The sequence below is a fragment of the Rhododendron vialii genome, chromosome 12a (assembly GCF_030253575.1).
Source record: "Rhododendron vialii isolate Sample 1 chromosome 12a, ASM3025357v1".
Classification (NCBI taxonomy): domain Eukaryota; kingdom Viridiplantae; phylum Streptophyta; class Magnoliopsida; order Ericales; family Ericaceae; genus Rhododendron; species Rhododendron vialii.
Genome location: NC_080568.1, coordinates 27350949 through 27604523, shown reverse-complemented (window position 1 = coordinate 27604523; position 253575 = coordinate 27350949). Strand labels below are relative to the sequence as shown.

At 38.5% G+C, this 253575-nt stretch overlaps 19 protein-coding genes, 2 long non-coding RNA genes and 1 pseudogene across 33 annotated transcripts; 10 read left to right on the top strand and 12 right to left on the bottom strand.

The window, feature by feature from the left end:
• Positions 1-18831: 18831 nt before the first annotated feature.
• Positions 18832-23306, bottom strand: LOC131311360 (SNAP25 homologous protein SNAP33-like). Its single transcript, XM_058338779.1, has 6 exons — positions 23088-23306; positions 21469-22069; positions 20925-21018; positions 20351-20481; positions 19391-19488; positions 18832-19193 (listed from the first exon to the last, which is right to left on the bottom strand). Exons 2-6 carry the CDS (start codon positions 21961-21963, stop codon positions 19094-19096), a joined length of 918 nt encoding a protein of 305 aa, XP_058194762.1. The 5' UTR covers positions 21964-22069; positions 23088-23306; the 3' UTR covers positions 18832-19093.
• Positions 23307-28260: 4954 nt separating this feature from the next.
• LOC131311473 (plant intracellular Ras-group-related LRR protein 7) lies at positions 28261-37423 on the bottom strand. 2 transcript variants are annotated; one of them, XM_058338962.1, is made up of 10 exons: positions 37375-37423; positions 37041-37155; positions 33871-33940; positions 33594-33640; positions 32423-32531; positions 32214-32299; positions 31860-31950; positions 29759-29844; positions 28862-28948; positions 28261-28755 (listed from the first exon to the last, which is right to left on the bottom strand). In XM_058338962.1, the coding sequence occupies exons 2-10, from the start codon at positions 37137-37139 to the stop codon at positions 28645-28647; spliced, it is 786 nt and encodes a 261-aa protein (XP_058194945.1). In that variant the 5' UTR covers positions 37140-37155; positions 37375-37423; the 3' UTR covers positions 28261-28644. The 2 variants fall into 2 exon arrangements, with proteins under 2 accessions (XP_058194945.1, XP_058194944.1); XM_058338961.1 differs by having other exon boundaries at positions 37041-37419.
• Positions 37424-39907: 2484 nt separating this feature from the next.
• LOC131311936 (pre-mRNA-splicing factor ATP-dependent RNA helicase DEAH1) lies at positions 39908-59502 on the top strand. Its single transcript, XM_058339587.1, has 28 exons — positions 39908-40011; positions 41716-41815; positions 41928-42058; positions 42244-42459; positions 42548-42619; positions 42951-43037; positions 44266-44299; positions 44432-44486; positions 46899-46958; positions 47113-47184; positions 48550-48613; positions 49485-49564; positions 49693-49760; positions 49853-49910; positions 50120-50177; positions 50264-50332; positions 51135-51203; positions 51377-51466; positions 52394-52480; positions 52829-52944; positions 53022-53088; positions 53875-54921; positions 55242-55304; positions 56020-56143; positions 56265-56365; positions 57464-57526; positions 57635-57707; positions 59015-59502. The coding sequence occupies exons 2-28, from the start codon at positions 41722-41724 to the stop codon at positions 59062-59064; spliced, it is 3168 nt and encodes a 1055-aa protein (XP_058195570.1). The 5' UTR covers positions 39908-40011; positions 41716-41721; the 3' UTR covers positions 59065-59502.
• Positions 59503-60501: 999 nt separating this feature from the next.
• LOC131311935 (diacylglycerol kinase 1) lies at positions 60502-73362 on the bottom strand. 3 transcript variants are annotated; one of them, XM_058339584.1, is made up of 9 exons: positions 73297-73315; positions 73104-73146; positions 68839-70419; positions 68091-68457; positions 66789-66865; positions 64322-64441; positions 63752-63916; positions 63350-63487; positions 60502-61025 (listed from the first exon to the last, which is right to left on the bottom strand). In XM_058339584.1, exons 3-9 carry the CDS (start codon positions 70021-70023, stop codon positions 60876-60878), a joined length of 2202 nt encoding a protein of 733 aa, XP_058195567.1. In that variant the 5' UTR covers positions 70024-70419; positions 73104-73146; positions 73297-73315; the 3' UTR covers positions 60502-60875. The 3 variants fall into 3 exon arrangements, with proteins under 3 accessions (XP_058195567.1, XP_058195566.1, XP_058195568.1); XM_058339585.1 differs by adding an exon at positions 61125-61227 and having other exon boundaries at positions 60855-61025; positions 73104-73321; XM_058339583.1 differs by having other exon boundaries at positions 73104-73362.
• Positions 73363-76595: 3233 nt separating this feature from the next.
• Positions 76596-80093, bottom strand: LOC131310718 (small ribosomal subunit protein eS19x). The gene is made up of 4 exons (XM_058337894.1): positions 79857-80093; positions 78016-78106; positions 77721-77904; positions 76596-76896 (listed from the first exon to the last, which is right to left on the bottom strand). The coding sequence occupies exons 1-4, from the start codon at positions 79950-79952 to the stop codon at positions 76818-76820; spliced, it is 450 nt and encodes a 149-aa protein (XP_058193877.1). The 5' UTR covers positions 79953-80093; the 3' UTR covers positions 76596-76817.
• Positions 80094-84889: 4796 nt separating this feature from the next.
• On the top strand, positions 84890-89686 carry LOC131310949 (biotin carboxyl carrier protein of acetyl-CoA carboxylase 2, chloroplastic). Its single transcript, XM_058338226.1, has 7 exons — positions 84890-85341; positions 86968-87021; positions 87141-87271; positions 87609-87954; positions 88701-88772; positions 89250-89315; positions 89451-89686. The coding sequence occupies exons 1-7, from the start codon at positions 85204-85206 to the stop codon at positions 89472-89474; spliced, it is 831 nt and encodes a 276-aa protein (XP_058194209.1). The 5' UTR covers positions 84890-85203; the 3' UTR covers positions 89475-89686.
• Positions 89687-95535: 5849 nt separating this feature from the next.
• On the bottom strand, positions 95536-167999 carry LOC131311377 (uncharacterized). Its single transcript, XR_009195484.1, has 2 exons — positions 167806-167999; positions 95536-95573 (listed from the first exon to the last, which is right to left on the bottom strand). It is a non-coding gene; the product is annotated as an uncharacterized LOC131311377 (long non-coding RNA).
• Positions 95542-100311, bottom strand: LOC131311376 (protein Asterix). Its single transcript, XM_058338816.1, has 3 exons — positions 100057-100311; positions 98275-98375; positions 95542-95775 (listed from the first exon to the last, which is right to left on the bottom strand). The coding sequence occupies exons 1-3, from the start codon at positions 100216-100218 to the stop codon at positions 95712-95714; spliced, it is 327 nt and encodes a 108-aa protein (XP_058194799.1). The 5' UTR covers positions 100219-100311; the 3' UTR covers positions 95542-95711.
• LOC131311374 (uncharacterized) lies at positions 100412-106242 on the top strand. Of its 3 annotated transcripts, none has more exons than XM_058338814.1 (8): positions 100412-100685; positions 100905-100989; positions 101881-101922; positions 103087-103252; positions 103805-103857; positions 103976-104197; positions 105325-105371; positions 105728-106242. In XM_058338814.1, exons 1-8 carry the CDS (start codon positions 100444-100446, stop codon positions 105780-105782), a joined length of 912 nt encoding a protein of 303 aa, XP_058194797.1. In that variant the 5' UTR covers positions 100412-100443; the 3' UTR covers positions 105783-106242. The 3 variants fall into 3 exon arrangements, with proteins under 3 accessions (XP_058194797.1, XP_058194798.1, XP_058194796.1); XM_058338813.1 differs by having other exon boundaries at positions 100413-100727; XM_058338815.1 differs by lacking the exon at positions 105325-105371 and having other exon boundaries at positions 100412-100727.
• Positions 109841-125708, bottom strand: LOC131311369 (uncharacterized). 5 transcript variants are annotated; one of them, XM_058338805.1, is made up of 9 exons: positions 125367-125708; positions 122481-122885; positions 119767-122273; positions 119535-119680; positions 114232-116079; positions 114000-114048; positions 113659-113906; positions 113408-113515; positions 109841-110500 (listed from the first exon to the last, which is right to left on the bottom strand). In XM_058338805.1, the coding sequence occupies exons 2-9, from the start codon at positions 122665-122667 to the stop codon at positions 110263-110265; spliced, it is 5331 nt and encodes a 1776-aa protein (XP_058194788.1). In that variant the 5' UTR covers positions 122668-122885; positions 125367-125708; the 3' UTR covers positions 109841-110262. The 5 variants fall into 5 exon arrangements, with proteins under 5 accessions (XP_058194788.1, XP_058194789.1, XP_058194784.1 ...); XM_058338806.1 differs by having other exon boundaries at positions 125204-125683; XM_058338801.1 differs by having other exon boundaries at positions 119767-122276; positions 125367-125683.
• On the top strand, positions 127570-143384 carry LOC131311371 (protein LEO1 homolog). Of its 2 annotated transcripts, none has more exons than XM_058338809.1 (12): positions 127570-127828; positions 130950-131296; positions 132163-132295; positions 132402-132587; positions 133646-133822; positions 136233-136364; positions 138427-138606; positions 138682-138813; positions 138966-139031; positions 139136-139369; positions 140124-140278; positions 142964-143384. In XM_058338809.1, exons 1-11 carry the CDS (start codon positions 127703-127705, stop codon positions 140253-140255), a joined length of 1845 nt encoding a protein of 614 aa, XP_058194792.1. In that variant the 5' UTR covers positions 127570-127702; the 3' UTR covers positions 140256-140278; positions 142964-143384. The 2 variants fall into 2 exon arrangements, with proteins under 2 accessions (XP_058194792.1, XP_058194791.1); XM_058338808.1 differs by having other exon boundaries at positions 132160-132295.
• LOC131311370 (chaperone protein ClpB1-like) lies at positions 145648-153074 on the top strand. The gene is made up of 9 exons (XM_058338807.1): positions 145648-145777; positions 147670-148837; positions 149706-149875; positions 150169-150554; positions 150676-150936; positions 151391-151670; positions 151819-152016; positions 152577-152774; positions 152831-153074. Exons 2-9 carry the CDS (start codon positions 147685-147687, stop codon positions 152915-152917), a joined length of 2733 nt encoding a protein of 910 aa, XP_058194790.1. The 5' UTR covers positions 145648-145777; positions 147670-147684; the 3' UTR covers positions 152918-153074.
• LOC131311378 (uncharacterized) lies at positions 162369-167785 on the bottom strand. The gene is made up of 3 exons (XR_009195485.1): positions 167718-167785; positions 166005-166069; positions 162369-162671 (listed from the first exon to the last, which is right to left on the bottom strand). It is a non-coding gene; the product is annotated as an uncharacterized LOC131311378 (long non-coding RNA).
• Positions 168000-175184: 7185 nt separating the features above from the next.
• Positions 175185-179107, top strand: LOC131311375 (rac-like GTP-binding protein RAC2; annotated as a pseudogene).
• Positions 179108-181023: 1916 nt separating this feature from the next.
• On the bottom strand, positions 181024-184057 carry LOC131311372 (uncharacterized). The gene is made up of 2 exons (XM_058338810.1): positions 182408-184057; positions 181024-182088 (listed from the first exon to the last, which is right to left on the bottom strand). Exons 1-2 carry the CDS (start codon positions 182634-182636, stop codon positions 181295-181297), a joined length of 1023 nt encoding a protein of 340 aa, XP_058194793.1. The 5' UTR covers positions 182637-184057; the 3' UTR covers positions 181024-181294.
• A 4158-nt stretch (positions 184058-188215) lies between these two features.
• Positions 188216-197615, bottom strand: LOC131311373 (uncharacterized). 2 transcript variants are annotated; one of them, XM_058338812.1, is made up of 10 exons: positions 197545-197615; positions 193839-193911; positions 193614-193712; positions 193486-193518; positions 193224-193385; positions 192986-193089; positions 192330-192562; positions 191746-191833; positions 190126-190259; positions 188216-188515 (listed from the first exon to the last, which is right to left on the bottom strand). In XM_058338812.1, exons 1-10 carry the CDS (start codon positions 197554-197556, stop codon positions 188485-188487), a joined length of 969 nt encoding a protein of 322 aa, XP_058194795.1. In that variant the 5' UTR covers positions 197557-197615; the 3' UTR covers positions 188216-188484. The 2 variants fall into 2 exon arrangements, with proteins under 2 accessions (XP_058194795.1, XP_058194794.1); XM_058338811.1 differs by lacking the exon at positions 188216-188515 and having other exon boundaries at positions 189828-190259.
• Positions 197616-203667: 6052 nt separating this feature from the next.
• Positions 203668-209564, top strand: LOC131311970 (PLASMODESMATA CALLOSE-BINDING PROTEIN 3-like). Its single transcript, XM_058339642.1, has 4 exons — positions 203668-203852; positions 206255-206494; positions 206718-206751; positions 209220-209564. The coding sequence occupies exons 1-4, from the start codon at positions 203801-203803 to the stop codon at positions 209392-209394; spliced, it is 501 nt and encodes a 166-aa protein (XP_058195625.1). The 5' UTR covers positions 203668-203800; the 3' UTR covers positions 209395-209564.
• Positions 209565-214545: 4981 nt separating this feature from the next.
• On the top strand, positions 214546-223340 carry LOC131309617 (uncharacterized). The gene is made up of 11 exons (XM_058336226.1): positions 214546-214556; positions 215642-215681; positions 218429-218514; positions 218751-218988; positions 219747-219832; positions 220000-220475; positions 221164-221391; positions 221466-221610; positions 221758-221988; positions 222071-222192; positions 222539-223340. The coding sequence occupies exons 1-11, from the start codon at positions 214546-214548 to the stop codon at positions 223060-223062; spliced, it is 2187 nt and encodes a 728-aa protein (XP_058192209.1). The 3' UTR covers positions 223063-223340.
• An 873-nt stretch (positions 223341-224213) lies between these two features.
• On the bottom strand, positions 224214-231263 carry LOC131311969 (S-adenosylmethionine carrier 1, chloroplastic/mitochondrial). 2 transcript variants are annotated; one of them, XM_058339640.1, is made up of 9 exons: positions 231072-231263; positions 229862-229977; positions 229680-229737; positions 229260-229409; positions 227955-228165; positions 227546-227591; positions 226342-226462; positions 226106-226178; positions 224214-224757 (listed from the first exon to the last, which is right to left on the bottom strand). In XM_058339640.1, exons 1-9 carry the CDS (start codon positions 231151-231153, stop codon positions 224520-224522), a joined length of 1095 nt encoding a protein of 364 aa, XP_058195623.1. In that variant the 5' UTR covers positions 231154-231263; the 3' UTR covers positions 224214-224519. The 2 variants fall into 2 exon arrangements, with proteins under 2 accessions (XP_058195623.1, XP_058195624.1); XM_058339641.1 differs by lacking the exon at positions 231072-231263 and having other exon boundaries at positions 229680-229768; positions 229862-229963.
• A 1542-nt stretch (positions 231264-232805) lies between these two features.
• Positions 232806-234597, top strand: LOC131311968 (U4/U6 small nuclear ribonucleoprotein Prp31 homolog). Its single transcript, XM_058339639.1, has 2 exons — positions 232806-234164; positions 234341-234597. The coding sequence occupies exon 1, from the start codon at positions 232935-232937 to the stop codon at positions 234051-234053; it is 1119 nt and encodes a 372-aa protein (XP_058195622.1). The 5' UTR covers positions 232806-232934; the 3' UTR covers positions 234054-234164; positions 234341-234597.
• A 619-nt stretch (positions 234598-235216) lies between these two features.
• Positions 235217-239413, bottom strand: LOC131311967 (rhamnogalacturonan I rhamnosyltransferase 1-like). The gene is made up of 8 exons (XM_058339638.1): positions 238555-239413; positions 237834-237901; positions 237625-237713; positions 237312-237477; positions 236921-237210; positions 236630-236834; positions 236377-236534; positions 235217-235884 (listed from the first exon to the last, which is right to left on the bottom strand). The coding sequence occupies exons 1-8, from the start codon at positions 238793-238795 to the stop codon at positions 235638-235640; spliced, it is 1464 nt and encodes a 487-aa protein (XP_058195621.1). The 5' UTR covers positions 238796-239413; the 3' UTR covers positions 235217-235637.
• Positions 239414-245397: 5984 nt separating this feature from the next.
• On the top strand, positions 245398-251746 carry LOC131311203 (uncharacterized). The gene is made up of 5 exons (XM_058338547.1): positions 245398-245632; positions 245836-245933; positions 246844-246943; positions 247928-248110; positions 251404-251746. The coding sequence occupies exons 1-5, from the start codon at positions 245576-245578 to the stop codon at positions 251524-251526; spliced, it is 561 nt and encodes a 186-aa protein (XP_058194530.1). The 5' UTR covers positions 245398-245575; the 3' UTR covers positions 251527-251746.
• The last annotated feature ends 1829 nt before the right edge of the window (positions 251747-253575 follow it).

Genomic DNA, 253575 nt, shown 5'->3' with positions numbered 1-253575 from the left:
GTGATCCTTATTTTAGTTAAAATAAGAACCTCTCCATTTCTCCCATTTTCCGTTTGAATTTTGATGATCCAAGCCGCTCAATGTGTTCAGAACGTAATTTTAAGGGTATGTGTGAGGAATCAGCAAAAAAAAAGACCAGGAAGGTCTTCATCCGAGTAGTTTTAATTTGAACCGTTTGATAAAAAATAAACAAAAACTGCTTGGATGAAGCCCTTCCCGATCTTTTTTTTTTGCTGATTTCTCGCTTGTACCCTTAAAATCACGCTCTGAACACATTGAGCGGCTCGGATCATCGAAATTCGATCGGGAAAGGGAGGTCCTTATTTTATTAAGTTAAGGTGGTCCTTAGGAGAATGGGACTCTCTCTCTCTCTCTCTCTCTCTCTCTATATATATATATATATATATCAAGTTCGCAATGCTAATAATTTCGAACTCCCCTTGTTCAAATTCTCTCGGCTCCTCTCTCACTCTTTATCACCTCTTAAACTTTTCAATTCTTCCCTTGTTCATTTCAATCTCAATGGAGAAACAATGATTATATATTGTATCAATGGAGGGTTCTTCTCCTTCCATTGAAAAAGAACAAGATGACTCACTTCTAAGTTTTGATATGAATATGGAAATTGAATTAAATTCATCATCATCTTCTCTCTTCTCCTCCCTTTCACATCATTTTTTCAACATCTCAATCTCAGTCGACTTCCTCCTTTCTCCATCTAGATTTTTTCGACCAAGATTTTCAGATTTTCAAGTCTGAAAAAGTGTACTTTTTTTGACATTTAACTACCGAATATTACTAATATTTTCGAAAATCATGTTCCAAAATTTAAGTCACAAAAACTTATTTTTTTGTGAAATATAAATTCGGGAATTAGTTATCGTAATACCTACGTAATTTCGGTAATTACCTACCGTATAACATTAACTTTTTTGACATTCAAGTTCTGAATTCAAACGTAAGTCAAAATAATTTGTGAAATAAAATTTTGGTAAGAAAATACCAAAATATATACTAAAATTCAGTTTTTAAATGTCGTTTAATGCTAATAATTTCGACATTTACAAACTGGATGTCTTCATTGTCAACACAAATTTTTGATTTTTCAATTTTGAACTGATTACGTGGGCTTTGTTTTCAATCTCACATGCTCACAGACAAAAATGGTTTCACAGCCATCTTATAAACCTATTATTGGATAAAATTTTGAAAATGTTATTGTGGTGGCGGTTCAGTGGTGGCAGTTATGGAGGTGGTGGTTCGGCAATGGTAAGATACAAAGGAGGGAGGGAGAGAACGACGAGAGAGAAGAGGTCAATGGTGGTGGTTATGAAGGTCAATGGTAGTTGCAACGGAGGTCTGTGGTGGCGGCGATGGAGGTTTGTAGTGGTGGTGGTGGCGGCAATGGAAACCAGGAGAGAGGGGATGGAGGGAGGGGTATACTAGGAAGTTTAGGTGAATTTTGTGGGTTATTTGGAGAAAATTTATATTAAATATATGAGTGGCGGGTTAAGGGAGGAAATAAAGGACTGCGAATAGCCGCCCCCTTCTCTTTTGTATCATTTTTTAAATTGTATGGAACCCCTTCCTTTGCTGATAAAAAAAGAAAAAGAAAAGAACACCGTCAGTCCAATTTTCAATCCTCCAGTTCAGATTGGCTTCGGCATTATGGTCCGTTCCGGGTCTGTAGAGATGATAATGATAATCTAAACCGTTAATTTTGTAGAAGAACGTCCACGTCAAAAACCAACTTGATTGCTCCACAAATGTTGAAAACTGGACGAGAGTGGCAGATTGAAACTGGAAGGGAGTCGTACCCAAGAACATGAGGACACAAAATTCTGTGAGAAATCTGCCAAAGTAGACAGAATTGGTTATCAGAAGCAAATTGAGAACCCTTAACCTTTATATCAAAAAAAACAGATGTGACTGAATAAATAAACAGTCCTCCAAATTAATCAATCGAATAGGTAAGGGACTTAAATAAGTAGTTTTGAGGGACGAATCAAAAAAAATTGTAATACCATCGACCGTCCGCTCATAAATACTTACTCCTTCGAAAAATTACTATACAAATACCAAATATTTGTTTAATTTGTCTAAAGTGTCGTCATATATAAATTTTTTCAAGATTGGCCACATTTTTGTACTTTTTTATTTTTTTTATCGAGACGAATGATTAATTTCAAAAATTACAACGAAAAAGTAAACAAAAAGTTAAGAAAAATAATAAACACAGGAAAAAAATTCATACAAAAAAAATAATGGAGCGTACGGGACAAATACAAATTCAATTAATAGTTGAGGAACGATTTGTAGTTCCCAAAGTAGTTAGTTACCCCAGCTCTCTCTCTCTCTAAATATGGCACCCGCCTTACCACCTCCCGGCCGCTCAGAAATACTCTCACTCCTGCGCTCCTTCCTCCGAACAACCCGCGACTTCGCCGACTACAACATCAGGGAGTACACCAAGCGTCGAACAATCGACGCTTTTCGACAGAACAAGGACCTTTCGCCGCTGTCAGCCATTTCCGACGCCTTCTCCGACGGGGAGTCTCAGCTGGAGGTCGCCAGGAGACAGGCCACCGTTTACTCGCTCTACGCGCCCAAGGTGAAGAGCATCATGGAAATTTAAGGTTCTTATTGATAATATGTATTTTTGTTTACTGCTTTTGTTTTTGCTTTTGGTTGAGCAATAGATGAACTTTGTATCCAATCTTATTGAGATTTAGATTTTTTTGAGTTATTAATAATCAATTCGAGTAATTGGGTTTATGAACTTACGCTTGATTTATGTGGCAAAGGTTTAGGGTTTGGTAGTACGTATTTTTCGGTTGATCAATTGCTGAACTGGGTTTGAACCCGCTCATATTGAGATTGATAGGTTTTTCCGAAGTCCAATATTAATAATGAATCCAAGTAATTTGGGTTTATGAGTTTTCGCTTGGTTTGTGTGCAAGGGTTTTAGGGTTTGGGACTGTGGGTGCGTATGAACTCGTACTTGTGAATGGGTTGTTGTTTTAACTTATTTTTAGGCGTTCAAGTTTTGGGCGACGACTCGATTGGAAGTATTTGTAGATTAAGCACTGATATGGACAATGCGATGATATCACCCCAATATCATATGGTATTTTTAGCTTTTATTGACTTTAATTTTCACTTTTTGGTTCATTTCTTTTCGAAATGGGTTTTATGCGCCAATGTTATTGAACCCGAGACTTTATCAGGAATGTACTGAAATATGTGAATTTGTGTACAAGGTATAAAAGGCTTTTGAATTCCTGAATTGTCTATCCAAAGGTCCGCCAGGCGAATCAGTGTCTTTAGGCGAACCAAGTGGGTCGAATGATCCCCCTATATCAATTTTCAGTAAGGTGAAAGGTTGATCGATTTGGGATAGTTTTTGGGGTTTTTGCAATTGCAGCTGTGGATGAAAAATACTATGTTGGAAGTGTTGCCAATTTCTCTGATCTACCCAAGTTTGGTGTATGTAATTGAGAGGCTACTCTACCTATTACCTATAGTTTTTAGGTTGACTGCTCCAAAAAATGACATTTTGATTGATTTCTTAAGTTACTTGGTAGCCAATAGACTTTTTGCGGAAAGAATCGAAGTGAATAAAAGTTTGGCTTTTTATGTTTCAGATTCAGTGGTCTGGTTAGGCGGTAGAACACTGTGGGTTTTTGTTGGCAGGGGAGGTTTGTGTAATCAATTTCATGTACTTGAAGGTTTATTTATTCATGATAAAAAAAATGATTCGTGTGGAGATGGTGGAAGGATATTAGCTCATAAGACAGTTTTGGTGAACTGAAACATAAATCTAGTGCGGTGGGTGGGGAAGAATAGGATGATACTTTGGCAGTGGCTGTTTAGGGTGGTAGATTTTGAAGTGAGATAATCTGGTATATTCCTAGCAAAAAAGATATAATCTGTTATATGCTGCTTACCCAATACTCTAGTAAATGATCTCAATCAATAATAGGCTCTAAAAGAATTTTTCACCCTTATTTCTTCTAAAGCTTCTTTGATTTGTGCCTTTAATGTTATAGTTGGAAAGAATTCAAAGATAAAGAAGCATCTACATGGAAATCCATTGGTGGCAGTTTTATTTTCTGTACAAAATTGTACTGTGAGGGAGTGTTACTCTAATACTTCCACTAAAGTGATTTGTGCAGAGGGCATATGTTGGACTACATTCATCATCTGTTTTTGGAACTTTTTCTTCTCTGCAGTGGTATTTGAATTTGTGTGATCGTGTAGAAGTGTTTCTGTGGAACGAGTGAGTTAAATATAAGCCCATTACCCGTTTGTGAGCTTCTTGTTTCCATATCAGCGGAATCAAAGTCTTCGAATCAATTCAGAGATTTCCTTATCAATACCTATGCTTCTGGTCACAGCACAAGCCAACCTTTGCTGCTAGGGATGTGGATACTTTGCATTTTCGGAAATTGATTAAGAGCCCAGACTTCTACATAGGATTAATCTGGTAACTGTTGGAGGGGGAAGAGGACCATCTACTGGTTCTTCCTCTGCTCCTCTTGTCTATCTGTTTGTACCTTGCTACTTTCCAGAGCAGACTGAAGTAGATCTTGAACCTTGCATGATGGTTGCGCTTGGGTCAAGCTGAGAATTATCGAATATAAGTGCATCCTGTTAGATTTCCTTAACACATCCTGTGTGGACCAGGACAGCTGGCTATCTCAGCAATGGTATTGTTCATTTGTTCTCCAAATCCATACCCACTTGGTTGAGGAGAACAGTTTCAAACCACTACCTGAACATTTAAGTTAAATGAGTATCAGTCTCATGAGATAATCCACCAGCAAACCACAATCCATGGGCTAAGCAAAATGCTTTGTGAGTGAATCTGAAGCTTTAGTCATAGGAAAAGAAGTTTTGGTTTGTTAGTTTGTACTGAGCGAGTAATGCAGTTCAAGACCACTGTGCAACTGCTTGAGTCCATCTCGGTGTGGTAATTCATATGCATGTGAAACTAGTTCCTAATTGTTTAAGGGAGTTGAGACTATCGCAACAGTATTTTGTTCTTTCTCGTTAATGACTGATTCACGTCATGGCCTTGTTCTAGTTCTAGTATAATCAATAATGTTCATGAGAAAATACATTTTTTGGTATCAGGTGTGGCTGTTTTCAACTTGAGGTAAAAATGGCAAATGTTCGGGTTTCATACAAGGGAAGGAACCCTTAGAGCCGTTAATAGGACGAATTGGTCAGAGGTAGAAAACATGGTTTCAGTTTATGTACTTGTTTCCCTTGGTAGACATTGAGTTAATTTATAAGCTGCAATCTGGAATTCTAGCTTACTTTGATTTACAGAAAGTTTAGCCTAGATATCCTGTTTATGGAGCTTCTAGATGTACATTGTTACAAGAGGTAGGTGAGGCCAGCATTTTTAGCCAAATTTCCAATAAAAGGATGCTTGCCTTCGGTATTAAAACAGACTCTGATTCAAGAAAAGCTGTGTCATTGTATCATAAAGTTACTCATATTTTCGTATACTCTGGTATCTATTTCACTTCAGCAGGTGAAATTTTTTGGTTATATTCAGTTGCTTGTGTTACCAACTATGGTGGAAACTACAATAGTGGTGCCAGTGGTTGATTTCCACACTTCCTGTTTTACCCTTTCCATTCCTTTTCTTTGGGTTCATTCTTGTGGAAATTCAACACAGCCCTTCTATCTGGAAAAAACTGAACCAGTAAAAAGGACAATTCTATAATTTTACATCAGTAAGGACCTTAGTCACATAATCCTTCAAAAAGCCATGTGCTTGCACTCTCAATCCTCGCACTGCGCTCGCGCTCTCAATCTTCGCTCTTGCAAAATTTTTATAGTTTCGGATGTGTTTCAAAGACGCTTTCGCGCTTGCACTCTCGCACACGCAAGCGAATTATGTGACCTTTATTTGTCATGCGTATTTGTCATGCAGTACGCATTAGTAGAGTTAGTTGTTACCACAAGCCACAAGGGGTCACCTCCTTTCTAAAGGAGTCGAACCCACAAACTCTACTCCCAAAGGGGAGCTACTCGACCGTTTGAGCCGCGCCCAAGATTCGCAAATTATGTGACTTGGGTAAGGACCAATACTAGAAAATACTGCATGTGTGAGTCATTTAATTAGATGGAGTATGCCTTCTCTTTGGCTTTTGTTTCTTCGCATCCAGTTTAAAAAGCTATAGTTGGCAGTAGTATTTTTGGGTGGAGATAGCTAAAAGCCTCTGTATATTACGGGTTTTTTTTCTTTTTTTCTTTGCAGTTGCTCAGATCCTACCTTTGGCTGTTTGAGACTTTTCTCTTTTGTTTTCGAAATCTTATTTGAAATGAATGGGAGATGTATTTTCGGAGGCTGCAAGACAAGGTAAACAATGTACATATCCAAACAGTACAATTTACATATGCCTACATTGCACGTTCATGTCTATCTGTTGATGTTAAATGATAGGCTCCTAGGGGATCCGGATCCGATGTTAAAATGTCATTGTTATAGTGATTTCAATTTGCTATAGCATCAAAAAGCCTACCCTCTCTGATGCTATTTGGCTTTGATTTTAGGGCATGATTTCTCAACAAAACAGGTATAGGGGGGCCACTATTTCAGTGGTATTCTGAGAGCAGCCACTTTGTGCATATTGTCAAAGGTTAGGTCTGTCTCCAATCCTCCCCCGCCCATACCCGCCAAAATTTGGCATTGCATTTGGCACAATGGTGGAGAGGAATTTGTATGCCAATTTTTTGCTTTGACAGGAAATTTGGTATACAAGAATGGACCTGCTCTAACTGGATTTCGTTGTGATCTCCCTTGTGGAGTGTTTCCTCCCCTTTCTGGGGAGTTTTCTTCCCCTTTGTGGCCGTGCCTCACCCTATTGTGCGATGTTTTCCAATGGTAGATTGGCGTGTAGTTTCTGTGTATGTGAGTTTAGTTTTGTCTGACGTGTTGGTTATTGGTTATGATGTGTTTCACTGCTTGGCTTGTAAGGGTTTTGGAGGATCAGGTGTTTCCACTTGGAAAACCTATCCACCGTCGTGGCTATCCATGCCTTTGATAAAGGATGGATGTGCTATCTGTGTTTCTTTATTTGATGATTATCGATTAATGGTACTGATTAGAGTATCTTTTTGGGAAAAAAAAACTAGAGAGGCCATTGTAAACCGACCCTTAAACTAGTGACAGTAGGTAAATTTTATCCTTGGCATGTGACGTTTTTTGTTTTAATGGACATCTAAACAGATGAGTAAAGTTTGAAACAGAAGATTACAGTTTGATATTATTAGAGCATCTCCAATTACTCAATTCTTCATTGTGAAGAATCAAAATATCATTCTTTATTCAAAAAGTGAATTTGATAGAATGTTACTATTCAGATCAATTCCAATCCAATTCTTTATTTCTATCTTTACTTTTGAAAATCTCATTCGTAAGCACGGTTGGAGTGCCTTGATTCTTCAAAATGAAGACATGCATGGTTGGAGATGCTCTTATCAAACTTCCGTGTGAAAATCTTGATTTTCATAATGCCAAACGCTTGGGCAGCAAAGACGGGAATGAAACAAAACACTCTATCCGTTTCCCTTCTCTTCTCTTGGCCCCAGACGAAGTTAAACCCATGCTCACCGTCGATACGGTGGGTGTCGCCCGTGTCGTTTTTAAAGGGAGCAATCCCAATTAATTAGAGTCGATACATAAATTTATCTTTAGTAAACTTAAATCTTGTTCTGTGATATTTATTAAACTTAGATCATTTCGAACTATCTCCAATAAAGAAAAAAATAAAGGAAATTGATATTCGCGTTCCTTTTTTTGATACAGGCGCTCCACGAGTAACTTCATTAACAAAGTGGAGCGCCTGCATAAAAAAAGGGAACGCGAATATCAATTCCAAAAAAAATGATAATAGTTTGACTGAGTAAAGGTAGACTTGAACTGAAGAGGTGAATCTGGTACGTAGTAGTAGTTTGACTGAGTAATTCGTGATTCTCTAAACTACTCTTTTTTTCAAAACAAAAATTTCCCTAAAACTGAGAGCCTTATTGCATGGTGTTTCCCTTCTGGAATTGCCATTGTTTGTGGCGTGTGAAAGGGAAGTTGAAAAGTGACCTGATGGTAACTACTTTGCTTACAGTAGTGGGGGAATTCAATTTTTGCAGCAGTTCTGCAGGGGCCTTTTTGCCATCAGCAGAAATCAAACATCATGCGCAGAGAGAGAGAGAGAGAGAGAGAGAGAGAGAGAGAGAGTTATGAGGAGAGAGGGGGGGGGAATGAGTAGTTAATGATAGTATTGCATAAAGGGTGGGATACGCATATGAATTTATGGAATTGCAGGCTTTTCAGCTTACACGCACAGCATCAGCAAAGAAAAAAGACGGATCATGTCCCCCCCCGGCCTGCTGCTGCTGTGCCACCAGACAATGGGTCTCCTTTCGGTGTGGAGTAAATGCATGGCAAAGTCACAGTGGACTTCGATAGATTCTACCCAGAACTTATCGTTTACAACGTGAATTGTTCAATTTTGTAGAGCTCCCGGAGTAAATACTTCTTCTTCTTCTTTTTTGAATTAATCAGATATTATTAACTTCTTGGTCGAACAACATTTGTTATGCAAAAATGGATCAACGATGTAATTCTAAAAATGAATGATGGAGTAACCTTTAGTTGCCCAAGTCGCATATAACAATACTCAATCGCCTAGCTACAGTGAGATAGAGTGGGATAGAATTAAATACTGTGGACATGTTTTGAAATAACACGGCGCCTCAAGGGTTTTAGTTCAGAGATGACAAACATAAAGAACCCTGAACATGATAAGTTTGGTGCCATAGTTGGAATTCGACTTGATTAGCTTGGATGAGGAGAGATCATCCGGGGTGGTAGCCAAGATGGCAATGGGTCACTCTTATTGGGCTTTGTTCTCATTTGGTTACCAGTCCTGCTACACACACAGCAATTTGTGCATAGATTTCATTGTGGGGCCCACCAAGGGTCCCACACAAATCATCCGAGCCGTTCATTAAATGTAAAACAATTTTTCAAATGTTCTTATAAAAAAAAAAGCTCAATCCAATACCTATAAGTGTTTCATCCAACCATCAAACTTTTCATTCAGATTTTCGGATAATGAAAAGTTATATAATTGGATCGAGCACCTATACGTATCGGATTGAGATTATTTTTTTAAGGGAACCCTTGAAAAAATGTTTTACATTTAATAAACGACTCAGATGATTTGTGTGGGACCCGTGATGGGCCCCACAATAAAATATGTGCATAGATTGTATGTGTGTGTAGACTTTCTGTTTGGTTACGCGTAAATATATATGGGTTCGAGGTGTGTTGATGCCCCCTCACTCCCATTTGAATCCCATGATCTGCCTATTGTCTTCTTCGGCATCTGGTGGGACGGGGTGCACCTATGGGTTTCCGCTCTCCTTCGGGAGAGCCCACCATAGGTCTGAAGTTCCTATGGTCACGCACAGGAGAGGATTGCTACGCTTGATCGCCTCCTCCTCCACCCTTTCAAGGGTAAAATAAAATAAAAATAAAAAATTTGGATGAGGAGATGGATTGAATTTCGTTAACTTGGATAGAGATTGTAACAAGTTAATCAAGAGTTGGAAAATAGCATAATGCCAAATAAGTATATTCAAATTACGTCGGGACATACGTCCTGACAAATCCTGGTATAATGCTGGCTAATTAATCCAGAAATCTTGTGTAGAACAGAAGGGTAAAAGCTTGTTTGATTCCGATTTCTTGAATACGAACTGTAAAAGCATGGCTTAAGGATGACTTCCGTAATTTGAAGCGTCTACCAGACATGGAATAGAAGTATTCATTATTATGTAATATGTTTTTTATCGGAGGAGATACACAGTCCCCTGCTTAAGACAAGGTAAAATGAAAGAGAGAAGGCAAAGAGTTATGTACACTCCTAACGATCACACCTCTCTCACATGCGCGTCGGTCTCACACATTTAATTGTGGCGTCGGCCTGACAGCCCCACATAATTGGTCGATAGGAGTGTACGTAGACGTAGACTTATTGATTCTCATAATAGTTAAAGAGCTAATCTTACACAAGAATATAAATTTGGAAAGGAAAAAATCAAAGTGCATATAGTTACTATATACAAACAGCATCAAAGGTGTTTGAAAACATAAATAACAGGAGGGTAAATATATGTTAGCCGGATCAAAATAAATAAAAATCACCATGTGGGTGCCAAGAATTGTGTTCTTGATCAATTGTGAAGGGGGTTGGGTCCACCGGGAACCAGTCGCGTCTCGACGCCGAATCTCGGATTGATATCCCCGGGCAATGAAGGTGCCGGCGGAGGAGGATTTCGCTCCTTCATTTTCCGGTGAGTGTAAAACGAAGGAGAGTATGAGTGTTGATGGTATTGGTGGGTTGGAGAAGATGTTACCACTAGTTTTGAAGCCGAAACAGGGGAGTGAGTCTTTGGTGTTGCAATGAGGAAGAGGAATATAGCTGTTGAGAGAGAGAGCCTCTCCATGTTGTTGTCAATTTGGTATCCAAAAGACACTAGGGAAGACTCTATAGCTAGAGAGAGAGAGAGAGAGAGAGAGAGAGAGAGAGAGAGAGAGAGAGAGAGAGAGAGAGAGAGAGACTCTATAGCTGGAGAGAGAGAGAGAGAGAGAGCTAAATGCATGGAAAGAAAACACACACATATATATGTGAACACCACTATTCAAGAAAACATGTGACCACCCCTAGTTCAGTCTAGTTTTGAAGTTTTTGAGCTCGGCTCATTCCCAATTTGGTGAGCTCGAGTGGAGCTTGAGCTCAAGTTAAGTAAGTATAAATCAACCAAGCTTGAGCTCAAACTCGAAAACTCTTGTAAAATAGAGTAAATTACTATAGGTATAACTAATACAGAGACAAGAGTTTTATAAATATGTTTTCGTGTTGGCAAGCCTATTTGGGCCAATCTTTGGCAAACTCTAGTCCAGCTCGTTTACATAAAGTGCCTAAAGTTTTGACTTGAGATCCCTTGTCAACCCAACTTGGCGAGCTCGAACGAGCACTTACATAGCCAAATCACAAGCTACTTACAAACAGCTCGGTTCTTTTGCAATCTGTATTAGACTTTTATCATAAAACCCAAATTAACAAATGTGAGACCACCAAGAATTGTAGAGACATGTCGTAGAAGCACTCAGAGTACGTAATTACTCTGCAAGACCACTTAAATGCCCTTTCCCTGTAAAGCTTTTGCCTGGGTACAGGACTGATGAACGAGACAACAAAGTGACTTTTGTTGTTAAGGTGTTTCGTCAAATCTTTTGGACCAGGGGCAGAGCTTGAAAGGTAAGGGTGATTCTACTCAAACCCGAAACAGGTCAGAGAATGATAAATGAAACAGCAACGCTACGTCTACCGCTCAACATTTACCCCTCAACATCTCACCGTCTATCTCGACAATTAATGGCCTAAAGTCAAGTTTAGACTTGGCACAAGGAGCAGTCCGCGGCAACTCCAGCAGGTATTGCAGCCTAATCCGCATCTCCCATTTATGGGGTTTTTTAAAATTTGGACCGTCCAAAATACTTTTAGACGGTAAAGAGAGCGGTGAATATTGAGCAGTGGGCGTAGACTTTATGTAAATGAAAGTACCAGGAGGGGGCAAATCACAAAAACAAAAAGGAAACAGATTTTCTCTGACCTGTTTGCATGATATCAATGTCAACAAATTTTTTTTTTTATAGAAGTTTTACTCGCACCATAGTCAAACCCGTTGAGTTAGGTGTGACTACCATCAAAATGAAAATTAGTTAGAGTGATCGGAATAAATTGCTCGTTGTAAAAGTTGACTAGTACCCGCAAATCTAGGAGTGCAATTATTGAAGATAGTGCAACAAATTTCAAGTAGGACTTTAGGAGAATGGAGCCATGATAAGTGTTTGTGGTTGACTTCTCTCCTCCCTTCCCATTTCCGTTATTTTTTGCACATCAAAATTGAATGAGGAATCAATTTGTGTCGAGTTAGCTCCATCTTATTGAGCCAACTCAATTTATTGCAATAACACATTAATTAATATATCAGACTTGTACTCAGTTCTTTAAATCTCCATTGTACATGAGAACGGGGAAAAGCACAATTCACCCTACTTGAATAGCTTTTTAGACCAACAAGATAAACAAACTATTTCACATGACGAAAGATAATTAAGAATCTTAGCAAAACGGGACCTAACTCATTCGCGAAGCTAATGTTGGATCGAATTGGATAGAATCATAGAATAGCAAAACATGAAGAAAAAAAAAGAAATGACTGCCGTTTTGGTAATAAGTCCATTGCCATTTAGCTAATAAGCCCGTGGATATTGACAGGAATTCTCTCTCCTCTCTTCTAACAAAGAAGAGGTCAAAGACACAAAAACCCAAAAAAAAAAAAAAATTGTAGAAAGGAATTATCATCATAGTAAAAGTTAACAGCACCAAAGTCTTTTGCTGGAACTGCTGAAATTGCAGGGATGTCTCACGTGGCTTTTGTTTAGGCTATACCCAATGTTCTTGTTGTATCATGTAATTCCTTTCTTTTTGAACATTGTGTATTGATGTGGCTAATGTCATCATTCTTGTTTCAGCAAGTAATGAGCTATTCTCTTCTACCCTTTCCAACCTTTCAATGAATCATGAAGACGGCCATCATTGTGCGCGCGGCTTGTGGCAGGATTCAGATTTAGGGTTGCCATCGAAAGCAGCGGGAATCGAACAAAGTAGATAAGGCAGACCTTGCTCCATATGGTCAAGAGGATGGAAACAAAATTAATCTTCCCATTGCTGAGAAAGTAGTATATTGCCTGTTTATTTCATTTGGTAACATGTACAAAATGCTACAATCATGCTCTGAAGGCTTTGGTTTTTTTGTTAGAGCTCGAAATATCAAAATGAAAATCGAAGTTGGACCGAAAGAATTCAAAATCACGGCGCGATAGAGGTGCGAAAGCTTATTAGAGGCTGTGATGAACATGAATGGAGCTTGTGTAGAAAAATAGATGTAACGACAGATATGATTAGCACCCTTAATCATGTAAAGAAATTATTTATATCAATATAAGCTCAAACATACAATGTGTAAGTTTCTAATTCCATCTGCCCAAGAATTTATCATTTACAACTTGCCACCGCCATAGCATGATTACAGTTTTATAACAAAGCTGTTAAAAGGATTAATGATAAGTAATCTCCCCTTCTTCTCTATCACCATTTTCACTCAATATCTCCCTTCTTCTCTATCTTCACTCAAGATCTCCCCTTCCTCCAACTCATTTTCAATATAATCCTCCATTGGGTTACCCCAGTGACAACACTCAATGAGTTCCAAAATGGTTTCAAGCCCCCCTTGGAAACCGCAATATTGTTCGGACAACGGACACTGAGTTAGCCTTTGAAAGTCTTTCAAGACCTGAAAATTGTCATCAAACGCAATAGTCTTCTCAACTTGTTGCAATGCAAGTCGGGCAGCTTTTCTTTTTCGCTCCTGTTGCTTCTTCAGTTCGGTTTCTATTTCTTGCTCCCGCTTCTTTTTAAGTGCAGCTTTCGCGCTGGCTACTGTAGCAGCTCTTATTTGGCCATCTTTCCTAGACTTCTCTGTAAGGAAATCACCATCACGTTGTTGCTTTTCAAGTCTTCCCTTTTCTTGTTGTAACTCCAGGGGATCCACCTTATCACCCACAAATCTTACAATTCTTTTCAACTTCAATAGAATTTCTTCAACAAAAGCATCCATGTCCAACTCAATCCTTCCTTCTTTTTCCCAGCAGTTGACACCAATTTCTTTAAGGAAACTTTGCAAGCATGGTGGCACATTCCTTCTTGATACTTCTAAAAGCTGTTTTCTCAACTTCTGTTTTCGTCGACTGACATCAAGCTTTCGGGCAAAAAACCAAGCTCCAAGGGTGATGCTTCTTGGCCATTCTCCCCCATTACATGTATTCTTCGCACTCTAACTTGAAATACGCCCCTCATCCATTTTTTTGCACTCGAGATTCCGTGCGATTCCGTTTTGCCTCCAAACACTTCCGCCCAGAAGGACCAGTACTCATCAATTTTTTTAAAACGCACGAACACTGTTCCATTGCATCACGAACCGATTTTCGTCTCTTCTCTTCTGGACCATAGCCAAACCCCTGGTAGTCCCTCGACAGAGGACTTCGCCTTTGGGTTATCAGCAGCAAATAACTTCTCATGTTCACCTCAAGCTTCTTAATTCCGTTCGCCAAAGTGTTGCAACCTTGTTTCAAAATTCTCGAACGTCGTTCTTGTACAATAAGATCCAGTTTCCGTCTCTTCTCCTTTCCATTAACATTGCCCTGCCCGAGTAGGCCACGCTTGCGACATCCCATCGTAGACGGCTTCACCTTTGGGTTATCGACAGCATATAATGTTCTGTCATCAGTAGAAACATTGACTGCCTTTTTTCGATTTGTTCGCCTCAGACTTCTTACTTCCATTCGGGAGAGTGTTGCGAGCACATTGCTTATTCAAGAACACCGGCTGCTGACCACATTCACACGCCTCCTTTTTTCCGAGAAGTGCTTCAACTGGTATTATTATGGATCTTCTGTTCCATTGCGACAATACTTTCCAATGCAGTCAACTGCCGCCAAGTACACAACTTAGTAAAATACCCTAAGTTCAGATCTACTACGGAGTTTAACACGTAAAATTAGTCCCCAAAGATATTATGCTTAATTAAGAATCCTTAAACCTATTAAAACCCCACGACAAGATCAGAGAGAATAGGCACGAACTAATTAACACAAAGAGAGGGAGAGGGAGGGAGATACCTGTTAATTGTTATGAGAGATTTAGAAAGAGATTATTCTTTGAGATTCGTGGGCTTTAGAATGAGACTTGGGGTGTGACTTCTTACTCTTATATGGGTTTCTAAATCTATATCTACAAGAAAGAGAGAAAAAGGGGTGTCTTGGTTAATAATTAACCTGAGGCGGTTTTGGCTTAATAATTAAGCTGAATTACTTTCTTTTTTTATTCAATTTTTTTTTTTTTAACATTTGATACTTTGCATGATTGCGTGTTAGTTTATGTGTGTCTTTTTAACGCTTTTGCCGAAACAATATTACTGAATGAAAAAGTCTTCAAAAATGCACAATTTGCATATTAGGCCATCCACAGTGGTATAATAAAAAATAGATAACCAGAAGTTGATACATGAGCTTTTGATTATTCATTTAAGAGGTTGCTAAGCTTACCAATATTGAGGTTCACAATGGTTGCTTCTAGTCCATAACCAAAATAAAAGGCCCACAACAATTTCACTTTCTCTCTCCCCCTCTGTTCCCCGTCATTCACTTCTCTTAATTTACGGTATTTTGGGCAAAAATATATCAATTCTCTCCCTTAATTTTGGGGAAAAATCGGTGATTTTATTCCCTCCTATTATGATTTTTTTTTTTGAGGGAAAAAAAATAGAAACGGAAATACCTTAATCCGGCCACAATGGGTTGAATGGTAGATGATTGAGAGATAGAAACTTCACTTTTTGAGAGAAAGAAAGAGAAATAGTTTGTGGGTAAAATGGAGAAGATATAGAGTTGGCAAAGAAGAGAATAAGAAAATACCAATTGAAACATGCGTATAAATAAATTTTAGAATTAGTTAACTTATGTGATGTGGGGTTGACAAATTTTGATTATTGAAAAATGTTGCAAGTTTTGGTTATCCAAAACCTAAAATTTGATTATTTCTAAGGATTTTGCTAAGTTTGATTATACCATTGTGAGCCATCTTTTGCACAAAAATTGTTAACTTTAAAAACAATTGGCTTTTGATTATACCACTGTGGATGACCTTACATGCACAACACTTGTGTGCGAGCTACATAGTTAGGGCTTTGTTTTGGGCTAAACTGGTTTGGGCTTGTCCCATATTTTCTAGGCTTCAAGGCCATTTAGGTGTTGGGCTTCGTTTTAATTGTTGGGTTCGTTCCATTTATCTGGGCTTTTAGGTGCTCGGGCTAGTCCCATCGGGTGTTGCCTTGGTTGGTGTCTTGCCAATCAAGGGATTGGGTCTCGGATTGGGCACTTGTTGCCGTTCTCCTTGCTCCTTTTAGTCTTTGTAACAACTTCAAAGATTAATGAAATTTTTTTCGCCGTTCAAAAAAAAAGAGCTACATACACATTACACTGCACCACTAGTTCATAAAAATATCCGTGCGTTTATTTATGTGCACCCGCCGCTAAGTGTGCTTCGTTGTAACATATATTAATTATAGTGTAATTACTATCATGTTTTGCTTCCGACCGGGATTACTAGTCACCTTTGTACACTACTTTTCAATTGCACATATATCTATGAAAGGAATCTCTCCATCCATCCAGAGTTGCCCCATACATGAGAAGAGAATCGACTTGGAAATTGTTATCCCTGCTCGACTACGACTAGCAAAGCTAGCTCGCAGAGAATACAACAGAGGTTAATCTTTTGAATCGCGTGATTAGGATAAGGGTAAGCAGATCAGTTGGCGCTGGTCGTTACAATGATACTCCATAACTTGTTTCACTGTTTTTTTTTTAACCAAAAAAAAAAACTTGCAGAGAATACCGGAAAAAGTTTGCATGCGGTGGAATGCTATACAAATGGACAAATTCGCCTTCCTCAGTTTGCAGTAGGCCTATGCAAAATTCCCGACTACCCGACCCGATTCGAAGGGTCTCGAGTGGCTTCGAACAGGTCCTTCGGTCGGGTACGGGTTGGGTTCTTAAAAAAAAACGAGTTTCGGTTCGGTCTTCAGGTTGGTGCGTTCCTTACCCGAGGGGGTCGGACCCAACCCGACCCGACATAAAGAATCGGACTCACGGACGGTTCTTACCACTTGTTCAGTTCAGTTTCGGGCCTAAAATTTTGTTACCCGACATGGTCGGGTTCGGAGTAAAACCCAACCCGCCCGACCCGTGCACACCCCTAGACTTTGCATCATGCTCTCGTGAAAGGTTTTCCCAAAGCAAAAGAACTCCTCTACCTAAGTTAAATAATTGTAGAAAGGAATTATCATCATAGTAGAAGTTAATAAAGAGCAAGCGCCCTTAGGTTCAATAAATATTCAAACAGCACCAAAGTTTTTTGCAAACATAAATTGAGGGGTGACTAATAAAGTAAAATCACCCATACGGCTGCCAAATTAAATTGTATGCTTCATCCATGGTGAAGGGGATGGTGAAGCGGATTGGGTCCGCTGGGAACCAGTCGGGCCTCGACACCAAACCTCGGATCGATATCATCGGACGACGAAGGTGCCGGCGGATTAGGATTTCGGTTCCGGTGAACGTAAAACGATGGAGAATAAGAGTCCTGAAATTGATGGGTAGAAGAAGATGTTACTAATTTTGAAGCCAAAACAGGGGAATGAGGCTTTGGTGTTGCAATGAGGAAGAGGAATATAACTGTTGAGAAAAAGATCTTCATTTTTTGGGCATCCAAAAGACACCAAAGGAAGGCTCTATTATACACAGAGAGAGAACTAAATGCATGGAAAGATAGATGCATATGAACACCTCTATTTAAAAAAATTGTTGTGTATTGATGTTTCAGGAGGTTTTTAACCGCTCGATATGATAAGAATGCACATCGTGTGGTCGAGAGAGAATCGAGACAGAAATCTAAAAAGTGAATTTTCTTTTTAATATTGTACGAATTAGATTGTGATTGGTGTAATATTCTACTATTATAAAGCACAACTTTTTTCTTCAATACCAGTTGATTAAAAAAGGAGAGAGGAAGTCAAACAGGAAAAACTACATTCTAAAGCGGGTCCGGACGGTAAGAGAATTACATTCACATATATCATGATTGTTATAAATCGGGTTTACATTAGTATATCATGTGAGAGACCGTAACATCTAAATCAAAAACTCATTGGACAAAAATAGGATGATGCTATAGTGTCCCCGATCATTTTGGAGACACCGTAATTTTTGGCATAACTTCACCATTATAAGCATAACTAAAACCCATTACAAGCATAACAAAACCTAAACGAGGTATAACCAAAGAATATCCAAAAAACCAACCATGGCATAACCAAACTCAATATGCCTTGTTATGATTTTGTTATGCTTGTAATGAGTTTTGATTATGCTCGTAATGGTTTTGTTATGCCAAAAATTACGATGTCCCCAAAATGACCGGAGACCCCGAGTCATTTCTACAAAAATAGGATATGTATTGAAGGATGATGCTATGGTGTCTCCAGTCATTTTGGGGACATCGTAATTTTTAGTATAACTTCACCATTATGAGCATAACTAAAATCCATTACAAGCATAACAGAACCCAAATAAGGCATAACCAAGGAATATCCAAAAAACCAACCAAGACATAACCAAACCCAATCAAGGCATAACAAACAAGTTATGCCTTGTTATAGTTCTATTATGCTTGTAATGGGTTTTGGTTATACTCATAATGATTTTGTTAGTTATGCCAAAAGTTATGGTGTCCCCAAAATAATCGGGGACACCGAAGTCATTCCCCATATTGAAACATAGCTTGGAGAGTTAGTGTAACAAACTTAGTGTACTCGTAGGACACGTTTGATGTTAGACACGAAAGACGAGAATTATGCAAATTATGAGTGATCCATAATTCTAGTCATCCGACGTGCGTAAATCGATATACCCAAATAGAATGTTAAACCGCCTATAACATCCCCCGTTTATGGAGTGCGTTCCATAATTCTACCCAAACGGGTAGCATAACTTGCTACGATAACATGGATGCGTGAACAGCATTTAATAACATATCGAAGATAAATGTGAATAAGTAATCAATCTGCAGCAACCAGGGAACAGCCAGAGACGGTATATTTAAGGAGGACAATTGAAAATCTATGGTTTATAATTTCATAACAAGATCTTTATCTTGTATTTTTAGCTCTATACAATATCACATGGGGGGAATACAGGAATGCAAAACTAAAATGAGAACCGAATTGGACTACGCGAATCCAGGAAAGTTTGAAGAATAATGACAAAAGGGCAAGGGAAAGGAGGCAACAAGCCAATGTCAAATACCAGTTCTGGTCCCTGCAGCTTCTATTTCCCGAGTAAACGCCTTGCCCTTCTATTGGCGCCTAAAACCCGGGTATTTAGCACGTCTACGTCCTGCTGAACGTGTCCCATAGCTTCATTTTGCCTGCAATGATAACCTCTACAATCAAGTTTTGACAACAAAAGATTCGGCATGAAGCTTCCAAACTAAATGATCAAAATTCGGAGTTAACTAAATAGATTTCCAGTGAAGCACATCCACGATATGGGAGAGAGAGAGAGAGAGAGAGATGAAACCAACTAAAGATGTTGTGAGTCCGTGTTATAATTCAATCTGCTGACCTATCAATTTCTGATCCCATGTCAAGAGCCATATCCTTCAGGTCCCCCAGTATATTACTTATATCAGAAAGTCCATCATCTTGCTTTGCCTTCTCTACCTGTAGTGATCGCATTTGACAACTCATAATCAGCTTAACTTGTCGTAGATTTTCCCCTATCTTATATCTTAGCTTGTCATGTAAAATCCATTCATCGCCAATTTAATCCTTACATATCGAAAAGAAATAAAATCCGTGATTTTTGCATTACAAATGAATTTATTTTTAATCATATGGAGGAAGCCACAAGACCAGGCCTCTTTCTAATCATATCAAAATTGTATGGAATCATTATCACGTTCAACATACTAGAAAAGAAGCATTAACAACAAAACCTAACAACGATATTAAGATCTTGTTTCATGATATAACCCAAAGTTTTGAGATCTAGAATTCTTAAAGAGTAAACAAAACTACTGGAGAAGTAATTAGCAGATATAAGCATGCATTGTCCATTTTTCTTACTATTGTATCATGATTCTGTGCTTTAAGTTGTAGGCAAACATGTTCTCCAAGTGTCCAAAGCGTGTTCCACTTCTAACAAATATTATACATGATATGACAAGTTTAGACAAATGTCTGAAATGTGTTGGGTGTGTCAAATAAGTGGGGTGTCTGACACGGACGTGTCCCCTTCTTGCAAGTCTCCTTTCTTCCTAGGTGCTAAGAGCATGGATTTGAAACCATAAGGGCAATATATGTGCATAAATACATCCCTAGTATATACGTACACACATACTTATTCCTCAAGACAAGGAGTTGATCATCCCGGGCTTCATTATTCAAAAACATGTCTCATGGAGTAAATACACAATGGCCACTACAAGCCTATATTTTAGCGGCAAGCAAATTTGTCAATTGACATCCTCCGTGAGTACAAAAAGTACGCAAAACAAAGTGATGCAGTTCCATAAACACAAACCTCAACTTTCTGCAGTGCATTAGTAGGTTCAGGCAGTGGTGTCCGTGTATTCGACTGTCCCTTAGATGTAGGGCCCAATCCCAATTTCTCCCGCTGCTCCAAGTGGTTACCCCTTCTATGAGTTGGGTCATCTGCAAAAACCAACACACAAATCGAATGCATGAAACCTAGAATGTTGGTCGCACAGGTACAAGGAACAGAAATTAAAAGAGAACAGGAACATGGTACGCCACATGCCTAGATTGTCGTATACCAATTTTTTTCTATCTTCTTTTGCCAAAATTCAACCCTTGATAGATTTTTACCTTAATACAGTTGATTTTTTTGTTTAAAAAATGGAGATCACTTTGGATTGCTAAATTAATTGTTTCGGAATGAAGAATGTTTTGAAATGTGCATACCAAAACGTAATTTGATAGGGTTTTAGTGTTCCCTACTAGTGTAGAATCAAGTACGAGAAGCCACCATTTACCAACCACCGGCCACATGTGGGCGCACAAAAGGAAAAGGAATCGAACATTATTGTTTGAGCATAGAATATAAGAAAAGGCGGCTTTTGTTTCAGAAAACTAACCTCGTATTATCACAGGCCCGATTATTGGAGAAGTCTTCTTTGGCTTCCAAGTCTTGGAGAAGAGGCCCCCAAGACTTCCTAAAAGCTTTTCACCCTGAAATCAAACATCCAAAAATTGTATAGTGTCATTCTAAGCAACGACCAGGAAATTAAGACATCACAAATAATTGAAAAGAACACTTAACGATCATTAAGCATAACGCGCGTTCATTGCAAAGTCCAATCAAGAAACCACACTTCACGCAGTATTTACATTAGAAGTATGCATTCTCTATTGATTTTAAATTTCTGGTCACTTCAGTCTTCAAAACAAAGTAGTTATTCAGGTAATTGGAAGTCTATATAGCAGAAAATTGCAAAACATGCATATTGCAAAGGAGTGCAAGCAATAGTGTACCAAAGAAAATAATACACCGGTCTGTATAAGGAAGCTCATCTGATGCTATTTGGTGATTTCATAGTTTTCTGCTCCTGAGCCTTTCATATTTGCCCCTATAATTCTCAATTAGACAACATAATAATAGGTGGGAAAAAAAGGTCATACCTTGCTAAGATCATGATCGAGGTCAGCAGCGACCATATGAGTCCTGGTGAGTTGCTCCCCCTGCTGATGCAAGTTGACCAAAGTCCTGGTAGCATTTCCTCTCATGTCCTCCGCAATCTTCAAGCAACTCTCAACTGTTTTCGTAGTCTCCTCAGATTTGTACACTGCATAATTTTCCAATTCTTGGACGCTCTGGTTCTCTACTCCTCCCGAGTCATGGAAATCAGACTTGTATCTGTTTCTTGCTGTTGAATAAAGTGAATAGGAAGACGAAGTGGTCTGTTTTCCTGCACTATCATCCAAGGGGCTGGCACTGAAATTTGGGGTATCTAGAGTAGGTTCAGAAGTTGTTTTCCTTGCGGGTTTACAAATGGTTTTGTGGTTTAACTCGTCATCAGAATCAAAAGGGTTGGAGGTTGAATAGCCAGGGTTTTTGGGGTTAACAGAGGTTTGTTTAGCATTTTTGTTTAAGGGAGATTTCTTAAGACTGGACATTTTCAAGTGGGAAAAAATGCAAAAGATGAGCCGGCAGTTGCTTGAAATAATGAAATAAGAATCAGAGAAGGTTCAGCAAATTCTGTATACTGACTTCGCTATGTGCCTGAGCAAACAGAAAGATCAACAGTAAGAACAATCAATTACCAGAAAGACCAAAGAACACATTTCACAACAAGGGATCAATATCAAAGTAGGAAGACATGATTTCAAGAAGACTAGAAAACTCAAATGAATAGACGCGAAACAATACAAAAGGGAATCGAAGACAAAACCCCAAGCAGAAAAGGGAAAAAAAAAAACACAAGAAAGTAGACAAGGTTATCTAACATTCATTAGATGAAGCGAACATATGACCTATAATACAACATACAGATGTAAAGTTAAGGATCAGTGCATTAGTAATTAAGAATATTAGTCAAAATAGTGCATTTTTTTTAGGGAAATTATCTACGATCTATATATTATCGTAATAGATATAGAAGATCAAAAGGTCAACATCAGTCAGAAAAGGCATACCATCCAGAGCAATGCTAAGCACAACTGCATCTCGGACCGTTTGATGCACATGGGTCTACATGCATCGAACGGTTTCGGAGACAGTTGTGTCCGGAGTTTGTGTCTTAAAGTTGTGTGCGTAAATTTTTTGTACCATCAATCATGTCCAACTAAAACAAATATAAATTCAGTCAGAGGTTCAAAATCTGAATCTCATATGCTATGTATGTTGACCTTCAAAGATACCCATGTGCAAATAAAAGAGAAAATTTAATTTTCTTAAGAACCAAGCATACCCATGTGCAAATAAAGGAGAAATTTCACAAACCCAACTGAATCTCTGCAGTCCCAAACAAAAAAAATCATGGGAATTTCAAAATCACATGAATCTAGAAACGAAAAAGAAAAAGAAGAACATGAGACATGCCAACGGGTAATCTGATGAAGTCAAAATTAGAAGACAAACAGATTGATTACTTAAATTTAGGGTACAACGCTTTCAAGAAGACTAAAAGTAGAGCAAATTTACATAGAAACACAAGAGAAGACGACTTAAGTTTTCAAAATCCAAAACCCACAAACAGAATCAAGAGAGAGAGTAGAAGATTGGAATCTTTGGGGGTTACCTGCGACGCCAAGAAAACTGGAAGTAAAATCTTGTGGAGATCCAGGGAAGAAAGGAGGGTGTTCAAAATCAGGGCGGCAACGCCGGCGAGTATAAAAAGGGTGGAAACTAACTTCAATGGGTTTTGCTTTGGTTTTGTTGTTGTTTTGCTATTTCTTTGTTTTGTTGGTTTCTTTCCCCTCAACTTTGACAAAATCAGACCGTTTCTTCTCTCCCTCTGTCCACGCGCAATTGCTTCTGTGGGGCCCAGGGTACAATTTTGGAAATTTATATGGTGCTCCTGGGGCACTAACACGTGATGCTCCAACACCCTTATCCACCATATATTTTTTTGCACCACACATTTTTTGTGGGCCCCAGTACTAATTGTATTAACCCCATAAAAATACGGAAACTGATTTTCGCGCTTCACTTTTTACTGATGGTGCTCCAATTTAACGTTATGTTACTAGTAACTTCATGAACAAAGTGGAGCGTCATAGTAAAAAGTGGAGCGCGAATATCAATTTCCAAAAATATTTGGTAAATAAGGGTACTGGGACACTACGTGGCGGCGCTCCAAGACTACTAAATAATTCGAGTCATTCATTTTGTAAAACAGTAATGCTACACGCACAGCAAATGTGCACAGATTTTGTGCACATATTTTTTGTGGGGCCCACTACGGGTCCCACACAAATAATCCGAGCCGTTCATTAAATGTAAAACATTTTTTCAAGGGCTTCCGCAAAAAATCAGCTCAATCCGATACTCATAGATGCTTGATTCAATCATTTAACTTTTCATTCGAATCTCAGGATAATGAAAAGTTAAATGATTGAATCAAACACTTATAGATATCGAATTGAGCTGATTTTTTGCGGGGACCCTTGAAAAAATGTTTTACATTTAATGAACGGCTCAGATTATTTGTGTGGGACCCGTAGTGGGCCCCACAAAAAATCTGTGCACATTTACTGTGCGTGTAGCATTATTGTTTGTAAAATGCATCATACATAAACAATAATGTTAGGTACACTACATAGTTACACTGATTCTTATGTGAAGTCCATTCCGGATCTCTCAAAAATCCAAAAAATGCCCATAAATTTTAAAATATTATTTTATGTGGCCATGTAAAAAATTAGATCTAACAAATATAGGTAAGTATTATTTTTTGATTCGTAGGGATAAAACTGCTCAATTACACAGTTTTGCCCCTACGGATCAAGAAATAATACTTACCGATATCCATTGGAGCTGATTCTTTACAAGGCTCCATAAATAATATTTTAAAATTTATTAATATTTTTATGAATTTTTTTAGGACCCGAAATGGGCCTTACATGAAATGTAGTGTAATGTATAGTACAACTATGTAGTGCATGTAGCATTTAAACGGACGCGGGGGGCTGATGTCCCCGAGGGGACAGCGGCGTGCTGCTGTCCCAATTTTGGAGCCCACCCCGGTCTCGCTCCGATGATCTGAATCGTTCACTTTGTAGAGCTCGTCGAGTAGAACAACTATGCAAAAAATCAGCTTAATTGGATATCATTAAGTACCTGATCAAAGCCCATATAACTCTCAGTTCATGGGTTACAGTGGATTTGATCCAGTGTTTCGGATCCATTCTTTTTAAGACAAAAAGGTTCCGATCAGGTACTTAATGATATCCAATTAAGCTGATTTTTTGCATAGTTGTTCTACTCGACGAGCTCTACAAAGTGAACGATTCAGATCATCGGAGCGAGACCGGAGTGGGCCCCAAAATGGGGTGCAGCAGCATGTTGCTGTCCCCTCCCTCCCATTTAAACATGCCCTCATCTTGTAAAACTTGCCAAAAAAAAAGTATGGAAAATATAGTATCTTCAGCCCTAAGGCAGAGGATGGAGTAGTATGTAAAAGATGTATCGATATTCAAAAAAATGTGTATTGATATCCATGAAAAAGTATTAACATTTGTATTGATATTCAATTTTGTTTGACATTATTTGAATAAAATTCTACGCCGGCTAGGCTGAGATTAGCAAGATGCATAAAATATAAAAGTTGATCGACATTTGCAATCATTTGACGGAACACCTAACTACTACAAAAAAAAGAAAAAATGGGACACCCTTTTTTCCTTAAACCAAATTTGTTCAACGGTGTATTTATTGGTGTCCGATCAATTTGAATTTTTTTTAGATGTGCGGTTCGAAGAGTCCTCCAATATGAACGACTCGAATCATCAAGAGGAATTAGGTAAATCGTGACGGACAAACTATAATATGTAGTCCCAATTTGAAACTGTGAAGAAGCTGCGTCCATTAATTTATAATGGGCTAATTAACTTGAAAATTCAGGGTAAAGATATAAAGTCAACTTTAAAACATATAAAATGGTTCAAGGGCTAAATTAATCACCATGATGTTACGGAGAAAGGAAAGGGAAAGCTAATTGGATATCATTAAGTACCTGATCGAAGTCCATATAACTCTCAGTTCATGGGTTACAGTGGATTTGATCCAGTGTTTCGGATCCATTCTTTTTAAGACAAAAAGGTTCCGATTAGGTACTTAATGATATCCAATTCGTCTCCACAAGTTTGGTAGTTTAGGAAGAAAAAATGGGTTATTTTTGACGGAATGGGTCTCTGTAGAGCGGTGCGACCCACGGCTCGGATTTTAATCGAGCAATGGACTGTTCAGATTTGTATGCGTTCAGATTCAATCCGAGCCGTCCGTGCCGAGATGAATAGTCAGATAGACCGCTCGGCATGGAAGCTGCCGAGCAACACTCCCGAGTCCATTTTTTACACCCTATCACATGAGGCGGGTCCTTTGTATGTGTGTGTCCCAATCCATACGAGATGGACGTTACTGAAAATTTTCTCAATGGGACAAAATTTTGGAGGTTGGTTTGGTTAGTTGACCTGAGCGGATGGGAGGTGTTTGTCCATTACAAAAAAAGTAGAACCACTTGGTCTGGTCAATTGTCAGTGGCGGGTCAAGTAGATTATTGAACATTAACTTCTAATAAGTCGCTATCTTGAGAATTTTCCTTCTCAAAATAATTAGACAGTTAATTGGAGCAACTTCAATCGAATTGTTACGCGTGCAACGAAACGTAGCGCTTGACGCGTATTCAAATACCAAGTGACACATCCCCGGTGATTGAGAAAATTAAAGAATCTAATCCCAAACTAGTGTTTCCATGGTTGCCACCTGTTTAACTTTCGTGTGGGATGAATCAATGACTAATTACCTTCTCGAGTTATATTTAAGAATGCTAGGGACAAAGAAAATTGGCGAAGAAAATACCCTTGAAGTGTACATGAACGGCTCAGATTCACTGTGCAGTGCATCTAAGCCATTCGTGTACACTTTAAAGGTATTTTCTTTGCCCATTTTCTTTGCACCTTGCATTTCTCTATTTTTCTTGTTTACGCTCACTCTTGAGTCCTTGTGCTTAAATGATTTCCTGCTTGGGACGCTTCATTACTTATAAATCTTTGTGGTTTTTTTTTTTTTTTTTGGGGGTAAGTCTTTTCACAAACCAATGACCATGAGTAATGTCTACTATTGGTAAGGTCTGCACAGAATTCTCCCCCTCTCCCGATACACAGAAGAGACGTGTATATGGTCATTCACGGATAACCTCGTCGGATCTACGTCGTGACCAAAACTTAGGACCCACTACGTGATTTGAACGGAGGTTATTTATTAGTCCCATCGAGCGACTCAAGTATTCAACGAGGAAATCAACTACTTTTCCCTCTTTCGTGCACCATAATATGATTAATATCTAACACACACCTAATTCCATAGTGGATTTGGCCGAACTTATTTGTTACTTATGACTTATATATAATCTAAAAGATTTGACCCAAACGTACAAAAGTTCAAAAAAAAAAAATCAAAAAAAAATAAAATAAAAAAGTTAAGCCATAGACATAGGAAGCTGTTCAAGAATCGAGTATTAATTCAGGATTTGTTTGATTGAAGGACAAGGAAGTTGGGATTAGGATTAGAGGGAACACAAGGACCCACATGTTACTCATTATTTCTGAGTCCCGTGTTTTATGCATCTGGATTAATAAGTGAACTTGTCAAGGTGGGATTATCTTTTCATTTAGTACCGCATGTTTAGTACCGCATGTGGGAGATTAACTAATACAAGGGCAGCAAGTCCCTTTTTTTCAAATTATCTCCCTCCTCATCCGATGGTTCAAATAATTTCAACAATCGTTATCTCATTTTTATATCACTCTAACTAAACACAGTAAACTAATTTTACTATTCATATCATCTCATCTATTATTTTGTGAACCTCGCGTATCCCCAATATTACCATTCTTAATTCCGTCTTATCTAATCATTCTTAAAAATAATTCGATAATCAGATGAGCCCTTATAGTTTAACCAATTGCACATGCCATGAGTTCTGAGTGGGCCACCGAAGGGCAGGTTTTCCACCAGTTTTTCATACTTGGACATGCAGGGGATACCCTTTGGGCCAACAAATTTAGGGTTCGATCAGTTGTTCACATACCACCGCCCCACAAATTTACAAGTAGAGCAATTAGCTTAGCAATATGGCCACCATTTACAACTTTGATAGACAAGCTTGGAGAGTCATTGGATGCCGAAGTAACCCCAACCCCAAAAGGTAAAGAAGGTTGAACAAGATTGATAACGACATTGTCGCGTAGAACACCAACTTTCCAACTTTCCGAAAAAATTTGGGTAAAAGTAAATTTTTTTTTTTGGACTTTTCTGAACTCTTCGAGACGAATCAATAATCCACAAGAGTCAAACACAAAATTAACAAATGCGATTTTCTTGTGAATAAAAACAAAACAAGAATGATTTGACCTGAATTCGTGGGTCCTCATGAGAATGAATCCATTCCGCCCAATGTTTCGGTTTAGGCCTTATTTTTGGGCTAGAGCAGTGCTCGTCCTAAAATTTAGTTAGACCAATCACACCAGTTGCATGTCCTAAGATCAAAAATCAGTTAACCGATATCGAAAGCAACATGAAGATGAGTATACTTGTATTCTTCAAGTGATGGCATTTTCTCCTTTAACTGCTGCATCATTCGTTGCGCACAAAGAATACATGGCCTTCATTCAATACACATTATGGAAGCACAATTTTTAATGACCTATCACTTACATACATCTTCATCCGCAAGTCAAAACTCAAGAGTCTATTTCACAAGATCATTGTCATTAAAGAGAAATGCATGCCCATATACACGAGTCACGAGACATGTACGAGGAGTCGATGTGATTGTTCTCATACAAACATAGAACCAAAGGTTGCTAAACAATTTCGGACCGAGTAGAACAGCTACAATGCTGTTTCAGAAGTTTAGAAGTGCAAGTAACATCAAGAATTCTAGGCACCCATTATTTCCAAAGCCACGCGAATACAACTTCAGGGTATCAGCAGCCAAAAATGATGATCCTATCGGTGGAGAAGTAATAGCATGACAAACATGTAGAACTTAAACAAAAACAACCATTCTTACACAAAAAATCAGCTGGATATTAACATTTTATACAGAAACTTCACCAATAAGGCAGTATGCATCATAGATCAACACCCTCATCAAGGCCTTTGGAACTGATCATCACATTGGCATCGATTTGCTTGTCAAACTTCTTTCTCCTCCGGGTTTCAAACTCTTGGAATCCTTCCATCTGAAGTCATGTTTTGTTAGAGGACTACTAAAATATCAAGAATCCACCAATCATGGTGACACTTTCGAAAGATACACCTAAGCAATGTACAAAACAATTGTCTTGCCTGTTGAAATTGATCCATGGAAATGGGATTGTCATGGAGGGAAATATTCTGAAGAGCTTTGCAGTCTGTTAGCAAATTTGGAGGTATCTGTACAGCAAGAGGTGTCAGAACTATTAAGATAGCTCATAAAATGCCAGATGCATTAGTTAATCAGCCTAAAAATACAACATCAATAACAGTACCCATGGAATTCCCAATCGATGCGGGTATGGGAGGGGGAGGACCAGAGGTAGACCTAACCTTTGGAAATATATGGACAAAGTGGCTGCTCATAGAAAATTTTACCACTGAAATAACGGCCACCCTATACCTCAAAAAATCAAGTACCTCAATTGGCCAAACAATACAAAGTTTTTTTTTTTCTGCGTGTGTCGGGTGCGTGGGTGGGGGGTTGGTTAACATGTTAATAACTTAATACTTCTGTTAAAAAAAGTGAAGGACCAAGGTCATGGCTGCCAACATAAAATCTTAGTCCCAGATAACAGGTGTAGGCATTCAGGTTCAAAAGCAAAAGCTCTAGAAATTGGCATGTGTTTTATGTATGTATCTTATGCGCAAAAGCAAAAAACAACTGCTGGTCTCTATCCATATGATTCCTTAACCCGGTCATTTCCTTTGTCCCAATCTTCCTACAACTAGAAAATAGGCACGCACAGTTGAGAAAGAGAGAATCCAAAGTATTGAAGAACCATTACTCTGAGCAGATAATCCCCGCAAATTATTTAGGATTCAAGGCATTCAGATAAACAACCTTGAGCAAAAGGCAAACTTCATGATTTCACGAAACTAGGCGTTGAAAGTATTTACAAGAACCAAAAAATAGAATAAAGAAAGCAGGGAAAAAGATAGGAGGCATTTCATGGAAGTTCAAAAGAATATATACTGTCAGGTGGATACCTGCTTCACGTTGTTATTATCTAAGCACAGTGATTTCAGGTGAAAGAGATTGCAAACTGATGAGGGAAGATCCGCAATAGAATTTTCTGCAAAAACAAGAGAAAACCACCAGAATAATGATGCTGTGTAGTAAAAACAGGTAAAGACATGTAAGCATGGTAACTCAGTGAAGACTGAGGACAAACAAAGCATGTCTAATCCCCCAGAATTCAGAACAAACAGAGTAAAAGCATGTCTGAAGCATCTTGAAGGACAGAGTTCAAAACAAACAGACTAATTCTCAAAACTAGTGGCCACTTTGCCGTCTAAAGCTTTACACCTCAGTAGTTTATAAATGGAAAATGGAGTTTTTCTATCAAGCAATTTGCTGAAATTCTAGAGTGCAACCAAAGGATGACAGATTTTACGAGGCATATAAATCAGTTGCAGTGTCACATACCAAACAACTCCAGCTTCCATCTCCTTGAATAGTTGGAGCATTACCTTTTTTTCCCGGTACTTAAGAATTACCACTTCAATTTCTAACCATCAAAAGCTCCTAAACTAAGACCAAACAACTCCAGCTTACATCAGTTGCAGTGTCACAGACCAAACAACTCCAGCTTCCATCTCCCTGAATAGTTGGAGCATTACCTTTTTTTCTGGTACTTAAAAATTACCACTTCAATTTCTAACCATCAAAAGCTCCTAAACTAAGACCAAATTTCTTAATTCTATAAATATTACTTGGTCCAGTTTCATGGTATAATATGCAACTAAAGAAAATTTCCCAGCACACTGGCATATGCCCGTGGTAGGCTGCATTCTTACATAATGATGGAAAAACAAATGTACATCCAATGTAAGATGCAAAATTTATTTAAAACCAGATACTGCATTCTAGGGTCTCGATCATCACAACCAAAATCAACAACACGAACTGGAAAGCTCCAGCTCAGTAAAGCTGTATCCTAGTAAGCTACTAGATATTTCAAGTCAGCTGCATGAATGATCCTTAGCAATTCTGCTGTTCTAGAAAAGAAAGCTAGCGTTTGGGGCCCAGGATCTCAAGAGATAGGTCAATAACTTCATTGATTGCCACAGATAAAGAGCACTATTCTTTGTAGTTACTAGTTACAATAAACATAGGCATGTATGCATCAAGGAATCTACACGCCTTTAAACAACTTATTAACAGCACCGATTCTTTTAGTCGATTAAATAATTTCTCTTCTGACACATAAACAGAGACCGCTGTCCAAGGCTCTCTCTTCTCTTCTTTTCTTTTTTTTAAATCATTGGGAAGGAGGTCATTTACATATGTTACAACAATGGACAGCGGATGAACTATGTAAGAGTCCACATCACATACTAAAACCACAACAATTAATTCGAGCCCAACAACCAAAACCAACATAAGAAACGACCCATAATGGCGAATAAGTCAACCAACAAAGAAAGAGCCCCTGTAAATGGGGAGAACTCATAAATCCTTGCTTTAGCAAGTTTTGACCCCCTGACCTCCCCATTAGAAGCATACAAGGTGGGTCGGCTAACGCAGTTGGTTCCGAGGCTTATCCTCTTAAACCTAAACACTTGTGATGGCCAATAAAGCAGCTTTTAGGAATTGAAAAGCAAACAAATCTCTACTATACCACTGAAAATTTGCAGTAAATATCCCATTAGTGCGCTATGGAAAACATGAGGTGATGCAAACAGGAGAAATAACAATAAAGTAATTAAATTTAGAAACCAAGGGCAATTATTTAAGAAGTCTCAAAGCAGCTATAAAGGATTAAAATGAAGATTTTTCAAGTTTTTGTAAATTAGTTATTTGAACATGCAAAAAGCAACATATTACTGTAAGCATTAGCAGGCCCACATTATAATTTGGGGACTGTAATAATTTTGACATGGCAACTTTGTTTTACATGACCTCTGTAATTATTGAAGATTTTACGCTCGTTTATTTCCACTATTTTGCTTCTGATGTTCACTGCAGCATATTGCTCATGTACTTTACAATGTTCCTTAAACCACTGCATTGAAAACAACAATTCTTGTGGGGGGGGTGGTGGGGGGTGTGGGGACAGATGGAAATGAAAAAGGGATTTAAGAGTACCATTTGCTTGTAGTTCCTCCAGTGAAAAGCAACTCCCAATTGATTCTGGAAGAAACTCTAACTTGTTGTTTGAAACATTTAAGAGCACCAACTGCATTGTCCAACCATACATGTCAGAGCCAGCAACTTAACATTATATTATTAAAAAAAACCATGCCAAAAAGAAAAACATTGAAAGTAAAATCACAAAAACAGTTTTCAAATGTCCATGTGCCAATTATTACTCCTTAGAGATAACAAAACCAACCATCAAGATAATTATAGTTCCTAAAGAAAGAAGTTCCACATCTTCAATGCTGTGAGACGTGATACGATGCAATAAAAAAAAATGTTACACTGGATGTAGTTACTTACATTGCGCAAGCTCCCTATAGTCTCAGGCAAGCGTGTCAATAAATTTCCTGAGATGGATAACCGTTCAAGTCTCACTAGCTGACCCACTGAAAACAGGAAGGAGGGATCCAGTAAGAAGCAAGTAGGGCAAGCATTCTGCAACAGACATTACCCATGGCAATAAACTAGAATAATTATGACATACTCTCAGTCAGAGAAGAAAAAATTACATTCATCAGGGAGAAGTGTAATTTGATTTGCATCAAGCGTCATAATTTTAAGATATTGAAGTTTCCCCACGTTTACGGGGAGGTGCTCAATAAGGTTATCTGCCAAAACCTGAAAAAGACAGGAGTAAACAAATCAGTCACAGCTAATATCCATTGAATACACATGCATATATTCACAAAATTTTTTGAAATCACGAACACTCAATTGGTTTTATGTCTGCAACAAACCAAAGAATTTACCTTTAATAAAATAATAACAATAATACAGAGCAAATGAGGAACGCCAAACTATGAGTTGTTCTTCAGAAAAAGAGGTTGTCAAGACAATTAGGTTGAACGTTTGAAGATAACTTCACAAAGCAACAGTTCCGTTAGATGGACAAGCATTATCAGATTAGCTAAACAAACTCTTCCAGTGTTCAGCAGAAGCTCCTAACCAAATCTATTGCTAGGTTTTTAACTCGACAGAAGCCAAGAAAATTTGCGGTAAAGAAAACTGCAACTAGTGTAAGATGATTTATCTGTCATCAAATCTCTATGACCAGGACCAGGTCTCATTATCATCAATTGTCATAGTCTTGAATTCCCTGTCTCTGGCTACAATCTTTTATACATCCTGTCCAAAAGGACTTCATCCCTTATCCGGCCTCATTCAAGGGTTATGACAGGGGTTAGACTAGAAAAAACCTAACATTTGGAATTATTTGTGCAAAGTGGTTGCTCTCAAATTTAAACCATGGCAGCCCAAAGTTGTTCTCAAGCCTCCAAGGTAACGAGCAATGCTTCTTTTCAGTACATACTCTTTGTTCTAACATATAAGACCACCATCAGACCAAGATGCTGGGGAAAATCTGCAAATTGTGATCGACTTCTAGCTGGTATTGCTTGGTTTTGGGATGTTGAAGGCCATCTGCTTTCCTTAAGCAACATAGAGGCACACTAGTTTTCTCTGCTTTTCATGCTAAGAATTCACATAGTTCTATTCCCAACTACCAATGCATCCCTTCAAGATAACAATCAATGGAAGTTAAGCTCGACAAAAGAGAAAGACAGCAGCCATCATAATTAAGGACTTAATTACTTAGATAAAATTAACTAATAAATTCTCAAAACATATCAATATATGAGGCACAAGTGCGTGGGTACACTAATGCAAACCTGTGTTTCTTACCAGCCGCTGCAAATTAATCAATTTGCTGATCTCCATAGGAATGTCAACTGCATAAGCCACAGCAATTGAACAACCAAAATTAATGAGAATAACAAAATCATCAACAATGAAAACAATAATCAGGTTGCCAAACAGCTTAGAATCAGCAAGCACATGTGCATTTGAATGTGCAAATGCATGCTTGTGACTCCAGTACAACCAGTTGATTGTATCACCATCTGAGTATAATCAAAGGATGAAAATAGACAAGATCTGTCCAGAGATTGAAGAGTACTACCTAATCGATTGTGAGTCAAATCAAGAGTTCGGACAGATTTGTCTAGGTCAAGAACCTCATCAGGAAATGTCTGTTCAAGAGAAAATCATTTCGTTAATTTATATTTGAGTAAGAGATACACAATAAAGCAGACGAACAAACAAGCAGATGGGAAATAAGTGTTCAGCATCAAAGTGTCCATCTGTATATTCTGGTATTACTCTTCAATTTAGATTATGATAGATATTTCAAGGGGAAGGCAATAAGCATTACCTGCCCACCCAAAACTCAAATCACAAAATCTGTTGGCAGTTCGTTACTCTAGAAAAGTAATCACCACTTCTATACTAAATTACTCTGATAACACAGAAAGGAAGGTGACAAAATTCAATAATCTATCAAATAAAACTCTCTCAGTTCAGTGGAAAATACAGTTGCAAAGCAGGATCCAACATTAAGAACGCAGTCTGGAAATCCGGATATCAGATTGGAGGCTATATGCAACACGTTAAATTGAACTCTCCGGTGTTTGTAGGCTTTTTAAAGCATAAATCTACCAATGGAAGCACCACGGAATTGGGTTAATTCGACCAATATTTCAATAATCTCACTCTGATGCTGAAGAGGACCATTCACTTCCTCAAGGTTGGTTTTGAGCAAATAATTACCCCTCTACATATATAGGCAGAGGCATGCACATGCACAAATAAACACACATGCATGTGATGTGGGTCTCTGTGTAAGTATAGTGCACAAATTCACATACAAGAGTCAGGGAGATGGGGACGGAGGGAGCTAGGGAGGGAGAAAGAAGATTTGGAACTAAAGTTAAATGGCTACAAAAGGATTGATAGAGTCAGGAGCTTATTAGAGTGTAGTTTATTCCAAAGAAAATTATCGAGGAGAAGATCCCATTAAAGTCATTTTGAAAGGCTTCACCCATTACCACGTCTATCACATGAATTACTTGTCAGGGGCCATGAAGAACCAACATGCCTAATACATATCTGTATGGGCCATGCGAAGGAGAAACCGAGACATGTATGGAGCTGTCCAATTACTTTCAATTTTTAAGCCTGGGATACACCCAGGACACCTCGAGGACACACGTGTCTCAAGTTACACTCAGTCTACAAGGAAGGAAAGAGAAGCAGGTGGGGTCAATTATAATTTTAAAACTTATTTAAAGAGTAAATTAGAATATTTAAGAAGTAAAAGGTAAAAGTTTTGACTTTATAGGACCCTAGTTTAGACTATGATTTAAAGTACAAGGTAAAATTAGAAATTTAATTAGTTTTCACTCTTTCCGGACACAAAATTCAAACAAACAACATCTGAGATTCTGATTATGTATTTTTCCATGTTCCCCATGGTGTTCGTGTTCCTTTTTTTTTTGCAATTCTCGCGTCCCGTGCCATATCTATCTCCATCTGTATCGCTATCCGTGCTTCTTAGGTCAGAGGATCCCATTCAAGCATAGGACATCTTCCACTCAACTAAACAAGCCATTTTGGGATTCACTAATCTCAACAGTTGCCTACAAACCCTGTGAGTTCTAATCCTCACTGTGCTCACCATTCGCCAATCACTGATCATAAACAAAGAAAGCAATTCGCAGGCTCGGATGTAATAGAAATTTTTCATAGCTGTCATTCTAAGAGACCCAAAATTCTAGTCCAGAAAACAGTAGCAAACAAAGGCAATAAAAGCAATTTACCATGACTGCAATTAGAAAACACCTACAAATTCTACTCCGGCAAAAAGTAGCACAATACTGTGGCCATCTTTGAAGGTCATCCAAGCCCAATTAAGTGACAAATCCCTTCTCAAAATTCATCATCGAACAAGAACGACAAGCACATACGCTTAGTGAAATACCGATTCAAGACAATCACTGAGATTAAGATTGGTCAAATTGTAATTGAAGCTTCTACGTTCTGTTTTTATTAGATGATGATGACAATTAGTACAATCATCAGAACCAGCATACCCAATGAAGTATGACTATAATTGAACCCAGACAGCTAATTAAAACCATGCCAATTGCCATAAAAAAGCCTCACTTCCACATTTCACACATCAAATTAACCAAAACAACCTAACAGGTCACATTAGTCAATTCATTCTTTCCAACTCTGACAAAACCACTCATATTCTGATCAAACCAAGCTTAATTTGAGATATTTTGCGCAGGCAATCACAGAACGCAACATATAAACCAAACCAAACCAAACCGAGCCTTATGTCCCAATCACTTGGGGTTGGCTACATGAATCTTTTTCCTCCATTGAGCTCTGTCAAGAGCCACTTCTTCACACAAACTCATTATACTCGTATCTTTGCGCACAACAGGATCTAATGTCAATTTAGGTCTACCCCTCCCCGTAGCATTGCTACCCAAAGTTATCATATCCGCTCTCTTAACTACTGCATCAATTGGTCGACGGTAGACATGCCCAAACCACCTTAGCCTATTTTCCCTCAACTTCTCTTCTATAGGTGCTACACCTACCATCTCACCAACCGTTACATTTCTAGTCCTATCTCATCTAGTCTTACCACATATTCATCTCAACATTTTCATTTCTGCTACACTCATCTTGCTCACATGTTGTTTCTTAATAGGCCAACATTCTGTCCCGTAAGGCATCGCCGGTCTTATGGCAGTTCTATAAAATTTTTCCTTCCCTTGTCACATAGTACACCAGCAACGTTCCTCCACTTGAGCCACCCCACTTGTATCATATGGGTCACACATTGGCAATCTCTCCATCCCTACTAATAATTGAGCCTAAATACCTAAAATGATCTAGAGCAAAAATACATGTTCAAATAAAAATTGATCCCGCGTAAATACATGTAAGCGCCGTTACATGTATATGATGACGAGACAGAAAATAAATCTCTCCCTCTCTCCCTCTCTCTCTCTCAATATTCTCTTTCTATAACGTAGGTGTCCCGGCCAGCTTATGCACAAATCATGGGATAAATCCCACTGCCCAATAGCAGGGCCCAATTATAGCCGGGGGAAGGTCCCGTATGGACTTGCCCCAATGGAGTTGATAGCAACTGAGGTTTCAAACCTTATGGGAGAGAAAATCCATAAATTCCAGGCCTTAGCTCAATTTCGTTAGATATAACTGTATATATTGGCAGGGATGGAAGAATAAGAAAAGGGGTAAGGGAGTAACCTTCAATTTGGAGTCACGTAAGGCGACAATGCCTGTGGAGCGCCACCTGGCCATCCGAGTGGCCTTCGAATCCACATTCTTGCTGCTACAACACCCCATCCTCCCCCCTGAGTTTCTGGTCAAGATATATAATATATATATATATATATATATATAGAGAGAGAGAGAGAGAGAGAGAGAGAGAGAGAGAGAGAGGGGGGGGGGGGGGGATGAGTTTATGGGATTCTCTCTTGGGAATTGGGCTCGGCGTCAATCGAAGATGAGGGCTTGCGAGCGCGGAGGTTTCCGGGCAGGAGAGGGGAGGGAGAGAGAGAGAGAGAGAGAGGGGACGGACTTTTTGAAGGAGGACTTTGGTTGGTTTGTTAGATTGTTTTGCCTTGTGGTCTGTTTGGTTTTGAGTCTTTCGACGACAATGCAGACGACGTACTATAATAATCTTTGTTTGCGCTATCAATTCTCTATAATTTTTGTTTACGCTCTCAATTTTTGCTTTTTGCTCGCGCTCTCAATTTTAATACTCACAAATTTCTTCATAAGATTTTTCAAAAAGTTTTCGCATTCATGCACTCACACCCGCCTACGCTTCATGTGAATTATGCACACGCACAAAAAACAATTTACTTTCTTATTATTTCTTTTAGGAATACTTAAGTAGTATTTATTAATCATATTTTCTGCTAGCACTTATATAATTTAATAATATATTTAATAATATATTTAGTTCATTTGCTTAAAAAAATAAAATACTAATATACTATATTTGTTACTCCTAATTATGAATAATCAATTTGACTTTTCTAACTTATTTAACCCAAAAAAGTTAGATTTTTTTAAAATAATTTAATATATTTTTTGCTAATTTAAGTTGTTAGAACATTAATTGAACAAAAGAATCTTAAAGTAAAAATATATTTTTACTTAAATTCTAAGGACAATCTAGATATTTCGTTTACAAAACAATATTTGACAACTAATTAAAGTAAACAGATTATACTTTTTTTACAACATATAAAAAGGTACAGTATATATTCTATAAAAGTACATATAAAAAGGTATAACGAACAATTTTAGTACACTTTATTTGGATAAATGTCACTGACGTCCTTTAAGATTTCGGACAAATGCAACAACCTCCCCTCAAGTTTCTAAAATGTCCCTTGCATTTTAAACTATTCTCAACACTCGCCTTCTGCTAAATTAGCCTTGAATTAGGGGCCGTTCGGCTAAATAAAGGGTGTTTGGATCCCCCCTTTTCCCATTTTCCACTTCTTCTTTTTGAGTTTTGGCTATTTGGCAGGAAGAGGGAAAATGGATTTTCCATTTTCAGGTTTTTAGAGCAAAACGTAGAAAGAGCTCCGGAGGAGCTTTTCCAATTTTCATTTTCCCATTCTCTTCTCCTGCCATGCCAAAAAGACTTCTTTGCCCTCTTCCTTTTGGGATTATTTCCACAAAGTCGTAGTTTTTGAACGTTATCTGCTCAACTGTGATTTTCCTTCACATTCACACCATAAAAAGGAGGGACACTTTTAATTCATGTACATAAGCAATTTCGGAAGTAAATTTTAAAAAAATTGATTAAAATATTATTTATATACATCAGACACAATTATTAATAACTGGGCGCAACATAGTAAAAAACCAATTTATAATTCATTTTCATTCCATATCTCCCAAACATTACTCCTGCTGCAAAATGCATTCTGCACATATCATCCAAACACTCTACCAAATACAAAATACATTCTGATCATAATCCCAAAAGCCAAATAGGCAAAAAGTTGGAAATGAAAAATCAAAAAGTAGGCTCCCAAACACCCCTAATTAAGCCAAGTAGCTTATTTTTTTGTCTTTATTCAAAAAAATTTGCATTTGTTAATTTTCCATTAATTTTTTGGTTCGTCATGACAAAAGGAATCTAAAAAGTAAAAAATTAGGATCGAAACCTAATTTTTTTGAATAAAGACAAAAATAAGCCAAGAAGCCAATTTTTTCGTCTTTATTAAAAAAAATTGATTTCGATCGTAATTTTTTACTTTTTAGAATCCTCTTGTCATGAAGAATCAATAATCCCAAAAAAATTGACAAAAAACTAACAAATGCAAAAAAAAATTGAATAAGTATAAAAAAATAAGCAAAGTGGCTTATTTAGCCGAACGCCCCTTACTGATAGAAAAATGTGACATCACCATTGTAAATTTGGTTTATGATACCTTTGCAAACATACCAACTACATCCAAGAAGTAAACAACCTTTTTTTTATTTCTCTTTTCTCACTTCCCATGTAATATCACGTACTTTTAATAAAATTTCACTCCCATCTATGCTCGTAAAATAAAAAGTAAGACCATTTGAAAATATGGTAAAGTTGCATAGTTTCAGAAAACATAAGTTTTTTTTTTGTAACTTTACAAATAAAAGAATAGTTCTTTTATTTGTATTTTAGATACTGAGGAAAAAATATATTGTTGTTCATATAAATACTAATTGGATGTCTCTTGTTCACATAAAATCATTTCACTAAGCAATTTCGATAACTTTGTATTAGAGAAAAATGATTTTTACGCTCATTTCTTATTCTCTTGCACTTATTTACTAATGCAAAATTATCAAACTACCCTTAATTATTAACCACTTCCCACAAATAAAGGCTATTTTTTCTAATTTCAAGTAAATAAAAAAACAAAACAAGAGTGCAAGAGGATATAAGAGAGTGCAAAACTCATTTTGTAAAATTTCATGAATTCATTGCGGGGAATTGAGAAGTAGAGGGTTGATTTTGTTAAATTAGAAGTCACGTGACTTCGAAATTGAAACACATACAACTATTGGGAGTAATTAGCGACAAGGATCAAATTCTAGGGTTTTCTTTGTAATCGTTGCCGCATATATATACACATCCAATTCCTACGCCCTCCGAAAAAAGAATTTTCAAAAATTTCTATGCAATCAGAACCAACCCAAAATCTAGCAGGTACCCCTCTCTCTCTCTCTCTCTCTCTCTCTCTCTCTCTCTGTGCGTGTGTGCCGTCGTCGTCTATATCTCTGTTGGCTGTTTTGTATGCTTAATTTACATGATAAACACGTGATACGTTTGGGGCCTACTAAATAATCACTCGTTGAAAGAGCATTGGTGCGTCCAATCCACACCCCGAGTGAATCAATTTATTTCAGATGCAATAGTACACCATTCTTTTAGGGCCTGAAGCAGTGTCTTTCTAGGCTTCTACCCAGGGCCGGCCCTGCATATACGAATACGCTTTTGTTTGAAAAGAGGGTTTGGAGTTGCCCTAGCTTACTGGAACTAGGGCATCAGGCTTAATTGTGTTTAAAAAATTACGAAAACATGCTCTCCACTCTTGGTTAAGAAAGTATGGCTATTGCTTCCATTGTATTGTTTGGTACTTTATGTTGCTCCTGGATGTGAGAACATGCTTAAGTCTTCATTGAAATCATTGAAAAGCTATGGAGAAGAGAAAAAATAAATGAAGAAAAGATAGGCTAGGTGGGAATCATGCTCAATACAAAAGTGTTTTTGTTTCAAAAAAAAGGTCTGGAGTTGCCCTAACTAATTGGAACTTTGGGCACTAGGCTTAATTGTGGCAAAAAATCATGCGATGAAGAAAAAAAAACTAGAAAGAGGGACGCACAAGGATTTACATAGTTCGGAATAAAAAAACTACATCACGAGAGAGATCCGTCGTTCACTATATGAGAATAATCAATACAAGTAAAATGTTCGGGCTACATTAAATAACCCAACTCCTTGTACTCCCACTCTCACCACCCAATAACAACTTACAATAGGATAAAAAAAGTACCTATTATCTCTTCCTCATAAGAGAACTAGTTTTGTATTTGGTGCATGGCTTGCCATATATAGATGCCACAAGTTGGGTTGGCCTTTGTAATGCAAGAAAACACAGCACACCTTCCAAACTGTGCTTTCCCCCATCACCCATCAAAACACTAAATTCATACTAATACCAAACCGAGCCTTATGTCCCAATCAATTGGGGTCGGCTACATGAATCCTTTTTCTCCATTGAGTTCTGTCAAGGGTATCATATTTAGATTCATGTCATAAAGATCTGGCCGGTTTTTTAATGTGTTGGCTGTCAACTACCTAACGTGCAACCCTCCTCCTTTATCCGGGCTTGGGACCGGCTAGGAAAGAAAGATAAGACTCTAAATTCATACTAATCTAGCTTTGAAAATTTGGTCCAAAGACTATCAATGATTTTTTAATGCAACCACATGCTTTGTCAAAACCATTGAACGTGAGCCAAAAATTCAACAAGAACATGTGTAAGTTGTCAACGAAAAAAGGTATGAATAGGGGAAAAAATGGAAGAAAAGATAGGCTACGTGGAAATCATGCTCAATCAGCAGATTATAGTTTACAAGTTCATACCACTAGTCCACTGCGAATTTGAATTCTGGTAATTATGGTCAAGGATTACTTTATCAACCTCCATCTGCTTCTTCATGCATGAACCTTGGATGTAGATGGGTTATATTTTGTGGACTCTTGATTTCTTTTTTTGGTGGTGACCGAGCAGAGCATGTATCTAATTTCTGTGCGTGATCATAAATATGATGATATTGTGAACAGTTGAATTATCGTGGGCATGGAATTACTGGTTTGATTGGGATTTTGGTTAACTGCCTGATGCAGTGTAAAATGGGGAGTGATTTGAAGGCATGGGTCTCAGACAAGTTGATATCACTCTTGGGATACTCGCAGCCTACAGTTGTGCAATATGTGATTGGCTTATGTTAGTTCTTTTAACTTTCTAATTGAACCTAATTCCTATACCCCTTTTGGCTGGAATTATATGTAGATGTGTTTTATGAACTGTAGATTTATATATAGTGATTGTATGGCAGCAAAGACAACTTCGTCACCATCCGACTTTGTCGGTAAGCTTGTGGATATTGGGCTTTCAGCAAGTAATGAAACACGTGCCTTTGCAGAAGAGATCTATGGGAAGGTTCCACGTAAAGCTTCAGGGATTAATGTGAGTAAATGTTGGAGTATTGCTATTTGATTCATTTGAATAAAGATTTGAGTTTGGATCCTTTTAGTAGAGTTTGGCACCCTCGAAATTTCATTGTTATTTTTTTGTTAGTTGTACTCCACATTGTTAACAGTGTTCAGGCTCTTATTGAAAATGATTGTTTGTATTTTTGGTGTGCATATTAGGCCTATCAGAAACAAGAACGAGAGGCGGCATTACTGGTTAGGAAGCAGAAGACTTACTCTCTTTTGGAGGCCGATGACGATGATGACCATGATGTTGCAGGTGGCAGTGGTAATGGTTCTCATATTTCTGCTGCTTCTGAGGTCAGAAAAGCAGATGATAATCATAAGAAACGATTCAGGAAGAAGACTGAAAATCAGGAAGATGAAGATGATGAGGCATAATTTTTCTACTCTTATTCGCTGAATTTGATTTTGGTTTACAGTTACTTGTTTCCTTTTGTTTTGACTGAATGCAATGCCGCAGGTTGTTGTAAACATGGAAGAAAAAAGACGAGTTAAGCAACGGACTATTCCAGATGAAGATGATGATTCTGAGGTATCTTGTCAATATGTTGTTTTGAAGTGGTAGCAAAAGTTTATTGTTTTCAATTTCTTTTACTACTTAATTAAAAGAAGTACGGCATGGTGGCCAATCAAGGTACTAGATCCGTACTCAATGGAGTTTCTCTTGCAATATATGTTTTGGTTCCTCTTTGTTGGCCGGTTTGTTATGATCCAATAAATGCTGAGAATTTCTAATGGAGTTTCTTTGTTTTTTCCGCCCTGTTTGGAGCCAAATTATCGATCATGGTTTCATTAGGGGAGAGCTTTTTATATCTTTTCCACTTCCCTCCATTCTTAGGGGCTAACATGTCTCTTGCCTGCAGTCGGAGGAAGAAAGATTGCGTGACCAAAGAGATAGGGAGGAGTTAGAGCGCCACCTCAAAGATCGGGATGCAGCAGCGACGAGAAAGGTAAACTAGTTGCCCTGATCTGGCTTTTTGATTGCTGCAGTTAATTTGTTTTTTGTTACGTTTACTTCTAACTACAGGAAGAACTCATGTTGAAGGAACTGAATATTCACTTCAGAATATGGTCAATCATTTCTGTATGCAAGTATCCTGCTTCATACAAGTTATACATGTGCTACATCCTTCTTTGCTGTGATTACAAGTGGTAGGACCACAGTTGCGAGAAATGACTACCAAAAAGTAAACCAATTCAATGCATCTTGGATTTCTAGTGGAAGTTTCAAGTCTGGTTGCTAAAACTACCCCTTGTTAACCCAAATTATAGGATACTTCATTTTATCATATATATGAGATTGTATGATTAAGGTGGTAAGGTAGCACCGATAGAACATAATATGAGAGAAAATAGATTAAGGTGGTTCAGCCATATTTATTGTTCGGTAGATGCAGTAGTTAAGAGTGATATGGTTATAGTAGATGGTATCATGGTAGCACTAAGGAGAGGGATAGACCAAAATGGACTTTAGAAGTGGTAGTTCAAAAGAATCTAGGTTTGTTTGATATCTCGGAACATGATGCCCTCGATAGAGCTCTATGGTGAAAACGGCTTCATGTAGCCGACTCCAATTGATAGGGGCTTAAGACTTAGTCTGGTTTGAGTTGGTTTGGCTTATATGAGGTTGTATGATTACTATACTAGTTTAGTAACTTTAATTACTGAACTTGAGTCGGCAATGTGTTTGCCCACTTTTAACCTTGCTTGTGTTAGTAAGGATGTCAATGTGCATGGGTTGGGCGTCCTTACCCACCTGCCTAAGTGAACTTGCCCTGCCCCCGGCTTGACTGCTCTCCCCGCGTAATTTGAAGCTCTGCCTGTGGTCTACTTGCCCACCATAAGCACTCCAATACCCAACTAAAAGGCTCCCAAACCTGTGCCATTTGGGTCAGGGGAGATCTTGAAGACTGGAATCCACTGTCCTTATATTCTTACTGGTTACTGGCCACAAGTTTGACAAATCTTTCCAAGAACTTGCTTAATCTAGCCTTGGGTTTTTCCCACCTCATTTGTGAGCTTTATGCTGTACAATTTGTTTTGGTGCTGGCGGTTTGAAATTAGTGTCATTGTCGTAATTTTGTTGTGGGTTCTTATTTTAGTAATTACTTTGATAGCCTTTGTACCGATCCCTTTGTATCAATTTTCATGTTCTTACTTTTGTTTTGTTTTTTAAAGCTAGGTGAGGCAAAATCAACAAGGAGGGAGGAAGGTACTACATTTTGAGATCATAGCTATGGTCATAAATGATGTATATGTGTCCTACATTTGTATTTGTATTCTTTTACTTATGATTCAATATTTTTTAACTCACTTGTTTTGATGCATTAAAATTGTTGTACAGAAGAATCAGTTCGGAGATCTAATGCTTTGGAGCAAGATGGCACGACTACTTTAAGGTTTGTTACTTGTGCTTTAACCTTGTTTGGTCTATAGGCCTGCCCTCTCTGATGCCATTTGGCTTTGATTTTGGGGCATGGTTCCGCAGCAAAACAGGTATAGGGGGGCCACTGTTTCAATGGTATTCTTAGAGCAGCCACTTAGTTCATATTGCCAAAGGTTAGGTCTATCTCCAATATTCCCCCGCCAGCCCGCCCATACCCCCAATGATTAGGGACTACATGGGTTCTGTTGTTGTTGTTGTATTAGTTATCGTACTGCCCTAAGCCCTCAAGAGTTCCTATTTTCATTCCTGAAATTTGTAACCCACGTTAGAGTAACTGTTAGATCACTTAGCCTTTTAAAAATGACTTGAAAATGGTGATAACTATGAGGCTGTTCTTAGAGGAGGAAGTGTTTGATGCTTTGAAAATTTCTGTGCAGATATATGGTCCTTTGCTGAATAGATCAGAAAAAGAATTTCTCAATCACCGTTGTGTTTCATCTATGACACCAACGCACCTAGGAGGTTGCCATATCTGGTCGGACACACCAGGGACACGCTGAAATACTTATGGCGTGTCCATTGAATTTTGATGTTTACACATGGGGACGTGACAAGGTGACTTTTGTAAATTTTAAAAGCTTTTCCGAGGGCAAACATGAATAACATAAAAAATATTTTTCCGAAAGTGTAATATAAAATGTGGTTCGTGTTGGTTAAAAAATCCAGCCATACACCATGAGTTGATACCGTATTCAATCGAAGCCCTAACCTAAATATTAGTGGTTCCACTGTAGGTATGAATAACTTGAAAAATGGAAAAAATATAATTTTGTCGATTCCCCCACCACGTCTGTGTCCCCATTTTTTGAGAATTACTTAGGGTCACATCTTTTTATTTTTCCATATTGGACAACTTGGGAGTAGTTTGAGTCTATGTCCATGTTACATGGTGTCTCATGTTTGCATTTCTCCGTATTGGACAACTTGGGAGAAGTTTGAGTCTGTATGTCGTTACTTTGATTATGGAAAGTAAGTTTGTATGATACGTTGATGGATTTGGTGGGCGTATACAGTTTGGAAGTCTTTTCGGGGAGAGGTGAAAATTGTTTGAAGTGCTCGTGGAATACCTGGCCTCTTAGAATTAAGAGTGGTGAGCCAAGCTAACTTCCAGTTGGCTGCTAACAATTGAAGAGGTGCATGAACATGCATGTTCAGAACTTTTAATGTGTATGATTTATTGGTAGGGCAACTAAGGGATCTAAACTTGCAAACATTTACTCTCTGTGTCGTAAATAATTGGTTGTATGGTGGCTTTCTAGAGTTTTATGTGGTCTTCCCATATATTTTAGTATGTGGGTTTGCAAGCGCTGTGGCGTTTTTGGGTGTGCAGAAGGTGTTTTTCTTGGTTGAAGTTGGATCTTTTGATGTATGTGATAAAGCTGTAGGAGGAGGAAGTGGAGCGAGACTGCCTTCTATAGTCCTGTAAATGCACAGCTAGGGAATTCCACCCACCCCTTCATATTTATCTTAGTGGTTGAGGTCTTTACTGAGATGTTTGGTGGGGCTTTCCGTGAGGGATAGCTGACAGGTGTTCATTTTGGTGGATCTAGAGATTTGAAATTCACACTCTCCTGTGTTGTATTGGGCAACACTCTTTGATTCCCTTTGTCTTCGTTTTGGACAATTCCTAAGATACTATTCCAATTTGCCCTGGCTTGAGGTTAATTAGGTTCGAAAGATGAGGAAAATGAGTCTGTCCTAGTTGGAGAGGTATTGGATACCAGATTATGGTAGTTATTTTGGAGAAAGGGTCGGAGTTCTTCCGGTTTCTTATTCGTTTTTTTGCTTGGGTATGAAATCCTCAGCCTGAAATATGCTTGATATGACACTGGTTGTGGATTCTATCAGGTTTACAGGCTTCTCACTGTTGAGGTTGATCATTTACCAGTTAATAATGAATTCATATCACTGTAAAGCATATTATCTCTTGAATCATTTGCAGTAGAATTTACCGAACTGGTGATGGGTAATCCAAGTTTGTGACCATTTCTAGCATTTTTAAATATCAAAGAGACATTGTGGGACGGTGTGGTATACAGAGAAGGGTAAGGAAAAGATACAAAGTCACATCTCTTAGACCCTTGCGGGTGATGGTCATTCTTACTGTGATTTTGTTTAATTATCAGTTGTGATAACAAATTGCTTCTTCAAGCGTAGAAAGAACAATTTGCCACCCGCCAATTATAACTGCAAATTCTGTCTATTCCATTGGCCCACCTCCTCAATAATATCCACAAATATGCCTGGCTTCAATTTTTTGTTGTGATGTGGTACCCCCATGTTTGTCTCTGTTGTTTCTTGCTGTATCTGCTGGAGCTTGTTTGTGTGACACTGTTGATGCTTATTTCTGTATTGCCTATTTCAGAAAAGTTTCAAGGCAAGAGTATTTGAAGAAAAGGGAGGAAAAGATAGTAAATCAGCTCAGGTATGTTATGAAATCTCATCTTAGTATCTTCTTTCTATTTTGGTTTCTGCTCTGTTTGTCTCAAGAGTAGTGATTTTATCTTGGTAAAACATTCATAAAGATAGTGTAATTTGATTTTATCTTGTGATTCCATATCCATGTCTTGTGATTTCAGGGATGATATAGAGGATGAACAGTATCTTTTTGACGGAGTAAAATTGACTGAAGCAGAATATCGTGAGCTGAGGTAAGTAGATACTCCTTTAGAAAAGGATTTGGACATATTGTTATATAAACAGTTTCTTATGGAACCAATCTCCAGGCTAAGCTCCCTTTTGAACTAAAACAAAGACGCACATGTTGCTTTTTTCGGTGGATGGAAGATGTTAAAGCATCCACCTCAAAACCAATTGGCAATGAGGGGAGAGAACGCCCAGGCTCATGTACTAGTTGGAGGAGACAATTAACCATGTGGGACAACTCCAACCCTCCCCCACACGTGCGACCCCCGACTCGCATGTGGAGAGGTAAACAAACGATCCATAACACATGGAGCACAACAAACAACTGTGCACTTATGGCACAAATAAGGGGGAACAAATTCTCCGAAATCTTAGCTCTTAAACCCCTGTTATAGCATCCAACTCAATACCAATTAGCAATAAGTGGAGAGGCCGCCAGGCTCATATACTAGTTTTTGGAGGAGATAATTAACCAATGTGGGACAAACTCCAACGCTCCTCCGCACGTGTGACCCCCGTCTCGCACGTGGAGAGTTAAACAAACGATCCATAATGAATGAGTGGAGAGGCCACCCAATTGGCAATGAGCGGAGAGGCTGCCCAGGCTCATATACTAGTTTTTGGAGGAGATAATTAACCAATGTGGGATAAACTCCAACACTCCCCCGCATGTGCGACCCTCGACTCGCACTTCGAGAGTTAAACAAACGATCCATAACACTTGGATCACAACAAACAACGGTGCATTTATAGCAAGGGGAACAAATTCTCTGAAGCCTTAGCTCTGATACCATGTTAAAGCATATCCCTCAAACTAATTGGCAATGAGGGGAGAGGCCGCCCAAGCTCACGTACTTGTTTTGGAGGAGACAATTAACCAATGTGGGACAACTAGAATGGAAGAGTTTTTCATTCTTGTTCTGTTGCAATAGGCAGATCTCTGTTTACGTCAGGGATTGAGTATAACTTCTCCTACGGTCTGTTTGCGTTGAATTTTTGAAGTTCTTGTAGGTAGTTGCTATGTTGCTGAATCCCCGCACAAGATAATTGCACCATGGGAAAATGAAATGATCGTATGACTAGTTGTATGACACTTTTAAGTTTTTCGTTTTTTTTGTTTCTGGTTGCGCTCTCACTTTTGGCTTTGTGTAAGCTGTCTGATACATTCGCTACCTTAACCACTCGTCACCTCATTCAACCTTTCCTACTGGAGTCTTGTGTTGGCTAACTACAAGTACTACTAGCCTGATAAGTTGTATTTTGTCCTATCTGAAATTGCTATCTTTTTTATCAGTGGTAACTGTTTTATGTGGGACTTCGCTTCACAGTAACCTCATATTGGTTTCTTATTGGTTTTTGTATTGTGGCAGATACAAGAAAGAAATTTATGAGCTTGTTAAGAAGCGGTCTGAAGATGCTGATAACATAGATGAGGTAAAGTCATTCATGTATCTATTTACATTTTCAACTTCCATAGTATTGTCGCAGGTGCATCTATGTCCATTCATTCTTAGTTGTTTTCTTGAATTTGTTTCCTCAATTTGGTATCTGTAGAGTCACTTAAGTTAAATGCAATGAAGTTTATGTACGTTTTAATAGGAGAGAAGCTCTAGGGATGATGATCTCATCCGTAAAAATCCTTTACAAGGGGCATATTCAGTTTCTAAGGTCTAGAATGTAAGTTAGCTTCATTTACTTTTGGTAAATAAAGTTGCCTGGATCTTCTCCTTTCCTCCATTTAGACATCGAGAGTGTATTGTTTTTAAGCTTTCAAGATTCTTCAAGTGTCCTTATATTTTCTGGATACAATCTTCCTTCATATGACAATTTTTACTGTTGTTGAATACGCTTAAATGAGCTTGTATACTTGGAAATGATTTTAGAGTATCACTTGTTCTTATCAACATAGAAAAGAGTACCACTTGCGTTGGTAGGTCTATTGGGATTCGAATAATTTACTAAGCTGTAGGGCTATCTTTCTTGGTCTTAATAATTTATTTGGGAAACCTTGATGGCATGGGGGAATTTGCTTTGATATCTGAGCAAAAGCAAGGACAAGAAGATATCTAGAATGATTGAGACACAGGACAAAATAAGATTCTAGAAAACTCAATCACATAAAAACAAGATCTGGAAGCATAAACGGACTCTTAACTATGCAGTGCCAGGCTGGCATATCTAATCTTGCATTAACTATTATCGAAAAGGGGAAGTTGTTTGAAATTTTGTCCTATGATTATGTCATTACATGCCTATTTCTCAATTAATAGATGGTGTTTTCCTTTTTTCTGTTTTTGGGCCGCAGTATAGAATGCCTGAAGCTTATGATCAGGATGGTGGTGTCAATCAAGAGAAGAGATTTTCTGTTGCTATGCAGCGTTACAGGTTGTTTACTTTCACAGAGGATGAATCCAATATGCAATCACTGATAGTTGCAATGGTCACGCAAGTGTAATGTACCACGGATACCATTTTCTTTGGGACTTATATTAAGCTTGTTTGGAGCTTTGCAGGGACTCGGGTGCTGGAGACAAAATGAACCCATTTGCAGAACAAGAAGCATGGGAGGAGCATCAGATTGGTAAATCTTGGTTAATGCATTTATGTCTTAATCAGAGATTGTACATTGGTAGCTGTTAATTTTGTGATTCTAATTGTGGAGTCATCTTGCAGGAAAAGCTACCCTTAAATATGGTTCAAAAGATAGGAAGCAAAAATCCGATGATTTTCAGTGAGTTTTTCTTGTGGTTTCGTTTGAGATTGATTTGTTGGTTGCATGGTCTCTTCTTTGTTTTGATTGAGATGATAAATTTGCTTGATTTACCCGGGTTTTTGTGTTGGATATCAAGTTTGCTTTTCCTAAATGAAATAGATAATATTCAGAAGGTTTATCTATACGTGGCGACACGATAGTCTAATGGATAAATGTTTATTGTGTAGGTTTGTGTTCGAGGATCAGATTGATTTCATTAAGGCATCTGTGATGGATGGTGTCAATGTATGTATGATGACTTCATCCCATGTGACAGGTCTTCTCTGTTTCTCGCTGTAGTGTTTCTGCCTAAGCTACTTTCTCCCTTGCAGTTTGAAGATGAGGTTCCTGCTGAGTCCCTTGACAAATCAATGGAGAAATCAGCATTTGAGAAACTTCAGGTATGCATTTCTTCAGCTAGAGTTTCTGGAAGAGTTCTTAATTTCTCCTTGCACAGTTGACCCACATTCAGCTCGGGAAAGTTATGTGGCATGCATGGGGTGACATGAGGGTTCCATGATAAATGATATGCTAGAGTTGAGAGGATAAGCTTCCTTAAATAAGCCATTTTGACACCTTTTGGTTTTGGACTAAAGTAGACAACAGAATGGTGAAAAAAAATGCTCGAATGCCAAGCACAAGGGATAAAGTGGATTTTGTCCCTGAAGATATAAAGAGAACTCTTGGACTGTGACAACTAAAAATACTTAAGATTATGAAATGGTTGGAAACCAAAAGAAGAATAACTGTACCGTCAGAAGTCAACGACAACAATTACATCTGTGTCATAGCACCACTGATTGTTGTAGATGGCTTTCCCGAAATTTTGTACTGGCAGAACTTGTATGTTAGATGATCATCTTTGTTGTGACTCAGCTAGCTACTGCATACCTCATATTTTTGTGTAATAAGTTGCCTGCATGTATTGAGAGTGTTACCGGAAATGCTGATACAAAAATTACAGGAATTTTTGTTAGGAGGTAAAATTCAAAGTCAGATGTAGGTAACCTGAAGTTTTGGCATGAGAAAATGCAAAGACTGGGATTTCTGTTTACATGACTACTTTGAGAGAATTGTAAACTATGTTTTATTGGATGGCAGTGGATCTTTTGTCTCAACTAATTTCCCACTGATTGCCATCTTTGACTGTTGAAATGTTTATATGTCTAATTCAAGCTTATGTTGTCCTTTTTGCTTCTTCAGGAGGACAGAAAAACTTTGCCTATTTATGCATATCGAGATGAGTTGCTTCAAGCTGTTGATAATCATCAGGTCTTTAACATTACCTGCTTTGAATCTTACATTTTTTTTCTCTCCAGTTCCTAAGTTTTATATTTGTGGATACTTTTGCTGAATTACTCTGGCCTTTGCCCAAAACTTCTCAAGTGTACTTATAAAGAATTTGACATTTAGAGATAATTATTTGTTGGTATTCAATTTTTTAGGTTCTTGTTATAGTTGGAGAGACGGGCTCTGGGAAAACCACGCAGATACCCCAGTATCTACATGAGTCTGGATACACGAAACGGGGAAAGGTCTGAGTCCTCTCTCTCTCTCTCTCTCTCTCCACACACACACACACAATGGCTGCTTTACTGATAATTTGCAGCAATTGAAATATTATTGTTGTTGCTAACCAGCAAACTAATGTTTTAAAGAGTTGAATCATGATTGTGATGATTGGCAGTGCAACTATGAGCTGAGGGTTTTGCTTCTGGTGAAATTTAGGCAATATGCTATTGAGTCTACGCCAAACTGACTTCTTCTTTTTTCATTTCTATGGAAAATGGTACTGTATCATTTCATTATTGGACAAGGATAATGAAAAAAATTACAAAATGTGGTAGGCCATTATTAGAAGGTTCAAACTACAGATGAATTGTGTGGGAACTTTCGGAGAGTAGAATTACATTTATCGTGAAAGTAGCCATTTAATGTTTCCAACAATCTTTAAGAATAGAAAAATGTAGATGATTGGAAGTTGACAAACCTTCGCTGGTTTTCCCGCATGGTGAAGATCTTTTAATGCTCTTCCCCAATCCCCAATCATCATATTGTGGATGTTGGGCCTTGTTTTTCTGTTTTTTTTCTCTTTTTCATGTAACCACAGAAAGATTTCGCACCTCAAAAATTTAAGGATGATCACCATCTTTTCTTCTTCAATATCTCATGTTATAGGCTACATTGATGACAAAATCGATTTAAGATGCTGGCTGTTTTTTTATAGGTATTTGTAAATGTTTTTGCAAGTCTTCAATAGTTGTGTGATACTCCGTAATGGTTTGTTGCAAAAAGCTATTTCGCAGAAACCAATTCTCACGACTTTCAGAGTTATTTTCTTTTTGAGTGCTAATGTGCTAGAAAGGTTTCCAAAAGGTGCAGAAAGTTTGTTTTCTTAACTGGCGAATTTGAGTGTAATTTGGTTGGCCTGGGTTTTGAAATTTGTTTTTCTTTCTTTGCAGATTGGATGTACGCAGCCACGACGAGTTGCTGCTATGAGCGTTGCTGCTCGTGTTTCTCAAGAAATGGGTGTCAAACTCGGCCACGAGGTTTGCATTCTGCTTTTATTTCATACCTGTGTGGCTTTTTTGTTGATCTTTATACTTCCAAGCTATTTGAGTGGTAATAAATGAGTATTCAGACTGTCAACTCAGAAAGCATTGAATTCTTAAACCAATGGCAATTCCATATCTTTATCTTATAATAAGATCTACTACATGAAGAATCTGACTTATTGGATTGAAAATTCCAAGAATGTTTGATTCGGGTATTCAATGAATGCTTGGTCAGTTGCTAAGTTGTAGAATAAGTTTGGTTTACTGTGTTAATAGGATTCCTGTTAGTTTTAGTTTTCTAGTTGCTGATACAATTGTAGTTATCATGACCTCCACTTTCAGGTTGGTTACTCAATTCGTTTTGAAGATTGCACTTCAGAAAAGACACTTCTGAAGTATATGACTGATGGTATGCTACTGCGGGAGTTCCTTGGGGAACCTGATCTCGCAGGTTACAGGTAAGTTACGTTTTGAAGCTTCTACAATGCAGTCTGTTTCTTGTGGCTGATTTTTTTTGTTTTGCACGACTTTTCAGTGTGGTGATGGTGGACGAGGCCCACGAAAGAACTCTCTCAACTGACATTTTGTTTGGTTTAGTCAAGGCAAGTATAGAGTCTTAACCTGCATGATACTAGTTTTGAAAGTTTTATCTGTTGGTGAATGAGGGGAGGTGTCTGGTGCTTATATTGGGTTGTTTCACAATTTACAAGTTGCATTCCTTAGCTAGGAGTGTACAATCTGCGTGGGGCTTAAAAGTTTGGGCAGCCTTGCTTTTTGTGGATATGGATCCATACTGGTTGTTTTTAACTTCTCAGGTGCTTCCTTTGCTATGGAAATGGGCAGAACTACGATTTGGGCTCGGGAGGGCCAAATTAGGAGGGGGAAAACTTGTAGGGCCATTTTAGCATTATTATGATCTTCTAATTTAATTTCAAACTATCTGGTTTAGTTAAGATTAGAATAGTAATAAATATACCTACCGGGGCTTGTACCTGAAAGTAATCGGATGGTATAAATTCCAAGAATAGTGTAGCGTGGTCAATTTCGCTGGGAATACTTCCACCTACTCATATCCATTCCATGCAATTGAAGAAATAAGTCTTTGTAATTTTTGTATGTAAGAAGTGTTCATCATTATGAACCTTTTTGAAGAAGTAAGTCTGCCTCTGGTTATGAAGAACCAGAAGCATGGAACTTTTCATTTGCAAAAATGACGCCAGTGGTTTTGGAACACGGCACTTAGTTCTGAGACCAATTAAACATGTAACCAGACATCCTCCCCCATCATTACATTTCATGCACTTGAAGCTCTTGTTCCCAAGGGCGTTCCCTGGGAATTGAGGAGTTCTTTGTCCTAATCAATTTTTTTCTCTTTTGGCATTTGATAGGATATTGCCCGGTTTAGACCGGACCTCAAGTTGCTTATCTCAAGCGCAACTCTTGATGCAGAGAAGTTCAGTGATTATTTCGATTCTGCTCCAATTTTTAAGATCCCTGGTAGGCGGTTTCCAGTTGAGGTGCATTACACAAAAGCACCGGAAGCTGATTACTTGGATGCAGCTATCGTCACAGCTCTGCAAATCCATGTGACTCAGCAACCCGGCGATGGTGACATCCTGATCTTCTTCACTGGGCAGGAGGAGATTGAAACAGCAGAGGAGATATTAAAACACAGGACAAGAGGGCTTGGAACTAAAATTCCGGAGCTCATCATATGCCCTATCTACGCAAACCTTCCAACAGAGTTACAGGCAAAAATATTTGAACCCACTCCCGAAGGTGCACGTAAGGTTGTCCTTGCCACAAATATAGCAGAAACCTCACTAACAATCGATGGGATTAAGTACGTCATTGATCCAGGATTTTGCAAGATGAAATCATATAATCCACGAACAGGGATGGAGTCATTATTGGTCACTCCCATCTCCAAAGCATCTGCAAATCAGAGGGCTGGTCGATCTGGACGGACGGGTCCCGGGAAGTGCTTTCGATTATATACTGCTTACAACTATTACAGTGATTTGGATGACAATACTGTCCCTGAGATACAACGGACTAACCTCGCAAATGTTGTTCTCACTCTTAAGAGCCTTGGCATTCACGACCTGTTGAATTTTGATTTTATGGACCCACCACCAGCTGAAGCTTTGCTAAAGGCCTTGGAATTGCTCTTTGCTTTGGGTGCATTGAATAAGTTGGGAGAACTGACGAAAGTAGGTAGAAGAATGGCGGAGTTCCCTCTTGATCCCATGTTATCTAAAATGATTGTTGCATCAGAGAAATACCAGTGCTCAGATGAAATCATATCCATTGCTGCTATGCTTTCTGTTGGAAGCTCAATCTTTTACCGCCCAAAGGACAAGCAAGTCCATGCGGACACTGCACGAATGAATTTTCACACAGGGAATGTTGGAGATCATATTGCGTTGCTTAAGGTTTGTTCACAAACATTACATATCTCCAAATTGTTATATTGTACTGCCACAATCTTTCTCTGCTATTGCCATCTTTACCGACATCGATGCATGATGGCCCCAGTTGTTAATTTCAACAAACCAAATGTGAATTCTTGTAACATGTCTATGTTGTAGACGACTTTTCAGAATGTCCAAATTGTTGTAACAATGAAATCTGGGGTGGTTCACTCTGATAGTTAATATTCTCCTTGCTTAGTGATCGCAAATGGCATGATTTGGTAGCACATCTTAGCATTTGTGAAGTAGTTATTTACCTTGGGTTTTTTTTGTTCTCTCAGATCTACAGTTCCTGGAAAGAAACCAATTACTCAACTCAGTGGTGCTATGAGAATTACATCCAGGTGTGTTTGGTATCTCCGTATCCAGTTCTGCTTTTACTCTTTATAGATGCAATGATGATTGTTCAGAGCAATCTAGAGGGTGCTCTTGTAAAGTGCGTTTTAAAATAAAGGCTTCATCATTTATGTTGGAGGCTTTAGTTTTGTCTAAATCCATTGATGCTTCATATTTACTTGACTTCTTGTTTGGATACAATTTAATGGTGGTGTAACTGTAAAAGCTTGCGCTGTCATTTATGAGATATGGGTTAGCTGTGAAGGCATTAGCTATACTTTCTTTTTGCAAGCACCACCAATGGTTTAGTTCGTACCAAATTACCAGTCATGCCTTCCCAGTGCCACCTGCTTTTGAAGGCTGGATGCTTTGCTGATGGCCTTACAGGATTTAATTACTTATGTTATCTGTTTGATAAATGCAGCTACTGGAAATAATTAAATGTGCAGTCATGGTTCCTATTGGCATGGTTAAACTGGATCCTGTGGTTGACTATTCGATGTTGCCCAAGGCTCTATGAATACTTTATGTGTGAATCTGTTAATTTTGATTTGAGTGAAGATAGTTTGTACTTGTTTTTAAACTGTGAAGAATACAGACTTTCGTATTCTTATCCCTGCTATTGTACTTCAATTTAGATTATTGAAAAATGCATTCCTTCATTTGGCGCTCGTAAATAAGTTTGCATGATGCTTTATATATGTTGTGGTTTGCACCTCTTAGGTTAGGAGTATGAAGCGCTCAAGAGACATAAGAGATCAATTGGAGGGCCTATTGGAGAGGGTTGAGATTGAACTGATGTCAAACTCTAATGATCTTGAACCAATAAAGAAGGCTATAACAGCAGGTTATAACATAAACTCTATCTTGTGTTAACTTGAAGTTTGAGTACTTCTTGTAGTGTTATTGTTTTATTTTCATCATGTTAAGTTTAATTTATCCTTGTCATTTAAATTACTTCTATTCAGGCTTTTTTCCTCATTCAGCAAGGATGCAGAAAAATGGTTCTTATCGGACAGTCAAACATCCCCAGACGGTGTATATTCACCCTACTTCTGGTTTAGCGCAGGTCAGTCATGGATTTGTCAATTAGGATATGGTTAATGAAGAGAGGTTGCGACCCCACATTACCTATGAAATAACTACTCAACCTTGAAGAAATTGAGATGTTAAGTTGATGATACAGCTAAAACTTCCTGGTTAATGTTAATCCTTATTTTCTTTCATCTTCCATTCGTACCAAGATTACATTAAGGTTCTAAGGTTCTTCTATTGAATGAGGTACACTCTGCAGGCCGGACAAAAGTCACCCTAGTATTGTTCATGCAAATTTCTTATTGGAATGATAGTGTACCAAAGTTCATTGGTGAGGTCATCAGAATAGGATCAATAAATCTTTGAACTTCTCGTCTGCATTCGCCATTCAGATTTGTTTCACTAAGTTGTGTTTGTTGGAATGTGTGAGGTTACCATTGGTACATTCGATATTCTAGTTCTCGCCATGTATTAGACATAAGTCATAACCGAGTTTGTTTAGGGATTCTTCTCTCCTCGGAGGAAACAGTCACTGTTGCAGCATTTTGTTTGTTTTCTTTTGGCCTACTTTATTTGTTCGTATCACAAGAGGGGCTTTTCTTGTTTGTAATCCTAGCTGGAGACCGTTAAATGGCTAATTGAAGTGTTAAAATTTCTGAATATGTGCTAAAATTTTAGGAACTTCTTTATAGATTGTTTTGGCTTTTGCTGTTTTGATTGGTTGTGTTGGTATTTAAATATTGCTTATGTGGTTGATTTCTAGCCACATTAGCCTTTTGGAAGTCTCCTGTTGTGGAAGTCTTACTGAATCTCTTTTTTCTTTAAAATTTTGTAGTTATTGTAATTGGCATTATTTTGTATTTGGTTTGATCATATCTCAACCCGAAAAGCCCCTGGTCCTGTTATATGTCATTGGTGAAAGAATATAGTTTTAGTTTACAGATAAGTAAGGAAAACATTATCATGTCTCATTATGCAAAACTTGTAAAAGATGTCATACAATCTTGCATAGGTGGTAGCCAGTAGGTACAGCCATACATGCATATGCTATGAATATTAGCAAATATTACTTCCATGTAATAGAAGGGTCATGATTTTCCATGGAACTGAATTTCTTTTTTTGTCTTGATAGGTACTTCCAAGATGGGTTATTTACCATGAATTGGTTCTGACAACAAAGGAGTACATGCGGCAGGTAATCATCTTTGTCGAATTTAGTGGAGAACTACCAACATCATTGCAATCGATATACAGGATTTCTGTGTCGACCATGATAGACTAATTTGGGGAAGTTTAATTACAGGTTACCGAACTGAAACCGGAGTGGTTGGTTGAGATTGCTCCGCACTATTACCAAATGAAGGATGTGGAAGATCGTATACTCTCTCTCTCTCTCTCTCCCCTTCTGCTTGAAAATAAGTCAGTTTTAATTTGCCTTGCTTTGTAATTCGTGGTTTTATTAAGAGCTGGGATATCTTTCGTCTTAGACTCTTAATATGACGTCGTAAGCTCTATATGTTCAGCCTTTGAAAGTCAAATTCTGTTGTGAAGTTTCAAAGTAACGTATGTGAGATGTGGTGAATACTTTAAGAAATATTGCCGTTCAAAAAAAAAAGATTACTTTTAGAAATAAAGCTATATGTTTCAAGGAACGTCGATCAAGCTCATAATTTTCTATAATGATGCTTTTGTTAAAAGCTGTTAAAGTTTCAGCTAGTGAGAGATCAGCCACAAGCATTCAGACACAGATAAATCTCAACATTCACCATTATCCTTCGTTATATTTGCCCATTATAGTTAAATAGATGAAATATAACTTGTGAAAAACTTACCTTGATTTTGAAATCCCCATCTAGGCATCTCCCATCTCTGTAATTTGGTTGTGTCCATGCTTCTTAGGTTAGTACATTTGAACTATGTAGCACGGACACAAATACGGATACGGACACGGGACACGGCAATTCTAAAAAAATGGGAATACGGACACGGCGGGGAACACACCACGTGTATAAATAAATAAATAAATAAATATATATATATATAAATACATATATACATATATTTTTTCTTTTCTTCCACTATTGATGAAGACATGTCCTATATGAATGTATAAGATTACCATGGTCCAAATAAAGACATAATTACAATTTAACCCAAATTTTTTTGAATAATTTCATATTAACCCCTCAAAATTAAAAATATATATTACATTTTGACCCTCAGCCGTGTCCCCTGCGTGTCCCCAGCCGTGTCCCCCATCAAAAAATAATAAAAATTGTTGGACACGCCACGTGGCGTGTTCAATACGTATTTGGGCGTGTCCCCGACGTGTCCCCGTGTCCAATACGTGGACACGGCACCCTTTTGGAGTGTCGGTGCTACATAGCATTTGAATTATGATATGTGTATATAGAAATTTGTTGAGCTTATAATGCGAGCATTTAAAAGTTGAACTCTTGGTGGAACTGAAACTCTGTTGGAAAGATTTTAACCTCAATTATGGAGTTTAAAACTCTAAATCGTTCAAAAGGTAGGTCTACTTGTTTGGTAGCTAGACCTTCAGTTTGCGAGAAAGTTCTTCCAGGCGTGAATTCCAATGTTACTTAGTATGAAACGGTATGATGCTTGTGTTTTTTCCTCCTGATATGCTGGTAAAATCGCTTATAACTCTTTGACATTGCAGCTGGATCAAAGAAAATGCCTCGCGGTGCAGGACGCGCGTCTCAGGATTGAATTAAGTGGTGCTGAGGGAAAGATTCAGAGATGGTCATTGCAGCTGGATCTAAGAAAATGTCTCACGGTGCAGGACGTGCGTCTCAATCCTGAATTAAGTGGTGCTGAGGGAAGATTCAGAGATGCTGAGAGCAGAAGTTGTTGTTAGTGAATTTTGTGACTTATTTTTAGCCCAAATAGTTTTAGCTTTTGTTGGTCCCCATGTTGTATATAAGTTATAACCCTGGAAAGCACATTGGTAGAGTCTTTAGTTGTCGATTTTTTCTCCCGTGTATAGAAATATCCTCATTCATATTTTCAGAGAGACCCACAATTAGGTTCTAAAACAATGTATATAGATGGAGAGTGTATTTTACTTTTGATCATTTCATCAGTTTTGGGATTCTTGAATTCCATTTTATGCAAGCATTTTGAAATTGGAATATATCTTGAGCTTTACTCCTGCGTTTTAATACCATTCTGAATTGAATTTGTCGATCTTGGGTGTTAAGAAACTAGAATCTGAGTCAGTATACAGCTTTTTTGGATTGGGCTTTGGCATTACCAATATCACAAATAAGAAAAAGAGTCCTGGAGCCCGCTGGTTAATGCTGTTATTGGGGAGAATTTACAGACGCTGGAATTTGTTTGGAAATTGAAGGGGGAAAAAAGAAAAACATTCTTTCAGGTTTTAGTAGAGTTTCTGGAGATTATGGGGAAGTGGAGGAAGGTGGAAATAGAGAGGAGGATATGGTGAGGAGAGTTAAAAACTAGAAAGGATGGGGAGTCACTTGGTGGGAAATGAAGAACCAAAATAGAATGAAAAAGCGAGAGCAGTTCACACAGCATCATTAAAATTAGTTTTCCAAATTGATTTTCACACTCTTTTTTGATATCCACACTCCCTTTTGTCTTTTAGCAAAAAAATACACACTTTCAACACTAAAATCCAAAAAAGAAAGTATGGTTATCAAAAAAGGAAGTGTAGGAATCAATTTCCGTTTTCCTTTTTTGTTTTTTTTCCAGTCATAGGAGGTAATTTGGTGTCACTAAATTCTGTTGTACTAGTTTCTATATGATGCCATACAATTGAAAAAGCTGCCAAAGATGTACCAAAATTCCATGCTTGATGTAAGTTTCTATATGATGTCATACAATAGGAAACACACTACATGGGCAACAAAAAGTAAACAAATACTAAAAGTCCATAGGCTTACTGCAATCTTATCAATCTACCAAAAAAGAAGCATCGCAAAAAGCAGTAACGAATTGTAAAAGCACCAAATTTGAGTAATGGGACGAAGGAAGTACAACATTTTGTACTTCCAATGAATGGAAAAAGGAAAAGGGCATTTCGGCGAGGAGGACCAATTTTCTGCGAAAACTACTCCCCAGACTTGCAATCGAGTTGGTTTACTAAACAAAGAAACAAGTTGATTTGAATAACAAGCCAAACCATTCAACAAGCCATCTATATTCTTTTGATCTGTGATAGTTCAAATCGGTCTCCTGTGCATCTTAACAACAAATAACCTAGCCCAAAAACAAGAAGAAAAAAAACCCTCTCCAATCCTCAGGAAAAAAAAAAGGCACACCTACTCTGCCTTGAACAAACCTGCCCCGGAAGTCTCTCTCTAATTTGGTACTAATTAAACTTCATTTACAAGAAACTTGAGCTACCAGCCATAAGTGTGATTTCAAAAGATACTACAATACAGATGACAATGACAAGCCGATAGAGATGTATAAACACAAAAGAAGCAATACTCCAAAAACCGGCTGCAGCTCATAACTATGTATTTTATCTCGTGTTGGCGTGGGCAGGAACGACTCTAGGATAGCTTCAGAGCCATTTCTTGAAGAAGAGCTCGTTTCTGTGAAGCGTTGATTACATGATTTGTTTCGGCATTCTCTAGCACATCGGTAATAATGGCTGCCGCATGACCGAGAGGTTCCTCGGCTGCTCTCTTCAACATGAAGGCCTGTAGAACAAGTCAAAATCGCACAGAGATTGTTAAACTACTCAAACCAGTGAAGCTGTGTTTGAGTCATGGAAGAAGGAAAGGTAAAGCAAAAGATACCAGCTAAAACAGATCCCCATCATTTTCCTTTGCATTGTAAATGTCCCCACTAATAGATGATACAAACACAGCCTAAGATTTTGCCTCCAAAATACGAGGGATCCTGTGTATGAAGCCCAAAAGTAGGCCCGAACCCAATAGAGAATAATAAACTGCACTCAGCATATCTGGATCATTTACATCAATTCGGAATGTAGATAGATGCATCATATTTTGAAACTAAATTCCATTTCCCGTGCATGGCTTCAGAACCATACATAGTTAACTAATTGAATAACCAGGGACGGACCATCCCTCCAAGGGTTAGGTCCTAATAGAGGTAGTGCAAAGACGTGAACTTCTTTGCTCAATTGTGGTTATCTATCTTCAGATCGAAATGGGACATGGCGACATGCAATTACCAGAGCATCCTGTACACTGCTGGTGGGCTTAAAGCAGCAGCACAAGTACCACAGGTCAATGTTTACAATTTCCCAGAAGACGACCGATTCAGGCTGTCGGACTGCTTTCCCACCATCTCTTCTAAAACCAATTGGTGTTAGGGAGGGCTTCAATTAAGTCTTTTATGGCATTCAACATTGCACCCTCAAGTCTGTTTTTAGAGCGGTCGCAGGGAGTGACACTGTGTAACTAAATCCATGGGGGCACTTCAGGCCCAACAATCCCTCCCTCACGATGACGCTCCTGCGACTCGAACCCATGACTTCCTGCTCTGATACCGCTTGTCGGACCGCTTTTCTACCATCTCTCCTAAAACCAATTGATGTTAGGTAGGGCTTCAATTAAATCTTTTATGGCATTCAACATCGCACCCGCAAGTATATTTTTAGAGCGGTCGCAGGGAGTGACATTGTGTAACCAATTCCAAGGGGCACTCTAGGCCCAACAGAGGCAAGAGCACATAAGTGAGGATTGCATTTACTCACATATTTCAAATCCTCGAAAGAGCTTGCTACTTTCAACACCCACATATCAATCAGCATTCTGAACAAAGGGAATACCTCTTGGTGCATGAGGAGCCCCCACCTTCGGTCAGATTCTTCATCCTTGAAGATGCCTTGGGTGTGGGTCACCTTAGGTCCTTAGGGACTAGTTTTAGACTTTTAGTGTTGTTTTGTAACCTTTAAACCATGGTTCTGTTTTTTCTGTTTTATTATCCTTTGAATTTCCGATGTACCAAAAATATATATATATAAATCAGCATTCCAAAGGAGGTCAAACATATTTTCCACTACATTCTATGACTCAAAGAAAAGAAAATGGAAACGGAGGAGTAACTGGTTATCTTAGAAAAGGGCAGAGTTGGCCTAGAAGGCTAGAATGTTTGCCCAATGCACTGGTCAGGGACATAAGGACCACTACACACGTGTCAGAAATGGGGCGTGTAAAAAGCAACCAAGAGAAGTAGGGGTTAGAAACCAACGGCAGCCCCCAGGTTCCCTTGATGGCCCATGTCATTAGACCAACAAATGCATAAAATGCAAGCCTAAAATCGTAGAGGACACCAATGCTATGTAAACTTTCCATGGATATATGGCTGCACGTTGGTTGTACTGCAAACATTGAATAAAAAGTCAAGATACAAGTGAAAAAATTGTCTTTGATTTCAACATTGAAATCAAAACATTAATCATTTGAAAATGTGCATTGTTTCATTCCTAGGGTTTGATAGGGGATCCAAAAATTTGCAATTCCACAACCAATTGCCATTACTTGTAACCAGATAATCCTGAAGTGTGCGGTGCAACTGTAATAGTAGCGAGAGGCCAGTGAGGGTAACAATAAGACCAATTCCTCGACCAACCAACTAGATTTACTGGGGACTATTGCTACATTATCAAACCGACACATGTAGGTCCTGCTAACAACTACAAGATATCCACAGAGAACGTCAAGTTCTGCATGTCTCAAGAGTTCTGTCACTGTCAATCTGAGGGGCCAACAATACAATACCAGGAGCAGGTTTAAACCGTGTTATTTAGTAAATTACTAGCACCAGGAGCATTAGAAAACCAGAATATAAAAACGAAATGGTTTCATAGACCAGCAAGATACGAGAAACAAATGCTATGTAAGCTTTCACACAAATAACTGTGCCATGTCATATAGCTTCAACTTTTATTTAGGCGAATTCGATTTGAAAAGGCTTCAACGCAGCCCACAGGAAGAGGATTTCAAATAAAATCTGATAATCGTTCATTGAGAGAGAGAGAGAGAGAGAGAACCTGGCCATGGTGAGAGATGGCCAATGTACATGGTTGCTGCAACCAAGGCTCCCCATCTATTTGAACAGGCAATGCAGCGTAAAGATGAATCTTAATTAACTGCCCTTGGGCAAGTCTTCGAGCCCTAGAAAGCCCCACCTGTATCACACAAAACAACGGCTTAGAAGAGCAAAAGCTTTAGTTGAAAAGTTTCTTGAAAATCCAAACAGATATCCAGGTTTTTCTCTGAGTAGAGATAGGTAACTACAATCCTTAGAAAATTTAGAATTCTATCAAGTAAGAATCTCTAAAGGATAGCGTGGTTCGGTTACAGGCCCTAACCAACATTGGAAAGTGATGAAGATGTAGACAAAAACCAACAAACCGTACAGGCTGAAAGCAGAAGCAGGTGAAGAAACTTACCTGAAGCTTTCCGAGATGCCATGTTCCTGATATGCTCACAACCTCTAGTATCTTATCATGCATAGATTGCGGATCAAAATTATCATACGTTTCATCCTCATTGTGCCACAAGTCTACACCACCCATATAGCTTCCGATATTAGCAACAAGAACACCTTCTGCATCCTGAAAAGATCAAGAACGTCGTTATCATAATCTTCAGACAATAATGGTTGTGCTGTGAAATTTCCAAAACTTGAACCATTCAGAGCCAAAGTATGTCTGGAATATAGGGGGGAATATTTAATATTGGAAGTAAGAAACAAACTAAATAGATTTGTGAAACCCAAACTGTAAACGTAATGCAACAAAAGAAATGATTCGCAAAAATATTGTTAAAAAATGAATAGGTGGGACAGAGTCACATTGGAACAAGTTAAAAAATATCAACATTTGGTAGCTCGTGATGTACTACAATTCCATTATGTTCAGAATAGGAGTATTACATATCTCCACCAGCATAGTTACAATTTCTGAAACACTTGGAGACCTTGAGTTCTACATAAACAACAAAGTCGCCTGTGAACCCACCTCAGGGACTTCTATCTCAACTCCATCCACCTCCACTCTAATTTGCCAAGGAAAATCCTCAAATGTCCTGTCCATTATAGTCTTGGCACCTTCTCTTGCGTAAAGAACTTTATTCATAAACTGCAGTTACATCAGCGGCAAAATCAGCTCTATAAACTGAATAAGCACATTACAATCACATTACCAAGTAGCCAATCTAACTGAGAAGCCTAGACCCACCCCAATCACGCACAAAAGCAAAAGAAAAAGAATGAGAGAGAGAGAGAGAGAGAGAGAGAGCACAATTTTCACTGAATATTACTATCGAAACTCTAATAACTGTGCTCCAGATTAAATGGATTGTAGCGTACTAGAACTAAGTCAACTGAAAAATTCAGAGTCGAGCAATTTCACAAATACGACTTAAAATTCACACAGGCGAGCAATTCACAACTACGACATTTAAGTTATTGTGGGCCTAAAATAACTAATAAGCCCGAAAAATATATACATGCATATCTTACCTAACGCGGAAACTTACTTAACGCAGAAATCAGCAAATCATTGTTTATTTGGCTGATTGGCTCTCTAGTTAAGAATCTAATCCAAAGACCACAAGTACTCGAAGATGACTTATTTATTGGAAGAATAATGGTTACCAGAGACATAAGAGGATTGCTGGTGCAGAGAACCACAGAGTGGGGAAAATGGTGACAGAGTAAGAAAGTCAGGATTAAATTCCTTTTCACATTTCACTGGAAGCCTGGAATTCATTCGACTACTTCGTAATCTAGAAAATGGACAACAACGGCATACACATTGGGATGTCATCTGTTATGCCAACCAGAAATCCACAATGACATAAGCTCCTAAAAATAGAAAAGTAAGATGGCACCCACTCTAAACAACAGGCTATGCTGACACAGAGAAAAAACTGATTTTAATGTCATTTAAACAAAAAGTTAACCATGTTAACACACGGTCATGGTGACTCAGGACACCATACAAGTCCACAACAAACACTACTAATAGGAGGTTGGTTCTCACCCTGTGGTTAAACATTTTATTTCCTTCTTCGTTGGCAGTCCTTCACGTTGAAGGCGTGCACATTTCAGCAATGTTCTAAAAATTGCCAGGAAGTTGGTTTTTCTATTTTTTTTATAAACACCAAACAAGTCCACAACACTACCTAATAGGAGGTTGGTACTCACCCTGCAGTTTTAACATTTTATTTCCTTCTTCATTGGCAGTCCTTCACGTTGAAGGCATGCACATTTCAGCAATGTTCTAAAAATTACCAGGAAGTTGGTTTTTCTATTTTTTTTTTTTTACAAATTATCTTCCTCCTTGCTAGGGGAAAACAAGTAAGACTAAAGTAACTAGAAAGTAAGTAGTAAGGGGTAACAAATAACTAGCCAAATAGCAGATCAAAAAAAAAAACAAAAACAAATAACTAGTCAAATACAAAGTTCGATGTTCTAAAAATAACTAGCAATGTTCTAAAAATTGCCAGGAAGTTGGTTTGTCTTTTCTTTTTCTTTTTTTTTACAAATTATCTTCCTCCCTGCTAGGGAAAAACAAGTAAGACTAAAGTAACAACTAGAAAGTAAGTAGTAAGAGGTAACAAATAACTAGTCAAATAGCCGATCAAAAAAAACAAAAACATACAACTAGTCAAATACAAAGTTCGATGTTCAAAAGTCAAAACAAAATTTAAGTACTAACACAAAATCGGTAGATGTCATATACTTTGTTTTTGTTAAAATATCACTTAACCCTAAAATCTAGACTTTGGGTGACCGCCTAGGCCAATTTTTAGGAAACAGCATTTTAGAGCTTAATATCCTGTAAACGAGTACTAAATTTTTCTGTCAACAAAGATAGATTTAATGGAGGCAGTAATGGTAATACTTCCAGAAAATACTAAATTTTTCTGTCAACAAAGATAGATTTAATGGAGGCAGTACTGGTAATACTTCCAGAAATGTGTCAATCTCTTCTAATTCAAAATTCTCTTTCTTTCTAGATGGTTGGTATCTTTAAGACAAACTCTTCCATAAAAGAAAATTGCTTAAAAACATTGTCGCAATCAAATGCAATGGATCAAGTGACTAAAAACCTCATTGAAACACTTCATTTTCTCCCTTAAAAGGTTAAACATGAATAATTTAGATCCAATAACACAAGTGAATGTGCGCGCGGGTGTGGGTGTGTGTGGGTGAGTGTGTGTGTGTGTGAGAGAGAGAGAGAGAGAGAGAGAGAGAGATGCCAAATTCAGCCCATTGTTTGACTTTGACACTAAGGAAAACTGTTAATTTGCAGATCTAAAATCTTAAGACTATAGAGCAACCACAGTTTGGACTACTTCAGTCTTCCTAAGACCACACAAGTCACTTTTTTTTTTTTTGCTTCGGAAAGTCCCACATGAGTCACTTGTATAGCCTTGAAAGGGAATTCAAAACTCATTTGGAAGTAAAATCATAGTTACCTGGTTATAGAACTTGTCCGGGTTCTCCTCCCTTAGATTATGGATTTCAAGAGCAACCTTTGCATCACAACCAACCCCTGCAACAACAATGACCTGTTTGTCACCATAATGCACTGGAGTACCATGACAAACTAATGTAAAATGCTAAAACTTATGAACTTTGAAACATAAGATAACAACTGAATAAGAACATGAAACTACAGATTCCAAACGAAGCCCCATGCAAAGGGCAACATATTATTGGGCACTGCCCCACACTCTAGAACACAAATCTCACTGGATGACCAAGAACGGGTCCTACCAGATAACCTGACAGACCAAACCCACCAAACAGGCTATAAAGTGAATAACTAAATGAATAAAAGAAGTGCACTTTCGAAATTGGTGGCCTCAACGCAGGACCAACTCAAACTGAGCATTCTTAGTTGATTATGAATCATCTGCGTCAACGTTTTCTTACTTCCGTAGCCAAGGAATGATTTTGCAGTATAAAGACGAGGCCAAAGAAGCTAGAGCCACCAACAACCAACTAATGGAAGTTTTTGTAGATCATTTAGGTTTCAGATGGTTTTGAGAAGTCACTAATAAGTTGATAATACAGATCCAACTTCTAGAGAATGCAGGAATTCTAATGTAATGTGTCTTTTCGATAACTTCACAGAGAGCAGGTTCGATAGATTTATGAAGCTCGTAATCTTTGAAGGTACAACTTTCTAAGAGCAGCTACTATGTAAATATATTGCCTAAGGTCAGGTCTACTTGCATTCGTCCCCCACCATACTGCAGTAGGATGAGCCCTAGCCCCCTGTAGACAGCTCCGAAGGCAATTAAATGTTGCAACTAACTGAAAGGATAGAGTCAGTCCCCCATCAATTGGGGATTTTATGGGTACTGTTATTGTCTTTTTTCTGTTGTAGTCTTTGGTGCGTCTGGTATGATTCTAGCTTTTGGTGTTATGCCCAGACTAAAATCATTTTTAATTGCTGTAATTTTTTTTAACCAACATTTTTAATTGCCGTCTCATTTCAGCACTTCCTACGCCTCGAGCCCAGAACCAGATCTGAATCACCTTCTTTCTCCCCATCCAATTATTCAACAAAAGCAAATCACAAATCTGAAAATCTACAAACTTAACTGTTCTCGTATGCGGTTCACAGCCCTCAGGAGCAAGGTATGAACCATAAATACGCCTGCCAAGTGAATGCTCATTTATGACACTAAGTTTGCAATCTACATCAAGAGCTTGCACTTCAACCTCTGGACACAACCTGAGTGGTTGAGAAATTAAATGCATTGGCTTACCTAGATAGTTGTTCATAAATTTTGGTGGTTGAAGTTGCTTTCCCTCCTGGTTAAGAATTGCGATCTTCCATCGATCAAGGATGGTTACCGCAGCATGTTCTATGTGGCGCAAGACAGTGCAAAGGCCCCCTTGTCTCTCCACTGAACCCAAACCACCTCCCCAAGACAAAACCCGGGCCAAGTCATTCCCTGTTCCTGCAGGAAGGATCGCAACAGGGGGAGGTGAAACAAAATTTTGTTTGTCTATAGCAGTCAACACCCAGCCAACGGTACCATCTCCTCCACATACAAGAACTCTGAAGTGGGGCACCCGCCTAAATAAGTAGAGACCCGTCTCCGGTCCTTGTGCTGAACTCAACTCGAAAACCTAGAGGGAGCACCAACTAATGTCAAATATTTAAAAACTTAAACAAGACGATGGCCTTTTAAACAATACATTCTGCAGTGACTAGGCCAACATCATTCACAAACATTACAGAGGGAATATACGTTTCTTGGAAAATGCTAATGCACCCCCTTGGTATGGTGGATAATGACAACATGTGCATTAAAATTCATGAAAAGTATATGGTAAGATATGAATGAGTATTTGAGTATTTTGGTGTGAATTGTGTATTGGAATCCTGACTTTTATGCGTTATGTGAGTATTATCCACCGCCCATTAACAAGACCGATGCTTATTGCTTCACACACACACGCACAGAAAGAGAGAGAGCAGGGGGGGGGGGGGGGGTTGAAGAATCTGACCTGAACAGGATTCAAGAGCATGTTCAACCGCTGCCTGAGTGAATCTCCTCGCTGAGCCCCACTCTTCTTGTTAATGAAAACTAACAAGGGTCTTGCATCCGGCGCCAAATCAATTATCTCATATCTCTGTTTCAACCCTGAATTATGAGACTCGTCATTTTGATTTGATGAACTTCTCTTAAAACTAGGCTGAGAATCCATTTTTTTAACGGCATCACCATCTTGGTGCTGATCTGCCGCACCAACATTCAGGTTTCCATTAATACTTTCATCCATCCTATGAGATCCGTTCATTTTTTGAGGAGTTTCAGCAGTACTATCTGTGGATGGGTCCCCAATAGCACTGCCATCACTGGTGTCTGCAGAGGTGTCATTTCCCTGCTTGTGCTTCTTGCTTTGACTCCTAATAGTAGCACGCATAGAAGACGCAATCTCATTAGCTCCATGGGTGATGGAACTCAAAAATCCACCCGAAGAAGAGTGGTTCAGCTCCTTAACTAATAGGGGAGATAAAATCAGCCTTCTAAACGGGCCCAAATCACAAACATCACCCGTTTCAGTGGACATGCTATTGTGACAGTCAACGTGAACCAGCCGTTGACACCACAAGCAACACCAAATAGGGGATCCCCCAAGGAAAGACCCACTGCATGGTTCTTCACAATAGCTACAGAAGGAAGTTTCATCTGGTTGATCTGTGACCTCAGTCCACCGGACTGCCCATTGGTGTACCATAGTTTCATATCCAACCATAGACACACACTTGCAATCCTTGTGAGCAGTTGGGGAACAGTCTAAGTGAGCAGCCGCACCACATATGCTACAGCAGTATATAAAAGTATCAGAGGCCACCATTGGACCAAGAGCTTGAGAAGGAGAGACTGATTTTAAGCACACACAGCAGTTCAAACTTTTTCCTCGAGATATAGATTCCAACACCCATGTATGAGGAGAAACGGGAACCTTATTCCTTGCCTTTGGGTTTTTCTTTGACCTAGCTATAGCTTTCATCCAACTCAAGTTTATGTTTCTTCTCCATTGGAAGGCAGTGTAGGCTATAGTCAGGATCCCGATTAGGCCAGCAATAAAGCAAGAAATGATGAAGAGACGAGATTCCGCCATCTCAGATTGATTCTGTCCGATCCAACTTGGAAACACGAAAGCAGGTGCTCGGTCCTCATCCATTCTTCTTTAAACACTTAAGAATTTTGGATCCTAAATGCAGACTAGGAACAAACCAACATCGTATTGACAAACTCTTCTGAGCAAAATCATTCCTAATATCTACATAAAAAAATTCCACCATGCTCCCATCCTAACATTACCAAAAATCCAAAAACAAATTACTACTGTCTTGCATTCAGTATAAAGTGAGTTGAAGCCCAACCACTCCTTCAGAAAAGCGGTATAGTTGTGATTCTTCTAAACTTCCTTCCAAGAAGAAACCAAAAAAAAAAAAAAAACAATTCATTCATACATTAACCCTCTAATCTGACCGAAAACGACAACTTAATATTGAAGCTGGTGGAAATGCACAAAACTTGAGAGCAACTCAAGAGGGAAAGATAAACTACCAATTGCCTGCAAAAAAAAAAAAACAGTGTTAGGTCCAGAATGGCAATGCTAATATCTGGTTCAACACCAATAGCACAATATGATTCACCATAGCTAAATACGTGGCCGAAATTACAAGGTAAATTTGCAAAAATATTTCGAAGCTTAACTTGTTTTAAAATCAAATTTATACAAGAGCCCATCCACCTAGAAAGGTTTGCACTTTGCAATGTTTTTCTGCCCAAAGTTGCATTCAAGAAAAGTGACCTGAACACCTATTTCAAACAAGTTGTTTGATGCACACACCAGAAATAGAATTGAAATAGATTTTTAAGATTTATGGAGCCACAGGCACACAAAAAAGAAAACATCCTGACTAAAAGGTAGTCATCAGCAGCAGTGTTACTAGGAAAAATTAAATAGCCAACTACACTTGCCATTTATGATTTATGTTGTGGAATGCATGTAACGATATATGTTACACATTTTCCTTCCAAACAGGCAAATTCAACAAAACCAAAGGAATCCCACAATAATTCCCAACACGGTGCACTTCCTTCCAAAAGGGCAAAATTCACTAAAACCAAAGCGATCTTGCAACTAGCGGCCGCTATAGGTATCACTTTGTATCTGAATTTTGTTAACTTCATGATTGATATTTGACCGGTGTGACTGCTTTAATTGCTTTGACACCAAAAATTATTTCAAAAAGTTCACGATTGCTGCACCTGATTCCCGGTACGTATCGCTCAGTACTCCTGCTACTGGTACACAACTGCCATTACCGTTTAAAACCTTGAGTGTGATATACAAGACCCTATCCTTACTGCTTAGTCCTTAGCGAACCCATTTTACAGCAAGTGCCGTGCCACGTTCGTTTCCTTCCAAAAGTCTGTGATTCCTAAGCATCTTGGGTGCCACCGAATGCCTTTGGTTTCACTTGATTCAAACCATCTATATATTAGTATGGTGACCTCGCCCCTACTCTGTAAAGCTTGCCAAGTTCTGTCAGGTCAGCCAAATCAGATTTAGGGAAAACGAGGAGAATCAATTTCCCGATCAGAGAAACCTCTAAGTTTTCAGACTCAGCTGAGAGCTGTGAAGGTTGTTGTGAAAGAAAGAAAGTATTCCGTCGAACGGAAGAGGAACGGCTAGCTAGCTTAATGACTAGCAGCTTTGGGTAGTCCAAGGATTGAGGGCAGACCTTGAAATGGGAGAAATCCTGGGATCTGAGGGCAGAATTTTATTGTGGAAGGGGTAGTTTGCAGACTGGGGGCGCTGTTATTGCGCTATTTACCAGTGAGTGGTATTATTGGACTATACGGCTCGCAAAAAGACTACTCCAGTTCAAAATTATGACATGTGCATCACATATAAATGCATGACTGATAATGTAATTGTGGCACCCATATCTTGTGGGATGACAAGCTCAAACACCACTTATTCAGGCTGTAGAATCATTTAAGTGGAATAAAATTTTGCAAGGAAAATAGTTTACAATTAGGTCCAATGCAGACCACCACCATCTCATGCCACTCAACAAGGGTAAAAAGAAAAGCTAAGAGTCTAAGACCAAACATTACAAGTACAGTGGTAACAACTATTGCACTCGGAAGCCTGATTTTACTCTCCATGAACCTAAAACAATGTGAATACAAAGTAACAAATAGCTTATCCAAATACGAAGTTATTAGATGAATAAAAACTTCACATTTTCCTGGTGAAATTGTCTAAATATAGCAATAATCCTAACAGAATCATTTTCTTCATAGCTGTATGGAGATGAATAGATTCACCTATTTTTTCGCCAAAATATTACATGTCAATGTAAGTGTTCCCCTCCCCAAGCATTTCCACCTACAATCACCTATTACTTTCCAATGCCATTGTTTGTCATAAAGTCATCTTAATTTGTATTTTTTCTCAACTTATCTTCAACTGATACCACCCCTACCATTTCAAAAATGCTATGACATCTATTCTCTCTCTCCTATAATAAACACATCCATCTTTACATTCTCATCTCAGCTGCACTCACTTTTCAATCATGTGTTATTTATTGGTTGCCCAACCATTTCTCGCACAAGACAATGCTATCTTTCAATAATTTCTTCATTCCACTTTGGTATGGGCTAAAAGCACCCCGCTAGTCGAGCCAATCCATTTGATATATGTTCCAACATTCTCAATCTCTCCATCTTTGTAAGTACTCGAACCTAGTAGAGAAACTGCTCACTTTTGGTACCTTATCTTTGCTATTTATATTGCTACCATTACAAAAAAATATACATCCCATATACTAAGTTTCTCCTCTACTTTTCTTCCTCCCAGTTTCTAATAATTTAGTCACATTCAGTGTCATTTTTTACCAGTCACTGAACCCTATCGATTCCGGTGCTTCTCTCCTTTTTTTTTAGATAACTCAGTTGTTCGAGACAACTTAGGCACACCTCAACTAATCCTATGACCAATCCCACCCTCCACTAGACGGGCCCCAATTAAAGCAGAGGCAAAGCCCTGTATCAACGCGGTTCAAAAAAAAAAGGCCCTGTATCAACTGGTCCCAAAGGAATTGATAGCAACCGGGAGGTTTCGAATCAAATTGATTTTCCATACATAGCATATCACCTCCTCCTCCTCCGTTACACAATTCATTTTGACACATTAGGATCAAACAAATAACAGTGACAGAAGATTAGAGAAACACTTACAGAGTAAAGAGTTTGGCAGCGACGATGAGATCAAGGGCAAACCCTAGAGAGAGAAACAGGAGAGATACTCTAAATAGAAGGCGGAAGGATGTTCGAAAAGGAATAACTCTCAAAATCTCCCCAGACGGAATCGTAAAGCAACAGCCCTATTAATAGTTTTTGATTTGTAGAATTTTTTGCGCTTATTTTTTACCTTTTCTTTTTCAGCTTTATAGATTCTCTCTCTCTCTCTCTCTCTCTCTCACGACGGTGTAAAGATTCCGTGAAGGGGACGTAGCCGGGGGAGTCTAGAGATGCGTAGATTCTCCCCACAAGGAATTAACACGTGGCGAAATCCCTAATGCCGGTACCGACAGGGAAAGGTACAAATGGATACCAAACAATTGTGGGCTTGGGCACAGTTGATTGATATTTCATCGGTTCTTTTTCGTCGATTTTTGTAGTATTTTTCGGGTGATATTTCATCCGAAATGCTACTGGTACATACAATCTGTGCACAGATTGTGCACAGATTTTATGGTGGGGCCTGCCATGGGTCCCACACAAATGATCCGAGCCGTTCATTAAATGTAAAACATTTTTTCAAGGGTTTCTACAAAAAAATCAGCTCAATCCAATACCTATAGGTGCTTGATCTAATCATCTAACTTTTTATTATTCAAAAATCTGAATGAAAATTTAGATAATTGGATCGAGTACTTATAGTTATTAGATTGAGCTGATTTTTTACGGAGACTCTTAAAAAATATTTTACATTTAATGAATGGCTCGAATCATTTGTATGGAATCCGTGGTGGGCCTCACCACAAAATCTGTGCACAATCTGTGCACAGATTGTCTGTACCAATAGCATGGTTCATATTTCATCGGTTCGTTTTTTATTTCAAAAGTTTCACAATTTATCGGTTCTCTCCCCGTCAATAGTGTTTTCGGGTAAGATAGGAGAGTTGGGCCCCACTTGTTCTTGTTTTTTTTCGACCCTCACAATTGTTATGTACTCTATCAATTCTTTCCCGGTCGTCGGTCCTCATAGTGTTTTCGGGTGAGATAGGAGAGTTGCGTCCCACTTGTTCGTTTTATTTCAAACACTCTTTTTGGGACATGGACGTGCAAGAGGCGCGGTCAACTTCTACACCGAAGCGTGTTGGAGGGGAGTGGGTCCTGACGTCCTGTGGGTTTGCAATTGACGTTCACACATTTGTTTTGCCTTTTGTATTTTGTTTTTATTTTAATTTAAAAAATGGTAACTATGAATGTGTAGAAAATTCAAGTGAATGTTATTTTGTACTGTAGTATTTTGTTTTCGTTCAAGATACTACTAGGATAAGAAGCTGATGACTGAGTTGTTTAAACTTGACTTGTTACTTGTGTTGGTTCGTAATAGAGGTGTTAAATAGGCGGGTTTGGGCCAAAATGAGCAAGTCGTAAGTGGGTTGGGTCTTTAATGAATTATTGATCCATTTAGACCCATTAATTATGAGTTCAATTAAGCATACCTGACCCGACCCATTTATTTAAAATCAAACCCGACCCGCCTATTAATCCAATTACATACTAGGAGTATATACTAAAATTTAAAAAGTTACCGATTACCGAAATGTCTGCCGCGAAATGGATTATGCTGATTTGAAAAAGATTATGCTGATTGTGATTTTATTCTCTAGACCGTATTTATCTTGCTTCAATATTTTTCCCGTTTTACTATGAGACAAATTATTTTTTCATAATACATCACATCTTATTCAAAAAATAAGTATTTAATTCCCTTAGCGCAGTATGTTCCTTGAAATTGCCCACAGTGTCGAGCAGATCTCATGTCTTTTCCGTCCACAAAATTTATTATTGTAATCAAATAGACGTTAAGGAGCAAGCCACGTGGTGTCCGCTCTGATTTGGAAAGAAAAAATATTGGAGTGAGAGGAGAGAGAATTTTAATCGGAACCGTTCTAAAGTATATTAGACAGTCCGGATATGCCTAGCGGGTATTACGTGGGATATACCCATGGGGCACGAAAGATTTCTCGCGGCCTGTGGTTTCAAAAATCATAATCCAGTCCAGTGGGAGCGAAACAGTGGGGCAGCAATTACAGGGAGAGAGAGAGAGAGAGAGAGAGAGAGAGGAGCTCTGTCAATGAAGAAGCAGCGGGGAACCCGTTTCATCGTTTGCCGAAAGGGACCAATCGATGAGAAAGTTGTTAGTGGGTTATATGCATGCCTTGTTAGGTTATTTAAGTTGACTCAATTGATGTTTAATTGAGACCCATTAATAGATGGGTTTAGACCCATTCTAACCAAACTTTTAAATGGATTGGGTTGGTTTGGGTCTATTTTTTAGTTTATTTATATCTACATCTATAAAAGCGGAGAGGCGATTTTTAATCGTTGTTTGCAGAATTCAAAAAATCATTTTCAATACCTGTAAATCCTTTCCTTGTGGGACCCGTTTTATAAAATAAAAATCAAATGTGTACAATAACAGGGGGTCCAACCCAGTTAGTTAGCATATAAATATAGAATATTTGTCAGACCCCATAATGTTTTTATGTTATTTTCCTCATTAAATGAGACGGTCTACGTAAGACCCATATCAACAAACTTTTGCAATATAATTTAATATTTTACCCATACCAAATTGTGCATGTTTTCTTTTTGGAACCTTTTAAAAATATTGTCTATAATTCACCATCTATAATACTACTACTTTTTATGATTTCAAATCTTTATTTAACAAAAATTAATTGAGATCTACCAAACCCTATTGAATATATAAAATATTACTATAAATTAAAAAATATATATGAACAATTTTTTGAGATGCTACAAAAAGTTAAGAGACAACAATTTGAGACGGAGGTGGTACTCATAAAATAGTGGGACCCACCGCCTATAGGTATAGCATATAAATACTTTAGATTAGTGAAACCCACGATATTATTATATAAAATATTAAATCCTGCATAGCAAATATAGCACCCAGAAAACATAACTTGATGGTCACTATAGAGCAACCAATGAAAACACTCAAGACAAGCAATGACGGAGATTGAATGCACTACAACAGTCGTCGTCCTCGTCGTCATCAACTCCAACAAGGGTCGGCGGCGACGGCAATTCCGGCTAGGGTAGCAGAATACAGATCTAGGGCCTAGAGGCTTTGAAGGTCACCGGTTGTAGCTTCTAGTGGTGGGAGAGAGAGACCTAAGTGTTACAGTTTCGGCAGTGGCGAGTGGCACATAGTGATTGGAGAGAGAGATACCTGATTGTTACAGTTACAGCAGTGGCAGTGAGCGGCGGTGACGGTGGTTAGGGTTAAAAACTGAATTGTTCATACCAAAGAGAGCCTTAATTTGAGCAAAAAAAAAATGGGCTGCGGCTGGAGATGCCCTAAACAAGCAGCAGTGGTGCAAAATTATTTTTGTTTGTTCTATAGTAGTCGTACTCATTTTAATTCCCCTATCTTAATGCAGTATAAATTTGCGCTCTAAAAAAATCTTCCTGGAAATGAGCTCACAAATTAAAGATCATAAAACGCAAGTTGACAACAAAAGCATCAAATCCAAAAATAGACATCTTCATCATGAAGTACCAGGCAAACGATCAGGGAAAAATTGTTGTGTGCAAACAGTACACTAAATCTACTCTCATCCAAACAACCAAACTTATAATTCAGGGTATCCAATGCGGCGCATAAAGACGCTTGATTCCATCTCTCTCTCACTGGGGAATGGCAACCACGATCCTTCCAGCAACTTGATCAAGATCACGCTGGCCGCTCGATGTGATTTTCCTCCCACTGATACACAAGAATAATTTTCAGAATGTAATAAATCCAATCACCGAAGAACAGGGCAAAAGAGTACTCCGAACATAGAGTTATATACTGTCTCAAACTGAAAAATACCCGCTTCCCAAAAGCCAATAATAGTAAAACCGATAGAACTGACTGTGCAAATGCTCCATACCCTAACCGTCAATACAGTTTTTTTTAAAGTGAATAAAATGGAAAAAATCAATTGTCATCTCATCTGCAATATACATGAACATATGGTGCCTGAAATCCTTCTATGAGGTTCAACACTTTGTTATAGGCCAAACACAGAATGGCAATGTTAATGTATTCAATGGGCAACATCAGAAATTCTTATTTCTGAACTTTCAGAATAAAAAATGAAACGAAAAATCACATATTCTCTCCACTTATTTCATTTGCCGAGTCTTACTTATCATTCCTATCAATTTGTATGAAACTTCTTAACTATCACCTATTTTCTTATTTGTGAGGTAAACCCAATCAATACTTTTAGTATTTCAAAAATAATATTCGTATGTAATTTTGTGTTCAAATTACTAATGAATCTAATTTTACAAGTATTCATAAATCAGAAGGCCCATGCATAACACAGGATAATGCTAGTGCAATTTAGTCCAGTGGGAAACAACACACCATAAAATTATAACTTCCAGAACAATGGATGAACCGAGAAAAAGGTCAGGCCCTGGTGGGTTGTCTCACATTTTTTATGTGGTCATCAGAAAAATGAAAGAGCAGTGGCAATGTTGCACAGTAGTGGATAGAGCATGAATCATTAAACCCAAAAGGTGTATAGAGAAGCTTACCCCTTTGCGTCAAAGTCAATGATGTTCATGTTCTGCAATTGTTGAAGGATGTGTCTTGCAACAGAGCCACTGCTCTTGCAGAAATGGGGTGGGCGACTGCCATTTCTCTTGCTCCCACCATAGATCCTCCGGAAAGCTCCAACACCAAGGCCGCCCCTGAGATAGATTTTCCTTGCCATAGAAGCTGCCATGCAAATCGGGTTTGAGTTATAAGCGAATTACGTGCATGGACAAATTACATGCGTGCGCTCATGGGCGCAATGGATGGAGGAAGGCAAAATGAAGAATCACGCACCAGCTCTAATGTAGTACCAATCAGGGTCATATGGGGCAAGCTCCTTGAACGTACCAGTCTTCACAATGTCTGTCCACTGCGGTAACTCCATCTATCATAGAGCAAAGAAATATCAAACAGACCATTAGAAAGGACCACAAGTAACATTAGGGCAATCATACAGCTGTCTGTCTTGTAAGTTCTCGGATGAGTCGATGACATTGTATACAAATATTGCACATCACCATATGGCCATGAAGTTGCTACACTGTAATGACCCCACAATAACAATGAGAATAAAGGTGAAGGTTACAATCTTGAGTACAGCACAGCAAAAGTTGGCATTTCCAATAACAAAACAGTGATCACATTGATCATCCCCCCAATACACGCACTTGCAAACATTGCACTCTTTAAAAGTTACCAAAACAACATAAGAGCAATGGCTCAAAACCCCCCACAAGACATTTACTAATCACATTGCTAACACAATCTTCGAGAGAAAGTGCAGTAGCTATCAGGGGCGAAGATTCAAACAATACAACTTCGCATACTGGCCTTATTTCTTATGTATCCAAAGTTGGGAGTTGGGAGCATTTTCTCCTTACAAATTTAGTAGTAAAGCTTAAAATTGGATTCCAATATGCAACACACTCACATTCGTGTAATTATGGACAAAAGCTCACTGACCTCGCACTGCCACGCTGGCAACTGTAAATAGAAAGTACACAAGAACTGAAGTATAAGTCCAATCTTGTCATCATACCCAGCATCCAACTATCGTTATTATTTCCAAATTTGACCAAAAAGATAAGCGAATACAAATATGAAACCTAGACACTAAACAAAGTTAGAGAAATGAAAAACAGGTCAATGATGAATGCACAAACGGATAACAAATTTTTCCTCTAGCACATAAGATGACCTACGATGCACTCCTACATATGGAATTTAGTGTGAAAACACTACAATAGACAGCATAAGATACACAGTGATTCATGCAAATTAACAATAAGTAAGTTTATTAAACAAAAGGCACCAGAAAAGCATCTCCGGGCCCAGCTCAAAAGTCAAATCTCCACTGAAACTCAAATTTGAGCAAACCCCCTTAAAACAACCTTCACTCAAATCACTCCTCGACTCCAACCCATATTAAATAGAGTTACACTCAAATATTTACTCAAATCAAGGAAGACTCGTAAATTTATAAATTGAGGCCATTTTGCGCCTTCCCAATTTCAAATTATGCTATTAATAAAATCTTTCATTCCAATTTAGGATCAGTTGGGGTTTTCCTGCTAGAGTGCCTCTGTTCTAAAAATTGGTCTAGGCGGCCCACTAGTCAGCACTAGGCAAGGGTCCAACGCCCAGATGAACATCCTATGCGCCGACTAGTCGGCCACCTAGAAAGTTAGTCGGGTCAGCCTCTAGACACCAGGTGCCCCTCTTCCACCAGCCTAGCGCCTCGTGACTCTTAGAACACTGAATAGAAGAGAATGCTGATAGAGAAACCAACAAATACTTGTCCAACCTTTTCTACGCTCTTATCATCATTAAACTCCATAGCGCATCCATAATTATCATCGCAATTACATATCTATACATGCTTGAGATGGTTCTATAACAAAAAAAAAACAATTGATCTGTCATTGGATCAGAACGTATTCTCACACATAGATCAATCAATAAATAGAAGACACCCTCGAACAAGAACCCAACTATATATCTCCAATATTATACTACTACTCCATTACGCATATGTAATCATCGCCGTCTAAAATCGAGCTTCAACCCAAAAACAAACGCATACAACCTAGCTCAAATATGCGTATAAACACACTGAGACGCAGAGAGAGAGAGACCTTGCCGGAGCGCTTGAGGTGGGAGGAATAGGCCTTGACGAACTCGTGAGGAGAGACATCCTTGACAGTTTTCGCTGCCTCCATTTCTACTCCCATTTCTGCTACTGATGCTGCGACTGTGCGGCGGCGGCGGCGGCGGCGGATCTGTCCTGAGCTCTAGCGAGAGGCTTTTGTGTTCTTGTGCGCTCGTAAGAAACTTTGGGGTAGGGAAGTGAAGCTAGCTAGGGTTTATAGTTGGAGGCGTCTGTAATGGGACCGTGGGCCGTTAAGGCGGGCGGAGTTGGGTTCTGAGCCCAACTGAAAAGGGTTGATTAGTCAGTGGGCTCTAATGCCCCTATAGACCAACAAAAAAACCGGTCGATATGGGTTTTTTTTTTTAAACATCATGGATATTTCTCCCAGTAAAAGATACTCCAGTAAAAAAGATAGTAATGAGTTTACTCTTTTACTCTTTTCTATTAAATCTATATAATAAAACAGAGCTGTGTTTGAATCCAAAAGACAACCAACGCTCCAGATTTATCTCTTCCTCCTGCATAAATCTCTACCACCCATTCTACATAATGGCATGTCCGTAAATTGATAACTTTTTTTTGACCATTTTTTAATCACACATTCCCCTCCTATTTTGGAAATCCGATTTCCATTTCCAAACCTCTCTCCCTCTCACGCTATCTCGCTCTCTCTCTCTCTCTCTGTCTCTCTGGGACGATTTGATTTCCAGACCCTCTCTCTCTCCGAATACGGCCTTCCTCCGCCTCCTCTCATCACGCAGGTTAGCCAAGACCCCTCTCCCTCTCACGCTATCTCTCTCTCTCTCTCTCTCTCTCTCTGGGACGATTTGATTTCTAGATTTCCAGACCCTCTCTTTGAACGACCCAACATCAATTATGCTTTAATCTGACTGCTATTTGGAAACGAAGTGTTACGGGTTATTATACCTTCTTCTTTTTTTGTGCAATGTTGATTATACCTTCTTCTTTTTTGGGGCAATGTTGATTCATGCCATGTACGTTGTATAATCTGATTGTATTGTTTTCGTGCCCTGTACGTTGTATAATATAGATTTTTCCAGTTCTTTGATTCATGCCCTGTTCACATGTTTAGTTGCAATATAGAATAGGACCAACTTGCACATGCATTGCGTGTATCCAATTTGTAATCGGTATGTTCAAGCGGTAGTACGTCTTCGGTCAAACCGGAAGTTCCTTATTTTAATGCATCCAAGGTGTTTGTAAAAATGCCTCGTACAATAATGAACTTCCTTTATTAAATAATTGGACAATAAAAACAAAATGAACAGCGAGGCTTTTAGAAGAATCTTAAGTGAAGTCGAGGTGTGGTATCACTCAATTTCCAGTCCTCGCCTATTGACAGTAGGCAAATGTTAATGGAACACACTTCCCATCTTTGCATTATAAATGAGCAACTGCAAGTCTGCATCAAAAGATGGAATAAACATGCAAAAGAGGAATGATACCTCATAAAAGACCAGGGAAACAATTCTCATGCCAACGAAAACTACAACATCCGCCGGGCACCCAAAATACAAAAGCGAAAATAAAGAAAGGGAAAAGGGACAAAAAGACAAATAACCAGAGAAAAGACAAGTGAAAAAATTAAATGCCATTGCCATGCGATCGAGGAATCCGCGATGGGTAGGACTATGGGGTAGTTCCACGAAGCTTCCTACATTTGTTCCCAAAACCTCAAATTGCAACTGTAGAATTGTTCTGTCATAATTCATTAGCTTCAACTATTATGCTTTCTGCAACGTGGGTCAGTTGAATGGCATAGTGTTTCTTGAGCTCCTCAATATTCAAAGAAATAATGCTTCAGTACATTACGAGACCAATTAAGTTGTTGCCATTCGTCTAGGCCAAGCCAATTGAAGCTTTTCTATTCCATCGGTTCACACAAGCATAGTATAAAGAGCCATAAGTGACTCTATTTTTTCCGTTTCAAGGCGGTGGTCTGCCTCATATCAATAGTATAAAGAGCCACTATTTCAATATTTTCTTTCCAATCTTGGTTTGTGATTTTTTTTTTCTTTTTGCATTAGGCAATGAACAGCAAAGGAAAGCCAACACGTGTTAGCAATGGAGAAAAAGATTCACGGGTATCACCCTTTGATGTATCTTCTATCTTCTATCTTTGTAGTCAATTAGCTAAACGACATTCTAATTTCTCAAATTTGTTTATACACGTATTTCAGGAACAATCCGGTAAAGATATATCAAAAGGAATACTAGCACAACGTGCCCGACGAGAACGAGAACGTATTTTTAAGCAAACCACTGAAAGGCGATCGGAACAACACTCGCTGATAAATACAAGTGTAAGACTCTTATTAATCAAAATCGTGTTTGATTATCTACATTTTCTACCCATGTTTTTTTTAATGTAATTCTTTCTCAATTGTTGACTTTGTACGTAAAGATTCAACCTCTCCGAGACCGGAATATTAGAGCCGATGGGCGAGACCACCATGCCGTACATGTTCCCGAGGTAAGTCTCCATATAATTGTGGAGTTTCTTGCAAACCTAATTAGTACCCGTAATGCAATTTATGTATTTCTTGCATTTGTTTTTAGTTTGTCTTAAATTCTGATGAGTTTCTTAACGACAACCCTTTTCCTTGGGAAAAGAAGATGTTACCATGACAAAGTAGAAGTGTTTGAGGCAGCAAGTAATTGTACTGCTACTATGACCTGGAAAAGGCCTCTATAGGTTACGTTTTAGGGTTTAAGAAGTTATTGGTAGGCCAAACTTTGGACGCCTGAGTTTCAGATGTTGAATTAGGCGAGTAGAGGAAAGTTAGGTCACGAGACGTTAAAGAATTGTGACCTCGGCATCTAGATAAACATTGTTTTGCTATGAATCCTATAGGTAGTTCAGAGTACATCTTGCTGTAAGCAAATATGTATTCCATAATTTTTATGTTAAATACATGGAGAAAAAATGATCTATGCAGTACAAAATGTAAGCATGTATGATCAATTGTCTGTCTATGTTCTTCTTGGACAAAAACAATCGATAAAAAAAACCCCAGAAGAAAGAACTGTGAAGTTTCTCCCCCTGTGATAAACTTAACCAGATGCTGGAAATTATGCAACAAATCCAAATATGCTGCATGTAGTAGCTTGGAATAACCAATTCCTTAAAAAAGACTTTTGCACAACATATTGTGCCAGGGTGCTTGGGGATTCACCTGATCATAGTTAAGGTTTTCATCAGAGCTGTCCAATGCTGCAATTGTCCCAACTGGTCGACCGCGAAAGAACACTAACGAACGCCTCAATGCATCCAAAGCCTCTGTGACCATCGGATGAGTCTCAAACCCATTTGGTGTTATTGGGGTGTGAACTCCAGTGTCAAAATTGTCCATGAATCTACAGGAGTTGTCCACATTTCTAAATAAGGGGTGAGGAGACAACCCAATGGTCAAAATTGTCCATGATTGGTCAGAAGAGTGTTGGCATATTTTCAAAGGTAATACAACGATTTAAATTATTGTAGGTGTGATAAGTTATCATTTTCATTTAATTTCCAGTTCATATTTATTTGCGATGAATTTAATAATTCTTAATCTTATTTATGTAGGGAAATCGAGAACTGGCAAAGAGACATTGGATTCATCGTGATAAGAGCTTTTTTAAGACATTGAAAATTTGATAATGACATTTTATTTGTCAGGTTAAGTTTTACAAAAATATATTTGGTTTGACGTAGTTAATTTTTATTACGTGTGTTGGGTGATTTATTGATTTTGAAAATTTGTGTAAAACTTGAATATTATTTGCATCTCGAATTGTCCTGTACATATTCCAAAGTTTAATTTGTTCCTACCCATTTTTTTTTAACATGCCCTCCTTTTGCTCATTGTTCCACATATATCTTTAGTTGTATTCCAAATATGTTGCGCCGTGCCTTCAGGCACGGGCATTCGCTAGTTTAATTATAAGTGATAAATAAATGATGATTTTATTAAACAACGTTTAGGGTAAAAAAATAAAATTAAAATACGACAAGTGCCATGATAATGTAATTTTAATAAGTTACTAGAATTTTTAAGGCTTCATTCTACTAACTAAAATAAGTATTTATTTTTTAAATTAAAAATAAAATATTTTGAGAGAATAATTTGTCTCATAAAACGAAGAAAAAAAATACTTAAATAGGTCAACAAGTGGGGATGAAAGCAATATTATTATATATGGAGATTTTTTTCCCCCTGAGTCCACAATGAAGAACCTTTAATTTTTAAATACCACGATAGTATGGGATCTGAGGGCCCTGTAGCGCCCCATGCCCCTGATGCGCTACACAGAACAGTGCTTTGTCCGGAGTCTCCACCGTTCATCTCTGCAATCAATAGTCCGAATTTTTAAAAAACTCTTCCACGAAATAATTTTTTAAAAATCCAAACCAACCATAACACTTTTGAACAGTGAGATTTAGCATAGGCGCTGCACCATCCCACCTTATGATAGTACTCAGTATGATACTACTACTACTACTATCAAGGGACTCGGCTCGGGTCCAGTTCTTCCCCTCCAATCTGTTGTCCAGTTTTGACAATTTGTAGGTCTTTCCTAAGCCCACGACAATGATCAAAACCGTTCACTATTTAGAACTCGTCGATAACATTGACCTCGTCAAAAATCACTTCGATTCAATACCATTTGGTAGGAACTTTTAATGCATTAAGTTTCCGATAAACGTGTTAAACGGGTTGCAATCCAGTGTTGCACACATTTTTTATCAATAGATTAATGCAATTTGAAAGTCGCATCAAACGGTATCCGTTCTATGCGATTTCTTACACGGCCTATATTTTTGACGATTTCTAAAAAATGAACGATTCCGATCATTGTTGTGAATCCGGAAAGAGCCCACAAATTGTCGAAACTGGACCAGATTGGAGGGCAAGAAACCGGACCCGAGCCGAGTCCACTATCAAGTGTGTGAAAATAAATTTTTTTTTAAATAAAAAATCAAATCATAAACAATAGTAACACCCCTCTACCAGTAGTTAACAAACATGCCAGACTTGCCAGTTGTCTAGGTCTCGTCCCCCTCTCAACTGTCTTCAACCACCATCTGGATCACTTCTCTCTCTCTCTCTCTCTCCTCCCCTCTTTCTCTAAAACCTAAAAAAACCCCACCTCTCATCGTATCTATCGCCCCACCTATATAATCACACACTCTATAATCACCTCTCCCTATCATTTCTTTGACTTCCTCACTCGATCTCTCCGCCCTCTAGCAAATTCCTCTCCTACAAACCAGGATTCTCCCCCCCAAGATCAGACCCGTCGCAGCGCAATCCCGTCGATCGTCGCCCATGGCCTCTTTCACCGTTCCCTGCCCTAAAACCTCCGCCCTCCTCGCCGCCCCGCGCCCCGCCCAGAAGCAACAGCCCCAGCAATGCGCGGTCGCGTTCAAGCCGACCTCGATCGCTGGATCTTCCCTCAGGTTTCAGGTTAATTCCTTCATTATCTTCGGTATTGCGAAGAGTTAAAACCTCAATTGGCATAATTGGAAATGTGAGCTTGTGGTTTCTGGAAAAGAATTTATCTTTGTCGAGATATAGAGCTGATAGGTAATATTGCTCGAGCTTTTAGATGAGTTGGGATGTTAATGATGTGCTATGGCGTCGGAGCACGCCTTAGACGCGTTACGTTCGTGTTGAAAATGCAAATAGTACGAGCTGGTGGTACATAATTTGTTACCGAAGGTTTCAGATTCAGGGGGACAAAAATTCCTCTCTAGAATGTTTTCCACATTGCTTAAAACATTTCTAATCCTTAGGACTATAATAGTGCTTTAGAGAGAACTAGGAGGGATCGATTATGGGTTGGAAAGAGAGTGCAATGTAGGGGAGAGTTGGAATATCAACCTGACGTGGTAGACATATTGTAGAGTAGATGAGATAACACTGGAGTATTTATTTCTATCACCTAGGGAATTCAAACCACTTAGGGAGTTCTTATCCACTCAGAAGATGATTACCTACCAAACTAAGTCAGTCTTTTGGTCCCAATCAATATGGATCCATTTTCTCCACTATTAAGGGCTTGGTGTCCCGTGATATCCAACAAACGCAGATGGTAGATCTTTTCCGTACACTGATCTACGATAGACATGTCCAAACCACTTTATTCAATTTTGTCTCACTGTATCTTCTAGCAATGCTAGCCATATGGCCCATACCATCTCGTGAAGGTTTTTTTTCTAATTTTATCTCACAAAGTCTTACCACTCATCCATCTCAACATTTTTATTTCAACTACACAAATCTTACTCGCTTGTTGTTTCTTAGTAGCCCAGCACTCCGTGCATCTACTCAAAGATAAATGAGTTACATATTTGTGCATCTTCTTATTCTGTTTGTGAGTACTGAATTGTTCCTGGCACTATGTGGGTTGATTCAATATATGTTAATTGGGGCTTAGTAGCTAACATAGATACGATGGCTTATATTTTTGCTCAAAGTCAATGGCATAAAGAACCTATTTGCACAAACTCTTTAATTTAGTGCGCATCTTGGCAAAAGTTGGAATAGAATTCATCTATAAAAGGAAAAGATGGGTGAAGGGAAGTGGAAGTGAAACAGCATCAGACACTAACTTTTACCTCATCATACTGTAGGTTTCTATTTATGAACAACTAGGGTGGGTGCAAGGGTAACTGAGAGAATTTGTTATCCTTGTTTGAGTTTTTGTGGTTGCTAATCGAGTGCAATTTTGTTCACCCTCCTTAAAAGAGGGTGAACATTACCCTCCCTCTTATTGGTTGAAATAGTGTGGATCCCACCAAAAAGTGATGTTATGCTTACCATGTAATACACTTTTTGGTAAGCATGACATCACTTTGTGGTGGGATCCACACCATTTCAACCAATAGGAAGGAGGGTAATGTTCACCCTCTTAAGTGGAGGGTGAACAAAACTCAACTCTTTGTAATCTTAAGTTATCCATGGAGTCAACATTTGTCGCCAATTCTTCTGCCTCTTTCTTCGGGACTAGTCATTTGCTATCTGGTCTGTTATCTGATTGCTATGGCTTTGGTTTTGATATTCTTACATTTTGTTGTAACTCTTTGGCAGGGGTCTAGGCACAAGCAATCTGGTGCTTTCAAGGTGTCTGCCCAACTTAACGAGGTAAGCTACATGCAGATAAAGAATCATTGCACTTCAATATGCCTCCTCACTCGTTTATATTGGATTCGTATATTTATATTGGCTTTATGCTTTATCTAAACCTACTCTTCGCATGTAAGGTTGCTATCAAGGAATCCTCAAATTGTGCACCTGTTCCTGAGACAAAGACAGAGGAATCTACTGCTGAAAATATTGTTCCAGATGCATCATCCATTACAGCATTTATGACCCAAGTGCAAGACATTGTTGAGTATGTTGAAACCCCATGCTTCTGTCCACAAAATGTTTATATACGAGGCCGAATATCTTTTTCATGGGTTATTCATCTTATATACATCTCATTCATTTATTTTCAAGGGGAAATGGCTTCTAGTGCCTTGAGGCGTTTCATTGCATACCATAAGGTTTCTGTTCATAGTTCATCGCAAGTTGAATGTCCAACTTAATATGTCGGACACAGATTATGCCCCCTTATCCCATACGTGTATCCGAGTATTTATTGTTTGACACGGGTACTTTATGTATGTAGAAGATTCCATGTACCATATGTTTTCATCCTCGGAGAGTTATATTATTTTCTTCATCAGGCTTGTAGATTCGAGAGACATTGTGGAGCTGCATCTAAAGCAGCAGGGTTGTGAACTCATCATAAGAAAAAAAGAAGCTTTGCAACAGCAAGCTGCTCCAGCTCCTACGGTTATGATGCAATCATCTGCTCCCCAAGCTATGTGGCCATTTCAAATGCCTCCAGCACCGGTCAGTGCTCCAGCTTCTGCCGCTCCAGTTTCTGCAGCTCCTGCTCCCTCACCTCCAGTTTCAGCACAGGCACTGCCTAGCCCTGCAAAGCCAAAATCGTCCCATCCTCCTATGAAATGCCCAATGGCTGGAACATTATATCGTTGTCCTGCTCCGGGAGCTCCTCCTTTTGTGAAGGTTTATATTTATTGATTTCCGTACTTGTGCGTGCAAGTGCATGTATTCTTGTGGCTTTTGATTCGGTGGGTTTACAAGCATCATTGGTGTATTTTCAAGCAGTGCCCGCCTTGAGGTTTTGGGGGGCCCAGAGTCCCACAATGAGTTCATGAGATTGGGACAATATAGTATATACCTCATAATTCAAGTGACTATGGTTCGGGTAGACAATGCATTAGGCACCCGAAAATGGTAACAACAGTAAATTGGAGCTTTCAGTGAGATTTGAACCAATGACCCCACGAAAATGAAAGCTAAATGCGCACCACTGCACTAGATTCTCTTTTAGTATACAACGTGGATATATTTTTTATTGATATGCATGCAACTTGTCAAAGTGGGGCCAATTTCCCAAAGCAGGTGTGTTGCTTGCTTGCCCTCAGGGAGGGCCTGTTTGCAGGGAGATTATGATTTGAATTCGTTACACTTATTGCCGCAACAGTTCAAGAGCAAATACATAATTGTTCTCCTTTTCGATCTGATGCAGTTTTGATCTAGTACAATTGTTTTAGCATTTCAATGTCTTACTGTTTATCATACCCAGTGATCAAAATTTCTCTTCAAATTCCCCTGTAACAAGAAACTTTATTCCCCTAATTTTTCCTACGTTATAATTCATTGTCACTGAATCACAGATACTGCAAAAGTGCCATAAAATAGATAAGCCGCCTTTTTCCTTATTACTAATTATGATTCGGGTTCTCCAGGAAGGAGATGTGGTCCAGAAAGGCCAGGTTCTTTGCATCGTTGAGGCCATGAAATTGATGAATGAGATTGAAGTAAGTATCTTGCTTTATTTATAATTTTGTTTCGGTTCTGATTACCAATCTTATGTACGAGTTTGTTATTTTCCTTGTGCTTGTTGAACCAAAGAAAGGGAAAAAAATTTAGCTGGAAGATTTCTGAAAGGGATAACTGGGAAGTTTGAATTGGGCCCTTTTTGGTCTTTAGACAGGGCATCTTGTCAATATTATATTGATAGAACATAAGTGTTGGTTTTTGAAATGCTGTGGAAATGAGACATATATTAGTGTTAGATTACCTCCAAGGCTCCAACTTCGAGGAGTAGTAGTAGTGTTTAGTTCCAAAATCTCGATTGGTGATTCTCCAATTGTTTGGATCCTTTTCTACATACCACACTAAAATGCCCCCAAATACTTTAACACATAAAATTCGTGCAAAAGCAAATTTTAATTTGTTGTATTTGTGTGCCTCGATATTAACTAGAGCTTTGCCTTTTTGGTACTTTGTGGCAGTCTGATCGATCTGGAACTATAGTCGAAGTACTTGCAAGTGATGGGAAACCAGTTAGTGTTGACACGGTCTCTCTCTCTCTCTCTCTCTCTCTCTCTCTCTCTATCTCTCTCTCTCTCTCTCTCTCTCCATTTAGTTCCCTTTCTTTATTTATCAAATTCAGAGTCTATTGTTGTCTAACACTTCCAATTCCTCTTTTGCAGCCCCTTTTTGTCATTGCGCCATGATGAATAAAGTAATTATCTTCTGTTATCATTACTCCGTGAAAGCATATTAAGAGTATAAGCTTAGAGTTAAGTTTATTTCTGTACTTCTCGGTTGGAGCCCTAGTCCATTTGTCTTTTCAAACTCGGCATGTATTGTTACTTGATCTCATAAATTTTGAACCAAGGGAGTTATTTATATGAATGCGAATGTCATTTCTGTGTGGATTTTGCAAGTTTTCTAGTTTCTGTGCGGATTTCCAAGGTTTTCGATGTCAATTTTATTTTATCAATCTTAGAGCTGACTATTTTGTGTCAACCAGAATTCGAGTTTTGTCCTACGAAATTCTATGGCTGGAGGGGTTGTTGGGCTGTGCTTGTGTTGACAGATTTCATACATCAGCTAGCGCCGCCATAATTTATTTAGCGTCCTGTTCACTTTTTTCCGTAATTTTTTCAGTCTGATTTACATGCAAAGCAAACGGCTCAAATGTTTGGACTTCGAACTTCTAAATCGCGGTTTGGTTTTGTTTTGCTTTTTCCTCTCCAAGTGTGGTCTAAATGTTGCATAGACATCATATGCATGAGGGGGGAAAAATCAATAGTTGCGTTCCACAAGTTTTTGACTTCTTGGCCTCTTAGTTGAGACTACGAGTTATTTCAAGTGATAGGTGCATTTATCACTTTAGAAGGAAATCAAAGCAATACTATTATGGGTGAGTTATTTCAAGTGATAGGTGCATTTATCACTTTAGAAGGAAATCAAAGCAATGCTATTATGGGTGTTGCTAATGCCACGAACCACGTTCCTGTTAAAAAAGACATTTTTGGTCGTCGCAGGAACTGTTTGGTTCATGGCATTAGCAACACCCATTGTTCCACCGTTTTTAGCCAAAAGGGCGTGGGTCACAATACCGTCATAGATAGATGGTACGATACCTCGTGTGGTGCCGTGCAACTCGAACCATATAAACCTTATGTCTGCACTAGCCTGTTTGTCGTCCCCTACGACATTGAATGCCGGCCAAACAAATCATAATTTGGCTAAACATGCCTAGGCAAATCATGGCATTCTTGCAAATGACATTTTAATCAACACATCAAATACTAAAATGCATTTAACCAAAGGAGTATTGCGGATCTTACCTTTGGTTCCTTGAAATCGAAATAAAGATTTGGTCGTGTCCTTTGCTTAAACCTTAATCTGACCTATTTATCAATGGATACATCTCATTATTGGGTCAATGTAATCACAATACTTTTAGGCCTTCTCAATCGTGAGTTGGCCTATTCACGAAACATCAAAGACAGTTATCTTTAAGACTATGTTTGCCCCACTAATTTGTGAGAATTTGGTGTGCACCTGATAACCAGATACAATGAAGTCCAATCTTAAGGACTTCTGTTTAACTGCGCCATGCACTTATGAAGAAAAACCAAAATAACTTCAAATTTTGCGAGTTTGCCAAGAATAAATTTAGGAAATAATTCTAGAAAGAAAGAATAATCATGATTCTTCTAAGGATCTGAATTGGTAGACTTGCCTTAATTTATATAGTCATGGATCATGATCGTTGGCCAAGATCTCATTGATTAAAAAACTACTCATGTTTATTCATAATATCCATATCTATTACATTTGACCCAAATAGTCACACTTTTTTGTTTGGTCATATCTGCATTTAAACATAATAGACATACATTCTGATTTACTCATTCAATAATAGCAACATTTGATATTCCTTAAATATTTTTAAAATGGTCAAACAATCCTCCACCAATTTTAAGATATTGAAAAACAAAACTTGGTTGAACTCGAACTTGTGCATAAATAAAGGGAACAATAACATACGAGTAACTCTTAGAAATTATTGGGGGTAAGTATGTCATATTCAAAAACTGCAGGTCGAAACTTGTAAAATTGTGTTTAAATGTCTCATATGATTTTTCGTACACTTTCAAACTCCAAAAATATATATTTCTACATATTATTTATTTATTTTCCTACACCAAATTAAAGTGCTCATTGAGTATTTTAATTTGGTGTAACAAAATTAAAAATAACACGTAGAAATATATATTTTTAGGGTTTGAAAAATCACGAAAAATCACGGGGGATATTTATATTGGGACGGATGTAATTGATGGGATTGGATCGTCTATAGTCCAAACTTGAGAAATTTTTGGGTGCCTAGTGGGCACCAAGTTGTGCCTGCTTAGTGCATCTGAGTCGTCTATTTTGATTTTGAACGGCTCGAATTTGAAGAGAAAAAAAGAGTTTTAATTTGGACCGTTCAACACAATTTTGGACTAAAGGAAACAATCTTAATGTCTACTGCACATAAAGAAAATCAATAGTTGAAATCTGCTCACAAATTCTTCACGAGAAAAATTAATCCCGAAGAATCTCTTAATAAATTCGCACCATTGATTACATAATTAAACGGTCCTGACTTCGACTTTGACTGTCCACTCTAATCCAAAACTTGGACGGGAAGGATCCACTTCTGTCCTGCCGGTGATTCTCCCTTCCATAAATAGATCCACTTCCATAATAATCGACTCAAAAATCAGACAAAGCTCAGCGGCTTCGCAACTGTAACAGTTGCCTCTCTCTCTCTCTCTCTCTCTCTCTCTCTCTCTCCGACCTTCTGCTCTTCTTCTAATGTCACTCTGGACGTTGTCTCTCTCTCTCTCTGGTCTTTTTGTTTGTTGTCTATTCTGGCCATCTCTTTCTGCTTGTTTTTTTTTTTTTTTTTTTGTATTTGTTTTATTCGTAAAAGACACTGCAACTCGCATGGAGCCAACGACGACGGCCACGACGGGTTCCAAAAGTCCGTCATCACATGCATCTTCACCGCCACCGCGTCGATCGATCACGCTCCCGAATCCAATTCTCATCAACGCAGCAACGACGCTCATGGTCTCCGCGGTCAGCATCACCACCATCAAGCGGTCACCGATCCCGCTCTAGGTCATGGTCCCCCCCTACCCTCTTTATTCAAACTCCCAACAACACCATTACCATCATTGTCGAAGGCAACAACTATAACAGCGGAAGCAAAAACTCTGTTCATGTTCTTTTCATTCTGTAGTCCAATTGCTTATGGTTTGTACGCGATAAATATGCCCAACTCTAATCTTTCGCCTCCTCCATTAGCATCATCGAACAAGATTATATACCCGGTACTTGAACTTCGTGAGGGAGACTACCCGGAGTCTATGTGTTGTGCTGAGTTGGAATCGAAGTTGTACCTTTTCGGTGGTGTGTCCCGTGGTGGTCCTCCTCCCAGACCCTTCAATCGGTACGGCCACTTGTTCACTTTCCCGACAGACGTCTTTGTTCTCGACCTCGCGACCATCTCAACCAACGACACTCACGATGCAACCACCAGACAGCCGTCCGAGCTATTGAGGAAGGGTACTGCCATGAATGTGGGGAAGGCGTCTCCTTATGCATTCGTGGCTTATGGGAAGATATATGCCTTAGGAACTGGCATATGGACCGACCTACTACTGCGATTCGAGGTCTTTGATCTAGACTCTAACAACTGGTCGCCTCACCCGGACCACCCTGTTAGGCATATCGTAACTAGCCATGTTTTGGTTGATAAAAAGGTCTTCTTGGTAACCATGATGGGTGATATCTTCTCCTATGATTTGGAGACTTCTGAATGGGCTAACTTCTCAAGTTATTGTACGCGACATGCTCCATTTTATGGTAGGGGGTAGATTGTTGAGGATACCATCTATGCCGTTTATGACAGTGTCGTCACTGCAATTAGGCCGACCCATGGGTCCGAGTCTTAAAAGTGTTTGAGTGTGGGATTAATTCACCACTCCTTGGGTGCGGGTGAGGTTATTCATGCACGTTTACAAGGTCGTACACGCTGTCCCAACCTAATTCATTTGGGAAATAGGATCTTTTACTATGTCTTGCCTGTCAGTCGTTCAGATCCTAGGTTCCCTCTGGATATGGCCTCGACAGATGATGAAAATCTAGATATTAGCGTGATTACATTTGAGGCTCTGAAGGAAATGTATACGGGAACTCCTTGTCATGTTTCTGACGAAGACATGGCTTACTTCCAATCAAAATTGATTCGTAGTGCTCAGTATGTTGCCAAAAGCAAAGGTGGTGCTTGTCTTGGCCATAACTTGCTGCTATGCTGCTGCTTAATTTGCACCGTAAGCTTGTTTTGATTCCTCTCTCATCAGCTCTTGTATGCACGCTATGTATCATTTGATGCCTAAGACAATCTGAAATTGACGCTGCAGAATGGCAGAAAATTGCAATGATTACGTGGTGAGCCATACTGCCATAGGATGGTGCTGTTGAAGTTGCTGGTGCCATGGGATTGTTGCCTGTCACTTTTTTTCTCGAGGTTTCATGTTAAGTAAAGCAAGGATGTACTCTTCTCCTGTGTGAACAACTAGCGTAGTAACATATCTTTTGTTTTATCCTTCTTTTTTTTTAAGTTTAGATTACGTGCCCGCAAGAAATTTCGAATTTTTTGAACGGCAAAAGAAGTTTTCATTAATCATAAAGAAGAAATTTCAATGCACTAGCCCGGTTGCTGGGTTTTTGGAGCTAATGAAGTCCCACTACAACTGGTAATGAATGACTATTTGAGATGACCATGAAGGATGGTTTCTGCTTAAGAGTTTTGCATTGGTGTTTGATTTCTGGTAAAGTAGTCTTGCGCCCTAGAAACTTATATCAAACGCATCATTTTAAATTTGGGAGTAGAATTTCGGGAGGGGCATTGGTTGGGATCTTCTCAAGGTAAGTGAGTATGCGATTTCTCAAATTAGTTCCTCGAGAGAAGTTTAATTGCCTTGCCGAATCATAGATGAAGCTCCATTAAAGATGTATGCAAAAGCATGTTACATTATTTGTTAAAACGTATGGCATTTTGATCCGGGTTCTCCAGGAAGGAGATGTGGTCCAGAAAGGCCAGGTTCTTTGCATCGTCGAGGCCTTGAAATTGATGAATGAGATTGAAGTAAGAATCTTGCTTTACTGTCACAGAGCTGGGGTAGTTTTTTATTTTGTTCCCTCTCCAAATTCCTGTTATAACTCCTAAAAGTCCAATATAAGGGGTTTTCCTGTTTTCTTTTTTTCATTACTTGGTGCAAAAGACCATGTGATTGATAATTCACATCGAGTTGGTACTCCCTTTGATTATTTTTTGAATGGTGAAGAAAATTTCATTGATCATAAAGATAAAAAAAAATTAAAATCAAAGAGCAACTCCAAACCAAGATCACCCATATCTGCACTCTGATACCTTCTAAAGAAACTCCAAATCAAGATCACCCGCATTTGCACTCTCTTTGATACCTGATCGACACTCATTGAGTCATTGGTACTAAAATGTGTCCGGGGTATTTACACATTTTGACGAATCCAGCTAGGAAGACCCTATTTCTCATATCCACAGCACCATGCACTCTTCTCCATCTGTTCGTGCCTTCTCCCTTCAAAATGAAAATCTTCCAAGGCTTTTCTTGATTCAAGAATGCAGGACCATCTAACTTCTCCAGTTTAGATGATATCTTAAATTCGCTCAACAAGAACAATAAGCACGAGAACTAGATAATGGGTAACTCTAACAGTTAGCAATTCAGAAAACAGCATCCCAATTTTTGGGACAGCCAAACAGACCTTACTAGCTTCGTCATGCATTCAAAAGCCACAAAATCTTGCCAAGAGGTCTATGGCCCAACCGCATCAAGGATGCACTTAGGTGCCAGGAGAAAGGAGGTTAGAAGTTCAACCCCTCTTCCAAAATGATAATGCAACTATTCCAATAATAATAACTATTGCCAATAAATAAATAAATAAGCCGCAATATCTCAATAAGCAATGCAACAGATGATTACTTGTTTTAATTGGACCACTTTGTTGCCCCATGTTCAACTAGTTGAAGGCTCTGACCCCAACCATCTTAGCAGAGTTTTCTAAACAATCATTAAGGAATGCATCAAGCAAAGATCACCCGTAAAAACGATGCCACAGCACTATGCCCAGGCAAAACAAGCATAAACACAGCACCATGCCCAAGCAAAACAAGCATAAACAAAAACATGAACCCGTGGAAGCCAATTTATAAGGTAAAACTGAAAAGATAAAGACCGTTACGTACGTTCATTTAAGTTTGCCTTCAAAATTTTCCCATCGGAACTTCGCTAATTAAAAGAAAGGGAATAAAGAAACAACATTCGGATTGGAAATCCTCCTCCATTATCAAAGGGATCCTAAGTTTGTTTTCCTGGTCGAGCGGGCCCGAAGTAGTTCGTCATCAATCCCATTATAGCAAACCTGGTTTAGATGGAAAGTTACAAGAAATCAGCAACTAAATAATCACGAACTTCAATTGTTTTCTATGATAACAACTCATCAACGCAAGAATAAAATAATGCTTAAAATCTAATAGCAAATTTGTGGACACTGTAAATTTGATGTCAAGCAGCCATTCTTGTGTATCAGGTTTCCCTCTTCCATTGGAAACCTGTGTAAAACATGGATATGAAACAGGCAAACCAACGTTGCTACCATAAATTTGTAAAGTAAAACCCCTTAGATGCTATAGATAATTATCAATCACGGCACTGGTGATCGCAGGAATTTTGTTTTTAGCATGGATAATGGTAAAAATCATTTAGACTTTGGAAGGGTTTAAGTACAATAATTAAGAACTTGGAGGGGCAAAATTTTAATTTTGTGGTAAGTCCACCACTAGCCCCGGCCCTTACCCATCCATAGATACCAAATCATAACATGCGGACAACAAATCATAGAAATCACTGAGTTTCATTCCACCACAGGTCCATATCCCCCTAGCTGGTTTTTGGTTTTGTATGATGCAAGAAGCACTTGGGACAACACAATTCAACAGAAAAGACCAAAGGTGGAATAACAAAATAGACAACCAAAGACAAGGGAGAAGTGCCGGAAAAGAGCAAACTGAAAACTTGATGATCACCATCAGGCAACCAGATAATAGAAAGAAAAAAAGAATTGTTGAGAACAGTATTTTGGTGAGGGTAGACTACAACAGGGGAGAGAGAGAGAGAGAGAGAGAGAGAGAGAGAGAGTAGAATTTTCTAAAGGCCTTGCCCACTTTGCAAGTTCTGTGGTGGGTTGGTCCAAGGGACAATGAAGAAGAAGATGATCGGCACTCTGCCCTGCCTTCTTACACGTACAACACCAATCAATAATCACTTCTTTGTCCTCCTAAGGTTGAAATAGTTAAATAGCCTTGCAATCATCTGTCCAAGCAACCAAAAAAAAAAAAACATACGGGGTACCTTTCATCTCCAAACACCTCCCCAAGTAAGAAAGGGGTCCCCACGACCACACACATCCTGACAATAACACCGCATGGACAACACCTCTATGCATAATGTGAACCATTTCATGACATAACATCTTGGTCACTCCTCGGTACCTAAGATGTATAAAAGAACAGTGGGAAAAATCAATGGACTGACTTCCACAATCCCTCAGAGCTCTCCAAACTGAGGATTGAACTAAACCAAACTCCAATCTCTTCCACAAGGATTCCACCCAATCCACCCTCCACTAAATATTTTTCCAAAGCCAGTTGAAACTACTCCACAAACATCTCGCTTAGTGGTATATGGCTGCAAGGCCCACAACACAAAACAAGCCAAAACCTTCCATGTCCTCTTTATCATCTATTAGTCCCCAAGTCTACCTGTGTACACAACTACTCTTCCCAAGACCACCTTGTTACAAGATTTAATACCTTGCCTCAACAACCTCAATTTCTATGTTAAACCACAAAGGCCCAAACGTGATCAGACACGAGTAGACAAACATGATTATAGCACTAGGAAGTAACCTCCAATAAAAGACAGGTCCAGCCTCAATATAAATGGAAAGGCTCTAGAAATCACCTTCTTCTAAAGGTAAGCCCATCGAATTCTCAGATGCAATGAAGTCAGAGAACTCCATCAAAACTTGAGTCACATGATCATGACCTCACCTTTTGTTGGATATAATTTGAAATTTTGAACGCACAATTTTACACCAAGTCCAGTTCCAACTGGCTTCACTGTTGATTAGACTGACAAAGGTAATTCACCTCCAAAATTTCCCATTTAGACCTATTTCATGGTAAGATCATGGAGAGAGAGAAATCACATTGAAAAACCATGCCCAAAAGAGCCCAAGTCGCCTAAAAATGTAAGGGAGGTGCAAATCCATGCCGGAAAGGGAAATGTTTGCCGGAGCTAACCATGACTGGGTTCTAAGTTTTCGATTTCATTTAGGTGGGGGCTGATGATGATAATTCGGACACCTCGGACCCTTGGACGAATGGTCAGCAGCTATTTTAAGTAAAAGTGAGTAAAACTACTAATCTCCTAATTTTAGTGGTTTTAAAAGGTGTTTATCTCCCTGGAACACGGGTGTAGAACTATCATAATTCTAATTGGAGGAGGATAGCCACCATTGTTTGTCTCTTGCTCACTTAATAATACCGCAAAGCAAATTAAGACTACTAAATAAATTCCGTAGTTTTGGATCTCCCTCTTCTATATTGTCATGATCCCATCATCAAAACTTAACTTGCATAATGACATTCCATGGGAAGTGGAATTTTCACCATTTATAGTTTCAAAGCTTAACTTGCGCGAAAGAAGACAACATATAATCATGTCTAAAACTATGTCTTCATTAGTCAAGCAATCTAAACAAGACAGCACCACCAATTTAACACGTCATACCACCACAAGATACAAACAAAACAAGGCTGATATACATATAACTTATATACAAATAAGATCTACTTACATCATGGCCATTGAGATCTGCTTCATATCATTTTCCATATTCTTCATATTGGCAAGTGATTGGGCACAGAAAATTAGAGCGAGCCACGACCCAAGCTTGTACTGCACATAGATAGTGAAGGCAATCATAAGATGAAAGACAACAAGACCTAGAAAACCCGTTGTGCGGGAGTGGAACCATAGATACGAAGCAAAGCATATACAATAGCAATAGAGTGATTATGTTGGTGCGATTTTAGTGACACGAACAAGGTCTCCATGATAAGGAATAAGAACAAGTTTCACTAGCACATGGACAAGTAAATTATGGGCTGATGCCAAATAAGATTGCAGGGTTGGGGGTCACGCAAAACAAAAGATCAGGAGTCGGGAAGAGGTCGAACTCAAAACCAATTAGCAATGAGTGGAGAGCCCATGCTCATATATAAGTTGTGGAGGTTAGAATTAACCAATGTGGGACAAGGTCTAACACTACCCCGCACGTGCGACTCTTGACCCGCACATGGAGAGGTAAACAAAGGATCTATAATAAAGGGATCACAATGAGACAAAGTGCGCTTAAGGCACTAACAACTAGGCAATCAATCAAGAGAGTCTTGTCCAAAAGCCTCCGAAATCCTAGCACTGGTACCATTTTAAAGCATCTAACTCAAAATCAATTGGCAATAATTGAGAGGCCCTCCGGACTCATCAACTAGTTTCAGAAGTTATGATTAACCAATGTGGGACAAGCTATAACAAGTAGATTGAGTACAAAGGAAGAGTCTAATAACCCATGACAAGTCCTCATACCTAATACTCTTAGGACGAGACTGAACTCATGGCAAATCATTTTCCAAAGAGGGTTCAAGAATGTTTGTGGCAAGAGAGAGTAATATAACTACTCTCCGTATGAGAAAAGTCAGATCCATGACTAGTAGGACCTCTTTTTCATAGACAACCCTCTCATTGGCTTGAAGTATTAGTGAGACTGAGATCATTAGGTATAACATGACTAAGTGATTAAGAGCAAGCAATCATCTAGTGTCAAGGTCATAGTACCTGTGTCCCTAGTGAGTTTCAAGAGAGCTTCATCTCGTCTAGGCGGTTAGAAAGTTAGAATAGAATATTCTCACATGAAGCACGCGCCACATAACCACATTATGTTGGTTATTTGGATCAAGGGTGGAAACGAGGTGGAGTGTCTGTGCTCATTCCCCAAAACTTTTGAATTCCGATTACACCCTATATTTTTAGATATTTACAAAATATTTCAGCATTTCGGCCCCTCCGATACGTTGAACTTCACTTTAGCCCTTTCAAAATCTATCTATGATTCTTGTACATTCCCTTGTAAATTTAAAGGAGCTTTCCTTGCTCTTTTTTCACACCCATCGTTCCTAGTTTATATTTTTATTTTATTTTGACATTGAAAAGTACATGAGTCTGGGCAGCGAGCAAAGAGGAGAAGGCGGGATCCTAACTCCCAATGTTCCTAGTTATAACTTTGTCTGCTATTCTCACCTCTCCCGTAATTCAATCACATTTCTTCCAAACTTAAACCTTCCCGTGGAGTAACATAATCGAAGACTTCACCTGATATGCTTGTAAATGTATTAAGCGTAAGTAGCCTAACATGGATCAACAAAACTGAGGTCTAGATATCAATCAAAATTCCCTAAGAAAACAACATACATAGGGCCCACACATATATTGTGCATAATATCTAAAAACAGATCGAATTTGCATATGCCAATATATACATAAGATTGGTTGAGGGGAGAGAGAGGGAGAGAGAGCGGACCCTGAACATGACGCCAGCAACGGCGCAGACTACGGCGATGAAACCAGAGTAGTCAATGGGAAGATCTTGCGGAGATACCATAGGTGCCACGAATGGCTTCGCGGCCGACGGCTGGCGAGGGTCGTTCGCCGCCGACGATGACGAATTGTTGTGCGACGACATCTCCGATCAATCACTCTCTCTCTCTCTCTCACACACACAGTGAGAATGAATGAATCTATCGGGGGATTATGGCCTCCTATCTTGGACCTACGGACTGCAGTCATATTGGTCTACACGGCGTCGTAAAAGTACAAATTAACCTCGCGTCTTGGAAACGCGAGCTCTACTTTAACCCGTTCAAATCCCCGTCACAAAAATAGGTCCTCCGGGGTCACCTCACCTTGGATGGAAGAGAACATGGCGGCCTCAACCACCCAGCCTTCATCATCGCCTCCTCTTCCTTCCCCAGAAGAATCAACGAAGTCCAAGCATCAACAAAACGGCACAGAGTCTCCTTCTGCATCGACGCCTCCACCGCCTTCCGTGACACGGCTTTGGAGGCCGGTCGCGCAGCGAAACCTCAGGAACCAGTGGTCCAAAATGGCTTCTTACAACCAAGAATGGTCCTCCTCTTCTTCATCCGCCAGGTCCCACGCGACGTCTCTCGTCAACTCGTATCTTTCTCAAAGGCAATTAATTTCTCCATAATCCGACTCTTTATTGATCTATTTCTTCATAAGAGACTGTCACACACCCACCTATAGTAGATTTTTGGAGTTTATACTACCATGTGATTTTACGAATTTTTTTAGTTGGGTTAACCTATAGAACTCGACAAGGTTTTAGCTGGGTTCGCTTGTACACAGGTACATGAATGCCATGGAGTTGGGTGTCCTGAGCGATATGCCGGACATTAGGAAGAAAGCTTGCTGGAAATTGTTTAAGCAGCAGGTCATTGTCTTTCAGATCCTATGTCATTCTTGGGTTTGAATTAGTTTCCCATGCCTGAGAACTGGCTCTTGTTTCTATCTTTCTGTTACTTTTTTTTTTTATTTGAATTCCGATGGGGTATTTTGTTACATTGTGAAAGTTTGGCACTATTCTTGGAACGCAGCTTAGTGCAGTATTTTCGCATGAAAGTTTGGAGGGTTTAGTGTATATCTAAGTCGAAGCTTTGGGGAAATAAGATGGGGTAGTTGGTGATATTAGGAATGTTTAACCCACTCTATTGAATTCAACAATAAATGTAGCAAATTAGAAAAGTGAGTATTCCGAGATCATCTGATTGTGTGTAAACTGAAATTGTTGATTAGATGTGGAAAGAAAACAAAAAAGGTGTTGTGAACATGCCTGAGTTGGAGGATGTGTTATCTCTATCTTGGTTACTAAACAAATCCTGGAATATAGGACAGCCACTATGACCCCAGATGATTAGCAATAAGCAAGCATGCAACTTAATCCACTCATCCCAATAACTCGATTGGGATGAGTGCATAGAACAAAATTTCAGTCATACTTAAGAATGATTGACATGATTTTGGCCCATAATTTGCATTGCTTCCTCCCTATGTTGTGTGATAGGTAATTATTACTACTTTTCAGGGAATCTTGTTCATTGTTAGTCACAAAGTTGGTTTAGTTTAAGCTACTGAATCAAGTTCCTGTTTATTGAAGATTGACTTGGTTGTAATAAATAGCAATGAATGTTTCAAGTACATAGGGGCTGTTGGTTATTGTGCGCATAAAAGCCCCTTTAACTTGTCATAGAAAGAACATCGGTTATGGGTTCCTCCAATGAAATATTGCTCTCTGGCAATGCTCACTGAAAACTCTTTCTTGCAGGATCTGCATCGGAGAAAGCTTTTATCATCCTACAAGGATATGGTATGTAAATCTTAGCTTACTAAAGTTGAGCAAATTTAGGGAATGAACTTTGTTAGTTCATTTGATTTATATTTATAATTGTAGTTCCACCATTAGAAGGCCATATTTCAACTCTTTGTTCTATGGTATCCACAAATGACATGTTAACCAACAAGAAAATTAAGTAGATGTGTCTACGTACCCCATATTGCTACCCCCACATCAAGTTTCACTTTGTATCATGATGACAATCACAAAAGTTGTTTCTTATTACAATGGGAAATGGCTTTAATATGCTAACCTGCATTGGGATATCTTCGACTTGTTATCGACACTCCTGGCATCCATAAAATTAATCTATCCAGTTTGATCGGTTTTATATCATTAGCCCCAGTTTCCTCCTAAAGTAGTTAATTATAAGTGATTCTCATTCCATCACTGGCTAGCATGCAGTTAGCTAGTAAGGTTGACCTCTAGCCTGAAGGTAACCTAAATTTCCATTAACCAATTTGAAATCCTTAAATTCCTTCTATGCGGAGATTGGGCTTTACTGTCATGTTATTATTGTTTTTCTTGTAATCGAAGTTGGAAACTATAAATTTCCGATTTAACGATGTTTTCTTGTTTGTTGTTTAGCTTTTTCTTTCTGTTATTTTCCACCCACACCTTTGCATCTGATGTGAAGGACAAGGTTTGTTGATCATGCTAATTAGTTTAAATTAAAAGTCCTCCTCCGAATTGTCAACTGCCCATGTAATAGCTTACACAAGCTGACCCTTGTTGAATTATCTGCAGTAGGCAATGGATCATACTTAATTATAAGTTAGTCCATATCCTAAGGCAGCATCAATGCAAATCTTTTTCTTTATATGGATGTTCACATCCTTCAATGGATATAATGATAATCAGCAGGGTATTTACGAAATGTACCAGGGATGTACATTGTGTGTAAAGTTATCCTGAAAGTGTACAAGTTTTTTTCTTTTTCATGATGAAGCATATGTATCTTGAAATTTTTTTAGGGAATCAAGATTCATGCAGTTCTTGAACCATGCTGTCACATTTTTCTGCTAAGATTCCAATTTGTTTAATTTCTTTGTGTTACAATACTGATTAGTTGCATTCTACTCCTGGTGATTACCACAGAGAGATCATAGGGTGTTGGTCTTAAATTATTATTTGTAGGTGGCTGTTCTTGTGCTCATGGTCAACACCAGCAGATCTATGAGGAGCTTTATTAAGGGCACTAGTAGTCCGCTTGTCCAATTTTCTAGCTTTTCAGAAGATAAGAATGACAATGGCGATGGAGGGGGGATCCCAGTATATACCTTTTGGTCAATCTCTTCTTTTGGTACGTCCATAGCTGCATACGCATCAATTCACCTCACAGATGTCTTAGTATTATGAAATCTAGGTTGTTGCTGCAAACCTCCATTTTTGCATATCAAATTGGTTTTTTGTTGGTTCATATTTTGACAGACTTCTCCCGTTGAGTTTTAGTTTCTTGTAAATATGTAACAGAAGTAGCTTAAGTGACAGATACCCTGAAACAGATTATAGTCATTTGAAATCAATCTATGTAGCATATGTTGCTCATTTCTCAATGCAATGTGTAGCATTGTTGACTAATTTCCAAAGATACAGTAGCGAGAAAATTAGAAACCTTGACTGGACTTTGGAGTTATTCGAGAGAACATCTGGACTCTTGAATATTGTGAAACTTGTCTATACATATATAGCTAGTGAAAGATAGGGAACAATAGATGAAGCAAGGTTTTCAAAAGTTTTATCACATGAGACATTATAAAGAACCATGTATGTCCTTATTCTCTGGGAACTTTTTCCAAATTTTCATCATTTTATACTGGAAATTTCATGTGGTAACCATTTTTAACTATTTTAGAGGGCTTGGCATATGAGCTTGTTCAGATGTTCAGATTGGAATTAAATTTGAAGGTAAGTGGGAATGTCCGTTACTATGAGATGCCTATTTCGGGACGTCAAAAATCTATGATCACTTGTCTCACTTTGGATATCCACTACTCATCTTGGATATTGATTTTTGAATGAGCAGCGGCTTCTTGTTGTAGAGTTACTCTCCATTAGTTCTGACGAAGTTTCGATTAATCGGGTGTGCTGGTTAGATGAGCTCTATACTGGAGAATTTGACGATTTATGTATATGCGACTTGTATTCCAAAGAAGTTGGTGAACCAGTTCGTCCAAAGATAGAGGGTTGGAAATCTGATACATCTGCTGAACAATCTAATTGTCAACCAGACCAGGATGTTTTGCAGGTATTCTGTCCGTTGCATTCAACTTTAGATATGAAAAGTTAGCTATATGAGTTTGTGTAAGATGTGTTTTCTGTGTTGAAGTTTGACATGCCATATGGCTAAATGAGACTTTCATGTGGTATTAGCACCGTGCACAATGCATGTTTTAGAACATACTTGACATCTGTGGTATTAGTACTTGGTATTCGATATTGAAACAGGCAATTGGCCCTCTGACTTTTAGTGTGGATGTTTTACCATTTAGATTAATGTTGAAGTTACGAATCACTTGGGCTCCTTTCATTTCCATGTAAAAAAAATTCTTTTTGCATATTCAGGTGTTTCGATGTCACAATGTGAAAGGATTTTTTTTTTTTATTTTAGCGAGAAAAATATTTTGCATCAAATAGGCGTTAAACATTTTATGGGGTAAACTTCCGGTAGTCATTTTCCAAACTGACACTGTGGTGCAATTGATGTTCTCTTTCTACTTTCAACCAAGAGGACAGCTAGAGGGATTCTTTGAAACCACGTCTTGGTGCCATTGATTTTCTTATGTCGGTTGTTTTATCAAATGCATCTTTGCGGATTAACCTAAAATGCTCTTTGATAAGTTCTCTTTGAAAGTCTCTTCACTTAATTTTTCAATTATTTGAAAGCTTTTTTCATCTTTTTTGAAAACTTTTGTCGAGTTCTCAACCAAACACTGACAAAGTTCTACCATGAGACGTTCTACTTGGATCTGTTATTCCTCATAGAACATTTCTATAGAACAAACAAGCCTTACTATCATTCAGCCATGCCCAACTCAAGGAAAAATGGCGATTTCGTGTTATGGAGGTTATTTTCTTTCGGCCACACGAAGTTATCCTAGAGAGGTGGAAACTGAATCTTGTGAATATGTGTGCCCCACTCGCGTAAATGGATTCTTTTCTGTTTCACAAGTTAAATCAGGTAGATAGAGATGGAATGTCTGGCTAATGTTACCGGTTTGAGCGTTCATACCGGGACCTCCTAGTTCTTTGACTGAACAGTTTGTGCTTTCTATTTCAGTTAGAGTCAAGGTAGCGGAAAACATGTTGAAAGACCAGTTATTACAGTGCTCCTTGTCTTCAAAATATTTGAACTACTACTTGTTTGAGTGGCAGGTTTACTTAACAACTTGGCTAGCAGAGGTGAACATAGATACATACAGGTAATGTAGAACAAAATCGCCAACACGCCTAATTGCCTATGTATTACTCTGAAATAGAGATTTGTGTTGTACATTCTCAATTTTCTCTTTCTTCAAATCTGTTCCAAATGAAGGAGAATGGAAAACGGAAAGTGAACTTCGACGCACAAATTTAAAGTTATGACTAGTGAGCGGTCCCTTATACCTGCAATACCTTTTTCTAAGGACTACAAATCTGAAAATAGATAGAACTTGAGTTGCGTGGTTAAAGATCTTTTGGGAGCATTGATGTAGGGATAATAGCAACTGGTTTATTACTCTAGTTCGGAATTCAGCCTCAATAACATTGATTTTTGGTAATTTCTTGTTCCTTACAGGGTGGATGAAATTTTTGCCACAGTAGGAGAGGAAATGCATGTTAGCCTTACTTGAAGCTACGTCTGCAGCACTTGTACAAGAAAAAAGACACTCAGAAAGATTGTCGCCGGTCTCGTGCCGGTGAGGGTTTCATTCAATATCTGATGGAAAATGAATCTCTTTGTTCTAACTTGGTAATTTCCTTCCCTGACCGTGGGAGTGTTCATAGCATTCAATCCTTGGTATTCATTCCTTTTCGGATGGAGTCCATTCGAAATGAAATGGGAGTCTTGTGAAGTTCAGGATTGGATGTAGATGTTGGTGGCCCTCTGAAGCTATAAGGCTTCTGATGGTCCGAAATGGGTTCGTTAATGGGATCTAACGAACCCATTTCCACCGCGGAGTGGTCACGAAGGAGATTCTGTGTCTGATTGTTGTATAAACAAGATAGATCATGTCACTCAAATATGTTTGATATATTTATCATGTATGTGTGGACAATGTGCCTGAAATGTTATTCCAGCCAGGTTAGCAATTTTGGGATTCTAGTAGACTTACACCTCCTTTGGATGGAGCGACTTCGTGAGAAAAGAAAGGAGTTTGAGGGAGAGAGGAACACCTCTGGCATTTGGATGGTGTAGCAGGCGAGAGAGGGTGAGAAAGGGAGGGAGACGAGAACCCCTTACACCCCCGTTTTCATTTCTCACCGATTTGGTGCGATTCCGTGACAGAAGAGTGCGTGCGGGCCACGGAGTGATGTGCAGTCGCCGAGGTTGAGAGACAGACACCCCCTATGGTTGCCGGAGATGGGAGACAGTGTGTTTGGTCACGGGAGTTGAGAGATCTTGGTCGCCGGAGCTTCGCCGGAGACCGTTCCCATCGCCGGAAATTGCCTTGAGAATTTGATTTCTCACGATTGTATGGTTGGGGTGGTGAGAAAACACAACCCTTTCTTTTCTTCTCTCACTAATAAGGGAGACCACTCCTCTTTCTTTTCTTCTCTCACCCCTCCATCCAAAGGAGCTGTTAGGAATGTAGATCGAGTTGAGTTTTGTTCACCTTCCACTCTCCACTTAAGAGGGTGAACATTATGCTCCTTCCTATTGGTTGATATAGTGTGAATCCCACCACAAAGTGACTTTAAATTGTCATTTTGAATATATATATACACACACACTTAGGATCCAATGAGGGATCCCGCACGGCCTTACCGTGCGGAACTCCCCTTTCCCGATCGAATTGTGATGATCTGAGCCGCTCAATGTGTTCAGAATGTGATTTTAAAGGTACCCTCTAGAAATCAGCAAAAAAATTGATCGGGAAGGGCTTGATCCGAGCAGTTTTTTACTGAACCGTTCAATAAAAAACTGTTCAAATCAAACCATTCCCGATCATTTTTTTTGTTGATTTCTCGCGGGTACCCTTAAAATACGTTTTGATCACTTTGAGCGGCTCGGATCGTCATAATTCAATCGGGAAAGGGGAGTCCCGCACGGTAAGGCCGTGCGGGATCCCTTAAGAGATCCGAACTGTATGTATGTATGTATGTATGTGTGTGTGTGTGTGTGTCTGTGTCTGTGTGTGTGTCTATATATATATATATATATATATATATATATATATATATCCCAGGGCTTTAAATTGTCGTTTTGTACATTTCATTTTTTCCCTTTTGGGTGTTTGGGAGCCATTTTTGGAATGGATTTTGTCAAAATGAACTAGTGATTATGTGTTCCACCCAAGATGGTGTGGTGTTCTGGAGGCCTGTTCCATCATGTTACGATGCTCTATGAGCAATTAATTATCCCCGTCTGGATGTAAGGAGGCATTTTTCCGGTTGCAACTCTTTGGATAGTAAACACCAGATAGATTGGGCTCTTTGTAAGGAGGCACTTTTCTTTTGGTGGTTTATTAATAATTGTGCACCATTAAAGGAGAAATATGGTTGGCGTTGTTCAACCTGGATAGATCCCTTGAAAATTCAAAGACGACTTGAAGGAGCCAAGATGGGAAAAATGCGTTTGAGAAATGATAAAAAATGGGAACCATAATTTTGGCTACCTTTAAATTTTTTGTTATTTATCTTATATAGAATAATTGACAAATTTCTTACAACCATTCAATCACGCTGCAATCTAATGGGCTCTAGTCCAGTTGGCATCTTCTGGTCCTCTCAAAGTGGAAGGACAATTCAATGGACTCTAGCTTAGTTGGCATCTCCTGGTCCTCGCAAAGTGAGAGACCAAGGTTCGAGTCTGATCGTGGGCGTTTGGGGTTTAGGGCTATGGATAACCTTTAAAATCCTTTGCGGACTTACTAACACATCGTTAACTCCCACTGATGTATAAAAATAAAAAATAAAACATCACGTTGCAAGATTCATCTTCTACAAAAACTTTCGTTGATAGCAGCGCTCAAGATTCCTCTAATCAAATCCTTGTTGGTTTGAAAATATTTGATCCGGGAATCAGGATTACAACGAAAAAGAAACCAGTCACATCATCCTAATAATATGCTTATATGGACGAAATATAAGAGAACATATATCCAAAAAGATCCGTTCCAACCTATTTATCAAATTGATATTAGTAGATTAATGGGTCATTTCATCATTCTTGACTCAAAGTAAGAAAGCTATCGAAGACAATTGTAAACAGAAAGTCTGCACACACATACAATCTGTGCACAAATTGTGCACAGATTTTATTTGTGCACAGATTGTATTGTGGGGCCTACCACGGGTTTCACACAAATCATCCGAGCCATTCATTAAATGTAAAATATTTTTTTAAAGGTTCCCGTAAAAAATAATCTCAATCCGATACCTATAGGTGCTCAATCCAACATATAACTTTTCATTATCCGGAAATCTGAATGAAAAGTTAGATGGTTGGATGAAGCACCTATAGGTATTGGATTGAGCTTATTTTTTACGGAAACCCTTGAAAGAATGTTTTACATTTAATGAACGGCTCGGATGATTTGTGTGGGACCCGTGGTGGACCCTATAACGAAATCTGTGCACAGATTGCTTATGTGTAGCACAGTTCAATTGTAAAAAGATTATTTACTTTTACAGAAAGGTTAATGGCACAGATTTTAAATCTGTACCAGCATGTACAAAGCCCATTAAGGCCCGTTTTGGGTATCAAAAAATGATCGGAACCGCTTATTTTATTTAACAACAATGATACTCACACAACTATCTAAACACAACTTACACAACGTCTCACATACATGTGGAGCCCACACATAGTAGTGTGTGTGGAACCCACATGTATGTGAGAGGTTGTGTTTGGATTGTTGTGTGAGTTTCATTTTTGTTTATTTAAAATATTTTATTTATAGTCCTTACAAAAAATAAGCTCAATCGCGTATTGTTTAGGGCTTCTACGAAATGCCCCATTATGTCTGAGAATTCAAGCCCTCTAAACGATATAGGATTGAGCTTATTTTTTGCATGGATCGTAAACAATGTATTTTAAACAAAATGAGCGGCTCCCATCATTATTTTGAAATCCAAAACAAGCTCAAATGGGCTTTGTACACTCTAGTACAGATGTAGAATCTCTACCATTAGTAGCTCTGTCACTTTTATGTCTTGATCGCATTATTCATCCCGATATATAATACTTGGTATACAATTAGTTGACAAACCTGATAATAATAGTAATAATTTATACTCCTACGAATGCCCGGGCTGCCATTGATGTTTTTGAGGAAATTGAAACGCATATGAAAAATGCTAACCTTCGCCCATTAGATCCGGAATAATAGATAAAAAGTATTTCAATATATGAAAAAAGTGTTGATATTTTTGAAATGAATATTGATATATGAACTTGTTTGTCATTATATACTTATTATCTTCCGCCCATTAGGCAGAACTTAGCAAGACCTTTATTCGATAGGTGAACTCCAACACGAACTCCAACACCAAAACCGTGCATGAGTACAAGAATGCTTGGTTTCACTACAATTTTTGAAACATGTCAACATGGAGGAAGTTTTGCACCAACTTAATGTCAAACGAAATAGACGATGATTCACACGAATCGCAAGTTAGAACATCGAGAAAGAAAATTACCGTCGATTTCTAAATTGAATAAAAATTGCAGGGAAAAAAAAAAAAATCAGTAAATACAGAGCTAATATACCACAAGAGAGAGTTTCCAACTACAGGTAAAAAGTCTTCGGCATATCAGCCTATCCAGGCTGCAGCCGCTGCACTCATATTCTCCCCATTTTCCTCAATATTGAAGGGGCACCCAAAACTATCTTTCACATTTCAGAGATGTACAAAGGGGGCTTTTTATCTTATATTTCTGAAAAATGACATCAAATGGACTAGATGGAAAAATATCAAACAGCCTCCATTCCTTTACAGGAGACAATCTAGAGCCCAATCTTCATCTGCACTTCCATTTGTGTTGGTTCTACGGTATTGGTGCCAGTAAAAGCACATACAGTAACTAAGCAAGAAAATGGATCATAGAAGCGGCGGAGAGAAGCGAGAAAGTCGACAGAAAAATGAGGCAAATAAATTAATTAATGATCAAAGTGAATGACATTGTACCCTATCAGGGAGATTCCTAGGCAATGGAACAGCAGTAACATATCTCTGGGGGACGGGTCTTTGACCATTTGCAGCACCAGCATCAGAGGACGACGAGGTCTCGGCCCCATCAACTTGCCCACGACCATGGAATTTAGCAAACCGATTGATGACAGACATCTTCTCCAGATCTTGGCATTCAATTCTTAAGTCTACAAGTGATGCTCCCTTTTCCAACCTGGACCATAAGAAAGCGTTACCACAAGGAAATGAAGACCCTGAAAAGTGAAAACCCCCAAAAAAGGAACTACAATAAATGAAGGACCAGAAAATATGTAATGACAGCAGCTGCAACTGGAAAAATCCAACCCGAAAACCACAATTTCCTCTTTAAAACTCTTTGTGACTACAAGACAACAATTTTTTGATCAGCATGATTAGTCCGAAACCTTTCTGAATAGAACTTTCTCCCCCCTTGATCCAGCAGGCCCACTCCAATAGAGGCATAATGGACAAAGTCCGCAAACCATACTTACCAATAAAGCCAGTGTTTTGATGGCTTATTGAGATATATATATATATATTCCGGAGACCCTTAAAAAAAACCCTCCCCCAAGTTTCCGATCGAATTTTGATGATCCGAGCCGCTCAATGTAATCAGAACGTGATTTTAAGGGTGCCCATAAGAAATCAGCAAAAAAAATGACCAGAAAGGGCTTCATCCGAACAGTTTTTTATTGAACGGTTCAATAAAAAACTGCTCAAATCAAGCCTTTCCCGGTTAGTTTTTTTGCCAGTTTCTCGCGAACACCCTTAAAATCACGTTCTGAACACATTGAGTGGCTCGGATCAATAAAATTTGATCGGAAACTATGAGATTAAGATTTGAAGGGTTTTTTTATGGGTCTCCGGAACCGCCCCGTATATATATATCAGTCCAGCTCTAATGAGGACCATCTCATTTTAATAAAATGCGGACCTCACTTTCCCGATCGAATTTCGATGATCCAAGCCGCTCAATGTGTTCAGAACGTGATTTTAAGGGTACTCGCGAGAAATCAGCAAAAAAAATGATCGAGAAGGTCTACATACGAGCAGTTTTTGTTTATTTTTTATCGAACGGTTCAAACAAAAACTGCTCAGATGAAGCCCTTCTCGATCATTTTTTTTTGCCAATTTCATGCGGAGACCCTTAAAATCACGTTCTGAACACATTGAGCCGCTTGGATCATTGAAATTCGATCGGGAAAAGAAAGAAATGAGGAGGTCCGCATTTTGACTAAAATGCGGACTCCCTCATTTGAGACTGACTCTGTGTGTGTATATATATATATATATATAAACCATGAGACGTCCAGGAACTACCCTAAAATGGAGATCCCATACTAAAACCCCTAAATCGAGACACATACATTTCCTGAAGAGACGTTAGAATGAAATCTCTATTACCTTCTATAATCGTACTTGGGTAATTCAAGAGGGGGAAAAAAGGACGTTGAACATAGATGGTCATAGATGCTACTGTTGCATGATTGTGTTACCAATTCCAAACACAAATTTAAGCTCCAATAGTTGGCAAGCTTTAGAAGTCATTAAATTCAAGAGTTGCTAATTGAAGAAGATCTGAGGAGTTGTTGAGGAAGGAGGATCCAAGGCTATGCTATATATGCTCCGCGTGTTTAAGGTATAGTTCCATTACGTAAGTCTACGACAAGTTCCTTTGTATAACTCTGCCTGCCAAAGGTGAGATGGGTTCGCCACATAAAGCGCCATATTATAATCCTGTATATACTTGGCACTTAATGGTTTGTACAACAGGATTAAAATGTACAATCTGATAGATGTACTTGAAGGGAGATTGAAAAGCCAGTTACAAGGGCGAGCAATGGTCTGTAAACGAAATCCATCAAGGCATTTCTAGACCTAGCAATGTTCTAATCGCTAGGCGCCAATAGTGGAGTGGTGAATGAAAGGGGTTTGATGACATAGTTAAGATTAAAGCCATCGACCCAGTGGCCCACCAAGCCCGCCCAGCATATTTTAGGGCCAGGGGGAAGGATTTAAAAACCCCTCAAATTCACAGTTCAGGATTTGGAAGAGCAGTTGATTGCCAGCCCACCCAATGATTTTATCGTCCCAATCTATATTAGACGAACACCAGTATGTGAACCGGACACGGGTGTGTACCTAGGGGTCAGGCACCTCATGGCTGAAAATGGAGGATTCGTGGATAATTACTGTTGGGTACAGTTACGAGGATACGTCCCCAAACTTCTTAGTTATTTTTTTCTTTAATGCATTCCTATGTTTAAAAGAAACACGCAGAAGGAAAACATAAAGTTTCATAGACTCCCAATAATTCTATTCATGCATGTAATTGTCTTGTCGCCTTTTATTGTATATGGGCGGCATACCCTTAATGCCTTTTTGGTAATATAATCTTTTACTTATCAAGAAAATCCTATTCATGCATGTACATATTAACTGAAAATTTAGTAATAGAAACACCATGATTAAATTACTTCGAAGAGCCTGGTAAAAAAAGGTTTGAACCTATGAGGTCCCAAATCAGAGAAGCATTAGTGCTGCCAAAACTACCAATTAATGTACCATTGATTTGTAACATTCCTCTGTTTACCAAATGATTTCCAGGCTTTATTGGAAAATTTGGGCTTACAATAATTATTAGGGCTGCGATAGGATGAGTCATTTAGGCTCACACGGGCTGGCCCAGGCCAGCTTGCCTTTAGTTTTATTCTAGGGCAAGCCAGCCTGGACCCATCCTGGGTCTCCTGGCCTAGCCCGTGGTCACACAAAGTGTGGGTAGGTGGAGTTAAAATCAATACACTCACAAGCCTAATCGCAACTGACTAACAACATTGGCTAGAGAAATCCTTACACCACTTTCCTCATCAAGTGCCATATGCTATTGTGTAGTATGACGGCAAAACCAACATACCCTAAAAAGAATATGTTTGAAACAACCAAAACTAATAATCTAACATTGCAACTTAGAGAACGGGAAGAAATTTAAACAACAGGAAGTTGAAAAGGCCAAGTAAGTTGTCAAAAATCCAGCTCAAATCCTACAACAAATGTAGTAAACAAATGGACAATATACTCAATTAGAGATGTGGAGGATCACCTGATAAAATCTTTCTCTAGATTTTTTGCTCTACCGATAAAGTCTTCCATAACTTTCGAAAGATGCTGATCATCAGATCTCTCGGATGTTTTACGCTCATCAGACAAGCTACACGACATTTTTTACAAACAAATATTATGGGCAGGACAAAAGCCTCGGAGAAATTAGAATATGAAGCATAAGAATATGAAGCGCAAAATAGAATGGGCATGGATTAAGAAAATCCAGGTAAATTCAAGAGTAGTACTTACAGATTTCCACTGTCAACCGGCACAAAGGAATCACTTCCTGAGCAAGGGATTACGCTGCATGCATCCCTTAGAGCCAGTCTAGCAACCAGGTAAGCCACTGTCTCATAAGATGAACTAGCATCTGCAGAGAGAACAGCTAAAGGGGGAGGGCAGAACAATTGCTGCATTAGCTGTGTTGACAAGATAAGCCGTCTCTTAGGTCTAAGCTTGTGCAGTCGATCGTCAATCGTTTCTGCTTCATCTCCCACCTGTAATCAGAAATAACACCAAGAGAACATTACAAAACAATCAAACGCTAGAAAAATACACATGGCAAAAACCAGAGTCTGAGACCAGCATACCTTGTCAATTAGCCGGTTTGCTGACTGGGACCATTCAACTTCTGCCATGCTAAAAGAAAAAACCAAAACCAATCAGGATTAGTACAGGGAAGCGAAGATTAAAGAAAGAGGAATCGTGCAGTTCATGCAAATAAAGGTTACCGTTTTCAACAATTTCACTGAGAAAATAATAGTGGGGACACAATGACACAGGGAAAAAAAATTCATTAGTCTGTTAGTTAAAGAGAAAAACCTTATAGACAGAAGACTTTGTGAACCTTGTACCACCTCTTTATGCCAAGGAAGATGCTCTGATGTGGCATCCTTCCGCTTCTTTGGTCTCACAACAACCAAACATTGATCAGCAACATCCAGGGCCACTGACTGGGGGGAAGAAAAATGTTCCATTGGTACAGAAGTGGAGTTTGACCTCTGCCATATATTATCTATCTGATTCGAATCAGCAGTAGCATTTAATTGCTCTGACGGCTTATGTTCACACAAAGTATCTGTAGCCTTCGAGGGTATGTACAGGTGTTCCACTGTATTTACAGTGGCATTTTTTTGTGCATCGAACATTGACAACATCTGTCCGTTTTTAAAGGTTCCAAACCGATTAAACCAGGAGGGTGCCATCTGGGGACTAATCTGAGAATGCTCAACTCTAACAGAAGTAGGATTGTTAGTAGCAGAGTAACTATCAGAATCCTTTTGCGCAGAGGCAAGCACACCCTGAGAAGTTGTATTTCTAAGTTGAGAAGAAGCATTTCTTTCCTGACTGTCTACTGGCCCCGAAAAACTTAGCATTCTAGAGTCCCCAGATGGAACTGCACTACGATGGACAAACGGATCTCCAACCATAACATTGAGCTCACTTGACTGCCCGACCTCAGGAGCTATCTGACTGCCCGAACCATCATCTCCTCCTTTCAATTTCTTCAACCCCCTATTACTAGGATCAATCTCTGTACTCTTCATGACCCTATTACTTGGATCAATATCTGTACTTTTCATGGCCTGCATTTGATGCAGTAAGGAGTAACTTTGATGCTGAAGATTATTTGGTTTTAAAGAACGGCCAAAAGCTTCGATATCTCTGATAGTGGAAGTAGAATTCGAAGGAAATGCCTCAGATGGGTTCTTGACAACAGATTCTATTCCTTGGGATACATTCATCTTTTCAGCCAAGTCAGTGTCGCCATATGGGTAATTCCCTCCCACTTCAGCATTTTGATCCTCTTGATCCTGCTGAGTTAATTGAGTTGGTACAACATTATAGTTTGATTGACTGGATTGCAAAGTACTCTGAGGAACCTTTTGAGTTTGGACACCAAACGAATGATGCTGGCCAGAAACATTAGTCCATTCATTGGGCACCAATTTTTGAAAGCCCTTCTGTTGAGAAATGCCAGATGCAATAAAAGGCTGGGAGGATGGCGGAGCCCGCCCTATGGAAATTTGTGGAGCAGAGACTCTTTCATGAGAATGTGTGCTATCATTTGGAGTGATACCAGCGGCGTGAGGCAATGATGCTTGCATAGACTGACTGGTAAGAGTTCTAGTGGTACCGTCGTCAGTTTGTTGAAAATGGAAAGAATCTCGATCAAAACTTACACCATGGGTTTGATTTGTTGCCAACTTTCCACTTGAACCCATCATTTGTTGATTTTGAAGCCGACTTCTTGATTGAGGAAGACCAGAGGTCAATGCTGAAGAGCCGTTCCCCCCCGTACTATAATGTGAGGCTTCATTGCCATTCTGGCCTTGAAAACCAATAAAATTAGTCTTGGATTCTTGTTGAGAAGTTCCATGGGAAGAGGGCAAAGGCTGTACTTCAGATGAGGAAGGCTGCCGTGCATGACCCTTGGCTCTTCTCTCAGGAGAGGTGCGATTCGAACTGAAAGAACAGTCTGCCTGATTGGAGCCCTGAGGAGCCAATGCATGGTTTTGGACAGGCAACCGTTGTGATGGAGGTGCGAGTTCTAAATTAAAACCCTGAGAAGTGGACGACTGGTTTCGCCAAAGATGACCCACGGATCCATCAGAATTGGCATGTTCCTGGGGATGATCCACCTTGTGGAGAAGCTCAAGCATATTTTGACTGCAATGAACATAGGCAGTATATTTGAAGCATCCAAGTGACAACACATAACACTTGTAGAGGCACCCAAAGACATAATGAAAACCACAACGGTAAAAAAATGAAAACCTAAGCATTGGAAAAGTGGAACTGTCCGTAAAACTGTATTTTACTAACTAGGCATTAACAAGAGTTGTGAAACTGTAAGGCAAATCATGCATCTTGCGAATACTTTTCAGATGCACTCCTCCAATGCCACACATCATAGGAAACAAAGACATTATGGTTTGAACATATCAAGCACCATACAAATTACAAAAGTGGGCTATAAGCCTATAAGTTTAAATATACCCAGTGAAACATTTAGAAGTACAACTGAAAGCTTACCCGTAATTGTACTGGTACCCAACATACAAGAGTGACTGCTAAATCAACAATCTCCAACCACATAGCTCAAACCAAAAAAGGCATTGAGTTACAAATTCCTACCACACCAAGTTAACAAACTCAACCAAAAAAGAAACATAAGCACTAACAATTCCGATTTCCACCATATCACCTACACTGCTACACTTGCATACACTATGGGCACTAGGGATGAAAGTTTTAACCGAAAAACCGAATAGACCGACCGGACCGACACATTTTTTAAAAATTCGGTCGGTTTTAAGAGTAGTTCAGTTTGATTCGGTTTCAAATTTTGAAAAAATATGAGATTCGGTTCGGTTTCGGTTTTAAAGTAAAACGAACCGAAAACAACCGAACCGAACCGACACTTGACTCTTCCATTTGATTTTAATCCTAACCGTCCATTTGTTTAGTACTAGCTGCCAGCCGGTGATTCTCTCCAGGTGCCCAACCAATGAACCAAGGAGGCAAGGAGTAAACTTGGACTGGAGTCTGGACTTCCCCTCTGTTCTCTTCCCGCTCTCTCTTTGTCTATCTAGCCGCCGTCAATGGCTGCGATCTGCGAGCTCCATCCGAAACGGTGATGGTGTAACACAAATCGGAGTATCTCACCTCCTCAGTCCTTCATCTCATTCTTACGCCTGAAATCAACTAGATTTCTCATTATTTTCCATCGATTGTTTCAAGAAGACAACCAAATGGGTGTGGGTGTGCCGCTTGTTCAGTGCTCGTTATCTATGCGGCATCCAAGTTCGATCTTCCTGCTGTCTGAAATCTCAAACCGAAAAAACCGATCGAACCGAACCGATTTCACAATCCCCGAACCGAACGGTTTCTCTCATCAACAAGTTGGTGTTGGTTCTAAATTTTGGAAAACCGATTGGTTCGGTTCGGTGGAAATATTGGCAAAAAACCGACCAAACCGAACCGATATCATCCCTAATGGGCACATCTCACGTGCTTACCTACGGAATAGTACATACAATGAGAGCCACGCTTGAACTTCAAACTAGTATAGTGAAGCCAAAAAAATACTATGGTGAGAAAGAAGCCAAAATACATAGAGGAAGTCTTCAAAGTTATGTCTTCATGTTTCACCCAAAATTTGGGAGCCAGGAGGCAACATTTTGTTCATAAAAAGATATATCACCAGGTTCCATTGCGTTCTGATAATGCCAGCCATAGATATCTTTCAACAATCAACTTCTCCCATAGTGATATCACAACAATTACACCTTAGTTTAGGGTTTTCTTCATTTTCGTTATCAGCAACAAATAAAATTGGATTAGAAAACATGCCTAGGGGCTCAAACTAAATGGTCCATGTAAGGGGGGGTCGGGGGGGTGGGGGTGGGTTTGTGAAGATTGATCCATGTAAGGTTTATAGCTTACTCTAAGGAAGACAGATAAAGTCCCTACCTCTTCTTATCCTAGGAGTAGCCATACCTAATCTTGATGGTATACACCGTTAAAGTACAAAGCAAACAAATACCAACACCTCTAGCGACCAAAACTCAATGAGCAGCGCCTACTCCCTCGCAACCACCAGGGTCATTATGCATTATGCTGTATAAATAGTCCACCCGTTATCCATATCTTATTCCAAGGAAGATCGGCACATACCCAACCTTATTTCTTTCCCCAAGGAATACCCACCTCTTATCTAAGGAGTTTATGGGAAAAAGTACAAAGCAAAGAAAACAAAATGGGATGAATAAGAACAAATGGAATCGTATCAACAAATGTTGTTGAATTTCAGCTATGGCAATCTATGAAGTACCACCACGTCTACCTGGCACCTGTACACTTGTCGGGCACAAGCTGGGGGACAGATATGCTAGGGACATGGTGCCGCGGGATACATATGGCCATATGGGACATGCCAATATCCAATTACTTTTCTTAATTCTTAAGCAGGGAACACCCCAAGGACACAACGGGGGACGCGTGAATCAAGTGAGAAATGGATGGGAACATGGCAAGGTCAATTCATAATTTTAATTAATTATTTAAAAAATTGTAAACATTGGAAATAAAAATATATCAATCTAATAAAGCCCAAACTTTTTTTGAACCAAGCAAACCCTCTCAGATTTTACCCACCCACCTCTCTTCTCTCCAAAAAGTGCTCACTTGCCCTGATCCCTTTGGAATGGATGCTTGTTAGTACACGTCTTGCTTGGATATTGATGCTTATTGCTTATGGATAATTTAAATGCTCACTAGTTGCTGTGATATTGCATTGAACTATTGCTACTTCGTCTCATCACCTGTGCCTTGTGGTTTGTCTATTTGATTGATCACCAATTAATTACATAAAATTTGTTTTTCTGGTCATAGAAATAGTTGTGCCCCATGCATGAATCGGTGTCTGCGTCTGTGTCTGCATCCATGCTTCTTAGATGGCCATAGAATAATAAGCCTTCAATTTTGATAATTCAATCACCTCCCTTGAATTTAGAAAACATAAAGACAGTAGAATTGACTTTAGGGACAACTGTAGTGAAAGATTCTTCAGAGTAACAAAAACCCTAAAGAGTTCATTCTTAATGTTCAAATTTGCATGCGTCGTCTTTTTATCCTTTAACCAAAAAGGAAAACTAAAAATAGAAGCAAGCATAAAAATGGCTATGGGTTTAATTAACATGGCTGGGGTCATTTCTCAGTACACCAAGTTCCTAAGTCATCAAATGAATATGGCTTAAGTTAATACGCCACAGAACACACAAGAAAACACTATCAGAGAGTAGTATATCATAAATACCACCTCTATGAGGAAACTTTCATTTAATGCCAAACCCCCAGGTGACAAAATCAAAATCAATAAAGTTACCTTCTGCATCCCACAATTGCAAAGTGTACCAGAACCTATATTCCGACAACAAACGTTGACAAAAACCCAAAACAAAGACACAGTACAAGTATCAGATAATAGAATACCTAGCCTGGATAAACAGTAACAAATCATATTATCATGCACCCAAGACGACAATCAGACTCCATTACAGCTTCTTAAGTGGAATAACATTACTGCTAAAACAAAAAGATAACACAAGTTCAGAACCTACCTTGATTGAGTAGCCTTATTTGGTGCAGATAAGCCACCAGATCTGTCTAAAGGAGCAGAAGTACTAGGTGAGAAGGCTGGAAAAGTGCCTCTGGGAGGTACCTCATCACTTCCCCTTCTCTTCCCTTCAAGATCAGGTGAATGCCCCTGTAAATAAAATAATTTCATGCGTTCAAGATGAAATGAGTGCTAATACACTTCAAAAGGAAAAATGGTGTAAACCCATAATTTACCTGTTCCACTTTGGTAGAAGCCTTAGGGAATTGACCAAAAAAATTGGACTGCCCAAAATACCCTTGGTTATGATTGAATGATGCTCGAGGAATCTGCTGGGACATGACCTGTGAATGGGTAGCTTCTTTTACTCCATAAGAAGGTGCTAAATCTTCATCCAAGTTTCCCATTGGATGGTATTGAAATTTGCGAGGACCAGGAGCTTTTCGGCCAGATGACTTTTGCTTGCCTCCAGGTAAACCACCAGTAGTGGTGTGCTGGGGTAAGCTTGTGGGATGGCTGTCGCTAGAATCCCCTTTCCTATCATAGTTCTCCGATTCATGCATTTTAACAGCATTGTTATCAGAGCTGTCTATGGACGACAAAACCAGAGGTCCCTTGTTCAAATCACGCTGGGGTTTCCCTGAACTTTCACTTCTTTGAATTGAAGAATTAGCATGATAATTGAGGTGATGACTTTGGGGAAGCAGTTGGTCAGTGTCCTGGCTGGCCCTTGCATTGGTAGAATGTGGTATCTCGGCCATGTTATTCAAATTATAGTCCCCGCGAGTCACCTGTGGACTTCCCATGGAAGACTTAAAATGTTCAAATCCAAAAACTGAATTTGGACCAGAATCAGCTTTCCTAATAAGACCCCCATGACTAATTTCCTCTAACTGACGGGGTACTTTGTTTTCATTCTCATGACTTTTCAAAGTCGGATCAGACTCACCAACACCACGAAAATTGGGTTCATCATGTGTTTGGCCAGAGTTATGAAAGGAAACACTCTGTTGAGGAGCCCAATGTCCTGAAGTGCTCTCTGTTGTTTGTCCATCTAAAGAATGAGTGGCATATCCATAAATCTGATTCCTTTCGGAAGATGGCTGTCGTAGAGGACCATGGCTTAACCACTTACTCCTTTCTTCCGCGGACTGATGAATGGATCTGGGAGTAGAATCCATCTGCAACCTCTCATCATGATCGTATGAAAGTTTCTGTCCAGGTTGATGAAATCCTGGGGCACCCCGATGCCTATCATTTGCCTTGACATCATTGGAGAGGGGAACAGATCCTGAACTCAATGCTGAAGCAACGTCGAAGTTGTTGTCAGCCAAAATTCTTTCCTGTTTTGGGTTGTTTTCAAATGCCAAAGACTGACGATTCCCCACCCGTACTTCAGTATTCTGAAAACTCAGACCAGTCCACTCTTCCTGAAGCCCTATGTCATTGCTCGAAGTTTCAGCGACAGCAGACTGCATAAGAGCACTCCAAGTCCCACTTTGTAAAGAAGGAAATCCATTCAAAGATCCTGCAGGATTCAACATATTAAAATCTCCTGCCTCAACGTTGCCATTACTTCCAAAGGCATCCCATATATTATCATCCCCAAACAAAATCTTTTCTTCAGTTGGATCTAGGGCAACTACATTTTGTGAAGAAGATTCCTGCATTACTCTTCTTTCCTGCAATGTTTCTGATGGACCAGCTAGCTCCTGCTTCCCATGGAACTCCTGCGAAGGTGCATTTATTTGCAGGGAATTTACTTTCTGGAGGTTCTCAAAATTCATCCCAATACTGGGACCTTGACCAGAGCCATGACCAAACATATTTTCACCGTGAAAACCCTGTCTATAAACCAAAGATCCATCCTGCATGCTTACCTGATCTGGGAATCCTGTATATTGATTATCCGGAAGTATATTCTTATACATGGCCGATTGCTGGATAGTAGACTTGTCTGGTGGCATATGAGAATATTCGTGTGAAGTACCTCTTGTATTAGAAATAGGAACCCCATATAGAGATTGATCAACTTGTTGAGTAACCAAACCCTTTAGGTTCAGTGCCTGGCCTTGCTCAAGGGAAAATTTAAATCCGTTGGAAGGTCCTTGAATAGTCGGAGTACCACGCTGCAGCCAGTTTGTGTTACCTGCAGAAGGCTCAGTAGCCCGAGAATAATTTGATCCATCCATAATAGAAGAAATGGGAGTGCCATTGATTACAGCAGGTGAATGGCTGTCAGAAGCCTGCTTAGTAATGAAAGGGATCTGATTTATTGAATTCTGTTGTCTTGCTTCTATTTGCTGAATCTGTTGCTGCCTTTGAAACTCGTGCATTTTCCTCATCATAACCTGCTGTTGCATCAGTTGCATTTCGTCATACCCAAACTGTTGCTGTGGCAAGGATTGCAGCATGCCTGTTGGCTTGCCGCTCATCTGTTGCTCGCTACCAAAAAAGTCAAAACTAACAGGAGATTCAGATGATTCCGACCTAATCGCAGTTGTATAACCTTCAGGACCATTCCTCTGTAGTGAACTATAGGTGGATAAGCCTCTTGATGTTATGTTATTGCAATCAGATTCTGTATCCACTCCCAAAAAGTTTGCTTCATTCTGCCTCGTCTGCAAAATCTGACGTCCATACATATAGCCATTCGAATTTGGCTGTTGGCTTTGAGTAGATGGTGTAAGGTTCAAGCCATGTGACACTGGGAAAGAATAACCGCTATGTCCTCTCTCAGTATCTGCTTATGACAAACGAAGAAGTGATTTAAGCTTGAAAAGAGCAGAGTTAATTTGTAAAGCAGAGTACAGCAATAAATTGAAAAGCCTAACCACAAATAAATGGAATGAAAAAACAACGGCAAGTAATTCAACTGCTTTTTAGATAAATGATGAAAACATTACAAACCATCAGTAACTAGCAAGCTAAAAAGGCAGATAAGCAATACCTGGTTGCTGTGGATAATTTTTTGAATTGGAACTTGGTAAACCAATATGTCGATTGCTTCCAACCCATGGATTGTTACCTACCACCTGCCAACTTCCGTCAACAACCTGTGAGTGATGTTGGCCCTCAGACAAGTTGTCTTGAGCAAAGAAATTGTGAACCCTGTCTCCAACTTCGTTGCCGGTCATAGATAGTACAACCACAGTTTCGGTAGCTAATTTTTCTTATGCAAAAATCACATAACAGAAATAAATGCAGTCAATAATTAATTGTATTGGAGATCCAATCATTTGAAGCCCCAATCGCATTCTACTCTGACATAACCAAAACATGCATTCATGAACACTTCTCTAGTAGGTGATAAGCGTGAATCCAGCAACAAAGATCCCCACCTCAACACCTCACTCTGCAAAATAGAGAAACTAAGATGGTCAAATAAGTTCAAGACAAAATAAAAACAAAAATCTAGTACTTAGTGTACATTTTGTGGCTCTTCCATGAAAGTGGAATAACTGGAATGCACATTCAAATGTTTAGTGGCGCCTGAGGCCCCAAAGGCCTCACAATAGAGAGGATCTTGTCAAAGGGAAACACTGCTGCGTTCAAGCAAGGCCATAGAGCCAATTTCAACAACATGAATGCATATGTTTAGCTAAGAAAATAAGTGCACATGCTCGAACCAAATGTCAACTCCATAGTCAACTTTTCAGGTCTCAAAAATTTGTTCATATTGCAACTTTGAACTTGCTGTGCTGATTTCAACTTTACATCAGACACCCGCATGAAATCCAAAAACGTCCAAAGTGGAAGACATAACAAAATGAAAAGCAAGAAAAAAAATCAGCATAAATAGTATAAGTGAGAGCATTCGAAGGTCCCATGGATTCTTGTAAAAAAAATTTATCTAAACCTGAAACTTGAATCAAGAGGAAAAACAACTCGCACAAAGAGAGCATTTTATGGATGAGGAATCAATACATACCAAAACCAATGATACTAAGGGTGAACTGTCAATGTTTTCTTCTTCCAGAATCAAGACAATCGGGAAATTTACTAGGGATTCATTCTAGCAAAGATAAAAGTTCATCCAGGCATTCCGGAAATCTACATTTTAATCACTACAAATTCTCGCCTTTTGATTATGAGTGTATGACCTCAGTTATCCCTAAATTTCCTCCGGAATACTTTGTCTCGTATAGAAGACACATTTCTAAACATAAAGCACTTGATGCAGTTGGTTATCTTATCCCGGCAGAACACATTTCAAACTCAGAAGCCCATTCATCACCTTTAAAAGGTACATGCAAACCCCATTGTCTGAGCTTTTCCCTTGTTGCAAAAACATTTTAGACAGACCCCTAGGGCAAGAATACTCACCAAAATGATATTTTGATTTCACAATGAAATGGACTCAACCCCATAAGAAGAATAACTATATATGTACTCTAAAACCAAACCAAACCAAACATAGCCTTAAGTCCCAATCAATTGGGGTCGGCTATATAAATCCATTCCATTGATCTATATTGATGGCATCAGTTCCATAATGATTCAAAAATCCTAGATCCTTTCAAACCACTGCCTCCAATGTCAATTTTGATCTAGCCCTCCCCTTCGAATTACCCTCAATCATAGCCATATCACTCTTCCTAACTACCACATCGGTTGATCTATGTTAAACATGTCCAAACCACCTTAATCTATTTTCTCTGATCTTATCTTCTATCGGTGCCACCCCTACCATTCCGCGAGTGCGCAATACAATGCAACCAACTATGGAGCATGATACTGATATGGGATACGGACACAGTACGATGCTGCTACAGGCCTACGGCGAAATGAGAAAATCTAAAAAAGCAGGATACAGATACAGCTAGGATACATTTGATTAAAAAGCATTTTAAAGGTTTTTTAGCATTGTATTGCTGATAATAACAAGAACAGAGAGAAAACTATTGTATTTTCCTTACACAATATTTTTTAGTATAACTTTATTTGGTTACTGGTTTAATTATTGAAGTTTAATTTCATCGCACACATGTATGACACTTTAATATGTTCAGAAAACTATTAAAAAAACATATACTTCTCAGAATCTCAATATGTCTCTCTCTCTCTGGAAAGTCAAGTGCTACAAATCTAATATTTTTTTAATTCCTAACAATGCTACTCTACTAATATGCAAGTCTTAATTTCGCAAAAGTTCGGAGTCATATCTTAAAGTATCCAAAAAGTATCCGATACTAAAAACATTCAAAAAAAATTAAAATTTTATCGTGGATACTTCTGGAATTCGTATCTGCGAGTATCGGAGAAGTATTGGTACCCTATAAGGATGCGACTCCCATCTAGAAGCATCCGTGGTTCATAGTTCCAAAATACTCAGGCACAATGGGTGGAACACTAACTCTTTTCTACGAAGACAACAACAACAAATTACATAGAACTCCTCCTAGGACAGCCCTGGCTCTTCATATCCAGGGCAATGACACCACCGGGGGTCACGCGGTAGCACGTATGGCATTTGGCTCTCTCCAACTCTGGTATAAACTTTACAATCTAATCACACTATTATTACTTGCTCAAGTGTTCTGGAGGAAAATTATGTTCTTTGGGTGAGAGAAATAGAACCTCAAAAAACCAAAGAGCATATTGCAAAACAGGAAAGGAAAAAGTGATCAGATTCTTCTAAAGCAAACGATAGAGAGAGAGAGAGAGTCTTACACTTTGGTCCCACTGCAAAGTTCAAAGTTTCGGTGAAAGTAAAAACCTTTTCGGTGGCTTTGAGAGAAGTCACCGCCGTCACCGAAACCCAAGTTCCAAGGATTGTTTAGCAAAAACCCTAATCTGTAGTTCCTATTATTTTAACCTGGGATAAGTGATTTACCTTTGGTGCGTTGAATTCAAGGCCTCGAGCTGTTTGCTCGGCGCCGGAGGGCGTCGGTGGGTTTGATGTTTACGATTTGGGGAGATTTTAGAGAGAGAGTGTGATTGGGGAGAGAGGGAGGTGGGGAGAGAGAGAGGGAGAGAGGGAGAGGGAGGTGGACAGGGAGAGGATCCGGAGAGGGGATCGGTTGTGGAAGGTGGTCGGAGGTAGAGGGTGGACGGCGGTGAAGCAGGTGGGGGGAGGAGCTGGCGTTGGTGAAGGGAAGATAGGTATAGGTAATGAAGATTTGAGAGAGAGAGAGAGAGGAAAAAAACTGGGTAGAGGTAGGCAATTTTTTGAAACACCCCCTGAATTATCACTCAGTGTCACTTAATACCCCTCATCTTGAAACGAATCAAGTTGGGCCAAATCTATTTTAAAACCATATACCCAGGTAAAAGGTGCATTCATACCCGACAAAAATTTAATAGTATTTGTGAGATGTGTATTAATATTCGAACTCTTTTGAAATTAATCACATATTATCCTCTATCTAGAATGACCGATTTACATAACACAACTTATTCTAAGTACAACCCAAATTGCTTATTTGTACTTTCGCATGATCTCCTTCTTCTTTTTTAACTAGAAAGAAAAGAAACATATCATATACTGTATAAATATAAAAATGACACTATCAGTCCAAAATACACAAAATGATAAACAAAATATTAAAAAAATACAAAATACAAAAAAAAAAATGCCTGAAATCAAAACGCCGGAACTGGATCATCAATCACACTCTGAGGGTGGATGGAACAACCAAGTGAAAAGGCCAAATATGAATAGAGCAACTCTCGAGATAGACCTACATATCTCTAAGTACTCCTACAACACAACAAAACTCTCCAACACACCCTTCCTCTCTTAAAATGCCCATATTTATTCCTCATAATACACTTCGCGGTAAAAGAAAAACAACAAAAGAAAAAAGGAAACAAAAAAAACCCAAGAAAATTGATTCGGATATCCAATCCTGAACTCATAACTTTTCATTCAAAATTGAAAGTCCGAAAAGACCATCATAAGGAAACCAAAACAAACTTATATGGAAAGTAAAAATCCGATGAATTTTATTCACCTCGAGTTTCAACTTGAATGTCTTACATACATTAGGTTTTGAAATTACGAAGTCACTCTATTTATTTGGGACTTAGCTTCCGAAACATCCATAATGACGAAACAAAATGAACGTGAAACAGAAGTATAAATTCGACGAATGTCGTTTATCTCTAATTTTTACTTTTGGAAATTTCACATACAATCGCTATTGAACTTTTGGAGTAACCCTATTTAGTTCTCAAATAAAACATCATTCGAAAAGTCAAAATCCGAGTAATTCTATGATCTTAAGTTGGAACTCTAGATGTTGCATCTTGTTCAAATATTTTTTTATGAACAAAGTGATATTATTCGACTATGGTAATCCGAATGGTGTTGCACTTTATTTTTATAGTTAGGTCAAGATTAAAGTTGTTCTTTGTTCAGTTACCAGTGCATGTTCATGCCTGAAGGCACGACGCAACACGTTTCGATCGTTTCAATTCCACATTAATTGTTTAGGTGTCAAATACAGTAATTTTCTTATTAATAAACAAATAAAAACAAAAAATTACGTCCGCAAAAAAAAAAACGCCTCTAAAGATTTCAAAAGGGAATTGATTTTGTCACTCACATTCTCTCACAAATACAAATTATCTAATAAAAATACAAAAAATGACATTAACAAAAAAGAGAGTGACAAAATCACTCATATTTTCAAAAAAGTTAACAAAAAAGTTAAGGCCCAAAAAATTATATGGAAGTACAGTGCAAAAAATGAAAGTGCACAGTGCAAATTGTCCTTTCTTTACTACAGTAGTAGTTTAAACTTTCACGGCTCGATCGTAAACATCTTCTTACAGCAACAATTACGTGCGGCAGTCTAAGAGTGTTCTGAACGATTCGAACAAATTTCATCGACATTCAGACCGTTCAGAACACATTCTGAACAAATTTTATTGACATCCGGATTGTTTAAAATACTTTTAGACGGTCGCGATTAGTGCGATAAAAGGCTATTCATGGCTCCACTGTAAATTTTTATTTTTATTTCTAATTATTGGAAGATCAATTTTATTCCATTCGTCTGTCACGTCGTATAAAGTCACGGCTGACGCACTGTAAACACGATAAAACAAAATTTCCTCCCAATGTCACAACACCTTGCGAAAGAGAGAAGTGCTGCGGAGGAGCTTGAACGAGAAGGCGAGAGCGAGTGAAAAGAGAGAGATTTCCAGAGAGAGAAAGAAAGCAGGATGGTTGGGGAAGTGAAGAGGCATCAGATGATGCAAAACCTGTTCGGCGATCAGTCGGAGGAGGAGGAGGAAGAAGAGGAGGTCGAATCGGAGCACGAATCCAATCGACAGCCCGACGACGCCTCTGTATGATCTCCACTCTAAACCCTAAAGTTTTCAAAATTCTAGTTTGATTTCAGGCGAAGGAGAAAATTTGAGTTTCTGATAGATAATTATTCGCCCTATGTAAATTTAGGTCGAGGCAATCGGATGCATGTCCAATGGGTTTGATTCTTCGTGTGAAAGTTAAAACATCGTGACTTTAGGGTTTTTGTGAATTGCATGCGGAGAATAAGAGCTTATATTGGACGGTGACAGGAATCTTTTTTTCCCCACAGCTAGGGTGAAAACTGGAACTCGTCCGGTTGGTCCGGTTTTGAACCATTTCAGGCACTGAACCGAATATCTCGTGTTGAACACATTAGAACCGAAAGCGGACCAGTCATGAAGTGAATTAGATTAGATGCAAACTACTTTACTAAAATCAAACAAGTCACTGGTTTACAAGGTAAACTAGGATATCTACTATGCAAATCACAAACCAAACAACAAACTTCGTAAGTTTACTCGATCGCTGAGTCACTGCTGGTGGTTTGGGGAAAATAGAAATTAGGGGTTCAACATTGGGAGGTTTTAGAAAGGTTTGGGATTCAAGTTTGAGGGTTTTGGAATAATGATGGATTCACAACTCTAGGGTTTCCGAAATTGGACTTTATGAAGTTGATATATATATATATATATATATATATATATATATATACAGAGAGAGAGAGAGAGAGAGAGAGAGAGAGAGAGAGAGAGAGAGAGAGATTTGTGATGATCTCTTACCACATATGTATCGACTTGTGTTGATTTTTTTACCAAATCTTGATCAAATCGCATTAGTATTGTTTTATAGATGACCTCCGTTCCTTGTGATGCGGAGCTTGTGAATCTCTGATATCTGGTGATCGTTGTGATTCCAGAGAGAGAGAGAGAGAGAGAGAGGGATGGTGGGGGCTGGGAGTGGGTTTACATTGGGGTTAGGTTTTTGTTTTATGCGACATGTGGATGGTAAAATCCGTCATGATTCGCTGGTATTAAAATTTGGTTCGGTTTTGTTTCTTGCAGTTTCTTATTTAGAAAACCGGAACCAAACCGGAATTGCAGAATCTATATTTCTCAAAAAATCAAAACCAAATCTAACCAATACCTTGAGTAAACCAAACCAAACCAGCATTTTGACCTCTCTTTTTTTGGGTCGGCTCGGTTTTTCTGGTTAATATGTCACCCCTACCCATGACCCCCCGTCAAGGGATATAGGTTCGGTTAAATTTATCTAATCCATCTTACTTTTTAGCGTATAGTTCCATGTCAAATTGGGTTTTCTCCTTCCCTTAGCGTTTGTATTGACAATAAGCCACTCAATATGCATAGATTACCAGGCGAAATTGGTGACAACTGCGAATTTGAAGAGGAATAGGGTATAGTTCGTAGATTGATTGGACCCAGTGTTTTAAAAAGCTCTAGCCAAACAGGGCCATCACGGACCCGTGGAAGCAAGACACAAGTTTTGAAAACAAATCGAAGTGTAATATTGGAAAAGTACGCAACATAAGCAAAATTTTTAGAATTTCGAATATTATAGACGACAGCATTCCAACTATTCAAATCGTGAAATACTAGATCAGGCATAGCATTACTGAAAAGGTAATGTTTTAAGAACAAAAATACAAAGAATTTAAAATCAGACAAAAGTCTATATTGTCTTTAAGACGAGTCATTTTCCTTGAACATCTAACTTATAAAAAAAATAAAAAAAATCCTTGAACATCTAGCCATCATAAATAGTCTAACTCACAAAAAAAAGAAGAAAATCGAATCATGAAATACTAGAAAAGGCTTAGCATTGACGGGAAAGTAATGTTTTAAGAACAAAAAAATGAACAAGTCAAAAACAGAAACATCTAGCGATCATAACTAGTTGAACAACACACAACGCCACCCCCCCCCCCCCGGCAACCCAAAAAAAAAGAAAAAAGAAAAAAGAAAAAGGCGTAAATGACGTAGAAGAAGAATAAAGACACTTGATGCGCTCCCGTACCCACTCCAGGGGATCGTAAGGTAGATCTCACCACTCTTCCTTACTGTAGCCCTAGTAATTAAAGGCAACAGGTGCACTAAGACACCAAAGAAGAACAATAAGGAGGAGCAGCTTTCATATTCAATATAGTTATGATAGAGACACTTGATGCAGACTCAATATAGTTATGAGAAAGACACTTGATGCGCTCCCGCACCCACTCCATGGACTTGTAAAAATAACATAGCTAGTGGGATCTAGGCGCGAGGTGCTCCTAGCTGATGAAAAGTTGCAAAAGTAACTTGGCTAGTTTAGATCCCCAAAGGCCCAAAGCAAGAGAATGGTTGCTAGTTACATGTCACTGAGAGTGCCTTCTGATCATTTAATGGGCAAACTACTCTGGAGGAGGAGGTCCAACTGGGCAGCACATAATATACTAATATAGGAAGGTAAGGGAGATGGTCCTTTATGAGAGTTCCAAATTTCTGAGGGACATGCTATTATTGTTGTTGAATTCAAATTGAATTATTTCCTAATTTGCCTCCATTTTTGGCTTCCAAATAGACCAAAAGCTATTTGTGATGAATAGAGTTGGAAAGTTGTAAGCTCTTTGCATTAACTTTTCAAAATGGGCATGGATTTTGGGACATCCCAATATGAAACACAAGTCCACAGTATGGAACAGTGGATGTATATATTGTTTCTGTTTCCCTTGCCTTGTCAGTATCTCCTTTTCCAGATTTTACCATTCCTCCTCGCTGAATGTTTACCCATGAAAAGTTTTATTTTAACATAAGAGCATCTTTTTTTTGCATACGCTATTGCTTATTTTTTCTCTGTGATCTGCGGTTGCATACTTGCTATGCCCTACAAGGTTGGACATGTTACTGGATGGTTGCTTGTGCTCGCTGGAGCGCATAAAACTTGATGAATTGCTAATTTGGAGCTATCGATGCTTAATGCTTAATGTGGAACATACACAAATGTATCTAAGATTCTAAATGCATATATCTTATTATGATTTAGCAAAAGTATAGTTGAACATGTGACATGATAAAACATATTTCCATATATGCATAATAAGAATCCACAGTTATATCGTAATATGACTTCAGCATAACATTTGGTGCATGGCAATTGGTCCAGGATGAGGGGGATGGAGGGATAGAGCCTGAGGGTGAAGGTGAAGTAGAAGTAGAAGTAGAAGGTCATGGGGAAGCAGAAGTGGAGAGTGGAGGTGACTTGCATGATGTAGATCCTGATCCCGGCGAAAGTGAGGGTGAACGAGAGCAAAGTTCTCAAGAAGTGGAAGTCGCTGATCAAAGGGAAGAAAGCGAGGGAAAAGACTCCGAGAGTGATGAAAAGGAAGAGTACGGTCAAAGAGTAGTTACCAGTAGGAGAAGAGAGGTGATTGAAAGTGAGTCAGAGAGGTCTGAGGAAAACCGTTATGTAGACAATGATGATGAGGAGGTTGATCAGGCTAGGAGTGGAAGGTATTGTGTTTTTCATTTTCTCTGTCTCCAGACAATTTTCACTGTTTATTCTATTTAATTTTGATGCTGTTGTATTGTGTTTCTTATTATGTTAATTGGGTCTTGTTTCTTCATGTATTTCCAATGAGCTGGAATTGTGTTTGTTAAATTTTGTTTTCCTATTTTCCAGTTTTATGTATTGTTTTGCCTTGGCTAGATTCTGGTGTTTGTGGATTTAGAATGTTGAACTTCTATATCAAGCTGATGGGAATTTATCGGTGCGTGGACACATGTTCGTTTTGATCATTTTTAGGGTGCTTCCTTTCTTTCAAGTTACCTCATCCGTAGTTCTTCCATGATTCACAACTACTGTTGGGGACATTCCACGACATTCGATGTTTTTCATTCTCATGCTCTTTTGCTCATCTTTATCTGCATTTATCTCAAATTACTTAACTTTTTACTGAAGCTTATTTGCCCAGTAATGTCTTTTGGTGCATCCATTTCGCTTTTCTTTACTTAAGAGTACAACCATTTTTACAATTTTTTTTTTGCTAAGCACAACCAATTTTACGATACTAGTGCTTCTTCGGTGCTAAGGACTAATGTGCTATAGTCCAGTGCTCAGTGGTAGTTGATACTTTGTGCAATTCACTTCTGTATTTCCCAAATGGAAGGAGACAATGTCCTAATTTATGCTCTATGATACAAGTCTTAAACGATCTATTGTTATTGTCATCTGTTGATATGGTTTGCAGTGTATTGTCCATTCATGATTCCTGTGGTTCGCATCCCTACAATGAGCCACAAGGAGGTCCAACTCCTTGTTGTACATTTACTTACATGATGATATGAACAAATATTTATATTTTAAGTTTCTACAGTAGGTCACCTGGAGAGGAGAAAGATGATGCTCACATTTCAAACTCAGCTCCTGAGATCCGCGATGTATTTGGTGACTCCGATGATGAAGAACCAGCTGAGTACACAATTCAGAATAATGTTGGGGAAGATTCAAATGTTCGTTTTAGGTGTCAAAAAATAATGCTTGGGTTTTGGAATTTTTGTTGTTAGCCATGCTATATTTAGTGTCCTAAGGGAAATGAATTTGGGGTATATTGTGTAGAGATCACCTATGGAAGAGGAAGGGAGCTATGAGCGAGGTCTGAGACCTGAAGATATGGTACCTGATGAAGAAGCTCAGTATTATTCTGAAGAGGAGAACCTGGAGGCTAAAATCAAGGAGAAACCTGTTGGCCCACCGTTGGAGCTAGAAATTCCACTCCGCCCACCTCCGTCTCACCCAGACAAGGTTTTTTCTTGATTATTGTTTCTATCTGCTTCTGTAGTTGCATTTGAATGTATAATTTATGTTGTTCTATATAATTTTCGTATTGCCTAAGATGGAAGTATTTTTGTTGTTCATACTCTTTGTGAAGGACCTTCATTCTCTATGCTTTTTTGATTATTACTATTGTGTTCAGCGCTTCTTGTTATAAGTTATCATTGTACGATTTTTTTTTCCTTTTATGTTTTTACTTGCTGAAGTGGATCATATGCAGTATTTCATGTGCTGAATTTATGTGGGAGTCGGCCAGAGGAATCATTCTTTCAGTTATCTTTTGATGTGGTTTGGGTGGACCACTATATGTGTTTGTATTTTCTGTTATATACTTATATCCTCATAGGACGTTGGGGAACATATGATAGTAGATTTGGATCATAGTTTTGAATTTGTGCTTTCACTACTGCTTGATGAGCACATTTTGGAGGAGATATCTTGTGCAAATTCTAAGCTCTTTTTGTGTGAAATCCCTTTACACGTAATTTTCTGACCAATTTGTCTTGATAAAATTGAAGCCAATATATGCTTTGTATCTAAGCTAGTACATGTGTGCAGTTCAAATTTCTTGTATATGTGCGCGTGCGCATTGTGTCCCCCTTTTTTTTTTTGGTCTTGAGGAGTTTCTTAAGGTACTTGCTGAGTTAGTTACCAAGCGGCTGTAGTATGATGGCAATAATGTTCCACTCTTTTTTGGTGACCACGTAGTTGGTAAAACATTGTGCTGTAACTTGGCTTATTCGGTGTGTAAATCCTTCAACAGGTAGTTACTGTGACTAATTTTTCTGCATGAAACTTTCCGTGGTTTTGTGCTTCATATCTTGATCTAGGATTTGTGTGCAGTTCAAATTTCCAAAGCGTGTGTATGTGTGGGCATTTGTGTCTATCCGGGCATGTTTGTCCTTTTTGTCTTGAGGTACTTGCTGAGAAGTTACAAAAGTGACTATAGTCTGCTTGGAGGAATTTAATTTGTTTGTTGTGTTGAATTTGGAATTTTGATGCCTGCTTTTCTTCTTCTTTTGTTGCAGATGAACATGATTAAAGTTTCTAATATAATGGGCATTGATCCGAAGCCATTTGATCCGAAGACATTTGTGGAAGAGGATATCTTTGTGACAGATGAATCTGGATCTAAAAAACGTATTCGCCTGGACAATAATATTGTCCGCTGGAGGATTGTACGGAATTCAGATGGCACAGAATCTGTAAGTGAATGATTGGATTAGTTCATGTGCCATACATATGTGGATGCCGTGTGTGTGTGTGTTGTTTTCTGGACTTAATGAGCGATAAACTCATCTTTCCATGGTACACTCCAGGGTTAGCCCAACAGGTTAAGATCATCACTAGGATCAAGTGTACACCTAGAGGACTTGTATTTGACTCCCACTTGCACCCCCTGACTCACCTGGTGTGCGGGTCCTTGTGGGTGAGCTACTGCCTGCATAGATCCTCTGTGCTTGTTTATAAAAATAGGGATTGCAGCGTTGTCCTTGCTCATTTAAAGTTTCTTGTTGATTCACAAAAATGAGTATTTTGTCTGTTTGCTCTTGAATTTGGTTGAAGTAATTTGGTGAAGTAACTGCATTTGCGGAAAATTTTCCACATTACAAGAGAATCAAACACATGTACACACACAAAAAAAAACTTATGCTTGCACTGCATTGCACGGCTGAATATCCATGCTCCAATATTTCTGAGTGTGAGGACATTGATATTCATTTCTGTTGGAGAATCATGCATATAATTTGTCCCTCCTCTTCTTCGTTCTATGGTTGAGTTTGTCATCGTATGCATATTGTGACTTGTGAGTACATAAGACTGCAGGTAATCTGGCTGCTCTAGATGTCTTGAACAGATAGCCTGTTTCCATAGGTCATTGAATTATTTTTCACCTGTTTTGATGGCAGTTGAGAAACATATTCAACCGTAGTCCGTGATCATATGACAATTTAAACCTTCTTACCTCCATAACGTGAGTGCAACCCAGACAAGAAATCCTTTTACTGAGTTTACATTTTGACGTGCTATACTTGGCTGGAGCGAAGCTTATTTTTTTGTTGCTACCCAATTGAGATCCATCAAAGAAGTTGAGTGAAAAGATTCTGTCAAAGAATACTAGGTTTGGTGAAAAAACACTCTTTGCAAACAAGGTACCTAATTTAGTTCTTGATGGGTCAAAGTGATTGGAAAGACAGAAATTAAGCTTGTCATTGCCTAGCAAGTTCATAATTGATAATACAGGACAATTTTTAGAATTCCAGAAAAGTAAATCTGTCTCAACCAGTTTTATAAAGGCCAAAAATTCGTGTTTAAAAGTGACTATTAAAGTCTCTTTTTAAGCTGGATTCATATTTTTTGCGATAATTTGCACTTGGTAGAGCTCGAGACAGGAGACCACATTCCTCCATTTGATTTGTGCTTATTGCAACACTGATGGTCCATCCGGACTTGCCCACCCACCTCCTTCAATTGTGCAATAATCCACCCGGACAATGATCAAAGGTGATCAAAAGGGAGGGGGCTTGCAACTAATATCTAGAGAATGTTTGAATCCATTAGAGGTGAACGCGAAGGAAGAGAGAGGGATAGGATGCTAGAAATTTCATAGACAAAGATGTGCGAGCATACTGAGCAACAATAGAGGCCGCCCGGTGGTGACTCTTGAGAGGTTGTCGCTAAGCATTCTAGTCACACCGGAAGAGAGGTCAAATAGCATGGCAAGGCCATATGGCTGTTTGGCTCCTCACGGAATATGCTCACATCCAAACACTTGATTGGGGAATGGGGCAATGTCCATCCAGTGGTGAAAATCTTGGACATTTTAAGACCGATATACCGGATATTAATGTATGTCTACAGTTACAAACACAGTTGCTCAGTTGAATGGATTAAGTAAAATGCTTGCTGGTAAGGGGGTAGGGGTAGTTAGGTAAAATCATGTTTCTGGTCTTTATAGACTTCTCAAGTTTGAAGCAGTTGTTTGGTGGCTAAAGACACTTCGACAACTTTGTTCTGCTGTCGTGTGTCTTTCTCTCTCTCTCTAATTTTTCTCCCCCTGTTTATGGGCTGCAACTGGCTATATTTGGTTTGGGCTGGTTTGAAATTCTGGAAGGCTGTATATAGAACAGGCTATGAAATGTAATTTCGATGGAAATATTTCTCATAGATTGAACACATGCTACCTGTATGTTCCTATCCGTGATATAGAAAGTTACTCATCCAAATGAACACGATGAAACATGCAAAGTGGATTTAACCTCAAACTTCAAGCTATGTATTGAGCAAGCTATTGTTTTTAGTTGGGAGTTCTAACTCTGACTTCATACATGTGCCCAACAACTGTCATAACCACCCACCCTTACAAGAGAGCATGGAAATTTTTTACACTAGACTAGTACAGTTAAAAGTCTGTTTTGACCAACTTTGGAAATGATTTTGGTATTAGCACCCTACTTTTAGCTTCTTACACTCTTGTAAGATGCTAAAGGACATAAAGGAGAGTTTGAGAACTGAGAAGTTTGATGTGGGTTAAGGTTTTATTTACTTCACCTTTTAATGCTGGATTGTCGTATATGTTTCATGGGGAATGATTGTGACACTTTCTATTTGCAGTATGAAAGCAACACACGCTTTGTGAGGTGGTCAGATGGCAGCTTACAGTTATTAATCGGGAATGAAGTTCTGGACATATCTGTGCAAGATGCTCAACATGATCAAGCACATCTGTTTCTTAGGCACGGAAAGGTGAACTTATGCCTTGTGATGTCTGATTCAGAATTACATCTGTTTGTGCTTTCCTTAGGCAATTTTGGGCAGGAGAGCTTTATTGTTAGGTCCTGCTTTGGAATGAATTGTCCTTGTTGAACCATTGAGTCATGGACTCATGATCATGCCTGTTTGTATACATGTAGCACCGACACTTCGCCGGAAGCAAAATGTTGGTGTCTGACATGTGTCGGCTCCGGACACGCTTCGGACACGTGTCTGACACTTAATCTCAAAGTGCCCTAATTCCCTCCCCCTCCCCCTCCCCCCGCCCCAATATTTGGGGTTGGACACTCACCCAACACTCTAAGGACACTTTGGGACACTTTAAGGACAATCATTAAAGTGTCCTGTGGATGTCCTTAGAGTGTCCTGTGGGTGTCCGACCCCTAAATACTGGGGAAAAAATCAAGACATTATGAGATTAAGAGTCAGATACGTGTCAGACACTAGTACGTTGCTTCTGGCGAAGTGTCAATGCTACGTAGAATTTGTATACATATACATATTTACACACATGAATATATATGTATATAAACATGTATGTATACACCAACACGTTCCCCCAAACGTGTCGTGTCCCCCATTCTTTGGAAATTTGTGTGTCGGTGTCGTGTCCTGTGTTTGTGTCGGTGCTACATTTAATACATCCATCTCTCGTATATGGTGAATGTGGAAAAAAACCCGTCGCATTTAGATCACCGTGTTCATGTTTCCATGTTTTGTTGTAATCTTATTGAATTCATAAGTTGGGTTTATACAACTTGTTCGTGGAGGCCATACCGGGTAAAGACATTTTACTCTTTGAAGCATAGATGTTCAAGTAGTTTTGTCTCGTGTTAAGGTTTGTTTGTCTTATTCCTTGGATGCTTACAAGTCTTGTACTTAAAAACGCTTCCTTTATTCTGTATTTTTCATTGTCCTTGATGGTTCTCAAGGATGTTTATGCAACAAGCCTCGAAAACTGTAGAGTTTGACAGAAAAGGGAGCTTGTATTATGTAGAGTTTGTTTATCTTGTTCCTTGGATACTCATGGATACATGCCCCATACTTCAAAGACATATCATTGGCTGTTTTATTTCATTTTGTTATTTTGAGAGTCTGTGATGCTTGTCACATATGCTAGGACATTTATGAAACATGCCTTGATTTTTGACAAAATTGAATGAAGATATATAGCAAGAGTTTCTTATACGTTGACAGAAAAAAGAACTTGTTTATGGTACTGAAAAGAGACTAATTGGGACCAGATTTTTTTTTTGGGTAAGGAGGACCAGATTTGCTTCTAAGTCACACGTTCATAGTGCATAACACTTGTCTCGCTTTGGTAAAGTTATGATATCACTAGAGAGGATTGGGAAATTTGATGAATACTTAGGGAAAGGTTGCTTTCCACGTAAATATCATGGTAAGGTCCCTTTTCTACTTCAATTATGCATAGCACATACGTGCAATGTGTTTATATCAGTGTGAATATTGATGTTCCCTTGATGTTCATACCCTATATTTTGAGATTTTGACAAGCGTATTTGCCCTTGATGTTCCCTTGATGTCCATCTCTATATCCTTATTTGTCTCGTTGATTCACGTATTTTAGTAAAGCATTGGCGAGTTTGCCCTCTTGAAATTCTAGAATCGCGGTTCTTACCAATAGGCTAGGAGGCTTAGTTTTGGCTTGGTTCACTTGACTTGAACAGCAAATTGGTGCTTGTGGTTGGATTTTGGTATTGAAGCGTCTATTTAAGACAATTTCTGGAAGTTGTGGTGTTTATGATGAAGGGTGGCTCTGGCGCGACGGTAAGGTTGCCCCAACGTGACCTAGTGGTCACGGGTTCAAGTCGCAGAAACAACCTCTCCGTCAAGGCCGTGTACATCCAACTTTGCTCTAGACCCTGCAGTAGCGGGAGCTGTGTTGGGTAGCCCTTTTTGTGTGGTGTTATGATAACTCTTAAGTAGTTGTCTATTTGAGCAGTTTCTACTTCAGTTTTGAGTTTTTTCCACAAAAGCAATGTCCTTGATTTTCTTTATTCCTATAATGTAGGGAATCCTCCAGTCACAGGGAAGACTTCTAAGGAAGATGAGATTTATGCCATCATCTTTGTTATCTAACTCTCATCGATTGTTGACTGCTTTGGTTGATTCGCGGCATAAAAAGGTTTATAAGGTCAAGAACTGCTTCACAGACATTGACCCTGAGAGAGAAAAGGAGCAGAAAGAGAAGGTAACTAGCTAAAATAGTTCTGTGGTGTGTTTAGCAGTGTGGATACAAAATCCCATTGTTCTTCTGGTTTTGTAGGCTGAAAGTCAAACGATCAGAGCCAATGAACTTCTTACCCGGAAGAAAGAAAAGGTGAATCGCAAGTATCCACAAACTGTACGCAGGGAGCGCCAGCTTTCACCTGGTTTCCTGGAGGATGCACTGGATGAGGTTGGCGTTGCTACATCCCGTTTCTATTTTCACTGCTTTATGGTTTGCGTAACTGGTTGATCACTGGAGTAGTCTGTGAACCTCATACCATTGACATAATTATGGTAGTATGTGAACCTCATCATACTGTTCTTGATATACATTGCGATCAGGATGATGAGCCAGATTATCATGAAATGGAAGCTCGAGCTGAGAAACGTATTATGAATGCAAAGAAGGTATGCCACTTGTACCTTTGTGTAAACCACATCACTTGTGTGTATCCCAAATTGTTAATGGAGATTTATCTCCTGCTAAAATTAAGATCTCTTATTATTATTAGCCACAGGGACAGAAAGACACTCCTCGCAAGCCCTTAGTGAAGTCATCTCGTCCTCCAATCGATTTTTCTGACAGTGAGAGAGAGGAATCTGAGTATGAAACTGAGGGAGAGGAAGATGAAAGGGCCCCACAACGTAGAAGGGTTGATGAGCTGGAGGAGGAGGATGAATATGAAGAAGACGACCATGATGACGAAGAGAGAGCAGCAAATGAATCATCTGACGAGGAGCCTGAGGTATGCAGATCTTTTTTCGGAACATTTCATCCTAATTGCTGATATGCTTAGGCTGCATGGCCGCTGGAAGTTTGTCATAATTCGGTTTTTAACACCAACAATTGAAGTCTTAGATATCGTTTCGCAAGTTCGTCTCCTCTAGCAATTTGAGAAAGAAGAAAATCAATTGATCAATTGTTTGTTGCTTACTCACATGCTTAGTGTCCGCACGTAAATATTGAAATCTAAATTGAATACAAGTATACAACCATTTAGTGGGTTGTTACTCTTACACCAGGTTTAAAGTTGACCTTGGCCAATTATCTGCAATAAGGCAACAAATTCAAAAAACTTGAGACTAAATCTGTTTTTACACGTCTGTTAATTCACTTGACTGAAATATTGAGTGAATATTGGAAGAAGTTTCAGAGACAAGAGTATAGAGTGCAAGTAATCAGATGAACATTTTACTGCAACAGTTAAATCCATTCTTATGGTGTGCACTTCGAGTAACTTCTATATCTATATACCTTAAAAATCAGGTGGTGGATACCAATGCACAGGGAGTTTAAATTGCCATGTTTGAGTTTGTTTGAATTTGCAGTAGGGTCAACTCTGTGTTCTTTTTTAGTTATCTGAAGACTTCCCTGGGAGAGAATGTCGTTTATGTGAAGTCTTTTCCTGTATCCACGACTCATAAGTCCAGTAGATTGTCTTATTTGGTTGGTTTGTAGCATTACTAAGCCATAAGATCAACTTATTGATATCCATGCAGGAGCCAAAGCAAAAGACCAAGGAGTTCGGTAGCAGTCTCAAGCGGAAAGGAATTGAGTCAGATGAGGAGTCTCCTCCAAGAAAGATGACAACCCATCGCCGGATGGCTGTTATCGAGAGCGACGAGGAATAAAAGCATGCTTCAGACGCTACATGGTAACCTATTAAAGTGCACTTTGTGCTTTTAAGTGTTTCTTGCACCAGAGGTGAACAGGACGTATGCTACATAGAATCATGGATTTTCTATTTTTATTTTGATCAGCCCAAACATGCCCACAGGGACATAGAATCATGGATTGTCGGAGCAAATATCTTATGATGCTCATGAAATGCTTTAAAATTTGTGTGGTGATATAGGCACTCATTTAGGTTCACTTAAGGATGCATTGGCCTCTTGATAAGCATGAAAAACCAGATGTAGCCATTTCACCTTCCAGTTTTTATTGTGATTTTGAGAAATCTGCATATTTTTTGTTTGTTGGTAATTTTGTTACAACTATATCAGTTGTACATTTGATTATTGGACATAATTTTCAGAAGCACTTGTTGAGTAATCATGGCGGTGCACTGTTTTTTCCTCTTGTGATCGTCAGCATTTGTGATCTCCAGTTTGTTTTTGCAAATCAAATGTATTGTTGAAAAAAGGGATCAGAGAAACTGATGCCGGCAGGTCAAATGCACGAATCCTTAAGACTAGTCTTGCAGTACATGTAATGGCTACATTATTGGGTTCATGGGCATGTCTACATGGCATGCCATATGACCCCCACCATCATCTTTGTGATTACAAAGGTATTAGCCTTGTGAGTCGCTTTTGGACCTGTCAGACATCTCAATGTGTCATATTACATTACGGGATTGAGCCATGCCGACCAGAATGGTAGCTGCCGTACCTTCATCTTGGGCCTAGACCATGAGAACAACTTTCGAGGCAATTTCTTGTATGCTTTCTTATTCCTGTGGTAAGTATAGTAGTAGGCACTAAGTTGATCCTCACTCAGTGTTCTAAAAGGCGTAGCGAGGCGCAATGAAAGGGCTTCAACACCCGGAGGCGAGGCGCGCATGAAGCGCAGCTGAGGCGAGAGCCTCACACTTTTTTCTCATATCTACCCTCAGATTTCACCTGCTGAGCTGTTCCGTTCCAGTTAAATTATTCCTTCTTATTCTTCTTCTTCCTTTGCTCTTTTTTTGGTTCTTCCACTTCTTCTTCTTCTTTTTCTTCTTCTTCTCTGCTCTGTTTTCTTCTTCTTTCTCTGCTCTGCTCTTTTTCTTCTTCTCTGTATTATTATTGAAGTGTATCAGCTGCTCAGATTTTTTCATTTCCTCCTTCGATGTTCTGTTTTTTTCCTTATATATCACCAAGACTGTTAACTAATTACCCCAGTGTGGACACCTATTGCTTTTTTTCTTTTTTCCTTTTTGATGGATTGTCATGCTTTTGTGTGTATTTGGACTGATTTTAACATGCGGAATGCTAGATCTTATATTCCTATGATATGATATGTTAAATTTGAGGAGTATAAAATTTTGCCTTTATAAGAATTATAATTAGTTTCTACACGCGCCTTGCTCTTGATTGCAGTACCAGGTTGATAGGAATGCACGCATTTATTATTTTCCTACTTTGGAGGAGGAAATTTGGGACTAGCTCTTGCTAGTTGATTCTGCTCTGCATTTAGGTGCAGATCAATTAAATATTAGCTCCTATTTGGAAGTGTTGGAGATTGTCTCACATTGGTTAATTACAACCTCCAAAGCTAGTATATGAGTTTGAGCGGCTTCTTCACTCATAGCCAATTGGTTTTGAGTTGGATGTTTTAATGTGGTATTAGAGCTTAACTTTTGGTGCTTTTGGACAAGACTCTTGATTGATTGTCCTGTTGGTTGTGCCTTAAGTGCACGTTGTTTCTTTCTGATCCCTATTCCCTAATTTCCTATGTTTAGGGATATCCTTGGTTTACCTCTCTGCCTGCGGGTCAGAGGTCGCACATGCAGTGGAGTGTTAGAGCTTTTCCTAAATTGGTTAACATAACCTCCGAAACTAGAATATGAGTCTTGGCGACCTCTCTACTCATTGCCAATTGATTTTGAATTAGATGCTCTGATAGGAAGGATTGTATATTTTTCTTAGGTCCATTAGAAAGGATTGAATCAAGGGAATGCTTGACGTGCAAATAGCTTCCTGTGATTCTTGTATCTCTCTCAGTAACTCTTTTGCAGCGCCATGGAAGCCCCGATCAACTGTTTAGCTTTAGCATAATTTGGAGAAGTTCACGGATATTTCTTAGCTTATTTACCTCTACACAGGGTATTAGTAAGCACATCTTTTTCACCATACATTCTATCGTGGGTACTAATCCAGTCTGGATTGTGGGAGAGGGGAGATGTGTAACATAGGAACGAACTTGAAAGAGTTGTGGGGTTTGTGGTGAAGTTATAGATGTACAATAGTTGTTGAACTTTTTTCTGATGTGCAATTTGTTACCAAGAAGTCCAAAAATTCTCGTAACTGTGGTTCCTGTTATCTGCTGGATGATTGTTTACATTTTGGAAGCCTGTATTATGGAATATTTGGAAGTATGAAGTTGCGATGTTTTGCCTTTGGTTCGGATCATTAAAGTTTGCTTCAATGTTTGCCATCTACCCGCCTTTTCAGTTATGTTTCTGGATTATCAGTATCAGAAGAAAACTGATTTATGACTGTCCTTGCACTTAAAGTTTCTCATGACAATTGTATCTGTCCTCGATTTAGTTTAATTTTAGCTACAAAATAATGCCAGCTAATTGGCATCAGATTTCTATTTTTTTGTTATCAGCGATTTCTATTATTTGATTTTGCAGGAGAGTGCATCCGTAATTTGTGCAGCGGATGGATGAAAGAGAGGCTCATCTTTCTATGTTTCAATTAATCAAAGGAGTTATCGTGGATTTGAAGATAATTCATGGATTGCCGGTCCTCTGGTTGAACGAAACAATATTTGTCCAGTGTAATTTCTCTTTACTGTACTGTTCACAACTGAAGTTCTGTTTATCGAGGATTAAAATTTAACTGTGCGCTTTCATGCTTGACATTTTAAGAGAAGATGAATTGGCAAATAATTTTGACGGGATACTTCGGTGTCGCTGTTCGTGTTATTTTCTTCTCATTTTAAAATTTTTGGTTTGTAATAAATTGATTGTGTTCAGCAAACCCGAATCCTATAGTTAAGATATATACTTGATTATATATTGAGATAGAAAAATGAAAACAGTTTGTTTTGTATATGTGGCGAAGGGTTTACGGTATTTTGTGCATTAGTTACTGCTACTGGTACCTAAACGTGGTAATGCGATTATACGCAGCTTGGATTTGGCCTTGCATAGGAAGTTCAATTTTTCATAATTATGATGAATCATGTATGTTATTTTTTTGATCGGCGATGAATCAAGTATCTTAAAACCAAGATTTTGTTTCGATTATATTAACGAGTCGTTGATCCTATATCAAGAAAAATTTGTTTCGAATTCAAATAGATACATATCCTATCAATATATTTTGGCTGATTCTTGTTAATTAGAATCCTACTCATGTATGTTTTTCTTGTCAATAACGTAAATAGTTCTGATCTTTCAAAAATATAAAAAAAAAACATAAAAGTTCTCATTATTAAAACTAGCTCCAAAAGACCACCAAATGGCTCAACTTCAAAACCTTACACAATTGGCTCCTTGGAAAGACAAGAAGTGAAGTGCATTTATCAAAAAAAAGGAAGTGTGAAAATTATTTTTTGTATTTCGAATATGAAAGGTCAATTTTGATAAATATATATATTTTCTTGTGACTTTCATTACCACCACTCTCCGATGGGATTATTTTTTTTATAATTTTCCTACAAAAATTTCATTATAGAAAGTACTAATTTCTCGTTTTATGTTGCTTTACTTTCTACTTTCTTTTCTTCCTAATCAAATGGATCATAGATATCATAATGCTCCCAATGTCAAAATTTTGAAATTAGTTATTTCCCAAAGGCTATTTTCGTAGATATCTATAATTGTACTACAAATGACTTGTAATCGAGGAGGACTAAAGAAGGTAAAATGTTTTCTGGTGTTCTTTAAAAAGTTGTAATCTAAAAAGGAAAGTGAGGGTACTTGATTAAGGAACGGAGCGAGTAATACTATACTGTAGAATTTAGATACAATTGTTATTTGTTACGCTTCTCTCATGAGACCTACACATATGAGGTAAAATGTTATCAGATGTTCATTCTTAGACTTGTTATATTCGTTTGGTGCGCTATTTGGAATTTGATACTTGTTAATTGTGTTTCAGAACTCTCGAAGCACATGGATAATATTTGGTGCTAATGCAAAAGTTGGAGTTTATTTGGTATCAAGCAAAACCGGTGCCGAAATTAATCAAGACATGGGACCGAGTGTATACGAGTTAAACCAAAGAGAGAAGCACTAAATAAATGGCAACGGGGCGGATCGAAGGCAGATATTGCAATATCTGAATCCGAATCCGAACTCTCCGCCCGCCCTCCGAATCCGCCCGGAACTCCGAACGGATTAAATTTTTGTCCTCCATCCCCGCTCCGAATGGAGAACGGATATCCGAATCCGAATTTGGAAAAAAAAAAGAAAGAAAGATTGTAACTCGATAAAAAAAAAACTCAGATTGAAAAAAAAAAAAAAAAAACTAACATGGGGACGGAGTCTCGCTGCCGCGTTTCTAAGGGGAGATTGCCGCATCACTTCGTTGCCGGAGGGTTTTTTTTACGGAGGGTTTTTTTTAGAGAGAGGGAGTGGGGTTGGGGAGGAGAGAGAGAAGGGAGAGAAGTCATGGGCGAGGAGGGTTGTGTGAAGTGAAGTCGATTAGGTGGGAGTCTGACTATTGACTAACCCTAAAAATAAGAGGTATTTATATAGTCGGATATTCAGAGGTGGATCGGATATTGGATTCAGGGCGGATCGGATCGGAGGCAGACTTACCTCCGAATCCGATCCGATCCGATCTCCGATTTTTTTTTGAAAAATAAATCCGAATCCGCCCCGATATCCGAAAAATCTCCGAAAAATCCGATCCGTTCGGGACGAATAACGGATCGGATAGGGACGGATCGGCCGAGATACATTATGGAATTGGAGCATGAAACTGAATTGGGTTTGCACGTGAAATCTCGGCAATCAAACGTGAGTCAATGGGCCCACTAATTACAGTTGGGGAAAGAACAATCATTCTACTTTCACACCCAAATACACACTCATTTACACACCTTCACTCACAATAGAGGTGGAGCCCGCACATACTACACATCCAGTGTGTGTGGGCCTCACTTCTATTATGGGTGAAAGTGTGTAAATGGGTATGTGTTTGGGTGTAGAGTTAGAATTTTTGGAAAAAGAATGGGGCCTAAGCCAATTTATCAGCAGTGGGCCATGTTTGGAAAAAGAGTTTTTGCATGAGACTTACGCAGGAAGGAATTTTTTGTCGGCTACTGTAGTACATAAAAGCATCACGTACGCATAACAAAGGGGACGGACGGGGCTGCAAAAAAATTGGAGTACTAAAAAAGAAAGAAAACGATGAACGGGGCTGCCGAGAAGAGTAAAGTACGGTGCTGCCGGGTGAAGTTTCTTTTAGTTCGGATTTTATATAGCAGCTTTTAGGTACGTTCTTTCATTCAAAGCTTTTTTCTTTTAGTTTTTAACATTTGTTCAAGTATTCAAGTATTCGATAATTCGTTTCGACTTTTGTTCGTAGTAATTAAAGTTATTTGTTTGTGCTCTTTCGTTTATTTTTCCATCTCAAGAAATAAAAGCATGTTTCAAATTAGAGTTTTTTGAATTTCATGTGCAATGATTAGTGAGTTGTCGTATAGGATAGGGTCGCGGGGTGATTAGCACACCGTGTAGTTGGGCAACAATGAAAAAAACAATTTCAGATTGGAAATTAAAACCCGAGTTTTTAGTTCGTTGTCTCCGTGGACTCCGAACTTACCGGATATTGTGCTACGTCGGTCCGTTCTACGGTTGGGGCAACCCATTATTTTAGTTCTAGAAATCCGTCAAGCAATCAACTCAGCTTCAAAGAGGTGATGTTCAAGCCACAGATTTGGACAACACCACATGTAGCCTAATAGGAGAAGTCTCTCACCTCCTGTGTTTAGGACTTAGGAGGAAACTTTAAACATGCCCTTGGCCGTGGTCAAAATTTCGTTCGGTCGATCGAAAAACTACGAACGCTTTCGGCAGCATGGCTTATCGGAACGAATTAGGGGTTGAATCTCGAAATTCTTGTGCTCCAGTCAAAACAGCGTAGTATGAGGTGGTGCGACCGAAACTATGCAGTTGGCTAGCAAAAATACTGTGACAACCCTGCCTACTGGGAAGTCTAAGAATGAGCAGTATTTTCACCAAACCAGTGATCTTCAGTTTCGTTTTCGTTTTGCGGCCTATTCGTGATTCTTTTGTTTTTACCTAGTGTAAGTGAAAACAAACAAGTAGTCAAGGGCTTTGAATCAGACCCAAAATGCCCCTAGTTCCATGCAAGCTACTATCCATTTGGCCATGGAGTCACGAATTATCAAATATACGTTTGTATAAGCATCAAACAAGAGAAACATTCCGAGTTTTTTCACTCGGAGGGCATATCCGTCGACATACCTACCTGGCACCTCTTGCATGCAGACCCATCTATATTTAACGTGGAAACCTGCCGGACAAACCAATGTGAAAGTTGAGCTCTTGCCTCGCATTCATGGAAAACACCCCTGGGATTTTACAGGAGATTCAGGATATGGCCTTTGTATAGAAACCATTTGGCAGGGATACTATCAGTAAGAAAGAATACTGAAGGAAAATATTAGTAACTCTAGGAAGCAGTTTTCAAGAGGAAGATCACGGCTGACATAGAGGATAGAGCTTTGGTGTTTCTGATATTTTCATGGTCCATTTGGGATATGTGAATCTTGGTTCTAGTTTGAATGTTGAGTTTACCTTTTTTGGCCATGAAGTCATCTACTACCATGGATTGGCCGCCATTGTAATACTCCTTTATGCCTTATGTTGAAAGTACTAGTAGCCTGTATGGTGATTCTTCCTTCAGTTTTTGAATAGAAAATCTTGGACTGATACTAAATACAGGATTTGTGTTTACTAGTGGCCATTCAAAACATGTGGAAACTGTAGCATTTGCTACTAGATTTACGCCGACACATTTTGGTTTCCATTTCTCTGTGTGGTACAATATACTACGTTTTGCCCTCCGAACTTTTAGGCCCTTTTGTCCTGCGATTTTAATCTTGGATGTGAACCCTTCACTTGATTGGTTGTGTTCATCACGATATTGTAGATCCAATATGTATTTCTGCAAGTATAGTGGCCAACTATAAGATTGATGTGCCATGTATTCTAAGCTCTAGTATTGTACTTACGGTCAATTTGTGTTCTTAGAACTGAAATGGGCAATGTCTCGTTGCGATACTGTCTTATATTCGTGGAATTATGTTACCTACTATTTTTTTCCTGTCTTCCTTTTTTCCCCCTACTTTTCTTTGCAGGCTTAACTACCGGCGATGAATCCTGATAAGTTCACCCATCTGACAAATGAGGCCATTGCCGGGGCTCATGAACTGGCTACGAATGCTGGTCATGCACAGTTCACTCCGCTTCATATGGCGTCTGCTTTGGCCTCAGATCAAAATGGCATTTTCCGGCAAGCAATTGCAAATGCAGGTGGTGGCGAAGAAGCTGCAAAGTCAGCCGAGAGGGTCTTCAATAAGGCATTGAAGAAACTCCCATCCCAAACCCCTCCCCCAGATGAAGTCCCAGCAAGCAGTTCGCTGGTTAAAGCGATTCAACGTGGCCAGTCCTCCCAGAAGTCCCGTGGGGACACCCATTTAGACATCGATCAATTAACCCTTGGCCTTCTAGAAGATTCCCAAGTTGGAGATCTCTTGAAAGAAGCAGGGGTTAGACCTTCAAGGGTGAAATCAGAGGTCGAGAAGCTCTGTGGGAAGGAAGGTAGAAAAGTGGAAATTGCTTCAGGCGATAGCAATTTTAAAGCACTGAAAACTTATGGGCGTGACCTTGTCGAAATGGCTTCCCAACTTGATCCTGTCATTGGTAGAGATGAAGAGATTTGGAGGGTTATTAGTATTCTATGTAGAAGAACGAAAAACAATCCGGTTCTCATCGGAGAACCAGGTGTTGGGAAAACGGCAGTTGTTGAAGGTTTAGCTCAGAGAATTGTTAGAGGGGATGTCCCAAGTAATCTAGCTGATGTTGCTATTATTGCATTAGATATGGGGGCACTGATAGCCGGAGTCAGTTACTGGGGAGAGTTTGAGGAAAGGTTGAAAGCTGTTTTGAAGGAAGTCGAAGACGCCAAGGGAAAGGTTATACTTTTTATCGATGAGATACATGTCGTTCTTGGTGCCGGTCAAACAGAAGGGTCCATGGACGCTGCCAACCTGTTCAAGCCAATGCTTGCCAGGGGTCAACTCAGGTGCATTGGCGCAACAACTCTCGATGAGTACAGGAAGTATGTGGAGAAAGATGCTGCTTTTGCGAGACGGTTACTGCAGGTTTATGTAGCGGAGCCGAGTGTTGAGGACACAATTAGTATTCTTCGTGGGCTGAAAGAAAGGTATGAAGGGCATCATGACGTTAGGATTCTGGATCAAGCTCTTGTTGTTGCTGCACAGCTATCTGCTCGATATATCACTGGTAGGTTGAGATTACTGTTTGCAGTTTAATCTGTTTATGGTGGTATCCCTTCTTCATTAATCTATAGGTCTCGAGTTTGTGAATTTGAAACTAATTGTGACTTCGTTTTGTTGTTAGAAGGCAAGCTCTCTTAATAAACTCATTCATAACATGTCATTCCAAATATATAAGCAGAGAGAAAACTAGTCCCTTTCTCGGTATCGAAAAAGTGATTTCTTGCATTCTCATTTATAGCTCGTTCTTATATGTCGAGATAAGCTGGAATGATAAGCCACAGAGAGGAGTGAAAATAGCAGTTAGCAGGTGTAAGAAAAGTAGAGCGGATTTCTTTCATCGCGAATGGTACTACACTTGTTGTGGCCTTGGTTGGACTTCTTTTACCGGGGAGGTCTCATGCTTTAGACGGGCCATCTCATCTTGAATTTGAGCATGGTCAAGCGTACCTTGCTTGTGCGGGATGAAAATTCAATCAGCTTTGTCAACATCCACTATACTTCCTTTATTATTTTGGATCTCGAGTTTATGAATTTTGAATTCTGAAACCAATTTTCCAGCTGTGAATCAATTACTTTGTTGTTACAAGGGGAGACACCTGATTCAACAGCATGTCAATATGTAGAAATTATACTGATCCATATACTGAAATAAAAAGTATGATTCATCTGGACAAGATACAGACTCCTTTACTTATTTATCGGTAGCTACGAATTGCATTTTCCATGTCAATGTGTCAGTGTCATCATTTATTTTTCCGGGTCTCGAAGTTTGTGAAGTTGGATTTGCTAAAAGCCTAAAACCAACTTTCCAGTCTTGACATAGTTGGACAGCAAGATATTGATTTCTAAGGATGTCTTTTTTTTCTATTCAGGGCGTTTTTTGCCGGACAAGGCAATTGACCTGGTGGATGAAGCTTGTGCACATGTCAGGGTCCAGCTTGATAGTCAACCCAAAGAGATTGATAAGATCAGAAAGTTAGAAGTTGATCTTCATGCTCTTGAAAAGGAGAAGGACAAGGCTAGTAAAGCTCGGCTAGCTGAAGTGAGTATCTGGTCGTTGAATCATGTTTTGGACAAGATCACAACTTCATTTTGTTTTCCTTGAAACAGCAACTTGGACACTAAACCAAAAACATCATTGGAATCTCTTTGAAATTTCAAAATTTTAGCAATCGTATATAGTAAACACATCGAAACATGTTCAAATTCTGCAAAATAACAAAAGCAACATACTGAAACAGAATTTTCATTCTTGGTTTAGGGCTTGATGATGTTTATCATTTCATAGATTTTTTTGGCCCAATATGAGCTGAAATTCGCCCACGGTTTCATCAGGTCAAAAAAGAGCTTGATGAATTGAGGCGCAAGCTTCAACCTTTGTTGACGAAGTACAGGAAGGAAAAGGAAAGGATTGATGAGCTTCGCAAACTCAAACAAAAACGGGAGGAGCTCCTCATTGCATTACAAGAACTTAAAAGAAGATGCAACTTAGCTAGAGTTGCCGACATAAATACTGGTGAGCTTCAAGATGTACAGGCTGCCATTCAAAGGCTTGAAGAGGCTGCCATTCAAAGGCTTGAAGAAAGCACACTAGAAAACGAAATGCTTACGGAGACCGTAAGACCGGAACAAATAGCAGAAGTTGTGAGTCGTGGGACCGGTATACCCGTGACGAGACTTCGTCAGAATGAGAAACAGAGGTTGATTGGCCTTGCTGGCAGGTTGTATCATTTTGACATCAGATTTCAATTTTAAATTTTTTTATAAGTGGTGTCTAGAGTTCAGCCCGACTAATCCCCTCAAATGGCATTTTGTAATTGCTATCCTATACTTTGCGGACAGGTTACATCAAAGGGTGTTGGGACAGGATCATGCGGTTAATGCCGTTGCCGAAGCTGTTTTAAGGTCAAGGGCTGGGCTGGGAAGGCCGCAACAACCGACCGGTTCGTTCCTATTCTTGGGTCCCACTGGTGTCGGGAAGACGGAGCTTGCAAAGGCACTTGCGGCGCAACTGTTTGACAGTGAAAAGATGCTTGTTAGGATGGACATGTCTGAGTATATGGAGCAACACTCGGTTGCTCGATTAATTGGTGCTCCACCTGGGTAAAGTCACTGTACATCTTGTGTTTTCTATTTGTGAGAAATGAGGCTGCGAGTATGGTTACATAGCGAAATAATATTCAGGGGCGGAACAGGATCGTGAAGAAATAGATTTTTAATCTATAAAATTAAATGCATCGATTATGGGATATTGTATTCTTTGCTTTTCTGTAACAGCACTATGATATTACGCCTTTTTTGTTTTTGGCGACCCGAAACACCCGCATACTTATTGGGTTATGTGATACGGGAAAATTAGGACAAAATTTCAAGCTACGAGATACAATTATGCTCTGAAGACGAAAGTAGATGTACTTTGATTTTAGAGGTTAACTAACTGATTGTTTCATTCATATGAGTAATCAGTAGATACCATGTACATGCTTTGTTTTTAATTTTTGAGAAACAAGACTGCAAATGTGACAGCATACTGATGTATATAAGTCCTCGATTTCAGCTATGTTGGGCATGAGGAAGGAGGACAACTCACAGAAGCTGTTAGGAGGCGGCCATATAGTGTAATACTTTTTGATGAAGTAGAGAAAGCGCATCCGACTGTCTTCAATACTTTGCTTCAAGTTTTGGATGATGGAAGGTTGACTGATGGCAAAGGACGCACAGTTGACTTTACCAACACAGTGATCATTTTGACTTCAAACCTTGGTGCCGAGCACCTATTGAAAGGATTAAATAGGGAGTGTACTATGGAGCGTGCTAAGGAAATGGTGATGAAAGAGGTATGCTAACATTGCGATGGCACTCCGAATAGGTGCACTATTATGCATGTTTCCATTTGAAACCATATCTTGGCTATTTCGTTGTTCGTGGAAAAGAATAGGAATCATGTTTTGAGTCATCCTGTAAATTGGTTTTGGCACGTGACAGGTGAGTAAACATTTCAAGCCAGAGTTTCGCAATCGGCTAGATGAGATCATGATATTTGATCCTCTTACTGATGAGCAATTGAGAGAGGTTGCTAGGCTCCAATTGAAGGATATTGAAATCCGCCTAAAAAAAAGGGGCATTGACTTAGCAGTGACTGAAGCAGCATTGGACGTTATATTGGCAGAGAGTTATGACCAGGTGAGTACTATATATAGTCTTATTATTCGTCTGGTTAGGAGGAAAATAAGTGACATACAGAGCTCGTTTGATTAGAGGGAAATAAATGGTATGTGAAAATGGTAAAAACTAAAGTGAAAGAAATAAAGAAAAAATTAATTTTATTGCATTCATTTGACTAGACAGGAAAATGTCGATTGAGTTATCTGTTTAGATAGCCTGGATACCATAAAGTCTTTTAAATTAACCTGACTTAACATAAGAGGAAGTTGTTGGATAAAAAAAAGATAATACTGAATTCCGAATCGTAGGTATCCATTTCCATGAGCAGATCGAAATTTTCTTGTGGTTTTGCAAGAGACGAAAAAGAAACTTTAAATGCATAACTTGCATAACGTGGTTGTAAATAATTTGTATGGTACTGCGGTTCACATCATTTTTTTTTTGCTAACCAAACACATGAAAAGTTGATATCTTCGTTACTGTGGTGTGTTTATAAATTCTAATGATGTCGAACTTGCAGCTTATACGTTTTGTTACTGTCATTTGCATCCTGACTAAGTTATTTTCCTCACTTCCAGGTTTATGGTGCAAGACCGATTAGGAGATGGTTGGAGAAGAGGTTGGTCACTGAGCTATCAAAAATGCTTCTGAGAGAAGATATTGACGAAAATTCAACTATCTATATAGATGCCGCGCCTAATGGGAAGGATTTAGTGTACCGGGTTGAAAAAGATGGTGGACTTGGAAACGCTGCTGCTGAGCAGAAGTCTGATATACTCAATTCAAATCCCTAACGATGCAAAGTCCGATGCCGGGCAGAAGTCTGATATACTCAATTCAAATCCCTAACGATGCAAAGTCCGATGCTGCTCAGTCAGTGAAGAAGATGAAGATTGAGGAAGTAGACGAGGACGATTAGATTGAGGGATAGATTGCATACATTATGGAGGGAGAATGTTTTGAATGGTTCATGAAACTGAATATGACACTGTAGCTGTGTTTTAATTGTAAATAGTTTTGTTTTTTTTTGGGTAAGGATAAATAGTTTTGTTTTGTTGATACCTAAAAATGTTTGTATAGTTTGGAGTTTTGACCTTTGCTGAACTTTGGTGGTGCTTAATCGTTTGGATTGTGCATAATTTGATGTTGCAATTTGCATATTCCAGTCCGGCTGAGTGCAGAATAAGAGGTCGGAGCAGTTGCAATGTATTCAAAAAGGCTCACAAGCATGGATGTAATTTTTTTTTCTTTCAAAAACGTCATTGCGGCCTTGTTTGGGCGCCCAATTTTTCCTTTTGGCATTTGGTGTGTTCGGGAGCTGATTTTAAGATGCATCCGTCAAAATGCATTCTCAAAATGAACCGGAGAATGCTTTCTCCAGGATTCAAAAATCACTTCAGGAGTTTTTTAAATTCTTGTTGCACTTTTCCCATAAAACCGTTCGGCAAAACTTTTATTCTACACACAGGATCAGGCATGATGTGAAATTACAAAATTGTCCTGGTCATTTGTTTTCCAATTTCTTCTTGCATGTGTTGAGGAGGGGTAGTTTAGGTTTTCTATATTTTCCTTATTTCACTCAATTTTCACACTTCCTTAGCCGTTCTCCTGGATTTCCGGCCAAGCCTTTACCCTTTTTCTGTTGCTTTGTCGAAAAGTTTACTGTTCTTGCGGCGAGAAACTATTCTTTCGGCGGCGTGAGCATATACATATTCTCAAAGAAGAATGAATTTTTAGTTTTTGAAAACTCATCACTGATATTAAGGAGGAAGAACTAAATAGAAACCATCTCTCTCCTCCGCAAACCGATGGCTTCCGAAGAAGACCTCGACGACGGCGAAGATGACAACAACGGCGAACCAGTGTTGACGACAATGAAGCAGTGTTGAGTAAGATTGATTCGATTAAAGAGATTGTCTTCAAGAGCCCCCACCGGGTGAGTTATTTGTATCCACATCCATCTCTCAATCTAAGGCTAATTTATTTTTATTTTTTGCATCACAGCAAAAGCAATTTGAGTCAATTATTAACACTGGTTCATCGGAATTAAAACATAGCTTCCCATTGAAGGCAATTTTAATGTTTACCGGCTTTTCATGTTAAGTCGATTATTAACGAACATAACTTTGATTGCTAAGACGGATGGGTAAGATCATGTGGCTCCGAAAATAACCTATTTACAGTGGCTCCATAAACAAGTATATCCCATCAGTATTATATATAGGTTAAATATTCTCTCTAATGATTTGTATAACCTTTATGGAATCTTCTTAGGCTGCGTTCCTAATTAAAAGTTCGCATGATCTAATTGGTCTGCTCAGTTCTCCGCACCATTTACATTTTTACATTTGTATATGGCCATAGAACGAGTGATGTATATGATTGATTAGTTGGTGTTCAAAGTAGGATGCGAAGGATAGTGCCTTCCGATTGTTTGAAAAAAATCTTTAATGATAAGAATGCAGTCAGCTAACGTTAATTGATTGTTCGATGTTGATGGGACTCTTACAGCTCCACGGAAGGTGCCATTTTCTCCCCCTATTCTTGTTATTTTTCCCACGTTTAACTTTGTTTAGGTCAAAAAGCTATTTTTTTAAACATGAATGTGGCTTACTTTTGGTATCCTGACCAACTTCAATTTGGATGTTTATGACAATTAGTTGTAGAAAAGTTCTCGTAGCTCTGCATTTTTGTTCCTTGTAACATGGTCAAGTGGCCAATTTAGCAAGACCACGCTTGTGTGTGACCAATTGAACTTGCCATGGTTATTTGATTAGCTTAGTCTGCAATGAATCACTATAGAGACTGTCTGTTGAATCTCTCTTATTCACATTTGCTTGGCCACGTGTCAGGTAGTTACTCCAGATATGTTGAAGTTCATGCAGGAACTTCGGAAGTATTCACTGGAGGCCTTTTTAATTTTTTCCCATCTTTACTATTCAATATGCCGTGGTTTTTTCCATATGATAGTTCCTTCCCACAACTGCTTTACAGCTTGGTTTCACTATAGATTGTTATTTCAAGCCCTTTTTAGCCTAGAAAACTTCAGGTTTGTAGAAAGTATTTAAACAAAGTTGTAGAGAATCGAATTACCTATTCAACGCACTTTGAATCGAGTGAAACGAACTTCAGATGAGAAAGTTATGCCCGAAATACGAAAGGTTGTATAAGAGGAAAAACAAGATGTCCTGGAGGACGTCCAGACCTGAGGTCCAGTGCTGAAAACAGCATGTAAACAACATTTTGATAATCTATTCTCAAGGTGTATGTGGAGTCTTGTACACAAGTTTGGGATGTGAGACATGCTATATATCATCATCCAGAGAATTTTTTAATCAAAAGCTCAATTTTTAGGTTGATAGTCAGTTCCAAACTGGTGTTCTCGCAATTTTTGCTATTGGAGATGTAGCAGCATTCCCCCTAAAGGTATGCCTTTGTCAATTGAATTGCTTTTCTTCCCTTTCTCTTTTAAGATAGGAAAAGCAAAAATGCAACTTGTGTGTGGTTCCTTCTAAGCAAATGTATGACTACATTCCAAGGGTCGAAGGTTTGTGACATTGAGGGAATAGGATGTGACCCAACAGAACATGAGCATTACTTAATTATTTAGAGCTTGAACTTCAATCTTCATTCTTTTTTTTTTTCCAGATTCTTAGTTCTCTCTTCCTCTGAGTCTCTCGTTGAAGCCCTCTCATTGGATGTTTCGGAATCCTTTCGGAATTGAAGGTCAATTTGGTGTAAATTTTCACTTATTTTCTTCCTTCGCAATGTAGTGTCAAAGGGATCACCCCAACACGTGTCATACTTGTGCTCTGTTGTATGCAACTTTTTTGGGTCTAAAATTTTAGTTGTCATTGTGATGGTAGAAAAGGAAATAGTTTTGTTTTTTGTCATTTTTATTTTGGATGGTCTAATAAGATTTGTTGAGAATGATCCCCTTTGTCGATGATATGTGTGGTTCTATGAGCTTCTTGCTGTGATTTTATTTGCCTTAGTCATAATTTCAAGTTTAGGTAGGTCAGCTTCTTTAATTGCTTGAAACAGTTTTAACAGTTTTAACTTTGTTGGACAACTATGATTCCAAGTCTGCTATATAATACTATCAGATAGTGATGACTGAGAAAGGCATTTAGTATAATTATCTATGGTTATATTATGTACTACTACGTAGCTATTGACATTCATATTATCTGCTACTACATAGCTATTCCACGCCAGACATTGCATTTAACTAGAGAATCCGAAGCATTATGTTAAAACTTGAGACGCAGGATTCGTTTCATGCCCTGCCAAGGGATCATTTAGTGATTCACTTTTATCAGCTCCTAATGGAATTATTGGACATTTGATTGAATGGAATCTCCTTTGGTGAATTAGCTCACCAGAAATATTTGCATTTTTTTTCGTTCTTAGATGTTGAATTTCCTTCTGGGGTCCACTCTGATTATCTGACTTCGGATGTGAACTCACTACTTGTAAAGCTATCTTTTGTTTTTAGGCTGTGGACTTTATTACTGTCCATGGACCAAATTGCCTTGTTCTCTCAGAAAAAGTGAGGAGAGAATTCTTATTAGCAATTCAGGAAGCTGCCAACATGGGCTTACCTAATCCTGCGGAGAGAAGATCTGTTGCCCAACTAGCAACAAAATTGCATCAAATCTGCGGTGAGGCATTTTGATTTTTTCATCTATTCAGTCCACAAGTTCACCTCTCTTCAACATCAACCAAAATAAAAGCTATCGATCAAAAAAGAAAGTTAAATCTACCAACTATCTCACTCTCAAAAGCTCTCTCTCTCTCTCTCTCTCTCTCTCTCTCTCTCTCTCTCTCTCTCTCTCTCTCTCTCTCTCTCTCTCTCTCTCTCTCGCTGCCAAATCAAGGGTTTCTTTTCTTTTCTTTTTTGTGGAAACTAAGAAGACGATTCTACGAACTCCGTTGTGTTGCCGGCAATATGGATGTCAACGCTGGTACTGGGTTTCTCTCTCTCTCATCGGTTTGAAAAGGTATTTTCCTCCCTCCCTTGAAGTCATTATTCTTCTGTACTTGATCTCTCTATAGTGAGTACGTTGATGTGGATGTATGTAGTAATCGTTGCACGATCATCGATTTCTAGGGTTTTGAAGTAGCCATACCTTGATATCGATAAAAAAACGATAGCCGAATAGAAGAAGAAACTGGTTCCTGTTATACACCTTGCTTAGGTTATGGGTGAATCTTGGAGGAAGGAGGAATATTTCAACTAGATACACACACAGTGAAAAATTGGCTATTGCTTTTGGACTCCTAAGCTTGTCTAATGCACTACCCATACGCGTAATTAAGAATCTTCGCATCTGTAATGATTGTCATAATTCGTTTCAAAAATCTTAAACCGGGCCATTGTAGTACGGGATGCATATCGTTTTCATTACTTCGAAGGTGGTGTCTATTCATGCAAAGATTTATGCTAATTGAAATGATCTGATTGTGGAGAAAATTGAAACTATTTTAGAGTTCCTAGACTCAGAAACACATCTAAACCTCCAAGGACAACTATAACCTCTCTCTGGATACATATCCGATGGTATGTGGAATTTTCTTTTGCCTCCACTTAATTCTATTACTTATTGATTTGTGCTTTTATGTATGTGTATCCCCTATTAGTAACTGACCTCAAAAAAGGCAATCAAGAGCAAAAAAAAAAGAAGAAAAAGATTGAAAAGATTAATCTTTCTCGAGATGGCTAAACTGAGTCGTAGTATAGACATTAAATATGTCTTTCTAGAACTTGCTAATGCACTTCTCAAGCAATAGAAATCAAGCCCATCTTCCATGTTTTGTTACAGAGACAAAAAAAAAAAAAGGGGGGTAGGGTGGCCCTGGCCGCCCTCAACTGTTGAGTAATTATATTATTACACTCATCAGTTAAAGGGTTCTCCCAAACTAAAACGAATGGCCACTCAAGGTAGCTAGAGACATTTTTATTACCTCTATGTTATCATGGGAAACAAGTAGGAGTCTGGAAGTACTGATATTCAAGGTGTTGACTCAACCATGCTTGCTATGGAGGAACTGCATCTTTATTCAATTTTGTCAACTGGGTGGAAAGTAGTTCATGGGGTGGACGCTATAGACTTGTGGTGTGCGAAGTACAGACTTTGCAGTATAATGCAATTATTTTCATAAATGCAATCATTACATTGAATTGGATCATTAATTTTTGTGTTTGTAATTATCTTAGATCTCCCCATCCATGGGCTGTAATCTTCTCTTTTTGTGCTGGGGGTTTCGTTAGCAGGTCTATGCAGAGGGACCGCTGGATCTACTGGGGATACAGTAGCTATTGGTAGGCTTATAGGGCCTGATTCACCTATAGCATTTGAAGCAAAATCAGGGGAAGCCATATGTCTCATTTTTTTTTTTTGAAACAGCAAAAATACTATTCATTACTTCATTACTAATGTTTTACCCCATTTTCATTAAACTGATCATGGTAAGCATTTCTTTTTCCGTATCTTTTAGTTGCATGCGAGGTTATAAATCTCAATTGTCCACACAATCACTGATGGTTGCCTGAATGGAAGTTTGCGAGGATTGTCGGGAAGGAAGCCTGACCTCTAAAACTATACAGGTGAAAAAACATTGGTGGTCATATTGTAGAAAGTAAATCAGTGACTCTTTTTCACAAGTTTCCTGTGTGCTTGTTCTCTGGATGTTCTGTTGATATCGGTAGCTGACGACAACTATTCTATGGGGAATTTTAGCATTGATTCTGGTGTAATTTATCTTATCGAGCATGGTTCTTTTTATATTATAATTGCTTTGTTTTGATAGATGCCATTGTCCAGAAGGAATGGCACATAGCACCCATGTGCACACACATCTGTATACACTTCTTTCCAAGTCCCTTGACACTTGACTTCCCCTCAGCCAGTCTGTCAGTCACTTTCTAACTTACAGTCCAGGCCTATCTCATACATGGAGCAGTGCAAGACACATTCCAACTACACCAGTTTGCTTTCTATACTTGATTTTAGTCAATTGCCCGTTATTAGTTATTGATGTTAGCATGGTTCACACTGAGATCCCAGGTCATTGCATATCTGTAAGCTTTTTCTTCCATATGTTTAATTGGTTTTAGTTCATTTGCAATCATGGGTGTTGTTTAAAATGTGATTTATTAGGGACTTTCAGTTACATTTCATCTCTTCTAGAAGTTTGGTTTCTCAAATCCTATTCAACTTGCATGATTCCTTATTCGGCGACACATTCTATACAGATTAGCCACTTATTCTAACTTGCAAGCCCCAGTGTTTCACGTTTAGGTTAACTCTCATAGTCCCCTTCAACAACCTTCTTGTGACTTTCCTTCCCTGAGAAATGATGTTTTTTTAAGGCAAAGAAAGATTCATCGAGAACTACAGGTTTACTGTAGATCAACAGAACAGGCAAAGGATTTGGGAAATACAGTACATTAGTGGATTTCTCGTCAGCCAAGGCTGGTATTCTTATGTTGCTGCACACAATCTGAGGTGCTATGACACTCTAATCTTCACTCTTGGTTGGCAGCTAAGGCTGAGTGTCTTGATTTTTGATGACGCTGGACGTGAACACACATATGCTAAGAACATCGAGTCGCTTTTGGGTGTACTAGCTATTGGACTTCCTCGTACCTTTTTGAAAACTTCACTCAAATATGTAGAAGCTTTTTGTCGTGCTACTTACTAAGGATTAGCCAATATCGGTTCCTTCTTCCAATACTTCAAGTGGCAAAAGAGCGAAGCGAGGATCCAAAAGAATGTCTTTTTGTATGTATATGTAGATGATTTGGTTCAACTTGGATGTTGACAATGAACAATGGAATACTTGGCTTTTGGTATGTAAAGCACATGATCTATAACAGTTTGAACTCAACTGTGAATTTATATGATGGAATAGTTCATGTGCAGTCATATAAATAGATTACATTAGGATTGATTTGTGTTTCAATAAGCTCTTGTTATTTCTCTACTATTATCACTAAAAAAACCAATAACACTTCCCGACTAACAATTAATCCAATGAACACGCGGAAACGTGCGAAGCACGTGTGTTACACTAGTACTTTTACAAATTCTAATTATAATTTAAGAATCTATAATTCACTCACAAACACCCCATGGAACAGTGGCGGCTCTAGAAATGCCATTAGTTTCACCTTAGAAAAGTCACACGGGTATAGTTCCGCAAGACAAATCAACTTTTTCTTTTCAAAAGTAGAAAATGAATTTATAGGATTCAAGCAACCCATACAAAGTAGCAACTCTGTATTTGCCTCTGTGATGCGATTGCTTAGCTCATGAAATTGCAAATCCAAGACTGTACAGAATAGCTCAGCACGATAACGATAAGTCGTTATTTGTGGGGTTTTGCGTTGTGGCCAATCACTAGATACAAACATTTCACTCATGTTAGGAAAAGGAATGCCATACTTGCTACAAAACGAAGACACTTCGGCCAACAAAAAATCTCACCCATCATCTCTCATCACTTGCAACGTTGCTTAGACATTTCAACAAGTGCCATGGCATTTACAATATCTTGTGACTTCTTTTGTAATGCTATTGAAATTTAGTGGGCTCAAGTGGATTAATTTGTGGGCTATTTTTGAGGTCGTTGTTCGTTAACATTTGGGTTGGGTGTTCATTGACATTTGGATTGGGTGTTCAAAATAAGGTTAGTCTAAAATTTTACATGCATTCTAAGCAAAAATAAATAAATAAAATTTGGGAGGTCAGTTGACCATGGAACTGAATGAATGGAGCCGCCTCTGCCATGGAAGCTTTATTAGGATTGCGGTGTTTTCTTGAAATGTGTTCTTTCAAAAGAAATTTTTTAATCATAAGTTTTGAAACCCATCAACCACGCAAGTTTTCTGAAGCCGCAGAGAGGGGAACTCATTCTTAAATAGCAACCAAATAGGGCCTAGATTGTTCGATACGAGCAAGAATAAAAAAAATATGTGGTTACTGTCCGAGAGATGATTACAAGTTGCAAGATGTGAATCTCACAAATGTGGAAACTGAAGTACAGTGCGGCTCAACCATCCTCCTAGTAACAGTGTGATCTTGCTGCAGGTCTATGTTGAATCAGCCCAACCAAGCTTAGGCATGTGTACTGTGCAGCGAAATAGTGTGCGGCTCTATTATCGCAAATATTTTATTATTTTACTAATAAAGGTTTCAGATTCAGGGGGACATAAATTCCTCTCTAGAATGATGCTGCTGTAGTTCCAGTTTGCCCCAATGCTAGTTCCAATTTTCCACAATGCTTGACTTTTGTTTTGAGGTGTTTGTTGTGAAGCACCGACAATCCTAAAGGTCGGACACGACAAAAAATGTACCATAAGACAAGCCACGAACGTTGCATGTCTATTAAATGTTATTAATTTTTTTAGAGGGACACAGAAGGGACACGGCATGGATTAAATATGCAAATTTTTTTATAATTTTTTGGGATAAATATGTATTACTTGAAATATTTTGGGTTAAAATTATAATATGATGCTCGTTTATATTGATGCATCATGCTTCGACATATAACTATATTTTTCTTGGTAAAAGTTTTTTTTTATATGTTTTTGCTGTGTTCCTATCTTTTTAGAATCTTGTGTTCGTGTTTGCATCTATGTTCATAAGGTGCTTGAGAGAGTGTACCCAAATCATCTTTTGTACTCTCCCTGTCCCTATTTGTTGGTCTGTTTTGGCACTTTTTGTTGTCCCCAACAGATTGTCTCAAGTCAGAAGTGATGGAAAAAAAAAGTTGATGAGTTTACTCTTTTACCCTTTTTTTTTGAAATTATTTACTAGCAACAACAAATGTTCCTAGATATCTTGAAGGGTAAAAAGAGAAACTGAAAATATGGCATTTGCATTGATGATAATATTTCCTTAGTAAGTTGGCAAGGACAATAAATGGGAACAAAGCTAGGCATAAAAGTCAGAGAAATGAGGGATGCAAATACATATGTGTGTAGAACAACCGGTGACTTTCCGAATATTCACCAAGGAAGAATGAACACCTTTGTTCATAAAAGAAGCATCCATCCATAACGAACACGTGTCGCGAAAAAGATACGACTCATCGAGTCAATTCGCATTCACATCCAAAATAAAATAAACACAAGGTGCTAACGAACCTCAAAAAACATAAGACAACATAGTATACCTTTAGGGATGTGGTACTCATAATCAAGTCTTATCAACCCCACGAGATCACTGATTCTAAGAATTTTATATCCAACCAATCAAACACGGCCTTATGACTTCAACTTGCTCCATGTTTGCTTTCATGTTTCCATTAACAAAACAAAAACAGAAGGAAAGAAAGAAACAACAAAAGCGAGAAGCAGGAGAACAAGACAATGCCCCAATTCATAGAACAAGTTTCTTGAATCTTATACAATTATAGGTTCACTCTCAGAGCCTAACAGAGCTAACACTGAAATGATATCGATCGTAACAGGCACATTGGATTTTTGCCCCGCAATTTTTTTCCATTCGAACTTTGCTAATTAAGTTGAGACACGTGGGAGTAAAAATGAAAAGAAACTTCATTCAAATTGAAAATCCGACTCCATCATAAAGGGATCTTAAGTTTGTTTTCCTGGTCGAGCAGGCCCGAAGAAGTTCGTCATCAATCCCATTATAGCAAACCTGGTTTTAAATGGACAAGGAAAAAGAAGTAAGCAGCTGTAAATAATAACGAAGTTGAATTGTTGTTTATGATAACACTAACTCATCATCGCAAGGACAAAATTATGCTCAACACCTAAAAGCAGAATTTGTGGACACGGGCCAAATAATAGACCAGATTCTCTCATCTCTCCAACTATTGCGGCATGTGCCAGGGTCTTGTCTAAAACCAAATTGTTACACAGTCTAAATGTCAAAGAAGCTATTCTGGCTGTATCAGGTTTCCCTATCGTCATCTTACATGTTGATATGAAACAGGCAAAGTTACATTGTTACAAGAAATCGGTAAAGCTAAACCCCTTCCATCCTATAGATGACTATCGATTCAGCACTGGCGGTCGCAGGAATTTTGTAGGATTTTGAAGGCATAATGGTAAAATCATTTAGACTTTGAAAAGGTTTAAGTAAATAACTAAGTAATCAGAGGGGCCAAATGTTTTTTGTATGGACAGGTTGTAAAGCCAGGACTTGTTCCTGGGCTATTGTTTTCATGGCATGACCTTCATAAAACTAGTACTTAGGCAGAAAATAATAATAATAATAATAATTATGGGTGGTTATGGATGTGGACAACAAATCGTAGCAATCAATGAGTTTCATTCCGCCACCTGGGACAATGCAATTCATCGGGAGAAGGCCAAAGAGGGGATAACCAACAAATAGACAACGAAAGACAAGGGAGAAGTGCTAGAAAAGAGCAAACTGAAAACTTGATAATCACCATCAGGCCACCAGAGAATACGAAAAAGAAACGTTGAGAACAGTAGTTTGGCAAGGGTAGACTACAACAGGAGAGAGAGGGGACATCGGAATGCAGGGTAGTTTGCCCTGCATTCTTACACATACATCACCAATCAGTAATTACTTCCTTGTCCTCCTAAGGTTGAAATAGTTAAATAGCCCTGCAATCAGCTGTCCAAGTGTAGGCATCTTCAAAAGGTCAATCCTTCTAGTATAAGGCTTAGCATAAGTAGAAGAAGATTTTGGTGCCTCCTCGTACTTCTGCTTGATGGTGCCTAAAATGAAATCCTTCAGTTGGTCCATGGGAATCGAACCTTCACTAGAAAGCGCGAACGCTTCAGGTACCTCCTTTTGTTTACGCAAGGACTCAACTCGACTTGAATCCCCTTTACTTTCTACTTTGCTCTTGAGGTATGCGATTTCAACATCACGTTCTTCTAGGGTTTTGGACATTCCCTCAACTACTTTGGCCAGGCTAGCGACTTGTTCTTCTAGGCTGACCGCATTTGTTGTCATAACATCCATGACTGAAGAACTGGTAGTCTTGGTGGGGGCATTAAATTTTGACTGAGGAGTGCTTTTAGAAGAGTCAGAGTCAGAACTCCAACCGCTTAAATAGCCATCTTCCAGATTCTTCTGAATTTCTGAACCAAACTTTTGAGGCATAGAAGGAATTTCAATGTCAGTTGCCACATCCTTTATTGCTTCTATGGTAGAAACGACATCCCTTCCTTCTGGTGAGCTTGGCGGTGCTTTTGGTAGATCAGCCTCAGACTCGGGATTTAATCTTGGTGAGCTTGGCGGTGCTTTCGGTAGATCAGCCTCAGACTCGGGATTTAATTTTGGTGAGCTTGGTGGTGCCTTTGGTATATCAGCCTCAAATGTGGGATTTGATTTAAACAAAAGTGAGGCCTGGGCAGTATCCGTAGCGACAACCTTCACCTTGCTTCGAGTTGTTGGACCAGCACTTTTGATGTGAGATCCAGAGCCAGATTTGGTAGCGGCAACCTTCACCTTGCTTCGAAGTGTTGCACCAACACCTTTAGCATGAGATCCGGAGCCAGTTTTTGCAAAGGTTGAAGACTTGGAGCGTGCAATCGGAGCTTGAGGAGCTTTTGAATGGGCAGTCCTAGGAGCCATTGAGAGTTTGTTGTTTTGTTGAAGAGAAGAGATGAGAGGCAGAGATTGTCCCACCGGGCGTGCCAAAATCTGTTGAACACAAATTTCGAATCTACGAAAAAGACGGAAAAAATGATGAACGAGAGTCAATTTTATTGATGTATCAAAACTAGGGTTACAATCTCTGATGAATTTCTAAGAGAAAATAATCCTCTGATTCTTTTCTTCGGTTGTTGTTGAAACGAGAGCTTGATGCTTATTCTCGGATCGAACGGCGGAATCTTCTCCAATGTTTGTGAAGAAGATGATGATCTAGGTTGAACGTTCTTCGGAGCTTTTAAGCTTTGATTTGAAAGAACCCTCTTGTTGGATTTGGACTTGAGACTTGAGGAATTCTGAAGGGCTTTGAAGCTTTGATCTTCAGAGCTCTGGAGTTGGATGCTTGAATGTTGATGGAAAATATGAGAAGAGAGCACCTCTATTTATAGAGATGTAGGATGGAGAGTCATGACTAAGGGTCATCATCGGGCCGGGCCGGGCCGGCCTAGCCCGCCAATGTACTACCCAAGCCCGCCCACGGGCCGGGCCGATCGAGCTTTTCCTTTTTTGCGGGCCGGGCTACCTACTATAAATTGAAGCCCAAGCCCGGCCCGCGGGCTAGCCCAATTGACGGGCTAGCGGGCCAAAAACCGGGCGGGCCACCGGGCGGGCTTAAATTTCCTTGGGAAAGGGAAAAAAGAAAGGATTTTGTGGGATTTGGGGCTAATGCGCAGGCCCGTGGGCGGGCTTTTGGACTGGTACCACGGGCGGGCTCACGGGCCGGGCCTACGGGCGGACCGAGTAAAAATTTATAGGCCCTAGCCCGCCCATTACAAACTATGGGCCGGCCCAGCTCGGCCGTTTCACGGGCTCGGGCCGGGTAAAAGCCCGATGGGCCGGGCGGGTTTAGGGCGGGCCGCAGGCCTTCGGGCCAAATGATGACCCTTAGTCATGACCAACTCTACCTCCTTCATATTTATCTTCCTAATTATTTCTTTATTTAACATAAAAGAAATAACTATATAACTTGATAATTATCCTTCTTTCTTTTATTTTAAGAAAGACAATTATAAAGAGAAATACAATTATTATTTTACCAAGTGGCTTAATTTGATTGGCCGGACTTAATAAAAATAGTAACTGCATCACTTTGACACGTGGCACCATTTGATTGGCCCATTTGCATCACTTTGACCTTTGACCTAAAGACACTTGACAGCATTTGATTGGCCATTTGCATCACTTTGACCTTTGACCTAAAGACATTTGGCAGCATTTGATTGGCCATTTATCGCGCCCTATTTATTAGGTCCCGCAACACGTGGCAACTTATGATTTGCCGGAAATTTTAGATGCCTACACCAAGCAACAACAATCAAAAAAAAAAAAAGGGACCTTTCATCTCCTAACACTTCTCCAAGTAAGAAAGGGGTCCCCACGACTACATGCATCCTGAATACCTGATAATAACACCGTATGGAAAATACATCCATGTCACATAATGTAAACCATTCTAATGTAATTGTTAGGACCAAATTCTGTAGTCTTAATTGTATTGGCAATTCCATACGACAAAACATATATTTTATATCGAGTTGTAATTTTATTATTTTTTATAGGCTTGTGAGTCTGTATAGGATTAGAGTGGAAGGAATCGTTATTATTTGTAATCGAGAGTGAGCGTATTGGATAAAAGGAGGTCGGCTATAGTAAGATGAATTTTGGCGAAGATGGATCGACCAGGTTATTGTTGGGAAAATTTCGGCAATAACAGAAAATTCCAGAGAACAATTTCATTGATACTTTAACAATTACATAATCGAAGCATAATACAATAACAAAACAGAATGGAACAGTCGAGATACGAAACGATTTTTCCAAGAAAACAAACCGAGTCCTGTGTGATACCACAGTCTCCTTAAGAAAGATTCGCCGCCTACCGTCGGTGTTGTAGGTTCATGTTCGGCGTCTTCCTCCTAGGGTTGGCTCGGCTAAACCGCAAGCTGTCGGAACACCGCCGTCGACCGCCTTGGCGAACTAACTACCGCCTGCCTCTCTCTCTCAAGAACGAATTTCAAAATTTGCTGGAAAGTTGTGAATTTGCTTGTGCTCCTCCAAAACGTGGAGCCTCAATTTATAGGGTGGAGGAGGGCTGAATAACTCCTGCAATGAATTCTGCCCATTGAATTCTGAATTGATTTCTGCCATCAAGAGGGAGGAGTAATGCTGCCATCAAGGTGGAGGGGTTACGGGAGTTACGATTACACACATCAATACATCTATTGATTGTGGTGCGTCCAGAGTCAACGAACCCGGGACCGGTTGCCTCGGAAGACCCTCCAAAATCCCGGTTTCATTCACCCGAAATTCCGTAAATTTTCAACAGTTATCAATCGGCACCAACTGTTCTAATCGAAAAGCATTGTTAAAAAAAGAAAAAAGAAAGAAAAGGGGTCTATTTATAGACATGGGCTTTTCTTCTTAGGTTTTTGTAGATAGCCTTATAAAAAGAAAAAGAAACGGCAGCCACTGATAGAGCTTTGGGTTTCATATCTCAGAACAATATACTGAGAGCTATATTCGTAGAAGCAAATTCTTGCGTGGAGTTCGAAAGGTATTTCAGGAAGGCTTGTGGATTCAAGGTGGCGGCAATCAAGATCACTGGGTGCGGTGTACGTGTGACTCGACAGGTAGTACTTAGAACATTGTGAGGATTTACATCGTTTGGATAGGTATATCTGTAACTGTACAATGATTATAGTGATTTGATTCCTTCCCGTGGTTTTTACCCATTTTGGGGTTTTCCATGTATATCTCTGTGTTGTGCGATTGATTGTTTGGCATAGTTTCTGTCGGTAGTTTTATTTTGTGATTCACACTCATACTGCTAGGGTTTTTAAGGAATTATTAGGGAACCCTGATTTTTCAGTAATGACTTTCACCAATAAAAAAAAGCCTCAATATCTCAATAAGCAATGCAACAGATGATTACTTGTTTTGATTGGACACTTTGTTGCCCTGTGTTCTACTAGTTGAAGGCTCTGACCCTAACTATCTTAGCAGAGTTTTCTAAACAAATCATTAAGGAATGCATCAAGCAAATATCACCCGTAAAAATGATGCACAGAACTATGCCCAGGCAAAGCAAGCATAAACAAAAAGGTTAACCTGCAAAAGCCAATTTATAAGGTAAAACTGAAAAGATATCGACCGTTAGGTAGGTACATTTAAGTTTGCCTTCCAATTTTTTCAATCGGAACTTCGCTAATTGAGTTGAGACACAAGTAAGGGAATAAAGAAACAACATTCAGATTGGAAATCCTCCTTCATTATCAAAGGGATCCTAAGTTTGTTTTCTTGGTCGAGTGGGCCGAAGTAGTTCGTCATCAATCCCATTAAAGCAAACCTGGTTTAAATGGATAGGTATGGATAGGTTACAAGAAGTCAGCAACTAAATAATCACAAAGTTGAATTGTTTTCTATGATAACAACACATCAACGCAAGAATAAAATTATGCTTAAAATCTAATAGCAGAATTTGTGGACACTGTAAATTTGATGTCAAAGAAGCTATTCTTGTGTATCAAGTTTCCCTCTTCCATCAGAAACCTTTGTGTAAAACATGGCTATGAAACAGGCAAACCAACATTGCTACCATAAATTCGTTAAGTTAAACCCCTTAGATGCTATACATAGTAATCAATCATGGCACTAGCTAGGAATTTTGTTTTTAGCATGGCATGGATAACTCGAGTCACATGATCATGAATCATGATATCAGTTTTTGCTGCATATAATTTGAAGACACCCTTAATACCAAATCCAGTTCCAACTGGCTTCACTGCTGATAAAATTAATGTCCAAGTCAAAGGTAATTCACCTCCTCCCCCTTGAGATTTCCCATTAGACTTATTACTTGGTAAAGGTGGACCTAATGGTTATGCTATCAAAGCTATCATGCAATTCATGCCAATAAGTTAAGTGAAGTGCAAATCCATGCCGATAATAACCCAAGACCTATGTCACCAGAAAACTTAAGTGAAGTATAAATCCATGCCGGAAAGGGACACATTCACAGGCACTAACCGACGACTAGCCCACAAGTAACAAAAGCACATGAACAGTTAGTTATTCACAGGTTTCATGTTCCTTACGGCTTATGCAACACTTAGCAACACTTAGAAAGCGTATTGTTAGAGGTCGTGAAAGAAGATAGCCAAGCAATCTAAACAAGACATTCCACCAATTTAACACGTCATACTGATGCAAGATAAAAATAAAAGAAGGCCATTACACATATAGTTCATTGTATCCTCTTCATCTCTTCATCTCCCACTTCTCTTCTTCCTCCCATTCCTTCTCTTCCTACATCTTCCTCTTCCTCTACATCTTCCGCCCTTGTAGCATTGACTATTCGTCCAAGCTTGTACACTTTCCTGCCATCTCCTTCATTCGATTGTGCATATTCCCACTCTAGCAATTCAATCACCCACTTGATTGGGGACGCCATGGCATACATCGCACCAGGTACAGAATTCTGAAACCACCGCTCTCACATCACCATCTTCCGAAGCGAGACTGGCACCCGATTACCCGGATGCCTCCATCGCTTCCATCGCAACAAAACAGTCATCTAGCTTTGACCAAACGGGATCATGCAACGCATCTGCTTCATCATTGCGGATTATATCTTTTAACTGTTGTCATTGTAGAGAAGATCACAGTCTTCAAACACAGCGAAAAACTGGGTTGCCAATAAAGTAAAGCCTTTGACCAAAAAGCAGCGATTCAACTGAGAGTTTGGGGATGAAGTGGTGGAGACGAACCATCCCCTCGGGCAATGTGAGAATGGCGACATCATGAACAGTGTCAATGGACGATACTTGAACTTCAAAGAAAACCGCCCCGGGCAATTTTGTTCAAACCCTAAAAGTAAGAAATTCCTTCCTCCTCTTTCCATCAATCTCGAACATAATACTCATCGGACAACATGGGCAGCTGTTGCTGCCTTGGTCTTCTCCAAAAGAAAATGTTGTTCCGATTCCTGATCCCGAATCAATCACCATGTCTTTCCAAGCTACAAAGTCACGGATTCAAAAAAATAAATCAGAAAACTTTATAATACAAAAGAATCAACTGAAAACCAAAATCAATCAACATGTGATTCCAAGCTAAAAAGTCATGGATTAAAAAAAAACAAAAATCAGAAAACTAGATGCTAGAAAAGAATCAACTAACAACACAAATTCATGCTTACTTAGGCTTGTTTTGATGAATAGAACTCCAGATCTCAGCTTGGAGAGCACTTCGTGGGTCCTCAGATCCTTAGTCTTCATATCTTCTTCCACATCATTCTTCAAATCCTTCGTTTTTGAATCACCACCAAATGTCGGACTGGAGGAAGACCAGAAAGAACGAAATGGGACGAATCTGGGTGGAGGAAGATGATTTTTTGTGGTTAAGCTTTCGACAAGCTCTACAAAGTAAATGATTTAGATCATCAAAACATATGGTTGGAGATGATTGATGGAATTTCACAGCTCAATAGAAGAGTTGAAGAAATTGATATATGGAGGGAGAAGTTAGATGATCGGATGATGTCAAACCAAGGAAGGGAACTTAAAGAAAAGGAACATCCACAAAGAAAAGAGCCCTATTGATCTTCGTATGCTATTCTCTCCCCAACACAACCGGTGTTCAATAGGGCTCTTTTATGCGTACATTGATCCTTGGACACCTCACTCTCACTCAAGGCTTGGATGGGTTTCTCAGTTACATCTTCCATTCATCTTACAAGGAGATCCCTTCCCTATTTATATACACTAATGGATGTTTCTAGATACAACTCTAGAACAATGGTTCTATAAGTTTCTAGAGAGACCCACATACTTGTATCATACACCGAAAATTTCTAGTAAAACTCCAAACATTTAGCATAGTTCAAATTATTAGCGAAAACAACTTAACTTTTGATAAATAAATAAAAAATTAGTTTAGTATGAATAACTTAACTGAAGTCAGACAAATGTTTACTTTAGTACCATAAAAATTACGGGTATGTGATGTAGTACTCCGTATTACGAACACGAGTCTAGCAGAACTTTAGAAGAACCCAAGCGTCATAGGGTGGGTGGAAGTGATAGATCGAATACGGCTAGCCCTCCCCGTGAGCGATAATGAATTAGTAGCTTTTCATCCTAATGATTTCTTTTGCATTATCTCTAAAATCTACTGGTAGTGTTTTTTAAAAACCCATTCATGGAGAAGAGGGACCCTAAGTATTTTCCAAGGTCAGAAGCTGGGGCAATATTTAAATTTTTACTCAAATTGGGAGCAACTCTAGTTTTGATGTTAGGGGAGACCTACAACTTTAATCTACATCTACCTAGAAAAACCTGAAAGGGTCAAAAGTGTTTCCCACACTTATGAGTTATGAACAAGAAATAACTACTACCCTATGCGACACTTGGAACTTGGAGAAGTCGAAGCGTGACGATTTTCAATATTTTCAATGTCGATTCGTTCGTACCCTTTCATCTAGTGTATATTTACTCCTTCAGTCTCCATCTTTTGTTCCTCGTCCTATTTTAACCGGATAAAAAATTAATTATAACTTTTAATCGGTAATACTATTTATATGCAATATGAATTTTGTTTGATAGATCTTAATGAGTTATTTTAAACGATATTTTCAAAATGACATAAAAAATTATAGATTGCAAGATACTAATCAATTGAAAAGCGGCACGGAGTCTCAAAAGGGACTAAAGAACCCCTTGAACCGATACTGCAAATCCTTCATTGCATTTCACCCATGAAGAAGCTGACACAGTACGATAAGTCCGGCGAATGTGACCTCTCCGCATCTTCCCCGACATAGAATCCTTTGTTGTTGAACCCATAGGATCCTTTCCATACAGATTCCGATGTTGTTGAACCCATTGTGATTTTTGACAAATAGAATCCTTTGTTCTTATTTTACCTAATAACATTTGCCTATTATACAAACCTTATATTAGATCTCATCGTTTGTTTATTTATGTCCCCATGTTCTTTGATTATCTTTTTCCTTTTCCCATCCCCGCCGCGTTCATGTTATTACCCCCAAATCCACGTACAACGGGTCCCCATTTTCTTCACTGCAATTCTAATATTCTTCCTCCGCCCGAGCAATCCTAATATTAATTCTTGGAAATGACTTCGGTGCTCCGGTCATTTTGGGAACATCGTAACTTTTGGCATAACAAAACCATTATGAGTATAACCAAAACCTATTATGAGCATAACCAAAACCATTATGAGTATAACAGAACCATAGCAAAGCATAACTTATTTGTTATGCCTTGGTTGGGTTTAGTTATGCCTTGGTTGATTTTTTGGATATTCCTTGGTTATACTTTGTTTGGGTTCGGTTATGCTTATAATGGGTTTTAGTTATGCTCATAATAGTAAAACCATTATGAGTATAACCAAAACCTATTATGAGCATAACCAAAACCATTATGAGTATAACAGAACCATAGCAAAGCATAACTTATTTGTTATGCCTTGGTTGGGTTTGGTTATGCCTTGGTTGGTTTTTTGGATATTCCTTGGTTATACTTTGTTTGGGTTCGGTTATGCTTGTAATGGGTTTTAGTTATGCTCATAATAGTAAAATTATGCCAAAAATTATGGTGTCCCCAAAATGACCGGGGACACCATAGCATCATCCTTAATTCTTCCCCCAATGATGGTTTCCATGATTCATATATGGGATGATGCTATGGTGTCGCCGGTCATTTTGGGGACACCGTAATTTTTGGCATAAGAGCATCTCTAGCCTTGACCCATTTTAAGACTCAAATTTAAAAATGGGGCAAAAACCACAAAAATCTCTCTCCAATCTTTGACCCAAACCCTTCCCTATTTTGGGTTTTATCCATTTTTTTGCCTAAATCGACAACTTTTGCCTTGACCCATTTCTCCAACGGTTAGTTAGAGAGAGAGAAAGAGGGAGATGTGTAAAATTTGGATTTGATGGTTGGAGATGTGTCTACCCAAAATGGGTTTTTACCCAAAATTTGACTCAAATTTGAGGAAAAATATGGGTGAAGGCTGGAGATGCTCTAACCTCACTATTATGAGTATAACTAAAACCCATTTCAAGCATAACAGAACCCAAATAAGGCATAACCAAGGAATATCCAAAAAACCAATCAAGGCATAACCAAATCCAAACAAGACATAACAATCAAGTTATGCCTTGTTATGGTTCTGTTATGCTTATAATGGTTTTGGTTATACTCATAATAGATTTTAGTTATGCTCATAGTGGTTTTGTTATGCCAAAAGTTACGGTGCCCCCAAAATGACCGGGTACACCGAAGTCATTCCCTTCATATATATACCCTCTACTGCAAGTTCGGCTCAATTTGTTCATGAATTTTTGGATACCAAGTACGGCTTGGTTACGAGGTTTTGTTCACAAACTGCATGCATATCCATTGCTCATAAGTCATACCAAAGGTTGATTTCCATCTCCAAAATAACCTACCCATTTATGAGAATTTGATCACAGTATTGCGAGTATTTTGTTTTGTTCTTCATCCTGTAAATTTGATTTAGTTCTTCAAGCTTAAGTTCTTGCAATATCTATTTTTCCCGTCCTCTTTCGCTATTTTAAATTATGAGAATTTGTTCCTAGTGTTGGGCATATATTGTTTGCGGGTTTTTTCTCCATTTCACAATTGAGAATTAATGTATTATTATTATTGTACCCGTTTGATGTACGGAATAACACTTAACAAGGAAAAAAGTTTTCACTAACATTTTTTTTTGTCCTCGTGCATTGAATGGGTACAAATTGTGTTAACCTTTCTTAGTAAGTAATGTAAGTGGGCATAGATACACGATCTAAAACTAGCGTTGTACCCGTTTGACGCACGGAAATGAAAAAAACACATCGTGAGCTTTTTTTTGGCCCCATGCATCGAACGGACACAACGCTAGTTTGGGAGAAAGGGATGCATGGGTACGTGTTTTGGGAGAAGGGAGGATGGGATACGTGTTTTGGAAAAGTGGGACTATAGGGCACCGAAAACAAAAACGACTTATGGGAAAAAAAGAGTGGAAACAATTGGAAAATGATTTTCACACTCCATTTTAGTCACCAATTCTCCTTTTTTTATTCACATGAATTTACAATATTGTCTTTGACTATGTGAAAAAATGGCAAGATAGTAAATTCAAGTGGATAAAGGAAAAAAAAAGGAGTGAAAATTAATGGGGAGTGATTTTGGCATTCCCTTTTTACTAATCACACTCCCCTTTTTTGTTTTTAGTGTTTAAAATTATCAAAATATCTTTCAACTTTCTACAAAAACCATTTCATTTTGATAATAAGAAAAAGGAAATATTGAAACGTGGAAGGGTATAAAGGTAACTTCACACACTAAAAACAAAAAGGAAAGTGTGGTTAGTAAAAAGGGGAGTGCCAAAATCACTCTCCAAATCAATTCCCAAACAATTTTCACCGTAAAATGTTTGAAGAGATTGTGGGTACAATACTTTCGTATACAAAACTTGTACACCATCTTGTGTGGGACCATTTCGAGATCCCACACAAATGATCTGAGCCTTTAATTTGTTCAAAAATAAATTGAAGGGTCTCTATAAAAAATTAGTTCAGCTGGATATTGGGAAGTTCTTAATCAGTACGTTCTTTTTTTTTGTCTCTAATCGTATAGACCAAAAAAATAACGTATAGATCAAGTACTTACCGATATCCGGGTAAACTATTTTTTTACAAGGACCTTTCAAAAATATTATGAACAAATTGGAAGGCTCGAAATATTTGTGTGGAACCTCAAAATGAGTCCCACACAAGGTGGTATAAAAGTATTGTGCACAAAGTGTTGAACCCATAGCAATTTCGATTTGATTCATCTCTTTTCCTTTGGAGAGATGCTGGTTGCACAACACCAAACATAATTCCTCACATACACGTGGGCCTTACACACAATTAGGATGCGGGATCCACGTATATGTTGGAGATTGTATTTGTTGTTGTGTTCGAATAATTGTACCCCTGGCATTTTTGTTTCTTTTGCCTCCATTGACAGCTCAAAATAAAATCATACGTAACTTTCCTATCGAGGAAAAAAAAAGGAAAATTTCCATTGAGATTTTCTTGCTCCCACCCTCCCAGGATTTAAAAAAACAGCCCTTACGTAACGGATTTTTAAAGGCCTGATATTGTTACGGGTGAAAATAACAGCGTTACGCAAATTTACGTGCGTATCGGTCGTTACGGCCATTACGTATTGCGTAAAGACTGGTACACCCCGTTACAGGGCTGTTACACACCGTTACACTTGCTAGTCCTTGAAAAATTCATGAGTGCGGTATCCGATTCCCGTTACACATTGACCAATACTCCCGACGTGACCGGTCGCGACCGATACCACGATTTAAAACCATACACCCTCCCCACTTTCCCACTACAAATTTATGGACTACCCTACACAAGAAAAGAAACTTATTTTTTCCTCCGCCTCTGCAACTTCTTGCAATAGAAATCCATTCAATTTCAACCCAAATGGCTTGGTTCTGGAATCGAGATAATGACAATGAGATGGCTACAACGACAGCAGCGAAGGTCATCAAATGTACATGTGACCGTTGGAGATGGAGCTGTTGGGAAGACTTGCCTTCTGATATCCTACACCGGCAATACATTCCCAACTGTATTTCATTTTCTTCTCTCTATTTAAACTATTTGTTTCCATCCTTTGGTTTGATGATTTTAATGATTTTTGGAGCTGTTGGGTTTAATGATTTTTTTTTTTTTTTTGGTTGATGCTAGGATTATGTTCCAACTGTTTTTGACAACTTCAGTGCCAATGTTATAGTTGATGGACAGACTGTAAATCTGGGCCTCTGGGATACTGCTGGTATCATCCCCCCTCCCCCTCTCTTTGTATATATGTATGTATATCTATTAAACGTACAATTAATGGGTATATGCGCTATTTTAGTTTTTCTACTGCAAATGTCATTTATTTTCATTGTTCTGTGGGGTTTATGCAAGACCTCAACCATTGTTTGATGAATGGTCAAAGTGAAAGGCAAAACATGGTGGTGAAACTACATGAGAGCTCATCAAGTCCATAGAAATGCATATTATTTTGTGTGCGTGTAAAAGATCAAAATTTTCAACATTGGTATCGCTACGAGGACGTGGGAAAGGACAGGAAAATCTGAATCTAGGAAAGAGATTCCTTGAGAGAAGCTTCCATAGGAAAAGACTTCAGATTCTCCGGTTAGAAACTTGACCATGATTTGTTGGTCCATTTCAGCTCTTCAACTTTTCTTTTATTGGCAGCCAAATAAAGCATGATCACTTTTGTATGCATAGCTTGAAAAGACTGAAATCTGACATGGGGTCATTTGAAACTTGAAGGAAAATTAGTCAAGCACCATTTTTATCTGAAACTCCTCTTCTACGCTAATAATATTTCTTTGGTACAAAATTTTTTCAGTCTACTCATTCTGTTTTATTCTACTATGTTCATTATTTATGAAGCACTATGTTAAGTTGACGGATATCACTCTAGGAAATTCGTTCGTATTATGCTCCTCCGTGGATGAAGATGATATTCATTGCTTTTCAATAGTCCGTGGATAGAAAGATCATATCCTATCCCATAGATAAATAAGAGAAGAATAACAACAAAGTTGAAGTTAATCGGGCATCTTTGATTGGTTCCTAGACAAAATTGTTTAGTTATCATGACTGCAATGAATGGCAACTCCTAGTATTAGTCTGTTTTGAATTCTTTATGCAGGCCAAGAGGACTATAACAGGCTGAGGCCTCTTAGTTATAGAGGAGCTGATGTCTTCCTCCTTCTGCCTTTTCTCTGATAAGTATGACTAGCTTTGAGAATATTTCAAAGAAAGTATGCTTCTTTTTCGTTTATCTTTCAATTTAACCCATCTTAGGTGGGTTTATCTTTTGATTATCAGGTCAATATCCCTTAACTTATCTAATCACATCTTTATGTCTCCTTTGTTTTGCATGTTAGGTTGGAGTAGTGGGTCCCTGAGCTAAGGCATTATGCTCCATTAGTGCCCGTTGTTCTTGAGAGCACCAAAATGGGTAACTATGCTTTCATCCTACTTGATTTCACTGCTTCTGTAAATATTTGTGATGGATGGTGTGTGTCTCTTGCTTTTCAAAGAAGTTTCCAAAGGTGATTGTCAGTTGACCAATTTTTTTTTCTTTTCTTCTGGAAGAACTAGTGAAAAGTGATGAATTGTCTCCTCCCCCTCCTCCCCTTCTTTTCTCCGGAGGAGTGATAAAGACCCTTTTTTCCCTCCTTTTCTTTCTTTTGCCTTGTGAAAACTAAGTGAAGAAACTTTAATTGCATTATATGATAGTCAGTATTAGTTTATTTGTGCACATGTGTACATACTCTAAACCAAGTACATCTGAAATTTAGGCTTTCGGAGTTGAGTTTGACACTTTGACATCTGTTTCGCTGAGAAACTGAATTAGGACAAAAATAGGTTGCTTATGAACCTTTGAGTCAGAGTAGTCATTGGGGACTTATGTAATGTTATGTGACTTCTCTCTATCTATCTGCCATCTTCATCGTCTGGTGTCTAAAATTGTCCCCTCAAAAGGCAGATTTGAGAGAAGATAAGCAGCTCCAAATGGATTATCCTGGCGCTTGTACCATTTCTACAGCACAGGTATGCACTTTGCATTTGGAAGAACCTTGAAGTGTTTGTCATGTTTAGTATGCAATGACCTTAAAATGAAGTGCTAATATGATAGTATTAAAAAAATGTCTTGGAGTTAAATTTGGCATTGTTGATTTGTCCAAGAAGAAGAATTAAACTGACTTCATTACTTGTACCATGAAGTAAACTACTTCACTACTCTTCTATGTTACAAGAAAAATTAAAGCACAACAACTATGGAGTAACAATTATCCCCATTCCCAAGAAATGGATTCCCTCTTCAAGCCCCTTGTACTGAATAGCAAAAATCAGTGGGCTCCATCAGTTGCTGGCCATTGGATTGTCCTTTTTTCGCTTCTTGTTTAATGCTAAACGTATTAAACCACATGTTTGGATCCAGGTTATTTGGAGAGTTTAACTTTTTTCTTCCTTATGATCACAGGGTGAAGAACTAAAGAAGCAAATAGGAGCAATGGCATATCTAGAATACAGCTCCAAAACACAGCAGGTTCGTATCATCTCTCTATGCATATGTAGTTACTGACGCACAAATCTTCCTTGAGGACTGACTCTACATTTGGCATACTGAAAGAGACCATCAAATATTGATATCACTAAGTAGTCCATTGGCAGATTGCCTTAAATAGTGCCCAACCCAGATTAGTGTGTTTACTTTTCTAGATTATATAGTTATCCATATTTTACATTACCAGCTTTAGTCAGCATAAAATCAGTGAAAAAAGTGACTTGTAGTCGAGGCAAGCTTTGTGCAGGGAAAAATTCTACTGTAAATGGCCTGAAATCAATGAACTAAAACAGGATCAAAGAAACAAGTTCACTGGTACTAATAAGTTTTTGTAGAGTCCTCTCTTCAAGTTGTTCTTATTTGCACCCTGGTCTCAAGCATTGTGCTTCAGCTTATTATTTACGGGAAAGGAGCTGACCAATTATTTTTGATTGGTCATAAGTAAATGTATAAATCCCCGAGTAACTAGATATATTTATACTTCCAATTTGCTCTTGCTTCACGAGTTTCTCAATTAGCAGTCAAATCATCATTCGGACTGTCTGAAGAAAACAGAATATCCGGAAAATCCTATTAGATTGTTAACCAACAACTCATCCAATAGCACAAGCTGTGGGAGAGAGGGATAGCTTTATTATTCATAATTTCAACACGCTATCTCATGTGTAGCTAGACTCTCCATAAGCGGGCTAAACAAGTGCGGATGTTTTGATCATTTGGTAGGTGGTGATGTTCAAATAAAGGATCTATAATCTGGCTCTTATACCATATGCATTATATTGTTTACCACCAAATCATCTAAATCTAAAAGCTTAAGCAGTTAGAGGGATGAGAAACTTTTTCTCGACAAATCCTTTATGTGACAAAATTAGAGGGAATTGAGTCCAGTTTAAACATATCTTTTTCCCTTTCAAAGTGCAGAATGTGAAGGCTGTCTTTGATGCTGCAATCAAGGTGTTTCTCTAGCCTCCAAGGCTCCAAAGCCCAAGAGACAGAAGAAAAAACAGAAAATTTGCCACATACTTTGACCATGCCAACAAATCATTGGGACTGTGGACCATTAATTGCCGAGATGGACGGTGAAAGTGAGCGGTGGGCGTCGCACCGCTATGGATATGATAGTACACACATGCCATCTAATTTTGTACTCACACTTGTCATACCAAAAAGATGTGATCCTTCGCATGGCTTAAATTTTTTAGAAAGTTGCACTTTTTTTTTTCTAGATCGAAAGAGATACTCTAGCCTAGATTTCAAAAAGAAACATAGATTACTAACCACTGGCGGAACCTTTTAAGGTAGAGGACGCCTGGGTAGTACTCACAATTTGCAAACTTAGAGGACTGTTTATTTGTTATGTCACATCTGTTTTGATACAAATGTTAAGGGCTCTCAATTTGCTTCTGATAAGCATTCCCATAATCAATTCTGTCACTACGATGGCAGATTTCTCAGAGAATTTTGTGTCCTCATGTTCTTGAATACGACTCCTTCCAGTTTCAATCTGCCACTCTCATCCAGTTTTCAACATTTGTGTAGCAATCAAGCTGGTTTTTGACTGCTGCGAGATTAACGGTTTAGATTATCTTTATGACTTTATCATCTTTACGAACCCGGGACGGACCATAATGCTGAAGCCAAATTCCTTCTTTTTTCTTTCAATCAAGACATTTGTTGTATCCTCTCATCTATTTGCACTTAAAATATGTTAGCATACAAAACACAACACTAGCAAAATACATCTCATCCAGTACTATGTTATTTGAGAGTTTACAAGTTTCACAGGACCACTGCAAAAGACCAAAATGGGCCTTTAAACATTGATAAAAAGTTGCACCTTCCACCACAGTTTTAGGTAGTGGTTTTCTGTTACTGCACCACCAGATGCCTCCGAACACTCCCACCTCCGGCAACTCACTCCACTCTTTCAACCACGATTATAAGGTCGAATTCTTCCACCATTTCCCTTACTATCAACACGGTTTCCGCCCCATCTTTCACTACCTCCTCCACGTAAACCACCGCCTCCCCACCAACGTTGGTAAACTCGTTCAACACTTCAGAGTCTAGCTTTTTCTCCTTCTCATCAGAAGCATCACATGCCATGGGAATGAAATTCACCGTGGTTAGTCCGATGCCTGAGGTCCTACTCCTTGCCATCCATTTGGCGTAAAACAATGCCTCACGGTCATCGCTCCCCCCAAAAAAGATCACAGCCACACGTTGCAGCTGCTGCTGCTGCGAGAGGTCTCCCAGACAGCGACCAGGGTCAACTAGGATCCCAACAGAACAAGGAGATGTCAAGGATTTTACAATTGACTGACCTCAGCTCAAAATCTTCCGACTCAACAGTCCCATCAACCGCCCATTTTCGGTGAAATTGGATTACTATCAGCGAAGCAGTTTCAGAGCAAGAGTACATATATCTTCGTGCATTAGTTTTCGAGGAGAAATCGCGGTGAAGGCCAGTGCGCAAATTCTGCCTTGGAGTCTTCTCTCGTGGCGACTGAAAGCATAGACCACATCGCCCGAGCTTTTGATTTTGATGATTCTCGTGAGAGATGAAGAGGGGGTGAACCCGACGGTGGAGCTCGATTAGGTGAAGGGCATAAACCATCATGGGGCTTTCTCTGGTCGGACAGGAGATGTCCATGAGGTTGAGGAAAGCCAGGATGTTGCCTAGCCTGTGGATACACTGATGCCACGCCACTGCTGTGCCAGTCACAAGCAATGCAAACGTATCCTCATTGAATTTCAATATTGGGAAAGCAATAACATCGTGTTGCAGCTTTTGGATCAAATAAATCTCAACCATTTCAACAACTTGTCCCTACACCCTTCTGTTTTATAATAAAGATGATTGCAACATGGAAAAATGTACTTTGTTCACCCATGAAGAAAACCACAGAAAAATCAAAAGATGAAGAATTGGAACACTTAAAACTGCCAGAAAATACAGTTTGCGAGAGATTCATCAAATCAGGGATGAATTCGGGATTCCGACCTAGGGGCTGCTGTAATATACCTAGTGGGTGCGAGCTTTTGCGGTTATTGGCTGTGGATCTAGGAAGAAGACACTCTTCCTAGACGTACTATGTGCACTTTTCTACATCTCTCCAATTCTGCATATCTAGATTTTATGAAAATAGTGACAGCCATAATGATACAAACAGGAATTTACTAACAGAAACTTCATACAGAATCATATGGCATTTACATGTACCTATTGGAGATGAAACATGCCAAAGGTGCATCAAATAGTTTTTCTGGATACATAAATCTTGTCACAAAAGCACTTTGCATTTAAATCAACTACTAAAATGATGAGAGCATGTGTAAGTGGCCAATTCCTACAAATCAGAGAGATCTCGAATAATTATACTACTACTAATCTCCTCCAAAAACCTCCAAATAATCAAAAGAGAGCACCACCTATTCTTCATGCACCTCCTCCTCATCCTCTCCAACCTCCTCATCAACCTCCTCATACTCATCCAGTTCTTGATCTTCGTCATCCTCCACCAGTTCTTGATCTTCGTCGTCCTCCTCAAAGTCGTTGTCCTCTTCAAAGTCATCAGAAACCTCTCCATATAGAAACACCAACTGGCCCTTCTTTGATTGCTCCCAAACAAGTAAATCTTTCAAGTACTGAATGGGGGAAGCAAGTGCCAACCCTTCACCCCCGGCTATCATAATAGCAGCAACCAAACCCTTCTCAGTGACGACCGGGCCTCCCGAAGCCCCCGCTTCCACCACCCCATCAGCTTCGATATAAAGATCCCCCGGCAAAGACCGAGACGGATCATGAAGGGTCTCTTCCATGTCGTTCGCAAGTATTTCTTTCCCTGTTCTAATAGCAGAAAATAAGGCCGACTTCACAGACCACTGGAAGGCAGTATTTCCCACAAAAAAAAGCCTCTGACCCAACAGCAAGTTATAATGTGAGAGATCGAGTTTAGAAATACTGTTTAAATCATTCACCATGCCATCCGGTAAAGAAAGGCACGCAATATCATGAACTGTATCAACAGCAGTTACTTTGACTGAGTGGAATTTCCCACCGGGGAGCTTTGCCCAGACGGTAAATGTAACAAACCTCGAACCTCTAACACCTTGAATATCAAAAGGGAACCGCTCAGATATGACGTGAGCAGCAGTGGCTGCCTTTCTCTTTGTGATGAGAAACCCTGTTCCGGACCCTCGACCAACAATCAATCCATTCAATCCTAAGAATACAATGTAAGAAAACAAACAAATAATAAGAAAAACAAATAACAACTGCATCTTTTGTTACTGGAATAATGGCAAAACAAATAGCAGCAACTAATAACAGCTTTCGTTACTGAAATTTTGTAAAAAATGATTGGCACTGGAATTTTGTTTGGCATGGGATCAAGAAGATGATTGGCACTGGAATTTTGTTTCAAATAATTGCAAAACAAACAGAAAATCAGACCATTTACCCTAAAGATTTCATCCAATTTCAGTAGACAATACTGGGCTAAATCATTACATTATGTGCCAAAAAATAGCAAGAAAACTTACGTAGTTGGGTTTTGATGTACAAAACGCCAGATTTCAGTCCGGTGAGCATTTCGCCTATCCTCCTATCCTCCTTGCTCTTCGAATCATCTTCAGGGGAAGTCGGGATCGAGCGAGAACTGAAAGAACGGGGCTGGCTTGAGAGAGAACGGAACGGGGCCCGCTTGAGAGAGAACGGGGCCGGCGGGGAAAGCTTCATCGGCCTCATCTTCAAGAGCGCTGATGAAATCATCTCGTTTAGGGGAGGGAGGAGGCGAGGGGAGAGTTTAGGGTTTAGATAGGCTAGGGATGAATAGAAAAAGGGTTTTCGCGACGTTTATATAGTGTGGGCTACGGCACGTTTATACGGTGTGGGCTACGGCTTTAACCCCACTACATAAGTGTGGTGGGCTTTACTGGGCTGGCCCAAGCCAAGTAAGAGATGCAATCGGAGACCCGAATTCATAACAACCGGCCTGCCTATCCGGTTTATTGCGGTTGCGGTAGGTGGTGCTCGTGGTCGAAGCCTTCGGGGGACTTTGTTGACCCCTTTGAGGGGACGCCGTCCCGTCCCGTCATGGATGACGATGACCGCAAAGAATCTCGAGGAAGTCGAGGTTGCGCGTGGTGGGAGGTTGCGTATGGTGGGTATGACTGCGTCGTGCTGGTCGGTTAGGAAGGCTATCGGAGCAGCGGCGAGGTCTGCCATCGGAGAGAGAGGGACAAAGAGAGAAGTGGGGTGAAGTTGATGGAGTCTTTCAGAGCATCTCCAATAGGCTCAAACCAATTCTAAGCAAATAGACTATCCAAAAGGCCAAAATACTAGTTTAACTAGCCCTTACAAGTATGAATCTTCCAACAGCCTAAGCAATTGGGCTATTGAAATCCCAATTACCATTTTTTAATTCATGAACCCTAACCTCTTGAAATGCAACCTCAAACTGAAATCGGAAATCGGAAATTGCAGTTGAAGAACACACTAATCAGAAAATGCAATCTGAAATTGAACTTAAACAACCCACAAATCAACCTCAAACTGAACCAAATCAATCGGCAAATGCAATTCAAGAACACCCACAAATTGAACTTGGAACAACCCACAAATTGAACTCAACCAAAATTGAATACCATAAATCAACAAACCGCACCATCTCGATTGGAAAACTTGCTGGCCACCACCATCTCACCATCTCAATCGGAAAACTTGCCGGAATAAAACACCCAAATCGCAGACCCACCAACCAAACCACAAATCATCTCTGCATACCACAGATCCACCAAACCCACAAATCCAAAAACAGAAATTGAAAACCCACAAACCCACAAATTGAAATCCCTGCTGAAATCTGGCGCCGGAGCCAACGACGGCAAAAACGACGAAGACCTTTCTGGGCTTAGGCTAGTCAATTTGATGAAAAACCCCATTTGTTTAGGCCATTGGAGATGCTCTCAGAGAGAATTTAGTGAGACAACGGCCGGCCGGCCTGAGGGAGGTCTCTCTCTGAGAGAGAGGGAGGGACTTGGGAAGGCCAAATTTTGGTGGTCTCAAGGGTTAGGTATACTTGAGATCGAAGTTGTGAGAATATATAAAAAGAGAAAGAGACGTGGAGTGTTTGGAGTCATTGCTTTCACACGTGGTTTGTGGTCAGAGTTTCCTCCTCGTTTACGCCAATCCTATCCTCTTTACAGAAAGTCTACAGCCACCGCACCAAAATGCAGTGGCCGGCCACTGCACGTCGTGTGGGGCCCACTATGAATCTTGCACGGATGATCTGAACCGTTCAATAATTTTTTAAATAAAAATGGTTGGACACCTGCGAACATCAGCTTGATTCGATTTGTATAAATACTCAGATCAAGCTTCTCATCTTTCTATACACCAGAAAACCAATCTTTCCATTTTTTCCGATTTTCTAAAGATGAGAAGCTTGATCCAAATACCTACGCATATCGGATCGAGTTGATGTTTCGCGACACCCACTCGATTTTTTTTAAATTATTGAACGGATCGAATCATCCTTGTGGATTCCGAAATGAGCCCTACATAGCGTGCAGAGGCCGGCCACCGCATTTTTGGTGCGGTTAATGGAGCACTGCTCTCCTCTTTATTCGCTTTTAAACTCCGTTAATTTCGAGAGAAATATCAGGAAAATATGGAACGAGTCTGTACTCTTTCCATAATGTTTTTTTTAATAAAGAAACGTTTTAATATTGAGAAATGTTAAGTGTAAAGAAAATATCATTAAAGTGTACATGAACTGTTCAAATGTACTACACAGTAAATCTTGCCGTTCTTGTACAATTTTTTAAATCAGAGTTTAGCAGTCCCGCTATACATTACGCACAACCTAATTATGTACTACTGTATTACATGCATGATAATCGATGTCGGGTACCATGCATGCATAATAATCGGAGCTGTTGATTTCGTAAAAATGCACTTGTTTAACACGATAACGAATATTGGGTAGTACTTGCTTCATTAATCCGTTTCAATTTTTTTGCATTCTAAATTCGTGATTGCAATATAATTTGTTTTTTATCAAGCGCTTAATAATATCAGATTAAAATGATTTTCAGAATTGGCCTACTTAAAATAATATTTTCTACAAATAATACAATTTGTTCCATGTATGTGAGAGAGATGTGATTGAGACGTGACACACATTAATGTGTCTCTAATATTTTTCTTTTACACATTGAATTATCCGGCTTAGGCCCCGTTCCCGAAAGGAAAATAAATACTTATTTTTTAAGAAGACAATTTCAAGTTCAAAAATCACGTGCTTATACAAATAATTTTCTACCAATATAAATTTTATTTGATAAATCTTATTGAGATCTTTAATACGATAAAAGAAAAACTGAAATTTTATTTTTCATTTATATTATTTTTAAATTTAAAAATATAAAATAAATAAATAAATTTTAAAAATGTGTTTTGAAACGGGCCTTAATTTGTGTTGGGGTGTGTGGGGGTGGGTATGAGTTGTAATCCATTAAATTCAAAGAAAGAGAGTAATTGAATGACGGTTCCAACCCACCTCCCATAATTGAATGACGCTTCACATGCCGGAGCACGTGGTGGGCACCCACCATTTAATGACCTAGTAATCTCTTTTCTATGGAAAATCCCAAATACCGGAGTAATTTTGTTCTCTTTTTTCACGTGATTTGACAACCCAAAGCGTCACTTTGAATTCGAAAAAGGAAAATTTTATTATACGCGCCGAGGTCACCGCACACGATGCATCTCATTCTCTACCACATATTACTAACGTTTTTATCCTTCTGATGCACGGAGATGAAAGAAAAAAGTGAGAGCTACTTTCCTGTTGTCGTACATGCAGTGGATTGACATGTATGATTTTTGAAATTTTTTATTTTTTCACGAAATAATTAAAAAAATTCTATAACAACAACAAAAAAAATGAAGAAAATAGATAGGTTTCAAGAAAAGAGATGGGAACTATCTTCGAGATGAGGAATGCTATGATCTTCAAATGCATTGATACAGAGCTTGTAGCGGCGTCGGGTAATTAGGAAATGATTGGAAATTAAATGATTGGTATCTTCAAAGGAAAATTTTAACACCACACTCATTTACACATCCATTCACACACACGTACTCACAATAAGCAATAAAGGTGAGCCCCATACACATTGGGTGTATAATGTATGCGGGCTCCATAATTGTTATGAGTGTGGGTGTGTGAATGTGTGTGTAAATAGATGTGGTGGTAGAATGATTGATCTTCAAAATGGTTGGTAATAGAGGTGAGCAAAATAACCATGAAATCGTGAATCCAGTCCAAATCAATTCAAACCGAATAATTTGGTTTGGTTTTTTAATGATGTGGTTAGGTCTTGGTTTAAAAAAAATAAAAACAGTGTTAAATGGTTTGGTTTATGGATTTACGTTAATGGTTCTGGTTCTAAACCAATCCGAACCGTGTGATAGACACACACACATATAGTATATAATTTGTTTAGATATACTTAATAAACTTAATTTCCTTATCTAATACTCTATTCCATCACCCTATTCTTTTCTTTCACTTTCAATATTAATTTCCTAAACTTCCTATTCCTACAATTTCATTACGCTACATACATGGTTTGGGCTTAGTAAAGTGATTTCTTACTCTTTTATCTCGGTAACTTACTTTCTAATGTATTCTATTCTTATTTAGTTGATTGATGTTAGTGAGTTTTGATAATTTTAATATATTAATTTCAATATAACTTTTAGTTTAAGTTATCTATGCAATTTTAAGTACTTAAAATAGTTTATAGTAATGATATCTCAATTTTAAACGAATCGTGGTTTAAAACCGAAACCAAACCGCCTTTGAATGGTTTGGATTGGTTTGGTTTTATGAATTTTATGGATTGGTTTGGTTCTCTAAATTCATAATCCGTAAGTAGTGGTTTGGTTATTGGATTACTATAAAACCAGACCAATCCGATCCATGCTCACCCCTAGTTGGTAATTAATTAGGAAATGATTTAACAACCTAAAGTTGATTTGGTAAATCAAATTTAATGTAATTGAATCTTTTCCTTTATTTTGTAATTCGAAAGTTTTCCAAATGAATCTTTCCTTCTTTCTTTCTTTTTCTTTTTTTGAGTTCGTGCTACTTTTCAATTAATTATATCTTATAGTAATTTATAACGTTTTAGGTAATTTTGAAAATATTGAATTATAGAACAAATCGAGATCTATCAAACAAGATCCATATTGGATATAAAATTTATTACCACTTTAAAGATATAACTAATTTTTTAATCCAATTAGAATTGAACTGAGACAAATAAATTGAGACGGAGGGAGTATTACCTACCATAATTGAATGACGCTTCACATGCCAGAACGTGGTGGGCACTCACCGTTTAATGACCGAGTGATCTCTTTTCTACGGAAAAATCTCTTTTTCACGTGAATTCGAAAAAGGAAAATTTTATTCTATACGCATGGCTCCTTCTCTGCCACACATTATAGAGGCAGCAAATTGGGCATGGGCCAAAAAAAATAGGCCCGATAAGACACATTGTCCAGCCCAAGATCTTGTTCCCTTTTCGGTCCACAATCGCGTTTTAATTAGGGTCCAAGGTCCATGAAATGACAATAGTACCCTCCGGTATTTAAAACCATCTTTTCAAATGTTCTTCGTTCTCAATAATAGGGTTTCTCTCTCTCTCTCTCTCTTTTTTGTGGGATCCGGAGTGGCGCTCGACTCCACATAAAGCGGTGGAGAAGAGCAATGGAATGGGTCCGGTGATTGTAGCACTTTTGCACATTGAATATTTCAAATTCTAACATGTTAAATTATCACGTAAGCCTTCAAAAAATAAATTTGACACTCAAATTTGAAGCCTATGTTGAAGATGCTCTTAGAATCCTCCTCTACAACACATTATCATGGAGAAGGGCATGGTGCATCACCCCTAGGGGCAGTGAAGTGTTTGTGTTTAAGAGTTTTTCCTTAAATAGTAGTACCTTTTTTGCGTTTAATTAGCTTTACACAACTGAGCCCAAAAAATTAAAAATAGAAAAAGAGTTTAGCACACAAGGAATATATTTTGACTTTGTAAAGTAAAACTCAAATGCATACGGATGGAAAGTGGTAGAGTTGGAGGGGATTTGGAACGGGGTATCGGGTTGGAGTTGTTACAAATAGTAAAACCCTTTAAATCTACTTGAAATAGTACTCCTAGTATTTTGATCTTCCAAAATGGAATTTTAGAGAATATTTAGTTGGAGATGCTCTAAATGGTGCATCATGCACTAGATTATTTTCACTGTTATCCACAATCAGAAAGGCAATGGCAGATCTAAAGCGGAATAAACTTTACTCAAGATCGGATAAACCAACGAGCCTTCAAATTTAACTTGCTTAGTTACACCACACAAGATAAATACGAAAGTCACAACAAACCAGACTTAAATATAGGGAAAAAAAAACCTACAGTGCAGTGTTTAAATATGCATTACATACCATTACACTACACTACATACCAGGACAAAATAAAACAGCAGCTTATGGAGTCTCCAAAGAAACACCATTACCAGAAATAGCCTTGTAACCATGCGATCGAAATCATGCACCCTCCACATCTTTTGCATGTTCCCTGCAGATCACATGGCAGTTTTGTTAGCATGGCATTTCCATAATGACCAGATGGACTACAGCATATGAACGTAGCAAATTCATTTTCTATTCATGCAAGCCTTGCATAGTTACAAGGAGTAAAACAAGCAAACAACATTACTAGAAAAATATTGTCCATACACGTCCACAGTTCCACCAAAAGAAAGCCTTCCGTTCACAAATCCTAGTAAGTAATGAATAGCTATAAAATATAGTATAAGCAAGCCGCCTCCTATTATGCTAATAATACTGGACGACCACAATTAATGACGCTTCGGCCCAACAGAGGAAACACCACGTACAATTTTCCAAAAATTTATGCACAACTCGGGGAAATCACGGAGGCATGCATGGATGATAACTATACCATAAATTCTTAGGAGTTGGGACAAGTTATTTAACATGGATAATAATATAATATATCAATCGATGAGGTAATAAAACCGATACGCAAAGTAACTGATGGACCATAAAATCACATCGTAGTTAGTTGCAGACATCTACGCATGCAATGATGCAAGCTATGTTAAGACAACTACACACAGATAAAGGTGTTGATCTGTCACAAATGTAAGGGTATGTTTGATTGAAAGAAATGATGCAAAGTGAAAGTGAAATGAAAGAAAGGAAAGTGAAGAAAATTTATTTTCTTGTATGCATGCAGCTACAAGAAAGTATCTACAGCTATGTAGCACGGACACTTCGTCAAAGGTCACGTACCAGTGTCGGACACTTGTCGAACACCGACACTCTCCGGATACGTGTCCGACACTCATTTCCAAGTGTCTTAGTTTTTTTTATCAATGTTTTCCATTTGGACACTCTGGGGACACTTTAAAATGCTCCAGACGCTCTTGGACACATGGAAAACAAGTTGGGGTTGATAAAAAAAATAGTAAGATCTAATTAAAACTTAGGGAAGTCATTTTTTGGGTGACAGATGATGGTTTAATGGTTATAAAGACACACAAATGATCGAATGCTTTTAGTCAAAAACTTTTATGAATGATATGATGATGGTTATAATGTAACATATATGTGGTGTTGCATATTTACAATTAGAACCTTAATTGTTTTACTTTTTCTTCACGTGATAGTATACATATATGCTTTTTAAAACGTGTCTCCTAACGTGTCGTGTCTTCCATTTTTTAAAAATTCACTTGTCGGAGTGTCAGTGTTGTGTCCGTGCTACATAGATCTACAGTTACAAGATAACCCTCTCACCAGCTTTTATTTTAATCCCCCACATACCAAAAAAAAAAAAAAAAGGTGGGCGAAATGGGAAGTCATGTCACAATAGGTTACTTTCCCAATAATAATAAAATTTCCCAGTGTTTTTCGCAGGAAAGTGAAACAATATTACCATGCTGATATGAGTTGTACAGGAAAGTTCAATTTCTTGCATTTTCTACAACTTTCTGGCTAAACAAAGGCAGAAATAGATTCATTTTCCACCATATTCCTCTTAACAAAACGCAGCCTAATAGATAAAGACAAATCAACAAATATATTTTAGACCCTGACAAGTTGAATAAACATGAATGTTGTGCTACTCAAAATGGATTGGAGGCAAACAGTGTATCGTACCCATGTTTCTCAAAATACTCCAAATACTTCAAAACATCCTCAATTGGAATTGCTTGGGTTTCAGAGGCACGTATCTTGCGAATGACACCAAGAACTCCTCCATACTCACTGACGAGAGCTCCCCCAGTAAAATGCTGCATCACAGGAATCCAAAAAAGACAATGAGAATGTCACGTGGTTTGCATAAATACAGGCCATACAAAGGGAAAGAATAGGAAAAAATAAACAAACCAGTTTAGAACACATGCCCAATATCAGCATCGGGCACGTGCTCTGCACGTGCTCAATAGCAGTCACCATATACTATAATATATTTTTTATTATAATGGAAATATATAATTGATTTTTTATCAGAAAATTATTATATATTTGTTCATTAACAAGGTGAAATTTCTCCATCAGAGTAAGGCTACTTTACCATATTGTCATATTTCTCTTTGCCCATAAACCTCACAAATATTTTAAGTTCTCCCATTTTCTCCTTCTTTACTAATTTTTGTCGTCTCTAATATCTCTATTTGATCTTTACTTAGCATCTCCATCCTCATGTTGGGCTCCCATATATTTTCGTTCTTTTCACTACCAGTTTCAGTAGCTTCCATCGTTGATTTCTTTATGGTAAGTTGGTAACCATCAGAGTAAATTTCATAGGGCCCAACATTGTTATCAAAAACTTGGCTAACATATTCTTAGCAAATACAGAAGGTCGTCACAACATTGTGCAATTTTAATGCTATTATAGATGCAGGTTGGATCCACATGGCCCACGGGTAAACCCATGTACATGGGTCTTCCCTTTTTTTGTTGTTGATAGAAACGTATATTATCTTCAGATACAATTAGGGGAGTAATGGTTTTTTGGTAGGAAACACCACATATACAATCATAATTACGTTATAAAGTAAAGGGTAAAAAGGTCATTTGAATTAATGTGCAAGAAAAACACAGCGGAGAAACATGGCAACAACCGCTTTTATATGAAGTAGTAGACTAAGGAACTTTGTCTAGGGGATTAGGGCCAATAACTTTAACTCTTAATCTCACCCAACAATCTCCAAATAATCAGAAGAGAGCTTCATGAGAAATCCATAAGTACTGTCAGACCAAAAGAGTACCAAGCACAATCCAGGAAAGGAAACAATGCACCTTGCCCTTTGTAAGGAAACAGATGAGAAAATTGTTCATATTCTATATAATGCCACTTCCAAAAATTACACTAACAGCATGTGATTAATACTCCACGTTTTGTTTTGACACCTCTCATCCAACACCTGTTACATCCTTCAGCTTTTCCTTGTAGTGCCCCAAGTCCTTGATCCAAAATTCAAATACAGTGCAAGAAGAGTTGAAAGAACATGGGAAAAATAGATTCATCTCAAGTGAAACTTGAGGCCATCGCGGTCATCACTACCTTATTGCTTCTGAAACAACATACAACTTTCCGCTAGACTATAAGGATTACAAGAAATATACACACACGCACATATCCAAGTTTCATATTTTCTCGCGTATATATTTGCTGCATAGAAGTTAACTGATTTTGATTCAAATATTTTCTCATGCGTTAACTGACAATATGAGAGAGAGAGAGAGAGAGAGAGAGAGAGAGAGAGAGAGTACTTTTCCAATAGGAAATGATGCTTTTATCAACTGCCCAGATGTCCTTGCATTGTGAGAGACTGCTTTTTCCACGTCATCATCAATAGATCTAAGGAAAGACGATAGATTGTATTAAGAAAGGTGTGACTACATAGCAAATGATTTAGGGCTAAAAAGCTCTCTACAGTTGTGCACTAAGTTCCATATGTTCTTTTCCTTCTAAGAAGCAAGGGTGGAAAACATAACAAAAAACCAACACCATGTGAACACAACCACATCAAAATACCAGCAAAAAGCAAAGATGAACTTCAACACTTCATCAATATGACTTGGCCAATATAATACGTAATCGCCGTATTGGGCTAGGCAGACCCACTCTCAATGATGAGACTGGCAACATATGAGGAGACATGCAACAGACATTTAAAGATGTTACTTTACACCAACTATATTAGCTTAACAAGTAAGCCAGTAACCAATGGTTACCAATCACCATGCAGCCTAAGCCAACATAGAACTATCACTAAGTTCCAAGTACATGAAAAAATACTTGCTGCCAAGTATATGAACAACAATTCCAAGCTAACTACATACACCTCCAATACCTGAACAAACCAAGAGAATAACCAGGTGTTGCATTCGTCCAATTACCATACACCCGAACACTGCCCGCGGCAACCACCTCATCTCCTTCTCGCTCAGACTCCAACTTTCCACATTCTGGTACTTGTAGTTGTCGACAACATAAAATCTTCACAAAAGCTATTTTGGATAGAGAATCAGTATGCAACAAGACACCCTCGTATTTCTCTGGACGACCAAGAATCTTGACACCAATCTGCAATCAACTTAAACATGAATCACAGAACACATCGCTGGACTTTCCAGAAGCTTGACGTGCAAAAAAAATAAAATAATCAAATAATCCCTTCAAAAAGAATCATGGACTCAATTTTTTGCAGCAACTGCGGTACCTATGACTTTAACTTTCCCTCTTTGAAAACTTGTCCAGCAAAGGAATAAAGATTCGTAGAAATCCAATTTTCAAGTAGTTTCTATACAATTGAACAACCATAATTTTAATAAACTACTTGCAATCCTGCACCAACAAAGGGGAATTGCACATGTTTGCTTCCCAAGCATAATTCAACGGAGGCATGACTTAAGCTCGACTTCGAACATTCCCAAAAGCACTGGTGTACATATAATGTTGAAACTTTAAAGTAAAACTGAAATTAAAGAGTTTTTTACCATACGTCACCTTGTATTCAGTGCCTTTGAGATGTCTCAAACAATCAGTGGAAGTTGCAACTATACCATCTGAACGTACCACAGTTCCAGACATTACCACGGATGCCTCACCATCTACGGAACATTAGGTCAGTTCCTCAATGATAGAAGAATTATTCAACTAAGATAAGTACATTAGAACCCCCATGCAAGAATCTAAAAACACAACGCAGAAGAATTATGTGACCTAACAGTTCTCAAAAGATTACCTTGAAGGAAAGCTAAGCAAACAAGAGACCCATGGACAGAAGCAGCAGCTGGTTGCGTCAGAAAACGCATCGCAGCTTCACCTTTAAGAGCTTTATGGAATTTAGGACTGTGATGGGGACGAAGAACAAGATCCCTATAAAGCCCTCGACTTTGAGAATTTCCTAATAATGAGAAAAAGTGAGGGTATCGCATGTTAGAAAAGGAACTCGTGGTTAAAACACAAAGCACAAACTATAAAGAAAGACAGATGCCGCTTAAAACCTTCAACATAGGCAGGAGGTTTTCGAGTATTCCCTGACATAAAAGAATGTTGGTGTCACATGTCATACAAGGAACCTCCAGAAGATGACACAAGGCACAACATCAACATTTGGTTGTCTTAAGCAAACCTGATTGAAGCGAACCAGTCCAGGGATGAAGAGTTTGAAAGTGCTGCGTACTCGGCATCCATGGCAGCGGCAGAGTCGACTTACTGAGGGATGTCGCAACTGACAACCATCCATATTAGGTGCAAAGATGAGACCAATGCATTTCAGTCAAAAACAAAGAGGAAAACCCTGTAAAGGCGAGGAGTGGGGAGGGCTGGAGAAGCAAGCAATGAAACATTCACTCACCGCCACAAATGTTCACATTCCTGATGGCACTGGAGCTCCGAAGGCCTTTGTGTCGAAGCAGGGAAGGTAAATTCTGGACGTAATTTGGAATTGAATTCAGCTGAGTTTCACACAAAATCGCGCGCGCGCACACAAATGCACGCGAATATGGGGGGGGGGGGGGTGTGAGGGATGAGCACAATTCATGGGAATTTGAAACACATTACAATGTTAGAAGACAAAATTCAGAGACAGATTAGAGAAGATGCACTACAGGACAATCACATAACAACTAGAAAAGACGTCTAAATCAAAAGAATTGAAATTTCAGAAAGGCTGCTAGCTGGATTCGAAAGACTGAACTACCAGGGAGCAATTGTAAAAAAGAAAAAAAAAATCAATCAAACAAACAAACATTTAGCAATATTTAAAATAAGGTAACTGCTCGACCGAAAATCTTTAGACGCGCCTAAAAAATAGAAATGGTTGCGCGTACGAGAAAGCTCGTAAAAGGAGTACTACTAATAATTTATATGAAAAATGAGCCTCCTTAATCTCAAACCAGGGGTAGAAAAGAACTTAGGGGGAACATACATAAAACTGGAATTCTTATCAATGAACACGATACTAATCAAAATCATGAATTTGTGAAACTGATCTTATCCATAGATTACTAAAATACTATCAGATTTTGAGCAGAAAATAACGCGTAATATTCCCGAAGAGTGACTTGCCTGTAAAGCCATCACCAACTCTCTGTGCTCTCTCTCTCTCTCTGCCCAAAAATCGCCTTGTTTAGGTTTTGCTTCCGATGGATCAAAAGAAAAAAAAGGTTTTGGTTCCGCAGTGGCTTGGCTGTTGTGGTGACGATCGGTGTTATATTGGGTAGATTTTCACTGACCTCCCCTCCCTTCAATTTTCTGAAATATCATTTATCTCGCTTATTGTTGATATTATTATCAAAATTCCTCCTTCCGTTAACTTTCCATCCAAAAACCATTAATTTGACTATGAAATGACGAAAATATTTTCTAGTTCGCCGCCACTCTAACCAACTTCATCTCCGTTCCTCCATTTGTTTATTTTTTCGAACATATATGTTAATGCGCACACAAACGATGGTATGCGTGTACCATATTCGTTTCGTTGTCTAATTAAAAGTATTCCATTTTGGATAACTTTATTTAAGGAACTTCAAGAATTTTGAAGTCTTACTGGGCCTTCTTGGATATTGGGTGTTTGGGATAAAATTAACCACTCAACGGTTCCAAAATGAACACTAGAGTCGCAATATTAGAATCAACCTTTTACATTCTCGTTTTACCTATGGACAAAAAGACTAAATTACTATTTACCAAAAAAAAAAGTGACTAAATTACCCAAACCTATCTTACTAATAACAAGAAAGGGGCAAGCCAAAACCTAATCCTAACAAGTTGCTAGCTTTTCATCAGCCATTGCGCGCTAGCTGCAAGCACCCCAACATCTTCAAGATATTACTTCTCTTCCAATTACTAACTAAGGGCAACAGGGCCAGCCCTAGGGCAAGGCCTAATACGCTGCCTGGGGCCTCCATTTTTAAGCCCAAAATAAGGCCACCAAGTCGAGATATGTATTATATTTTAGGTAGCACACAAATTCTGAAAACCGCTAGCTTTGTCCTAGCTGTGAGACCCTGGGCTCCTAAATGAAGGGTCATTGGTTCGAATCTGGTCCCCTCACGGTTATTTTTAGTAAATGCTTTTTTTGTATCCAGTTTAATTCAATGCTTAAATGGTTGAAAATAAAAAATCTTCTCCAAAAACTTTGGCTCTTGATTTTTGAATGGCAGAAGTTCTATTTGCTACACAAACAAATAAGGAGTATATTTTTATACTTTCAAGGTAAAATTACTGGGACATTTGTATTCCATTCATTTTAAAAAAAAATTCATTATGCTTTATTTAACGGCTTTGAAGGAGTGAAGGGGGATATAATAAGAGGGGGATATAATAAGAGGGGATATGGTTGAAGGAGGTATTATTTAAGAATGGTAGATTAAAAGTAACTTGGTTTGTTTTGTTTATTTAAAAGGAGGATATGAGGGGGTGATTAAAGTACAATTGGGTAAAAAAATTATTTTGCCTTTTGTTAGTAACTCTTTATTACAGTGGTACCCCAACCCAATTTCTTCCAACGAGAATATCCCAATCCAAATACTCTCTCTCTCTCTCAGTAACCCATTTTCAAAAAGTTGAATTGAGAGACTGAACTTCCAAGGAGCAACTGTAAAAAGCTTTTTTTTTTGTTTGGGGGGGTAAATCAGCTTGAAATAAAAAAAAAGGGCTAACTGAATATACAGCCTATAAAGGGCATACCCCAGGAGGAAAAGAAGAAAAATTTTGGATTCCCTACAGCAACTGTAAAAAGTAGAAAAAGAAAAAAAGGTAAATTACCAAAGAGACTGTACGCTCCTGGCCACAAAAACAAATTTAGATCCAATTGTTCCAAAAGAGGAGAAAAGTCACTGGAAAAAAATAATAGGATTGTCAGTTGATGAAATTATATACTATAGCAGTGTTTAAGTTTGCAGACTGGAAAACAAATTTAGATCCACTTGTTCCTGTTGTTTTGTTGGCTATGTTTTTTGTTATCAACAGAAGGAAATGCCCTCTTTGCACTCCTGAAAATACATCCACTAGTTCCATACTATACTTTGATTCTTCTCTTCGAAAAGGAATGCCAAATAAAACAATTTTGTCGCTTTCTACCAAAGCAACTTAAAGCATACCCTACGGATGATTCGATGGGCTCAATAAGGTGAAAAGCCTCATCCTCCCGAACAGAGAAAAATACTAAACATTTTTTGCACTTAGGAATTCCAAGCTGCGAATTTTATGCAATTGTCACCAGTATTCTCCATAGGGAGAAAATTCGATGTCCGACGTCTACATTATTATACGTCATAATCTTAAATGCTAGAACTTCATGCCTATTTGCAAAGGCAAGATCGTGCGCTATTGTTGAATTTTCTCTTAGTTGCACACAAGCGCGCGCGCACACACAAATGCACGTGAATATGGGGGGATAAGCACAACTCATAGGAATTAGAACCACATTACAACGTTATAAAATTAAAATCAGAGAAAGATTAAATAAGACGTGATACAGGACAATCACCTAACAACTAGAAAAGACATCTAAATCAAAAGAATAGTAAATTTGGAAAAGCTGTAAGCTGGATTCGAGAGACTGAACTTCCAGGGAGCATCTGTAAAAAGTTAAAAAATAAAATTAAAAAAGGTAAATTAGCAAAGAGACTGTCCGCTCCTGGCCACGAAAACAGAAAATATTTTGGCCCGGAAGAGGAGAAAAGTCTCTGGGAAAAAAAGAGACAAAATCAGATCAAACTAGGGGTAGCAAGAAAACTGGAGTTTCACAGAACAAAAGAGGAGAATCACACAGCAAAAAAACCCAATCAAACAAACAAACATTTAGCAATACTCATAGAAGTTGACTGCTCGATCGAAAAGCTTTAGACGCGCCTAAAAACTAGAAATGGTTGTGCGAACCAGAGGTAGAAAAGAACCTAGGGGGAACATACATAAAACTGAAATTTATCAATCAACACGATACTATTCAGAATCAGGAATTTGAGAAACTGATCTTATCACAGAAATATCAGTTTTTGAGCAGAAAATAAGCAGTAGTAATCACTTGTATGAGCCGAGGAAGAAGAGTGACTTGCCTGTAAAGCCATCACCAACTCTTTGCTCGCTCTCTCTCTCCCTCCCTCTCTCTCTCTCTCTGTGCCCAAAATCTATTAGGGTTTGCTTCCGCGGTGGCCTGGTTATTGTGGTGACGATCCGTAATTATCACTTTAACCCCCTGTACTTTGAAAACAATCACTTACACCTCCATGACTTCAACATTTGACACTTAGACCACCAGTACTTTGAAAAAAATCACTTAGACCTCCTTGACTTCAAAATTTGACACTTAGCACCCCTGAACTTGAGGTTAAAATGAAAACGTTTATTATTTTGTTAGAAATAATCAGAAGCGGGCATCACTAGGGCAGCAAACGAACCGAGCCGCTCGCAGCTCAGCTCATTAATGGTTCGACTCGGAAGTTAAATGAACGAAGTCGGCTCGGCTCATTTTGTAAACGAGCCGAGTTCGAGCTAGGATATGCTCGGCTTGAGTTAGCTCGCGAGCTGGGGTATATATATTTAAGTTTATGATTTTTATTGTTATTTCATAATTTGTTCTTTCCGTTTTCACTTTTCAATCAACCAAGGGAGATGAGAACACACATACACCAGTACACCCCCGCTCCATAGGAAAATGAAAGATATATACTTTTACAATCAAAATATTTTTGGTTGTATTAGATTTATGCGCGGATATATATACATTTTTCGTTGGTCCGTTGAGGCTTGTGAACAAGCTCGAGCTCGAGTTAAGCCAAGGCTCGCCCGGCTCGAGCTCGAGCTCAACTCATTAAGTTTTCACTGCGCTCAAGTTCGGGTTCATTAAAAACTTAATAAACAAGCTTGAATACTGTAAAGTTCGGCTCGGCTCAGCTCGTTTGCATCCAAAGGCATCACGCACGAAATTAAGACTCAGCATTATTTTAAGCAAGCGAAATGCCTTTTGTACCCTTGTTTGAAAACTCCTGTATGTCACTGGAAAATGAATGAACATATTATAGAAAACTCCTTTTAAATCAAAACATTGCAGTTAAGATATTAACTCCAATTATCACTGGGAAAACACATGTATCAATCGACAACAAAGATTTCAAAATTTACACTTAAGGACCCATGATTTACGAAACTACACATCAATTATTGTAATTTCATAATATGTCTTCTTCCGTTTCTCTCTGTAAACTCCATGATCCCTTTGCTCCCTAGATTAATCCCCAATTCATTTTACTTCAGGCTCCGTCCCGGAATTCATTTGAAATACTTATTTTTTAAGAAGGCAATTTCAAGCTTAAAAATAATGTGTCTACGCAAATAATTTTTTTAGCAATGTGGATCTTGTTTGATAGATCTTATCGAGATCTTTTATACGGTGCAAAAAAAAAATTTATTTACATTATTTTTAAGTTTAAAAATATGAAATAAGTACTTATTTTTTAATAAGATGTTCTGGAACGGGGCCTTAATCTTCTTATCACAAACCAAAAGGTTTTGGCCAAGTGTACATGAGAAAACAAATAAATGTTTATCCTCCATGAGGTTGCACGTTCGAATCGTACGGAGACCCAACATTCCAAACCTTGTTTTGTCTTGCCATTGATTTAAGGTTCTTGAAATTAGTTGACATATGATTTAAAAAAAAAAAAAAAAACCTTCTTATCTCTCAATATAAATGCAATACTGCATTCTCTCCCTCTTTTCTTCTCTAACATTGTGCTTGACGATTTCCTTGTCCTAAATTAATGGGTTGCCCCAAGCGTAGGGCGGAGACCAACGCAGCACAATATCCGGTAAGTCCGGAATCGAATCCACAGAGACGGTGATGTGTGCTGACTAAAAATTCGGGTTGTTACTAATAAAACTGGCTCTTAGGTAGCCACTCCTTGGCGATTGATTGGGATTAACTAAAACCTATAAATTAATTGTACTTTTCAAATAATTAAAAGAAAGGTATAGTCGTAGGGTTCATAGCACTCGCAACCAGTCCGAATTAACCTGCTCGATTTGGTGTTCTAAAAACGTTCAACTTTAGATTGAAAAAAGATACTCCCCAAGATGCGAGACCCTATGGTCGCCGTTCACCCATGCGCAGCGAAGAATAGGTTTTGGACCCCCATTCTCCCGTTCACATCGGCTCCGACAGTGCCCGGGTTCGTCCACGGGAAGTATTTTTCCAAACTTAAATCGTCTTTCATTGTTTGAAATTAGGAGCAGTGCTCGAACTGATCACAGTGTGCTAATCACCTCGCGACCCTACCTATACGACTACTCACTATGCATTGACTAAGAAACACAATAAACCCTAATTTGAAACATGTTTCTAAATACAAATAAACAAAAGATACGAATTAAACAAGTACCAACTAACAACGTTATTGAAGAATGAAAATTAATGCGAGTTACCGGCGTGCAAATAATTGAACAAAATTTCAAATAACTTAAAAGGAAAAAACCAAACTCCGAAGAAAATCAATCTGAAACTATAAAATAAAATTCGAAATATACCTATTGATGGCAGCTTCCTTTTTTCTATTTCGTCCGTGGGAATCGTGCGTGAGTCCCCGAAAAAGATCTCGGCAGTCCTCCCTTTTTTTCCGTCCAAAGAAGTCCTTTTTTTTTTTTTAAACAAGTACCAAAAAACAACTTTATTGAAGAATGAAAATTAATACGAGTTACCGGTGTGCAAATAATTGAACAAAATTTCAAATAACTTAAAAGGAAAAAAACCAAACTCCGAAGAAAATCAATCTGAAATTATAAAATAAAATTCGAAATAAACCTACTGATGGCAGCTTCCTTTTTTTTGTTTCGTCCGTGGGAATCGTGCGTGAGTTCCCGAAAAAGATCTCGGCAGCCCTCCCATTTTTCCCGTCCGAAGAAGTCTTTTTTTTTTTTTTTTTAAAAGCCACCGAAGTCAGTAGGCAAAAGATTGGTTTTATAAGGATTGAAGGCTCAAATGTATTCTGAAACACTTGATTTCTCCAAACCAGTCGGCCTTTGTTCCTGGCAGATTAATTCAAGATAGTATTGTTATTGCTCATGAAGCTTTCCATTTCCTCCAACGGAAAAGGAAGGGGAATGAAGGCTTTATGGCAATAAAGTTGGACTTCAATAAGGCCTACGACTGAGTGGAATGGGATTTTTTGGGAGCTTTGATGGAGAAATTGGGCTTTGAGAGTAGGTGGATTCATTGGGCTATGGAATGTGTTTCTACGGTTGATTTTGTGGTGCAAGCGAATGGAGAGGCCCGGGCAAATATTTTTCCCCAACGGGGGCTTAGACAAGGAGACCCTCTGTCCCCTTACCTTTTCCTCCTAGTTAAAGATGTGCTGTCTCGACTCATTCAAAAGGAAATCAACAACCATCAGTTGGCAGGTATGAAAATTAATCTTCACTGTCCTACCTTGTCCCACATTCTCTTTGCAGATGATGCTCTTTTATTTATAAAGGCTGAGTTAAATGAATGTCATGTTGTTAAGAATATTTTGAAACAATATGGTGATGCATCTGGCCAGCTTATTAATTATGAGAAATCTGGTATTTTCTTCTCCTCTAACATATGTGCCACGGATAGACAACTCTTTTGCGATTATCTCAATATCTCTCCTATGAAAAGTGACTCCAAATACCTGGGCCTCCCTTCCTTTTGGGGGAGATCAAAATCAGAAGCATATACCTTCTTGGTTGAAAAGGCCTTTAGGAAGATGCAAGGTTGGAAAACTAAGCTCATCTCGTTGGCTGGGAAAGAGACTCTCATCAAATCGGATGGGAAAGAGACTCTCATCAAATCGGAAGTGCAGGGTATACCAACTTATGCAATGGCTTGTTTCCTTCTACCCAAAAATCTATGTCATAAACTGGATGCTATTACGCGCAACTTCTGGTGGAAAGGGAAAGAAAAGTTAGGCAAAACGCAATTGAAGTATGATTACTTCTTCTATGCAAGCCCTACATTGAGGTTGAATTTCTATAAAATGGTCTAAAAGATAACATAATTAGATCAAACGACTTAAATAAATGCATTTTGGGTTTCGCTTTCTGAAATAATGTCAGACTTTTTTTCAATAAGTAATCGTAGGATATGTATTGATTTAGAATACGCGTAGAGATCGTAGTATACGCGGTCATATTGTAGAATTTCTATACAAAAAGATATAGAATGTAGATACGTATCGTTTTCCGAATGAGATGATACAAATGGTAGAATATGTATCATGTATTGGAGGTTGCTCAATCTATCATTGCTAAGGACTTCAAATCTTAATTCAACCCTCCAAGCAACCATAATCAAGCAATAGCACTAATAATTTAGGCCAATAGTCCTATGAAACTTAACAAAAATGATACTCACACAATAATCTAAACACAATAATTTATACAACCTCTCACATGTATGTGGGCTCCACATACATTACTATGTGTGGATTCCACATATATGTGAGAGGTTGTATAAGTTGTTGTGTTTGGATTGTTGTGTGAGTAGCATCTTTGGAAACTTAATTACTTTTTGCGGCTCAAGACCAAACAATCGCCCAATCCCGCAAAGCCAGTGAGCCACTTAAAGGCACCAATTCCATGAAAAGCATGCCCCGTGCATGTCTCCCCATAAAAGGGTCATCTCTCCTTTTTCTTTTCTCTTTTTTTTCTTCCTGAAATTGAGTTATCTCTTCTTCTTTTTTGGATTGAGAATGGATATTTATTTTAGAGCCTAGCTGGATCTCAAACTTTAAATTCAAATTTAAAGATATCAATTGTTTCTAAGATTTATGCGGTAATTTGGATGTCCAAGTTTGGCACTAAAAGCCCTACCTATGTAACAATAGTGTCAAATTGTATTATGCTCTATACTTTTAAAATTCTTTTGAACTCCTATAATTGTGATTAATATATAATAACAAATTTGGATGTATTTATGTGCTATGTAATTGTTGGTACAAATACTTTTTGGTATAAAAGTTAAATTTATGCTATTTTTTGGAGGCGCATAATTAAAGATCCGCCTAAGCAATTTCAAAAATAAATGTGTATAATATTTTTTTCAAAAAAAAACGTATTAAAATTAGCACTAAGATTTGTGGCTTCATCAATTGGAATTGGTGATACATATTACTATGAACTTGAGATTGTTGCACAAGAACAATAATTGAGAGTATTGAAGATGATAGGGTGTACGTGAGACAAAAAAAATGGTTAAGTTTAATTTTTTTTTATGGGAAAAACCTTTGCAATGGCTTCAAGTACAAATATCTCTTTTCCAAATCTCAAATGTCTCTTTTTCCCAAAAAAAAAAAAAAAGTATATCTCAAACGGGTTTTTGATATTTGACACTTTTTGTCAAAATTGACATTCGGTGAAAACTTTTAAATCCACGTCAAATTTGATTTTGCTTTTGAAAGAGGAGCATCGGCTATCTTTTTTGACCGTTTGAAACTCCATGTTGGATTTGACTCCCTCGATGGAGTTTGCTTTTAAATGATGATGATTCACGCTATTTTCATGTGATGCAAAATATGATTCATTAGTGTTATTTAATGATTATAACATTTATTTTACAAATCCCGATGAATATATTATAAATGATAAAAATCTATGTCTATCACATGAAAATTATATCTACTCAGCTAAATATTAATGCCCCGATCAAACTATTTTCTTACATAAATAACTTATATACGTCACACACACAACCGTCGCAGGAGAAATCTTACTATTCGTCGTTGTTAAACTGTAAAAAGAGTATATTTGTTGTAGTTGTAATTTTTTTTAATTTTATTTTAAATCTTTCGCTCAAAAAATTGAAAGACTAGTAGTATTTCTTTTTTTGAGAAATTTTTAGGTACCGGATGGATATATCTCACGTGATATCCGCTTGGTATATCCAGACCGTCCAATACACTTTTGAACGGTTTAGATTAAAATCCTCTCTCTCCTCCGATCCCAACACTTTCTTTTTCTCTTTTCTCTCTCCAAATCCGAGCCGTCCAAAAAACACAATGGACAGCTTAAATGCGCCGAGCGAGCACCACTGAAAAATTTTCCCTTTTTTTTGACAGTTACTATTCAGCCTATCAATGAAAGTTGACACAAACCGACACCTCCCATGGTCCACCCAGGTACAACACCACCCTTTTAATCCAATTGTAATGTACAGAAAAATGTTCTTTCTCGTTCATATCTACCCATTTCCCCAAAACCTCTCTCTCATCTTCTGGACCCTCTTCTGGAAACCTGTTGCTGGCATTGTCTCAGAATTCATAGCTCTCTCTCTCTCTCTCTCTCTCTCTCTCTCTTATCATGGAGGTTTTAGTGTGCGTGGTTCTCATCTTGGCTAATGCTCTTCATTCAAGTAAGCTCTCTTCCACTGCCATGCCTTCTTGCATTGATCACTTCTCCTACTCAGTAATTTCTTTTTCTTTTTTTCCAAAATCCTGGTTTACATACATAATGTATGTGTTGTAAAGATTTCTGGATTTTCCTACATTTTAGTATATGTAAGTATATTTTTTCAGTTGCCTAAGTGGCTCTGCAGCCAGAAATTTCCTTCAAGCTTTTGACAAATTGTGCTTTGTAGGAGTAGCATTTTGTTCTGTTTGAGTCTTAAACCCTGAGACTCCTTTGAGCTATTTTTAACCCCTTTTTTCTTACATCATTTGAGCTTTGACACTGTTTCCCAAAGATATATGTTGCTATTTGTGAGGTACGGCCAATAGCGAACCCAGGATTTTATCGCACTGGGTCAAGCCATCAAGCATCTACAATATATAATTGCAAAATAACCTAGAAGATAACAAAAACAATAGAACAAGAACTAAAATGAGATATCTATTTATAAAATGTTGATTTCCTTTGCCTTAGGCCTCGTGGCCCTTGTCCATGTTCGAGAAACAATGAGTTCCAAAAAACGGCCACAAACTCTGATTTTCATTCCCATATTGATTATCCATTTAGAGAGAAAAAGTACTTAGAAAAATAGAGTATTTGTGGCTGAAATCCATTCTGTAAAAAAAAGAAAAATGGGATCTAAACTACTCGCCTGTAAAACGGGTCTGTTCCCGGTCCAATTACAGCTGAGCTCGTCTGCGGTGGTGATCGGTATTCCAGGGTTTCTAGATTTTTTCTTCACAGGGTGAGTTCTCCTCCATTCTTCAATTGTTCTCGGGGAAGAGAGAGGGGAAAAAGTGACTGGAAAGTGAAAAGTGGGAAGGGCAACATTGTAATTTGGTGCAATATAGGGGCAAAATATTTGGGGGAGATATTTTATGGGACAAATTTACATAAATACCCCAAAACTATATTACTTCCTATATAAATTTTGCACTGAGTGCGGTCAGTGGAGCCTCTTGCCTCAATGTCAATCCGCCCTTGGGAACAGCCGTAGAATTTTAGTTTAGCGGACAAAAATGTATCACAAAGTTATTCTAGTATTTATGTGTAAAACAGCACTCCTATGTAGGATAAATATACCTATTTGTTTTGATTGAAATATTATTGGACCGAGTTTATTTATTTTGTTTTATTAAGCTTCATGATATCTATTGGTAGGTATGAAGAAGCCACAAAGTAATTCTGAGCAATTTTTATTTTAAACAATTGTTGAATATTGGAGGACTGAAGAGGTAAGCAATAATGCTACTGAGCAATTAAATCGGCCAGCGGATCAAAAAAAGAAGTAAATCGGCCACACCGATTAGGGTGTCCTGAGAAATTATTATTAAAAAACTTGAATGGCCTTATATATTGGGTCACACGACCAAATTTACGTCACTCTGGCAAAATGCAAACTGCTTGGCTGAGCTATGTATGTAGTGTTTGAACTCAGTTCTGTCTAACGAGCCTATTTCTTAACAGGCCGAACCCGGTTCATTTATTAAACAAGCTTCTATGAAGGAGTCCACAGCCGGCCCAGGCACAAGGCCTGGGCCTTGGGCATCCCCAAGATGCCTAATTTTTGGGGCATCTCAATTTTTTGTAGTATTTGGACTGGGAGGACTCTTTTTAGGAAATGCTTAGGGAAAATGATTCAAGTTTCAGAAGCAAGGTCCAAACTATTAAGCATTGATACTGAGGTAGTAGAACTTTTTACTTATAAAATATTATTTGCCTTCATTGTTTCCTTCAATCAGCGACGTGGGACTATAGGTGAGAGGTTTTGTTTTGCAACTTGTTTGTCCCACATCGACAGATAAAAGGCTCAATTGGCAAAATGGATTTAATACTATAGTTTTGGCTTTCTCTGACTGTTTTTTTTTTTTCCGTAAAAATTTTCAAGCGTGTAGGGCACTATTATTAAAACAGGCCTTGGGCACCCAAATACCTTGGGTCGGCCCTGTTACGAGCCTATACAAATGACCTAAGCTTTTTTGAGTCGAGCCGAGTTTTAGAGTATTGAGCTCGGCTTGTTTACCACACGAGCTTAAAACTAGAATTTGAGCTCGAGCTCCACTCAATTACTAAACGAGCCGAGCCGAGCCTCTTGAACAGCTCGGTTCATTTGCACCCCAGTAGCAAAGTGACCTCAATGTACCATAAAGGAAAGGGGTGCAAAAGTGTATGTCAATGTCATTTCTTCTTTTTTACTTCATTACTCACTTTTTTACTCCCTCAAGATGTTAATGGCTGAGGTTCTTCCTTTTTCCCCACTAAATGTTGTTCCATTCATTGTACTCCTCTGAATTTCTTCTCATTGCTTTGGTATTTTGTAACTCTCTTTCTCTCTCATGATCTTCTCTCTCTCTCATGATCTCTTAGGTGCTACATGGTGTATTTGCAAGGACGGAGTGAGTGATGCAGCCCTACAGAAGACACTGGACTATGCATGTGGGGCAGGTGCCGATTGCACTCCTATTCACCAGAACGGAGCCTGCTACAACCCCATCACTGTTAGGGGCCATTGCAATTATGCAGTAAATAGCTACTTCCAAAAGAAGGGTCAAGCCCAAGGCTCCTGTGATTTCTCTGGCACTGCCTCTGCAACCACATCAGACCCCAGTGAGCCAGCCCCCTCTACTAATGTATTAGTATTAGTTCTCCATTAGGACCATTAATATGCTCCACTTGTTTTTGGGTCCCTCCTCTCTCTCTCGGACCATTAATTTGCTCCACTTGTTTTTGGGTCCCTCCTCTCTCTCTCTCTCTCTCTCTTAAAATATTTTTCTGGGTTTTTTTCATCTTGGAATTCACTAATACATTTCCCCATATTGGTGGTTTACAGGCTCTTCTGGTTGTGTTTATCCTGCAAGTGCCAGGTATGCTTTGTTTGCTGGATTATAGTAGTAAGTATGATTTTGACTTAATGAGGGCTTTTGTTAACGAGGTTAATGAATCGCTATAATACCCCTGGTTAATGGTGTCAGCGTCACAACCCCACTTGGTTCTTGGTAGCAGTTGGCACTAGTATTGTCCTTTTCATGATGCAGCTGTATGTTCACGGGGTATTTTGCGCCAATAGATTTAGAAGCCATCAATTGGTAGGACTTCCATATGAATAATGGCATAAACTACATAAATTTGAGACTCAATATCACGAAATGATGAAAAAGTTTCCTGTTGCTCCTCATAGTCTGCTTGACATGTAGGCCAGCTGATGCTCTTTATCATGGATCATGACTACTTGTGAATGGCCCCCACTAAAGGGTCCCGCCATAGTGATTTAGCGTTGTGGATCACCGAACCATATCGTGCCAAACAATACAAATTGACTCTTTTGAGCAAATATTGAAGTTATTTAGAGCTGCCAAACACAAACTATTGAAGCACAAACATGTAAGTGGCAACGCTACCATGACCTTCCGAATTGGCTGAGAGTTGAGGAGCATCACATATCTACTACGTAAAGGTATACAGAGCACTGAATAAACTTTCCATTATTTGGGTCCTCCTTGGTGTTGATTACTAGAGAAATATTGTAAGCACTGGTGCGAGGTTAAGCATCAAATTTTACCTTGGTTGTTTGAATGAAATTTCATTTAGCTTTCCTCCCAAACAAGTCTATGTCAAGCGAGTAGCGAGTTCAATGAGATGGTCCTCTTAAGGTGGGGTGGTTCTCTTAAGGTGGGGATACTAATGACCTCATATTAATTAGGCAGTGGTTATGGTAAAGTTAGTGGTTGATTAGATGAGGTCAAGTAACTCTGAGATTAGAATCTTGAGCGAGTAGTCTAGACCATTTCATTTGCTTTGCTAGGTATCAACAATTACAGTGTTTTCTGGTTGAAAGCAATTCCTAAAGTTATCTCGACATCTTAGGTCATGCACAACACAATAGCCTGAAAATGGATTGTGTGTGCACGTGGTTGTCCAAGACTGGAATGTTTGTTTTCATAGTCAGATATGTTATTATTCCATTGTACTTCATTTTTTCTTTTTCTTTTTTTGTCTCATCCACCTATAGTCCATTCCGTGAGAATAACGTGAAATCTGAATTCTCACATTTTCTCACCTTCCCAGAGAGGTTTTCAATCTCCAAGAAGGTAGCCTGTATTAGCATAATAGGTGGGACATCAGGTCTCGTTTTTGTCTGAGGTAGCCGACCATGAGTGGATGGGACGAAAAATGACGGGTGGTGGTTTTGAATTCATGCCTTTCTGGGGTTGAAGTAGACGGCTCTGTAGTCTGTACCAATAACCTAGTCAAACAAAGCACTGAAATTTACTTGGACAGTGCATTTTAGGTTGGACTTTTATCAGGGTGGTGCTCTGATGTTGTAGCTGCTCCTTTTTGCTTCTTCCTAACTTCCTAACCAAGAGAAAAGTCTGAGAAAAGAGAGTGTTGTTATGGAAACCCAATCTTTGCATCTATAACCAAAATGTGCCCCTATAATTGGTGAAATTTTTCCGGATTAGGATCAGATATGCCTTTCCCAATGATTCAAACTCCTCGTGTCCAAAATGTATTTGGATATCTAATGTGCTGAAGTTTCCATGAATTTCATCCTGGAGAATCTGATTAGTGAAGTGCACATTATAGTTCTATTGAATACACTACATGGGCATAAATCCTTTCAACACTAAAGACAATCTAAGAGCAAAATCCTTCATGGCACGCAACCTAAGCTGTGGAAGAGAGCTTCGATTTATGGTGTGGCCATGCGACCTAAGGTTGCGGTTGGAGTCAGTTCCGGATTCTTCAACCCCCCACCGCCACCCCCCAACCCAACCCCCCAATCCAAAAAAAAAAACTCTTAGACAATCTAGTACTCCTTTTAGAGCACTTATGGAGAATTGCTGCCTAAACTGCTTTGCTATGTCCCCGGCATAACGTTCCCCTGTCTTCCTCAATCTTTTGAGATACAAGGTGTTGCTATTTTAGTGGTAAAACTTTGCGAGAGCAAATACTTTTTTTTTTTTTTTTGCATATATTGTCAAAGGTTATCAAGTCCTCCCCTGCCCATGCTCCCATCGATTGGGTACTGTTTCTGTATGGTTTCTTCTGGCTATTACACATTATTTTGTATAGTTTAGTTTCTTCTTGCTGTATTTCACATTGATTGCACCAGAACATCAATACAACTGGTTGCTGTATTTCAATTTTCAACGGTCTGCGGAAGATGAGATCCAACATCATAATACTCTTTCATTATTGTTGTTGCGCGTTCAATTACTCTAGCTAGGAAAAAAATGTATTTGTTGGTTCCAGAATATAGTTTTAATCTGTGATACATATGTTGATCCCAAATATTACAGCGAGACCTTTGCTCTTTGTTGATTTGTTTCAGCGCTGCTAACGCAACTCCTTCCACAAACACGACGTCGGGCAGTTCTCCTTATTCGACGGGCGCATTCGGACCATCGAGCACAGACGTCAGCCGCGGCGGGTCTATGCTTCAACAGGGTAGTAGCTTGTTCTGTTTCTTAATCACACTCTTGTTTTCAGCTTTGTTACGGGGTTGAAGAAACAGGAGAGGCTGTGGTGGTGGGGCAGATTGGTTTGTATTCTTATGGTTGTGTGCATTTGGTTCTAGTGTTGGTTTGTGGGAATATGTGTAGACAAACCTTTGCTTTATTTTGTTCTCTTGCCCATGCATTCTTATTACTTGGGGAAAAAGATGGGCTTTGGATTCCTTTTGGGTGCTTCTCTCTCTCTCTCTCTCTCTCTCTCTCTCTCATAAGTCATAATGCTGAGTCTACGTTCCTAGCTACAGTATTTTGAAGATCATTGTTTGTTAACAACTTTTTCCCCCCGTTTTTTCCTTTGCTTTATTATTAATGCACATAGAGCGTTTAAGGCTTTGGCCCGACTAATTGTTCAATTTTTGCGGTCTTAGAGCATCCACAATGTAATAATCAAAACTAAAAAATTGCTAAAGTTAGCAATATTTGCTCAAAAAAATGCTCACATTGTAATAACCAAACTTAGCAACTTCTTAGCAACTTATCAAATTTTGACCTTTGAATAACCAAACTTAACAACTTTTACCAATAACCAAAACTCAATAACCAAACCCAATAGCCAAATTCAAAACTAAAAAATTTAAAAACACTTCACATTAGAATCGTCTCATCAAGACGAATAATTTGGTGTGGTCGGGTGCGTGATTGGAACTCGTTTGCAATTGGACATAGATGCATTGCGTATTTGTAGGGGGTTTTTTAATAGGGATACAAAAATAACCAATGTGGAGATCAAGTTTGTTAGGTTTGATTATGAACTAAATGGATAATCAAATGCTGACGTGGCATATTTTGGTTATCGATTTTGATTATTCCCATTGCGGATGCTCGTACATACTAGATACTTACCCCCATCTCCCTGCCGAGTGGGTGCAGAGCGGCCAATCCGGCCGTTCATCTTGGCACAAACGGCTCGGATCGAATCTGTACGCATATAAATCACATACAAATCTGAATTATTCATTGCTTGGTTAAGATCTGAACTGTTGATTGCTGAAATGAGCGGCCGGATCGGCCATTTTGCACCGCTTTGCAGGGGCTGCTTGGCAACATTCCCACTCCAGCAACTCAAGGGCAATAGAAAAACTAAAAGTTGGTTCACTTCTTAAGACTCGTACCGAACACACCTTGAAGAGAAGTCCATTCCTTGTCCTGGTTATTGAGCTAGTCTCGATCAAGGATGGAACCAGGATTTTACCCTAGCAGTGGCGAAATGTATACTAAAAAAATTTAGTGGTGGCGAGACTATATAAGTTGGGCATAATTTTTTTTTTTACATATAATAATTGCATGTTTTGAAATTCTTGTTGTGGCGGTCGCCTCTACTAAACCCCCCCTGATCCCATCCTTAGTCTTGATGGTTATGTTAAGAAAATAACTTTGTTTTTATTTCATGATCAGTGGTTGTGTGAATAATCAAGTATCTCAAAAGAGGTGCATGACCTCTGTGATGACAAGGGGAGATTTGAAGTTTTGAAACTATGAGGGAGATATTGTATTTGACTCTAATCTTGGAGGAGGTATTTGTAATTTGCCCAAATTTATTTATTTATTTCATTGGAAAAATAGTCAAGCCCTTTTAGAGTTTGATGATGTGTTTTAAATTCTAGTTTTATAATTTGAAGTTGAGAGGAATAAATAGAGAGGATCAAATTCGATAATTAGGCAAAAATGGGGAGGATAAAAATCAATAATTACTGTAGTATATTTCTAAAAAGATGAGGTAATTATCGTGAAAAAGATGAGGTAATTATCGTGAAAAAGATAAGTGACTAACGATAATAAGACGAAGATTTTTAATTTTGTACAAAGCAAGAAATTTATTCGGTCCCATTCTGCTAAGAGATACTAAGTATTTATTTTTGAATTAAAGGTAATGTATTGTGAAAGAATAATCTGTCTCGTAAAACAAAAAATAAGTATTTAAAAAATAAGAATATTAGCGGAACGGAACCTAACTCATGGAATTGGGATGAAGTATGTAGTCCATGTTCCTAGCATGTTTGTTTTTCTCATGACGTGAATAAATTTCTCAGATGTTTTTTTTTTTTTTATCCTCAATTTCTCAGATGTTTGATAGAGTACAGGGCGGGGACCAATTAATTACTGTACTTTTTATTGGAGCTCTAACGTTCCAGAAACCTTCTTAAAAAATAAGCAGCTTATTTTACATTTTCAAACTCAAAAATAATGTAATGAAAAATAAATTTTTAATTTTTTTTGCATCATATAAAAGATCTCATCGAGATCTTTCAAACAAGATCCATATTGCATATTTTTATATTTCAATAAGTCCATAATTTTTGAGCTCGAAATTGCCTTCTTAAAAAATAAAGATTTTTTTTGGTTTCTGGAACGGACCCAACTTTCCTATCTATCATTCAAATACTCTGCACAATAAATTTTTTTTTTTCACAATATTGTTTGTATTGGTAGGAATTTCCTTTGTGGAAAGTTAATTACTACAGGGTTCCTATTTTTGCCCACCTCCAACACAGACGAGTCCATTTTATACAAATTTTAATCGAGCCAATCACGAGCTATGTTTGTGTAAGATAACGTGCTATTCGTCATGCACATTTTGATTTTGTAACGGCTAGATAATTTTAGACGAACTCCTAACGAGTCAAACATAATTCCAATTTGAGGAGATTCATTGGTCTCACTACTCTACTCTTCCGTTAAATTCAAATTACGAGCCTGAACGGTGGAGACCCCAATCTAAGGCTGTCAATGAATTGATCAGCTTGCTCGCTCAAATTTTTGGCTCGTTAGACAAAATCTCGATTTGTTAAGGAGCCAAGGAGGCTCGACTCGATTAAAGAGGCTCAACTTATTAAGGGCTCGGTTCATTAAGCCACGAGCCGAACCCGAGCTCAAATTTTTTGCTCGTTTTGGATACTAGCCGAACTCAACAAAACTCGGCTCAGCTCGACTCGTTTCTAGCCCTAGACCCCATGGTCCTCGCCAAGGTTACCATTGGGTCAGGCGACCCCAACATCCAGCCAAAACCCTTGACATATAGTAGCATTTGGCAGGGATTTATGAGAATAAATATACAATTCGTTGTAAAATTACTTGGACTACTCTATTGCCCACTTAATTTCGGTTCGAATTTAACTTGATACTTATTCATCAAATTAGTTCATTAATTTGAAATTAACAACTTAATTTATTACTCCTGTTTTTGGTGCTTATATTCTTTCAGACAATAACCACTCATTATTATTTTTTAATAAATCATACAGAAAACCACTTATTGATTTCTTAAAACATCTCCCTTGAATTACAAAGTTGTGTACAAAAGGTATGCTGTATTTGTATGCTTTGCCGGGTTGTGTTGTGCTTACGGTCCTATGGAATTGTTTGTATGGTCGGCATTCTTCTGGTTGGACTATTTATTTTCTATCTATAATAAGTTTATGATTTATATTAAAAAAAAAATTAGTGTGTTTTTTTTAAGATGGATGCCTTAATTATATTTGATGTCGATTTTATAGATGCTATTCAAATACCTATTCATACCCGATAAAACTCGTTTTTGTTTAGAAATGTCATTCTATATGAAATCTACTCGATCAATGGTTTAAAAATCATCGATACCAGTTCGTAATGATACCATAAAAACACAATATCCAAGAATACGAAGTACAAAGGTTCGAAGGGGAACCGTCAAAACCTCTTCCAATGCTATTTAACGTGGGTGAGAGGGTTTTAACCCGACTACCTCAGCCAGAGGCGGATTTAAAGAGGGACCAAGGGGTCGCGTGCCCCTCCTGGGTTTTGAACTACTACACTTTAGTCCTCTATTTATTTGTATAATTTTCATTCACAACCTAAAATGTTTACACTAGTGCCCCTATATAGTTAGAAATTATAATTCATCAACTCTCATAAGTCTCAAAACCCATAAAAGTAGCCTAAATTAATTTGCTTCACCATTTTTCTCTCCAAATTCACCTCTCATCTTTAATTTTACAAGTCATTTTTTTCATGAATATCTAATAATTACGGTTTGTTTGCTCGATTTTCATGTCAATTCTATTACTTATAGTAAGGGTCATCATTTAGCCCGAAGGCCCGCAACCCACCAAAAGCCCGCCCGGTCTCCTCGGGCTTTTACCCGACCCGAGCCCGTAAAACGGGTTGGCTAGCTCGGCCAGTAGTTTGTAATGGGCGGGCTCGGGCCTATGAATTTTTACTCGGCCCGCCCATAGGCCCGGCCCGTGAGCCCGCCCGTAGGCCCGCACGTGGTACCTGCCTAAAAGCCCACCAACGGGCCCGCCTATTAGCCCAAAATCCCAGAAAACCTTTTCTTTTTTCCCTTAGTTTAGTTTTGCCCAAGGAAATTTAAGCCCATCCGGCTTTTGGCCCGCCGGCCCGCCAAAAAGAAAAAAGCCCAGTCGGCTCGGCCCGTGGGCGGACTTGGGCAGCGACTTGACGGGCTGGGCCGGCCTGGCCCGATGACGACCCTTAATTTATAGAGTGTTCTTAAAAGGTGTGGCTTTTAATTCCAAAATTGATATGTTACAATACGTACTTTTGATTTTTTTTTTTTTATAAATTTATATGTAGACTGCATGTTAGAACTTAAGGGTTTTCAATTTGAACAAGATCGGAAATAACATTGGACTTGATTGTGAAAAAGAAATCGAGAACATGAACAATAAGTGTATCATCTGTACCAAATTTCTGGCTCCGCCATTGACCTCAGCCACTCGAACTGCCACCCCAATGGTCAGAGGCGGATCTAAATAAAAAACAGGCGAGTCACGTGACCCAGCTAAAATTATTAGAATAGTGTTTTTTGAACCAAGGAAATAAGTAATATATATAAAAATACCCAACTCATAGCAAGCCTTGTGACTTGTGCATGCGGCAAGGACGTTGCCTTTTATGCCGTTGGTTGTTGGTCCGATCCCTAGGAGTTTTCTCCGATCTTTCTTTTTATTGTTGATGTTCAAACGGATGAAAAATTTCTCCTAAAACATGTAGCTAATGATAGTTGAAACCCATCAAGAGCTTTTATCATAGTAATACCACAATATCAACAACTCTTCCTATATCTACAAAACACAAGTAAATATAATAAAGTAATATTCCATTTATTTTCTCTTAATATTTTTTATTGTCCGTTATTTTTATAAAGTTATGATTGAGAGGTAACCCATCTGTACTAAATTTCTGGATCCGCCACTGCCAGTGGTTATTTCCTTTGTTTCAATTTCAAGAGAGAGTTGCTATGGGTACGACAAACACTATAAGGCTCCATTCTGAAACAAAAAATAAGTCCTTATTTTTTAAGAAAGCAATTTCAAGCTCAAAAATTATGGGCTTATTGAAATCTAAAAATATGCAATATGAATTTTGTTTAGAAGATCTCGATGAGATCTTTCATATGATGCAAAAAAAATTGAAAAAAATATTTTTCATTTACTTTATTTTTTGAGTTTGAAAATGTGAAATAAGCTGCTAATTTTTTAATTTTGAACCCATCTCGGGTCCTAAATCGCACTGTGTGTACCGCCGTTTGCTGTACTCGTATTCTTTCCGATTTCAAAACCTCTTCCAATCTACATTAACGTGGGAGGCTCACGACCGGACCTCCTGCGCCGCCCCCACAGTATCGTGCCCCTAATATGTAGGAGTATTTACTCCGTATTAAACAGACAGAATCGACGCCGCCAAGAAATTTTCTCGGAAAATCAACCAAATTTTTTCTTATCATCCAAACACGTCGAGTGCGTGGGGTAGGTGGTAGGCCCCCCCTCCCTCTTCGTCTTGTCGATTCTCAAAGCTCCCATTTGACCCCATTCTCGAGGTATCGTAGTGGACAAAGATTCCTTCCAGTCTTTCCAGAGATTCAGCCGAAATCCCTCATGGTAAAACCCTTAAACAACTCCATTTTCCTTTGGATTTTGGACTATTTTAAAGCAACGTCGGTTTTACAATAGCAGAAAAATGGCGACACAAATGGGAAAAAATTGGAAATGTAGTTCTCCTATGATTTACATTTGTTAGAGATGGATGTGAAAGTACTGAGTAATAAAATGAAAAGAAAATGAGTCACATTTCGTTTTTTTACCATTTCTGGTAAAATTTGATGAGAACCCATTAACCCATTAGCTTTTCCTTTCCTTTTTTAGTTTACCTTCTCTCGCTATTCAACATGGGTGCAAGATGTTTTAGCATCTGCGTGCTCCTTGAACTTTTGTTTGATTCAATCCGTATTATACCATTGATAAAGAGATTTGGTTGCTACCCTTTACCTGACAGTTGAGATTGAGGTTTCTACCGAATAGTATGAGTAATTTATTTGTGCTACTGTTCCTTCTCACCTAGGGTTTGGTTTTGTGTTATTTTACCATTTCTGGTAAAATTTGATGAGGAACAGTTTTGTTTTTTATTTTTTCTTTTCACCTTCTCTCACCATTCAACAGGGGTGCATATTTGTATTTAAGAAGTTAATGCCGCACTATTGAAGAGTTTGAGCGCTCCTTTACTATATAGTCTATAGACAGAGATTTGGTTGTTACCTTTACATCAAAAGCTGAGGTTGAGGTTTTTATTGAACACCAGATCAAAAAAAAGAAGAAGAGGCTTTTAATGAATAGTAATTTCTTTGTGCTACTTTACTTTATTACCTAGGGTTTGGTTTGGTTTTTGGTTTTTTTTTTTTACCATTTCCGGTAAAATTTGATGAGGAACAGTTTTTTTTTTCTTTTTTCGTTTTACCTTCTCTCACCATTCAACAGGGGCGCATATTTGTAACTTAAGAAGCTAATGGAGCTCTGTTGAAGAGTTTTGGTACTCTTTTACTTTTGTTTGATTCAACCTATATACTATTGATAAAGAGATTTGGTTGTAGTTAATCAAAAAAAAAAAAAGAGATTTGGTTGTTACCCTTTACACGAAAAGTTGAGATTGAGGTTTTTATTGTATAGTAAATTTCTTTGTGCTATTGTACTTTCTTGCCTAGGGTTTTGTTTTATGTTTTTGATAAGAACTTGGGGTTTGTCTTTATTAACCCTTACTTTGGACTATTTTAAGTCATTTGGTTGCTTGAGGCCCCGTTTCGCTAAGGTTGTTATTTTTTAAGTAGTTATTTCCCGCTTTATGAGATATGTCATTCTCTCACAATAACTACTTGTTTGTGTTAGTGGAACACGCCCTAATTGTTTGTCATATGTAAAAGTATAGAAATCGCCATAATTGGATATCAGGGGTTACTTGTTTATTACATTAACATCTTTGTTTTTTGGTTTATTATTTACCTTAAGAGTTGAGATTCTTGTTGGGTATAATATTAGTCCGAGGATTCACTTTCAATGCTATTTCTTTACTATTTAGTCTTTTAATTTCTCAAATTCATTGTTCTGCACTATTTGTTATTCTCTATTTCTTCACCTCTTCATTGGCCCCCTGTTTCATGCTTCTAACATTGGAGGCTTAGATACCTGGCTTCCCAGTGCAGCATAGGGCTAACCTTGTCATTTCCTTATAGTTGTATTCCTAATGCCCTATACTTGAAAGTCTAACCTTTTTTTTTCCTTATAGTTTTATCCATTTAATCTTTTTTTTGAGGGAGGGCAAGAGGGTAATTTCACCTACCAAACTCGCTTAGGCAATTGCTGACTAGGGAGAGGTAGAGTGAACCCTTTAAACACACACACACAAACCCAAACTCCCGATGTGGGAGCCAGCCCATCTAACGCAGGCCCAAGAGCCTCGCCGCGAAACGCAGCACAACGACAGTGGGCCCAAGGGGCCTACACCAGAGGTCGGATCCCTCTACAACGGGTGGGCACGACGTAGTTTTTTCGAGGGAGGGCAAGAGGGTAATTTCACCTACCAAACTCACCTAGGCAATTGCTAACTAGGGAGAGGTAGAGTGAACCCTTTAAACACACACACACAAACCCAAACTCCCGATGTGGGTGCCTTATCCATTTAATCATGATTAACATTTGTTTGTTTCCTCTATAAGAATTTCTGGAAGTTAGATAACCAAAACACTGGAGACCAATGAATGCAAGACATCCCTATGTTCAAGTCTCTCAAGAACTCATATCCTTTCAATGGAGGACATGCACATTAAATTTCCGTTCCATTCGAGGGCACACAACTTTGTCCCTTGTACTTTCAATATATATATATATATATTTGTTTCTTAGAATTGTACTTTCATCTTTCAGTTCCAAACTATGTAGATTCTTTGCTTCCCATGCCCCTAGTGTCTAACACTTCTTTTTATGTTTGAGAAACTTTAGTTTTGAACAGGTCACCATTGTCGATTCTAACTATATAATATGGCCTTATGCAGGTTAAAGATAGGGATATTAACAACATATCTTTTTACCTTACTGTACAGGATTATATTGGAAACCAATATGGTTTTAATACCTACATGCCCAGACTGTGTACATAAGTTGTTTCTGGATTGTTTTGGAGTTGGAGAAGGAGTCATGTAGAAGAGAAAAGGGGAAAGCAGGGCAAGGAAAAATAGTGTATATGCAGAATGTTCGTTAGAAACAGAACTGGAGGTTTTCTTTGGCTTAAAGAACCAGATATATTCAAAGCTTTTCACAAGCATGTCTGAGTGTTGATTTCAACTTTTTAAGTTGTTAAAATTTGGTATTGTACTTTATACCTCTGGAGATTGCATGCTTGAATATTTGTGATTCGAAATCATACTCCTAGGTTCTCAAAGTTTTAATTGCTCATTCCATTTTTTATCTTATATTTCAAATTGCTAATCAACTGACTTTTAAACACCCATAGTTCTTTTCACTCTGTTTTGACAGTACTGGATTTGGTTTACCTGCTCACATGTTCTTTATATATGTATGAAAATATACCTGCAGTCCATTCCATATTAGAATTTCATAACCAATAGCTTTAACTTGAGCAAGCACAGATGTTTGAAAGACCTGTAGTCCATTCCATAACCAACAGCTTTAACTTGAGCAAGCACACATGTTTGAAGGAGGAAATAATTGTTAGCATTTTTTGTATCTTGTTTCCTATTCGGCAGGACAAACCTTGTGACATATGTGGCGATATTGGTGTCCTGGAGGCAATAGTTACGTGCTCTCAATGCAACATAAATCATGAGCACATGTAAGATCTCTCTCAATCCATGTGGATTCTAAATTCTCCTTTCACAGTGCCAATAAACTTGTGTATACTCTTTGTTCCATGTTAATAGTGAGGGCCCTTTTGCCTATTTCAACAAGTTTTCGATTCCTTGCATGTAGTTCATGTGGTGCTTAAGAATGATACCTTAGTGTACATAATTGTATCACTGCACAATTATTTTTGGTTGAACATGTTGCAATTCTCTTCCTTTTTTCCAGTTACTGCAGGCAACCATTTAGCGAGGATGTCCCAGATGTTTGGCTTTGTCAACCATGTGGCATTGGAAGTATGAGTTCATCAAGTTCTTTGACGGAAGACTTGCTGAGGACATTAACTCCAAACCCCTCAGATGTTGTGGACCATGAAAGTACTTGTTCAGCAGGTTCTAGCAAGCTTCCCAATTATGAAGAGATTGTTAAAACTGAGAAAGTGGAACACAGTACTCCTGTTGAAGAAGTGAGGGGTTTGCCTTTTAGCTTATTGTCTTCCATTCTAAAATCTTCCTTTTTTGGTTCATTACTACCTTATGATTCTGGATACAGTAACATGTGAAATGGGGTTATTTTAGTCACTTTTTCATTCTCGTATATTCTTCTAGTTCTTACCTCAGTATTATGCAGATTCGCCACAGCCCCCAAGCTCTTTACTTTAATTGCAAGGAGGTTGTGTAATTTGATTGTTTAGGTTGTTAAATTGTTGGATGTTATCTTCCTTTTCTTTTGGTGTCTCATTTTCCCTTCACATCTGTTTGTTAATTTCCCTTTTCCTTTCCGTGTTTACTGTTCTGTGTTATGTTGAGATTGTTCCCGACATGGTTGATAATTATGTATTGTTTTACCATCTGATTTTCTGTTTTCAAGGAATTGCTGTCTTTTTAGTGCTCAAATATTCTCTGACTATAATCCTGCTTCCAAGCAAATTTTCAGTTATTCATTCAGTTCGAACTAGTTCTTTGGATCTTTTCTGTCTATCGACAGTGTACTCAAATTTTCTAAACAGAACTTATTCTTCACTCACTCTGTATGGACTAAAAATAGTTTCACATTACCTGTTTGCATGGTATATGCAGAACCGTTACCAATGATCCATTCGTTAACAGTTTGGACAAAACGACGGTTTTGTTTTGACCTTTGTTTTTACATTAGCAACCAGCAATGCTTCGTAAAAAGAGAATCACTTATCATACTCTTTATATCTCGTTTACTGATTTGCAGGGTGAACCTTATGACATATCTGGCGATACTGGTACTCCTGAAGCAATTATGGCTTGCTGTCGATGCAAAATAGCTCGTGAGCATATGTCAGATCTCTTTCGCTCTTTCTCAATGAAGACATATGTGCCCTTCATTTCAAGTTCCTTGTTGCTTACATAAGTGCATATGATGCCTAAGCCTGATTGAACCTACAATATAGAACTGTAACACTGCATTATTATCTTCATTTGAATGTGTCCCGACTTCTTTGCAGGAAACCCTTTTGGGAGGATGACCCAGACTCTTGGCTTTGTGAAGCATGTGAAATGGGAAGTTCGGTTTCACCAAAAGCCCCCAATATGTTAATGTCGGACCCTTTAGGTATGATGCAGAAGGAAAATACTAATCCATCCAGTCGTGGCAAGCTTCTCAAATGGGAAAAGATTGGTAAAACTGGGAAAGTGAAGTACATTCCTGCTCAAGAAGCAATCATGCTATCTTCAGGAGCCAAGAATTTCGAATCCCCTTCAAAGAGTAATATGAACTCAAAGTCTGGGCCATCGAAAATTTCTGTTCGTATTTCTGAAAGAACTCCCATAAAGCCCATGGCTATGTCCCCTAAGTCATCATTTTCCGTCAAAGCAAACCCTAGTTTTAGGCTACCCGAATTTCCGCCTACTGGAAATGGCAACAGCCTCACCAATCAAGTTGGTCAACAAGAAGTAACTCAAACATCAAAAGAACCTAAAGGTAATATATATCTCTAGAGATTTCTTGCATAAAATTTTGTGCTCACTAACTTTGATGGGGATTAAGAAAGGTCATCTCGATTTTGCATAGCTTTCCGCAATTTATTGATCCTGTCCTTTCCCAGTGCATGTTACAGGCTTTATTCCATGATTTTGATCACCAGTATTATATGAGGTTAAGTGAAGTTGGCTAAACTTTGAGTTGACATCATATGATTCTGAGGTGGTGAACATGAGGTCTAGTCAAACTTTTACTTTCTTGTGCTCTAGAATTTTTACTATAAAATGTTCTAACGTGTTCAGTACCAAAGTTCTTTAAGGATCTGTGTTGCATTCAAAATCGACGAATTTGATATGAAACCTCTGAACCTGTGTTCTTACGTTTGAATTTGTTGTTATATGAACTTTGTGTAAAGTATCAGTTACATTTTTTTCCTGACATGAGAGTTAAGAGGTTTTAATCTTGAGTCGCTTTATTGCGAAAATTCAATGCAAGCAGAGTTGCATTTTACATTGTTTTCTGGATTAAGTATAATCATCTACATTGGCATGAGTAGTTTCTTGTCGTTTGTCTTCCCAGAAGTCTCTCTGGGCAAGATTTCTCTTCATTATTTTTGGTGGTAATATGGGTTGATGGGGTTGATTTTCATTAGAGGTTTTAAAAATATGGTTGTGCTTGTATGTTTCAGAAAAGAAAGCTGCTCAAGCTCCCAGGAAGGAACATTTTCCCATGGAACAACCTGCAGATGCCGTTAGCTCTGCTGTAGAAACCCAAAATGTTAGTGCAAAGGAAGATAATGTGGTGAATAAAGCATCATCGGATTCCCCACAAGCGATTCTTTTTCCACCAATAGTCAGTTCAGGCAAGACCTGTGAAATCAACTTGACCGACCTACATCATGACTCTACACATCCAGGTGTTTTGATTACGTATGAAAAATTTATTTATGGTTTTCACAGTGCATTGAAGAATTTTCAGACTTTTCTCTAGTATTGAACATCTATCTCGTAGGCAGTAATAATGGTTGTAGTAATGTGGAGCCAAGAAAATTCAATGCTGAGAATGGTGACCAGATGAATATTCTGCCTAAAGATGACAAATGTGTTCAAGGTCCTGCTCTAGATTCTTCTTGGAAGTGAGTATCAATTAGTTCTTCACTTACGTGAATTTGTTTAGCAACTGATGCTTCTTGAGACATTATCCCAATGTATTACAGGTAGTTTCCATTCACTGAATAAGAAAAGATAGATTATGTATTGACTTTGTTCCTTGCATTGTCCAGGGGAAGCTTCAAAATTCTTGATACCGTTAACTGTAAAGAACTCAATGAAGGGTTTTTTGCTCATCCTCCTTTGAAAGTCCGTCGCAAAGTCTATGAGTTCTCAAAAGCAATGCCTCAAGTCCTTCTGTTCACATTGATTCCGCGTTCTAATGTTTGGACCAATATATTTCTGGACTACTGTCCTGGTGAGGATGATATAGGGCTGTACTTCTTCTCCAGCAATAGTCAGAGGTCTGTTTTTTTACCTGACTTGGGTTGTGAAAATTTTCGTTTGTCAGAAGTTGTTTAAGATAAATTCAATGTTGGATTGTAGATCTGCACCGTATATCTGCCTCCTGGAGTTCATAGAGAAACAAGACTTAGTGATGAGAAGTTACGTGGATGGTGTAGAGTTGTTGGTGTTTACATCCAAACTTCTGCAAACTAATTCTCAAAGTAATACTCTTAAGTCTCTGTATATCCATGTTTCCTTATGCAATTTAATGGCAAGACCTGGAAACCAGGCAACTCATTCGTTGTCTTCTTTCCATTTTCGTCTTCGTTATTTGTAGGAGGTTTCTTTTTGAATGAACTATTAATGACTCAATCTCCCTTCAGTCCTATAATGAACTAGAGATTGGGTAAATTCGCAACGTTGTTTGGACTTGCCGTAGGAAGTGCATTATCTGGGCTTTCTTTTGTGGGTAAAGAAGTGAAATAATTTTTAATTAATATTGCACTATCTGGTTCCTGCTTGAATTTGATGATCAACAGTTCTGATCAAGCCTTTGAAATATAACAGGATGGAATGAGGAATACTACTTCTGGGGAATCTTCCGTGGTGTCAAAAAGCATGAAGCTGTTTGCAAGCATGACAAGGAAATCACATTTCCCATTCAGTCGTCAGACTGTGCTATTGACATGGAGATTGACATGCTTGCTGGAAAAGACGTGGGAAGATTGGACATAGCAATTCCAGGAAGATCATCCAAGAGGAGCTGCAATAGCTATAGGGATGAAAAAGCCACTGCAATATCCTTGCATCCAGAGATTCCTTGTGTTTCAAGAAATTTCAGTTTTGCTACACAAAAGCCCTTGCTAGAGGTTAACAATGAGCTTTTCGACGAGATTCCTCCTGGTTTTGAGGAGATTCATCAGCTGAATGTCCAGAATAAGGCACTTACGAAGATGGGTAGAGATGAAAAATCCCTTATGCTTGATGGGGAAGCTAGAAACCCAGAAAAGGAGAGCAGAAGATTTAAGAGTTTGTCCGAAGTCCTTAGGGCTGGGAGCTTGCAACCTAACTCTCGCTCTGTTTGCTACTAACCTCTTCACAACTGCAGTCCATCTTCTCAGAATCTTACCACGGAAAATTTAGTTCTGACCATCACAAACAATCGTTCGAGATACCCACTGTTTCACGGAACGAAGAAAGATGTGTCAAAACAGTGGAAGAAATCATGATGTCTACACAATCGTGTAATGATGATTCATCTAAAGTTCAAATACAGGGAATCCCAAGAAGATAGTTTATCTTCTATGTTTGCTTGTGAAAGCCAGAATTAAAGTTCCCTTGTAAGAATTTGTGAAGCTGGATTGCAGTTGTGTAGAGGCTTGTAGAAAAAAAATAGCTAGTATTTTGGTGTTACGTCGATTCCTCGGTTAGGGATGAACAGATGCCCAAGATAGTGTGAATCAGTGTGAGAAAAGCTGTAAAAGCCCGCAGTGTGAATCAGTGTAAAGGTCACATTTTACTTCCTTCTGAGTTTTCCTGTGATGTCACATTGTTGTATATACCAAATTCCCTCCGAGATGCTTTGTTTTACAGTTTTCAGTGATTCTAGTTACTTTCGGGGGAATTCCAAATCAGTCGAAAGCGGTGGAAATGGTATCTCACATGCAGAAAAACGTTATAACATGTTATCCGTTTTCGCTAATCGGATGGTAGTTTTTCCAGCTGCAACAGATTTGGGGTTTCTCCTGCTTTCTTTTGTGAATGGGATGTTTCCAACTTTAACCCTGAAGAAATATATCTTGAAACTTTCACGTACCTACTGATAGGAACCAACTTATAATGGCTTGTACTTTGTTTTTTTTTTTTAATTTCAAGTAGCCAAGTTTTGTCTTGTCATTTCACGCGTTATCACTACATCATGTGCAATGAACTACCGGTATTAGGATTAGGATTTCGTTGGGTAGCATTATCCCAATGAATAGCCTCAAGATGATAAAATTCTCTATGTTACGTGGACCTAATTGATTATTGTGGTTATTTACAACGCAAATGCTGAGCCTTATTCGAGATCAAAATATAGAGTTTGCATATTCAAAAGCCAACCCCAACCGAACTGTAGGACATGATTATCTTTGCACATATTCTATGCGATTACCACCGTGAAGTTTGCTGCGCCTTGCAAATCACTTGGCATATACACAAATACAAAAGGTCAGAAATCGCGATTACCACCACTGCTACAAGAAACAAAAACCAAGATTGCAGAATTTCATCACCATATACTTGTATACAGAACATGTCAAAAAAAAAATACTTGTATACAGAACAAATTTCAAATCCCAACAAATTCCACACGTCGTTTAACCATTTTCTCGAGGCTTTCATCAAAAGAATGCCTATGATTGTGCCCATGAATCAGTAAAACGAATGGATAAGGTAAGAGCTATAGCCTCCCCTGGCTTTTCACTACTGTGATATTCTATTATGGTACAAAATCGTATCAGTGAAGTAATCCGGCTGGTTAAAAGTTGTAATTCAGTAGGAGTTTCTACGAAGACACCTCTTGTAAGGAAGATCTCTTTTTGTCGATTGATAAGCTTGCGAGTTCTTGCACTTCACCGTTGCTCAATTCTTCGTTAAAATGGTCTCTGAGGAATTCAACAGCCATAAAGGTAAGAGCAGATGCAGGTATATACCACATAATTCTGGGAATGCTACCCCTGAACATTCCTGCTATGCCTTCAGTCTTCCAGATACCATGAACTGCATCCAGCCAGCCACTATACCTGAAGAGCGCCCCACACATTATTAGGGATAAAAAATTACACTTCTTTACTTCCAATCATAAACAAAAGCCGTCCCAACATACAGACAACCAATGATCAAATTTTCGTTTTGGTGTGGCGTTTCAGAAAAGATAAAAATGTTACGGAAACATTTGAAGCATTTCCAAAAAATATGAAAAATAAAACCCAAGAAATGTTTAAAAGCATGATTAGAAAAAGTCTAATAATTGCTAATTGAACATGGGTAAATGGAAGCCGGTTTTTCTCAAGTTCGGCAAGGGATTGCACCCTGTGCCGTCCAGCCCCATTTCCGGTTCAATTTGATGATCGGACTCGTTCATGTTGTAGAGATCCCCAAGTAGAAAAACCACATAAAAAATAAGGTTGATATTCAATACTGATCAGTGATCATTACCTAATCGAAAGCACATTTATCTTGAAGAAAATTGAATTGTGCACTATGTTACCTGGAACGTGGATTGTTCTGGTACGCGATTGAGAACAGGAATGCAGTACAACATGCCCTAAATTCCGGAACGATAGGGGTAGGCTTCTATAGCTTACAATCCAAGGGTGTTCTTATCTAAAGGGAAACACATCCAATGAAGTAGAGTATGGTTCGTCTATCATTCATGTAAAGTACATTTCTTAAACCATTATTACCAATTTTTCTTATATGTTGTCTTCCTAAAGCTGAAATATCTCAGCCCCATTCGTTTTGGGATTTTGGATTTGGATTTATAAGTAACGAGTGTAGAGAGAAATAGAATAATGATTGGAAATAGAGGTCAATTGGAGAGAGATGGAGAGAAAAATGAGAGCAATGATTGGAGAGAAATAGGATAATGATTAGAATTCAAAACCCAAAACCCTTAAACGAACGGGGCCCTCGTGTTTATAGGAGAAATTTTTGGATTGCTAAATTCACCGTATTGGAACATGGGTGCACCACATTTGGAATGCTCGATCCAAAGCGCAATCCACTAGGGTATTAGCAGTTTCTATTAACATAGGTTGTGCACATTACAACTTGAAGAACCTATTTTTTACAGAAAAATGTGCTCTGATCAGGTATCGAATTGAACTAAATTTTACGTGGTTCATCTGCTGACGAGCTCTACAGCATGAACGAGCCCGATCATCAAAGTGGACTCAAAATGAAGCCGGAAATGGCCAGACTGTCTCCTTCCAAACTTGAGAGAGGCCACCTCCATTTGGATTTGTTTATGTTTTTTTGACAAGTCTCAATTTGGATTTGTAATTGACTTTATATGTAAAGAGAAATACGCAAAAACGAAAAAGGGAAACGTTCCACCGGAAGGAAAAAAAAGAAGAAAACAGCTGATACCTTAAAGTCGGACCCTGTATTTGTAGTCTTGTCTTGACCACATCCAAGGGAGTGGTGAGGTATGCACTAAAACCTGTAAAATATACCCAAAAAATGTGTGCCATTAGGGAAAGAACTCAAAAAAATGTAAATTTCACTAAAGTTTTGAATAAATCCAATTATTAGAATTCTGACAAATTGTTAGTTAGAAACAAAAGCAAGACTTAAGTCAGAAGCTACATAAGTGAGATACATACCACCAGCTAGTCCTCCCAACAAGAGTCCCTCAAGAGAACTATTAACCTGGTTACTCGAACCGGGCATCCACTTTTTCTTCCCATACTCAGTCAAATCTTTTAGGGCCTCATAAAAGGTGACCTAAAAATTTGTCAAAACTCGTAACAATCAAATGACGCAGTTTTAAAACAGAAACATTTTAAACCAATAAATGGAAGTCAACTAAACAAATCATGCTACATTTGGTGGGGGCAGAGAAAGACCAGAAGAATGTGTTATCACAGGTTATTCCATACTTGAACGATATAAGGTGTTATTGTGCAATAACAATGAATGGTCGGCTAGAAAAATGATTCACCACGTGTCAAAACATGCTAGGGAATGAGAAGCCAGGAGGTTCCAGTTCGAGCAATACCATTTACGTATCTAGACCCAAATCAAATCTGATGGCCAAACCACTGGATTACAAGGATGATACAAAATGAGTTTCTCATTACTTTGATTTCTTGAAACAAACCATGGCAGAGTACATTTCAAGGATAGCTTTTCTGGGTGTTATCTAACCTTTCCATAGGCAAATACCATCTCTTTTTTCCATTTTTGGCAATTACGAATCTGATTTACGTATGAATAGAAAGTTAAAAAATTGTTTAAGAATCAGGGATTTTCACTCGAGTACAATGCTTTTCCATTTTCATAAAGGTCCCCTGTTATTTTTCCTTTGGCTTATAAGCATAAGAACTCTTGCATGGTGAAATGGAAGCAAACACTTCCCTATAAAAGGGAACATTTAACATGCTCTAAACCTTACAACAAATAGCAACCAACATTCAGCAATGTCCTTTTACGCAACCAAAACATCCAGTTGAACCTTGTAAAACTGAACCAACTCTTATCACTTTGACATGAAATTAATTTTCAACAAATGTTTTTAATACTTCAACAAGGAAAAGCAGAAGCCATGATCCTCATACAATCTTGAATTTTGGAAGAACAATTGCTAATGATATGCAAACTAACAGAAACACTAGTGCAAGGCTACAAGTATTGCCTGCGTTGAAAACAAAACCATAGCTAACAATTTATTCAGTATTTCAGTGGGTCAAAAAGCATGTTTCTTGTATGGACTTTGCACAGAATTCAGGGAAAGTCCATGATTTAGAACGTATATCTATATACTAGTACAAATTTGCAAAGGCAGAACTTGAAGCTGAAGTCATTTACCATTAGACCTGCGAATGGCACATCCCTTGCAAGTGTAGACCAGTATCTGCCAAAGAAAAGGAAACAACCAAATAATGACATTTAGAGGTCAAGAAACTACTGTTTGCAATAAAAAAGTCGATAACACAGTTATCAAGAACAAAATCACACAATGGAAACAGGCGCCGTGGTAAAAGTGATTTTAGCGTCAGAGCTGGTTGTCCACATGACCCTTACTAATGGAATACATAAATAACTGACATCATGGGTGCTTTCTTTGTTACTTGTTTTCTTTTTGTTATTTCTGTTCTCTTTCTAATTTGTCTGTGCTCGTGTTTCTCTAAAGAACCGAGCAATACTAGTGTTTCTCTAAAGAAATATCACACCTTCCAAAGGAGATAAGGTTTGAAGAGTTGATATTAAGAATTACCCCGCATATAATCCTTTTAGCCCCTGTTCCTTCCAAATTGAAGAGCCGGCCTGAAACATTCCCGAGTAATAGCCGTACATTTCCATGCCTGGTTTCATACCAGCATTCTGTTTCATGACAACTGAACTCCAATATTTTCTAGTGCCTTGAATCTGCATGCGTTGCTTCATCACTTCACATGGAACATACACAACAGAGCCAAGAGTATCTCCTGGAAGCATGGAAAAAAGGAAGAAGGATATTCTGAGTTCTCTGAGGCATGCCAACAGCCCATGAAAGTCATAATCCAAGATCACTAATAAACCTGTCTTATTCCATTGAAAAATGGACCACGTTAAGCGCAATGGATATTTACACAATTATATGTCTCCTTCACAAATATGATGGTCCAGGGGCTTACAATGTAAAGTTATCAAATCCTAGCAGACTAGCAAACTCAATGCAGATCAAATACAATAGTACATATAAAACATGGGCTAAGCCCCATTCTACAAAGCAATGTACAAAACAAACCCAAGATCGTATAAACAGTCCGCACGAAGCATTCAAGGAATCATTGAGTGAGATGATGTACACGGAGACGGGAAGCAGAACACATTAGAACAACTGTGTGCCCACTTCTTTCCCAAAAAAAAGAAAAAAAAAAAAACTGAAACATCATGTGGATGTGACCAATGTTCTAGTTGAAGTAACAATAAAAGTACGCATATTGGACTACGGATGAACTAAATTCAGTCCCAAAATAACTGCAGTTAAGCATAAAGCCCATATAATCGTATGATTAACCACAAATCGGATGGCACACACCTTGCCTCCATACAGAAAGAGGTAATGACCTACAAATCAAATGAGATAACTTGCAAGAAGCAGTTCAATGTTTAACTAACAAAAAGATATTATGATGCCTTGCACAGAAAGATATGCAAATTCTGTGGTTTAAATTAGAGGAGTTCACTTAACTTATGCAGTAAACTTATACTTTCAACAAGGTAAACATACTGTTGGCATCATACCACTATTTCAGAATACCATCCTATAAACACTCAAGAGTCAAGATGAACCACAAGGATCCCAAATTTATAGTCTCGACCTGTCAAACTCTACAACACCCATCTTACTTGATTAAGAGTTCCCTAATCCATATTCCAGGTTCAAGCATAGGTAGTTCACAAATAACAGATCAAACTGTGTAATAATTTATTTCATTCTATGACACTATACCTACGTGAAGACAATTTAAGCATAAACATATAGCTTCAAGGTAAACCAATGTTTGACAAAGAGTGAAAAAGGCAAACAGCTCACCAATGGCTCCGGCTATGAAATGAGCCCAGTGGCCCCCAAGGCCAGGGTGTTTTTCTTCTGTCCACTTCTTCGTGGACTCTATGACACCAAAATATGTTGCTCCAGTTGCAAGAGATCCAGTAACTCCAGGAGCTATTCCTCTATAAAAACCTGTTAACATAATCAACTTAGACTAACTTTAAAAAAAAACAAATATTTTATGCATGAGAAAGGTAATAGAAGGATCCAAACTATTCAAGTTCCTAAATATCAAGTTCCCAACTCCAAAAGTTACAAAAGATTAGAAGTTCACATATCTTCTCATATAAGGTGCTGAGAAAACACTTTCAATGAATAAGTCTTTTTGCCATTTTTATGAAGATATATAAGGAGGCATTGGAGGCATTCAATGAACAAACAACACAGTCGAAGATGATGTACCTCTTAGCCCATCAGTGGCCCAGACTGTGCGAACCATCTGTAGTATGCTTTTCTGATTCTGACAGTATTTAAGCCATGTTAACAACATGCTAACCACCAATACAACAAATTAGAAAAATAAAACTGTAACTCTGCACTTTCCATATTGTATCATGAATATTGATGCCGCTGACAATTCATACCTGATATCCGCTAAGGATAGCTTGACTTTGCAGTCGGGTCTTTACTGTATCAATCGGGTGCATCATCCCTTCCCCAAAAGCACCGGCAATACCTCCCCAAAGGAATTCTCTCCATACTGCACCCGTGACACGGACACTAGTCAAACCTTTTATTCCACTACAAATAAATTTAACGTACTCCAAAAATTCCTATAATCCTTCACAATCGTTAGATGAGAAAGAGACTAGGCGAAGAGGATTAACGCCACTTCGTTTATCTGGACAACAAATTAGATACTCAAAAAAGACAATAACCAGAATGAAGTCTCATTTTTTATTTTTATTTTTCATTTCTGCAAATTCAAGTTTATTCCCACAACCAATACAAATGTAATGGACCAACAGCTGTAGTCCCTTGGCTCAAAGAAACAAGCCACTATCTCAGTCCCTTAGAACCTGGAGTTGAGGAAATTTAAAGAAACAAAACGAAAACATACCCTAATAGAGCAAGCTCATCCAAGAATTCTACGGAACAGATTCCTATCAGAGCACAAAAACCCATTCTCTACTGAATTAACAAACAAATATTCCAGTATATATACCGGTCTATCTCTCAAATCATTTCCTGTGCATTTAAACTAGGATGACATTGACTGATCTTTAGCTTTGTGCCTGAGGATTACAACATTTCCAACAGCAGCAAGACAATACCACGAAGGAATCAATAATATAGTTCCTTAAGCCCAAGGGGTTGGCCCCTCACCTAATGTCTCCGGTTTGAAACCTCCTAGATGCTATCAACTTCTTTCGGCCAGTCAATGCTTTGCTCTGATTTTAATTGGAACCCCCGCAAATAGGCGTTGGAATTGGTCGAATTGGTCCCCAGATTAGTCAAGATGCGCACAATCCGGCCCAAACTTCTGATTATCAAAACAAAAAAAAAACTACAAAATATCTTTGGCCTTATCTTCATTTTCACTCCCAATTTCTACTCTAATACTTTTGGCCATATCTTCATTTTAAATGCCTGTTTTTAGGAAAATATAAAATATCTGTCATCGGCCAATTTTTAAGGTAAAACCAGGGAATACAAGAATATACACGACCCATACGTATCAGAATCTATGTCCTATGCATGATATATCGGTTTCTACAGAGAAAATATATTAGATTGCGGTTTTGCTGAGGACCGACGGTCGAAATGGAAACATGCAGAGAGAAAACAGCGCACCGAAGAACTGGTTGTGATTTGCCTTGACCAAATGAGGTGCTGAAGCTTTCGTTCCCGTGGACTCTGAGCTGGGAACCGCCATGGATGGTGAGCTTCAGCTCTCTCTCTCTCTCTCTCCTGTAATTTTGGTTAGGGTTTATATTGTGGGGTTTTGAAGAGGGCGCGCATTTAGGAGTTTTTTAATAGTTTCGGAGCGACTTACCTGATGACCCGGACCTAGACGGGTACGTGCCCCACCGACCTTAATGCTAAATTTATAGTATTTCTTTTTATAACCAGGTGCGATGACTATTTATGCGCGTACCTCGTCTAATTCTGATTCTGAATTTTTGAAATTAATGACCGAACCAACATCCTATGGCCCCACGTTCTGAAGGTGTGGCCTTTGTGATTTTGTAATCCCTTTAAGGAGAAAGTCCATTAATTATTGCCTCATGTCACTCAGCTAAACCCTATGGTCACGTAATAAGGAGTGGCAGATCCAAAAATTTCATGCAAAGAGTTCACCTTGCGAGTACAAGGTCGGCCCTTAAATTTCAAAGCCCAAGGTAAACCTTAAATATGGTGGTATAATCGATAATCTTTTGTGACAATAAGTGAAAAAGATAAATTCCTTGAAGAAAGTTGAACCTTTATTGTAACATTGTTAAGTTTTGAATTAAGATCATGTAATGGAAAAAAAAAAAAAAAACATGCTAAGAGTACAAAGAAAATATATTATGGGAATTGATTTTCACACTCTCTTTTTTGTCTTTATTCATTTGAATTTACTATATTACCCTTTATTCAATACATTTTTTCGCACATTCAAGATCAATAATGTAAATTCATGTAGATAAATGGATGGTTAAAAGGGAAGTGTGAAAATCATTTTTCTATATCATTCTATAATTACACTCATAATCGAGTTCCAAAAATGTCCACGTATAATTTTTTTAATAATGCTCAAATTTAATAACAATAAATCAAAGTTTCAAGTTACAGAAAAAAGAACAAATTGAAACAAAGTCAAATATCTATAATCATTATAATCATACTAACGTTTCGTTTTAATGTATTCGGTATTGTTTATTATTTATTTGAGCAAGAAATCTCCTTTGTTAAAAAGGGAGCAATTAGGGCAGACAGCATTTGTTAAAAATGGAGCAATGGTTTCAGGGCAATTTACCCGAGAAATTTTTTGATGCTCGGTAGGTATATTCTTCGTGATACCCGTTTGATAAATTTGGGTCATTTAATACACTTTTAAATGGTTTGGATTAAAATTAATTATCTCTTTTCACCCTAATTCTTACTCTTTTCTTTTTCTCTCTCCGAATTCGAGTCATCAAAAAATGCAATGGACAGTTTGAATGCTCCGACTGGGTACCACGTGGTACCACCCGGCACTGAATTTTTTATCAATTCACCCTTGTAGGACTCGTATATACGATGACCCTAGGTTATTTTTGCCATTGAGAGCTACGTAGATACTAGAGAGAGAGAGAGAGCACGTATTTGTTAGGTTATTTTTGCCACAAAAATGCTACTTGCACAACCGTTGTGTTTGTTGTGTTCGTAATTTTGACCGTCCAGATGTATTTAGACGATCTAGATTTTATAAAAACTCTTCAAAAAGTTCAATTTTTATGGAGAAGAGTTTGAGCGAATCCTGGCCATTTATTACAGCAATGGACGGCTAAAGATTGATTGTGTGTTGTGTTTTATAGAACTGTCGTGTGTGTATCACTTATGTTTTTGCCATTGAGAGCTACGTAGATACTAAAGAGAGAGCGGCAGAGAGACAGGGCACGTATCTGTTCACAGACGGCAGAAGAAGACAGAGGACGACTTACGTACCCAACGGAGGCTCAAGGCGGAGCGATGATGCTGTGGCCGCGATCAAGCGATGAAGGCGACGACGAGTGGGCTTATCTGATTTCCGTCGGCGACTGCTTGGACCTGGGGCCGGACAATCTACTTACTGCCGGTAATTACGCCGACGATTTAGACTCCCTCCCTATACTGCAGACAACCCAGCGGTACGTCGACACCATGCATGATTTAGATGCTCTTCTTAACAAGGACCGTGACTTAGACCACCACCGCCCCGAGTACCAGGTCATAGTCGACTGCAACGCGTTGTCACTTGACATCGACGACGAGATTCTCACCATCCACAACTTCATCCGAGACAACTACAGGTACAAATTCCCTGAGCTTGAATCGCTCGTTCTTCATCCCATCGATTACGCCCGACTGGTTAAAAAGATCGGCAACGAAACGGACCTGACCCTTGTCGACCTGGAAGGCCTTGTACCCTCTGCCATGATTATGGTAATTTCGATTACGGCTTCAACCACCGGCGGCAAACCACTCTCGGAGGAAGTCCTCCGGAAGACAATCGACGCGTGCGATCGCGCTCTCGCTCTCGACTCGTCGAAGAAGAAGGTGCTCGATTTTCTGGAGAGCGGAATGGGATTTGTAGCGCCGAATCTTTCTGCTGTTGTAGGGAGCGCAGTCGCGGCCAAGCTTATGGTGGCTGCTGGTGGTCTATCGGGGTTGGCTTTTATGCCTTCTTGCAATGTTCTGCTCCTCGGTGCTAAGAAAACGGACTTAGCAGGTTTTTCTACCGCGACGTCCCTGTTTCGCGTGGGCTATATTGAACAAGCGGAGATTTTCCAGAGTACACCCCCTCCTTCGAGGAAGCGTGCCTGCAAGCTACTGGCTGGAAAATCAACACTGGCTGCACGCTTAGACTCTCTTGGAGGAGATCCAACTGGGGAGACAGGGAGAGGCTATCATGATGAGATTCGCAAAACTATTGAAAAGTGGCAAGAGCTGCAGCCAGCCAAGCGTGCTAAACCGCTGCCGGTTCCTGATTATAAGCTGGCCAAGAAGAAGAGAGGAGGCCGCCGGTTGAGGAAGATGAAGCAAAGGTATGCGATGACGGACGAGAGGAAGAAGGCAAATAGGATGAAGTTTGGAGTTCCTGAAGAGTGAAGAGAGTGGTGATGGACTTGGAGAAAGGTATGGTATGTATGTTCAGGCTGGGAATGGAAGGTTGCGTGTATCAGTTGGCAGGAGAAAACTTGCTGCAAAAGTAGCTAAGAAGTAGGTTTAATTTTTGCAACTCTGTAGTTTTTTGTTAGTTATCCAGCCAACGCTTGTGGTTTAGTAGTTATAGCCCTTTTTCCTGCTATTTGAGTTTGATAGACACGAATCTTTATCTCAAGCCATTTTGCTAGTTAAGGGTTTATGGGTTCTGATTGAGGTTGAACCCTTTTCAGGTTCAAGGAAAAGCTCTGTGGAAGCAGTGATGCTACCTGAGGAATTACTTCAAGTTTTTCCTTTACACCTGCCCGGGTTTTTATTCCACTCCTTATTTTTTCCTAAGCATATCTCTATTGATTTCAAGTTGCATTCATGTTCTAATTTTGCCATTTAGTAGACCTATATCTGTGGATACTAGTGGCAATTTCGAGTTCTGATTTACCGATACTGCTACTTCTGACCATTCTTTACAAAAATTGTGATTTTGCAGGCACGACCATGTTTCTATATTTATTTGCTTACACAAAATGCTACTGAGTACTGTCCCATGAAAATACAGCATGTTGTAGTGTCTTTTGGTGGAGTTGCACGTTGAATTATGTGATTAAGTTCACTGGTACTTCTTCCACACCCTTTTTTCAGAGTCAAAAAGGCAAAGCTTAATAATCAACTTCGCCGAGGAGTATTTACGAAGTTTTCACAGTTTTTGCTTTCGAAACAAGCAAAGAGAAATACTACAGCTCATGGAGTGGACCCTTTAACTTTACTAGTACAAGATTTAACGTTGAAGAATCAAACAGAATGATTTTGTTCTTGGAACGGGTAAGTTAAGTACCCGCCTGTGAAAATCCCCTAGCTTATGGTATAAAGAAAACATGCTTTGACTTGTTACTTTTCCGACCAAAAAAATCGACCACTCCGAAGATTACCAAGCAAGAAGTCATACTGCAAAAGTAGGAGTCGAATCTCAACCCAAATGCAACTTCTGGCAAGCCACTATATTGAGAAGTTAGAAGTTGCCATGTCCAACATGGAAAACAAACAGCAACCTGGGTTATAACTTCGCAAAAGAGGAACACACTTATCACGACTCAAAACCTCCAACAGGACAGTGAGCAATTCTGTTCTGAATAAAGTTCAACTATGAAATGAAAGAAGTCTGCCAAATTCAATAGATTCCAAAACATGAATTCGCAACCATGTTTGCGAACAAGATTTAAATCGAGTAACCTTACAAGAATCCAAATTTTCAGTAAATTGAATCTATACTTTGCAACCCCCACTGCAAACACTGCAGTTGAGTCCGCATCACCCAACAATGGCAGGTAGTTTCTGTACACCGAATTACCCGAATAAAACAGGCATTAATGCATTCCCCAGCTGCACCTCTCTCATGCTTTCGGATATGGCTCCTACCATAATCTTCAAGATTGCCGCCTCAGAAACAAAATCCATCTCTGGGCAGATGTGTATATATAGAACTATTCATAAATCTGGAGAATTTTAATCAAATGCAGCCCACCTAATAAAAGTTCATGTATTCTTGAGTAGTTCAGTGGATGATTGAAAACACTCCTCAGGGTTGGCATAGAAGTAATCCTCCTCTTTAGGTCTGTCGGGAATCACCAACCTTTTTGTAGGGCTTCCCATGCGATTTGAATGAACTTCCTTAACAGCCGATGAAAATTCATCCCAACTTAGTGATCCACCATTATATTGGTCTATCAGATCAACCAGAAGCTTTCTGTCCAGTAGAATTGTCTTCTTAAACCCAAGGTATCTGGAATGCAATGCAGCACAAGACTGACTCTCAGTTCGGAATTATAGAACTGCAAATGAAGAAAAAAAAATAGAACCCAGAAAAACTAGGAACCAACCGAAAGAGAACCCATAGGTACTATTCTCTTTTAACCAAAACGATTAAAACCATTTCTATCAACCAATCATCCATCAATCACCACCGCAAAGTCCGACAGCAAGGGGTTGATGACAATACAAGTAGTTCTTGGTTTGTCTACTATGATCCTTCCAAGGTAAAAGTTTCAGAGTGGAACAAGAGATCAACTTGTTTTTGGCTAGTGTTGCTATTATCTTGTAAAATGAAAGACATTTACTTTAAAGGAAAACTGAAAGAGGTGACATACAAAATGGGGCAGAGGGGTCTAATCTCTGATTCAAAATTCTATTCGCGAGACAAAGTAAGTAGGATATTCAACACGCGTCACATATCATTTTGGCTATCAACACAAAATGGTACATAGGAAAACAGTACCTGCGGTGCCCTTCGACAACTTTGGCCATGTTCCCGTCATAAGTAGGAACAAAAATATCACTCTCCAGGGAAACAAGATAATCCAAAGCTGCCATTTGGGATGAGTGATTCTGGAAAAACCTAAGGTCTAATGGCTCTAACAGCGTCTCCTTCCTCACCTATAAAAACATAGCCGTAAGACAATAAAGACGAAACAAAAGCAAAACATTACACAAAAACTTGAGACAAGTTAACTTCAGCTTTGTCTACTGACCAATTTTGGATAAGCCGCAGCAAGACTAGCCATTCTCCTTTGTCCACCATAGATTTCTCCAGCTGCAATGTATATCTGGATATTACGATCAATATCTAGTGCCTTTAGAGTAAGTGCAGTTTCCTCAGGGGTCAAAGGGCATAAACCATCTTTCCTCTTCAAGTCAGAGTTTATAATTTTCTCCTTCCACCATGGGTAAGCATATCTGCCCATACACTGAAGTCAGCAGAAGGGTACAAGATGAAAAACCAATTTCCGACAGCCTAATAATCCACAATGAAATACACTCACCTCATTCTTGTCAACTCATCTACCTCCTCGTTGTTGCAACCCTGAGTACACCCAGAAAACGCTAACATGTCCATTTCGTATCGGAGATGAAGTACTAGGAAAGGACCATTTTGCCTAAGAAGCCGGATAACCCTTCTTCCCAACTCCTCTATCTGGGGCATGAATCTGAGAGAACTAAAATTCACCCGACAGCGCAGCTTCTGAATCTCCAGGGGTAGGTCGTTATTGGCAAGCCGAGCATCAGTTCTGTTCAAATGCACAATTTTGTACCTCTTTACCAAAGGAAGAATCTGCATGCAATAAGTGAAACAAAAAAAAAAAACTCACTCAGCAAAAAATGACTCTTGAAGAACGGAAATAAATTAAAGCAATGAAATGCAATAAAACGAACCTTATTATGATAGTAAGAAATGTCAGACCAACTAATGGGTGCCATGGTATGGATCTTTCCCAGCTCAACTCTCCTCTTGAGCCTGGGAGGCAGCTCTTTCAATATCCGAATCTCATCTCTCAAGGATGTAATGAAATGATCGACATCAAATATGTCTTGAAATTCACTGACATATCAAGAAGAATGCAGTCATTCTAAGACAGGAAATAGGGAATCATGAACAAGGGTATAAAACAAAATTATAGTTAGAGATTTTCTCAACCTAAGAAGCTCTAAAATTTCAGTCGTATTAGGGTGCTGTCAATTTACACACCTGGGATCAGCCCAAAAAGATGATTTATCCAGCTCAGGAACAATCAGAGTGAAATTTAAATATCTTGCAATCGCGACCATGTCACATATCTGTACACAGAGTTAAGACAACATTAAGTAACCACTATATGTTCTACAATCAATTAAAGTGCTCATAAAGACCAGAAGAAATGAGAAGCCTCTGTTCGGTTCCCCAAACAAATCACTCACCGCTGCCCTCATTTGATTGAGCCCTCCATTGCATGAGACCATCAGGTAACCATTGTTTGCATAGACTCCTAAAGGGAATACAACCAATTTAAATTGAACACAACAAATGCTAACTATACTTGGAGAGACTAATGATGCAGGAGAAACATCACTACTTCAGAAAATCATATTGTTGGCATACGTGTAAGCAATGAAAAATGCAAAAGTAATGCATACAAGTTTACTGTGATGAAAAGAAGCGATATGAATGGAAAATTTTGGAACCATGAGTCACTGAATAAAGGCAACTATAGAGTAGTCTAATGCATTAACTAACCTACTGAAACCTTTCAAGCTAAGACAGACATTTCAACATGCCTGGACAATAATTGGGTAGCCATATCAACTCTTGTGTAGACAATGAAATCACTTTAGAAAAGATAGTGCACTACAAATATTCAAATATAGAACCGAAAAATCTGCGGTGGGACTAAAGAGGAAGTGGTGAGTCTAGCGATACAACTTTGCAAGCCGAACAAGAACTAGGTTCCATCCCTGGTTACATAGCATAATATGGTCCATTCGAATGTGGATTTATTCACAATGAAGAACACAGTTAGAACCAGCACCAATACAATCTTTTTCTTGTTGAAGAACCTACTAATGTTAGGAACAAAATACTAGCATGACTAGTCAAATTTGTATGCCTCTACACAGACAATTATAGCAATTGGTAACTCACTCTTTGGTGGAAGCAGCACTCTCGCCGGAGCTGAACGCACCATATCCTGAGAGGAACAAGAAGGCCAACCTTTTAACAACCTAGGTCCCCAAGTCTCCCCCAATGCCGTCAACTGCACCAAACAAGTCCACAACAACACCGACGACGTCGCCCTAATCATCCACAGCTTCACCCGAGGCCGCGAAACTATCAAACCCTTCGCCTTCTCCGGTCTGCTCTCTCCCGCATTCTTCATCCCCATCACAACTCTCTCTCTGTCTCTCCTGCAAATGCCCTCCTTCTCTCTCCCAATGTTTGCACACCAAAACCACTTCTTATATTCACCTCCCCTCTAGCTATAAAAAAGCAACTAAATTGGGAGATCAATGCCCTAGAATGACACTAATTTCAATTGAATACTTATCCAAATAAAAAACGACCACAAATGGAAACAATGCAATTAAATTAGCCTCGAATTTGTAGAACGGAACAAAGAGCCACTGTATTTTCTTTCCTTAACTAGGATCGCTCGTACGTTATCTAGTGCGTAATCCAAAAATGTACCATCTTTGGCGATCAAACAAGCCCTAATTGGGGAAATGGAGCGGTGATGTTGGATAAGATTGTTCGTTTTTGTGAGCCAATTTGGAGCCGAGAGAATCTTCGGAGATTGTGACGTCGGGTACGGTGATAATGCGCCGGGTACGCCGGAATGGAACAGCTCCGGTACCGGCGACGGCGAAGGGAGAATATAGAAGGAGAGAGAGAGAGAGAGAGAGAGAGAGAGAGAGAGAGAGAGAGGCGACGTGGGTCAGTGTATGCGCACTCGGTTCTTGATCGTGGTTCTAGTTGGCGAGACTTGTAATCTTCTGCGCGACGCTCTACGCTATCACCAACCATGGTTTGGCCATGTCTGCTAATTAGTCCCCGTTTCACACGTACTTATTTTTTAAATTAAAAATAATGTATATAAGAAAATAATCTATTTTACAAAGCGAAAAATAAGAATTTAAAAAATAAGAATCTTAACGAAATGGAGGCTCAGTCGTTGAAGCGATAGGACCGGCCTTCAACCAATTAGACGGCCCTTTGGGGATTTTTTGTTTTGTTATTTTTTAATTTTTTTTGTTGAATTCACGTTTTATCTTCAGATTAATTATTCATCATTATTCATCTCGACGAGAGGATTCTAAAAGTAAAAAGTATGACGAAAAACCAAAAAAAAAGTTTATTAAAGATGAAGAAATATTGTTGATATTTTTTTGTCTGCAGTGTTGTCTTATATTAATTTTTTTCAATCTTCGGTTTACATCTTTTTTACTTTTTCGATCCATCCATAAATCTCAAAAAATACAATGAAAAACTAAACAAAAATTACCTGAAGTAAATTTTAGTCAAAAATACTGAAGACGGAAATATTTTCGTGAACACGTACTTATTTTGATTGTCAAAACTATTCATTTTTTAAAAATCGTAGATCACAAAAATCGTATTAGTAATCATTTTGGACAAATGTGGATCACAGCAATCATATATGCAAATCATACTGGTCAAATGTTGATCAGCACATGATCTTGTATATACTCCATTAACGTAGGCAAAACGCCAAAACCTCCTTGGTCGAGTTTAGGCTTGTCAATGGACCGGATCCAATTCGAAAAATCTGATTCGATTTGGATCCGATAACGTCGATCCGATAATCCGAATCCGGTAATTCAAATACGGATCGGATCATATTCGGATCGGATTAAATCTGTTATCAATCCGGATCCGATTTTTTAAAATTTTTAAATTTTTTTTAAAAAAAAGTAAATTTTTTATTTTTTAAATAAAAATGTTTAAGAAGTTGTATTTTATTTTAAATTTTTTTCGGAAAATATTTTTTTAATATATATATGTATATATGCTAAAAAATTTGAAGTTAAAAAGTTTTCTGATTCGGATTTTCAGATCGGATCCGAATTTTTCGGATCTGGATTACTACTATCGGATTCGAGTCTTATCGGATTCGGATCGGATTCGGGTCTTATCCGATCCAGATCCGACCCATTGACAGACCTAGTCGAGTTACATAAAATGGAAATAATAATAAAAAATGGAGTAATTTTGCCACTCTCCTTTTTGTTAATGTCATTCTCCTTTGTGTCTTTGATTAGATGATTTGTTTTGTTTTGTGAGAGAAGATGAGTGACATTAAAAAAAAAAGGTAGCAAAATCAATTCTAAAAATAAGGATAACGGAGCTTGACCGGTAAAGTATATGTAAACATGCTAGTAGGTCACAATGCCACACCACTCAAGGGTTGCCTACATTAATACCTACATTAATAAGCCGAGAATGTTGTTGAAAAATACGGAGTAATAAATAACACAGACACTCAACGTCAGAATCTCTTACTTCCGTTGACAAAAAAAAAACCATCAGAAAGTCTATGGCTCCGCTCAACTTTTATCACTTCTTTCATCGCTCTCAATTTCACAGCTCAAAAGTTTAGACGGTTCGGATTCTTACAAGCTTTTCTAACTCTTCCTTGAAATTACTCAAAAGTTGAGCTTCCACTTAAATTTTATCAGATTTTACAGAAATCAATTTAAGTACTATCACTGCAGCATGTGGTAAACATCTACACCTATATTCTGCAAATCCAATACATAAACAGTACAAAAGGGGCAAAACCCTTTTTTTTTTTTTTAAATTTGAAAACAGACAATCTCATGCTCATATGGAACAAAAAACTGGCCGGAGATTACAAAACCCTCGGTCGACGAAATCAGGGCAGGAGAAAACTCAATTTTCGGATGGGAAGAGCCTCTCTTACATTGCTCTCGATTGGTGAATATCGAACGTGCAGCTACAGTATAACACACTTCCATTATTTGTATTATACTGATATTACCAAAAGAATTATTATAATAAAATGAGGAGGGATGGGGATGGTATTGACGAGAGTATTCTCGGGAAGGGCTGGAACTAAATTATTTACTAAAAGTATTTAATATTATTACTATTTAGTAATTGTGTTTTCTAGTTTTCGCCACAAATTTTGGTATTGATCATTAAAGAGAAAAATCAAAAAAATATAAAGATTATAGGTTTTTTGTTGAAAAAATTCGAATAAAACGAATAGAAACATACGCTCTTTTAACAACATTTTTTATTTTCATCTATAAATTTCTAGGGCGCCACTATTCGCAACCCTTTATTTTCTCCTATAGCCCACTACATTTCGGTAAATGGTTGTTGAAAATCATAAATAACATTTCGGTAAATTGCTGTTGAAAACAAGATTATATTTCGGTAACTACATGTCGAAAATATATTCAAGTTTCGGTAAATAACTGCCGAACATGCATTTTCGGTAAATAACTGTTGAAAAAATATTATATTTTGGTAATTGAATGCTGAAAATATATCTCAATTTCGGTAACTAACTGTCGAGTATAATTGAAAATCTTTAACGGGCTATGGGAGAAAATAGAGGGCTACGAATAGCGGCGCCCAATTTCTAATGGAGGACTGATTTAAAAAGAAAAAAGAATTTTTCATAAGTCCACTATAGTACTTTCCAAACCTCCTAGGTCCATTTCTAAATTTTATAACCCACTAAGTCCACTAATAATTTTAATGACAAAAATACCCCATCTAAGAAATAAGGACTTTGTTTGGCTAACAAGAAAAAATATTTTTTTCATATTTTTTCGTTTTTGTTGCAATCAAATCGTCGCCGCTGCCATCACGCCACATATAACGTTATATGTGTAACAAAAAACGTATTTTTCCATTTTTTTCGATTTTTTTTATTGAACCAATTACACTTAACATTATATATGTGACAAATTTCTCCCTTTTTTTTCCTATTTTTCTTGTATTGATTTTTTAATGTTATATGAGTGATAAAAATTTCCTAACATACAACATTATATGAGTGAGAAATTTTTTCTAACATGCAACATTTCTTTTTGGTTTTTCTTGTTTTTAGTCTTTAGCGTTATATGGTGGTTCATACAAAACATATACTGTAACATTATATGTGAGTTTTTGAATATTTAAATATCGCAAAAAAAAAAGAACATATAAAATTATATTTGAGCTTCTGCAGCTCTGAATCTCACAAAAAAATAGAACATAACATATAACATTATATGTGAGTTTCTGTAGTTTTAAATCTCACAAAAAAATAGAATATATAACATTATATTTGAGCTTCTGTATCTCTAAGTCTCACAAAACATAACATAAAATTATATGTTCTCAAAACAACATCATATCTTTCCAACAATATTTTATATCTCAAAAAATAACATTATATGTTCACATATCATGCCACCATTATCCTTGTTTCCAATTGCGCATTGAATCCCAAGTTGAATATTGATGAGGCCACAGTGAGTTGAGCTTCATTTTTTCACCGTTTTTTCATCAAAACCTTCATCGGATTCTTCAAAATTTTGATTTTCTGCATCCGAATAGCATTCTCATAACCTCTATATCTAGATATATACATATTCAAAACAACATAAGCAATATTAATATATCTAAAAAATGAGATATAATAGTATATGTCTAACCCTAGGAAAGACACATATTACACATACCAAAAGTTCACATATAACGTTATATACTCCGTTGTTCATCACTTATTGAATTGGTCCGTGCGGCGGTCTTTTCGACTTGCTTCTGATAATATATGGATATATCCATATGTGCTTTTGAGAGGCCGCTACGCGGACCTATTCAATAAGAGAACATAAAACGTTACTAGTTCCTTTTTTTTTTTTTAGTTTTACAAGACAATATCTCATATACAACATTATATGCTCTTTATGCAAATTGAAATATTTTTTTTATGTCAATACAAGCTCATATATATATAACGTTATAACCATATATATGTATATATGGTCACAAATATTCTCATATAACCATATATAATCATATATAGATATATCCATATGTGTTTTTGAGAGGCCACTGCGCGGACCAATTCAATAAGAAAACATATAACGTTATTAGTTCATTTGTTTTGGAGTTTTACAGGACAAAATTAGGTACCAAGTGCAAATTGTCACATATAACATATAACGTTATCAGTCAGAGAGACCGCTGCGCGGACCAAATCAATAAGTGATTGATGAAAAACACAATATAACCTTATATATTTATTCAAAAAACTTCAGATCTCTAACCTTAGGAAAAGCACACATATAACCTTATGTATGTATTCAAAAACCTCCAAATCTGATGATAACCAGACACGGGACAAACAAAAGACCGGATCAACCTTCTTATAATATTATATTTTTTATTTTTACTACTCCAAATCTCTCTCCAGTAAAACAAATATAAAACCAGATCAACCTTCTTAATACGATAGACAAACCAACTTTAAAGCACGTTTATGAAAAAACAGAATAACGTTATATAATTGACTGATACTACAAATTCCACACACATAATAAGTCGAAAATCCAAATTCTTTCAAGATTAGTGCAAGATATAGACTATAACCTTAAATATCAAAGAGATCTTTGATGTTGAAGCAGTAAATTACATTAACCTTGATTGATTTGCAAAAGACTCATTGGTGACTTTGAGAAGGAATCTTGCTAAATACCACCACTAGAACAACACCAATGAGTTGGTGGTAGGCGCCGGTCCTAACCTCGTCGATGACGGTGGGCTCCAGATCGACGAAGACGATGCGGGGTACGTGCTTCCCGACGCCAATCTCACTAAAGAATACGTTGAATGCGTGGTTGCCGCCGCCCACCGTCTTGTCGCTCGGCATTTGCCCATCGGGTTGCGTAAAAACAACCAAAAACAAAAAAAACTTAAATCGGTTAAATCGAAACGAAATGGCGTCAAAGACAACGGAAAGTTCGACGGAGGTCTGTTGAACCATAATTAGTAAAAATGGAAGGAGATTAATTAATAAATCTCTCTCTCAAGGAAATCCAAGTTACAATTGTGCAGCATTAATTTCTTGTCTAACTGTGAGGGAAACCCAGATCAAGATCTTGAAGTTTAAAGAGAAATCCAGTTCAAGATTTTGAATTTCAGGAAAATCCAAGCGGCAAAAAGGAAACTAGAAATTCCAAAATTACCTGGCACTGGCCGAGAATTCTACAAGGAATCTCGACTTCGAACTCAACAGGGAGACCAAGGAACCCATTGAATTGATCAAATGTGACATGGGTCCTTTCGCATCAGGACATAGTCGTGGGAGAGGGCGAAGATGCAGCTGGCGGCGGAGGCGTGGCCGGTGACGGCGGCGATCATGGGCATGAGGGAGTCGGCGACTAGGGAACGGAGCTTGGAGGCCTTGAGTTTGAGAGAGAGGGAGAGAGAGGAGGCTGTACGCTAGATTTGTTTGTGGTCTAGGGTTTCTCAACTTATATAGGAGGATATTTTTATCTTAGTTTAATTTCTTTTTTAAAAGAAATGGACTTAAGGCCTTACTAAACCTATATTAGTGGACTAGAGGGGTTACATACATTAGAAGTGGACTAACTGGGTTACAAGTTCTCTATAGTGGACCCTAAACTAATTTTTTATTAAAAGTATACTCCAAATTTAATATAAAAAATAAAACAAACAAAAAGTGCACGTGCCACAGTGTGAGTGAGTAGGGCTCCGTTCCAGAACACTTTTCTTAAAAAATAAATACTTATTTCATATTTTCAAACTCAAAAATAATGTAAATGAAAAATAAATTTTCAAATTTTTTTGCACCGTATTAAAAATCTCAATGAAATCTATCAAACAAGATCCATATTGATAGGAAAATAATTTATATAAGCACATAATTTTTGAGCTTAAAATTACCTTCTTAAAAAATAAGTACTTATTTTTTCTTTCCGGAACGGAGTCTAGGTCAAACCCAGCGTTCCTACTGGGAGCACTTCGCAAGATTTCTCGCTCCAGAGAGAGAAAGAGAGAGGAGAGAGAGAGAGAGAAACGAAGCCCCAAATCGGTTTCGAATCGAGCAGTGATCTCGCGACTGAGCTGATCTGAAAAGAAGAAACTTCCTTCCAAATTTCCAATGGCTCCAGTTGCCCCCAGATCTGGAGACGCCATTTTCGCCAGCGTCGAGCGCGTGGTAAGCCCCAGTGAGACTCTTTCAAATTCCCTTCTCTGTGTTTGCTTTCCAAAAGACGTCTCTTTTTTTGGATTTCAAAGCGATCGCCGCTGTGTTTTCGTAGCAACCAGCAGTCCGATTAATCTATATTGGTTTAGGTTGCAATAAGGCCACCCAATAGATTACGCACTGATGTATGTGTTGTGAAATTTGAGCGGTGACAGAATTCTGAGCTCTTCACCCTAACCTATGGAGCCATCGTGCGTCAACTGCTCACGGATCTGGAGGAGGTCGATGAAGTCAACAAACAGCTTGATCAAATGTATTCCCCCCTTCTCTCTCTCTAGCTCTCTGCATATAAGCGTGTGATTAAGTAGTTTTATGTCTGTTGCTGTTCTAACTATCGGGGCGGAGCCAGAATTTGCACTTAAGGGGGCTAATGAAGAAAGAAATTTTTTCGCCAGACTATATGTTTTTGACAGAAAGCAAGCAACCACTTATGTAGGTGACAACTCCCTGTTCTTTTTCTTCTTTCTTTTTAAGTTTAGTGATAGTTCGTCAAAACAATTGTCCAAGATTGCTAGACCGAACACACAAGGCACATAGTCTTAAGTCCAAGAGCGGGAATTTGAAGAATTAAATCTCGAGGAAATCATTGGTACTCATTATGCTGCAGCAAATCAACGTCTATCTATTCTACTATCTCTTTTCTAATATGTAAATGGAGAGCACTACTTTGGTGTCTCCCATTTTTGAAGCCTCGTCAGAAAGTGATTTCCATAATTGCCCTTCTAAAAATTAAGTATTTATGACTATTTTTAACTTTCCATTGAATTATTGTTATGGGTAAATAGTAATCAATTTAAAACCACCTATCATAACCACCATCCCACTATCTCCACCTATTGTACAAATGTTCACACAGATAGCGTGTGCCCTCCGTCTAGTGTGGGTAAAGGGGTTCCTACAAATGTTAGTATACTAAGAGTAAAATTGTTCTATATGTGTAAAATCTCATGTATATTTTCTGACAATGTGATAAACTTTTGTACTAGACTACCAGAATATTATGATTTTTTCATGTGTGGAGGCCAGGGCCCTGTGGGTCCCTTAGTACCTCTGCCCATGCTAACTATTGTCTTTCTGCTGGAACTTTTTGCTAAGTTATGTCTCTTTGCTGATTATATGAATAAGTTTGATGGTGTACATTTGACTGCCTAATTCTCCTGCAGGGGTTATAATATTGGAGTGCGGCTAGTTGATGAGTTCTTAGCTAAGTCCAACGTCTCCAGATGTGTTGACTTCAAGGAAACTACTGAAGTAATTGCAAAGGTCTATTATCTTCCTTTGTTTGTTACCAATTTGTTATAGACGGGGGGGGGGGGGGGGGGGGGTGTTAATTCTATTGATTTTTTCGTTCATTTTCGCAATGAATTTAAATTATTTAGTAACTGCTTTTTATAAGTATTTATTGGAACATAGAGTCCTTATCTGTTTTGAGTCTTGGTTGTGTCTTCGAGGTTGTATTTTACACCTCTTTAAGGTTTTTTGTTGTTCCTTTGCGTCTATCAACATAGCTTTTCTAATTGTTATTTCTGGTGCTGGCGATTATTGGACGTAGGTCTCTTATCTAAAGGTGTGCATATAGCACTATCCATTTATCATAGCAGTTATTGGTCAGGTATAGTTGTTAGAACAGGTCAAGAAGCTCCTTCAGGTTTGGAGGGCTAGACTGTGAAATAAAACATGTGTTGCTATATAATGGGAGACCACCTTATTGGAGATCCATAGATTCTAAAGCAACTTATCAAGAAATGGGGAAAAAATGTCCAAATTCTGAAGCAGTCATGCATGGTCTTTGCATGCTAAGAAAACCGATTATTTTGTATGATGGTAATCATATTTTTCATTTGACCAATGGGAAGACTGGGAAAGTCCTAATTGTTTTGAAAGAATTCAATTAAAACATCCCACTATTTCACTCATGAGCAAGCCGGGTGAATAACGAAAGAGAAGACAGAGACAAGGAAATGAAATTATTGCCTGGTAAATGATATTAACAGGAGAATATAAATATTTTTCTGCTCATAAAAAAATAACAATTATTTGAAGAATTCGTGGAAATTTTCAATGAAACGATGGGTGGAGGTCAACGTGAGATGTGTAACATGTGTTGTTTATGCACTCTACTATATTGAAAGTGCAAAGTTTCTATTAGACGATGACTTGCATTGTTTCATATGATTTGTGTGTGTTTGGTCTCCATCGGGATATACATGGTTATGTTCGTTGATTAGCTGACAATATTTGTAACAGGTTGGTTTCAAAATGTTTCTAGGGGTCACTGCATCTGTGACCAATTGGGATGCTGATGGAACCAGTTGCAGTCTTATTTTGGAGGATAACCCACTAGTAGACTTTGTTGAGCTTCCTGACACATGTCAAGGTCTATATTATTGCAACATAATAAGTGGAGTTATCAGAGGAGCTCTGGAGATGGTAAGCTTTTTTCTCCTACCAAACTGTTTGAGATCTCTTATTTCTTATTGTACGATTAACCTGATGTTGGTACTCTCTGCATTGCACACTGGACTTGGAATTTATTTCATGCAAGATATGAAAATGGATTCGTCCCTTGCAATGGTATTGGCGCTTTGTGCTATACTAGTATTCCAACTTATACCAATAACTCTTATCACCCATGAGAGAGGTGGCTTAGATCACTGCTGTTCGTGATTGATCAATGTGAATTAGGAAAGCTCTTTTGCTTTCCAGACTTCAATTTATTACAACATGAAATGCCCATGGAATTAAAAGAAGCATTAGCTTTTAAATGTGTATGAAATTCTTCTATTTTAAAAGTCTAAAGTTTTCACTTTAGACTTTTAGTGATTTTATTTTCCTTGCTCTCTAAATGAGCTTTTGCACAAACTAAGGTGGGTTACTTAGGGCATGTAACTATCCATAAGGGAGTGGCTGCAGATCCTGCTAAGGTGGGGTGTACGAAAACTGGGCCACATGCTTAAGAAAGACCGTCTCTTGGAGTGCATCAGCAGAGCAAGCTTTCCAAGTTCTCAAGGATTGCTATGTCTTCTACATTTGTTTTACACCATAGTGGTCCAAAACTTTTCTTATTGCGTTTGATGTTTGTGGGTGTTTTTTCTTTTTCGTGTGTGTGTTGGGGGTACAAAGGATGATGCGGAGTGTACTTAGCTAGCTCAACAGTTTGGAGTGGTTGGGTGGCTTACCTTGAGGCTACTCTGGTGTTGAGAGGACTTCTTATAGGCTTACACTTTCATTTTATGCGAAAGGCGGGATGTGATGAGTTCTTTTTAAAATTTGCTGAAAAATGTGACTTTTGTCGAAAGATAAGTATTAAATCTCCAAATTGCCATGTTTGCTGTAACCTTTATCTATTCCTTAAGGAATGTAGACTGATATTTCCATGGACTTTATTGATTATGTTGTCCTACCGATCAAGAGTTGAATCTTAGTTAACATTCTTTGTAGGTCTTTGATGAAATGTGTCGGTTTCTTGCTAAAGTAATTGAGGAATGTAAACTGCTTTTCTTTTTTCTCATATTGCTTTAATTGAGTTGATCCACTAGATATTGTGAACTGCTCAATATTGTCAAGGCATCTAAAGGCATATTTTGGGTGAGATTAGGTTGGATAAGTGATTTAGGTTGTGGTTGGAAAGTGTTGTGAAGTGCCTTTAGGCATGGGTGATTGGCTAGTTATTTCTACATAACAGTTAGGTTGAGCAAAGCTGCACTTTTTATGGCCTTAGCTCATCCTTGTGGAGTAACTGAGGTGGCTCAATCAGTCTTCACAAGTAACTTTTTTGCGAAAAAAAAAGGGTTTCAAGGCACAGAAATGTATTTTGAGTTCCTCCTACGATCCTCAAAAAGATGGCCGAACAGAGGTCTTTAGGTGTTGGGGAATTGAAGTTATATGGCTGGGGATACACCTATGTATTGGCTAAATTGTTTCCACTTGTTGAGTGGTGGTACAACATTACTTTCCATATCTCAACTTGTTTCACTGAATCATTCCCTAATCCCTATGAAGTGGTTTAGTCAACCACCGTCTGTTTAAAGCAATATGTAATCTAATATAACAACTAATAATTATACCTTACCAAATGGGCAGACCGGCAGACCATGGTAAGCGTTCTTAGATCACTTAAATACATCTCAGGACAGAATGAAACAAATGGATGATAAACACACAAGTGTGAGCACTGAGAGGTCCTTTGACGTTCCTGATTGGCTTTACCTAAATGTGCAGTCTTTAGGAGGGTGAAAACAAAGTTGGCTCCTAGATATTTTGGACCTTTTGAAGTCATTGAGAAAAACGGGTGGGATTAGTGGCCTACAAATTACAACTACCTCCAAATTCTAGAGTGCATCCAGTGTTTGTTGTGTCCATCATTAAAAGGAAAGTGGTCAATGCTGCAGCAGTTCATAGCGCCTATTGTCACTGTTGATGGGCAACTGCATGAAGAGCCTAGCTGTTTTCGATAGGAGAGTGATCAAGAAGCGTAATCGACAACAAAACCAGGTTCTCATTGACTGGTCCAATAGAGTTTGAGAGGATACTACTTGGTAGCAAATTTTCCATTTCCAACCTTGAGTGCAAGGTTGTTTCTAAAGGGAAGGGAATAATAAATTGTCCTAGGAGTATAACTTTTAGGAGTTGTTATGGTTTAGTAGTTTACGCATTGTTGTTAGAATTCCTTTGCTTGTATTTCCATAAATTCTGTTAGCAAGGGAATCTTTTCTGTTTTGGTAGTCAGAGAAAGGAGCCTATGTTAGAGGGATCTATGAGGGAAAGTTTTTTAGTGAAGTGTTGTCGTTTTCCATTGTAAATGGTTTTGTTCCTTTCATCTTCAATAAACCAGGAACTCCATTGATTGAAGCTTTGTTGTCCTCTAACTTCCATTTTCCTCGTGGCACCACTCAAACTAGCCTGGCTCTGATATCATGTTAACATGCACAAGTAACACAAGAGAAGTAAGAAATATACTCTGTATTCTTCGATTAAGGACTACAAGAACACAGTGGACAACATAGGAAAACACACCTTAATGGCTCAAAGACGTACTACCCTAACAAGAAAAGATATACGGCAATTGACATAATACTACTATTTTCACTGTTACAAATCAGAAACTCCCTGCTGTGCATTATCACATTTTGACCAAACTCCATCGCCCGTGCATAGTGCTCGCGAAGCCGAGTGTTTACCTTTTGTCACCTGAGATAATAGGGGGAGAAGTTTTATGTTGAAGGATTTCAAAACCGTTCAGATTCTTCTCCATTTAGAGACGATCCATGTATTTCCTCAGATTTCGATAAAGAGATAAGAGAGTTGGTTGTTGCTTGATTTTCCTCATAGAGTTTCAGCAACGGTAGATTGAGGAAGAGGTACTGGAACTGAGAATACAATCATTCAGTGGAGGGCACTTCTTGTAATCATGTGGAAAATGGGTAATTGGAATTGTGGACAAGACTGAGCTCCACCCCAGACATGTGTTAGTTTTTGCCAATTGGCCCACCCATATAATTTTGGTGGAGCGATTTTTGGCAGTTTACCCACTGTTTGGTGAGTAGTATCGGCGTGTTGGAGTGCATGTCTGAATCTATTGAGGATTGAATCAATGTTAGTTTAATTACTTATGGCCTATGGGCATGTTGAAGTATTCTGTTGTTAAGGAATTTGGTGCTAGAATAATTGGATGCATTATGTTCGTGGGTACCTTCAGTATTTAATTTCTCTCAAATTTTCAGGTGTCAATGAAGACTGAAGTCTCGTGGATACGTGATATGCTTCGAGGGGATGATGTGTTTGAGTTGCACGTGAAACTTCTGAAGCAAGTTCCTGAGGAATATCCATACAAGGATGATGAGTAACACGCTACATCGACTCTCAGTATCTTGTATATTGAATTATGGTTTTCAGGCCTTTCTTTTGTTTTCTATTTGAACGTTTCTGCATGCTTTGATTTGCTCTAGTTTTGTAACTCTTATCATTTGCTTTTATCGGTTAACTTGAAGCATCTTATGGAATTTTGATAAGATCATTGTATCAGTCCTTTTCATGGTGATTTTGATTACAGGACACTGTTGCTCACATCTCTCCACTAATTTTGTAAATTTTCTGTAGGTATTTTTTTGTTTACAACCACAGGTGGATTTCGGCCTTCTTTGGTTTAGACATTCCAATTAGGTAGGAGATCATGTTGAGTATGTTGGATATGCATTTGCTTTTATAGCAGGATAGAAATGCCCATCTTATGGGAATTCGTGGGAGATATTTCTACGAAGGTTTAGCGAAAGATGACGTCTGATCTTATGTTTCAACAAAACAAAAGATCTTTCACAAAATAGAATACTCTTCTAGTAATCCACAGCCCAGCATGGATGATGCGTGGAGTAGTTTGCTCCCTTTGGCTTGTTTTCATAACAGAAGAACAAAAAGATGTGATGCTTTTGAAAACTAGGGTGCTTTCCTGATTTCTCTTGCACATGTACCTCCTAGTGTCTTGAAGTGTAGAATGCGATGTCCGGTGTGGTTCAATCATCTTTCAAAGAGTATTCACATGCTTTTGCCTGGAAGGGTTTTCGATTCATTCCCGCCGTTGCTTGCTTTGTACGTTGTTGTGTTCCTGGACAATTCCCGCGGCTTCTCGCTGAGTAGAGATTTTCTCTATCTGTGTGAGGGCTCCGATTGTGCTCTATCTGAAGTAATTCCTACACCTGGACCAATCATGTGCGTAATTGCTCTAACTTCATATCGTTTTCTGATTGTGTAGACTCTAGAACAAGTGGCAAATTACTGTAGAATGCTAAGAAAATTGCAATCGATTAAGTGCTTTGGATTGCTTGCTCTCGTACCTGAGGTGCTGGGGGAAACTGCTGATAAAATTTGACCACAATACTAACTCAACAGTAATGGCTGAATTCTGGTTGTTAACGACTACGGAAAAATGGTAAGACCACAATTGACTAGTGAGAATGCCAAGTTTTCTGTTTGGAAGCACTTAGTATATGCTTGATGCTGGAGAATTTCAAAATGAAAAGAAATTCTCCAGCATTAACTCAAAATCAATCATACTTTGAACCGGCGCCTTAATGCTGGAGAATTTCATTTTGATTACTCGATATCGGGCTCAATGTGTCCGAATAATCAAAAGAAAATGTTGCATGCATGTACTTTCAAGCTTCTTCGTCCCAGCTTACAACTGGTTTCTGAGACTAATCTAGTATTCAAGTTCTACTTGTATTCGACTCGTGTTGACTGTTGAATCAGGGCAATGACAACTTTTTAAAGAACTGACCATCTATTAATCTGTTGTGCTTGAGGAGTCTGCTTCATTACCTGAATAGCTTTGCAATTGGGTAGATACCAAGGTTTTGAATCTCACACCGTACAAATGGACGCGTATCGGTATTGATCAAATCTGATACCCTATATCTCCAATTTCATTCTGGCTCAACTATCGGTCGATATCAATTGGTACCAGCCGGTCTACTAGACATGGTTTGAGATAGCTTGTCTCCCCTCTTTCTACTGGATATATAGATAGTGATAGTTTGGACTAGATTAATTTGAGCAATGCTACGTACACAATCTTAAAACACAACTCCGGTCACAACCGCTTACAGGACCGTTCGATGCGCATGGGTACACATGCAACGAACGGTTTCAAATACCGTTCTGTCTAGAGTTGTGTTTTAAAGTCGTGTGTTCTAGACTTTCTGGATTAATTATTCATACAGTGTGTATTCTTGGTGTTTAGTTTCTCGTCAAAATATTTGGGATAAGTATTCATATCAACGAGAAAAATCAAAAAATTATAAAAATGTGAACCGAAATTGATAAAAGTAGGGACCACAAAAGGTTGTAAAACTGTGTATGATTTTATCAAAAATTGAAAACAATTTAAATTGCTTAATTTA

What these genes read in the sequence shown, in the direction of transcription:
- LOC131311360 (XM_058338779.1), bottom strand. Translation starts at nt 21,963, where the DNA reads ATGTCCAGTCTTAAGAAATCTCCCTTAAACAAAAATGCTAAACAAACC. An exon ending in CGGGCCTGTGATAATACGAG is followed by an intron (nt 20,482 to 20,924) that starts GTTAGTTTTCTG and finishes TGGTTTTTGCAG; the next exon opens with ATGACCCAACTCATAGAAGG. An exon ending in ATGGGATCAGAAATTGATAG is followed by an intron (nt 19,194 to 19,390) that starts GTCAGCAGATTG and finishes TTATCATTGCAG; the next exon opens with GCAAAATGAAGCTATGGGAC.
- LOC131311473 (XM_058338962.1), bottom strand. Translation starts at nt 37,139, where the DNA reads ATGGGGTGTTGTAGCAGCAAGAATGTGGATTCGAAGGCCACTCGGATG. An exon ending in TGATTAATTTGCAGCGGCTG is followed by an intron (nt 32,532 to 33,593) that starts GTAAGAAACACA and finishes TGTCTTTTTCAG; the next exon opens with GTTTTGGCAGATAACCTTAT. An exon ending in CCATGGATCAATTTCAACAG is followed by an intron (nt 28,756 to 28,861) that starts GCAAGACAATTG and finishes ACATGACTTCAG; the next exon opens with ATGGAAGGATTCCAAGAGTT.
- LOC131311936 (XM_058339587.1), top strand. Translation starts at nt 41,722, where the DNA reads ATGGGGAGTGATTTGAAGGCATGGGTCTCAGACAAGTTGATATCACTC. An exon ending in GTAAAGCTTCAGGGATTAAT is followed by an intron (nt 42,059 to 42,243) that starts GTGAGTAAATGT and finishes TGTGCATATTAG; the next exon opens with GCCTATCAGAAACAAGAACG. An exon ending in AAAGAAGGCTATAACAGCAG is followed by an intron (nt 56,144 to 56,264) that starts GTTATAACATAA and finishes ACTTCTATTCAG; the next exon opens with GCTTTTTTCCTCATTCAGCA.
- LOC131311935 (XM_058339583.1), bottom strand. Translation starts at nt 70,023, where the DNA reads ATGGATGAGGACCGAGCACCTGCTTTCGTGTTTCCAAGTTGGATCGGA. An exon ending in CGGACAAGTTCTATAACCAG is followed by an intron (nt 64,442 to 66,788) that starts GTAACTATGATT and finishes ATGTAACTGCAG; the next exon opens with TTTATGAATAAAGTTCTTTA. An exon ending in TTGAGATAGAAGTCCCTGAG is followed by an intron (nt 63,917 to 64,321) that starts GTGGGTTCACAG and finishes TGATCTTTTCAG; the next exon opens with GATGCAGAAGGTGTTCTTGT.
- LOC131310718 (XM_058337894.1), bottom strand. Translation starts at nt 79,952, where the DNA reads ATGGGAGTAGAAATGGAGGCAGCGAAAACTGTCAAGGATGTCTCTCCT. An exon ending in ACCTCAAGCGCTCCGGCAAG is followed by an intron (nt 78,107 to 79,856) that starts GTCTCTCTCTCT and finishes GCTCTATGATAG; the next exon opens with ATGGAGTTACCGCAGTGGAC. An exon ending in ATTGACTTTGACGCAAAGGG is followed by an intron (nt 76,897 to 77,720) that starts GTAAGCTTCTCT and finishes CTTGTGTATCAG; the next exon opens with TGGGAGGAAAATCACATCGA.
- LOC131310949 (XM_058338226.1), top strand. Translation starts at nt 85,204, where the DNA reads ATGGCCTCTTTCACCGTTCCCTGCCCTAAAACCTCCGCCCTCCTCGCC. An exon ending in CAAGTGCAAGACATTGTTGA is followed by an intron (nt 87,272 to 87,608) that starts GTATGTTGAAAC and finishes TTTCTTCATCAG; the next exon opens with GCTTGTAGATTCGAGAGACA. An exon ending in AACCAGTTAGTGTTGACACG is followed by an intron (nt 89,316 to 89,450) that starts GTCTCTCTCTCT and finishes CCTCTTTTGCAG; the next exon opens with CCCCTTTTTGTCATTGCGCC.
- LOC131311376 (XM_058338816.1), bottom strand. Translation starts at nt 100,218, where the DNA reads ATGTCGTCGCACAACAATTCGTCATCGTCGGCGGCGAACGACCCTCGC. An exon ending in TTGCTGGCGTCATGTTCAGG is followed by an intron (nt 98,376 to 100,056) that starts GTCCGCTCTCTC and finishes ATCTATGTGCAG; the next exon opens with TACAAGCTTGGGTCGTGGCT. An exon ending in CAGATCTCAATGGCCATGAT is followed by an intron (nt 95,776 to 98,274) that starts GTAAGTAGATCT and finishes CATCTAAACCAG; the next exon opens with GTTTGCTATAATGGGATTGA.
- LOC131311374 (XM_058338813.1), top strand. Translation starts at nt 100,444, where the DNA reads ATGGAAGAGAACATGGCGGCCTCAACCACCCAGCCTTCATCATCGCCT. An exon ending in TTGGTCAATCTCTTCTTTTG is followed by an intron (nt 103,253 to 103,804) that starts GTACGTCCATAG and finishes TAACTATTTTAG; the next exon opens with AGGGCTTGGCATATGAGCTT. An exon ending in GATTGGAATTAAATTTGAAG is followed by an intron (nt 103,858 to 103,975) that starts GTAAGTGGGAAT and finishes TTGAATGAGCAG; the next exon opens with CGGCTTCTTGTTGTAGAGTT.
- LOC131311369 (XM_058338801.1), bottom strand. Translation starts at nt 122,667, where the DNA reads ATGACCGGCAACGAAGTTGGAGACAGGGTTCACAATTTCTTTGCTCAA. An exon ending in CAAAGTCTTCTGTCTATAAG is followed by an intron (nt 114,049 to 114,231) that starts GTTTTTCTCTTT and finishes TTTTTCTTTTAG; the next exon opens with CATGGCAGAAGTTGAATGGT. An exon ending in CTAGAGAAAGATTTTATCAG is followed by an intron (nt 110,501 to 113,407) that starts GTGATCCTCCAC and finishes CTTATGGTCCAG; the next exon opens with GTTGGAAAAGGGAGCATCAC.
- LOC131311371 (XM_058338808.1), top strand. Translation starts at nt 127,703, where the DNA reads ATGGTTGGGGAAGTGAAGAGGCATCAGATGATGCAAAACCTGTTCGGC. An exon ending in GTATTATGAATGCAAAGAAG is followed by an intron (nt 139,032 to 139,135) that starts GTATGCCACTTG and finishes TATTATTATTAG; the next exon opens with CCACAGGGACAGAAAGACAC. An exon ending in CATCTGACGAGGAGCCTGAG is followed by an intron (nt 139,370 to 140,123) that starts GTATGCAGATCT and finishes ATATCCATGCAG; the next exon opens with GAGCCAAAGCAAAAGACCAA.
- LOC131311370 (XM_058338807.1), top strand. Translation starts at nt 147,685, where the DNA reads ATGAATCCTGATAAGTTCACCCATCTGACAAATGAGGCCATTGCCGGG. An exon ending in ATCTGCTCGATATATCACTG is followed by an intron (nt 148,838 to 149,705) that starts GTAGGTTGAGAT and finishes TTTTCTATTCAG; the next exon opens with GGCGTTTTTTGCCGGACAAG. An exon ending in GTAAAGCTCGGCTAGCTGAA is followed by an intron (nt 149,876 to 150,168) that starts GTGAGTATCTGG and finishes CGGTTTCATCAG; the next exon opens with GTCAAAAAAGAGCTTGATGA.
- LOC131311372 (XM_058338810.1), bottom strand. Translation starts at nt 182,636, where the DNA reads ATGATTTCATCAGCGCTCTTGAAGATGAGGCCGATGAAGCTTTCCCCG. An exon ending in GTACATCAAAACCCAACTAC is followed by an intron (nt 182,089 to 182,407) that starts GTAAGTTTTCTT and finishes TTGTATTCTTAG; the next exon opens with GATTGAATGGATTGATTGTT.
- LOC131311373 (XM_058338811.1), bottom strand. An exon ending in GAATGTGAACATTTGTGGCG is followed by an intron (nt 193,713 to 193,838) that starts GTGAGTGAATGT and finishes GATGGTTGTCAG; the next exon opens with TTGCGACATCCCTCAGTAAG. An exon ending in ACCTCCTGCCTATGTTGAAG is followed by an intron (nt 193,386 to 193,485) that starts GTTTTAAGCGGC and finishes TCTCATTATTAG; the next exon opens with GAAATTCTCAAAGTCGAGGG.
- LOC131311970 (XM_058339642.1), top strand. Translation starts at nt 203,801, where the DNA reads ATGGAGGTTTTAGTGTGCGTGGTTCTCATCTTGGCTAATGCTCTTCAT. An exon ending in GGCTAATGCTCTTCATTCAA is followed by an intron (nt 203,853 to 206,254) that starts GTAAGCTCTCTT and finishes ATGATCTCTTAG; the next exon opens with GTGCTACATGGTGTATTTGC. An exon ending in GTTTATCCTGCAAGTGCCAG is followed by an intron (nt 206,752 to 209,219) that starts GTATGCTTTGTT and finishes GATTTGTTTCAG; the next exon opens with CGCTGCTAACGCAACTCCTT.
- LOC131309617 (XM_058336226.1), top strand. An exon ending in ACCTGACAGTTGAGATTGAG is followed by an intron (nt 215,682 to 218,428) that starts GTTTCTACCGAA and finishes CCTATTCGGCAG; the next exon opens with GACAAACCTTGTGACATATG. An exon ending in AAAATAGCTCGTGAGCATAT is followed by an intron (nt 219,833 to 219,999) that starts GTCAGATCTCTT and finishes ACTTCTTTGCAG; the next exon opens with GAAACCCTTTTGGGAGGATG.
- LOC131311969 (XM_058339640.1), bottom strand. Translation starts at nt 231,153, where the DNA reads ATGGCGGTTCCCAGCTCAGAGTCCACGGGAACGAAAGCTTCAGCACCT. An exon ending in CTAAAAGGATTATATGCGGG is followed by an intron (nt 227,592 to 227,954) that starts GTAATTCTTAAT and finishes TTTCTTTGGCAG; the next exon opens with ATACTGGTCTACACTTGCAA. An exon ending in TGCCATTCGCAGGTCTAATG is followed by an intron (nt 226,463 to 227,545) that starts GTAAATGACTTC and finishes ACAAATTTTTAG; the next exon opens with GTCACCTTTTATGAGGCCCT.
- LOC131311968 (XM_058339639.1), top strand. Translation starts at nt 232,935, where the DNA reads ATGATGCTGTGGCCGCGATCAAGCGATGAAGGCGACGACGAGTGGGCT.
- LOC131311967 (XM_058339638.1), bottom strand. Translation starts at nt 238,795, where the DNA reads ATGGGGATGAAGAATGCGGGAGAGAGCAGACCGGAGAAGGCGAAGGGT. An exon ending in TTTCTTACTATCATAATAAG is followed by an intron (nt 237,211 to 237,311) that starts GTTCGTTTTATT and finishes TATTGCATGCAG; the next exon opens with ATTCTTCCTTTGGTAAAGAG. An exon ending in GATGAGTTGACAAGAATGAG is followed by an intron (nt 236,835 to 236,920) that starts GTGAGTGTATTT and finishes GTGTATGGGCAG; the next exon opens with ATATGCTTACCCATGGTGGA.
- LOC131311203 (XM_058338547.1), top strand. Translation starts at nt 245,576, where the DNA reads ATGGCTCCAGTTGCCCCCAGATCTGGAGACGCCATTTTCGCCAGCGTC. An exon ending in AACAAACAGCTTGATCAAAT is followed by an intron (nt 245,934 to 246,843) that starts GTATTCCCCCCT and finishes ATTCTCCTGCAG; the next exon opens with GGGTTATAATATTGGAGTGC. An exon ending in TCAGAGGAGCTCTGGAGATG is followed by an intron (nt 248,111 to 251,403) that starts GTAAGCTTTTTT and finishes TCAAATTTTCAG; the next exon opens with GTGTCAATGAAGACTGAAGT.